The sequence below is a fragment of the Balaenoptera acutorostrata genome, chromosome 8 (assembly GCF_949987535.1).
Source record: "Balaenoptera acutorostrata chromosome 8, mBalAcu1.1, whole genome shotgun sequence".
Taxonomy (NCBI): domain Eukaryota; kingdom Metazoa; phylum Chordata; class Mammalia; order Artiodactyla; family Balaenopteridae; genus Balaenoptera; species Balaenoptera acutorostrata.
Genome location: NC_080071.1, coordinates 83,870,720 through 84,159,077, shown reverse-complemented (window position 1 = coordinate 84,159,077; position 288,358 = coordinate 83,870,720). Strand labels below are relative to the sequence as shown.

Sequence of the window (288,358 nt, the reverse complement as noted above, 5' to 3'; positions counted from 1 at the left end):
TATCAAGAAAGTTATACGGTACTGATGAACCTAGTGGCAGGACAGGAATAAAGACACAGACGTAGAGAAAGGACTTGAGAACACTGGGGGAGAAGGGGAAGCTGGGATGAAGTGAGAAAGTAGCATTGATATATATACACTACCAAATGTAAAATGGATGGCTAGTGAGAAACTGCTGCATAGCACAGGGAGATCAACTCAATGCTTTGTGATGACCTAGAGGGATGGGATAGGGAGGGTGGGAGGGAGGCTCAAGAGCGAGGGGGTATGGGGATATATGTATGCATACAGCTGATTCACTTTGTTGTACAGCAAAAACTAACACAACATTGTAAAGCAATTATACTCCAATAAAGATGTGAAAAAAAGTTATATAGTTTTATTTAAATATATTGAGAGACCTTAACAAATAGATATTTTATTTTATTAGAGAGGTAGAATCATTTTTCCATTCTCCACAATTTGATCTGAATATGCAATATAATTTCAATAAAAATTCCAATAGCATTTTATGTGAAATTTGACAAAATTATTTGAAAATTTATTTGGAAAAGCAAAGGGCAAAAGTATACTCAAAACATTCCTAAATTTAAGAAAAAAAGAATAAAATGTGGCTCTGTCTATCAGAAATAAAAGCTTATAAAACTATAATAATTAATATAGTTAATTTTGGTGTAGGAATTCCCAAATAGTTCAAACACAGAGTCCAGAAACAATAATTATGATATATGATAGAAATAACATTGAAGATCATTAAGAAATGGAACAATTATTCAACACATGAAAATTAGATAATAGGTTGCACAACAGACAAATGCACAAAGGACATGAAAAAAGCTTTATACAGAAGAGTAAATAGATATGGCTGACATACGAAACGACATTCAATCTCATTAGTACACTAAGAAATGTGAGTCAAGATCACAGTGAGATGCGGTTTTACATTCATTAGATTGACAAATACTTAGAAACTTGACAATGCTGATAAGGACATGGAGCAACAGAAACACAGGTACTCTTGTGGAGGTTATAATCAGTACGACCACTTTGGAAAACATCTCATTTTCCATTTTGTAGCTGTGAAGACATGTATATACATGGCCCAGGAAATTCCTATCCTAAGGAAACTCCTGCATATGTTTGCCATAAGAAGGGTACAAGAATGCTCCAAATGCTTAGGTGGCAAAAGCCTATCCACGGGAAAAAGAAGCAAATAAATTGTGTATAATCACCGTGGAGTACTACACGGTGGTAAAAATGAATGGGTCTCATGTACAAATGACTTAGATGAATTTTAGAAATATACTGAGTTAAAAATGCAAATCATGGGAGATTACATATGACTCATTAAAAAAAGAAAAATTAATTGTTATATTGTTAGGCATAATTATATATATGATAAAATTATTTTTAAAAGCTGGGAACGGATAAACATAAAATTAAAGATATTGCTTACAGCTAAGAAAGAGGCAGGGGGAGAAGATGAGGAACCCATGCACAGGTGAAAGTTGTTGTTCAAGGAGATAAATTATATAATTACAAGGAAAGAAACCCTCTCACTTAAGAAACCTACATATTGGATTCCCATCCCTAAACATAGAAAAATTGAGCTAGTGGTTGGTTTCCATTAGGCATACTGGTAAACTCAGCTAAATGTTATAAAAATAAGAAATTATCCCTGGAAGCAGACATATCTGACTAGCCTCATGTTCTACCACATGACATAACGGTATAAAAATGCCAGTAAATTCAGGGAAAAAATACTTGCCTTCCCAGAAAACCTACTTAAAACGATTGTATTTTCCTAGTGTTTTAGCTGGCTTTTTAATGGAAGGCCACATGGTTTCAAAGGGAAGCTAGTCCACTAGAAGTATGCTGGCTCAAGGCTGCCATTATAAAGGATTGCTTTAGAATATGCACATTGTGATGAAAGTCAAATACAAAAAAACATGTGATGATTCACTGGGTTGGCTAGAAACATCTGTCACTGAAATAATAGAATGTGGAAAGATGGAGTTCCTCCAAAGATAAAATAAAACTTTCGGTGGCCTTAAACAGGAATGTGCTCAGAATGCAATTGAAATGTCAGACTTTTTATGAGCAAATCTGCTAAAGCAACCTATAAATCATTTCCCAGGTTCAAGATTAACATTAAAAAACTTGGACTGCAGAAAGAGAAAGGGAACAAGGGCTTAAGTACTTACTTGCTAGGGGTCACTGGTTAAACTATCTTCTTTGTATTTCTCTCATATTTGGGTCAATGTTTTTTCTCCTGTTTTTGCTCAGAAAATCATAGGAAATTATCCTTTATCTACCAGACCTGGGATCATGACTATTCTTTTTTCTAAAAATATTTATTTTAAATCACTTAGTGAAAATCCAGGCAGGTATTTTATTAGGCAAATAAGCATAATAAAAAAGTATTATTAGTCTCAAAAAAAGCACAAAATTCTGAACAAAAGTCAGAAGGAATTTTAATTTTTAACTGTATATATATATATAATTTAAATCTTTTATGTTACCAATTAGCTCCAGTGAGAGTTCCACTGTGCTCAATGCTACTAAAAGACCATCCAGAATATGTGATGGAAAGCTCTGCAGAAAATACATCAATTTCCTTCCAGTTCTAAAAGTCAGCAGGTTATAGACATTTATTAACTTCACAGGTCAAAACATAACCATGAACATAGAGACCACATTTTGAGAAGTTATTTATGTTAGGCAGTCTACATATGCTGATTTTTTGTCTATAAAACAACCCTTAAAGATCATTGTTATTAAGCCCACTTACAGATTAGGAAGCCCAAGCTCAGAAAGCTAAACAATTTACATGTACAGAATTTATGAGTATAAGCATGCAGATTCAAACCAAGACTGGCCTTATTTCAAGGCCAATACCAACTGAAGGGGTAAGAGGTGGCTCTGGAGTTATAAAGGTTGGGTTTGGAATCAGAGCTCTGCCATTCACGAGCTGTGCAAACTTGAACAATTAGCTGAACCTTTGCATGTTTGTTGCCTCAGCTCTAAAACAAGACAATAATAATAGCCCTCAATTTCTTGTAAAAATTAGAAGAAATCATATAAAGTGTCAGACATACAGGAGATACGCAAACACTACGATTACTACTATTATTTTTACTCTCCCTAAACTTTCTAGTCATGTACTTAAAACTTCCTCTAACATAGCAGAACATCATATCCACGGAGTTAAAGGAAGAAAATCATAAAACAATAAAGTAGTTTCAATACAGAATTTTCATCTGGGGAAATGTAGACCTAAAAGGAATTTAAATTATAAATAAATGTTTCCTGAACATTTTTCCTTTTACATGCTGAAAAACATGATAAATACTTTTGAAGTCAGTTATTATCTTTTGAAAAATGTAAGAGCTCAAGTTAAGTGGATTTTGTTCTTTTATTTGGTTAGTCATTAGTCTCCACTGGGTCACCTTCAAACTATGATGTGGAAACTAGACCTCCCTCTTTGCTTTGCCAGGAATCCTCACAATTGGATTCTCACTGAAATCACCCACAGAGCTTTAAAAACTACTGGTGTCTGGGTCCTCATTCCCAGAGATTCTGTTTAATTGTCTGAGATGAAACCCTAAAATCAGAACTTTTAAAGAGGTTCTATGTGCAGTCAGGGTTGAAAGCCACCACCTTGCCCATCCTTAAATAGCTTCATGATACACTTGCCACTGACTAATTAAAATTCCTTGTGTATGTTAGAGTAGAAAAGAAAATTAGTGAACTGTACACTATAACTGAGGAAATTAACAGAACGTAGCACAAAAAGAGAGAAGGAAAAAATGAATGCAAGATTAAGAAACACAAAGGATAAGACGACAGGTTGACATGCTCTATATTTCAGAATTAAAAGAAAAAGATGTTAAGGCAGGCATCAATATGGTTAAGAATTGTTGATTCTTGAAAGAAAATTAAAAATCTTCAGTTTGAAGAAGCACATCAAGTTGGGAGGGAGAATATGCTCAAGAGGACAGGATTTGACATCCTAAGATACATGTATATCCCAAAGGGGTCAAGATTTAGATAATAGATGGAATTTTAAAATGTATATAGTTAACTTACAATATTAAGTTAGTTTCAGGTGTACTACATATAAATGGAATATGTTTGCAATTTAGTTACAAATAGATAAAATACCATTAAATGCAGTAATAAAATGATAACATCTATACCAACCACTACATTAGGTATTTATATTTTCACATCTGTTAAAAACCCTACAATAATATCATTGTTATCCCCATTTACAGTTGAGGGCACTGAGATTAAGCAGCATTAAATGTAGGTGATAGAGGTTGAACATGGCCGAGGCATAATTTGAACCTAGATATATTTGGCTACTGCAGCAAATGAGCCAAAGAATTAACTTTACTCTGACTCAATGAGTGAAGAATGTCCTTTGAGAGATCACTGGTTATATAAAACAAAGAGAAATTGGATTTCTCTTTAAGTCACCAGTGCAACTCTCTGTTAAGCTAGTGGAAAAGCAAACTTCTGCTCTTCTTTTCACGTGTGCTAATCTCACATATGATTGCTTAAAAGCTCTTTCATGGAAGAACACACATCAGGCAAATAATTTCAGGAGCGAGTAAAGTTGAGATTGCGTATCTTACTCTGCTTATTTACTAGAAAGTTACATAACATTCAGGAAACACATGTGGGTTTTATTATGATTTTTTGGCAATATTTGTAAGGAAGGTGAGAGGCAATAAAATGGTTTCACTTTAATAGACCAAAAAGAGTTGAAAGTGAAGTGTGAAAAAATATTCTCAACAAAAAAATACAAAAAATCATTCAAAACATTACTGGGAGCCTTGCCATTAGTTTGTAGCAGTGCCTGTAGAATGGTTTTATTTAGTTAGTTAATTATTTAGTTAGTTACTTTTGAGAATTCATTGCATCTGGACACTTGGCATCTTGTAGTCCTGAAAACTGGATTGCATACATAAATGTTTCTGTATGTGCTAAAGTAAATTACACGTGTTGATGTTTCCTGGCAGTAGCAATTGCTGATTATGTGTGCATTCGGAATGGATAAATGGGTCAACCACAAACAATGATGGGTATGGAGAAGATGCCCTCAGCAGCCTATGAGATTTCCCTTGCAACAAAGATGTCTCTGCCTCATTTCCTTGGGTCTGGAAGTAACCTGGTGCTCTTCCCCCTTCTTCATCCCCTGTCCCAGGTAGGCTGCATTACACAGCCCAGAGGGCGCCATTCACGGCTGAGCTGTGCTCCAGGGATGCCATTGACATAAACCATAATGTGGAAGGTCCTTCTTGCAATCATGCCACTTTGTGACCCTGACCGGGCTTCCTGCTTACCTTCCCAGCCTCTTCTGGCACCACGCTGGCTCTTCACATTCTCACCACATTGGCCTCTTTTCAGGTCCCCCAAACGTGCCATGCTTGCTCTGCCCTAGAAGCTCTGCACTTAAGCTCCTAACTTCATTCATTCAACAAACATTTAAAACAGGTGGTTGCTGGAGGGTAGGAGGGGTGGGGAGGATAAGAGAAACAGGTGAGGGAGATTAAGAGGGGCAAACTTCGTTACAAAATAAATGAGTGACGGGGATGAAATGAACAGTGTGGGGAATACAGTCAAGAATAATGTAATATCTTTGTATGTGGACAGACGGTAACTAGATTTATTGTGGTGAACATTTTGTAATGTTATAGAAATAGTGAATCCCTGTGTTGTGCACCGGGAACTAACATAATGTTGTAGGTCAATTGTACTTCAAAATCAAGCAAACAAACTCGTAGAAAAAGAGATTAGATTTGTGGTTACCAGAGGCAGGGCATGGTGGGAGGGGAAATTGGATAAAGGTATTCAAGGGGTACAGACTTACAGTTGTAAGATAAATAAGTACTGGGATGTGATGTACACCATGATAATATATTTGACACTACTGTATGTTATATATGAAAGTTGTCGAGAGTAAATCCTGAGTTCTCATCACAAGAAAAAAATTTTTTTCTATTCCTTTAATTTTGTATTGTGTGTCTGGATGTCATCAGCCACATCCGTGGTGGCTCAGCTGCTGAAGGTCCTGCTGGGGGTTTATCATCGACAGATGAATTGATAAAGAATATGTGGTATGTATACACAGTGGAATATTACTCAGCCATGAAAAAGAATGAAATAATGCCATTTGCAGCAACATGGAAGGACCTAGAGATTATCATACTAAGTCAAGTAAACCAGTAAGAGAAAGACAAATACCATATGATATCACTTATATGTGGCATCTAAGAAAAATGATACAAATGAACTTATTTATAAAATGGAAATAGAATCACTGATATAGAAAACCAACTTATGGTTACCAAAGGGGACAAAGGGGAGGGATAAATTAGGTGTTTCAGATTAACAGACACATACTACTATATGTAAAATAGATAAACAATAAGGACTTACTGTATAGCACAGGGAGCTACATCATATATGCGTATATATAACTGAATCACTTTGCTGTACACCTGAAGCTAACACAACATTGTAAATCAACTATACTTCAAGAAAAAAATAAATATATATATTTTTACCAAAAATAAGAACATGAGGAAGCAACTATGGTGAGGAGACCCAGCATATTTTATATTTATTTATAATAGAAATATTATTTAAATTATGCTATAAATAATTGTATTTGTATATACAATAAGTATACATCGTTATTTCCTATAAATACCCAGAGTTGTTAGGACAATCTGAGAGTGTCCAGTCTGGGCAAGGCCACCCTTTGCTGATCTAAATAGCTCTCTAAAAACCTTGCGTTAGCTCCCACCGTGGTAAAAGTGACTGTTTTACCAGCAGCGGTGAAAGCTGTGCAGCAGCCCCATAAACCATGAAGATCATCTTGCCAGTCAATGCCCATGTCATTGTTCCTTAGCAACTTTCTCTAGCGACAGAAGGCTTTTCACTTTCCTTTCCCGACAGCTGGACGTCAGCTCTTAGTTGGTTAAGCTGCCTCTCCCTAGTCCCAACTCATATAAAGATACACCGCAAATTAAATTTGGGCTGTATTCCTTTCATCTTCCTTTGCCTGGAGCAATAATAGCATAATTAATCTATTATTTGTTTGGAGTATGCTATTTCATTATTGGCTTAAGAACCATCATTCTGTATGCTACTGGCTTGTGAAATTATTATAATTCCCTTAGTGAACCTGTGTTAAATAAATTATTGGCAAGAACAATCTCAGTCTCTGAGAATGTGTGTGTGTGTGTGTGTGTGTGTGCGCGTGCGTGTTTAGGTTCAGAAGTTCAGCACATGGTACGAACTATAGTCTGATCCTTGCCATTTTTTGACATGAAAATTAAACTATTTGACTTTATAAACATTAAATATATCATACTGGAATACAGCTTTATTTGTTTTTTCATTTAATTCTATTTCAAAGTTATCTCAGAACTCAGACCAGTAGCTAGATAAAGTGAATTCTTGTTAAGAAGAATGCTTTGCCTTAGAAAAGGAATCTCATAAACAACTGCTCTGCATCTATTTATGTATATAATTGTCGATTCATCAAGTCTCAGTAGCAGGTAGATTAATCAGAAGGTGATTAAAATAATCACCTTCAACAAAATGAAAAAATACTGAAGTACTTGCATTAAAGAATTTTTTTGTACATCTCAAACTTACAATTAGAAAAGCACATATGAGTATGGAGGTTCCTTAAAAAACTAAAAATAGAACTACCATACTACCCAGCAATCCCACTACTGGGCATATACCCTGAGAAAACCATAATTCAAAAAGAGTCATGTACCAAAATGTTCATTGCAGCTCTATTTACAATAGCCAGGACGTGGAAGCAACCTAAGTGTCCATCATCGGATGAATGGTTAAAGAAGATGTGGCACATATATACAATGGAATATTACTCAGCCATAAAAAGAAACGAAATGGAGTTATTTGTAGTGAGGTGGATGGAGTTAGAGTCTGTCATACGGAGTGAAGTAAGTCAGAAAGAGAAAAACAAATACAGTATGCTAACACATATATATGGAATCTAAGGAGAAAAAAAAAAAAAAAAGGTCATGAAGAACCTAGTGGCAAGACAGGAATAAAGACACAGACCTACTAGAGAATGGATTTGAGGATATGGGGAGGGGGAGGCATAAGATGTGACAGGCTGAGAGAGTGTCACGGACATATATACACTACCAAATGTAAAATAGATAGCTAGTGGGAAGCAGCCGCATAGCACAGGGAGATCAGCTCGGTGCTTTGTGACCATCTAGAGGGGTGGGATAGGGAGGGTGGGAGGGAGGGAGATGCAAGAGGGAAGAGATATGGGAACATATGTATATGTATAACTGATTCACTTTGTTATAAAGCAGAAACTAACACACCATTGTAAAGCAATTATACTCCAATAAAGATGTTAAAAAAAAAAAAGAAAAGAAAAGCACATATGAATATAGGTTGAAGAAAGATAAGAACTAAAAAGGAAGTGAGGAGGAACAAGCAGTAAGGAAAATCTATTGGAAGATAGGTAATTATTTTCTGATTCTTCCAAAATATATTCAAATATGTTCAGCTGCAGCATTAAAAAATTTTTGCATTTCAAATTTGAAAATCTGTGAAAAGAAATATATTTCTTTTTTCATACAAAATTTTTGATTAGTTCAAATACAGGTGTATTCATTAACCATGAGACAAGACTTAATGGGCATTTAATGGAACTGTGATGACCCAGAATTGGTACTCAATAGCATTAAGTGAGCTGAAATGAGAGCAATCTAATGGTCATAATAAATAAAAATACTCATAGGAAAATTCAAAAGAATATGACTGCATTTGGACAAATGTTTAAAATCTTAAATATTTGCTTAATAATTAGACAAATGTTTATCATCATTCACAAATAGGAACAGTGATAACTATAGTTTCAACAATCAGCTCTATTCTCAAATCAACATGTGTCTAAAGCTATTATGTTTGGATATTCAAGCTACATTTTACAAGCTTTCTTACTATGCAATGAAAATGTGTATTCAGATACCCCTAATTTTTGTTTTTAAAATGATGGTCATTGCTTAAATGTCAAGAACAACATTTTAAACCCCCTAGTAGAAATATAGGTGAATATCTTTTAGATTTCGGGTAAAGAAAGATTTTTTAAATGTGACACAAAAACATTCACTGAGTGGGAGTAGCAATCAATTGTTTGCATTAAAATTAATTTTGTGCATCAAAAATGCTTTAAAGAACATAAAAAACATGACTTACAAGCTTGTACACGCAACCAAAAAAGGACTAACTCCAAGAACTTTAAGAACACTAAAACTCAATTTTAAAAGCACAAATAACACAATAAAAAGAAAAGTATTTCTAAAAAAATCAGTTCCAGGAAAAAATAATTCCATTAAGCTAAGAAACATCTCTAAGAAGAGATGTTTAACATCATTAGCGAAAAGGTACATTATAAACACAATGACTTGTTATCATTTCATGAGATATAAGTACATACCATTCAATTGGTAAATTTTAAGGCTAACAAAACCAAAGATTGAATGGGATTTTGAATCACAGAATCTTCTGTGCATTGCTACTAGAAGTGATAATCGGTGCAAGTACTTTGGAAAATATCATGTCAATATCTCCTAAAGTTGAATATTCATACACCTAAGGCCCAGTAATTTCACTGTTGGGAATATCCCAAGAGAAATTCTTGCACAAGAACCAGAGGAGTCAGTAACAGTATATCAATAACATTACTGTTCACAACGATAAAAACTTCGAGACAACCCAAGTGTCCACCCAAAGAGAGTAAATGAATGAACTGTTCATACTCTGGAATGCTGCATAATGGTCAACATTTATGAACTGTAACGACATGCGACAACATGGAAGAATCTTAGAAAAGTAAAAGTGAGTGAAAAAAAGAATCTGAAAAGATCAAAACATTACATACCACACACCATTTTTATAAATTAAAAACAACTAAAATAAAATGTACTAACTTTTTCAGAAGTATATATAGATGTACTAAATCTAGACAAAAGTGGAAGCAAAGGAATGATGGATTTTAGACTCAAGATGATGTTCATATCAGATGGGTGGAAGCAGGATGGACCGGAAGGTTAGATGTATCAACTGTTACATCAAGAACTTCACTTCCGAGTGGTCAGCTTAAGGGTGCTTTTTATACCATTAGAAGTAACTGACTAAATAAATACAAGGGGACCATACGTTGGCCAAATGAAGACAGTGTGTCATGACCACGAAATTTATAATTACCCAATTCTTGTGCACCTCAATTCCAAAGGAGAAACACTACGATCCTTGTAGGGGCTGAGGGAACTAAGACTCAAAACAAAGAAATGGAGTAGGGCGTTTCAAACTGAGGACAACATAAGGTATTGAAGATGGCTCTTTGGGATTTTCTACAGTAATATTACCAGCTAGCTTTCCTCCACCCTCAGGACCTCTGAGGTACCAGATACACTGATAGATGTATTTACATGCATTATCCGATTTAATCCTTGTTACTTGATACATATCACTTTTTCCATTGGACAGACAAGAAAACTGACATTCAAAGAGTTTATTTTGCCTAAGGATCCAGCCCAGAATGTAGCAGAGATGACATCTTAGGGGCAGACAGAATAGCTATAACTGAGAGACCTTTAGGCAGTCAGATCAGGGGTTTTACAAAGGGGTTGCTGAAAGGGAACAAAAGGCATTGCATTAATCAGAGTCCCAGCAGGAGACAGAAGATGTTTTCAGCTGAGATCGTGGCTCAACCTTAAGGAATGGAGTATTAAAAGAGTTATGGGAAAGCTCAAAGAAATCAACGTGGGATGCTGAGAAAGCTCCCTAGGGTCAAAGCAGGGTCATGGGATCTGGATAAGTTGATATGTTTGGGTCAGTCTCCTTGGGGCACTGACCAGGGCAGAGAAGGGTGGAGAATAGATCTCAGGGAGAGGGGACAACAAATGGAGAGTAAACAGCACAGGCACCTTTAAAAGTTGCCGAAGACAACTTGGTTAGAGATTCCTTATCAGATAACTATTATACAAATACATATTGTTTACCCATAAATCAGTCATTGGTCAATCAAGCTTGCTCTCTCCTTTTTTTTCTCCCAGGCATATACATAAATATTATGGTCCATTATTTGAAAATACATACTCAGTTTATGACACACATTAAGCAATACTTTCCCCTTTTACTTTTGATCCTGACCCTAAAGATCTAGAAAGCTCTTTAAGTTCTCTACTTATATCTTGTTATTAGGCAACCATACGATGATGATTTAATAGTATGGAATTAAGAATGGGAATACTAACATTCCAGTTAACATTATTGATGTGTTTTAATTTTGACATTTATTTTATGCTTCATGTGGGTAGAATAATTGATATAGGATTAGAAAATACTTTGCAACTCTAGAAAATAGTATAGTTTTGTAATCATTTTATTGAATAATAATAATTCACAGGAAAAGTCTTCATTTTTTCCCTTTCACTACATGCATCGCTGCTCTATTGTAACTTTCTTCTCTATCTCTTGATGACATCTCAGGTAGATGTTATAGCTTTTTGATAACTCTAAGTCATAGTAGTCTCATTTTTGTGCTAATGCCAAATCTCAGATATAAAAGGTGCACTTATCTAAGTCAAAACTTCCTTTACACCTCCAGTCCAAATCTTCCACCACCTGCAGCTCAAGCTCAGTCCAGCACGGGGACTAGTAGTGAGCTAAGGCAGTGGAATACTTTGATCAAGGAGATGAGAACCGTATCTCAGGATGCAGGCAATAATACAACCAATGAAAATTCCGTTTTTTAATCACCATCAATAAGCAATTTTAAACAAGACCAGTAATGAAATATTCCTGTCCCCCAAAAATCTTCCAACATGTAAACACTTGCCAAGGTTACTGGCAAGTTTTAATAATACACATATAAGCTTCAAATGAGCACATGTGTCTTACTTTCCTTTAGTAAATATGGTATTAATAAATGTAGTATTCTACGTGGAAGCTAACTTGGGGAACTTCCAGTTATGGCGTCGACTCCTAACACACACAGCCTCAGAGACACGCATTCGTTACAAGAGGAAGTTAGGGAAGTTTTGCCAGCTTGATTAGCCACAGTTCACGTCTCCAAACCCTACATATTCTTGTGTGTGAGCAGGAGATTCAGTATAGTGGTAGCTGTATACTACCATAAGTGGTAGCTTATATTTTTTTCTAAGTTATTTTTCCTTCCAAAGTGAAGTTTTAGATGAGGCTATTCAGACACAAATTTGCAAACAGCCAGAATCAAACTTGAACAATGTACAGTGATACATTGGGCTTTAAAAATGTTCCTTGTGGAGAATGTCACTGACTATGTAACAATAAAATGTAAGGAAACAGAATTTATATTCAGAAAATAATTTCCAAAAATGCCAGGAGAAATGACAAAAGGTGCTGGCCTTGCATTGCTAGAGATATCAAAAAGACAATGTTTAAACGCTTTGATCATTTTCACTAAAACTGGACACTTGTTCTCAATCAATGAACCAAGTAAAGTCATTTAGCCATTTATTCTGCCTTTTCCAGAAGAAAGAACAGGTGGAGGTTTCTTCCAAATATAACAAGAAGTGTAAAATGAATTTTTGGCTAAGATATTTTAGTGGAAATGTTTCAACTATAGAGATATTTGATTGCTTCTAGAATTGACTCTGATGAAATAAAGATCTAAATAGTGTTGCAACTTCTGGAATTTTTATGAATTTCTGCCAAACATACTTATGTTTAAGACTTTTGTTAACTATTTTTAGATCTGTTGCTACATGTGAAAGAAACATTTCATAATTAAAATGAATAAAATGCATTCATCAATCAGATATGAGCATATCTATGCAAAGAATAATTTTAACAGTCATTGAAAATTTGGAGAAAACTGAAATTATAATATTATTCATTACGGTGATAGACTAATATATTGGTGTAGGTTTTTTCTTTTTAAAAATACAGTAATGTAATTTAAATGTATCAATCCGTTACTTTTTCCTCTTTTGTATCTTAACATTTATTTAATTTTTAATTTCTTTAATTTAATTTAATTTAATTTTTTTAATTGGCATGATTATGTACATATATATGAAATTCAATTAAAGAAAACTTTCACTTTCTGCATGTCTTTTCTTGCCATATAATTTTTTTCAAAAGTATTATTGCTGAAAACAACCTTTTCATATGGAGGATGGTGTTAAAAAACGGATCTGGTCCAAGTGTCACTATCAGTTATATCACAGACAAGAATGTGCCTCTTTTTTCTTGAATTATTCCTCCTTGTTCTGTATTTCTTCTTCCATCTCATTACTTCTAGTACCTCCAAGGGGCGAGAAACAAGATTAAAGAAAAGGACCAAAATTCACTGCTTCCTGTCAACGTGTTGGAGTCTGTGCTTGATGTTTGATACCCTCTGGGGAAACAGTGATGTTTCATGGGCTCCAGGACTAAGTGTCCTTGAGAAGCTCTTCCGGAGCTCTGATCTGGACAATTTCCTGATGTGGCCGACCTGATCTGTGACCATTATTTTATCGCTCTCCCACCTTGACTTGTATTTGGAAGTATACACCACGGCCTTCCAAGCTGGAGTCTCCTTATGCTGGCAGACCACCCTCTTGGGTAGGGAACCAGCTGTAAGTTTTGTGTCCACTAAGACCAAGGAAAATCCATGAATTCTTGCCGCCACAAATAGCAGGAATATGGGCTGCCTGAATGCTACTTGTTCTTCTTCTCCTGCTTACAGAATTCTGCAGAGTATCAGGTACCTGTCTTGGTGTTCACGTACGCCCCAACTCCAGGATGTGCCTATGAGGCTCTCCCCAAGTTCCATGCACAGCACTTTGCCCCACAGCAGGCCCAAATATGCATGGGTGGTTTTCTACCGCACGTTTCTATCCGGTAGTACAGTACTGGTCTCTTATTCTTGCTTGGAATCTCAGTCTTGCTCAGGGTTTTTTCATTTTTTTAGGGGGGTTCATCGTTAAGCTGTTTGTTCTCTACTGGTTAAGTCTACTGGTTAGGCCAGTTGGGTGGCGAGTCTCAGAATTGGTATGATCAACTTGTAGTATGCCGTGGGGTGAGCTCTTATATGGTCACATTAGCACAGAGGAAAACTTCTCACCTTTTTTTAGCATGGGGACCTTAGCATTCAATAGAAAGGAGGAGAGAGGCTTGTCCCATACGGACGAGAGTGGCAGTGACTGTCGGACAAGTATGAACTCAGGAAAACTTTTAGGATGTTTAGGCAGGAATGGAGAGAGCTCCAGTTTCATGATTTCTGTTCTCTCTGTGGAGTAAAAGAGGAGACTTTCTATGAAGGGTACAAGTGGAGATGGGAATGGGTGGTAGATTTAAGGAGAATGAAGAAGTTTTGAAAAAGTTTTTTTTTTTTTTTGGTAAAATGTGTAAAGATTGGGAGAGCAAGTTTATATGGGAGAACACATCTAATTATACAACTTGCTGAGCATCTACTATGTACAAAATACTACCCCTAAAGAAGGAGGGTGCACAGGCTGAAGGGCTGACAGACGACTCTCAATTACCCAACAATGTCACTTTAGCTGGGCTGAGTGTTCATAGTTAGATACATGAAATTCCTGAGATTTTTCACTCAAATTATCCCAGACACTTCATTTTTGAAATCAGAAGGGTAGAAAAGAACATGATATGGACAATAAAATAAAGATATAGTTGCTTGTATTTAATAATGCACGTGTTCTTTTTATTTCGATAATAATATGGCCTCTTAGACATCTTTATATATGTGTGTGTGTGTATATATATATACACATATATTCATATATATTTGTGCATTTATATATGTTTATATAGCCATATATATTTATTTATATTTATATATAGTTTTCCTATATTGCTTTTAAAAACTAAAGCTATCAATTATGGTTTAAGGAGCCTATCACATCTCTTGAAAACATAGGTTAAGTATATCTCAGGTAGATAATTGGAAGGAAAAGTTCTAATTTTTCAAGTCCAAGTAATCAATTTTCAAACAGACCTTCCTTTCTACTGTTTCTATTTACAGAACATATCATGATCTCTTCTTAAATGCAGAACATCCCCTCTGCTATTTTTAATCTCCTAATTCTCATTTCAATTGCTCAGTCCACAGCTTGACACATCTTTGGAAATGATCCCCTTGGTGGGCTTAGTATATTTTATAAAGGAGCAAAACAAAGGCTTTTTATTTTCATGCTTCATGTGTGTTTCCCACTCCTAGCTTCACAGTAAATAACAACCACTTCATGTGCTATGAATGTAATCGATAGTCAAAGTTTTCCTCATTTGCTTTTCATCAACAAGCAGCAGTGCACATTTGCAACAGCAGAAATATCTTATTTTCACGCATAGGGAAGGACAGGCAGAACTTTCATGTTGCTTGCTTAAGTGACAAATGCTACTATTATAGAAATGCTCTTTGTTCCTGGTTGACTTCCTTTGGTTTGCGGGGAGAATTTTCCTTTGTGAGTCATCTAATATGACTCGCACATTACTTTCATTTGACATCTCATGTAAAGACTGTAATTCCCATTTTCATGGAGGAATAATTTGCAGAACAGCTTCCTGATGGTAGGTCAGCAGTTACATTCTAAACCTCCTGCCTACAGGTATATTTTCATTTGTGTTTGGCAGAAATATCACCTCAATTACCTATCGCTTCCCTATCTAAAATTGTCTGCTATATGTGTCTCCAAACAGAAAAAGATGAAATGAGAGAGCTCATCTCCTTTTAAGCAATGGGTAACCAGAGTTATTGCTCCAGGTGGTCCTCAGAAACCTACATTCAAGCACTGAGTTCAAGTCCAAGAGAGGACAGTGGGAAAACTCAAAGATTAAAATGTGTCCTATATTTTACACCTTGATTTGAGAGGTGGTTAGATGGGTGTGTATACATTTGCCAAAATCCATTGAATTTTACCCTTTAAAGGAGTGTTATATTATCTGTGTGTTAGATCTCAATAAAGGTAAGTTTTAAAGTTAAGAAAATTATTAGCTATAAAGATGAAAGATTCTATGGAATATGCTTGTGTTATTTTATGAAATTTACTGGGGTTTTTTACCTTTAGAATAAAAAAGAGTGGCTGAAAATAATTATGCCTGAAAAAAACCATATTCCTGATGTAACCTAGAGTAATATAATTATCTTTTTGTAATTAAAAGAATTAATATTAAGAATTTTTTTTTAAAAAAGAAAAACTAATGCTTGGCTCCAGTTCTGGTGTCACCATTAAGGTTAATTTCTCTTTCTTTCCTCATCCATAAAATAGGAATTATATCTGTTTTACTAAGATCACAAAATGGTAGTGAACATCACAAGAAATCATACGTATGAAACAACTTTATAAAATGACTCATAAATGTTTAACTTTAAATTTGTAACTCATTTAATGATCTAATTAGATTATAAACCCTTTCTTGTCTTGGACTGTATCTTATTCACATGGTAGTTTCCAGCAACTCTAATAACACAGTGAGTATATACTAGATGCTCAATAAATATTTGTTGACTGAATAAATTAAAGAAACTGACTCCCCCCCCCCCGTCTTTTTACCACAGAATGCAATTTGAAGGAACCCCTTAGTTACATCTGCCTTTAGAAAATGTATAAAATTTTTTATTAAAGTTTGCATATCAATCAGAATCTTTTCTGTAAACCAGTGGGAATGTTTTTCATTTCTCTGACTTCTTTCTATATAAACTAAAATGCATCCTTATTACCAAGAAAATATCTAGCAGCAGTGCCCAAGCTTAGCTGTGATATGAGCAAACCTTTCAACGTGGAGCACAAATGTTTGTATGCTGGTCTTCCAACAAAGAAGTGCAGGGTATGAAGTTTTATCACTGTTGACTCAACAGACTACCATCTGTGCTAAAAGCTATTTTATGTTGGTCAGCAGGTTGTGTTCCTGAGACATCCTATTCATGTCATCACAGATATTAGGAATATCTCAGACAGCTATTGAAAAATCTGAAACTGCATTCAAGATGAGGGTGGATCATTTAGGCAGGATCCACCTGCCTCATGGAAATCAGCCTCCTGTGTCATCTTGTTCTTTAGCCGTAGAAGACAGTTTGATGCCCTGGTGAGTATTGCTTTGCCAAAAAAAAAAAAAATCTAAATCCTGGATTTTACAGGTTGTTCTTTGAAGCAAAACTAGGTTGTGAATTAGGGAATGAAAGTAGTTTACAAATATACTAGAGCTGACATTGACCTTCAAGTTTCCAATCTGGGACACTGAGCTTTAAGTTTCCCATGGGTGCATCTGCACATCATCAGTAAACATAAATGGCTAAGTTTAAATGCTCCCCAGTCAGTGCTTAGACTAACAAGAGTTTCTGCTTGAGTGAAGTAGAGCAACCTCTACAGACCTCTATTTCCATGTAACCCTGCTATTCATGGGGATTAATTCCTGCATTTTGTAAAGAAATCTGGCATGATCAGTCAGAGGATGTTTTAAAGTGTCAAATGTAGTGATTTACAAGCACTATCCACTTAAAATCTCCTTTTCATCTCCCCCAAATCCCCAACAAAAGACATGATGGCAAAAGTGAATGCTTATTGGCCATGTGACAATTTCCTGGGAGTAAATTTGGTTTGGTTAAAAGCTCATGAAGCTGGAAGTTGCACACAATGAGATTTTTTTTCAAACTAGGCCAGAAATCTTTCAAGGACAGGTTTTTGGAAAGGTCTCTCACATTTCCAGATTTGAATGAATTGGGAAAATCTTCACAGGCAGCCCTTAAGCTCTGCATCCTATGTAAGAACAGTGCATTATACTCTTTCCTCCCCTGTGGAGTCCAGGTTGGTTTATACACAAGGATATGAATTTCAGAGTGAGCAACACATCCTGCTACCTTCAGTGGCTGAGAATAATGCTTTCACTCAGTGTTCCAGTCTGAAGACTTGAACTGTTTAATAGATAATATCTCATCAATTTCCTTTGAGGGGGAAACCATTTAAAGGAATTTGTGGGTAGTGCCTATTGTACTAATTGGAGGGGGAGAAAGAGTTGAAAAAGAGTATTGTGCTAAGTGTTCCCTGAGACTCTTGTTGTCTCCATGCCTCTTTCTAGTCTATTCCTGTGCTGGCTAGTCTAACAATAATCCCAGCTCAAGCATTTATCTCACAGGAATGTCTCTAAACTCTTTCAGATCATCCTCACGTCACTGACCCCTTAGCTATACAGTACAGTGTCATGGAAATAGCATTAGATTTAAGGTGAAAAGACTCATTTTCTTATCCCCACCATTTACCAGATGCCAGACCCTGTGCTGTTCACCTAAATGCTCTGGTATTCAGTATTCTCATTTATTCACTTATTAAACAAATATTCATTGAGTGTCTTCTCCAGGCTCTGTACAGTGCTAGATACTAACAATACAATGATTACCCTAAACAGATTATGGTAGCTGGTCTTCAAGATAGCCGTCATCAGTTTCTTCCCTCCCCACATGTTCATTTTCTCCATTGCAAGATGGAATCAATTTCCCCTCCCCTTGAATATAGATAGGCTCTAAATAATTGCCCAGTAGAATATAATAAAATTGATATGGTGACAGATTCTGGGCCCAGGCTTTAAGAGACTGAAGACTTCTACTTCCTGCCTGTTGGAGCACTGGCTTGTGGAATCTTGAGCCCATCATGTAAGCATTCCAGCTATCCTGAGGTTCCCATTCTTGAGGAAGCCCAAAGCTAGCCATGTGTAGAAACCATGGGAAGAGAGAAACAGAGAAGGGCAGGGATGGGGGTGGCAGGGGTCAGCCTTGGTCAGTCTCTGGCTACTCTAGCACCAGCACCATACTGTGTGAAGATGTCTTCAAATGAGTCTGTCTCACCTGACATTTGACTTCAACTATATGAAGGACCCAAAGCATGACTTTCCCAGTGGAGTCCATCAATTCCCCGAACTACAGGGAATAGTAATGAATTGGTCATCCAAGCAACTAAGCTTTCAGAGGATATTTCCACAGCAATAGATGATGGAATACATACTTGCTCCCCTCCTGGAGCTTAAAGTTTATGAGGACAGTGGGAGACCAAGCAAATGATCGCAAAAATGAGTGTCATTGAGGGAAGGTCTATGGGCCTGTAACATACAAGAGGGGATCAGGACCAAGTTTGGGGTAAAATGTATTACAGAAAAAGTAAAGCAAAACTACAAGTAAAAACATTTTCTTTAATAAGGTTTTCTATTTGGTATGGTATAGCCAAAAGCATAGGGAATTAGAGGTCAGAAATTGTGAGTTGTTGTGTAACTAATTAGCCCTGTAACCCTGGGCCGGTCTTTTGGACTCTATAGATGTCAGTTTCCCATCTGAAAATGAAGAGATTATACTAACTGGTCTCTTTCCAGTTCTATGATTTAAATTGTATCTATTGCCTATAAAATTATTACATGTTTAAGGATATGTGACTATATGAAGGGAAAAGGCATGTATCATATTTTTTAAATTTCGGAAAAATCTTAAGCCAAAATTGTATATTCATGACATTCTTTGCACTAATTTATCACTCATGAACTATGTGTCTTTCAAAGACTAACAGACCATTCTTGGCAAAGTTACCAGGTATTTTGTTCTTTAATTTTCTAGGAAATACATAAGAACAACTGATCACTCTGAGTCTTATCAGAATAAACTGTTAATACATTCTATAAAAGGTTGATTAGTTCCATTGAATCTAACTCACTGTCAGTTTCTGGGCTTCATTTCAAAAAAGGGCCTTAAATTAATTATTGTTTTACATCTACTTATATGCAACTCCTATCCATCCTATTTAGAGATCTTTTCCTGAAGGAAGATGAATATTATCAAGCCATATTATGTAAGGTTTTGTAGCCTCAGTTTAGGCAAAATTTCAGGCTTACCTAGATCCATCCATTATTAGAATTTACAAGGATACGTATGAATAAATAGAAATGAATTTCTGCAGCACCATCTAATTTAAAGTCTTCTTGCTAGATGAAAGTGAGATACATATGAATAACACTTGGTGTCTGTCTCAAGTAGTCTGCAGTTCACTGAAAATTCAAAACACTTATTCAAATAAGTATTTTGTAAATCTGGTAGTATTATATCATGAAAAGAATGAAGTGGGTTTCCCAGCAAGATGGCATAGTAATGGTAAAGTTCCAAACCCCATTTCCCAGGCATTAACTCTGAGACATAGCTTCAGGTTTAAACAAATGAAATCAGATTGAAGGAAATTATCAGAGGGGATAAAACAGCATATCAAGGTGGTAAAAAAAAAAGCACACAAGTTTTGTATTCATATACAATTAGGTTAGTGTTCACACTTTATATCCGTGATAATAATAGCAAGTTATGTAAGTATTCTGTGTCTGGTCCACATCTGTAAAATGAGAATGATATATACTTTCTTCACTGAGTTATTTGCAAGTAGTGTTATTGAGAAAATATCTGCATCATAGTTATCCTAATGCCTAGAACGTAGTACTATATAGATATTACTTACCAGGAAGATAATGTTGGTAAAATTTCTAAATGATGAAAATTAACCTATGGTGGTGTCTGCAGCATTACACATAGGCAGCTATACATAAATAATCATGTCTTACGGACAAACCCAACGTCTCTGTTCATTGGACAGAAAATACCTCTTGAAGTAGAAATTCACCAGTAAATTATGAAATAGTGAAGATTGCATTCTGGAGTCATCACCTTACTGATTTGGTAAAAAATTTTCTTCCAGTAGTCAGAGAACTAGTCCACCATTCTCTGATGTCCAGTATCTTCACACTAGTTCTCCTTTTCTCCAATTAAAGCTTACTCTCAGGTACCAAATAAAGAATTATAGCACATATAGAGCTACCTTCCCACAGAGATTCCCATTTTAAATACCCCAAAATTCTAAAATAAATGAGTAAATCTCATGTAGGCACCAGTTATTGAGCGAATAAAGAATTGTCAATGCTGAGAGGAAGGAAGATTCTTCCCCACACACCCTGAAAATTATATCTAATCATCTATAACTAAAACCAAACTTACTTCGAGACTTGTGTTTACAATAACTAAAAAATAAACTGTCAATATAGTATGAAATATAAAGACCGCTTAAGTTAATTAATGTATAGTTACTGTATAATATTGTCTAGTTAATGAATTTTCATTGATAATGCTTCTGTTATTACCAGGTGAGTTCTTAGTTGAAGGGAAATAATTATGCAAGTAGTACAGGTTTCCTGATTCTAAAACTAATCTAAAGATAGAAATTCTAAAACCTTCTGGAACTTTTGTCTTATAGTACATATTTTGCATCATTAAATAGATGAAGTCCAAAAAGCTATACAATAGGTGTTGGATTTCACATCTCTCTGCTTTTTAAAAGCCTAACTTTTATAGAAATGAGAACTATGTCTTCAAATGCTGGAAAGAAGATGTAAATGTGTGTACGTGCATGCTAAGTCATTGATCTCATGAAGAACAAAGCCTGAGTGTTGATATGTGTGTGTGCATGCACACAGAGCTGCAAGTAAATGTGCACAAATGATTGCTAACCTTATGGTTATAACAATAGGAAACATGCCATTTATCCATTCCCTAATGATTAACTGCACTACGTTAGCTTTTTTGTACACATTCTTTCTCTACTTTACAAACCACCTGGAGAGGCAGATATTATCTAGAAGGAAACTGAGAATAAGAGAAATTAATGGAACTCCCCCCAGAATCACACAGTAATGAGTTGCATATCTATGACTTAAATCCAGTGTCTGAGTTAGTTAGGGCTGCTATAAGAAATACCATAGACCAGGTGGCTTAAGCAACAAACACTTATTTCTCACAGTTGTAGAAGCTGGGAAGTCCAAGATCAAGGTGCTGGCAGATTCCGTTCCTGTTGAGGACTCTCTTCCTGGTTTGCAAGCGGCCACCTTCTCACTATGTCCTCACATGGTCAGGGGTAGAGGGGCTCAAGGTGGTGTCTCTTCTTATAAAGGCATTAGTCCCATTCATGAGGGCTCAACCCTCATGACGTACCTAGAGGCCTCACCTCCAAATATTTCGCGTTGGGGATTAGGGCTTCAGCATATGAATTTTCAGGAGTGGGGGGAGACATAAACATTCAGTCCATAGCACCCAGGTTTGACTAATTCCACAGACATCCTTCTCACTTTGTCATACCCTGTCTCATTATTCCCTTCTGTTAATTACTTTGATTATAACAAAAACAATTATATATTTTTTCATTTAGAAAAATATACATTCCTCATAATTGGTTTTTGATATCTTAATGATAAGATTTCACCTTGATGTGGTTTTAAAAAGCCAAGTATGATTTCCATTTATCTAGAAACCATGCTAATGCTGACACTAAGAATCTGCCTTATATTCCCAGTAAACTTTCAGTACTTTGTATTTTGTCATTAAAGATCAGTCTGAAAGCCATTGAATAGAAAAAAATACAAAAGTAGATTTATTGACTTAATACAGTGAGAGAGGACACTCCAGGAGAACCTCAGTGTTAACCAAGACAAAAGAAAGAAGGAGGTGTTTTTTGTAAAGTTTGAGTTCCCCTGAAAGAGCCAGAAGGGGAGCAGGATCCATTCTTGATTCATTGTTTTTTTCACTCATTAAGTCCAACATTGATTAAGTGCCCACTGCATGCTTTAATATTGGACGAGACAAATTTGTTAAAGGCAAAGTTAGAGCAACAATTGCATAATGTCCCATCTCAAATATGATAGCAATTTCAATCACATCGTATAATTTTTAAAATTTTCTAATGGGTTTTGGGAATATAATTGCTATATATCACATTGGATTAGTTTTAGATGTACAACATAATGAATTTATACATGTATATATTGAGAAATTTCAATACATACAATATGGCAATAAGTCTAGTTACCACCCATCACCACACATAGTTAGAAAATTTTTTTTCTTGTGATAAGAACTTTTAAGATCTGCTCTCTTAGCAACTTTCAAATATACAATAAAGCTTTGCTAGCTATAGTCACCATGCTGGACGTCACAACTTCAGGGCTTATTTACCTTATAACTGGAAGTTTGTACTTTTTGCTGGTTACTATTTCTGAGGCAGCAATAGAAGCGGGACTAATTAGGAATTGGATACCAACATGCGAGAGCAGTTTAGCAATGGTATTCTAGTAATTATGGGAAAGCAAAGCAGGTCTGGTGGTATCATTGACAAGAAAATAGACCCCAAGAGGGGGTCATCATGACATTTCACAGTAGATGCATGACCCGTGAGAAACCATGTTTCTTGTTAACTTTGCAGCTGGCTTTATCTACCTCTGTCCTGGGGCCTGATTTATGAGCTGCTGTGTTTTCTTCCTCCATCCAACCTGATTTTCACTCTTTTAATCTAGGATGGGTATTTGTTCTTTCTGATTGTTGAGGTTATAGATTGTTTCTATTATATTGCTCTATACTTTTTTTAGCATGTTCCATATTTTCTACAATTGCTTTTAGGATCAGGAAAAATCCAGAAAGTCTTTGTGAAGGAATAGTTAACCAGCAGTAATGAGCATAAAATGAATTTTCAATCAGCGCTCCAGAAAAATAACTGTATTTACATTTATAAGTTATTCAGGTCTGCCGTTTTCACTATTGAGTAATAAATTTACATTTTAGATAATATTTGTGTGAACTGAATGTTTCATATATTTCAATCAGAACATTTTTCTGCATTATTTTATTCAAAGAATCCAAATATTTTAAAAGGAAGATGCAAAAGAGGAAAGAATGCAAAAATAATAAGGTATAATGCTTTGCTTATTAGCACAGAGATGATGTGACTCAAGAGCCGTCATGGTGTATTTTGTCAGTAAGTCCAACGTAAAAGATTTCTTCATAGCACAGTCTACAATCCACCTCTCGTTACTCATGACAATCAGTAACCCTATGTATTTCGCAGCACATTCCAAGTCTCAGGGTGACTGCAACTACATTTTGAGGAATTCCAAGAAGATGTATAATCCAACTTTCTTTCTGGATGTTAAAAAATAAAATGGACAGAAGCAAATCTGTTTTCTGTATTAGTGACTAATACATTGACTTAAAATTCAATTTGGTTTTTTTAGGTCCTGAACAGAGCACTGAAATGTCTGAGGTATCTGGTGTGCCCACGTACTGAGTAGACCTGTGGGTTCTGGTGGGCAATTCCTCTTATGCTATGTGTGGTGTCAGCAGGCAAAACTCTTGCACCATCAACTGCTTGATGTCACCAACACCATCACTGATTTAATGCCACCAGCTAAAAGACAGGACCCCGCTTGTTTTCCATGACAAACGAAAGCTCTAAAATCGCCCTCTTTGGTGTGTTAAACCATCACTCTCTTTTTTTTCATCTATTTTCTCAAATGTTTGATGTATGGAGTAAATTCTGACTGCGGGGCTTTCAAGAGTTAAGAAAGTGACACAAATCTTGTTACCAAGATATTTATCTAATTGGCAACTTGGCAGGAATACATCAAGTCCCAGTTCTTTAACACAAAGATTTAGGACCAGGAAATGTAGCTTACTATTTTTTATTACAAACTTCTGAGATGGACTCAGGCTTATTTTTTTCATAATATAATATTACATTCCTCTTTATATGTACATGCCTGTCAATAATGAAAACTTCTTTCATACTAATCCATTTAACTTTGAATCTTTGTTTCAAGAGGTTATTTATCTTATGGGTTCCTGTGTTAGAAATGTCTTGCTCTCTTCATCTTCACAAATGCATTCTGTGTTTTCTAACACTAGAGAATATATACAGAGGTCCCGCCATTCTGAAATCTTTTATTTATTTTGCATATTTCAGAAACAACTCCTAATATCAGTCTTCCAAAGATAACAGAAAAGAATCATTCTCCCTTTCATGTCAATCTGCTGCATCTTCCTTAGAATCATACTTAAAGTTTGAATCCATTCTAGAAATTCTAGTTCACCGCTGAAAGTCACCTTCAAGCATTACCTATTTCCACTATTGTTTTTGTTCTGTTTCATGGTCTATTCAGTTTTTATTCTTCCTAGAGAGAGTCTTAGAATGCTATTTTTCTCTCACCATTTTCTGTACCCTAAGGAATTAGATTTGAGTTAGAGAAATTTCCAAGCTTTATCAAACGAGTTGTTTTGGAAATAGATAAGAATTTTAAACATTAACTTCCTATTCCTTTCATGGCATCACCTTAAACTCCTTCAGCTATTAATAGCAGAAGGTTTATTTGTACTTAGCCGATCCGCACACTAGTGCAAGCAAACTCAAGTCGTTCCAATGGTGCCCTGTCTTTTTTCACTATCTAGCACACTCACTAATGGTTTCAGAGAAAAGAAAATCGAAATCCTAGATAAGGAAAAGCATTGAGCTTTTACCTAAGCTATCTCCATCATTTAAAGCTATTTGTTAAAACTCCAATTTTTTACTTCTAAGTTAAACTGGCATGGGCTCAATATTTAAAATATATATTGTCATAGTTGTTAATTCACTCTCTAACAGAACTTCAGCCTGCTCTCCATTTTCTTCACAATTTCTTTCTTCTTAGCATGTGTTATTTCTTTTCTTCCCCCTTGCAACTCTTCCTGTGCAACCTGTTTTGAAGACTAAAGCATTGGGTTGTTAATGAAACTATTTCCAGGACTTCTACTCTTTTAGCTTGTGACGGGCAGTGAAGAAAACTGCATTTAAGGATCTCAGTTCTCCACTCCTTCCTGTAACCACACTGTATTAGTCAGAGCTCTCCAGAGAAACAGAACAAGTAGGATGCACCAATAGATGATAGATAGATAGAGAGATAGAGAGATAGATAGAGAGAGAGATAGATAGATAGATAGATTTTAAGGGATTGGTTCACAAGATTATGGAGCAAGCCCAATATCTACAGGTGGACCAGCAGGCAGGAGACCAGAAAAAGCCAGTGTTGCAGTTCAAGTTCGAAGGCTGAGCGCTGGCAGAACTCCTTCCTTCTATGAAGAGGTTAGTCAGTTTTCTATTCAGGTCATCAACTGATTGGATGAGGATTACCTACATAATGGAGAGCCATCTGCTTCACTCAAAATCCACTGATTTAAATGTTAATTTTGTCCAAAAATACACTCACAGACACATACAGAATAATGTTTGACCAAATATCTGGGCACCATGGTCCAGCCAAGTTGACACATAACATTAACCATCACACATATCATTTGCCTCTGTGCATGCCCAGCCCTGGCACCCCGTGTGCCCTACTCTCCTCTTCTTTAAAAGACACCAGTCAGATTGGATTAGGACACAACCTGAGGACCTTCTACACCCTGAAGCAAGCACAGCCTTCAAGTATATGGGCATGAAATAGTTATGAAAGTCCCAAACTGCCACTTCCAGGGAGTAGCAAGATGATTTTCACCTTGATCCCCAGGCAAGAAATAATCTTCCTGTTGTAAAGGTTTAAGTACCTTGGCATTTTCGCAGGATCCAGAGAATGTCCAGACTATCCTGTTAGCCACAGTAACTAAAGGCAAACCAGGTCCAAATTAAGGAGGAAATCAAGGGCAACATGATAATTATATCCTGTAGCATTTGAAGTTGCACATAATTCTCATTCCAGAATTTGGGTTGAGTCCTTCTTAAGAAAGCCTTCCACTTGTCATTATATGCCCTATAGAGATGCTGAAACTGAACTGGCAAAAGCCTGGCCATGAGAGGCAAGATTCTTCACCAGTAAGAGGAACTCTAAGCAGACATCATCACCATCATCATCATCATCATCATCATCATCTCTCTCTCTCTCCCCATCTCCTTCCCTCTCTCTCTCTCTCTCACACACACACACACGCACACACAAATCTTTGAAAAAAAGTTTTAGATTTAGAAGTCTTATGTCTACCTGGTATGCAGATCACCAAATAGCCATGTAGAGATAATGAATATTTAAGGATCATCCTGTTAGAGAAAGTTAGGTGTGAGGGGCCTTCAAAGTCACTTAGTGTAACTACCTTCTTTTACACATGATTAAAATGAAACTTGAAGAAGTTAAGAAGTTCAGAGAATTGCTTGAGTCCATGTAGCTTTATTCAATTACCATTTCTAATGTGATGGAGATGCATTGTAAGATATGGCAAACTACATATCTATAGCAAAATTCCCAGACATTGTGTTTAATTTTCTGGAGGAAAAAGAGAGAAAATTACATGTAAACACACTATGTTAATGGTGTCCTCTTGGAGTCCAGACCCGAAGAATTTTCTTTTTCATTTTATTTCACAAATATGTGTGAGTTCAAACATAACTGAAATGATTAACACTTCTAAAGTTTTATCATCTAGTTCTTTAGAAGGAGCGATAGAGGCAGCTAAGAGTAGAGGTAAAAGAAATGCAGAATAGCTAGAAAGGTGGAGGAAATAATAAGAACAAGAGGTGAGAATGGGAAAACCAAACATGACTTATCCACAATTTGCCCTAGACTGATCGGAAGGTGTTAACTGCAATAATATGACTTACGTTATACACTTTTATAAAGTAGTGAAACCATCAAAACATTTTCTTTGAGCAGAGAAACAACAACAAATCATTTCTCCTGAGCAACCCTGATTTTTCTGCTGTCATTTATTGATACAAAACGATTTAATCCTAATTCAAATCAGTTGTTCCTGGTCAAGCACCTCCTCCACCAGGAGCCTTGAGGAGAAAAAGAAACAACAAATAGGGGTTGCAAAATCCCACTTGCTCTGTGGGATTTTGAGGACAGCCAATGGCAGCCAGGAAGCCCACTGCCTCACGGAGACACCAATTATACGAACATGAAATGTAGGTTGTGAAGAGGTGGTGTAAGAGCTTGAAGAATGCTCCTCTCTGCTCCTACTTGGGAAAAGATGAGATCTCTAATAATGATCATTTCTGTAGTTAGTATTTATTAAGCCCTCGGTATATGTCAGGCACTGTGGGAAACTCTTTTCCTTGGTTATCTCATTTAATCTTCACAGCACTCCTATGAAGTAGCCACAGGGAAATTAAAACTCATGTCAAGAGGTTGACAATGGGAAATTATGACACAGAAAAAGAAAGAAAGAGAATAAGCTTTTTCTCAGTGAAGCCACCTAACTGTCTGATTTGAGAAAAAGGTTACATGAACATTATGAAGAAGTAAGAACACTCTGTTCTCCACTAATCAATAAAAGGGTTGATAAGCGATCAAAGTTGCAAGGAATCCTGTTTTCAGGCCACTAAGAAGAGTTACTTCATGGAAGTCCTGTTACTCTTTTAGTGATATTGAGGAAGTCATTCTTAGACCTGGCATGAAACACCTGTGAGGCCAGCCCCAATGCAACTTTAAAAATGTGTTACATATTAGGCTGGTTTTCGTCTTATCTCTTCTAGGGTGGATTTCTCTTCTTCTCACCTTTTCTGTCATAAAAAATCTCTTCTTCCTTCTCTGCTGTTAAGATTATGTTTTGTAAATAAGTTCATTTGTACACCTGAAACTAATACAACACTGTAAATCAACTATCTCCCATAAAAATTAAATAAATAATTAATTAATTAAAATAACCAATTAAAAAAAGATTATGTTAGTTTCTGAAGTTTAGTTCATTAGCTTTTCTTGTGCCCACAGTTCTTTGGGGGGTTTGGAAAACATATGATTATATAGATTATTCAACTTGTTTTCGTTGTTAGGCTGGTAGCAACATTGCATTGCAATTTTCTTTATCTGAACCAGGAACCCTTCTCCCCCCATCACAGTATTTTATGGTACCATTACTGTGTGTACTATGTAATATTTGCTAAGTTTCTTTCTCTAGGTGGTATATCATCTTTCTTATGTTTCAAAATGTCATTTGCCATTTAGGAAGCTTTCTTTTTTTGTTCTAGTGGAAACATTTGTATTTAAATCCTTTAACTATCTCTAATGTCTCTTTTTCGTACTTAATCTTTTACTGTCTGATTTGTTGGTTTTAACTAGCATGCTTTGACTCCCACCTATTAACAGTAAAACAGTCAATGATCTTATTCTACTTCTCCCTTCACTTTCCCTTTTCCTCCTATGTTTTACTTGCATTCATTCCACTTTTTCAGAACATGTATTTACCTAGCTGTCTCCCACCCATGTCACCAACCTCACTGTAGTCATAATTCTACAACTATGTATATTAAATCCTTTCCATTTGTCTTTTAGCTGAGGTTTCTCCAGTTATTTCTTGGTAGGATGAAACTCATCATATAGTAGAATCCTTGGAAAAGGCTGATGTGTTTAGTATTCCCTGAGTTACTGAATATTTAAAGCTGCCTTTCTATAGCCTCAGTATTTCAAATACAGCTTTACTGGTATTACATTCTTGGCTCATGCTATTTTTCTCTGTGTATCTTAAAAATGCTGCTCTACTGTTCCCTTGTCTTGTATTCAGTTCTTGAGAAATCTAATGCCAGCCTAATTTTTTTTTTTACCTTTATGAGTAGTTTGATCTTTCTTTCTTAGGCCCTGAAGATTCTTTATTCTTTGTTCTTAAAGACTATGAGCTTTCCTAAGAAAAGTCTTAGAGTTTATTTTCTCCAAGTCAATTTTCTCAAATGAGCTCTTTCAATATCTTATTTCCAAAACAAGTTTTATTGGATTATAGTTTTGAATATTAGTTCTGATGTATTTTTTATTGATTTGCTTGCATTTTTTCCTCAAGGATTCCAATTTCATGTATGTTGGAACTTCTTTTCCTGGCTTCCATTTTAACCACTTTTTCTCTGACCTTTTTTGTTTCTCTCTTTAATTTTCATTCTCCTGGCTCTTTTTCTATCTTTCTTTGATATACCTTATTAAATTTTCCTTGGAATCTGTTTTTCTTTGAGCCTTATGTTTCTGATATAGTTTGCTTTCTTTTAATCTCTTTTCAAATTATTCCTTACAGGCACTCTAAGTGATAGGGACAGAGTAAAGGGACAAAGTCGGTGATTAAATAGTTAATCCCACTGAGGCATCATAAGTAAAGGAAAAAGTACGGAGACCCCTGTAAGTTAATGATCACTCAAGAAAGTAGGTTTGCTTAACCACAACACCAAGCAAGCTTGCTTAGCAAGAAAACCATGCAACAGAATCATGATACATGCCCCAGAACAATAAAATGTGGTGGAATGAGGCCCACATCCTGCTCAGTGAACTTAGGAAGTTAATGATTCCCAGGACATGCTCCTCTGTGCGCACTAAAAACAAAAATATAAGGAAAAGGTGACATTGTACTGAAACCTGAGATGATTTACCATATTTAAGTATATGTTGCCACCTTTTTGCTCATTTCCATTGTGCCGTGACAGTCCCAGTTTGACCATGTAGGGACAGGAAAACTCCCTGGCCCGACTTGGAGGAGGAACTAATGATGTAAGCCTTGATGTCTACTCAAGAATGAGGACGAAGGCGGTCTTCCCCTCCCCACTTTTCCTTTGATCATAAAACTGTAGCCCACTAAGTTCTTGGGATGACACTTCCTTGTCCACCCACTTGTAAGCCTCACAGCATCCTATTCTAATAAATCACTTCTTATCTATCACTTTACCTCTTGCTGAATTCTTTCTGCACAGAGAAAAAAAACCCAGAGCTCCTTGGAGCACTCACACCCTGAGACGCATTTCTGCGGCTTCATAAGGACCCCCTGAAACAAAAGGAAATGTAAAAGAAAAGTAGCTAGAATGGAAAGAAATAGAAGGCAATAAATTGCAGTTAAATATTTTACTTTTACTTATTTTATCCCAAATATGACCTCATAAATCTCTACAAGGATGTGAAAAGGACCACTAATTAGAGGAGACCTGAAGGCTAAGATTTACTAGCACCACAGTAATTCCACCTCTGGTGACGACTGGTTGTCAACTACATGCAAAGTTCTTTGCATACATTCTCTCATCCGATAATTTTACATAAGAGAGCAATTGTTTGGATACATAGGGTTATAATCCTCATTTTAGGATGAGGAAAATGAGGCAACTAGTGGTAAATCCCAAGTGCCAAACTTTGGCTTAGAATGCAATACCCCATTACCCCATTACTGGAAGGTATGTGTGTCTTCAGCCACTCTTCTCTGATGCCTCCCTGAAGTAGACATGAAATCAGCCCCACTATATCCATTTATACCTCATTCAGCTTTTTCTGCCCTATTTGTTTCCAACTCTCACAGATTCTCCATCAATACTTTTTTTAAAAAAATCCTTTCTAGCTACATGCCTTGATTGGTCTGCCTCTGGTTCTAGTTCAATGTCTTGCTTACTCATTTTGTTGCAATACATTAGAACAGAAAACACATAGGACTTTTTCCACCTTCACAGCCTTCATCGTCATATTAAATATTCCTAGAACACATAGCAGAGCTGTAAGAGATGATTAAAATAGCATAGGAACCAGCAACTCTTCAGCATCTCTCCCTGTCCTGAACCACCTTGCCAAATTACTGCCCTCTCTCCATGAATATAGAGGCTGAAAAAATAGAGGGAAAGGGAAAGGGATCAAGGATGATGATTAAATTGTTATTTCAAACTACTGGGTAACTTTAGTATTATTTTCTGAGAAGTTGAAGTTTGGAGAAGGTGACTGGGGTGTTGGAAATCTCTTAATGCCAGCACCTTCTCTTTAAAATGGAAACATCAAAAATGAAGCTAAAAGTTAAGACAGGTATCTTGCAAGAATTAATACTTACAGCAAGATTTAATTTTGTGCTTAATGGATGAAAAAAAAAAGAATTAAGGGAATTTTAATGCCTTCAATAATCCTAGCAACTTAATATTTTTTAACCAGGGAGAACATGGCAAAGGAATTTTAATAATATGACTTTTATCAATATATTTATTTGTACATACAGACACTTATTTGATCATAATTGGTTTTGGTTTGTTTGTTTGTTTGTCTGCCTCCCAAACTAGGACATATGTTCCATAGAGAAATGAATCATGATTTCTTTGTTTACTGATGTATCCACAGTACTAACTGCAATGCATCTGCATGTAATAGTCACTGTTAACTTATATTGAATGAGACTAAAACAATAACTTCAGCTATCAAATGTTATAATGAATATAAAATATTTGTCAAAAATACATTGGATTCTGGATTATTTTAATATTGAGATCAGTAAGCATTTTTTTTTAATTAAATTTTATTTTTTTTAACATCTTTATTGGGGTATAATTGCTTTACAATGGTGTGTTAGTTTCTGCTTTATAACAAAGTGAATCAGTTATGCATATACATATATCCCCATATCTCCTCCCTCTTGCATCTCCTTCCCACCCTCACTATCTGACCCTTAATAAGCACTTTCATTGCTGAAATTAACATTTAAATTAAAAGTCCATTTTTCAGAAAAAAGTTATTCTTTTCTATGTCTCCCTTTATACTTACATAAAATGCAAATTAAGAGAGGCTTCTGAACTGCTTGGTGACTAGAGTGAGCAAAGGTCTATTTACAGGTGAGGGTTGAAAAATTACTTTCTTGGCATTACAGAATATGTGTTTGTACCACTTATTTCTACCTCTTGAAAAATCTGTGAGCCATCCTGGGCTGGGAAGTGGATTTATTCAACCAATGGAAAAATCCATTGAAAAATCTGTGAGCCATCCTGGGCTGGGAAGTGGATTTATTCAACCAATGGCTCTACAACAGTGAAAAGTTGCCAGCTTCTTAGTGGTATTCCAGGTGTTCACCATACTTCTCTCTTCTTCAAACACATATTCTATAATGCCAAGAAAGTAATTTTTCAACCCTCACCTGGTACTTTTTTCCTGAGAATGTCCTGTTAAATAGACTTTTGCTCACTTAGCCTACCATTAATTTCGAGCAGTATCTAATTTCCTTTCCTTACAGTACTTATTTCTTCTATAGTTGTATTATACACATACATATTATATATTATATTATATACACATGTATATTATAGTTGTATTATACATATATATATCTATAAAATCTATAGCAACATTGCTATGTTTTTATATGAAGCACTTATGCCTAGAGAAAATGTAGCCCTTTTAATACGTTAATGCAAGAGTTTATAAATTCGTTCAGATAGTGTATGGGCTATTTCCAGGCACTATAGTCCCCTTTTCTAGAACTTCTAAAAATACCTGAAATATTATATATATACATATATTCTTAACCTAAGTTTAGTTATTTTTTAAGTTACAAAAATCTCTATATGAATAATCTCCAGTGGTAGGCTAAATAACGGCCCCCAAGAAGTTCTTGTCCTAATTCTCGAAACTTATATATATATGTTCCTTTATGTGGCAAAAGGGACTTTACAGATATGAGTAAGTTAAGGAGCTTGACATGGCAAGGTTATCTTAAATTATCTGGGCGGGCTCAAAAAGTAACCACTGGGTTCTTATGAGAGAGGCAAGAAGGTCAAATGAAGGAGAAGGCAATGTCAAACAGAAGCAGAGATTAATCATGTGGCCACAAGCCAAGGAAAGCTGGCAGCCTCTAGTATTTGGCAGAGGCAAGGAATGGATTCAGATTCTTCCCTGGAGCCTCCAGAAAGAACAAGCCCTGCTGACACCATGATTTTAGACTTGTGAGATTCTTATCCGACTTTTGACTTTCAAAATTATAAAAGAATAAAAATGTGTTGTTTTAAGCCACTAAGTTTGTGGTCATGTGTTACAGCAGCAATAGGAAGCTAATACACTTGCAATATAAATTGTAAACTTCTAATGAAACCTGACAGCTGCCTTCTCATCTTTGAAGCCAAACTACCTTCTCTCTTTGCTCCACTAGCCCACCTCCTGGGTATGTGTACCACTTATTTCTACCTCTTGAAAAATCTGTGAGCCATCCTGGGCTGAGAAGTGGGTTTATTCAACCAACGGCTCTACAACAGTGAAAAGTTGCCAGCTTCTTAGTGGTATTCCAGGTGTTCACCATACTTCTCTCTTCTTCAAACACATATCCTATAATGCCAAGAAAGTAATTTTTCCACCCTCACCTGGTACTTTTTTCCTGAGAATGTCCTGTAAATAGACCTTTGCTGACTCAGTCTACCATTAATTTCTAGCAGTATCTAATTTCTTTTTCTTACAATATTTATTTCTTCGTCAGTTGTGTTATACACACAATTGGGAGGAAAATTAAAACCTATCCTGACAGTTATATCTAAGAAAAAGCACACCCAGCTTTCCAGATCACAATAACTTTTAAACATTAAAGTTCCTGAATCTGAAGTGTTTCAGGCAATATTGTGATTTATTGGTATATTATATTCCTACGACTGCTGTAACAAACAACATGAATTTATCTTACAGTCTGGGAGTCAGAAGTCTAAAATGGGTCTCACTGGGCTAAAATCAAGATCCTGAAGGGCTATATGTTCCTTCTGGAGGCTTTAAGGGAGAATCCATTTGTTTGCCTTCTCCAGATTCTAGAGGGCACCTTCATTCTTTGGCTCAAGACCCCTTCCTCCACCTTCAAAACCAGCATTTTAGCATCTTCATGTCTCTCTCTTTCCCTTCTGCCTCCCTCTTCCACTTGTAAGGATCCATGTGATTACACTGGACCCATTGGGATAATCCAGGGTAATTTATCCATCTCAAAGTTAGATTATTAGATTATTAGCAACCTTAATTCCATTGCAACCTTAATTTTCCTTTGCTGTATAACCTAACATATTCACTGTTTCAAGGGATTAAGACATGGGCATCTTTTCTGAGGAGGGGATCATTATTCTGCCTATCAGAATTGATAAGAATATTTACTGGAATTTTAGTCATATCCTGACACTACTTAGCTTTAGAAACTTTGAAAAGCTAGTCCTTTTTTGTCCCACATGGGAAATTAAGAGTTCTGAACTAGCAACTCTTCTGGATGAAGCAGTGAAAGAACTATTTGTATTTGAAAGATGTGAAAAATCTAAAATAGATTCCATGCTATAAGCAAAATCTGTTTAGGGGAAAAGTCAGATTACAAAATATTCTGAAGTCCTACAAGGGACATTTTACTTATAACTAAAAGTCTAGAAGAATTCTCTTCTGAATAAAGGTTTCTCTGAAAATGTGAAAAACACATCTGTTAATACTAATAGCCAATATCTTTTAAGCTATATTATTTCAAGTCGTCAACAATAAAAACAATAACTAAATTATTCACAAGTTACAGTCATTGTTCATTTGTCAGCATGCAAATTATTTTCCAAATCAGAGGGGGTTAAAAACCCTACACAGAGTCTTTTTCAGAGCTACTCCATAAAAGCAAACAGCAAGGCTATATAAATTTCTTTTTCTCTCTCTCTCTCTATAAAATCTCTCTTAATACCTACCGCAGAGTATTGTTACCAGGGTTATATTTTCTACTATTTTTTAGGTGAAGAAGCAAGCTCAAAAACGTTACGAGATTTGTCCAAGGTCACCCAGCTAGGAAGCAGTAAAGGAATGAAGCTCGAGCTTCTACCTTCAGAACAACACTGTTTTCTCCACAACAACGTCCCAAACATACTTCCCTCTTTCATTAAAAAATGGAGAGAAAAAATCTAAAAGAATAAAAGCAGGTGTCCATTGCCTTGATTGGTTAGGAGAGGGCCTCATCTGACCATTTCATTGATTATGAATCTTCATTTTGTTTATGGATTTCTGCCTCTGTTTTAAGCCTTAGTCACTCATTTCTATCATCTACACAACTTGTACAAAAAGGCTGGTAAGGAATGATGAGAATATACTTCACCAAGAGCTTTTTATGGGTTGAGAGGTTCTTTGATTCCACATCCCCAAATGAGTTTGTGCTGATATGAGAACTTAATTTACTAGGCCAATATATAAAGTTGTATAAAAAGATAGTAAACAGGATGTAGTAGATGAGGAATGTAAGAACTCATATGAGATTTTAGCACCATGAAGCTTCTTTCTTTATAAATAAACTTGACCAAAAAAAAAAAAAAAGAAAGAAAGAAAATAAACTAGGGAATAACTTTTAAAGGAGTTATTTGCTTCCTGAAATCTATTTTATTGCAAATCAGTACATAACAGTTGCTAGCCAAATTATATACTAATGATATATTATGTTAATTAATCTTAAATTTTATCAATTAATAGTAAATAATAATTAAATTAAGCATACATTAAGTACATGAGGATCTCCGAGTAATGGCTTTATTTGTCTGAACATGGAGAAGGTATTCCAGAGATGTTGGGTCTTAGACCTGAATAATGACAGAAGTGATGCCTGGTAAAAACAAAAGGGGTGGAGGATGGGAGGGTCACAGAGGCATGGAAGTAAAAGAAAAAATTGACAGACACGTATTATTTTGTGTCATTTTGGCCTGCTGTGCTTGTTGATCAAGCATCTCCCAATTTGCTGCCTCCCAAGTTGGCCTCCAGGGCTTAACTCAACTTAACCAGGAGAAAACTGACCCAAGTACAACCCATGCTTCCAGGGCATGGCAATCACTAGCCCTGGGGTAGGGAGAAGACAGCTGCTCAGTTTTAAAACACCCAGACTGCATGATTAGCTAGCCAGTACATCTGAGGAGCCAAAATTTGACTCATCCTATAAAATAAATTCACAATCTCTTATTTATTATTTTCTTTATTGTTGCATTAAAGTAATGTTACTTAGTCTTTTCTGATTAGAAAAAAATTTAGAATGTACAGATCAACACAGAGTAAAATAAGTTGCCTATAATCCCACTACCCAGAAACAACCATTGTTAGCATTTTTATATAAATCATTCTAGTTTTCAGACATATTATTTCTTTAGAAAGTAATAGTAGGTTTGTGGTTTTTTTTCGCCTTGGGATGTAGCAAGCTGAAAATGTCCTCGTTCCCACTCTAAAGACAACAACAAAAGCAGTGAAATAACAAGTTTACAACTTTCATTAAACCCATCAGAGATCTAGAGCACTGGGTAACCAACTAGCCTAAAATCTAGGAAGAGACAGGTGTCTCAGAAATATACAGGGAAAAAGTATTTGTTTCCCTGAGGCAGAAGCTGCCAGACACTAGTAGGAAAAATCCAGCTGGAATAGTTAAGGCATTGGTGGAGGCCAAGTGAGGTCTGGCAAGAGAGTGTATAGCCCCAAGAATTGTAGCTGTGTTGAGAGTTCTCACCGTCTTGCAGGCTATTCTCTATGGATCCCACAAAAATGTTTCATAAGAGTCTGGAAAACTGTCCCTGTGGTACAGGCCTGGGGGAGAGGAACAACAGATGTCTGCAGAAAAGGCATGAAACCCACCACACCTGACTCAGAGAACAAAAATCTTAATATTGGGGGGAAGGAGGGAGGACAAACCCACTATAACCTTATGCCCTATTGTAACCCATTGCAGCTGGAGAAATGAACAGAAAAAGTTTCCACCCCTGAGGAAGGAACAGGAATACCATGATGGGGCTCAGAACTACAGCTGGGGGAGGGAGCAATGACAAAGTCACAGCCAGGAGACCCAGGGCCACAATGCTTGCTTGAGTCTGAGGCTTAATCAGAAGTGAAAGAACACCCCCTGCCCCTCCCTTCACCACCAGAATAACAAGTGTAGGGTACCAAGGAACGTGAAATACTGCTGGGGTAATTGCAGTAGCAAAGAAGCAGATCAGTAAGAAGACAGAACAAAGGGAAGATGTAAAGGTGAAGGTGGAAGAGACACCGAGTAAAGCCATCTGATAAACCAGCCCTCGCCCTATAAACACAAGGCACCATCACAGGCATCTGAAGATGGATTCTCCAGCAAGCAGGGTGCAGAGGAAGGGATAGGGTCTGCAGGACAGGGCCAGCTCTCTCTTCACCTGACAAGTTCCCTCATGGAATTTGGAGGCATATAAGAACCTGGCCTCCGAGGCATTATGAAAATACTTTAATCAAATATAGAGATAAAAACCTGTTTTATTTAAAGCTTCTTAAGTTACTTACTATTGGAACACAGGGCCTTGGGACCTCCATTGGTGCACTGTCACAGGTACAGCACATGTCAGCAGTGTGCCTGGGCGGAAGGTGGCCTTACATAGGATCATTCATCATGTTAGACAGAGAAAGACAAGATCTCCCAGCTTTGATCTTTTGGTTTTTGTTCTGTACTTTTTCTGCAACACCATTCACTCTCCCAAAATTCACCTCATCTATTTTCAATACAAGTAGAATACATGGTTTTCTTTCAAGGGATCTTTTCAAAGGGAAGATTTGAAAAATCAACAAAGGCCAATATTTTTCACATGACATATGAAACTTCTGTAAAATAGTGTACTAAATCTAACAAAGAGACAATGAAAGACAAATGTCCAATTGTTGAACTTTCACTAGAGCGGTTTTCATTATTCTGTATAAATAAAAAATACAATTTCATAAACACAAGTATTTTTCACCATATTTTCTGTATATATCAATATCAAGCCTGCACATTTTTTCTGACTTGGTCCATAATATCATGGGGTAATTACTTCACAGATATGGGGGTTTTGTTACTCACTGCCAGAAACCACCTTAGCTATTCCACATGTATATGTTTTTCTAATACTTGGAAGTTATAAAGAATTAAACATTCAAAGTACATTTAACTCTGGTATAAGAAATACAGCATTCCAGAATGTAAGAAAACAACATCTTCCGTATGAGAATGAGTAATTCAAAACCACATTCCCCAAACTGATTTATAAATTCAGTGCAATCCTAATTATAATTCCAGCAAAATTTCTTGTAGATATCTGTTAGGGACTGAGTGCATACGTCTTCTCAAAATGTATATGTTGAATCGCCAACCCCAATGTGACTATTTGGAGATATGGGTCTTTGTGCAGGTAATTAAGGTTAAATGAGGTCATAAGAGTTGGACTTTGATTCAATAGAACTAGTGTCCTTACAAGAAGAGATAAGAGATATCGCTCTCTTTTTCTCTATCGTGCCATATAAGAGCACAAATGAGTCGGCACCTTGATCTGGACTTTCTCGTCTCCAGAACTGTGATAAATAAATTTCCATTGTTTAAACCATGCAGTTTTTGATATTTTGTTACGGCAGCCTGAGCTGACTAACACAAGAGTAATAGCTGACTCTAAAAGTTTGTATGGAAAGCAAAGAAACTAGAATAGAATAGCCAAAGCACTTTTGATAATGAAAAGCAGTGTTAAAGAGTACACAGTATACTTATTATTTTAAGACTTATTATGACTTACAGTAATCCAGACTGTATAATACTGACAAAAGGTTAGACACATAGATCAATGGAGCAGAACAGAAAGTACAAAAATAGATGTACACAAATATGGTCAACTGTTGGCAAAGGTACAAAGGCAACTCAATGGAGAAAGGACAATCTTTCAAACATATTGTGTTGGAACAATTAGATATCATTACTGAAAAACTTAACATTGACCAATAGCTTATTCTTTATACAAAAATTAACTCAAAATACGGTTATAGACCTAAATGTAAAACATATGATTATGAAACTTGTAGGGAAAAATATTTTTTATTTGAGTTAGGGAAACTGTTCTTAAATATGACTCCAAAATCATGGTTCATCAAATTTAAAAGATTGATAAATTATACTTTATGAAAACGAAAAACTCTGTATCTGTAAAAGATTCTGTTAAAAGAACAAAATACAACCTATAGACTGGGATAAAATATTCGTTAGTCATACCTCTATCAAAGTATTACATCCAGAATGTGTGTATGTGTTTATATAAATGCAACAATATTCCAATAAAAAACAAACCAACAAACAAAAATGGGCCAAAGATTTGAACAGACACTTCATTAAAGTGGTGTGGACGGCAATGAAGCATAGGAAAGCTGTTTAACACCATTTCACTAATTAAATGCACATTAAAACCGTGTTGACATACCATTACACACTCACCAGAATGGCTAAAATAAAGCAAAACTGACCCCACCAAGTATTGATGAGAATGTGGAGAAATAGAACTCTCAAACATTTCTGGTAGGCATGCAAAATGGTGTGATGGGTCTGAAAAACAGTTTGTAGTTGCTTATAAGGTTAAACATAAGCATACCTATATGATCCAGAAATCCCCCTCCCAGGTATTTACTCTAGACAGATGAAAACTTATATTCACAGAAAAAGTGTTGTGCCCATTTTATAACAGCACTATTCTTATTCTTCAAAAAAAGGGAAACAGACTAAATGTTCCTAAGTGAGTAAATAAACTGTGATACATTCATACAATGGAATATTACTCAGCAATAAAAAGGAGTGAATTAATGATACATGCAATCACATGGATGAACCTCAAGTACATAATGCTAAGAAAAGGAAGTCAGACAAATGATTAACATACCACTTCCATTTATGTGACATTCTGGAAAAAGAAAAACTTGGGAGATGGAGAAGAGGTCGTTGGTTGCCAGGCATTCAGTTTGGGAGGAAGGTTTAACTACAAAGGTCTGAAATAAAGGAAGTTTTGGGGCGGGGGTGGGAAAATGTTCTGTATCCTGATCGAGGTGGTGGTTACTTGACTTGATACATTTGTCAAAACCCATGGAACTGTACACCCTCAAAAGAAGGGGAATTTTACTATATATACATTTAAAAAAACAAATTTTAGAAAGGTACCTAAAATCAAAGCAACCAAATCCCAAAATATAGTCAGAATCCCCCTATTTCTCACCATTGCATTGCTACCACCATAAATCAAGCAACTGCTTTCTTTCTTGCCCCTCTAGACTCTATTCCCACATCACAGACAGAATAAACTTTCAGAAACGTTAAGTCAGATGTCACTCCTCTGCTCAAAACCCTCCAAAGACTCCCCATTTCATTCAGACTAAAACCAAAGTACTTAAAATGGCCTACAAGGGACTTTTTATGATTTGCTCTTCCCCACTTCCTCTCCTAGGATGCTCCTGTGTCCTATCTTACTCGGGTTTCACTGACTTCCTTATTGACTCGCCTTCAACACACACACTCTCTGGCCATGGGGCCTTTGCCCTATTTCCTCCAAATATTCACTCTCCAAATATTCACTCCCATTCAGGCTTTCTTCAATGATCACCATCTCAATAAGGCCAAATTTGAACACTTATTTAATGCTAGAAATTGTCCCTACCCAGTAATTGCAATTCCCCTGTTCAATGATTTTTCCCCTAGCACTTATCATCTTCCATTAAACTAATTTATTTCCTTCTAAACTAATTTATTTCTAAACTAATTGATTTATTTCTGTTTATTTCTATGTGTCAATCGTCTGTATCCTAATACTAAAATGTAAGCAACAAGAGGGCGAGAGCTTGGGTACTTTTTATTTACTGACGTAAACTAAGTACCTAAAAAAGATTCTGCCATTTAATAGGAGCTTCATAAATATTTTGGAACAAATAAATAATTGAAAGCTATGGAAGTTTATAAGACTTACTGGAAACTCTTAAGAATGTATAAAAGAATATGACCCATTATATTCTGTAATGACTTATATGGGAAAAAAATCTTAAAAAGAGTGGATATATGTACATGTATAACTGATGCACTTTGCTGTACAGCAGAAACTAACACAACATTGTAAATCAACTATACTCCAATAAAATTTTAAAAAAAAGAATATGACCCATTAAAAGCAAAATTATATTTGTTCTACATGACTTGGCACTTTCACTAGCACTATCATGGCTTTCTCAAATGGCAAGCTTTAGAACAATTCTATTCTAAACCTGGCTCTATATCTAACTCATTATGAAATCTTAAGCAAGTCATTTTCTCCCTAGACCTGTTTTCTGTTCTATAAAATAAGGTGTTTGGAAAAAAGCTTTTCAAGAGCTGCTGTAGAGTTAGTAAAAGTTCTTATAGACTTAGCACATTAGAATCATATCAGAAACTTCTATAAAATGCAGATGCCTGGGAAGGCATCATCTCCAAATGTTCTAATTTAATTGATCTCTGTGGAGCTTAAGCATAGACGTACAGCCAGGATTGGAAGCCACTGACCCAAAGCTCATGGTTCAAACATGTTCAAGAACAGTCTTCCATGGATAGGTTAGTGTGTTCAGGTTAAAGTTAAATGCGGATCACATTAAGTTGATCATATTGAGATGTGTCTTGCTGAGTTCATCAATATCACCAGTGCTGCTGCAGACACCAGGGAGGGATACTAAGAATCTGCACGGACAAGAGTGGCTGAAGCTGGGATCTATGGGGGTTTCTTCCCATTTTACTGCTGCCTCTCAGTACATTGACTCTGTTGATCTCCAAACTCCTTAAGCTGTTAAGTACACCTCACATCTCACTTGCTTCCCTTCTATACCTATATCCTTAAAGCTAAGTAGGTTGCTTGCTTATGCCAACACAGGTGGATGTTCATTATTTTCATGCACTCTTAGGAACTGTGCAGAACTTGTACAAAATCCTTTCAAGTTCTATGACTACCCTTGCTCGAATCTTGAATCTGAAACTTCAGAATCCTCACAATTAGTTGCTTAGACTTGTTCCAGAAATCTGAACCAAACCAACTGATTTCTGACTGTGTTTTGAGACCACATTAAAAGAACAGCGCCTGGCACCCTCCCACACCCTCAGGAGCTCAAATTCTGATAGCCATCATCCAGCATCATATGCCTAATTGCACCTCCGTTTTCTTGCTCTCAAAATTGGTAGAAGCCTACATTTTGGAGAGCAGTGCCTCAGGCACCAGAATTGAGAACACTGGCAAAGCTAAGAAACTGGAAAGGAGAATTTCAGCCAAACTAACGTTTTTGAGGTTTCCATGATGCCATATCTGCCATTTACATTTTTTTTAAATATAAACTTCCCAACTATTTATTTTAACATGACGCACAAAAAGTTACAAATATCCCCAGTTAATTCTTTTGGAACTTCATTGCTTAGTTGTTTTAACAGGTGCCGTGATCACTTGCAATTGCCAAGCAGGAGAATGTTCTCCTTTGTTTTACAAATTAAGACTCTGAGTCTCAGTAATCAAGAAATTTTTAGGACTTTGAATGCGCATAGATATTTTCTTTGTCTCTGAACAAGTGTTATACCCTAATTTGGGACATACAAATTACACACTGAACCACTTCCCTACAACATTGATCTCCTTCCTGATACTTTAACTTTTTCTTTTCTTTTACTTTATTTTTAAATGGAGAAACGTATATCATGCCTGTCACATATCTTGGAAGAAAAGCCTCAATGTTAGTCAGTCAGTAATCAGTACAATCGTTACAGATATTCATGCAGACATGAGGAGACTCAGAGGAGAGTGGGGGGAGGAGGAGCAAAGACTATTATGACGTTCACTTCTCAGATTTGCCTTTGCCTTTATACTCAACCTGGGAATGAATTGTGAAGTGCAAGATTTAGCGGGGCACAGTTTACCCTTCCCCCTCCCCATATCCTCAAGTCCATTAGCTAGTAGGTTTGTAAGCTGTGACAAAGTGGGAGAGTGGCATGGACATATATACACTACCAAACGTGAGGTAGATACCTAGGGGGAAGCAACCGCATGGCACGGGGAGATCAGCTCGGTGCTTTGTGACCACCTGGAGGGGTGGGATAGGGAGGGTGGGAGGGAGGGAGACGCAAGAGGGAAGAGATATGGGAACATATGTATATGTATAGCTGATTCACTTTGTTATAAAGCAGAAACTAACACACCATTGTAAAGCAATTATAGTCCAATAAAGATGTTAAAAAAAAAAAAAGATTTAGCGGGGCAAATCTTGCATAGGGAAGAGGGAAAGTCATCACAGTGAAGAAAATGTGCTCCAACTTTCTTTGCACTCCCAAGCCACTAAGTTCATTGTCACATTGGGACTGGGTCAGGAACAATTTCAGTAACTGTTCCCTCTGCCTCTTGCCCAAGCTCTTCCCCCTAGATCTCTGTACATCTGACTCCTTCTGGTCTTGTATGAGCTTAATTGTTCCAGGAACAATGTGTGGAATAACACATAGGAACCTTGCTATTCCTGTTACTCCTGAAGATGTACATTTCCTATAATTGTACCTGGGTCACAGGGTATGCACGGTGGGTATTTACTGATTAATGGGAACATGAATAGTCAGAGGAAAGAGTGGAAGTGTGTCAATAAGTACAGTCCCTTAGAATCTCCATAATAGGGAGGGGCGGGGGCAGAGACAACCTGGGGATCACTGTAATAGTAAATCATGTCTCAGAAAGGAAGAACCTGGCAAGCCACTGCATTTGAGATGCATTTCCCTACCCACCACTCCAGCCCACCAAAACAGCTGATGATGGTAGGCAGAATAACAGCCTTCCAAAGATGTTCATGCCTCAATCCCCAAAAACCTGTGAACGTGTTACCTTACAAGGTCAAAAGGACTTTAGAGATGTGATTATGTTAAGGGTTTTGAGTTGAGATTATCCTGGGTTATCCACATGGCCCAATCTAATCGTGTGTGTCCTTAGAATTGGAAGAGCAGTGCAGAAGGGTGGACCAGAGAGATGACATGTAAGAAACGACCCAGCATTACTGGCTTTTATGATGGAGGAACAGAGCCACAAGCCAAGAAATGTGGCAACCTCTAGAATTAGAAACAACCTTGAGTTTCCAGCAGAAAGAAAATGGGGACATTGGCCCTCTGACCATAAGGAACTTAATAACTGAATTCTACAAATAAGCTGAATTCACCAGGAAGTAGATTCTCCCTTAGAATCTCCAGAAATGAACAAAGCCTGCCAACACTTTGATTTTAGCCTGATGAGATCAATATCTAACCTCTAACCTCCAGAACTGTGAACAGGTTTTTTGTTGTTTTGTGATATTTTGTGATGATATTTTACAGCAGCAATAGAAACTGATCACAACAGCCCTAAATCAGAAAAATATGACAGAATGAAATGCAAGTAAAATAAGTGTACGCATGTGGTGGTGGAGTGCAGACACTTAACCCCTCATCCACTCCTCTGATGTGTCCTTTGATCTGTGTTTCAAGTTACATGGAGCTGAACTTTCAGAGACCTTCTTCAACAAAATATTCCAAAATTATTTTATTCAAGTTTTATTTTAAAGCATTGAAAGAATTTAAAGAGCAAAGCCATGATAGCACATCTCTTTATTCCACTGTGGTTAAGAGGGTCTCTCTCTCTCTCTCTCTCTCTCTCTATCTCTATCTCTTTCTGTCTCCTACTCCTGCATTGCTACTGATTATGGACACTGAGAAGGCAATTTTTTCTTTCTTTAATGGAGACAGTAAAATCTAGAGGAAAAGTCTAAATTTCTCTATAGGATCTATACTAGTTACTCCATGTAATGTACCAGTTGATAATATTAAAACAATATTTTCTAGAATTACCATATGACCCAGCAATCCCACTACGGGGCATATATCCTGAGAAAACCATAATTCAAAAAGACACATGCACCCCAGTGTTCATAGCAGCACTATTTACAATAGCCAAGACATGGAAGCAACCTAAATGTCCATCAGCAGAGGAATGGATAAAGAAGATGTGGTACATATATACAATGGAATATTACTGAGCCATAAAAAGGAATGAAATTGGGTCATTTGTAGAGATGTGGATGGACCTAGAGAGTGTCATACAGAGTGACATAAATCAGAAAGAGAAAAACAAATATAGTATATTAATGCATATATGTGGAATCTAGAAAAACAGTATAGATGACCTTATTTGCAAAGCAGAAATAGAGACACAGACGTAGAGAACAAATGTATGGATACCAAGGGGAAAAGGGGTGGGGTGGGAGGAATTGGGAGATTGGGATTGACACATATACACTACTGATACTATGTATAAAATAAACAACCGAGGGGAACATACTGTATAGCACAGGGAACTCTACTTAATGCCCTGTGGTGTCCTAAATGGAGGGAAATCCAAAATGGAGGGGATATATGTATATGTATGGCTGATTCATTTTGCTGTGCATTAGAAGCTAACACGACATTGTAAAGCACCTATATTCCAATAAAAATTAATTTTAAAAAAACACAATATTTTCTTTTCCTAATTAAACTGTTATGTTTATATAACTGTAGCTTCACATAGAGTGGTAAGAAAGAAAAGAGAGTTATCCCATATACTCTTTATCCAATGTTTGGTTCACATCCTCCAGAGCTTCCCAGATGAAATCTGAAACTGGCCCCTACACGCAGGGCAAGGAGAGACAGAGGAAGGAGGCAGACCATTATAGATTGGTAGGTGGCAGTGTTAATAAGCAAGGGAACTTACATATGAGAATTGTTTTGGGTGGGCTCAAGACTAGATCTCTGCACCTTACCTCCAGAATCTTAAAAGTTTATACAGAAGGCTTACCTGGGTTCATTCACATATTCAGTCCAGATGGTCTCAACAATACCTTTCTCTCTCAAGTCCACATCCTTCAAAGGCCCTCACTGTGGCAACAGTGGGCAGAGTATACATTCCAAGGACAGGGCATGGGGTGCGGAGGGTTCGATTGCCCAGGTCAAGTTCTCAGGTTAACCGGAGGTCACATCTTTTTGATAACCTCCTCCAACACCAATTTACCCCAATGGTAACATCTTGTAAAAACTATTGTTGGATATCACAACTAGAATATTGACATATATACAGTAAAGATATACAATATTTCCATAACATCAAGGATCTCTCATATTGCCTTTTTATATCCACACCCACTTCCCTCCTGCTCCCATCTCCTCCCTGGCAACCATTAACCCACTCTCCATTTCTATAGTTTTGTTACTTCAAGTATGTTCTATAAATACAGTCATACAAAAATGTAACCATTGAGATCGCTTTATTCACGCAACATAATTCTCTGGAGATTTATCCAGGTTATTGCCTATGTTGATAGATTGTCCTTTTTTAATTTCTAAGTATTATTTCGTGGTATGGATATACCAGTTTGTTTAGCCATTTACCCACTGAAGGACATCTGTGTTGTTTCTAGTTTTCAATTATTATGAACAAAGCTGCTACAAACATTCAAGTAAGGATGTTGTGTGAACCTAAGTCTTCATTTCTCTGAGATGAATGCTCAGGACTGAAATTGCTGGGTCCTGTGACTCTAACAGGTTTAGTATTTTTAAGAAGCTGCCAAACTGCTTCCAGAGTGATTTTTTACGTTTTGCATTCCTACCGGTAACGGATGAGTGATGAGTGACTCGTTTTGTCTGCATCCTCCCCAACACTTTGTCTTGTCACTCTTTTTTATTTTAGTCATTCTGATAGGTATATAGTGAAATATCATTGTGGTTTTAAATTGCATTTCTTTAATGGATAGTAAGACTGAACATCTTTTCATGAGCTTCTTTGTTATCTGTAAATTCTCTTCAGTGAAACGCCTGCTTCTGTTTTTTGCCCATGTTCTAGTTGAATTGTTTATTTTTTTTAAAGTTGAATTTTGAGAGATTTAAAAATGTATTCTAGACACTAGTCTTTTGTCTGATATCTGGTTTGAAAATATTTTCTTCCAACGTGTAGCTGATCTTTGCATCCTCTTAACAGGGTCATTCACAGAACAAAAAGTTTTAAAAGTCTAAGAACTTTTGCCTAGCCCTAGATCCCAAAATTTTTCTCCAATGTTTTGTACTAAAAGTGTTATAGTTTTATATTTTACATTTCAGTCTGAGATTTGTTATGAGTTAATTTTTGCATGTTGTGTGAAACTTGGTCAAGGTCCATTTTTTTTTAACATACGCATGTCCAATTGCTCCAACATTATTTGTTGAAAAGTCAGTCTTTCCTCTATTGAATTGCTTTGGCAGCTTTGTTAAACATCAGTTGGGCATATTTGTGTGGGTGTATTTCTGGTTTCTCTATTCTATTCCATTGATTTATCTATCTATTTTTCCACCCATACTACAGTCTTAATTAACATAGTAACATGCTAATTCTTGAAATCAAGTAGACTGATTTCTACCACTTTATTCTTCTTTCTCTAAATTGTTATAGCTGTTTAATTCCTTTCCCTTTCTATATAAATATTTAGAATAATTTTGTCTATATCTCCAAAAAGAAACCTGCTGGGATTTTGATAGGAACTGTGTTAAGCCTACATATGAATTTGGGGAGAATTGACCTTTTTACTATATTGAGTCTTCTAATTCATGAGCAAAGTATGTCTCTCAATTTATTTAGAGTTTTTCTGATTTCTTTCATCTGTATTTTGACTTTTCAGCTACAATTCCTGTATATGTTTTGTTAGATTTATAGCTCAGTGTTCCATTTTTTTGAGTACATTTAAATGGCATTGTATTTTTAATTTCAATGTCCATGTGCTCATTACCAGTAAATAGAAATATAATTTGTTTCTGCATGTATCCTGCAACCTTGCAAGTTTTTATCTCTAGGCTTTTCAAATTTTATTATTATAAATTCCTTGAGATTTTTTACATAGACAAATTAGGTATTCTGCAAGTAGGATCAGTTTTATTTCTTCCTTTCCTATCTGTATGCCTTTTATCTCCTTTTCCTGTCTATTGCACTGGCCAGAATTTTCAGTGCTATGTTGAATAAGTATGGCAAGAGGTGACATGTTTGCCTTGTTTTTTATCTTAGGGAGAAAGAATTCAATCTCCCATCATTAAACATAACTAAACATAGGGTTTTGGCATGCATTTTTATTCAAGATGAGGAAGTCCCCCTCTATTCCTATTTCTCTCCAATATTTTTTATCATAAATGGGTGCTCAATTTTGTCCAATGCTTTTTCTGCATCAGTTGATATGATCATGTGTTTTTTCTTTTTACTTGTTAATATGGTGGATTGCATTGATTGATTTTCCAATACTGAACCACCTTTGCATCCTTGAAATAATCCCCACTTGGTCATCAGTGTATAATTCTGTTTACTTGTTGCTGAATTCTGTTTGCTAATATTTTGTTAAGGATTTCCACATCTATATGCACGTGCTATGCTAGTTCATAGTTTTATTTGTGTCCCTCTGATATGGGCATCAAGGCATACCAACCTCATAAAATAAATTGAGACGTATTTACTCCTCTCCTATTTTCTGGGAGAGATTATGTTTAATTAGAGTTAATTTTTTTTCTTTAAGTGTTTGTAGAATTCTTCAGTGAAACCATCTGGGCCTGGAGATTTTTTAGGGAGGGATTTCTTTTATTATAAATTCAATTTCCTTAACAGTTATAGGGCTATTCAAATTACTTGTTTCATATTGTGTCAGTTTAGGTAATGTATTAGTTTCCTATGCCCCCCATAAAAGAATACCATGAACTGGGTCGCTTAGAACCACAGAAATTTATTGCCTTCAGGTTCTGGAAACTAGAAGTCCAAAATTAAGGTGTCGGCAAAGTCATGTTCCTTCTAAAACCTGTAGGAGAAGGATCCTTGACTTTCTCAGCCTCTGGTAGTCCCGGACATTCCTTGGCTTGTGACCATGTAATTCCAGTCTCTGTTCTCATCATCACATGGCATTCTTCCTGTGTCTCTTCACATCATCTTCGCTCTATGTGTGTCTGTGTCCACATTTCTCATTGTTATAGGGACATCCGTTATATTGGATTAGGGTCCACCCCGATGACCTTATCTTAACTTGCTTAAACCCACAAAGACTCTATTCCCTAATAAATTCACATTGTGAAACACTAGGGTTGGCACTTCAACATATCTTTTTGGAGAGGATGCAATTCAAACATAATAAGTAGTTTCAGTTTTGGGAATTAGTCAATTTCATCTAAGCTGTCAAATAAAATGTGTGCAGAGTTTTTCATAGTATTTCCTTATTAATCTTTTGATGATTGCAGGATCTGTGGTGATATTCCATATTGTGACTGGTATTGGTAATTTGTACCATCTCCATTTTCCTGTCTATCTTGCTAAAAATTTGTAAATTTTACTGATCTTTTCAAAGATGTAACTCTTCGTTTCACTGATTTTTTTCTACATTTTGTTTCGATTTTGTCGATTTGTACTCTTATCTTTATTATTTCCTTCCTTTTTCTTACTCTAGGTTTATTCTGCCATTTTTTTTCTAAGTGCTTGAAGTGGGAGCTTAGATTATTGACCAGAGAATTTTCCACTTTTCTAATATATACATTTATCATGATAAGTTTTCCCATCAGGACTAGTTAATTATCTCTCACAAATATTGATATGTTGTATTTCCATCTTCACTGAATTCATTGTGTTTTTTAACTTTCTTTGAGACTTCCTCTTTGAGCCATGGATTATTTAAAAGTATGCTGTTTAGTTTTCAAAGGTTTGGATATTTTCCTTTTATCTTTCTGTTCTTGATATTTTTGTTTCCATTTTGGTTGGGGAATGCTCTGTGTATGATTTCAATTCTTTTACATTTGTTGAGGTTTGCTTTGTGCTTCAGATCTATCTTGGTATATGTTTAGTGAACACTTGAAAAAATTATATATTCTGCTGCTTTTAGGTGGAGTGTTCTATAAATGTTCATTAGATCCTGTTGGCTTATGGTGTTTTTAAGTCCTTCTATATCCTTTATGATTTTCTGTCTAGTTGTTTTATCAGTTGTTGAGAAAAAGTGGTTAAAGTCTGCAACTATAACTGTAGATTTGTCTATTTCTCCAGTCTGTTCTATGAGTTTGTTTCTTCACAGGTTTTGCAGCTGTTTTTTGTCATGTACACATTTAGAGTACCTATGTCATCTTGGTACATTGACCTTTTTATCACTGTGTAAACTCCCTCTCTGTCTCTAGTAATTTTCTTTGCTCTGAGGTCTACTGTATCTGATATTAATATAGCCACTCATGATTTCTTTTGAATAATACTAGCATGATATATCTTTTTCTAACTTTCTTATATAGCTATATTTGAAATGAATTTCTTATATACAGCATATAATTGAGTCATGTTTTTAATCCACTCTGCCAATTTTTGTCTTTTATCTGTTGTATTTAGACCATTTAAATTTAATGTAATCATTGATATATTAGAGCTTAAAACTGACTTTTTTTTGTTTTTTATTTGTTTTATCTTTTTTGTTTCTATTTCCTTTCTCCCTGCCTTACTGTGTGTTACTTAACATTATTTATTTCAATTTGACTTATCTATAATATTTTGAGCATATCTATTTGTATAGCTTTTCTTAGTGATTTCTCTACATATTGCATTAAATACACATAACTTATCAAAGTCTTCTAGTGGTATTAATTTATCAGTTTGAGCAAAGTGTAGAAACCTCATGTCTCTTATGTCCCTGTATCTTCTCTCCTTTATAATACAATTGTCTTAAATATTTCCTCTACATATATTTAGAAGTACATCAGACAATGTTATAATTTTTACTTTAACTGTCAAATATGATTTAGAAAACTCAAGAGGAGAAAGGAAACCTATTGTTTTATCATATTACTGCTCATCGTGTTTTGTTTTGTTTTTTTCCTGATATTCCAACATTCCTTCCTTATAGTTTCCTTTCTGTTTGGAGAACCGCCTTTAGCCATTCTTTTAGGGTAAGTCTACAGACGACAAATTTTCTTAGTTTTCCTTCATCTGAGAATGTCTTGATTTCACCTCCATTTCTGAACAATATTTTCACTGGATACTTGATTCTGTGTTGATAGTTCTTTTCCTCAGCAGTGTAAAAATGTTATGTCACTTCTTGCCTCCATGGTTTCTGATGAGAAATCTGCTATTATTTGTACTGTTTTCCCTTAGAGGTAAGGTGATGTTTCTCTACAATTGCTTTCAGTATTTTGTCTTTGTCTTTAATTTTTAGACGTTTGACTATGATATGTCTTTGTGTGGATTTCTTTGGGTTTATTATGTTGGGATTTTGCTCAGCTTCTTGAACCTATAGCTTTAAGTCTTTTGCCAAATTTGGGGATTTTTTTCAGCCATTTTTCTTCACATGTTCTTGGGACTGTGCTCTTTTCCTTTCCTTCTTTTCTTTTTCTAGCATATATTCTCTCCTTTGTACATATTGGATAATCCGTTTGAAATTCCGCTTGAAATCTTCCTTGTTCCTGGTAGGATGAGTAATTTTCTGTAAAGCCTGCACATTTAGGGTACTATGTTAGGAGACTGTGAATCTCATTTGGTTTTGTTGGCTTTGGTGACACCAAGGTAGGGAGGGAAGGCTGATACTTCCTGCTGGAGTTTTCACTGATACCACCTGGGCTGGGGGTTTGGGATACCTCCTAAGAGCCTAGAAGTGATATTCATAGAATGAATCTAGGTGCCTCACTTGGTCTTTGATGGCATGGGTTGAGTGGGGCCACAGGATTTTTTTATTTGATGCTCTGCTGGACTGAAGCTGTTATTTTCTGCAGAGTTTCTGTCTTTCTGGGCTGTCCCTTTCCTGGTCCTTTGGCTAAAGAGAAGAGGCTTTTTTTGGTCTGCATTCATGGACATTTCTGGTTTTGTCAGCTCCTTCAGCTCCAAGTCTGGGACATCTGAGGCCAAAAGAAAACCCCAGGAACTCACTATCTTGTCATTCTTGGGTCCCAAGGTCTCTAGCTTGCCCACCTTCTTCTGTCCATCCTTCTGTCTTCTTATGCTTGTCTTACAATCTCCAGAGCTTTTATTTGTGATTACCAGGAGGAATAGGGCCAAGTGCATGTCCTCCATCGTCCCATTTGTGGAAGTCCCATAGTTCTCTTTAAATATTTTTTTATTTAATAAAAAAAGATCATAATCAACAGTACCCTCATCTTAACAGTCATTTGCTATTATCAATGTCTTCCTTCTTAAAACAATTGTCATTCTTGCTCAAGGAGACGCTGAAGCAGAAAATACAGATTTTTTTGTGACAGCCCTTCCTTCCAGGGCCTGGTGCTGGCCTCTGATGCATGACCACTGTCATAGGTTCTGAAATCTCTATGTGCACACAGGCTTCTAACAGATGAGGTATGAGTGAATCACAATTAAGCAAAATGAGTTCGTTGCAGAATTGTGAGAATAGAATCTAATCCAAGTAAAGGCAAAATAGTTGGCAGATCAAAGAGCATTGCTCTGAGTGATGAACCATTACATGGTAGAAGACAAATAAAGATAAAATTGAGAAAGGCAGCCAAAGGGGTGGTGCACGACCAGAGGGGAATGTAGGCATTGCCAGGAGTAGAGCCTGAATGTGGGAAAGTGGGTGAACAACTTCAGAGTTCAAACTGCTTTCCCAGAGAGAAAGAGAGAGAGAGAGGAGGGAACGAGACTTTGAGGCGGGGAGAGAGAAATTCTGTCGGAGTCACCTCTGCTGGGCACAGGGAGAGGCAGGGAAAACTCAGAAGGCGCCACTGGCAACGAAGACTGGAGTTGCCTAGGAGGAGGGCAGGAGCTTGGTAGGAGGGTTGGAGCTTTGGCCAAGCGCACTTGCAAGATCAGAGGGGACGCCTGGAAGGAGACTATCTGACGGTCGCAGGGTGCAACGCTTCCCCGCCCGGGCGGAGCGAGGCTCAGACAGCACCCTGCCGCGGTGGTCCCAGCCTGCGCGCCCCTGTGCCCGCGCGCGTCTGTCTCTGCGCTCTGGGAACCGGGTCCTAGCACCGCAGACTTCCCATCCCTCGCCCGCCCTTTCAGTCTTTCTTCTCAACGCGCCCATAGACAATGGATGGCAACTCCCTGCTCTCCACGCCAAGGTAAGACCTGCTTCCCCCTCTGCCCAACCCAATGCCCATCAATCTCCGTTCTCTGCTACGAGTCGCTCACGAACTTGCCCTGCGGGCGCCGCGGTCTGTGCGGGGCTCGCGAGGAAACCGAGGACCCTGAACTTACAATTAAGTCCGGCCGCGGCTGTGCAAGGAGCTCTGGGGAGATCGAGGTCCCTGTCAAGTGGCCCACCGGGAGCGGTGCTGGGTGAGCCTGCGAGCCAGAGCAGCTCAGGGTGGGAGAGAGCTCGTGTCAGCCTCTAGGGCGGGGGGCTGGGGAAGCCTGGAGCTTGGACTTTCTGTGGACCCAGCCTGGAGAGGTTTCGCGCCTTGTAGAGAGACAGGGTCCAAGGCAGGGATGAAAATAGGAGGGAGCAGGGCTAGGGTAAAGTACCCCTACCTCCCGTCCCTCTGGACCCGGGCGAGTGTCTGCGGTTGCTGGGCTGGGGAGAGAGAGATGGGAGCGATTGCCCCTAACGCCCGACCGACCTAGACTGCCCCCGACGGAGACCCTGGATAGAAAAGACCTCTGTCCGCTCCAGTCCCACCCGCCTCAGCTGCCCCCAACCTCCTGCCAGGCTGCGAGTTCCTCCTTAACATCTCTGGCCTCCAGCGTTCCCCGACCACACCAGCCCTGGGGTCCGCATACGGGGGAGTCGGGACCCCCACCTTAGACGCTGCCACGTGGCAGCAACATGTTTTCCCTGATTTGCGTTTCGTCCTGTCTCCTCTCCCTTTGCCTCTGCTCCGCGGTCCTTCCAACCCAGTCCTTTGCGAATCGAAGGAACCGATTTTAATGTTTCTACCCGCGTAAACCTCAGGGGTGAATTGAGGCGGTCACTGGTTGGGTTCCGCCAGCCGGGCAGGTGGCTTTTGCTCTCTTTGTGCTCCGCGCGGAGCGTGCGCATCGAGAGCGCAGGATGCTGCCGCCGGCACAGCCCCACCTTTCCTAGGCAAAAGGGGCTTCGTGTTGACCGTTCTGTCATCCCTTCCTTCCTCTTTTCCCCAAGCGAACATTTAGGCAGCGTCCCGCCGCGTATCAGGCACTGGGATAAACATATGAAGCTCGAATTCTCGGAGAGCACTTCAATCCAACATCCACAGGCTAAAGCACACACGGAGCTGGTACTACACTGCCGAGTAGTCGAGATGGGGGTGGGACTGGAGTGGGGAGTGGTAGAGGAGGACGGACACCGCTCTTCAACCCTGTTAAAGACTGCCATCTAGAGGCGCGAAGTATTTATATTCCGTAAGGAAATAGAGCTTTCCCAGCTCCGCAGGCATTTCCTCTTTGAGCATCCCTTCCCCGGCGGGCTAGCAAAGGGCTCTAAAAAGATTTCTAAGCGTGGCCTGAAGCTGCTCAAATCTCTGTGAAGCCAAACACGGTCAAACTACCACTAAGTCATTCCATTCCATCCTAATGCATGAAAAAGATAATAAGAACCACAGGAATACTTTTTAAAACTTCAGATAGATAGATGATAGATAGATAGATAGATAGATAGATAGATAGATAGATAGACGATAGATAGACAGTCATTATTTTTAAAGTGTGAGGCATTTGAAAGTCAAGCAGACTGGGGGTTCACTTTCTGCCCTGTCTGTTCTACAGCCTAAGGTCTTTAGAACTGAAATGGTGAGCTGTGTGGTTCCAACAGCCCAAGAGAGACATTTTCGATAGGAGAGTGCTTGCTCTAAATCCAGTTTTGCTGACCAATACGGTCGCGCTCGAATCGGGATTATATATCTATTCAAATGCTGAGACATTTTCTAAAATATTAGAAACACATTGTGCCAATAGCTCCTTAAAATTATTTCTCTTGCAGTACTCTAAAATGACCTTTTAAAGAGCAAACTAACTGCAGTGAAATTGCTCTGTATCTTGTAGTAGCCCGTAAAAATGTTAATATAGAATTAACATCAGCTGCAGCAAATTAAACCTTTTGAATATTACTGTTTATTCACCAAGACACGTCACATTTCTACAACTCAGTGTAATAATTCAGCTACTTTATTAGGGTCCTTATTCATATAAAAAGACTCAGTTCATTTTATCGCCTATTTCATTGACTACAAGAAATCCAATTTTCTTTCTATAATATTTAATTGATATGCCAAAAATGAGCTACAATTTTAAAACAGTGTGTAGAAATATTATATTCATTGTACCACTTGGCCACAAAACTTTGAAATTTAGATAATTGATGATGATACTTTATACAAACTTTTCAAGAAAATGGCAGTCAAGGGGAAAACTCAAATTGTTATAAATCAATATCTGTGTTGTCTAAATCTGAAATGTTTTCAGTATCTAATAAAATTAAGCTGGTGATTATAAATCACTGTTTCTCTTAAGAATTATAAAACAATTTGACACTCTAACAATTGGGCAGATATGACAAAATGATTTTGTAATATATCAAGTTAATTATGGAATATATTTTTGTGTTGGGTTTTAGATTTTAAATTTTCTAATGAATCAAAGATATAAATAACTAAAATTATAATCAAACAGTGTTCTGTGGAGATTGATCTTATAATTTTATTTTATGCATATACTTTAGAAATTTTGAAGGAAGGTTTTTTAAAAAGGAATTATTTATGGTTTTTTTAAGTTATCCCACTATATTACCTTACCTCTGTGAAAGCTCCAATGAGGTTTTACTTTGAATATTTTCATCTTTAAATGTGCAATGTTATGTGGATTACATTACAGATTTCTTAAAACCACTGTTTATCAAAGCTGGACGGTGTCTCAAAGAAGGAAGCTGAGCTGTGGAAGGATGAAATTTTCCTGTGTTAGTTGCATTGTAGACCCAGAACCCAAATGTTTTCTGACTAGTAGTCTAGTTCAAGGAAAAAAAAAAAAAAAAGGATTTTTTGTTTTGTTTTGTTTCTTTTAGATCTAAAAGTTTGGGTAAAGATTCTTTAGTCATCTCTTTTACAAAAAGTTTATTTGATTTTCTAAGGTTACATAACTAGGAATTATGAAAATAAAACAGAATCCAGGATTCTCACCCAGTGTGTTCTATTGCTGTAGTACATTGTACTACAATACATAGTTACCTCTTTTTTCTTTTTTTTAAATTTTATTTATTTATTTACTTATTTATGGCTGTGTTGGGTCTCCGTTTCTGGGCGAGGGCTTTCTCTAGTTGCGGCAGGTGGGGGCCACTCTTCATCGTGGTGCGCGGGCCTCTCACTATCGCGGCCTCTCTTGTTGCGGAGCACAGGCTCCAGATGCGCAGGCTCAGTAGCTGTGGCTCACGGTCCTAGTTACTCCGCGGAATGTGGGATCTTCCCAGACCAGGGCTCGAACCCGTGTCCCCTGCATTGGCAGGCAGATTCTCAACCACTGTGCCACCAGGGAAGCCCCCCATAGTTACCTCTTGCAAAAGGAAAGTCGGTCTCACTTACATTGGTAACTAGTGTGTGGATAGTAAAGTTGGTATTTTATTAAGTGTTATCCCATATATTAAATTATTTGATCATCACATCCCTGTGAGTTAATTATGACAGATATAATTGTCTCCACTTCCTTGTTGAAAAAATTGAAGTAAAAAGAAATTAAATGAAGAAAATAATTAGATTAAAAATCTACACAGTAGTATGTAGCAGAGCTAGGTTGTCTACAAAGTTCTTCTGACTTCAAGTTCAGTTTTCCTTTTTGTATTGATTGAAAATCCACACTTTATTTTAAATGGAGGTAGAGGGGAAGAGATCCTGGTGCACAGTTTGGACAAACGCTGGTATCATTAGAACACATGGGGGCAGTCTAAAAGCCAGATCTTCATTTAAAGCCAGCAAATGCTGAAAATACCACTTTTGCAAACAGAAATAATTTGTCACCTTGACCATATCTAAGCTTGAATTTGAAATTTAAGAAAGAAGCCTTCTCTTATTTCCTAAATCACTTGCATTTTTTATAATTTAGTTTTGTTCTTTTTATTCTGTTTGGCTTACTGGATTCTATTTCAGTAATAATGTCAGGTTTTTTTATTGGCGTATAGGTGATTTACAATGTTGTGTTAGTTTCAGGTGTACAGCAAAGTGATTCAGTTATACATATATCCATTCTTTTTCAGATACTTTTCCCACTTAGGTTATTACAGAATATTGAGTAGAATTCCCTGTGCTATACAGTAGGTCCTTGTTGATTATCTATTTTATATGTAGTAGTGTGTATATATGCTAATCCCAAACACCTAATTTCCCCCCTCCATGGCACTCTGAATGAAAAAAACATTAAAGACAGACTTTTGAAAAATAAGTATTTTGATTTAAATTTCCCATCAGTTTATTTTAACCAAGCCTAAGTTTAACCTAGCAATAAAACTAAAGCCCATCAGAATCAAAATTTTGTCTCTAAGAATGTTAGTTTTATGGGAAAAAAAACAAACTATTTTTTTAATGGGGAAACAACCCAATGCTATAAACTAAAGTCCTCCATCAACAACTTTTTATTGAAAGATTATCTGTTTTCAAATTTAAATTAAAAGAGGAATTCAAGAGCACATTTACATTTCTATTTTTCTATTTATCAGAAACTCTCAGAAAAAAATTAATCTATCACTCTTAGCGAGTTGGGGATCAGGGACAAATATCAGACTCTGTCTTAAATCTAAACTTGAGATTATTCTCTGTCTTGGAATGCATGTTCTTTACAAGACCAGTGCTGAAATGGCCACATTCCCCAATTTATAATTCTCAGGGAAACACTGCCCAGGAGGTGCTATTTATTATAGAGAAAGAAACTAGAAATTAGAAAGCCCTGGTGCTCAGGACTCTGAGATCCTACCTCGCTGAAGGGTAACAAATATCTGAAGAAGAGCTGGAAACTGTGAAGGCAGGTTCCCATAGAAACATTATAAAAAGTCCTGAAACCCACCATTTATGCTACTTTTCACACCCTGACACTTTTAGGGGCCCCTGATCTCCATCCCTGTGGTTCCTTTAGTAAAATATGTATCTGCTGCCAGATAATCAATGTGCAAATGAACTATTAGAACTCATCTCATTCACAAAGGGCACCTTCATCTAGTATTATTCATCTGAATGGAGTTTTACTCTGTGATTGAAGGTTACGGCTATAAGGAATTGTAAGGAGGGGAAGAGGAAAAAATGGTGTATTTGATATTGGGAGACTATTGGGAGATGTAGTGCTTAATGCTGTTCTGAACTTAACGGTTGTGACTGTGGAATTAATTGCTTGACTTGTTGATTCTCCGCCTCCTCCTGTTTACAATAACGTATACCCTACATATACTGATCTTCTGGGTCCTTTTCACTTCTAACCGTCTCTAATGCCATGACCTTTATTGTAGCAGTGACTCTCAACTGGGCATGATATGGATAAGCATCTCATTCTCTTGAAATATACAGGCAAAATCAAGGCATTAAAAAAAAAACAAAACAAAACCCGAAGCAACACTCACCCATCCAAAAGAAAGCCCAGTTCAGAGAATGGGTTAGTTTGTTTTTAAATCCCCATCAACCTGAGTTTCAGAATGAGCAAAACGTGGAGCAGAGCCCTCAACCAATCCATGATGGACACATAGGATGAGAAAGAAATAGACCTTTGTCATTTTAATCCCCTGGGATTTTGGAGTTGTTTGATTCTGCTGCATCACCTAGCCCACTGTGCCTTACCCTGTCACCTTCAGGGTTGAAATGGTAGGTGGTCTGATGGGCTGCTGACTCGCTTGTGAAGGTTTCCAAAGGATCTCACAGATTCTCTTCTTGCCCTGAACTTCAAAATATCCTCATCACTATCTGACAGTATATTCCTGGTGTAGTGATATAAGGATGGGGTTGGAGAAAGGGAGGAATGAAATTCACCCTAATTGTTGAATCAGTCAGGAACAAGGCCATATAGACCAGTTCTAGGCAATAACAATAAATACAGGGACCTGTAGGTCTCTCCTCCTAAGGACATGGAGTGCGAACTAGGAATCTCACTCATCCTGATATCAGTTCACACCCTGCCCATTTCACAGTCTCACACAACTGCTGCTATTTAAGGACATAGTAGGGCATCATCTACACATTTAACTCATGCAAATTCAATACTACACGTTCATTTTCCTTTTTTATTCTTCCATTTCTCTGGCTCTTTTTCATTATTAAAAATATGGTAAGCTTATATTTAACTTGTATTTCTATCACATACTGTATATTTTTATATAGTATGCACACACCAAAAAACAAAACTTTATTAGACTTTTTAGCAAAATCCAACATGCCATGATTTATAAGCTTCTTAAAGGATTTTCAAAGGTTATTTTGACTCCACACAATTTTCAAGACAGGCTATGACATTAGACCTGAAATCCCACATTAGCTGCTTCTCTGTTTCACAGTGATTGTCAAAACACTGATTTTGGTAACATGTCTCCATGAGAAGAGGAAGACTGGAGAGGCAATCAGGCAGCACTCTCTCCTGACACCTTCATGATTCTGGGATAGAGGAAGACCCAGTTCCTGCCCTCCTTGCATATCTTCTTGGTGGCAGTTGGGCTTTGTGAGGAAGGAGACATACTAGGAAGTTGATACCCAGCACCCTGCGACTAGATTCTCTTTTCATTTCCTGAGTGACCTCTCTCAGGGTAACCAAACGGATCAGTCCTCTTTCTGATTCTCAGCGCATTGACATGAAGGAGAGTTGACCCCTAACTTCTTAAAACAAGTTTTCCCTAATGAGAAATCTACCTACAAGATACGCCTTTTGAAATATCACATCCGTTTCTCTCTGTGCTGAGGAAATGGGAACCCATCGAGCATGGGATGTTGGAGCTCCAGAGGACATTGGTAATGGCCACCTTGCTCAGCCCTTTTCCTTTACAGATTAAAAAACTGAAGTCAAGAAAAGTTAAATGAATTAATCAAATCATACAATATTTATAGATAGGGCCAAGAATGAAATCCTGACCTCCTGATTCCTATACTTACCACTGCATTGGATTTATTAAAATAATAATAATAGTCAGCTCCAAAAAGTAGTTGGAAGCTCTTGGAATTTTGGGGTACAACAGAACTTGTCAATCACCTATGTCTAAATACCTTCCTTATTTTTCTTTAAGAAAAATAATATTTTTATGATTGCTCATGTCTCCATTTCACTTCAGCTGCCAGAAATGCCAGAAACAAGTTAAAAGTTTAATTATGATAACAGTGTAGGAGTTTACAACTTAAATATCTATGCTGTTTTTAACCAAGGTACTAACCTCTTGCCATAATGTCTATTTTCCTTAGCGGAGTTTTAACTCATGTTCGACCATTTTATTGTATATATATTTTCTGTTAGCTGTCATAAATTTTTAGTGGAACAAGATGGATATCCATTATTAAACCAATCATGCAGTCAATCAATCAGTTTCTTTATAAGCAATGCAAAAGAATAATGTTCCTCTGTATTAGAAGAATTAAATTGATTGTGACAAATTGGAACTCATATGTATCAATGGTCTATTCATATTTAATTAGACTTTCTTTGATGACAGACTGACTGTATCTGAAAAGTCATAAGCAGTTTCTTCAAAGTGATTATTAGATTATTAACATTAAAGTAAAACCAGCTGTTTTAGAATAAATGTAAAATAAAATGTGAAAGTTTTGTGGGATGTAATTCTCAATTACTTATTAAACATGATGTTACACATTTATTTTAAATGTATGTGGATACGTAATGAATATCAATTTGTATCAAGGGTATTATTACCTAAAAGTGCCATTTTTAGTTTGTACATTTTACATTTCAGACTACTTTGCTCAGGTATTAAAATGCGTTAAATAAAATAATAGGAATTTTTAAATATTTAGTTTTGCTTCCAAAGATACAAGGAGAATTGATCATTTTCTCCCATACTTCAGTTTTTTTTTTTTTTAATTAATTAATTTATTTATTTATTTATTTTTGGCTGTGTTGGGTCTTCGTTTCTGTGCGAGGGCTTTCTCCAGTTGCGGCAAGCGGGGGCCACTCTTCATCGCGGTGCGCGGGCCTCTCACTATCGCGGCCTCTCCTGTTGCGGAGCACAGGCTCCAGACGCACAGGCCCAGCAATTGTGGCTCACGGGCCCAGTTGCTCCGCGGCATGTGGGATCCTCCCAGACCAGGGCTCGAACCCGTGTCCCCTGCATTGGCAGGCAGACTCCCAACCACTGCGCCACCAGGGAAGCCCCCATACTTCCGTATTAACGTAAGTTAAACAACATACTTAGTTGTTTCTGTCCTAAAAATCTATAATTTTGAACATAATAAAAAGAACAGAATAAGAATTCAGTAAATGACTTCTGATACATTGGGCCTATGAATAGATTTATCTGTTCAATTACAGTTTGATCTGCCAGTTCTTCCACTTAATTTATGCAGACAAAAAAATTCAATAATTTATCTGGGTAATTCAGACCAAAAATCATATAAAAATGAAAAGTACTTGTCTACTTGAAAGGAAAGAATGAAACCTAGTGACTTGAATGCCATTTCATCATGTGAGGATAATTGGAACCTGGAAAGGGCACATAACTTTCCTACAGAGAAGACTAAACGTCATTAAATAGTGAACAAAATCTGTTTGATTAGAAATTTATCTTTAAGAATAATAAAATTTATAAAAATCAGTTCAATTTATCAATATTTTAAAAATAGAAAGTGTGAATTATGAAATAAACAAATAATGAATCTGGTGTTGATCGGATTGGAAGATCATAATTTTTCCTTTAAAGTTGTATGTTAACGTGGCACTTTCTGTCACAATATCATGAAGAATGTCAGTTCTGTAAATATATTCAGTAGCCTCATCAGTTGTGCCAATTGTTCTTTTAAGTCCGATTCTCAAATCAGTCCCCTGTGAAATATCTGTCATGTCACAAACCTCACTGATTTTCTCTTCCTCCGATTTTAACTGATCTCGCTCAGACAGACTCTCATTTGCCGACAGTTTGATATGTGATAAAGAGTTCTCCCACATCATTTTCTTCTCCTTTCTGAAACCGTGCATTTTATGCAAGATTTGCCATTTCGATTTATTAATGTTTTATTTAAATAAAACTCACGACATCTTAAATCACCAACAGGCAACTACCAAAGGTGTTGATGCCATGGGCAGAGATAAACACTCAAGTTAGGCGGGGAGGGATCCTTGCTGGAGAGTAATTGTGAGCTGTCAGTCCATTAGTTAGTGAAACTTTCGCTTTCTTACACAACCTTTTAACTGAAAAGACTGGAAAATGAATAACAAGGACACCTGATCTTTGGGAAGACAATTTCCAATGACTTTAAATTTACCAGATTTTCTCCATTGAAGGCACTGCTGAAAATCTTTTCCATTTTCCAAACATTATCTTATAGATGAGTGAATTATCTAATGAAGCAATGCAGGTACAATTGACTATTTCAAAAACCTCAAACAATCTGCTGGGAAATTCTCCACTGTAGTTAAGACTACAGAGGTCTTTCTGTTTCCAAAATATCTCACAATTATTAGTCCATTTTTAATATACAGGAAGTAATTTGAGTTGAATGAATGAAAAACACCAAACAGTGTTCCAAGATAAATGTCAATCCTTTTCTTCTCCCTTTCTATAAGACTACCTTGTTGATCAAAGTCTAAAAGGCAACAAGTATATCAATTGGATTAAAACCGTGTGGTAGGTCTTCTAACGGTGTCTGTGGTGACCAAGGCCTGGATGAAACAGATCCAGGTCTAATCCCTCACAGTCACCGAATCACTAATCCCTATAATGGGTCCCTTTATGCCTCTGAGGAGAGCAAAATAAATGCTACCACAGAAACAAGCTTTTTTGTGGAGGATTAGAGTCAAATGTAAGACAGATATAAGCCTTTAAAAACAAAATACATTCATTAATGTATTTATTTAGTACAGACAGACCACTCTCTGCATCTGTGGGTACTGCATCCTCAAATTCAACCAACTGCACATCCTGTACTATGTTTATGATCCAAAGCTTGTTGAATCTGTAGATGCAGAACCCACAGATAAGGAAGACCAACCTTGGGACCTGAGCATCTGTGGATTTTGGTATCTGAAGTGGGTCTTGGAACCATTCCCCCCCTCGGATAACGAGAGACAACTGAATTGTATATTTGAAAATTGCTAAAAGAGCAGATTTTAAAAGTTCTCACCACACACACAAAAAAATGGTAATTATGTAAACTGACGGACGTGTTAACTAACCTTATGGTGGTAACTATTTGGCAACATGTGCATATATCAAATCATATTACATTGTACATCTTAAATTTACACATTGTTATATACCAATTATATTTCAGAAAAGCTGGAAAAAAAATACTGCCTGCATTTGAAAACACTCATGTTGACCAATTATACTCATTATAATTAGGTACAGTTGTCTGTTCAGTATCTCTTATTCAATAAAGGAAGGAGAGGGGTATAAAATGAGAGGGAGAGAGAGAGAAGAAACAAATGTAAAAAATGGGGAGGGGCGGTGAGAATATGTCACTTAGGTACCTTAAGCTGCATCTTACATGGTGGGCACAAAAGCTGATGGAATTCAATCATAAATATTTTGCCCCTAACATGTGCTAAGTGTACAATAAATATAATTTTCTTTGTTTTTTAAAAAATCAATCCCTATCTATCTAGTCTCCATATGACTCAATCAGCTTAATAATCAATCTCAGTCATTAAAGGGACTCTCTTCCCCTCTCTACGATCTCACAAGAATCCAAACCTACCAGAAAAAATTGGGTAGTGTCTGTAATCCCCAATCTATCATTGTTTCTGATGATATCTTGTCTTCCACTGACACGCAATCACTTTCTGCTCACTTTAAAAGTGGGACAACAGGATCTTTGCTTTATCTCAGAGCCCTAATACTTAATGACTCAGCTTCTGTCAGCTCAACATAGCCATTCCTTCCAGAGTTCTACCACCTTCTCATGGCATTTACTCTAAGAAAGGCTGGGTTCCCTCTCTCTGTGGTTTCTACCAACCTCTATACCCTTCCTAGCTCCTGTTGCTTCTCAAAGTCAAGTTAGTATAGAAATACGTGATATATGTGTGCGACACAATCCCCGTTGTCAATATTAACAGTAAACAACTATTTTATTGAATTCTTTCCACTAAATATTGACAACTTTTGAGTGAATGCATGAATATAATTTATTAAAAATGGCCCATTTCGTGGTCTTGTTCAGGCTTAAACTAAGATAAAACTTACCAATAGATAATCAAGGGGAAGAATCTAACTGATTTGGTCAATTAGTATAATTCAAATCTAAGGGACTTTTCCATAAAGTAGTACCTATGTCATAATTAATTACTGAAATTCACCTAAATTCTCCAACTGAACTCTTCTGATTCTCAAATGCCGTTTTTAAAAGGCAGCAAGCATGAAAAGAGTTTCTCATTCTGGGGACCTACTTTTTTTCCCCTAACCTCATCTGTTTGGAATTAAAGTGCATAGAAACAGCCAGTCCCAGGCTCTGAAGAGTCTGATGCCTGACCCTACATGGCTCAAGAGTAATTTCTTAAAGAAAGAATATGAATGGTTTACAGCCAAAGTCTATCAAAAATAAAAACAGAGTGAATTCTTAGTAATTTTTAAACACCTTTCATCTTCTATTGACTCCTTCCCCTGGGTCACCATTTTTGTTCATGAATTGTACTTCTGAAGGAATATGAGTTTGACCCATGCTCTGATTTAATACAACATAGTAAATAGCAAACCCAGAATCATTTCTGCCTATGGTACTGGCTACCCTACAAACAAGACATTGCAACTGATTAACACATACTTAATAGAAGGGCACAAAAGCTTGGAGGTAAAGGTGGCAAGAACAAAGAATCAAAGGTTCTAATCAGGTGAAGTTTGTAAAATTGGATTAGGTGTCATGAGGATTTGTGCTTCTGAGCAAATATCTCATAAACCTTTTTTTTCTCACTGATGGCTGAAATTCATGTAGCAGGTGACAATTCAATCACTATCATTCTGAAGCAAAACAGCATTGTTTCTATATTGGACCAATTCAGTAGCCTCTCACTTACATCTACTGAGAATGCCTACAATGTCTCACATAGACTCACCCTTACCTTCCTATCCAACCTTTCCTTGGCTTACATTCTCCTTCACTGTCTAAGCACCAGCTGGGTTGATCTACTTTTGGTCATTCCTACACACCAGGTCTCTTCACCTGGATGCCTTCCTCTTTTTTGCCTGATTAATTCCTATTCATTCTTTGGAAGCCAGATTCTCAGTGAAGCTTTCCCTGGGCTCCCTTTACTAACTCAAACCTTCCTCTAAAGATCACAGTTTACACTATACTCTAGTCTATTAAGTGTGCAGTAGCATTATGTCTAAAAAAACAATGTACACACCTTAATTTAAAAACACTATTGCTAAAAATGCTAACCATCATCTGAGGCTTCATCGAGTCATAATCTTTTTGCAAGAGTAAAATCAAAGATCACTGATCATAGATCACCATAACAAATACATTAATGATTTAAAAGTTTGGAATATTGCAAGAACTACCGAAATTTTACAGAGATAAGAAGCGAGCAAGTGCTGTTAGAAAAATGACACCAATAGACTTGCTTGACATAGGACTGCCACAAACCTTCAACTTGTAAAAATAAAATAAAATAAAAAGCAGTATCTGCAAAGTGCAATAAAATGAGGTATGCCTGTATATTATAATATTTCATTTAGAAGGTTCACACAGATCCAGCTAAAGACCATTTGAATTTCATGATCATGGAGAAGACTAACATGATTAATACAATATTGCACCTCCCCTTCTTCCAAGCCCGCAGATTCCACTGACGGTATCAACTCTCAGATTCATTCAAAACATCACACTAAGTTGAATTTCCTCCTCTCCAATCTATATTTTGACTCATTTCTGTCTTCCCTAAAATGATAGTTTTATATTAAAAGCCTATCTTGCAGCTGAAGGTAGTGAATGCCACTTCCCTTTGCTTCCTTTCCTAATGAACAGGACTCTAATGGCTTCAGGCTCCTAGCACCAGAACACATTCCCAGCAGCAGTCTGGAGAGAGATTTTAAACGCACACTTATATGGAAATTATTTCCTCAGATATAGTGAGGATGGCATAGAAGTAAGGCGCATGGTCTTCTGTGATGAGAAATAAGGATGGAGAAGAAGCCAAGGGCTCGACGATGAAAGACCCACAGTCCATTGGCCAAGATGGACTTAACATTTCCCTCATCTTGACTAAACTTTAGTCATCATCTTCCTGACTCCAGGACCAGACTTATCTTTTCTTAGAGGTTATTTTTTTTTAGATAACTTTTAAATTCTTTCTCTGCCCCTCTGAGATATAAATCTTTTCAAAAGCCTCTTGCCAGTTTTACAACCCAGGAATGTCTTTCTTAAGGACCTGGAAGACTTCTGTTTGAAATATAAACATCATGGGACATAACATGTCTATCTTCCAATTTCTTTGGGAGGGTAAGAGCCTGAATTCTGTGGGTACCTTGCTCCAAGTTATAAAACTATCCCATGTCATGGAGATATGAGAGTTTCTTTTTCCTTTGGTTAAGGACGATTAACAAAAACGATGGCCTATGCTCCCCCCACCAACCACCACCATCCCTGTTCTTAAAAGATCTCCACCCTTTGTTTCAATGGAATTGAATTCAGACTGAATTCTGGTCTCTCTCCCCTATTGTAATCACCTTGAATAAAGTCTTTCTTACCTGTTTAACTTTGGTACAAATTTGCTTTGAGATTATGCTTAGGAATCTTGATTATGTCTAAGTCGTTAGTAGGACAGTGGTGGAGAGCTCAGACTTGGCGGTCCTACAACCTAGACTAGAATTCTGACTCTTCCACTGCTCATTTGTAAATTACTTCACCCCTCAGTCTGTTTCTTCATCTATGACACATGAAAAGGCATTGAATTCTTTCAGAGATAATAAGAATGGAAAGAAGGGGATAGGATGCAAGATGTATTTCGAGAGTAAAATTGGAAGAATTTGATAATCGATTAGATATTAAGGGTGAGAGGAAAAGGATTCAAAGATAAATTCCAAGTTGTTTTAGCTTGGAAATTTGGGGTTGATTGTAACAGAAAAAGCTGAGCTGAAAATCCATGGGGAAAGGCAGATCAGGTAGAAATAAGTTGACCTTGAGATAGATGCAGGACATATCGATGGAGACATCCCACAGGCTGTTGAATATTCAAATCTGAAGCTCAAGGAGAAGTCTGGAGTGAGAGAATGAATCTAGACCAATGTATCAGAGGCATGAGATCTCTTGGGTGAATTGGTTAGGTAAGAATAGCTCTCCTTTTCTCACTCCCAATTCTCATCCTCCTGAATTTTTAATATCTTGTTAAATATATATATTTTAATTTTCCTGGTGGGCCCCATTTTCACTCTATAGCAATGACAATAGAATTCAGTCTCTTGGACTTTGACTTTTCATGCTCCTTAGGACATACCTTAAATTTGCCTCTAGTTCTTCCCACTCCTGGCTATTTTAACCACCTCCAGACTGGAACTGACTGTGGTTGGTCTCTTGGCCCTATTTTAAGGGGTAAAATAATACAGACTATGCTGGAAAAGGAAGAAGTAAAATACAATCACAATGATCTTACTTGTGCATATTTTATTTCCACATAGCCTTCTGAGGTCTGAAAAAGAAGAAAGTAGGTGAAGAATGTAGTCAGTGGACAATTTGGACAATAAATAGGAAGTTGCTAGGATGATCAACACTGAACATTAGCACTGATTAACCGTCTCCCTGTTGCTTTGCCTTTGTGCAGTCACAGACAAATCCGTGAGTGTGTTGACCATACTACCGCATAATTTCTGACCTTTTGCGAGCACATCAGTCATAATTAGTTTCAGTGAGCTTGGCATGTTGTTGTGCCCTTGGCATTTCCACATCAGTCTTGTGCATTTTGCAGCAGATTAATAACTATGGCTTAATAAAAAGCAACTCTATTTAAAATTTGGTTTCTCGTTTTTCTGGGTAATTTTACTTTCCTTTCAAGAATCATAATTATTCAACCTAGACAAAACAACTACTGCCCATCTGTGACCATCTAAATAGTCTGTGAAAATATTTCAGGCTATGTGTTTATTTCCAAATCTATCCAATGAAGCTGTCCTAGCAATTGTAAAACAATCAGACTCACCCAAATTCCAGGGGTCTCCATTGGCTATCCCTGTCCTTACATACGTATACTGTTCCTGAGCTTTCCTCCACTGCCTTCCCCCAAATAATACCTCCTTATCCCCCATATTAATAGGCCTATGTAATAGAAGCAAATGCAATGAGGCAAATAAACTCAGAAATCCTCTGAAAGCAATTTCCATTAAAAAAAATGTAAAAAGAGGATAACAGGTGTTTTATTGCAAGTTATCCAGCTGCTTTATTCCTTTCTCATTGTTCTGCTTTCTTTGAGACACTGAGTGGAGAGCCCTGAAATATTCAGATATATATTCAATCGTTCAGTTCATTTGGCTATTTTCTTTCCATGATATTCAGTACACAACTCTTTGTGAACATTTAATTTACTTTTTTGTTGTTGTTGCTGTGTAGACAATGCTTTATAATAGAAAAATCCCAAGGCGTGGAATTGGAAGACTTGGGGTTAAGAGCATATTCTTTGATATACTGTGTGACTTCGGCAAAATGGTTTAACTATCCTGTACTTGTGTATTAATGTTTCCTGAATCACTTCTCATTATTTGTGTGCAGAAAAAAAAAAAACAAAACCCAAAAAACTAGGCAACCTGTGTGAAAATATTCACTATATAAAAGTAATATTCAAGTGTGATTTTTTCAGTCTCTTACATATTTTTACTTCTATATATTGCTTTTTTTTTTTGTCTTTCTCCTCCAATACAGCATACACCCCAAGATGGTGAGGAGTTTTGTATGTTTTATTCACTGCAGTATCTTGAGCACTTCACACAATTCTTGGTGCTCAGTAGCTGTTTGTTGAAACAATAAAAACAAGTGAATGCAGATTTCTACTTAGTTTTGTAATTGCTCAGAATGAATATGTTCCTTCTGCTTTTTCTGCTTACAAAGTGGCTAATGGAACTGTTAACATATCATTAGAAAGAAATCTCATTTTGATTGAATTTCAGAAGAAATTAAATGTTTGTGTGTTTCTAGAAGATCTTACCTTAGAAAGTGAGAACTTCTGAAGTAAATCTGAGTCAATGACCAGAAGGTCTGGAATAGATAACTATAACTGTTTATTGATGTTAATTAGCTCTTGCACTTGTAATTTTGGTTGGTGGGATAAGCTTAAGTCCATCTGCAGTGGAGAAGAATATATCAGGAATACCAATATAAGTAAAGCTTCTTCATAATTCCCATTTGTAGTTCTCTTGCAATCGACATGTAGCTACATTTGAGACATGCATGTCAGATTCTTTGGGAAATTGTACTGTAGACGCTATGACAGTATAGATAAAAGAGAGTAATCTTATTTCAAAGTAGGTCTTGAGGGGGAAAAAGGAGTCTTATTCTCTTAGTTGGCATATCTTAGCTTAATTCTTTCACAAGGGAAGACACTCCTCGCCGTGGTGATCTTCTATGTAGGACACGCTCAGTTCTGCTCTCCCAGGAAACTGGCTAATGAATTGGATGGCTTGCTGAGTTCCCTCCCTGAGCTATGATTAACAAGGGCTCCTAAACTTTGAGGCTTTGCTTTGCCCTCTTTGCGTGTGCCACATAGAAGTTCTACTTCCTGTGTGCAACTAGAATTTGCTATGAATATTAAATTTACAGGATTTGTCTCAGAAATATGTTTATAGCACTCTTGAACACTTTAGAAATAGGGACTAATTGTTTTAAGCCCCTAAGCAGCCTGGACGTCTCTTTACATAATCTCTCTAGCTGGATTTGCTCACTGTCTGCTCTCGGCTCACTTTTCTCAGTGGCATCTAACGAAGCAATAGTATAAATCTACTGTGCCAATGGCTATATTGTCCTAATAATGAGGAAACCTGTTCAGCCTCACTAAAATTCTGTGCTCCACTTCCCCTAGAAAGGATGAAATGTGATTTCTAAGAACAAGCCGCACTTTCTTGAATCTTGGCTATTTGAGCATCTACAGAGTTATAAAATCTGAAATGCATATTTATATATACATATCATATTTTAAGGTCTTTTTAGTGAACAACCTTTTTATGCTGCTATAATTCATCTGTGGCCTAATATTTGAGGTTCTCATTAATAATAGTTGCATATAGATGATAGCTATGTAATAATTTGTGTTCCAACTGCTTTATTCTCATCATTTACTTTTAGAAAGCAAAAAATTTTTACTCTTATCAAGTTTTATCTCAGAAATAGCTACCGCTGAATGAGTGAGAAGAGTATTCACTGCTAACCTTCAAACAGACATGCTGGTATAATTGGCTTAAAATTTTATCTATAAATTGTGCAAAGGTATAATTTAGCCAGTAATACCTGTTATTACAATTTCTGAAGTGTTGCTCAAATTAAAACTTTAACTAAAAATTTCCTGTTAAATATAAAAGCTTAGAGGTATACTATAAAAATCTCCCTAATATTCTTTGCACATTGAGAATGGTTTACTTGTCGCTTGGCTCACATACTATTTTTCATGAAGTGGAAAATGTAGATATATTTTTTCCCTTGAAAGCTCAATGTATTTAAGCCTTATAGCTTGGGACCTAATATGATGAGCTTCATTTATCTGTTTTTATTAATTCATTCACTATTATTTTAGTTGAATGAAACTATGAGAAACGAGAAAATAGATGTTTGATTATTTCCTCCATTTTTACGTCTCATTCTAAAACCTGATCATTTTAAAGTTGCTTTTTTAAACTGAACTAGAGTAAAGAGCCATCTCTAATATGCTGGACTGTGCTACTCAACTTTCATTAGGGTAAAAATGTTTTTGTGGGGAAAGCAATTCAGATCTGGCAGGGAGGCATCATGCATGCTACTTGAATTTTGTATGCGAGTCACTTTATTTAAGGTTTTCCTGCAAAAAGAAATCTACAAACACAATGACAAAGTATTGTTATAATGAATTTATAACACAAAAAATAAGATTTAATAAGATTATTAATAAATTCACATATTGTGTTTTCTCTGCCTGAGCAGTTTGATATATCGTGTAGAAGTAAACTTCTAAACTATGCTTGCTTTCCAAGAAAGAGATTGTGTACTGTTCATAACTATATATAAGTACCATGTTTTTCAAACTAAAAATCAAGACACCTACTCTACCAAGTATGTGGTTTTGAAGTACAGTTCAGCAAATGATTTGAAATCAGGTCCATCTTGAAAAATGGAAGTCATTTTAGCTATGCACTTAACTTTATTTTAAAAGGAAGATGGTTTTATTTAACTTCTGAGGGGAACATATAATTATTATTACCTAATTATAGTATTATAAAATAATTATCCATGGTAATAATCATTACCATTGTTGTTACTGTTTTTGCTACAGCTTGTTGCTATTGCGTGAAATGTTTAACTGAGTAAGTAGGTACATTTAGGTCACTTAATTATCTACTTCCTTCTCCATCCAACTGCTTCTAATTCTTTATGAAAAGCTTTTCAGGAGATAGGTCAGTTTTTCCTAATTTGATCTTTTCATTTGCTCACAAACATTATTAGATCTCTCTTGTCCCTCCCACATGTTTCTCAACCTTAAAATCTGTTGGTAATATTTTTCTTTCTCTGTGTCTTTCCCAACACCATAAGATAATTTTCAAGGCCTATCAGTTTTAACTCCAGTAATATTTTTTAAATTATTCATCATTCCTCTTGCTTAAAATGACTAAAATTGCTTTAAAATTTACTAAAAGAATTGAAGAGTAGATCATTTAATAAATTATTAGCTAAATATCAACAGGCCATCAAAGATAGACAGAAAATCTTAAAAGCAGCCAGAAAAAAAGATACAATGACTTTAAATAAAATTGACAATTAGATTGACAGCTGACTTCACAAAAGCATAACTGGGATTCCCAAGATAATGAAGTGATATCTTTGATATATGAAGGAAAATAATTGACAGTTTAGAATTCTATATTCAGTGAAAATATTCTGCAAGAATAAATACAAATATTTTCTTACAGACAAAAACTGGTAAGGCTGTTTCTCACTAAAAAGAAAATAGTAGTGCATTTTAAATATATCAAGTGGTTACATTAAAAGTGGGATGGGGGCGTCCAAGAGGGAGGGCATATAGGTATACATATAGCTGATTCACTTCATTGTACAGCAGAGACTAACACAACATTGTAAAGCAATTATACTCCAATAAAAAAAAGTTGATATACTAAAAAAAAAGTAAATGGACTGAATGCTTCAATCAAAATGCAAAGGTTATCATTTGGATTTTTAAAAAATCAAATAAGGTAAGGCATTTTTAAAACGTAAAATCCTGGGACTTCCCTGGTGGTGCAGTGGTTAAGAATCCACCTGGCGATGCAGGGGACACGGGTTCGATCCCTGGTCCAGGAAGATCCCACAAGCCGCGGAGCAACTAAGCCCGTGTGCCACAACTACTGAGCCTGCACTCTAGAGCCCACGAGCCACAACTAGTGAGCCCACGTGCCACAACTACTGAAGCCTGCACACCTAGTGCCCGTGCTCCTCAACAAGAGAAGCCACCACAATGAGAAGCCCGTGCACCACAACGAAGAGAAGCCCCCGCTCGCCACAACTGGAGAAAGCCAGCGTACAGCAACGAAGACCCAACGCAGCCAAAAATAAATAAATAAATTAATTAATTAATAAAAAACATAAAATCCTAAAAAAGATGGAAAAATATAAATGATGTAACAGCTAACCAAAGAAAACTGATATAGTTTTGTCATTATCAGTCAAAATGAACTTTAAAGCAGAAGAGCATTGCCAGAAGTTAAGTATGTCACTGACAATGACAAAGGTTGAATAACCAGCACATGTCATTTTACATTTGCATTCACGTAATAAAATAGCCTCAGAACTATAACAGAAAAAATTGACAAAAATATTTTTTTAAATATCCAAAAGTACCAATATGACCTTAAAGGATCTGAATATCACATCCAACTTAACTTAATTTACATATATAGAATAATACAACCAAAAATTGCAGAATACATATAACATTTACAGAAATTGGCCATGCACTAGATTATAAAGCAATTCTTAACAAATGCCAAAGATTAATGTTATGCAGACTATGTTATTTGAGAAAAATGGAATTCAATTGGAAGTCAATAATGAAAAGGTAAATAAAATTTTCCAATTAAATAGCAGTAAAATCAACAAAATTATAATGAAAATTAGAAAGTATTTTGGTTCGAAGGATAATGAACATGACATATTTCAAAACTTGTGGAGTGCAGGTAAAGCCACCATAAGAGAAAAATTTACAGCCTTAAAGCATACATAGCATACATTTTTAAAAAAGAAAAAGAAAATACTAAAGATAATAGTACACATTTATCTCCTGAGATTTTTAAAAAAACAAAATAACCCCAAGGAAAGTAAATAATGATAAAACCAGAAATTAATACAATTGAAATTAAACATAGACTATAAAGGATAGAGAAAACAAAAGATGGTTCTTTGAAAAGGCAAATCAAATTGACAAATCCCTGGTATACTTAATTTCAAAATGGGGGTGAAGCACAAAAACAATTGTAGGAATGAAAAAAAGTGAACATCACTACAGATATCACAGATAAAATTATAGTAATATTATAAAACATTATGTCAATACATAAACATGCAACTTAGATTAAATGGGCAATTTTGAATAAAAATATAACTTACCAAAGTAGCTCAAGAAGAAATAGAAACCACGATAAGCATCAAACCCTTCCAACAGAAAAATCACCACTCTTTCTTTGTTAGAGAGTTCTGCTAAACATTTGATAATAGATACCTTCCATAGTACACAAACTCGTCCAGAAAACAGAAAAAGAGGAATAGCTTTAATATATTTTATGAAACTGGCATAACCTTGATACCAACATGACAAGGGAAGAAAGGAAATTCAATCTCATTCATGATCACAAAGGGAAAAAATTCCCAAAGGAAATATTAGCAATCTAGGTCCCACAAAATATAAAAAGTATAATAGATTACTATCAAATTGAGTTGATCTCAGGAATTCAAGACTGATTGAATATTACAAATCAATTAGTATAAGCCCTCAAATTAATAATCTAAAGGAGAAAAATATGGTTATATTAATAAATGCAAAAAAGCATTTGATAAAAAAACAACATCCTTTTACAAGTAATTGAAAAAATACTAGAAAAATACAAAATTTTACTCATAAAGATCTACAGCAAACATAATACATAATGGTGTAACTCTAAGGATTTTTTTTTTTCATTACTTTATTCAACATTTCACTGAAGATGCTAGCCCATGCAGGAAGGCAATAATGAGAAACAAAAAGTAAAAGGCATGGAAAAGAAGAAAACAAAACTCTCCACATTTGCAGTATTTTGATTGTGTACATAAAAAATCCAAAAGAATCTGCAGATAAATTATTGGATAATTATTGAGATCATTTATATGGTATCAATAAATATGAATTTTCTAGGACTAAACTCAAGAAAACATGCAAGACATTTCTGGAGAAAATTATCACCCTTAGCTAATGATGTAGATTGGACATTATGTGACCACAAATGGTCACTCATTCACGCCTTTTGCTCTACCCCATGCCCCCAAATCAGGTGTCTGCTGCTTTGATATCTCTGATGTTTTACTGCCTTTGTTCTCTGGCATCCTCATCCACACAGTAAAGTTTCCTTGAATTCTAATTATGTACCAGTAACTACCAGCAATGGAGATGTGACGATAATTTCACCGACTCCTTCTGGTTTATTTTGTGCTCCAACATATAGTGATATTATTGGTTTTTCCACAGTTATAATGGCTTTATAGCCTTTGAGATTTGAGGTAATAAACTATTCATTCTGACTGAAAAACAAAGAGCTAGAGCATGCCTACAGGTAAGCATTGTACAGAAAATTAATTACAAGGCTTTCAATGAAGCTGTAACAAATGTCCATAAAAATCTGTTGCCCCACTATTCTCTTAATATTAATCTTAATATTAAAATAATAAGTTTGAGTAGCACAAACTGAGCCCCTCACCTATAGATACCCAAAAACCAGGTTGGAAGTCTCTGAAAGTCTTACCTACAAGATTAATTTACCTTTTGATGCATCCAAGATGTGGAGCCCAATCTCGGACACACATCCAGGGTATTACCCAGGACAGACACTACCTGAAAATATGCATGCAATCTTTGAACCCTTTTCTGAGTTTCTAAAAATTATTACAACTTCATCATCTAGCTATTTTTGTTCTTTTTAAAGACAGCTTGCTCTGCTGTGTCTTTCTCCTTGAATGATACTAAAACTTGCTTCTTTTTTCCCCCCCACCCTTCTCCTCTCCTGCTTCCTCTCCAAATCTGCTCGTGTTTGTAACTCCTTTATTGTGGGTGTGGTCCTCTCCATCAGCCATGTGGGTAGTTAAACCAAACTCACCCACCTACCTCTCTGCTGCCTTGTCCGCCAGGAGACACTCCCAGGAATCCAGGTTGGTTGTGGGGTGTGGTGTCCAGGGGGACATACAGCCAAGTCATGATCAGGGCCTCTTCTTTCGTGCCAGCATTCCATCCGCCCCCTGGGCTCCCAACCCTCAGATTCTGACCGTGACTTTGCAGGCTTCCTGGTTCATGGTGCCAAGCTGCAAATTGTGCTGTGCACCTGACCTCTTTTTTAACATCAAATTTTACCCTTTCTGTGCCCCATCCCTTTGGGTTCCTGCTACGCTCTTCTAGTTTAAATGACTGACTCCAAGTCATTAGTAGGGATTCCATCATCAAGATTAGACAGGTGGTGGATATTTTTAGTTAGACAGTTTTCCTCATTCCTCCACTCACAAAAGGAAGATGTTTTTCTATTTCATTTTCAGGGAGGTCTAGGCCTGGTAGTGTGTTTGGTGATGCTTCTCTATGATTCAAGTCCCCCTCTTCCCTCAACAGGACCATCCATCCAGTCTGGTGCAGCAGCACATCTCCTCCTGCAAACCCTCACCCTTGTCTGCATTGCTCTTCTCTGGACCCCAGGGTCCCCATGAAATGGGAGCACCCAGAAAAACACAGTTCTTAAGAAAGTTAGCATGTGGCAAAAGCAAGTGGTACCATATGAAGACATCAGGCCTCGCGGAAAGAGCACAGACTGGGGTCAGGTTCATCTAGGCTTGGATCCCAAATTAAGCCACTTAACTGTGTAACTCTGAGCAAATTCCGAACCTCTTTGTCTCGGTCTTCTTATGAATACAATAGGGTAATAGCACTTCCCCTACTCTGAAGATATGAAGTGACAAATGTAAAGGTCCTGTCACAACAACTGGGATAGAGTGGGTGCTCAGCCAAGTGTACCTATTAATATTGACTGAGATTTTCTCCTTTCATTAATAGCAAACCTTGTACAGTAAAGTAAATATTAGTCCCATTTAACAGATGAGAAAACTGAGGCTCAGAGAGATTAAGTAACTTTCCCAAGATAAAGCTAGTAAAGTGACAGTTGAGACCCAAATTCAAGTCTTCCAACTTCCAGCACATAGTAGTATTTTCACTACATCACGTCATAAGGATACTTTTTAAATTTTGACATATATATTTATATTAATCACAAATCTTCTCATATGGCATATTGTTTAGTGTGTGGATGTTGTTATATGTTTCTTCATTCTATTGGTTTCAAATATTGCAATTATAATTTACATGAATTTTTTCTTGATTAAAAAATGACAGTTCCACTTAAGGTTTATATACATTATTTCTAGCTAAATGTTAGTTTTACTAACATTTGTATTTCAGGACTATAGACTCTCACAGACAAAAGCATAGAGATAGAATTAAAAGATCATGTTCACCTTTATCTGACAATTGGGGATAAATCACTAAAATTTTTGTGGTGCCAATTATTGATCCTATCATATTTATTGAGTGCTGATTAATTGGCAGACATGGTGCTAAGTATTTTGTAGGGTTCCATAGTGACTCAGATGTATAAATCCTAATATGCTTACCACATGTCCGAGAGCTAGAATGATCCGGGAAATGTTATCCCCCCTGCCCCTTTGAAAGGAATGTTATTCAACCTCATTCTAACACATGAGATGCTTCCTACAGGCTTTGGATATTTTAAAAGATAATCTAATATACCCAAAAAAGACCCCAATAAAAATTCTTTAAACTATTAAGATAGTTTCAGTAAAATGAAGCCATTAGCATTGGCTGTCCTTACCCATTAGGAGAGCAGGAGCTGCTCCTTTTGAGGTGATCGGTATTTTGGCGTGATGATGCTATTTTAAACTGTGCAGGTAATGCCATCCAGCAGCTTCCAAGATCTTCTGCTCCTGATCTAAGTAAAATCTCATTATCCAGAATCAGCACTTGTTCCATAGGACTGTCGAAGTTTAATTTCATTTGGCCAGTTATTTGTATAGATAACTATGAAGCCGTTCAACAGCCTTATCCCCCAGAGATATAAGGAAAACCAGATGTAGGCTCATATACAGTAGACAACGATAAAGGACTCTTCAGCATAAAAGCTTTGCCATGGAGGTTACCTTTGGTTAAAGGCAGCATTTGCTTGTTTTGTTGTTGTATTACTTCTAACAGCCACATTAGTCCATTTTCACTGTAGTAGCTTTGGTGGAACCCATGAGAACTCATCACTAAAATGGTAACCTATTTGTTAAGATGGCAAATTTCATTAGATTTTGAAGGAAAAAAATTATTTAATAATCGGGGAAATTCCTTATGACTGTAAGTATAATAGATTTTGCATTTCCAATTTTTTTCATAAGCACTAGATTTTCAGAGCTTACAGAGATCACACATTTTAAAATAAAGAATTCTTTTGAGTCACACACACACACACACACACACGTGTAAAGAATGTAAAGAATTTAGAAAATGTAGAAAAGAACACGAAAGAAAATGTCACAAGTAATCCCCTTACCCAAAGATAAGTTCTGTTAACATTTTCATATGTTTCTATGTGTATGAAACTATGTATACATTTGTTTTAATTAGCTCATTGACTTAACAAACATTTACTGAGCTCCTACTATATGCCAGGTATTATGTTTGGCCTGAGAATGCCTCATGAAAAACCGAAAAAGATCCCCACATTTTTGGAGTTTATAACCAGCAGGTAATAAACCTGCGGGGGAGCGCAGGGAGGAGAGACCCACAATAAATAATAAGCATAGTAAATAAATACATCCTATAGAATGTTAGAAGATGATATTGATAATGAGAAAAATAAGGCAGGGTAGGAGAGATGGAAAGCCAGGGATGGGGGGCCTGGGTGACAACAGGATGATCAGTAAAAGCCACATTGAGAAGGGGCATTTGGGAAAGACCTGAAGGAGGTAATATGAAGGGATTTTGCAGACAAAGAGCAGAGGGGGCAGCTAGGGAAGGCACTAAGAAAGCAGTGTGCCTGTCCTGTCCTAGGACTAGCAAGAAGGCCAGCGTAGCCAGAGTGGAGAGAGGCAGGAAGAGTGTGAAGGACCCAAGGTCTCAGAGGTCACGGGATTTCAAGCATATAGAGCCTTGTAGCCCATGGCAACGACTTACAATTTTACTCGAAGTGAAATGCAAACCTATGGCGAGGTTTTAAGCATAGAAATGACCTGATTAATCTTACATTTTAAAAGGATGCCACCTATGTCAGTAGTCATATTGTATAACATTCTGTGTTCAACTGTACTCATTCAACAGGGGAGCATTTTCCCAAGTCATTCTGTATTTGGGAAGAGGCATCATCTTAATATCTGCATACTAATTCCATCAATGTACCTATTAGTGAATGTATTATTTATTTTCAGTTTTTCTCTACTCATGACATTGAGTTGAATATCCGGTACGTGAGTCTTTATCTCAGTGTCTGTTCTTTAGAATAGATTCTTGTAAGGGGCGGTACTGAGTAACATGTATGAATAAGAGTTGTGAAACGTTATGTCCAGATTGTTTTTCAAAAAAGCCACATACATTTATACCCTCAGAAGCAACATGTAAAATATGACATATTATCTTGATTGACAGAATAGTATGCCAGTTTTCCTAACTTGAGACCAACAAAACTCATTCACTCACTTATTTATCAACAAAGACTTCTTAAAATCTATACTGTACAACAATCACTAGACACATCAGAATGACACAGGCCCATATTTTTTGCACACGCCTACATTTCTTATCTTTCTTCTTTCATTCCTTTTTTCTTCATTAACCCACTTTCATATAACTGACTTCGAATGTAAATGACCAACATGCATGGCTCAAGCCAGGATATATCCCTTTTCCTCCCTCTCCTAACATTTCTTATATCAGTTCCGCAATGTGATTTTTGATGATACCTGAAGCAGAGGCTTCAGAGAATCCTAACTCCCAGTATCTCAGAAGAAAGGGTTTGCCAAGCAAATGAAGGGGGCAAACAGAAACACAGAGGAAAATATATATTAAATGCTTTAGAAAAATCATTCTTATGTATTTATTAGTCTTATTAAATTTTTTCAGTTAAAGTAGCATTTAAGCAATACAACTTCTTTCCTCAAGAAACACTTTCAATTCAAATTTTCACTGAAGTCAGACTAGTCCTCTGTAAGCTTTGGGGCTTTGCTTCAATGATCTGAATATTTCCCCATGTTGACAAATATAAGACTGTGTGTCTGAACAGGCCATATATTTGTACAGCTTTAGACTAATTGAATGAATTTTATGTTCTCTTGGATTTAAAAAAGTTTCATCATTCTTTATTTTATAACCTCATGGTAATAGTCAAGAGTCAGCATAAGTATGTATATATTTTAGAAACTCAGAACTGAGAACAGAAAAATGTCACTATAACAAGTATTTATGCATTTATTCAAAAGGCCTTCATGTATTATGCTTAATTTACTATCAAAATGTACTTAAAATCTAATAAGGAGACTCTTTAGAGTAAGTAAATTTACAGGGCTTAACATGGTATCATTTCTCAATTTAATATTGAGTGCTTTCCCTATGCCAACACTATGCTACTGCTTTACAAGAATAACCCCATTTAACCACCAGAACAGTTCCATGACACAGCTTGTATTATAATCTGCATCTTACAGATGAGGAAACGAATGCTTAGAGAGGTTTAAGTCACATGTCTAATTGCATCCAGCTAACAAGTGGTAAAATAGAAACTTGAACCTAGGTTTCTCAAATACCAAAGCACTAGGATTTGGCTACATTGGGACTCATTTAGAGGTCATGGTCATAGAAACAAAGGATTAGAAGGAAAATTAGAAGTTACAATGGAAAATAAACATGATGTAGAGATAAGAGAAGAAGGGCAAGTCTCAGATCACTTATTTACCAGTGATATAAACTTGGATTACATTTACCTCTAATCCTTGATTTCCCATCTATAAAACAGATATAATTAAAAGACTGTGTAAAACACTCCATAGATGCTAAGCACCTGCTATGCATTAAATGATGGTAATATGTTCAGAAGTAATATAGAGAAGATTGTATAACAGAATGAGGCACTTGCCCAGGTGGTCTGGTGGAAGAACAGAAATTAGCTGGGAGTGGAGGTGGTTACTGTAACATATATTATTTCTGTATCTGAACTAAAATCTAGATGCAGCAGAATGCAGTGATATATATGTTGTGTTTTGACCCTCCAAACAAATATCACCTCAATCTTTTTTTTAGAAATAAAGCACTTTGGGGTAAATATATCAATAGTAAGCATCTAATGGTCTTCATGTATAAATGCATGTTCATGCAACACTAACTTAGCAATAGTGATGGGTACCTTTTGCCTGACATTAAAATAATATTTTTGCACACACCATTTGTAGGGCATATGTTTTCAAAAGTCTCCCCCTAGCCCTCATTAACAGAAGGGGGGAAGAAAGCTAAGCTATCTTGTTCTTTTGCTTGATCCTCTTTTCTGAACAAGGAGTTATATTTCAAAATTATTTCTTGGGGTCTTGGTGAAGGCTGAGATTGTGAAACCACTTTTTAAGGTACAAAAATAAACTCCGAAGGTAGTGATTAAATTCTTGAGGCCATTATTTGTTGCCACCTATTTACTCAGAGATAATACATGAATTTTCAAAGCACAGTATTCTGACCCACAGAATATTGTTCAGTTGAGCCACTTGTTTTATGATTAATAATAAATGATCTGTTTATACTCTTTTTATTGTCATTTTTTAATAGTACCTCACAAAAAGTAAACAAACTCAGGTCTGCAACATTTTCACTGATCTGAGGACAAAAAATTATAGTGAAGTTTGTCAACCATCTTTTCTTAAAACGAAATATTCTTCATTCTTAGATAATGTATCATAGTGTCGTTACATTGTTTATATGTCCCTTCTTTGAAGAATGAACGTGAGAGAGAGGTAGTAAAGGATTTTCTTTAAAGGTCCTTATTTGTGAAAATAAAAGCTTGGTTGCTTTATAATATTATTGTTGTTGTTATTGTTATTTTACTGGTCCAGGAGATCAAAACGTCTGGAATTCACCATTCTACAGTTCTTTGGTCACCTTTAAAAATTAAAACAGGGCATAATGATGGTTTTTAAATATTTTCAGGGTTGAATAGTCATTTCCTGTAATACTCTTAGTAAAATCCTACAAAATTAATGAGGAGTTTGTAGGTCTGCTAGTCGCTGGTAAGCTGCTGACATATTTAATTCTCATGGATGACATGATGAGAAAGCCATGCTCTGATGTCTCCAACCCAGAAAAGAAAAACATGAGTACAGAAGGAAAAAAATGTGAATTTCTTACCAGAGATGGAACAGAAGATTACACAGTGTAGAAGAAAAATCTTGCACCAGACACTTCTTAGAAATGCAAGACACTGGGGCTTCCCTGGTGGCGCAGTGGTTGAGAATCTGCCTGCCAATGCAGGGGACACGGGTTCGAGCCCTGGTCTGGGAGGATCCCACATGCAGCGGAGCAACTAGGCCCGTGAGCCACAATTACTGAGCCTGCGCGTCTGGAGCCTGTGCTCCGCAACAAGAGAGGTCGCGATAGTGAGAGGCCCGCGCACTGCGATGAAGAGTGGCCCCTGCTTGCCGCAACTAGAGAAAGCCCTCGCACGGAATCGAAGACACAACACAGCCAAAAATAAATTAATTAATTAATTTAAAAAAAAAGAAAGAAAGAAATGCAAGACATTTTATTTGAGCTACTGCAGTAGGGGAGAGAGATAACTCTTTATAGAACTGAGTTCAGCTCCAAATACAATGGGGACAGTTGGGGATTTATAACCATTGGTCCGGGTGAGGGGTTCAGTGGATAGAAAATTGCTAAGAGGAGATATCAAGGGGAGGGGGATCCTTGCTAAAATGGCCTGACAGGATTCTTTCTAGAGGCTGACCAAGGACTTAAATATTAAGGGTGAAGGATGAGGAATTTGAGTAGATATCAAGGGTGGGAAAATTTTACTAAACTGACTTAGCAGGATTCTTTGCTAAAACTGGGCTCAGCAGACCAAGGTCAAAATCTAGTTGAAAAGATGGTTCAGAGGAACTTGACTAAAGTTTGGTCAAGGAGGGAGTGTTTGTCAATAGATTGGTCAGAAGATGAAGGTAAAAGAAACTAACATATCATGTGATTTTTAATACAAATCATTTTTTAATTAAATTTATTTAAAATTTAAAAAACAAAACAAAAAACAGTTCACCTATTTCTCCCACCTACCTCTCCCTCTTGTTTTATAGATATAGATATAAATATAGCTATAGATATATAGATATAGATATACACACACATATGTATATGTTTTTAGATTCCACATATAAGAGAGACCGTACAGTATTTGTCTTTCTTTGCCTCACTTATTTCACTTAGCATAATGCCCTCAAGGTCCAGCCATGTTGTTGCAAATGGCAAGATTTCATTCATTTCTATGCCTGAATAATATTCCAGTGTGTGTGTGTGTGTGTGTGTGTGTGTGTGTGTGTGTGTGTGTGTGTGTGTGTATCCACCCATCCATTGACGGACATTCAGGATGTTTCTATATCTTAGCTATTGTAAATAATGCTGCAATGAACATGGGGTGCACATATCTTTTCAAATGAGTGGTTTTGGTTTCTTTGGAGAAATACCCAGAAGTGGAATGGCTGGATTGTATGATAGTTGTATTTTTAATTTTTGAGGAGCCACCAAACTGTTTTCCATAGTGACTGCACCGATTTACATCCCCCCAACAGTGCACAAGGGTTCCCTTTTCTCCACATCCTCTCCAACACTTGTTATTTTGTATTTTTACTAATAGTCATTCTAACAGGCATGAGGTTATAGCTCATTGTTGTTTTGATTTGCATTTCGCTGATGATTAATGATGTAGCGCATCTCTTCATGTACCATCTTTTCATTGGCCATCGGTATTCAGATCTTCTGCCCACTTTTTAATTGGGTTGTTCAGTTCCTTACTATTGAGTTGTATGAGTTCTTTGCATATTTAGGATATTAGCCCCTTATCAGATACATGATTTGCAAATATGTTCTCTCATTCCGTAGTTTGCCTTTCCATTCTGTTGATGGTTTCCTTTGCTGTGCAGAATCATTTTAGTTTGACGCAGTCCCATTCGTTTGTTTTTGCTTTTATTGCTTTTGTTTTTGGTGTCAGATTTTAAAAATTATCTGTGAGCTTACTGCCTATATTTTCTTCTAGGAGTTTTATGGTTTCAGGTCTTATGTTCAAGCCTTTAATCTATTTTGAGTTAATTTTTGTGTATGGTGTAAGGTTGTGGTCCAGTTTCATTCTTTTGTATGTGGCTGCTCAATTTTCCCAACACCATTTACTGAAGAGACTGTCTTTTCCTCATTGTATATTCTTGGCTCCTTTGTCATTAATTGACCCTATATGTGTGCATTTATTTCTGACTCTCTATTCTATTCCAGTGATCTATGTGTCTGTTTTTATGCCAGGATCGCACTATTTTATAGGTTTGTAATATAGTTTGAAATCAGGGAGTGTGATGCCTCGAGCTTTGTTCTTCTTTCTCAAGATTGTTGTGGGTTTTCAGGGTTTTTTTATGTTTCCAAAAACAAATCAGTTTTTGAAAGACTAACCTAAACCCCTGAGCTTCATCTAACAGGTTAATCCCTTTAGCTGAGGGTAAAAGAAGGACATTCACTTTAGCAAATTTTCATTTTGAACCACACAAATGTGTGTTTTAAAATCCTCTAAATTCTAGGTTGTGGCACATTGTTAAACTGGCTTTAACAAGAGCAACTGGATTCTTTGCTCAAAATTCCTTCTGATAGATGTGAGCTTTTATTTTTTTCCCGAGTGTTGCGATCAGAGGATTTAGTATTAAAGCTCAAGAGTGGATATCCTTAACAGAACTGAGACAAGCAAACCAATTACTATATTTCACTGAAAGCATTCTTTTTTTTTTTTTTTTTTTTTTAAAGAGAGGTTCCCGACTCCTCTTTTTTTTTTTTTTTTTTTTTTTTTTTTTTAATTTTATTTATTTATTTATTTATGGCTGTGTTGGATCTTCGTTTCTGTGCGAGGACTTTCTCTAGTTGTGGCAAGCGGGGGCCACTCTTCATCGCAGTGCGCGGGCCTCTCACTATCGCGGCCTCTTGTTGCGGAGCACAGGCTCCAGACGCGCAGGCTCAGTAATTGTGGCTCACGGGCCCATTTGCTCCGCGGCATGTGGGATCTTCCCAGACCAGGGCTCGAACCCGTGTCCCCTGCATTGGCAGGCAGATTCTCAACCACTGCGCCACCAGGGAAGCCCCTGAAAGCATTCTTTAAGTGGGGAAGAAGATAAGAAATCTTACCTTTTAGAATCTTAAAATTGTCTAACTTTCACTGTGTTTACTAGACTCTCACAACAATAGCAGCAGGATCCCTTTTCGTTAGAATTATCCTGGGAAATTCTTTAGATTATCTTCTCAGATGTGGCTTATCTCACCATATGTCACCACTGCAGAAAATTAAACATTGAATACAAACACTCTTTTGTGCATAATCTTTTGAGGTCAAACAGGATGCTCAGAAAGATAAGAAAAAAGAACATTAATAAATACTAATTGAGCATCCATCACTGCCTAGCACTGTCCTAGGTTGTAAGGGGTCCCTAATCTTTCAGTATTTACAGCCTAAAGGGGGAGACAGACAAACATTACATAATTATATATCATTTTGACAAATGCTATAACAGGATAAGGTTCAGGGTGCTGTTGGAACACAGAAGAAGAGTGTCGATCTCATTTCTTGGGTTGGGTTGAGTGTTGGGAAGAGGGTGGGAAGAGGTGAGAGCATATGTGTGTGTTTGTGCACTGGACAATGGAGGTTGGAGAGGAGTAGTGGCCTCCTTGGCAGAAAGAGGGAAGGGAGAAAGTGCAAGAAATGATTTATAGACTGAGACTCAAAGGATAGAGAAGGAATTATCCAGGAGGAAGAAAGGGGACTGAGAAGGGTGTTTCTAAAAGAAGTAGCATCATGTGCAACAGCTCAAGGGCAAAAAAGAATGTATATTTAACTTAATACATTAGATAAATGCTTCTCAAGCTTTAATGGGAATATGAATCACCTGAGTTTAATGTCAAAATACAGATCTGATTCAGTAGTTCTAGGGCAGGACCTGAGCTCCTGGGTATCTAACAAGCTTCCAAGAGATATCAATGCTGCTGGTTCATAGACCAAACTTTGAGTAGCAGCATATAAACAACTCAGTTTCCAGTAACTGGACACTTCACTCTCTGGTGAAATAACTGAATATTCCTTAAGCTATTTTCTGATGGTGACCTACTTATTCACACTGCATGAATCATTAATGATTGCAGTGTGGTGACAGCTCAGGACTCAGGCAATTCATATATAACATTGCTCTACAAAGGAGTCTGCTTCTCTTCCTATAATATTTTTAAAGTCACTACTTTAAATTCTGCTTTTGTACCTTCTTTCCTACCTTCATCTTCCTCCTCATTGAAATGTATTTAGCAGTTTCAGCATGAAAACAGTCTGAAAGGATGTGCTTAATAAATACTGTCAACACTTGTCAAAATCAAATGAAAATGTCCCAGGAAAGTATTTGCAACCATACCCATTAGGAGCAAGTTATAAGGCTGTACTGTATCTTGACAGCAGTTCTTTTACTGTCAGTTTGAACTCATTTTAATAAATGCATGAGTTTCATGTTCTTGCCATCTCTGTCTCATCCTGTAGCAGCAAATGTTCTGCTTCTCTAGAGACAACATTTTTGCAAATCCTCTAAAAATTCCATTTCCATTCCAAAGACACGGGAACAGATTGGGCTGTGTTGTAGCCACCTACTGGAAATTTATATCCATGTCACATGATTTAAAAGATATGCCTCTCTAGATATATTTTGGATATAGGTGTCAATAAACTGATTCATAATGTGTTTCAGGAGAGTAAAAGATGCATTGGCTTTGGTGCAAGTTGCCTCACAGTTATTGTGAAGTAATGCACAGATTTTAGTCCCACTATGTGACTCTATTGCCTCATTTAATTCTTATAACAATAAAGAAATATATATATATATATATATATTTTTAATGCTCTACATTCTTAGCCTTATAACAAATGGAGTGAGCCCTACAGGCAAGCAACAGTTTCAAATTCCCTTCTTCACCTTCATCTCCGACCAGGATCTCACAATCATCTTAAAGGCAGAAGGGTTTTCAGGATACATGTGGGTAGACTTGTCATTTCTTCTTCCCACTAGACTAGCTCAGCAGTTAAACTTTTATGTGCATAGTAATTACTATAGCACCCGTGGCTACTTGCTGTCATATACAGTGTGCTTCATGGAAAAACAAGGAACTTCCATGGGTGATGTTTTACTTTTCCCGATGTTCCCATTACTCCCTGATTTGGGACCTACTCTCCCTAAGTAAGATGTGATCCCCCTTTAGAACGATCACAGATTGTTGAAGCTCTGTTTCTACTCCATTTTGTATCAGGTTTGTCTCCACCTTACTTCTCAGTCTGCCTACTTCCCACTCTCAGGACCGATAACCCTACAAAGAGACATGGGAGGTGTCCTAACACTGAACATAAGTCCTTTCGTGGCCTGGATGGAAGTGATCCACCAGCTCACCAGAGCCGCCTAAGGGACACAGTAGCAAACAGGACATGTAGCTTTGTAGACTCTTCAGCCTGAACTCCTGCACATGGAGCTTTGGCTCCTAGAAGAAATAATATACAATTTCTCTGACTTATGGGCCAAGTTATTACAGCCCAAAGTTAGCTTGGTCTGTGGTCCTGTCTTCCACGTGAAAATGATTTGGAACCTCACCTGTTTGGTGTTTGTGTAAAAGCCAAACTGTCCTGTGGCCAAGAAAGCATTCAGAGGGACATCTGCAGTTGCATTTGAGGGAGAATCACACTTAATAGCATAAAAAGCTATAACGCCACGTGTGGGAAGCATGTAAAAATACGGCTGAAAACACAGACTCTCTATGATATTTTGAAAGTGATGTCCATAGCTAGCAGGGACCACAGACTTTACTCCAAACATGTCATTTATAAAAGAAGAGACAGACCCTGAAAAGCTAGGCAGTATCCTGGCTAAGAAGTTATAGCCAGTATCTGGAGCCAGTTAGCTTTTGCATACTTTCCCCCTCCCTCCCTCCCCTCCCCTTCCTTCCTTTCTTTCCTTCCTTCCTTCCTTCCTTCTGCAACCTTTCCCCAGTTCAACAAAAATAACATGGGTGCTATCTTTTCATTTAAATTATACTCATTCTATTCCTCAAGGTGGCAATTTCTCAGAAAATAATACATAAAGTTTAAAATAAAGCAGATTTTACTTGAATTATTCTTCGAAATTTTTACCCAAATTTCTGATCTGTTACATAGCACCATCAGCAGTCATGTAAAAATGTGATTCATAGTAATTAATAATAGAAATACAAACAGACTACATACATGCAATATTTGACTTATGGTTAATTGCAATGCAGTGAAAGTTGACTAATTCAGAACTTAAAGCATGAGGGTTATATGTTATTCAGAAATACATTGTTTATTTAACTGATTTTCTATTGTGCTTCTTTTAAGAAAAAAATTCTATATTTTGGGTTGATAATTACATAAAGAATCATTAGACAGTATTCCAAAAAATGTATTTTAATGAATTGTACATGTTCTATGTGGCAAACAACCATGAAAATAAAATGTGTAGACTTGAGATATCAGTGTATTTTTTTTGAAACCCAAATTTGCATATTTTCAGAAGAAAACTATTTAGTCTAATTTAAATACAAAAAAAACCCTCTGAATCTTAATATTTCTAAATATCCTAAAAATATTTTCTAAAAATAATTTCAATTTATATCACATCTTGAGGCTGCAGAAATAATTTCAAATCTTTTAAAATATTTATACAGCCCCGTATATAGTCAAGCCCACCAAGATTTGACAGAAATAGGGGAAAAGGATATAAGTCTAGAATTACGGAGACAGAGAAGTTAAGATACCATCTCCAGTCACAGAGATGATAAAGAGATGACCTGTGTTTTCTAAAGCTCATGTTCGTTTCATGGTACCATCCTGCCTCCCAGTTAAAATTATGTTTTTCCCTCATTTTAAAAAATAAAATGAGTATTTTTTATGTGTCCATTTTGGCCGAGCAGAATTAATGTGAAAATTGAAAGGATATTACTTGGGTTTTAAAACTGCTTGCTTAAGAAAAGATGTCAACCCTGCTAGAAGTCATGCAGATGCAATGTGTCCATCCACCTACACTGGAAGGTGATGGGTCGCAATTTTATACTCACAACGGAATAGGTCATAGTGGTTCCACCAATTACAAAAGTGAAACCAACAAAGAGGCAAACATCAATGTCAGCAGGAGGGTTTGCCGTGTCCAGCACAATCTGAAAAGATGATTTTCCATAAAACCACATCATGCTTCTTTCTTTCTGAATATGGAGATGATTCACCAGAATGTGTTTTCTTTTGTGTTTTGGGGCACAAACAGCGAGTTGGAGTCACCCCTGATGTATGAGGTTCCGGAACTGCAGCAGGGCAGCGCCAGCGGCAGCTTGGGAAGTAGCTTGGGTAGCTCCATCACTGCGTGTAAGAAGGTAACACTGCCTAACACTGGCTAACACCGCTCTTTTCTCACCGATTGAACTTGTCAACACTAGTTTAGTTTGACTTTTCAAGCACTTCTTCTAAAGCAGAAACAGCAACAAAAGCACACCACAAAATCACCCACAATTTGCTCTCCAGGACAACCCCCTGATGACACTAAAAAATGTAATTCATGGAAATGATCAGAAAACTCAAGCATTTCAGAAAGGTCTGATTTAAAAACTCTAAGCCTCCAGTGCTTCACCACACCTCCAACTTTTTCTAGTAACTCTTTCCAAACATAGCCATGGATAACGGCTTCTTGGATCTCCTTGCAGAAAAATCTTCACAGGTTTTGAATGGCCCAACTTATTATATTAAGCTCCTAAGTCTATATCTAAGAAAAATTCATGGCTCTTCTCCTTTTGCTATTTTCTTAAAGGGAAGGGTAAGCCTGGTTATTTTATTAGGAACAGAATTGCATTTCCTGGAGTATAGATTTTAGAACTGATAAACAAATCTTGCTTTAAGACACTTGCAGAAAGTTGTCATTTGAACAACATAAAATCATCTAATTTAACTGTCCGATTTTTCCAGCCAATCCAACTTCAGGCCCAGAAATTTAAAGCCAAATGCCCAATTCCTCATCTAATGCTTTTATCACTATTTGATGCTGAATTCCAGAGGAAAGTGTGTTCCTTTTCATGAAAACTTAGAGGAAATCACACTGGATTCGTTCATTTATTGTTAAAACAAAGTTCAATTATAAAAAGTACTTATAGCTATAAATTAAGATAAATTATTTTACTAATCATATTGTATATGTATATATAATTATATATACATAATATGCATTATATATGTATATATATTTCAATTTATTGATTACTGTACCCAGTTAAGCAGCCTTATGTATTCTCTGCTTGTGTGATTTTATATAGTTTTTAAGTACCAAAGAAAACAAATATCTTCATTAGAAAACATATATTGATTATAAAAAAGTAGCATTAAACATAATTTTACAAAATATTTTCATGCATATATTCATAACCAAATATAAAAATATACCTGCCTGATTAATTAAGGATTCTTATTATCATGTGTTATATGATCCTCATAAAATTCTTATAGAGGATTCAGTGCTATGAATTCCAGTTTTTAATGTAGAAAACTGAGGCACTATAATTCAAAATGATTTTGAATTATTTATGAAAGAACTAAAGCAGCAGGTTTTCAAGCCCTAAGTATGGTCTGTTCAACTCTGTAACTCTAAATTATAAAGTCTTCACCGGATGCTATATCTTTCATAAGGCTAAATGATTTTTAATTTATTCTAATTTTTAAATAACTCTATTTCTATTGATTAGGATTCCCGTGGCATTTAAAAGAAAGATTGAAGCCAGACTGCCTGAATTTGACACCCAGTTCTATAATTACTAGATGTGTGATTTCAAGCAAATTATCTCTTCATGCCTCAATTTGCTCATCTGAAAAAAGTATTACCCACTTCACAGGGCTGAGGTGCAGATCCAATGAGTTTATAGACGTGAAATGTTTAGAACAGTGCCTGTCGTATCATAAGCACTCAAAATAGTGATTACCTACAACTAATATTATTCTAAAGAATGATTTTATCAACAAGTAAGCAATGCCAGAAAAAAAATTCAATATTAGCATTACCGTGCTGAGAGAGTTAGTACTTTATGATCTGTTATCTCAATTATGCTTATTTCCCTAGAAAATAGGTAGTCATATTCATTTTTTAAAAATCATGTCTGGAAGCTAATGAACTAATAGAGCTGTTTGGGACTGGGCAGCTACTAGAAAAAGTAAAATAAAAATTCAGTCATCTATTTTAAATGACTTCATGTATATATATATGAATTTAAAGTTTTAAATATAATTCTACTCATTCCACAATTATTTCTAGAACAACTAGTATTAGGTTGAACCATATGAAACTGACTTTTTTATGGATCAAAAATGATCAAATATAGGTAATTCCATACAGTCCAACCCAAATACTTTTTTTTTTTTTTTTTTTAAAGGATTTTCTTATTTATTTATTTATTTTTTATTTTTGGCTGTGTTGGGTCTTCGGTTCGTGCGAGGGCTTTCTCCAGTTGCGGCAAGCGGGGGCCACTCTTCATCGCGGTGCGCGGGCCTTTCTCTATCGCGGCCCCTCCCGTCGCGGGGCACAGGCTCCAGACGCGCAGGCTCAGCAATTGTGGCTCACGGGCCCAGCTGCTCCGTGGCATGTGGGATCTTCCCAGACCAGGGCTCGAACCCGTGTCCCCTGCATTAGCAGGCAGATTCTCAACCACTGCGCCACCAGGGAAGCCCCCAACCCAAATACTTTTAAAATTTTGTTACATCCTGAGGAAAGATACAAGGATAGATCACAAATGGCCCCTGGTCTGGAAGAATTTACAGTCTAGTGTGGGAGATAATACTGGTTCCTCATGTGAAAAGTCAAACAATAATTAATAAGTTAAATAATTATGTAAGGTAACTATACAGGCATATCTCAAGATAGACAAGTGCATCTTAATTTGGACTTTGAAGTATGATTAAGATTTGAATGAGTAAAGACATTATCCAACTAAATTTAGGAAGGATTGTTACAAATTAATGCAGGAGAAGTCAATACCTTTGAGTACTGGCAATATTTTTCTAATATTCATAGCACATTCCTTTCATTTTAAATATTCTCTTAAGCTCACATACTAATTGCATTTTAAGACAATTTAGTAGCCATATATGCCACGTGTCATACACCATGTGGGCTATAGTTGTTTTCCTTGCCTTCAAAAAAGTAGCTCACCGGTGTTTCTTCTCTTCTTTGTGTCAGGAGCACGGGCCCTCAGTGAAAGGCATGAATATTGAGACTTTATTCCTTTATTTTATTATTATATATTACTGCAAGCTGATTTAAGTGATCATGATTATTTTTTTAATTGCATTAATCACAGATAATGGGATTGGGGAAGTGAGGATCTACATGTTCACAAATGCACTATAATGTATATTCTGTACAAAAGTGACAAGAATAAGGACAGCGTTGTCTTAGAAATAGCAAGGCTGTCCAGCTGGATCACCACTCTTCACGGTCAGTCAACCTTCTATAAGAGTAACATGGATAATTGAAGTCTATTGGTAATTCCCCAAACTCATTTCATGTAATAGCTTCATCTTCTTCCCCATCAAACCTTCTTATCAGAGCTGATATATTGTTAAATTAATCGGTGGAAGAAATAAAACAAGGGTCCAGAAGATAATGCATTAGTTGAATAATCAGCCTCTGAAAAATTGCAAATTGACCGAATGTATTTCATGTGCTGTGTGCTTCACAGTGAATCTCTAAGGTTTTAGGGAATCCTACCCAGGCGCAATTTTCTTGTTAGGGAAAAATGGTCACTGGACACCATAGCTGTGAAAAAGCCATATCATCAGGAAAAAGACTTCGGTGGTCTTATTTGAAGGACTTATTAACTCCTTAATATATGTTTTTATCAGTAAGTCTTTCCCCAGAGCTAAGATTACCATATCATCTAGTCACAGCCTATATATACTCTCCTGGAATTTTGTGGATAGACTCCCGTTTTGCTCTCAAAAGTTCCCTGGTATGCGCAATGTTATACGATTATCCCAGCTCTAGCTTCAGAATTATTCTTTCTCTTCCTTCTCCCCTTCCTCTAATTGCTAAGAAAGTTATCAGATAAATTCACACTGAGGTGTTAGTGATTGCTTAAAATAAAGCAATAAAATTGCCATCACAATAAAATAGTGGCTGCAAAAATAAAATCTGTTTTTACTTAACTACTACTACTGCTGAACTAGTTTGATTGCCCCCTCCCTTAACTGACATTGACAACTGAGCTTATTGAGCCTGGACGTGATTTCAGAATTCCATTCATCACAAAGCATCAATACATCCAAGTTGAGATGTAAGCTTAGCCCTATGTCACCCTAATTTAATGAGCACCAAGACCCAGGGGAAGTTTTAATGTATGTAAAATAATGCATTTAAATGATAGAATTCCAAATATTGCCAGAAAAAAATTGAGAGAAAGAAAGAGAGCTGCTGGTGGAGAGGCAACACTGGAGCCCTCCGTGGTATCTCTTAAAATTGTATCTCACACGGACATTCCCTGATGTTTCCCCTTCTCATAGGGCAATTCTTTCTTACAAGACAAATGCAACCACCTTTGTGAAACTGAATCATAGGGACTTTCCTTTAAATGAGCTCAATTATTATAAATGTTATCCTTTTATGTCTGTTAAACACTAAGTGAAAGGTCCTTCTATTGTCTCTATAATAAATCAAAATCTGTTATCTAAAGGGAGGTAGTGAAATGTTGTGTAACAAAGCTGGACTTGGAATCCAAAGTCCTGAGTTAAATTCCAGGTTTCTCTTTTTACTGTGTGATCTTAGGCCAGTGATGTAACTTCTCTGAGTCAGATGTCTTAGGGTTGGTGTGATGTTTATATACAGAAAGTTTTGTGTAAGCCCTTGGCACATAGTTGGTGCTCAATAATTACTAGTTCCAGGTAAATAATCTTTACACAAGGGCAAAATTTATGTAAGTAAAATTTAAAAACTAATCTGGACGTAGCATGCATTGTGCCTTCATTGTGTTGAGTATCTGTTAGACTTTCCTCTAGTTTGAAAGCATTATAGTCAATGCCGTATTTCTACAATAGCTGGACATTTTCGATGCATGCTTTACTTGACGGACTGAAGATTTGTAACTTGGGATATAGTGGAACCAAGTCTCTGAATGGGATTCATGTGAGGAAAGAATTGTTGGAGAAGAATCAATACCTCAAATATCCTTCTCTTTTTATGTCATGTTAATTAAATCCACCTTAAACTTTGACTTATCTAAGGAAGCAGGCTGATAACATTTTAGGTTCCCAGAGGCAAAGTTTGATCTTAATATGACATCTGATCAGCTCTCTGAAGTTTCAAGAGCGTTCTTTGGTGTGACTGGCCTCCTTTAAACTGACTTAAATTTGCTGTCAACAGCGGCACAGATACATCTGAAGAACAGAATGGATGCCCCTTGATGTTTCATCCTACCCTGTAATACACATTTTCATCTAAGCCCATATCATTTTGATGACATGTAATTAACAAAAGCAATTCAATTAATGTGTGCAGGCATGGGCATACAAACTGAGAGGCTTTTTCAGAATCTGATCCATATCTCTAAAGACATTTTTATTAGTCAGAATTGTACTGCTCTTGGCCAAAAACCCCAGTATTAATTCTAGGAAGTACATGATGGAAAATAGCTATAATATTCTGTATTTGTAGAAACTGTATCTTTAAAGGAAGGAAGGGCTTTTAAAAATGTATAACTAAATAAGTAAAATTTAAAACAAAGCCAGCATAATTGAGCCATAGCCACCTTTCTATAGAAGGAAGACACAAGGCTTTTCCCTCTGGAGTGTAAACCACTCAGAGCTCTATCAATACTCTCTTCTGATCAAGCAACCTGGTAGTGATTTTCAGGCTCAGATTTTGATACCAGAGAATGGCCTATCCAAATTTTGTTAAACTGCTAGGTGTCTTGTTTTATTGCCCTCCTGCAGGAGTAATCAGAGGCATTGAAGAAACAGGGAGATTTTTAAGAAAAGAAATAGTATGGACTTACCTGGCGGTCCAGTGGTTAAGACTCTGCGCTTCCAATGCAGGGGTCGCGGTTTCGATCCCTGGTCACGGAACTAGGATCCCACATGCCACGTGGTGCTGAGGAAAAAAAATACGTATCTATTATATAATATGTATATATAATACATATATATAAATTTTTAGAAAAGAAAAGTGTGCACTGTCCAGCAATAAAACGACCTTTAAAAAAAAAAAAGAAATAGTTATCTTACTAAAAGTGGTATTTGAAGATGGTTAATATAGTAGTTCTAAAGACAATTCCTTAGAGCAAAGGGAGAGTGGAGTCTGGGATGCCAGGAGAAGCATAGCTGATGTGGATAGGGAGGCAGGGAACAGAGAGGCAGAACCTGTATACAGGCAGTGGGAGGAGGGAAAAATGAACTCTGATGAGACACATTTGGAAGTCAAGGTCAATAGGTCTCCATGACCTTGAGAGTTGAACAGAATCACGAACTCTATTTGAACCAAGACGTCCATGAGTGGTGGTGTCATTGAGGTCATTAGGAAGAAGAGCTAGGAGACAAGGTAGCGAGTTCACAGGTTCAGATTCAGCCGAGCTGCATCTAAAGAGCCAGCCACAGAACTCCCTCTGGGGGCCATTTCGCTGACCGCCTAAGGAAACTTCCTCATGTCCTGAGCCACACTGACATCCAGGAGGCTTCAAGGTTGCACTGAGGCCAGAACAAAGATGATGCGGGCTCTGGTGGGGACTTATTTCCTCTGCCTTCACCAAAAGCAGGTGGAAATGATGAATGTCTTCTCTTGCCTTTAAAACAGCCTGGTCCACACTGAACTTTAGAGAGGTGGGGCTATATGTGCTACATGGCGAGTTTATTCTTTGGAAAATGTCAATTCAGTAATCTTACGTGGGAAAATTTGTTGAAAACCAGCAATTATGGCTCACTTTGCAGTTTGAATATGATTCAGCTTCTTATTTCAAAAGTCAAGACTTCTATTCAGGACTCCACACCACCTCTCTTTCCTGCCAACAATTGCTATATAGAGTATTTGAGACTCCAATATGCTAGCCTTATTCTGTTCTCTACAGCTCCGTTCCTTGAGCGTCCTTTTTGCTATGTGTGAAGAACTCCTGGAAGGATTTTGCAGTGCCTTTTCTTTCCTTTCTTTTTTTTTTTTTAACCAAAAAGTAGGACTCTGAAAACCCAGAATAGCTTAAAACATTTTGTGGAATTGAGGGTGATGTTGCACTATTGAAACTAGGCAAGTGATCTTTTTTCCTGAATTATTGCAATTACACCAAACCTTTATGAGGTATTCAATATCTCTATCCAAAACTGGGAGGGGTCTAAATTTTTTTAAATATCTAATCTGGCATTCAAAACTCTCTTTTCTCTCTGTGGGCCTTTAAAATATCTTACCATCCCAGGGTTCCCCATCCCTAGCCTTAAGGTTCTCCTCTCTTTCCCTTCAGTCCCCCATCTAAACAACCCTCTCAGCCTTGTAGCCTGCAGTAAACACCATGTTTCCCACCCCCAGTCCTAACAGCATCCACCTTCCCTGTATCTGGCCAGGCTCACCCTTCTGATAAAAGTGCCCACTTTTCAGTTCTGCCAGAATGGGATGGAAAGATTTGGCTCAGATAAACTTGAAGAGTCCTCCATAGGGGCCTTCTGGCTCATGAATCTCTGAAAATGAGCCCTGCCATGTGCATGCCCACGTTTACTAGGCTTATCTCTACATCTTGAGAAGGAGACCTGCCCTAAAAGATCCAGATGAGGGCTCACACTCTCCAGGATGAGGAGCAGCTCTGAACCTTAGCAAATTACGTGTCCATGTGCTAACATCTTAGAAGGTAGTTGTTCCCAGCAGCTTCTTCCAGAGAAGAGTCAAGAAATGAGAATTGCCACTTTCTTATAATTGCCAAAGGCCAAAGGCACACATCAGTACTTAAGGGATACGTGGCCAAATCCGCTGTCCCTTGGATGAACAGCAAAATCTGCGCTACTTACACTTTGCAGAAAAATCATACAAAGTCAATGGTAGGTCTAGATACACATCATGTGTTTTCCTACACGCACGTTTTTTCTTATATTTTGCTTCTCCTAACATTAAAAATCCCATTTCCATCACTGGTCATATCAACATGACAGCATTATACTGTATCTAAATAGGAATTAAATAGCAAATAATCAGCTGTCCTCCATTTATGTCTAATTTGACTCTAAATCAGACCATTCATAAATTATACTATAATTGCATTTCCTGAGTATATCTGTGTTTGAAACTCTTGTATTTTATACTTGAGACTCAAACTTGGTTTTCGTTTTCATGTGGAGAAAGCTCTGATCAACTTTCAAAGCATTCTTCAGCCAGCTGACTAGCTGAAGTGTGATGCCGCAGAAGTAAACAAGCCTGGCTTGATACTGATGAATTGCCCCCTGTGCTCTTATACCTTTCTTGTGATTGCATTGAAATACAATGTAGCTTCCAGGACAGAGTAATTGTGTGGCGCAAGAAAAGCAGGGAGAGATCTGAAACTGTCTACCTAGTTAATTTCTTGCCACATTAGGATAAACTCTCTGCCAAGTTAATATACAAAGTCTCCAGATTACATACATGGGGACATTGATTTCAAAGAAGAGAGCTCTTATGTTCGTGAAACATTTCCATTTTATACTCAGTTACTTGCATGTGTGACATTTGTCAGAGATATTTATAAGTCAGTATATTTCATATTTATTTCCCAGAGGCAAGCTTAGTTCAACCAGGATTGCTAAAAGCATCCCATAGATAAGGACTCTCCCTATAAAAGTACAGTTTTTCTAGAGGTTAGTATGTTTATAACGAGATATGAGAATGTCACCTTCTTTCTTCTCTGGGGGTATTCCCTCCCACCATTCTCCACAGTAAAGAGAGAAAGAATTGCAGATCTGCTGCTAAGCATTTCCTTCCCAAACTTCCAAACCACTTATGCCTTCGATCTGCTCCTTGACAGTGGAGAATTGCTAGTTCCAAGGCCTTAAAAGAACTCCATTATTTTCCAATACTTTTGTAATAATCAATTACAAGATTTCCAAACTGTACTAGGTGTCAGTCATGTAATGAAAGAATGTTTCACATCCAACCAGATGATCATATTGCAGAATATGTCCTATGAATAATCAAACATGATTATTCATACTTTGGAAACAGTTTCCCCCTTTTGTCAAAGGAGGCTAAATACACAAAATGTCAGGCAGTCAGCCAGAAGAATCATCATTAAAAGGAAAATGTTATCTTAACATTTAATTCAACCTTCTGAGAAACTGAGACGAAACCACTGAGTTTTCTATGCCACTTTTTTCCCTCCACACAATAATTTCAGTTCCAATTTGTTTCCTTGTCTCTTTTTAGGAGTTCAGTGTGCTTTAAATAAGCAATAGAGTTTCCCTGTGAGGTAATGAAAAGGTATCATATCCCACAGTGGAAAACAAAAGATTACAGAGTTCTCCAAAAAGTTCGCTTAGGCACAGATTAAATCAACATAAAATAAGCGTGTAAAATTACACAAAATCTTTTGACTTCTAGTTCATTGTGTGGCGGGGGGTAGGTTTTAAGCTATTATAAAAATTTAAGCTAATAATTAAGCATTATTTAAGCCAGTGACTAAACATCCAAAAATTATAATTAAACATTTTGTAGAATCTTAGAGTGCTTCATGACATTAAAGAATATCTGGCTCAGCTCAGCCATGGATTTCTTTCCAGTGAAAGATAAAAAGTTCTTTCTCATCACTTCCCCTACCACTCACTCTGCACCAGCCATTATGGGCTCTTTGCTGTTCTTCAAAGTCAACAAACACATTTCTGCTTTGAGCTTTGTTTTTGCTGGCGATCTCTGCCTGGGATGCTCTTCCCTCGGGTGCTTGTGTGACTGGCACTTTTTTTTTTTTTAACATCTTTATTGGAGTATGATTGCTTTACAATGCTGTGTTAGTTTCTGCTTTATAACAAAGTGAATCAGTTATACATATACATATGTTCCCATATCTCTTCCCTCTTGCATCTCCCTCCCTCCCACCCTCCCTATCCCACCCCTCTAGGTGATCACAAAGCACAGAGCTGATCTCCCTGTGCTATGCGGCTGCTTCCCACTAGCTATCTATTTTACGTTTGGTAGTGTATATATGTCCATGCCACTCTCACTTTGTCACAGCTTACCCTTCCCCCTCCCCATATCCTCAAGTCCAATCTCTAGTAGGTCTGTGTCTTTATTCCCGAGTTATTTGTAGTGAGGTGGATGGAGTTAGAGTCTGTCATACAGAGTGAAGTAAGTCAGAAGGAGAAAAACAAATACAGTATGCTAACACATATATATGGAATCTAAGGGAAAAAAAAAAAAAAAAGGTCATGAAGAACCTAGTGGTAAGACATGACTGGCACTTTGATTCATTCAGATCTCTGCTCAACGTCACCCTCAGAGAGGCCAGAAAATACTTTCCAAAATACACCTCTTAATTTTTATCCCTTTCTGTGGCTTTATCTTCACAGTAGTCACAGTAGTTTTCACAGTGGTCTTCATTATCAGAGCATATATAAATATGGAAAATTTCTTTGATTATGGTCTGTCCTCCATCAACAGGATGAGCACAAAGCTGTTTGCTTTGTCATTACTTTTGTTTTGTCCACCCCTGATCGCACAGTAAATAAGCAACACTTAGTACAAACGGCAGGTGCTCAACAAGCAGCCGCTGAATGAATGAATGAGGGAATGAAAACTTAATATGGATGGTGTTATCCTTCTCTTGGAAATAGTATTCCGAAGTTAGCATCAAATATAGAGTCTAAAAAAGAAATATATATAGAGAGAGAGAGAGTCTAATTAATGCTTTATTGTTTTATGAATGTGATTTGTACCAATATAGAATCCAGTTAAATTTTAAATAAACGAATCTTAAAAAGGAAAAAAAATCTTTAAAAAATAAGAGGAAAATAAGCCTCGATGAAGTAACCCTGTGCACCAAGTAGAATGACTAAAATTAATTTGAAAGCAAAAACTGACAACACCAGGCACTGACAAGGACGTAGAGCAACTTGAACTCTCATACCCTGTTGATGGGAATGAAAATGGCAAATCCACTTTAGAAGACAGTTTATCAGTTTCTTATTGAGTTACCACACTACCTAGTAATCTCACTCAAGCAAAATAAAAACTTAAAACTTTATGTATAGTATCATGTCATCTGCAAACAGTGACAGTTTGACTTCTTCTTTTCTGATTTGGATTCCTTTTATTTCTTTTTCTTCTCTAATTGCTGTGGCTAAAACTTCCAAAACTATGTTGAATAATAGTGGTGAGAGTGGGCAACCTTGTCTTGTTCCTGATCTTAGAGGAAATGGTTTCAGTTTTTCACCATTGAGAATGATGTTGGCTGTGGGTTTGTCATATATGGCTTTTATTATGTTGAAGTAGGTCCCCTCTATGCCTACTTTCTGAAGAGTTTTTATCATAAATCAGTGTTGAATTTTGTCAAAAGCTTTATCTGCATCTATTGAGTTGACCATATGGTTTTTCTCCTTCAATTTGTTAATATGGTTTATCACATTGACTGATATTCATATATTGAAGAATCCTTGCATTCCTTGGATAAACCCCACTTGATCATGGTGTATGATCCTTTTAATGTGCTGTTGGATTCTGTTTGCTAATATTTTGTTGAGGACTTTTGCATCTATGTTCATCAGTGATATTGGCCTGTAGTTTTCTTTTTTTGTGACATCTTTGTCTGGCTTTGGTATCAGGGTGATGATAGCCTTGTAGAATGAGTTTGGGAGTGGTCCTCCCTCTGCTATATTTTGTAAGAGTTTGAGAAGGATAAGTCATAGCTCTTCCCTAAATGTTTGATAGAATTAGTCTGTGAAGCTCTCTGGTCCTGGGCTTTTGTTTGCTGGAAGATTTTTAATCCCAGTCTCAATTTCAATGCTTGTGATTGGTCTGTTTATATTTTCTATTTCTTCCTGGTTCAGTCTCAGAAGGTTGTGTTTCTCTAAGAATTTGTCCATTTCTTCCAGGTTGTCCATTTTATTGGCATATAGTTGCTGGTAGTAATCACTTATGATCCTTTGTATTTCTGCAGTGTCAGTTGTTACTTTTGAAAATGAAATGAAAAATGTTACTTTTTCATTTCTAATTCTGTTGATTTGAGTCTTCTCCCTTTTTCTCTTGATGAGTCTGGCTAATGGTTTGTCAATTTTGTTTATCTTCTCAAAGAACCAGCCTTTAGTTTTATTGATCTTTACCATTGTTTCTTTCATTTCTTTTTCATTTATTTCTGATCTGATTTTTATGATTTCTTTCCTTCGGCTAACTTTGGGGTTGTGTTTGTTCTTCTTTCTCTGATTGCTTTATGTGTAAGGTTAGGTTGTTTATTTGAGATATTTCTTGTTTCTTGATGTAGGATTGTATTGCTATAAACTTCCTTCTCAGAGCTGCTTTTGCTGCATCCCATAGGTTTTGGGTCATCGTGTTTTCATTGTCATTTGTTTCTAGGTATTTTCTGATTTCCTCTTTGATTTCTTCAGTGATCTCTTCGTTATTTAGTAGCGTATTATTTAGCCTCAATGTGTTTGTATTATTTACAGATTTTTTCCTGTAATTGATAAAAGGGTGAATTTTATAAGGATGTGATATCTCTATGAAGAAAATGTTACCTGCAGTAGAGATGTCACTGTTTATTGCAGAGCGAATAGGTAATAATATCTGATGAATAGCTGCCTTTATTCTTCCCTAACATCATTCTTATCAACTCTCTGCCATCTTTAACACTCACTGTGTAAATCTAATTGCCCTGCTCACATTACAATCTCTTTGTGTACGAAAAATTTAATTGAGTTTCCTAGAAAAAGGCTAGAACAGCAATAGGGGCCTGGAGATTCTTCTCTGAGAGATACTCAGGACTCTATTAATGGACTTATCTGGCTTCCTTCATTTTATTGGTCCTCTTGCTTTTTCTTTCCTCATCTCCAACACACATTCATGAAAATTGTGTGCAACATTTGAAAGGATGATTTTTTTAGACGGTGTTTCCAAATCTTTTCCACATTATTATACATATTTTTTAAAATAATATTTGTTTGGAACTCTTGAATAAGCAGATGGCCAGAGGTGCTTGCCCTGCAATGGCCAACCCAGGTTCTCTCCAGCCTCCAGACAACTGAGAGAGTCAATGTCTCAAAATCCCAACACATCTTAACTTCTCTGAGTCTACCTGTATGGGGGTGGGGGAACGATAAATCTCTGCTTTTGAAGAATGAGTTCATTGTTCTGATGACATTATTCAATTAATTTTAAGCACCATTCCATCATTAATCATGATACATACATTAGGCAAATGTAGCATTTTGTGTGTAAAATTTTTCCCTTTAAGGGCTTTGATGCTTCTTAACATCATTATACTTAAAATTATCAGAAAATAAAATTTGACAATATTTGATAATACAGAAGTAGAAAATGGGAATCTTGCTCAACATAAAAATTCTTTGTAACCTTTCCATAAAATCTCTGAGGAAAACAAAAGCCTTGCAGAAAAAATACTCATATCATCTAATGGGAAGGACAAGACATGCATGCACATTCCAAAATTCTGAGATAAAAAATTGTTTTCATCATGAAGAAGAGAGAAACATTTGATAGGGAAAAGGGGTTGGTTTCAATTATATCTTGATAGCTGGGAAGGAACTTCTGGGGAAAAGTTCAGGGAGCTGGTGGAAAGATATGAGGAAAAGAATGTGCATTATAAAGACTAGGAGGTGGAGCTCTTTTAGTAATTGGGAGATTCTAGCAGAGGGTGTGTGCAGAGGAAGTATTGGAGACAAAGCCTGGAAAACACCTAAACTGGGCATAGTTCAGTATCCTGAACATTGGAGCTTAATACATATTCATGAAATGATTAACAAGTGGGAGCTGAATTAGGTTCTGTCTTGAATACTAGGCCATAGTTTGACAATAAGCCCATAAAATTTGAGGCTCACTGATAGCAAATATGTCCTTCCTTGTTCCCCAGGGCCTGGTCCGGTTTCCAGTAGGAATAGATGGTATAACACTAATGTTTATTGGGTCAATTAATCAATTGAGGTTAAGGTCTTGGGAGAGAATTACATAACATCAGTAATCATATTTGTGATAATAATAGCTATTTATTTTTCACTATTCACTGTTTGTGAACACCTAAAGTAGTCAGATACTGTGTGTGTTTAGTATTTCTAATGTCTATTAAAAAATTCCTCATTGTGAGTGCAACACCGACCTCATTTTGTAGGTGGAAAAACTGAGTCTCAAAGAGGTTAAGTGACTGCCTTTGGCTGCACAGTTAATTAATGGAAAAACTGGAATTTGAAACCAGGTTTGTCTTCAAAGCCTAGTACTTATCTCTGATTCTGGTTTCAGTAAGCTAGATGGATTTGAGAGGTAAGGGGTGAAGGAGATAGAAGAGACAGACCATTACAACGTTAACAATTGTAATTGTTAAGGACCCTGTGAGTGTCCAGTCTTCCCTAACTGCCCTTCCCAAGTATCACCCCATCTCTTTTATTCTCTATCACTGCACCATGTTGAATTTCTTTATACTACCTACCATGATTTATAATTAAAAGTGTATTTCAGTGCTCCTTTATTTACTGCTGGGTTTCCATGCCAGATTTTAAGTTCCATAAATGTGGAGATCGGGTCTGCATTATTCACTATTGTATTACCCAGAGACTAGTCTATAGCATGTACTCAAATGTTAAGTGAATTAAAGAAAAAATTAGAGCAGAATATAAGACTAGAAACAGATGAAGAGGTGTTCCAGATGGCACAGACATTTCAAGCCAAAGTAAGAGAGACTTGTTCTTCCATTAACTGCAAATACAGAAGTCAGGGAGCCAGGTTTCTTTTAAGGGCCGGCATTGGGGAGGGAAGGGTTTGGGTTTAGACACAAAGAGTCCAAGGTGACAGCAGGAGATCCAAGAAAAATAACTAACAGCTAGAACTGTGAAAAGCCAAGCTCTAGAGAAAGGTCAAAGATGAAGTCGTAGACCAGTGAGTCATACCCCCAGGTGGGAATTAGTGCCCTGAGAGTCAGTAAGATCTCCGAGGAAAAGGATTGTGAGGAGTGGGAAGAGCAACACGCTGAGGCCCTATGCAGAGGGGATACTCCCTTTTAGGGCATCAGAGAGGAAAGCCAGTTAGAAAGAGAGACATGTTCTCCCAACCTTCTCCAACATCCCCAGACAACTCAGATGCATCTTTCAACTTGCCATGAGGGTCAAGTGCACAGTCTCAACCTTCCACAGGTTGAACTGGCTACTCCATCCTGGGTGATCTCTGACACGGATCGTCCGGATCAAAGCACCTGCTTTGTCTATCACGGGCCTGTCAGTGCTTGTTCTCCCCTCTTAGAGTTTAATTTCCAAGGCACAGCAGTCATTTTTGTTCATCTTAATATTCCCAGTGTCAAACATCAAAAGAGTTCAATGAACCTCTGTTGACCGAATATTGAGTGAAGGAGGAGATGAGAGAAGCAAGAGGGGTAAAATAAGAATGGAGCACCACAAATACAAATAAAGAGAAACTGCCAGGTGCTATGCGGAGATCAAGAAAATGTTAAGATGGAAAATGTGTTGTCTAAATGTTACTGCATTCTCATAATAAAAGCCATCACCTATCAATCGCCTACTCTTGTAAGAGGGTAGTCCTTCATGAACCTTCTCTTATTTGAGCCTTGGAATAACTTTTTGAAGTGCCTTTAATCATCTTCCTGAAATAAATGCAAAAACTAAGTCCTGCAGAAGCTGAATGACTTGCCCAAGATCACTCGGTAAGTGATGAGATGGGAGAGAATATCAGCTCTGCCTCCAAATCTCTGTGACTAACCTTAAATTACTGTCTTCTCCGATCTAATTACTTTTTTTTTTTCTGCTCAGCAATGTTTAGAGCTGTGTCCAGGTTACCAGGAGTCCATTTTCCCCTCCCCATGCCATATCAATACTAAATTCCTACAACTTGGTTCTCTATATAAAAAAGGAAAGTCACTGTACAAGAGAGCAGAACAATCTTTCTTCATTGTTTAGGACACTCACGAAATTTTAAGAGAAAATGTGCCATTGCTATTTCAAACTAGTGAATGCACAGCATGTTTATTATTAGCTCTTCATCTGAAATAATTGAACCTGCAGCTAAAAATAGCAGATAAATGAATGAGCCATTGAGAGCCTGGTGAGTTTTTCTCTTTCCCTCCCCCGCATCAGAAAGTGACTGTCTCAGCAGGGAGATTATATTCATAAAGCTTCAAAATCATTAAATTCTCATACACATATTCTTCTTTCAAGCATTCCTCTTTTTCTAATGGCTTGGCTAAACCATTACACCAAAAGCTTTTCATGGGTTAAAATTGCTTAACATATGATTCTAAGTGGTTTATTGAAGCCTGCATTTTTATTTTCTTTGCTTATTTGGCTCTTAATGTATTTGGGAATTGGAACAGCAGAAGGAATGAAAGGAGGAAGAAGGCAGAGAATTACTGATGTTCCATGTAGAATGGCCCTTCAGATCACATGATTTAATTGTACACAAAGAACAAACTGAGGCTGGGAGCTGGTGGGTAGCCTGACCACACAGACAGCAGGGTCAGGACTGGCACTCAAAGCTCCTGACCACCCAGACCAGGCCCCTGAGGGAGAGATGGGTAAATACATAGACATATGTTTGGTAGAATCCAAGGATGAGAAATTATGTAATTTTACCAGCTTGCAATGGATCCATGCCTAATGGGGGCTTTGGGACCAGAGAGCCTGGCTCAAATGCTAGCTCTCCACTAACAAGAAAATTATTGACCCCTCTAAGTCTGGGCAAACAGAATAATAATTTTTATAATAGCAAATGTTTATTGAGCACTTGCTATATGCCAAGCACTGTTTTAAGCGCATTTCACATATTAGCCCTCAAATTCTACCTCATAACTCTAGAAGTTTAATTCAGATAACATCTATTAGGGCCTTAGCCCAGAGAGTTCTCAATTAAATGTATTATTTCTTGGTCAATAATGAATGAATATAAGTATTAAATAATAATCTCTAAATATCAATGAAATGTATTTTAATTATTGATAAGATCAAATAAACTATTTTTTAAATTATGATGAATAAAATTCACATTTTAAAATTATACCGTGGGCTTCCCTGGTGGCGCAGTGGTTGAGAATCTGCCTGCCAATGCAGGGGACACGGGTTCGAGCCCTGGTCTGGGAAGATCCCACATGCCGCGGAGCAGCTAGGCCCGTGAGCCACAACTACTGAGCCTGCGCGTCTGGAGCCTGTGCTCTGCAACAAGAGAGGCCGCGATAGTGAGAGGCCCGCGCACCGCGATGAAGAGTGGACCCCACTTGCCGCAACAAGAGAAAGCCCTCACACAGAAACGAAGACCCAATGCAGCCATAAATAAATAAATAAATAAAAATTTAAAAAAAAATTACACCGTGAATGAATATTCTCATGAAAGATGTTCTCCTCAAAACATTTGTTCTTAAGCAATTGAAAGATTTAGGTGGCACTTTAAATTTCACTTCCTCTCTCTGACATTTCTGTTTCCTCTAAAGCAAAGATGGACCTTTGAGAAGACACTCAGGATCCAAAGGATATGGACTAGCCAAGTGGGAAGTCTTTCTAGCATTTTCCACTGAGTAAGCAGGTCCATAAAGCTGTTGACTTTCCCCCCCCTCTTAGGATAGGGCAGAACAAGATCTTTATATATGTTTAGTTATTATTTATGTTTAAAATAGGTGCAAAAAATGCCCTTATAGTAGAAGACTCAACAAATTAATCTTTCTGTGCTATTTCCCTATGTTAGAGAAGTTCAACACAGGAGAAATCTGTTAGGTAGCTGACAATTCTCTCAGTCAGCCTCATCATGAGACAGTCTTTTTCATGGCCTTGGGAATCTTGCAGTGTGGAAGTGTCAGGCTGATGTCTTTCGACATTTCCATCTCTGACTCTCTGTGTTTCACCTGGAAAATATGCCAGTTCAGCCTACCACTTTTCTGGAAGACCTAAGTGAATTGTGCCTGAACTCTGCCCCCCTCTTAGGGCTGACTTAAGACAGGAATAATTCATAAGCTCCGATAAGTGGCAGTTGTTTTCTCCTGTTGACACACAGTTTGTTGCAACCATGATACATGTGCCTTGAATATGTTAGAATGCAGAAAAGGTCCAGGGCCTACTTTCTGTGGAGTGAGCTTTGAAATGGCTAAGAAGGGATTTTTAGTCAGAGGAGTTATTAAACTGCATTGCAAAGTATTCTTAACTAGTATGTTCATTTGATGCTTCCATTTAAAATCTCTAACATTATTATGACGCAGAGTAAACGTAGTTATGTTTACAAAAATTAGAGGCACATAACGCTTCAGAAACATACCCCAAATCACACCTATCTGTAGGGGTTATGCAAGGCAACATTGTTAAATGATTTCACTCACAGACTTGGTATCTTCAAAACCAAATTCAAAGTCCAGCTCTGAGCAGCTTGGGGCAGGAACTCAAATCTCTCTGAACCTCAGAGTCTTCATCTGCAAAATGGCAATTGCCATGAAGATCCTTCTCTTTAATTCCTACCTTATAGTATTGCACTAAGGATTAAATTTAAAAGTAATAAATAAATAAATAGATATATGAAAAATTTAGCACATTTCCCAGCACATTCTAAGCACACAAAAAATAGTAGCTGCAACCATTAATACTACAAAATGTTGAACTGAAGTTACACCTTAGGTCAGAATATTTGCTGAAGAAAATTTGTCTTCATACATCTGAAGTGCTTTCAATCCACTAATTTCAGGCAAAGGCATCCAATTTTCTATTTTCCTTTGAAGTTCATATCACATAGTAACAATGAGAACCATGTATTGAGAGGATGACTTGTCATCTTGCATGCTGCAGTGTTTGACACTTGTCATCTCACTGAATACCCCAATGATCCCCCCACCAGGTGGGTGTTACTCTCTCCATTCACAGGTGTAGAAACCTAGACTCAGGATTTTAGGCAACCACCCAAGGTCTTCCTGCTACTAATGACCAGGTTTGGATTTCAACGCAGTTAGATCACTAATGTCCATTCTCTTAAATTCTATTCTAAATATGCTGAAAGTAAAAGTGAATGGCAGTGAAGGAGGTGGACTGAGAAGATTTTTCTTCTTTAAATAAAGTTAGTCTAGACCAATGGTTCTCAATTTTATTTTTTTGGAATCAAAATTCCTTTGCACTCTAAAGATGCTGGGGGACCTCATGAAGCTTCTGATTGTAAGGTTTATACTTATTGATATTTTCCATATTATAAATTAAAGCTAAGAAAATTTCCACACGCAAGCGATATCATATGATATTTGTCTTTGTCTGACTTACTTGCAGAATCAAAAAAAAAATGATACAAATAAACTTATTTGCAAAACAGAAACAGACTCACAGACTCAGAGAACAAACTTATGGTTACCAAAGGGGAAAGGTATGGGGGAAGGATAAATTGGGAGTTTGGGGTTGACATATCAATACTCTGTAATAACATACATGGGAAAAGAATTTGAAAAAGAATAGATACATGTAAACTGAATCACTTTGCTGTACACCTGAAACTAACACAACATTGTTAATCAACTATACTTCAATATAAAATAAAAATTATAAAAAACAGCTTTTGCTATATACTAAATTGTATTTTCAGCATATTTTGATGCCACATAGAAAGAAATGAAAATACTGAAGCTTAAAGAAGCTAAATAAAGTTATAATTCATAGAAAAAAAGCTAAGAAAATTCTAAATATGTGTAATTTTAAAATAACAGTAACAATTTAAATAACCATAATTTATTCTTTGAAAATAATTTTAAAATAATAATAAACACATTACATGTTAACATACATATTTTTATGGAAAATATCTATGTTTTCCAAAACAAAGCGTTTTAGTGAGAAGAGTAATTTCATCTTACATTTTTAGCAAATCTTCTTAATATCTGACTTAAAAGAAGACAGCTAGACTCTCCTATTTGCTTCTGCAGTCAGCCTGTTACACCATCACACCTCGTGAGGACCCTGAAGAACTCCACTGAGTACTCATGAGATAATTCGGATGAAAAGGGCGAATAAAATCTTAGTATTATAATAAGCATAGTTTGACTGCTGGACTCTCTGAAAGATCTCAGTGACCCCTAGGGGGTCCCAGCTCAAACTTTAAGAACCACAGTTTAGATAAAATCTTGAAGAGACCTGAGAGGTTCCATTGCCAACTTGAATCTGCAGTGATAACTGAAGTGCATCATTCAATTACCTTCTCATCAAAGTGTCTCTTTGTACTGTTCTGGAAAAGAATGATGAACATTTGTCATCTCCAGGAATAATAAACATTGAGTGGGAAAAATATTTTAAAAGTAATAATATTACTTAGCTAAAACAAAAATGTTATAGAAAAATGTGTCAGACATATTTGGTTAACTCAACATGCAGAGACAAAATTAATGTACTTTTATCTTTATAGAACAAAAGAAGACAATCCTTCACTGTGCAAATGAAATGTAATTGAAGTGTCATTCTATTTTTGTGGCATTAACCAAACTGATTAAATGTGTTATATTACTTAAGTGAAGGTAGTTGTCAAATAGTAGCAGACATGTACCCTAATAAAGCAGAGGGTACCAGGAGAGCATTGGAAATCTTATATGAGAAAAATCCTATACAATATTTGAATAGAGTTAAGACACATCAGAAGTTGAGTCATTTGTTTGTTTATGAGATTGCATCTTCAAAATGTTTTGGCTCAGAAATGCAATTTTTTTCATTGCTTTAAAATCAAAGCCCAGAAACAGGGCATTTGTAAATCACAGTCGGTGTTGTTCATTTATGTATTGAAATTGATTTTGCTTTACCATACTGCTTCTACAAGGGAAAGGGTTGTTGTAAGACACTTACTTATTCCTAATAATTTTAAAATTTAATATAGTATCCTAAGTGTTCCAGAAGAACTGTGCCCTATTTCACAGATATACTAGCAAAGCTGAAGAACTAAAGAATCATAATTTGGGTAACAGTATTGCACCAAATGGAGAAACTACATTTTTTAATCGAAAATTTTCATATTGTAGAATGTAAAAGAGTTCCAACACTTAAATGAAGTTTGATTCCCCATTGCCAATTGAACCATACCCAGAAAAAATCACTTGATTGCAAATTATGCAGAAGTCACAGGTACACTGAAGTTTCCAGATGTTGAATTAGACGAGAGAAGAAACAACAGTATTCACTTCAATGTATCCCTCTAAAGTGGGTTCCTGGTTGAATATTTTACACATTCTAGAGGTGCTGTTATCCTGGAAGTTTTTTTCTAATATCCAGATGCTCTGAGGCAAACAAAACAATTACAGATTCTTCAGAAAAGAGTTCCTTGTTTAAATAGAAAATCTTGCCAATAACACTGAGAAGTTTGTCTTGGTTCCCTCAGGTTCTCCGCAGCAACAGCTTGCTGGAATCTACAGACTACTGGCTGCAGAATCAGAGGACGCCCTGCCAAATTGGTTTTGTGGAAGACAAGTCTGAAAACTGCGCTTCTGTAAGTAAACACAACTCTGGGGATGCAGGCTGAGAAAGTGGGGAGTCGGGCATATGTAGTCATACCAAGGACATAATCATTAAGTACAAGATTTGGAAAGCATCCTTTGGAAAATACATAACTGGTTTATACAGTGTTAACAAAATAACAGGCAGAAGCTCATGATTCTTCTGCTTTGCTCATTTCAACAGGTAAATTAATCTTATCATTTATCTGAAAAGGAAAAACGATGTTTTCATTTTCAAAATTGACTGTGTAAAAGATTCAGAAATAGCATCGTATGATGAGAAATAAAAGCCTATTCAAGAGTGCTCTTGGATTCTTTTCAATATATTTTATAACTTCTACTAGTAGGTATTTTCCAACATGAAAACTGTGTAAAAATGTTCTACCATTCTTATAAGTTATAGTCATTATTTGAAAACATTTTCAACATAAGAAATATACAGGCATGCTTTTTAATATGATATACTGGATCTGAGCTTTACGTATAAAACCCTCCTTTTCAAGGGAAGAGACGTCCTTATAGATAAATATTTCTTGTGGCTTAGAATGTAAGGGCGTATTGTTGATACGAGAAATCAACAACGTGATTTCTGCTTCCTATATGAAGTAGTCTGCTTCCTATATGTTCTACAAAACTATATGTTTCATTTTAACTGCAATCACCTAGCTCTTATGGGGTCATGATTACAGAGACTGGGGGAGAATATTTCCAAAGAGGAGAGAAATGTAATTCTCATGACTAAGTTGAGAGCATCAGCTCTGAGCTATTCCTGGAGGTAAGTTGCAGGCCAGCATTTCTGTTAAAAGAAAAAAAAAAAAGGAAGCTGAAAATGGGATGGAGGAGCTTTTTATATATAATGAGCAGAACCAGAACGGGCAGACAGGATGTAAAACATTTCACACTGCAGAGTCTCATAGCACAAGGAAAGCAGAGTCCATTCAACAGACTTAATTCAATCTCTTTGTTTAGGCAAAATGATTTTGATCCTGCTATTTTGGGGACTTTTTAATCCCTTGTCCAGAAAACCAGTTGATGGCTAAAAATCTTTGGCAAAAAACGAAAAAGGATTTAGGTGGCAAGTAATTTAACAGCGATATCTTCTTTGCAAATTCAATTCTGAGATGAGGTGGAAAATTCAGGCATTTGCTGATATGGATCTCTAATTACACAGCTTTGAATTGTAAAAGGAAGAGAAATGGAGAGTAAAAGCTATCAGCATCTACACTTTAGTCAAAGTTGTCATCCAAGCAGCTCCTGTATTAAGGAGTCTGCCATTTGGAGAAGGCACCAAAGTTGGGGCACTAAAAATTGTGTAATAAAGGGCAAAGAGGCCTTTTCTAAACTTTATATTTTTGGAATCTATATTGCAGATCTACAATTAGAAATGGTAAATTTATAGCCAAATTTAAGATTACCATTGGATCTTCCTAAGTATAAGAAAACTCTACTCACAACCCCACCAATCCCAATGAACTCAAATTTGGACTTAAAACTGTATGACTTTCTTTCTTAATTCTTTGTCCCTTTATAGTTTCAGATGACATCAGTGAGCTTGAGCTAGCTGATTCATACTGCCTTTATGGTTCTTTCTATACTTCCCCAAAGGGGAAAAATCTAAACACAAGTAAAAGGCATACTGGAAGGTTAGTTTTCCTGCAAGAGTTTGTAATAAATGAAACTGACACAAATGTTAAAAATTGTCCATGACTCTCAACTTTAAAAAAATTTCAGAATCCCTATGAAAAATGAACCCTAATCTCTCAAAAAGTAACTTGTAGTTACTTAGTTTATGAGTCCGTTTGTCTCTTTCTTACTTGGCACAGATTTCTGGGGTGAGGAGAAGAAACAGAATCCAGAGCTGGACATTACTGAGGGGAAGCTATTATCTAGAGGAAAATAGAGTTGATCTACAGCAATGCTTGACAGGACAAGGATCTCTTGATCAAAACAGCCATACACAAGGAAGGAGTCACTAAGATGGTCAGGGAAAAAGTACTTAATTCCTTTTCAAAACAAATTACCCACAAAAGGATAACAATGAAGTTGTAATTTAAATTAATAGAACTGTATTTTAAAATAATATCTTCATTAAAGTTTAATTTAAAAAATTAGTCTAATGAAATAATCCCAAATCTAAATCTATTAACAAATAATCACAACAGATTCTGAGGAACCTGTAGCAAAGCTGTCCCATATTTTATTGCTTTATACTCTATTCATAACTCTGGGGTACTCCACCCTATGTTCATTGTTGCTTCTTTAACTCATTTCTTCCTGATCAAACTTTGTAGCCAACTTTTTTATATCCAATTTTGATTGGCTTGGTATCCATCATACTGAACTCCAAGTATCTGGATTTGCAGTTTCTTAGAACTAAGTGCCTCCGAGGACCAATGTTTTCTGAATTCAAGATGTTCATTTAGAATTTTTATTGAGGGACAATCTCAGGCATAGAAACCCTTCAGGGTGTTACGGGCATGGGTCAGTACAGCTGTTTGTTCTCAAGCATCAAACAAGCTTCAAAAATAAGTTTTGGTCATTATCTCAATAAAGAACTGCTTTCATTTCACAGGTAAAATGAGGTGTCTTAGTGAAGAGCAGTTTGAAGCTGTCAAAAATGGGCACTCTGTAATGACCTATATGGGAAAAGAATCTAAAAAAGAGTGGATATATGTATATGTAGAACTGATTCACTTTGCTGTACAGCAGAAACTAACACAACATTTTTAATCAACTATACTCCTATAAAAATTTTTTTAAAATAACAAAATTTTTAAAAAAGGAATACTATAGGCCAGCCAAACATGAAGTCTGACTCAGAAGGCCTCTGAAATTTACCATTAAATTTTTTTCAAAAGATATCAAGTATGAAAACTGTGGTTTTGTTTTTGTAAACAGAGTTCTCCAATCAAACTATACAATTTTATTTTATTTCTGATTTGCCATTCTGAGAAAAAAATCATATACCAACCTTCACCGTGTTCTTTTTTTAACCTAATTATTTAAAAGGGAAATGTGGAGGAGGATAATGAAGTTGGAAGCCAATGTTCAAACCCAACAACAGAAGCATTATCTTAGTAGAGGTCCTTAACATATGAGTGGTAGGATTTGGACTTTTCAGAACCCCTGACTTTTTTAAATTAAAAACTAATTTAATTACTTTTTAAGGCCCTATTGCTCTTTACCAGAATTTAATTTTTTATATTTCAAGAACCATCTTTTGGTTTAATGCTTCATTAAAATTACCTTGACAATTCACATTCTTTCTTTTTTTTTTTTTAATTTGAACAGACTTATATTTACAAAAGAAATTGAACATATAGTTTTCTTTTTTTTTTTTTAATTGGGGTATAGTTGCTATTCATAGTTACAGTCAGACTTTTTCCTTACTGATCATTTTAAGACTTTAGGCTATTATCACCCCACAAGTAAATTATAGCCTCTAGAATGCATTTTAATTGATGAATCATGGCATTTGAAAATGTGTTACATTCGCCATAAATTTGTAAATAAATGAATCAGATTCTCAAGCAGCCTTCAACATTCCATACATGATATTGTAAAACTATGAAGATGTTTGACAGCTGTTCAGCGAGTCTCTGGTGTGAATGCAACCCAGTGGCAACAATGACAAAATATTATCTTGAATGACTGCTTTTTATTTTATATTATTTCTCCAAATATGTCTGGACCTAGTCTATTCTGAAACTTAATAGAAAAGTTAAAGAAGAGACAAACACCCCACTTGATAAGTTGGTCTATGGAAAAATCTAGACTTACATGATTAAGGAAATATATAATTATAGAACTGTGAAAAGACATTTACATTATCTAGTCTAGACATTTACCAAGTTTTCAAACAACTTTTAATTTATTTTCCTAAAAAAATCAACTTTTGAACTTATTTTTTAATTGTTTAGACTTACAGAAAAATTGCATGAAGAGGGCAAAGAATTCCCAGATTCCCTAAATGCTAAAATTTTACTGCATTAGCTTTACCCTCTCCTTTGTGCATGCATTTATTGATACATCTGTGTGTAAACATACATATATGATTCTTTTTCTAAAACTTCTAAGAATGACATGATGCCCTTTTATCCCTACATACTTCAGTGTGAAATGTAAATATTTTAAACTCAGGTTGAGCCCAGAGTTGTAGAAACCCTTGTTTAGGCTACTAATTCAGTTCATTTACTTTGTTTACTGCCCCAAGGAATTACAATGTATATCTAAGCAATATTCTTTAAATATTTATTCAACGATTTTCAAGGAGAAACTAAATGCTGCCTGCATAAAAGTGAAAAATCAAACAATGGTGGCAGAGTCAGCCAGACTGAACAAAACAGAAGCTCTAGATAAAACAGACAAAGCAAGTCTGCACTGGGGCAGTAGAGCTGGTCCATGTGACCTCACCTCACCCTGGGCAGTAGCTCCGGACACATTTTAAAAATCCAAGAGTCTTAGAGAAAACTTTTGAGTCTCAGTCAAATGAGAGTTCCACTGAACCTTCCCAAGCTTCTAGAAGCCAATAAATTAGAAAGGACACTCTATTGGGAAGCATGACACAGAGGGATGGTAGAGAAAAGAGTCTGCCACCAAAGAAACTAGGTGGCTCTATATCCACGAAAGTCATATGTAAGAAACCAAAACCTAGAAAAGTGATCAATAAAACTGAGAAAGAGCTTTTGATAAATAATTTGAGGGCTGAGCCTAAAGTGTATGGCCAAATAATACATTAGTAATTTGGAGGTAGGTCTTAGACCTAGTCCATAACATTTATCAATGTCTTAGATCCTGAAACTATTAAAGAGAAACATTTTATGTTTATTTTGATTGAAAATTGAGTCCAAATTCTATCTTATAAGTTGTAGGTAAAATGTTACATAATAAAAATTAAGATCATTGACTTTGTTTACTGCCACAAGGAATTACAATATATATCTAAGCATTAAATAAGTGGATTAAGACTTCCAATAATTCATAATAGAAATAAAAGCTCACAATGTAATTATTAATTTAAAATATGCTTCAAAACTGTACATACTGTATATTAAACAGGACATATTCTTAGAGGAAAACATAGGCAGAACACTCTATGACATAAATCACAGCAAGATCCTTTTTGACCCACCTCCTAGAAAAATGGAAATAAAAACAAAAATAAACAAATGGGACCTAATGAAATTTGAAAGCTTTTGCACAGCAAAGGAAACCATAAACAAGACAAAGACAACCCTCAGAATGGGAGAAAATATTTGCAAATGAAGCAACTGACAAAGGATTAATCTCCAAAATATACAAGCAGCTCATGCAGCTCAATATCAAAAAAAAACAAAAACCCAATCCAAAAATGGGCAGTAGACCTAAATAGACATTTCTCCAAAGAAGATATACAGATTGCCAAGAGGCATATGAAAGGATGCTCAACATCACTAATCATTAGAGAAATGCAAATCAAAACTACAATGAGGTATCACCTCACACCAGTCAGAATGGCCATCATCAAAAAATCTAGAAACCATAAATGCTGGAGAGGGTGTGGAGAAAAGGGAACCCTCTTGCACTGTTGGTGGGAATGTAAATTGATACAGCCACCATGGAGAACAGTATGGAGGTTCCTTAAAAAACTAAAAATAGAACTACCATACGACTCAGCAATCCCACTACTGGGCATATACCCTGAGAAAACCATAATTCAAAAAGAGTCATGTACCAAAATGTTCATTGCAGCACTATTTACAATAGCCAGGACATGGAAGCAACCTAAGTGTCCATCAACAGATGAATGGATAAAGAAGATGTGGCACATATATATAATGGAATATTACTCAGCCATAAAAAGAAATGAAATGGAGGTATTTGTAGTGAGGTGGATGGACCTAGAGTCTGTCATACAGAGTGAAGTAAGTCAGAAAGAGAAAAACAAATACCATATGCTAACACATATATATGGAATCTAAAAAAAACAAAAAGCGGTTCTAATGAACCTAGGGGCAGGACAGGAATAAAGACACAGACGTAGAGAATGAACTTGAAGACATGGGGAGGGGGAAGGGTAAGCTGGGACGAAGTGAGAGAGTGTCATGGACATATATACACTACCAAATGTAAAATAGATAGCTAGTGGGAAGCAGCCACATAGCACAGGGAGATCAGCTCCTTGTTCTGTGACCACCTAGAGGGGTGGGATAAGGAGGGTGGGAGGGAGACGCAAGAGGCAGGGGATATGGGGATATATGTATATGTATAGCTGATTCACTTTGTTATACAACAGAAACTAACACAACTTTGGAAAACAATTATACTCCAATAAAGATGTTAAAAAAAAAAAAGGACATGTTAATGGATTGAATGAAGGAAAGATAAGTCAAGGATAACTCCTACGATTTTGGCATAAGCTCCTAGGTGGATGGAAGTTTCATTTACTGTGATGGGGAAGACTGAGGGAGGGGGGAACTGGTTGGAGGTAGGAGGAGGGGGATGGTGCTGGGTGTCTGTTAGTCATCCAAGTGGAAATCCAGCTTGGTAGTTGGATTACAAGTGGGAATTTTTGGCAAGATCAGGGAGAGGGAGAAGAGATTTGAGGGTCTTCAGGGTGACCCTCAGAAAGTAGAGAAGATCAGTCACACCAGGAAGAATGTGTGGATGAAGAAAGGAGCTTATAACTGAGAGCTGGGGTGTTCTGATAAGTGCACATACAGGGATCTCTATCTTTCAGGGTCCCCCCAAAAGCAAGAGATTATTTGTGAAGCGTGTAAGCCGAGTATCAAGTACATAATAAAGTATTTTAGTGGTATTTTTGCCACTAAAAATACAGACAGATGAATAGACCTGAGTGTAATTTTAAACCTGGGTGTTCAGACCATTTCTTAAATTTTTAAAAATTCGTTTTGACAGAAGAATGCATTATTATAATAGCTCAGATTTGGTTTGAGTTTCAATTTCCATACAATTTCTGCAATTACAGCAAATTTCCTTTGAGTTGAAAGCCAATCAGTCAAGAAAAACCAACAGCAATAAACAGTGTTTCTCATTAAAATACCTTTAAGCTTCAAGGATATTGACTACATAATTTAGATATCTTTTTAGCAGAATTATTTGTTTGGCTTAACTTGTCTTTCTTAATCAATTTTTCCAAAGTCCCAGGAAAACTAGTTAGAAGTAATAGCGTTAATTTTTTTTTCACAACTTAGAGACTGAAGTTTAAAAACAAACAAATAAATAAATAAGAGGAAGAAATACAAAAGTGGGCCTGGCTAATGACCACCATAGGATGTCTGTTTTCAGTTCCAAGCCTCTGGAGTACTATTTCTCTCTTTTATAACAATGAGACAAGCTCACCCTAAGCCTTTATTAGGAAATGAGAATGTGCTACAAGCAGAATTCCTGCCCTTGCATCCTTGGCTATTACACTCTTTTTAAGGCCAGAGACAGCCCTCCCTGTATATTCCAGACAGTACCTGGCATGTCAGCTGGTCCATAGCACCTGTGATGTTGGTGGAATTTAATTGGATTCTCTGGAGTCATTCAATGTACTTGCCAGAAGCATCTGAATTGGCTGAAACGAGTGAAGGAAACTTTGCTCATTGCTAAGTTATGCCTCAGGCTTGCTTTAATAGTATACAATCAGTTAAGCAGACAGTCTAAGTCAGCAGTGAGTAGGGTAGTTTTGCTAAGTACCCAGGGATGAATTCTTCTAGGGAGTGTCTCTCAACCTTCAGCACCATCGCCGTATTAAGCTGGATAATTCCTCGTTGCAGGGGCTTTCCTGTTCATCACAGGCTATTTAACAACATCCCTGGCCTCTACCCACTAGATGCCAGTAGCACCTACTCTCCAGTTGTAACAACCAAAAACGTCTCCAGGTATCACCAACTTCCCCTGGCTGGGGAAGGTGGGCAATGGGCAGTATCACACCCAGTTGCAGCTGCGGCTCTCAAGTTTCTGAAATTTTAATCTCTAGTCTCCCCTAAGGTACCTCCTATTCATGTGTTTCAAACTGAGCTGCCACCTCACTCTTGCACAGACATGGAAAGGAAAGAGCCTCTGCTTCCCCCAAAAGATCCCAGTCCTCCTGTAGCTCTCATCAAAGGCCATGTGCACTCGGAGGAAGGACTGAAAGTGTAAAGGTTCATGAGACAGTCAAAGCTGGTTCAGGACACCTGCCTGTAGGTCAAGATCAACTAATTTATGGCTCTTGCTTCTACCACCAAACAGAATTCAGTACCACTTGGACATCCCAGGCGACCAATTTTTAGACTGAGATGTATTATTTTTACTTATAACTTATTTTCTTTCTTTTATTAAATATAATGCAATTTCATAACAGAACATTTGAAAGCAGTAAGAAAGAAAAGCTCCCTAACTCTACTAGTTAATGGATCTACTCTTGACACTGGTTATTTCCTTCCACAATTTTCCCCACAAGCTAAAAAGAGCAGGCATGTCAATTCACCTTGATTCCAAATGCTAATACAGGTCTTGGGTTGAAGATCTTCTAATATTTCAAAATAAGTCAGAAATCTAGTTTTCTACATGAAATCTGATTTCTAAATGTTGGCCAGCAATAAAATTTTCTTTCAAAACAGACCACCCGTATCAGATGGAATCAGCTGGTGGGACTCGTTTCTGACATCTGGCATTTCATCTTGTGTCCACCTGGCCTCATTCTTGTTACCTGCTAACTTCTATTTGCATTTGAATTTAGGATCTCTGTCACTAAGCAATCTCTCAAGTGCTTTCCAGCTCAAAAATTGTATGAGTCCAGGACCAAGTACATCACTAGAACTTCCTTTCTCATTACCTGAATTAGCTTGTCCAAAATGTTACCACTCTCCACAAGTAGACAATACCACCCTCTGTGGCCTTATTCTCAGAGGATGATTTAGAAAATACAGTCTTACCTAACCTGGAATATAAAGGACAGTGGACATGAATTATACCAATTTATTTATATGTGTATATAAATATATAATGTGTATTCTATTGAAATATATTATATATATAAATATACATTACATATATACACTATATACATATTATATATATTATATATATATATATTTCTGTTGAAATGTTGTTCTGGTAAGTAAGCAATTGACTTCATGAAGACCTAACAAAGAAAGAATGGTCCAAAAGTTAAAAATCAATCCTGTAAGTACATTTGCACCCAAACATCCAGTTCAATATCCTCCACCATCTGCCTTTCCAAATTTGCCTCTCAGTCAGCCCTCACTTCCCCTCACCACCCTTTCCCTGGGTTCATTAGAATACTTGCCATTCTTCAAACACCTATGTCCCTTTGCCCATTCTATTTCTGTACCCCAGGCTGCCCTGGAACCAGCCTGCTGCCTCAAAAATTCTTACAGACTTGTCAGTCAATCTGTGTTTATGCAAAACAGTCATTTCAACTTTTTAATCAATTTTTAATCATTACTTATTCAGGACAATTTGGGGAAAAATATTGCATTATTTCTTTCAGATTAATTCCTGGGGGACTTACTGTAATTTCCTGCATTACTGACTTCACTTGGAACTGACGGCTAGTTTGCCAATTACTTCAATATTGTATTCCTTCAAAATTGCTTTGTCTTAAAAGAGAACAAATGTCATCATTCTTAAATGAAAGTACTCTTCACCACAGCATTCTTACATGTACACATATATTTACATATATACTTCTCCTCCTTCCTCATAAATACTTATGTTACTCCGAATCCTCTTTAAAAAGCAAATATTAAAACAAGTAAAACACTTCCTTTGACCCTATCTCCCTGTGAAACCACTCGCCCTATGTTCCTCCTTCTCTTGACCACCAGACTTAAAAACTAACGAAAAGTGTATTGTCTCTACTCTCTGGCTACTATCTGGCTATCTTACCTTTCTGCTGAAATTGCTCTTATCTGTGACAGCAAATCCACTAACATGTTGTCACTGCTTATGTTCCTTAGCTTTGAGCTAAGAACTAACTAAACATATACCCCACCCAGCTTCTGAAGACTGGCTATTTTTTCCATGGCTTCAGGAACATCATTCTCTCTTTAATTATTTCCTTACCTCTAGGATCATTTCTTCTTTGTCTTATTGCTGGACTTCTGCTCCCCACAACCTTGCACTTAAATGTGGCTTTTCCCAAAGGTCTTTGCAAAAGCCTGTCCTTTCTTGCTCACAGCTCTCACTGGATCATTCATCCTTACCTCATGGCTTCATCCACATCTGTATACCAATGGCCACCATCTCATGACTGCAGACTTATTTCTAAGTGCCTGTTAGATACACTCATCTGAAAAATCTCAAAAATAACCCATAGTCAACATAACTTGGGTATATACCCAAAGATATGTTCCTCCTCCCAAAATTTCTATTGATGGTTTTGTAATCTACACATTTTCCCAAGCTATAATCCTCAGGATCGCACTCATCTTATTTTTCTCCCTCACACTTCATCTCTAATTGGTTATCAAAAGTTGCTTTTATTTTTCAGTTCTGGCTGTGACTTTTCAGCCCCACTGTCACTATTTTATTGTTTAATGCCCCACATATTTATTCTAAATATTTAATGTGCAAAAATCTAAAGTAAACACAGAAAGCAAAAATCAAAAAAACAAAGAAGTCCTTAGCAACCTTAAAAGGCCACTGATATCTTGGTGCCTTTTTCTCCTGAATTCCTTTGTAGCATCAAATTCCTAGACTTACTTTAAGATTCCAGTGGTACAAATAATTACATTACCAGTCCCCTACTACCACCCTCCACGTCATATAATTCCTCCAGGGACTGCTGAGTCAATTCAGTATCTAATTCAAGACCATGACTCTAGTTTTTAATTGAATTGAAGATGAATTCCAAGGGAATATGAATATGATTCACCACTGTTATCCCAGTTTTTAAAGTACTACGCTAAATGACAGGCCAATGAAGAAGCACTTTGACATTGGTACTATTTGACACTGTGAACACAATCACAACATGGATTTGACAGAGCCTAGTGGTAGCACCAAAATAAAATAGCTCTTGGTGAGTGTATTTACATCACAGGTTAAACAAACAGAATGTACTAGAGTTCTCCTATTCTGCCAAACTAAGTGACTAAAGTTCCATTGGTGAAATTGCAGAACCCAAGAACTGGAATAAACCTGAGAAGATATATTGCTCATTCCATTCACTTTTCAGGTGAGAAAACAAAATAGCAATGAAGAGGAAGATTGCTTAAAGCCACAGATTAAATTCATAGCAAGGCCAGGTCTAAAGCCCAAATCCATCAGCTCCTAGCACAGTGAGTACAGCACTTTTTCAATATTCTGATAGATACCCTCACAGAAAATATAATAATTTTATTAAAAAGGAATAAAATGTACTATTTCTTTATTGTAGGATTATTTTATTTGAGGCATAAAAGATTTTTATTACTAAGCTATGCTGAAGACACTAAGTTATTGGAAAGTTCCAAGATCCTTAGCTTTGTCACATTTTGTATATAAGATATTGTCAGATTATATCTAAGATATAGCTAGTTATATCATTCATAGGTATAAATGTCATTAAAGTTTGGTATGTCTGTAGCATCAACCAAAGCAACATAGCCTTTGGTCACCTCAAGTGGCAGTGCCTACACTTAACTGCTCGAGCTGGCATTTATTGGGTCTTATGATGTGCAAACAACTCTACCAGAATCTCTGAGGTATATAAAAATATGAGCAAAAATTATCTGCATCTTAAAAAGCTCAGAAAACTGTACATTTTAAACAATGTGTCATAGAAACTCTGGATACTGATTCCACCCCCACTCTCCTGGGCTTATTTTGTTGTTGTTTTTTTCAACTTTTTTTTTATTATTATTTGACTGGATTGACTTAGTGAAGTTTATTTCCTTCTCATAGTGTGAAGACTTTGGTGTCACTCCTTAGAGATTCACAGCCTTGGGCTTCTGCACAGTCACCTAGGATGACACTCGTCCTAGCAGGTCTCTCTTTGACTGTGTCTTTCTCTGATCTTTCTTTTAAGCTGCCTGCCTGTTTAATTTGGTATTACTTTCTTGCCTGTCAGACTCCACTATTTGTCAGTTGATTACTCTATTGCTTCTAAAAATGCCCAGGAGTATAAATTGCTCAGCAGTCTGATGCAATTAAATTTGAGCAGGTGTAGTTTCTGAAATCAGTTCTGAATTTTGTTCTGACCCCATGAGGGTTCTTAGATATCTCTCTAGTAAACTAGCTGACTTAAGGTTTAACTTGTTGCTCTTAATTAATAGAAGCTATTGTTTTGATGATGCCCTTAGGCTTGAACTTCCCCAGAAACTGTCTTAAATAATCTCAGTTCTTTGGGGGAAAGCTTCTGAGCTCTCTTTTCTTATAGACTACCCCTCCTCCTGGGCAGACTCTCTAAGTGGACACTCAGGGCACTGGGTGAGGCAGTAGTCTCTGATGTTCTTGGCTTTCCTCTCCCAGTTAGAACCTCTACTCTACAAGAAGCTAGAGTGAGGGTGTTCATGGACCTAGTATTCTCAGCCTGCTACATCTGAGTAGCACCTGGGCAGGGCCCAGGTAGTGGAAATAAGCACCCCAACTTCTTGGTTTCACTCACCGGGAATTTAACCTCTTCTATTTGGAGTTGGAGGGGATGAGAAATGCCGGCAGTTTCTGACTCTCAGTGAGATACAGTAACCCTTGTTTGGGAGCTGAGGGGAGAGGAGACCCAATCGGAGCCTCTATCAAGTTGAACTGGGGAAGGAGAGACAGGGGAAAGGAGAAAGTGGGGTGTGGTATAAATGCCACAGACTATCTCTCTGTTCTGAGTTTTAGTAGATTTTCTTAAAAATATTTCATTTTCTGTATGTTCATAGGACAATTTCTAGAGAATTAAAACATTTGTTTTTATAGTTTTTTTCCAGCTTTGCTTCCTTCACTGGGGAGTTGGTCCACAGAGCTCTTCACACTGTCATCCCAGACCTGGAACTCACTACCATTTCTATGTCACCTGCCTGGCCCTTGGAGGTGTTTGAATTTGTGACCCAGGCAGGGTTTGTAACTAGAGTCAGGTGTTTCCTGTCACCAATTAAAGGTTGTTTTATATTCTTTAACATTCAGCCTTGTTGAGTGTAGAGCTGACATTCTTCACAAAAGTTCAGGCATCTAATGTCCCTAAGGAAGAGCATCTCATTTTTGTATAAAGTTGACAAGTGAATGTTTGGGGAGAGAGCCAAGATTTTCCTCAGGGAAAAATAGGAGTTTCTTTATAATCTATGGAGTCCAACTTCAAGAGATGCTTTTGCTGATTTTATTCTGAAAACATTTAACAGATGCCACTCAATGTCAAGCTAGCCATTAAAAACTTGTTAAATAGCATTGATTTTTCAACTTTAAGGAATATAATTTCATCATCAGCCCACAAAATAGGCTGCAAAATGTTCCCCTTGATACTGCATGAATTGATTCACAATATAGTTGTTGACTGGAAGCTACTTAGACATTAAATGAGGCCTGGCAAAGGATGATAAATGTCAAATAGCTGAAACTGAGTCATTCTCTCTAGTACTAACTGCATAGCAAACCCAGTTGTCTATTTATGTCACTCATTTGTTCCAGTAAATTATATTATCAACCTACAAGAGAATTTAGTCATGTATCCTTGAAATCACCAGAATTTTGTGTATTTTCAACCAGAAATTCATGGATAGATATATCTGTATCAAAGAAAATTCTCTGGTCACTGCAATTTTCATCTAATAACATTAATAATATGAGGCTGGTGCAGGCTAAAAAAACTGATATTAAAATTAAGGGCCATACTTTAGTTATCACAACAAATTCTCAAGTGACTTGGCCTATGTGCCCTCAAAGGTTCCTTCCAATTTTGAAGCCTCTTTCAAATGCTTATTCATTGTTCTTGACAGTCCAGCATTGGAAGAAAGTGATATTTTGCTTGATTAGTGAAAGCAGCATAATTTTCCTACCTTTATTTTTTTACACTGACCTTCAGTGTGGTGTTCTGTTAACTCAGCAGAGTGTTGTTGTTCTAATGTTTTAGTCTGTGAAAGCACATTCTGTCTGAATTTCTTAAGAGGCAAAGAACTAGAGGCGTATATTTGGTTTACGTTAGTAACTGCAAAGGGAATTCATCAATCAGTGCCACAGGCTTTGAGCTATTCTTATGACAACTCAATTTTACTGACTATTTTTTTTTTCCTTAAGTAAGTTTGTCTTAAAGATGCCCTCTTCCTTCTATCCATCACAACCCTTTCTCACTTTTCATATGGGCAGAGATCTCTTTGATCTAAAGAGAAATTATTCGAAAGTGGGAAAGCAAAGAATTGGACTTGAGCCCTGTTCATGTGCCTGGAAACTGAAGGGAGAATTGATTTGCTTAGGCAAAGTCCACTTGGGTTTTTAGTTTATGAAAGCACTTTTCACAACTAATCAATGGTGAACATTTTAGAAACTGCCGAAAATGAAGCCCCACAAGACCTTTCAGATGACACAAAAATATGAATTCCTGTGGTACGTGAAAATTTACATCACATCATTTGTTTGAAAACAAAACCAAAAATACATGAGTAGCTTATAATAAATAATATTTATGTATGAATATTTTTGAAATGTGATACTAACAGACTGATGTTTTCTTTTTTTATTTTATTTTATTTATTTTATTTTTTAATAGATCTTTATTGGAGTACAATTGCTTCACAATACTGTGTTAGTTTCTGTTGTACAACAAAGTGAATCAGCCATGTGCATACACATGTCCCCATATCCCCTTCCTCTTGAGCCTCCCTCCCATCCTCCTTATCCCACCCCTGTAGGTCAAAGACTGATGTTTTCTTAGTGTGTTGATGGTTATGGGAAAAATTAATGCAGGCTCTAAGCCCCTTTCGAATCAGCTGTGCAGACATTTACTTGCCTTCTTATTTGTAGTCCTACTATTATTAACGTCATGTCTTGTTTAAATTTTTTTTATTTTTAATACTAATTATCAATGCCAGGAAGCCATTAATAATACACGCTGCCCATGCAAGATGAAATGAGCAAATAATAATATTTCACTGAGTTTTTACAGAAACCCTATTAAATAGCCAGAGTAGGTATTATAAGTAAAGAGATGTGCATGAGTGTTGAAAGGTTGAATGTTTGTCCAGGAGCATAAAGTGATGGAGTTATTGCCTGAAATCAGGTCTTCCAGTTACATTTGCCAAGCAACAATTAACAGGGAAAGTAAAGTCTTATGATTTCATATCCTTAATTTTCTAGAGAAGCAATTGACAAAATACAAAGTCCTCAAGCCAAATCTGGCCCACTGTCTGTTTTTGTAAATAATTTTATTGGGACACAGTCACATCCATTCTTTTATGTATTGTCTATGGCTGCTTCCCCACCATCACAGAAGAGGTGAGTAAATGCAGCAAAGACTTTTGAAAGATAAATACTGCTTCTTTGCATTATTGGTTTAGTATGGATAAAAACAAGGCTATTTCTCTTCTATCTGAGGAGTCTCTCAGGTCTGTTATACTTCAAGTATTTGAAGGATATTACTTTTCACCATCAAGACTTTAATTCATTGCTCTCTGCTTCCCAGTACTTAAAACCATGAAATGTTTTGAAATTTTTATCAAAATGACATTTTCATGACTGTTTCCCACAAACTCGCTTATTCTTGTTTCACTTTAGTATAGCCTTTTTGTGCTCTACCTCTTAGTGGCTTCCAATTTAACTACTCAAAGTACCCTAAGAAATTACATGTTTCATAGCATTTTCTCCTGACTTACATTTGAGAATTAGACAGAAATATTGCCTTTTCTTTTCCCTCTGAAGAGTAATCTGGCATCTTTTAGGAGAACACTATTGCTTCCTGCATAAATCTAGCTTTTGTTTTTCTCAAAGCTGTAATTACTAATCGTATTTTTAGTTCTGTAAACATTAATTGGCCATCCCATTTTACTGTAGCCTGTTAATCACAACCTACCAGAAGTCACAAAAGCCATGGTCATGGTCTTTGAGAAATATTTGATGTGTGCTGGGCAATTCAGAAAAAAGAACAAACACTTGTCAGCTCTTTAGAAAAGGAAAACAAGTCCTTGGTAATTCAAAGAGGGTGTGATGAGAGGATACATTTCCCTATTTCTGGGCCTCAGATTTCATGAAGTAAGTTAGCAGGGGCATACACATACACACCTGAGCCCTACCTAAGTCATTATTAATTTGAAAACCAGATATATTTGTGTATACCAAAAGACAATGTACTAAAAGGTTACTACATCCATGGCATAAGAGAAAAAATGCAGGTGTTATAGAAACCTTTTCATCTTTGAGATCCATTTTAGTGATGATATTCTGTAATTTGAACTTACTTCCATAATTATGTTCTTCCTACCTTAATGAGCATTGTGCTACTCCCTGAAACCACAGTGGTGACTGAGATAGACATAGTCTCTGCCCTCCTGGATCCAAAATTTTCTTGGCTTTGGAATAGAATGGTCTCATTTTTTATGATAACATTTGTTATATCATGCTGAACAGAAACTGATTGGCAGGAATACTTGTCGAAAGGAAGAGGAAGAGAGAAAGAGAAGGAAGGAAAGAAGGAGGGCTGGAAAGAAGGAAGGAAGGGAGGGGGAGGGAGGGAGGGAGGGAGGGAGAAAGGAAATAAGGCAGGCAGGCAGGCTCAAATAAAATGAAGGTAAAGTCATATACTATAGGGGGTACTTCTGAAGACTTCAATAACTCAAGATTAACTTCTCATGGGCATTAACATAGAATATAGATAATGGATCTGAGATTATATCAATTACCCCATTATAGAACATTTTTTACATTTAAATGCACTTCTTAATCACAGCATGTATTTACAGTAATTTTTGCGTTGCTAACACCTCTTTTCAAATGGTCAAAAAATACCACCTGCCTCAGTGCAGACAGTTGCTTGGCTTAAGGTCACAGGGGCACATTATGGAAATTTCAGCCTTAAGGTTAATCTCCAGAAGTTTATCTTTGCCCACCTGTATCGTCATCTTTGCAAACCGAACAAGATGTCTGCCTTGATTTTTTCCCTAGTTTTCTTAACATTGTCTCTACTATTTCATAGAGCTGTTCTCTCCTAAATTAACTATAGGTCATTGGAAATGGTCCTCTGGTCTTTCCCATGACACCACATCACTGTTAACTTCAGATTCAAAGGTATTAATTTTATGCAAAAAAAAAAAAAAAAAAAGATTTTAAATGATGGTAGGAGTACCTGCTAAAGTAACATATATCAAAATCACTCTCAGAGTGGCTGAAGCATGTAAACCTTTAGTCCATGTCGTCCTGAGAGCAGTAAGTTTGTCTCTTAACTGATAAAGTGAAGTGGCCATGTGGCAATAGTTTAAGAGTTCACAGTGCACCAGAAATTATGTAATTATTGATAAGTTGATTTAATTTGTAGAGCATTATGGCATATGTTCTTTCTGCATGTTAAGCAGTACATTAATAATATGGTTTTTCAAGACTACTCACCTAAATCTCCTAGATATGCTCCCTCAGTAGTCATACATCTGGCTGAATCAGAGTTAGAAAAATTCCTACATCCCCCTACCCTCCACCTAACACCACACACTCACTCACACATATGCAATCATCACTTCTAGACTGGCTCTGCCTAGTATATTATAAGGCATGTGTTAACTTTTGGAGAACTCAGAGCTCATTGGTCCTGCCTTACCCACCCTGAGTACAGTAAGTCCCCTACATATGAATGAGTTCCATTCTGAGAGCTTATTCATAAGTCCAATTTGTTTGTAAGTAAGTCCAACAAAGTTAGCCTAGGTGCCCACCTAACACAATCGGCTATATAGTACTGTACTGTAATAAGTTGATAATACTTTTCACACAAATAATACATAAAAAAACAAACAAACACAAAAAAGAAACAATTTTAATCTTACAGTACAGTTCCTTGCAATGGACTGTAGTACAGTACAACAGCTGGCATACAGAGGCTGGCATGGCGTTAACAGGCAAGAAGAGTTACTGACTGGAGGAGGGAGAGGAGGTGGGAGATGGTAGAGCTGAAGATCATCAGCAATAAGAGACGGAGGGCAAGCTGCAATTTCACTCATGCCTTATGTGATTGGACATGCGAACTCATGTTTGCATCTTTGAAAGTTCACAACTTGAAGGTTCGTACATAGGGGACTTACTGTATTTGGAACTTACTTACTGTATATGAACCAACATTCATTCAGAGAGAAGGCTTACCAAATCCAATAACTCTTGCTCTACAATAGAAATTAACAGAACATTGTAAAACAACTATACTCCAATAAAAATAAAATAAATAAATAAATAACCCATGTAAGTTTTCCCTCCTCTCCTCACATCACAAGGAGGGAAAGACCATTGCTCTTCCATTAATGAGCTGTTAGATGATGGGTCAATTATTCTGACTCTCTGAGCAAATTTTATCATCTATAAAATAAACTGCTTTGACCAGATATTCTCAGAGTTCTTTTCCATCTCTGAAAGTATATGGTTTTCCAAACATCTGTCCTAGTTAGTATGGATGCACAACAAATCACCCCAAACCATAGTAGCATCAAACAACCTTTCATACATTCTGTGGGCACTGAGCGGTGTGGGGGAAGGAGAGTGGCTTTCTTCTGCCCTATACTGTCTGGGTCTCAGTTGGAAGACTGGAAGGCTGGCTCCACTGAGCATCAGATAAGTTAGCCAGAAGCTAGAGGCTGGAATCATCCGAAGGCTTGTTCATTCACGTCTGATATCTGAACTGGAAAAATTCAAACAACTGGGATCTCAAACAGCTGGGCCTTGTTGTGTGTCTCTTTTTATTTCTATGTGGCCTCCCCAAGTGGTCTTTCCAGCATGGGTACTGTAGACACAGGCCTCAGATAAAAGGGGAAGGAAAACCAATGCCACTTATTAATGAAGCAGTGTTAGTGTTACATCATAAAAAAGCATGTGGTGTATACACTGGTGTGACTACCTCTGGAAAATGCAGTATCATATCATGCAAAAGTAGCTTCTCAATAAGTTTAGTCTGGTATGCATAGAATTAATCTGCCATGGTTTCCACCTTCTTGAATTCAAGTATTTAAAAAACACTGATGGCTAATAACATGCTGCCTACAAGCGATTTGTTTTAGCTTTCAGGACACACATAGACTGAGAGTGAAGGAATGGAAAAAGATATTCCAAACAAATGATAAACAAAGGAAAGAAGAGGTAGCTATACTTATATCAAACAAAAGAATATTTAAGTTAAAAATGGTCACAAGAGACAAAGAAGCTAGTAATAATCAAGGAATTAATTCATCAAGAAGATATGACAATTGTAAATATTTATGCACCCAACATTAGGGAACCTAAGTATATAAAGCAAAAACTAATAGAATTAAAAGGAGAAATAAACAGCAATACAATAGATCATTTAGACAGAGAATCAATAAAGAAACAATGGATATGAACAACACCATAGGACAAATGGACCTAATAGACATATACAGAGACATATATAGGACACTACATCCAAAAGCAGCAGGACACATTCTTCACAAATGCACATGAAATATTTTCTAAGATAGACCATATGTTAAGCTATGAAACAAACCGCAACAAGTTCGAGAAGATAGAAATTATATCAAGTATCTTTTCCGACCACAGTGGTATGAAACTAGAAATAAATAAAAGGAGGAAAACTGGAAAAATCACAAATACATGGAAATTAAATAACACACTCCTGAATAACCAATGGATCAAGGAAGAAATCAAAAGAGAAATAAAAAATATATTGAAACAAACAAAAATGGAAAAACACCATGCCAAAATTTAGGGGATACAGCAGACGCAATTCTAAGAGGAAAGTTTATAGCTATAAATGAATACATCAAGAAAAAAGAAAGATCTCAAATAAACAACCTAACATTACACCTCAAGGAATTAGAAAAAGAAAAACAAACTAAGCCTAAAGTTAGCAGAAGGAAGGAAATAATAAAGATTAGAGCAGAAACAAATGAGATAGAGTATAAGAAAGCAGTAAAAAAGATGAACAAAACTAAGAGTTATTTCTTTGAAAAGATAAACAAAATTAGCAAACATTTAGCTAGACTAACCAAGAAAAAAAAGAGAGGACCCAAATAAATAAAATTAGAAATGGAAGAGGAAACATTACAACTGTTATCACAGAAATACAAAGAATTACGAGACCACTATGAAAACTTATATGTCAACAAATTGGACAACCTAGAAAAAAAGGATACATACATACAACCTAGAAACATACAACCTACCAAGACTGAACAGATCAATCTGATCGATAATGAGTAAGGAGATTGAATCAGAAATCAAAAACTTCTCAACACAGAAAAGACCAGGAACAGATGTTTGTACTAGTGAATTCTACTAAATATTTAAAAAATTAATGTCAATCCTTCTCAAACCGTACCAAAAAATCAAAGAAAAGGGATCATTCCTGAATGATAATGCCAGATAATGACACTATAAGAAAAGAAAGCCAGATAATGACACTATAAGAAAGCCAGATAATGACACTATAAGCCAGATAATGACACTATAAGGAAAGAAAACTACAAACAAATTCCCTGATGAATATAGATGCAAAAATTCTCAAAAAAAATACAGGAAAACAAAATTCAACAGCACACTGAAAACATATACACCATGATCAAGTGGAATTCATCCCTGGGATGCAAAGATGTGTCAACATACACAAATCAATAATTGTGATACATCACATTTTTAAAAATTAAATGATCATCTCAATAGATGCAGAAAAAGCATTTGGCACATTCAACATTTTTTCATGATTAAAATTCTCAACAAATTGCATATAGAAGAAACATAATTCAATGTAATAAAGGCCATATATGACAAGCCCACAACTAACATCACACTTAACAGTGAAAGATTTTCCTCTAAGATCAGAAACAAGACAGGGGCACCTACTCGTACTATTCCTATTCAACATAGTAATGGAAGTCCAAGCCAAAACAATCAGGCAAGGAAAAGAAATAAAAGTCATCCAAATCAGAAAGAAAGAAGGAAATTTGTCTGTTTGCAGATGACTTATATATATATAAAACCCTAAAGACTCCACCAAGAAAACTGTTAGAACTAATAAACAAATTCAGTAAAGTTGTGGAATACAAAATCAACATACAAAATTTAGTTTTACTTTTATACACTAAAAATGAACTGTATGAAAAAGAAATAAAGAAAACAACCCCATTCAAAATAGCATCAAAAACAACAAAACACTTAAAAATAAATTTAACCAAGGAGGTCAAAGATCTATACACTGAAAAATGTAAGATGTTAATGAACAAAATTGAAGAAGACACAAATAAATGGAAAGATATGCCATTGGTATTTGTATGCCATTAGAATTAGTATAGTTAAAATGTTCATACCACCCAAAACCATCTACAGATTCAATGCAGTTCTTATCAAAATCTCAATAGAATTTTTCACAGAAATAGAAAATAAAAGTCCTAAAATTTGTATTAAACCACAAAAGCCCCCTAATTTCCAAAGCAATCTTGAGAAAAAACAAAGCTGAAGGTGTCATACTTCCTGATTTCAAACTATACTAAAAAGTTATAGTATTCAAAACAGTATGGTATTGGCACAAAAACAGACACATAAACTAATGAAACAGAAAGGAGAATCCAGAAATAAACCCACATGTATATGGTCAATTAATATTTGACAAAGGAGTCAAGAATATACAATGGGAAAAAGACAATCTCTTTAATAAATGGTGTTGGGAAAACTGGATATCCACATGCCAAAAAAAATGAAATTAAACTCCTATCTTACACTACTCGCAAAAATTAACTCCAAGTGGATTAAAGGTTTAGACATAAGACCTGAAACTGTAAAACTACTACGAGAAAACGTAGGGAAAAAGCTCCTTGACAATTGGTCTTGGCAATGACTTTTTGAATATGACACCAGAAACACAAGCAACAAAAGCAAAAATAAATATGTAGAACTACATCAAACTATAAAAGCTTCTGCACAGCAAAAGAAATGATCAACAAAATGAAGAGGGATTCTATGGAATAGAAGAAAATATTTGCAAATCATGTAACCGATGGGAGGTTAACATGCAAAATTTATGAGGAACTCATACAATTCAACAGCAGAAAAGTAAATAATCTGATTTAAAAATGGACAAAGGACTTGAATAGAAAGTTCTCAAAAGATGACATACAAATGGCCATCAGATACACAAAATGGTGCTCAATATCACATATCATCGGGGAAATGCAAATCAGTACCACAATGAGATACCACGACACACCTGTCAGAATGGCTATCAGCAAAAAGACAACAAATAGCAAGGGCTGGCAAGGATGTGGAGCAAGGGAAACCTTGTGCACTATTGGTGGGAATGTAAATTGGGACAATCATTATGAAAATAGTATGGTGTTTCCTAAAAAAAATTAAAAATAGAACTACCATATGTCCAACAATTCCATGCACGGCATATATATATATCCAAAGGAAATGAAATTAGTATCTTGAAGAATATGTGACCCCCCAGGTCCACTGCAGCACTATTTACGACAACCAAGACATGGAAACGACCTATGTGTCCATCAATAGGTAAATCGATAAAGAAAATGTATGTTGTGTGTTTGTGTATGTGTGTGTACATAAAATAGAACATTATTAAGCCATACAAAAACAAGGAAATCCTTCCATCTGCAGCAACATAGATAAAACTTGAGGGAATTATGCTCAGTGAAATAAGACAGACAGAAAGGGTAAATACTGTGTGATCTCACTTATTTGTAGAATCTAAAAAAAAAAAAAAAAACTTATAGAAACAGAGAATAGACTTGTAGTTCCTAGAGGTGGGGAGGTGGAGGAGATGGGTGAAGATGGTCAGAGGGTACCAACTTCCAGATATAAGATGAATAAATTCTGGAGATCTAATATACATCACGGTGAACATAGTTAACAATACTGTATCGTATACTTGAAAGTTGCTAATCCCTTCCGGAAACACCCTCACAGACACATCCAGAAATAAAATTTAACTAGCTCTCATGGTTCAGTCAAGTTGACACATAAAATTAACTATCACACTGCTATTGGAGTTTCTTTGGCAGCTTAGCATATGAAATTTCTTCCTATATTTAGGGAATCTATTGTGTTCAATTCCTTTAGAAGGTGAAAAGGACAGATAGGTACTCACTCTCCAGCGAATGCACAGGCATCTGACTGAAGCTTAGGCAATCACATTCCTGGTCGCAACTGGGACACGAGGTGGCGGCAGTTCAGAACTCATTCTGTGCTGGTGACACTCAGTATTGAGTGGCAATAGTACAAGTCACAGCTACCGATGTGACAATGGCAGTAGCACCTAATCAGTCGTCCCATGGAGTGGATCCAGCCATTTAGCTTCCTGTGGCTTCCGTCTGTTTTCTGGGCTTGATTCATCAGAACTTCTTCCTTCTGGTTCTATGAGTTACTAATATCCATGCAATAAATATTTTTCTGTTCATGATAGCCAAAATCCATTTCAGTTGTTTATAAACAAGAACTCTGATGGTTATGGTAATTAAACATTAGGAAATTGTTTTAAATAAATTTAATACATGTCAATAAGGTACTTTCTATATACTAGGTATAATGCAAGGGGCTGACAATCTAACGATGAATAAAATTCAGAATATTCCTAGAAGGAGGTAGTTTAAGGAGTACCATGTAACTTTCTCACCCAACTCTCACTCCAACAGAGCTGCCTCTCTTGACGGGGGCAGATGTTGGGGTTTCTAGACTGGCTTGGGCTTCAGGTATAGAGCACTTAAAGAAACCTACTGACAACACAAAAATGAATTCTTAAAACTGAAAACCATCATTTTAGAGCTAAACATTCAAGAGTTAGGTTGAATGGAAGACAGCCACTATAGAGATTCAAATTTGTAGTCTAGGAGATAAAGCAAAAGAAATGTCTCAAACCATTAATTTTAGAAGATAAAAGCATACAAAAGACCTAGGAAATCTAACATGAGAATGACAGAAGCTTCTGAAGGAGAAAAAAGAACATGAAAGGAAAACAATAATTAAATAATTAAATAAGAAATCTTTACCTGAATTTTAAAAAGACCTGAATTTCAGATTGAAATGATTCACCAAGCGACTGGAAAGATTAATAAAAGATGAAATGGCAAACTAAGTGTATGTGAACTGAATTCTTCCATTAAAAAGCAGACTGTAAAGGAAAAAAAAAAAAGAACAGGGGAGACCATGCACTTCACTGAGGAAGCATATTCCAATTTATGATACTTAATGATAAAAGCAAAAGTTTAAAAGAGCAATATACCTATATTACTGATATGGATGCAAGGAAAGGGATGCGCTCACATATTGCTGATGGATATTTAAATTGTTCTAACCCGTTTAAATAGTAAACCAAAACATTTGTTCAAATTTAAATTACATATGTGCTGTTCGACCCAAAAAATCCCATTTTTTGTATTGAACCCATAAAAGTAACTGAAAATGAGAATCTTTAATATGGAATTTCTTCATAGTGGCAACAAGAGAAAGAAACAAACCAACAAACCTGGAAGAAAATTCCCTGGAAGAAAATTAATGAGAAAATGGTTGCATAAATTATGCTACCCAGGCTCACAGGCTAGAATGCAGTCATTCTGAAGAATGAGCTGGGGCTTTATCACTATACTGGGAGTGATTACCAAAATGTATTGTTGAATGAGAAAAGTCAAATGCAAAGAAAGGTCTATAATATGATCTCATTTTTATAAAGCAGTGTCCAAATCCCCCTTATATAAATACACACACACACACACACACACACACACACACACACGAATATATGTTATATGCCAAGTTCTCATCCTAAGACCAAAGAATAGGGATTTTACACGGAAATGACAGTGAAAGGAGTAGGGTAAATTCAGTAGAAAGGAAAAGAATATAATAGAGATTGCATTTTGTCTCAGCATATTACCTCCCCACAAAAATACACTTTACATGTTGCCGATGGAAAACCCAACACGTATTATGATCGCGTTTATTGAAAACTCTAGAGTGTGTATGCAACACTAGAAAATATATATATAAAGTTAGATATATGGGTGTCCATGAGAGAAAGCATGTTATTTATAGTTAAATTCTATTGTTGCAAAACAAAATCCTTATATCTGTATGTACATACATATACATATTGATAGATAAAGATGATGTAGAGATAGAGATGGAGAGAGAGCTGAACCTTTAGACATGTAGATATATAGATATAGATTTGCTTGGAGAAATGTAGAAGGACATACATTAAGCTATTAAAATTGATTACCACACTGGTGGGTATTGGAGGAAGAGGTGAGAGATGGTAGAAATGATCAGTTTTACCTTTACATATCTCTTACTATTTTTTTGTTTCATTTATTATAATGACCATATTACCTATAGAAAATAAATTAAAACATTTTAAAAATAAACTAAATAAAGCTAGATAAGTCATGTCTACCAGGCACCCCACAGAGTTGTGGGAAAGTTTAGATTTTCTCAACTCTACTTCAGTGTGATATCTTAGCACTAAAAATATAGATGAAGGAAGGTGGGATCACAGGATAGGCAAGAGTTATTTCTGGTCAGAGAAGGTGATGGAAATAACTATACACCCAAAGTAGATTTCTGAGAAAATGTGATTTTGTCTTTAAGTTATAGCATGACAAATAAGAAAACTTTAACTGAACAAAGAAGGCAGGAAAGAGAATTCTAGTCAAGTGCAGAAATATGACCAAGAGTAAATACATATAATCATAAACCAGGTTTAATATTTATGTTAAAGAAAGATCCTAGTATATTTTTGAAAGAAAGGACTATAGGAGTCCCATGATTTTTTTTTAAAACATCTTTATTGGAGTATAATTGCTTTACAATGGTGTGTTAGTTTCTGCTTTATGACAATGTGAATCAGCTATACATATACATATATCCCCATATCTCCTCCCTCTTGCATCTCCCTCCCTCCCACCCTCCCTATCCCACCCCTCTAGGTGGGCACAAAGCACCGAACTGATCTCCCTGTGCTATGCAGCTGCTTCCCACTAGCTATCTATTTTACATTTGACAGCATATATATGTCCTTCCCACTCTCTCACTTCGTCCCAGCTTACACTTCTCCCTCCCTGTGTCCTCAAGTCCATTCTCTACATCTGTGCATTTATTCCTGTCCTGCCCCTAGGTTCTTCAGAACCTTTTTTTTTTTCCTTTTTAGATTCCGTATATATGTGTTAGCATATTTGTATTTGTTTTTCTTTCTGACTTACTTCACTCTGTATGACAGATTCTAGGTCCATCCACCTCACGACAAATAACTCAATTTCATCTCTTTTTATGGCTAATATTCCACTGTATATATGTGCCACAACTTCTTTATCCATTCATCTGTCAATGGACACTTAGGTTGCTTCCATGTCGTGGGTATTGTAAATAGTGCTGCAATGAACATTGGGGTCCATGACTCTTTTTGAATTATGGTTTTCTCAGGGTATATGCCCAGTAGTGGGATTGCTGGGTCGTATGGTAGTTCTATTTTTAGTTTTTTAAGGAAACTCCAAACTGTTCTCCATAGTGGCTGTATCAACTTACATGCCCACCAACAGTGCAAGAAGTTTCGCTTTTCTCCACACCCTCTCCAGCATTTATTGTTTGTCGATTTTTTCATGATGGCCATTCTGACTGGTGTGAGGTGATACCTCATTGTAGTTCTAATTTGCATTTCTCTAATGATTAGTGATGTTGAGCAGCCTTTCATGTGTTTGTTGGCAACCTGTATATCTTCTTTGGAGAAATGTCTGTTTAGGTTTTCTGCCCATTTTTGGATTGGGTTGTTTGTTTTTTTGATATTGAGCTGCATGGGCTGCTTGTAAATTTTGGAGATTAATCCTTTGTCAGTTGCTTCATTGGCAAATATTTTCTCCCATTCTGAAGGTTGTCTTTTCGTCTTGCTTATGGTTTCCTGTGTTGTGCAAAAGCTTTTAAGTTTCATTAGGTCCCGTTTTTTTTTTTTTTTTTAATCTCCATTTCTCTAGGAGGTGGGTCAAAAAGGATTTTGCTGTGATTTATGTCATAGAGTGTTCTGCCTATGTTTTCCTCTAAGAGTTTTATAGTGTCTGACCTTACATTTAGGTCTTTAATCCATTTTGAGTTTATTTTTGTGTATGCTGTTAGCGAGTGTTCTAATTTCATTCTTTTACATGTAGCTGTCCAGTTTTCCCAGCACCACTTATTGAAGAGGCTGCCTTTTCTCCATTATACATTCTCGCCTCTTTTATCAAAAATCAGGTGACCATATGTGCGTGGGTTTATCTCTGGGTTTTCTATCCTGTTGCATTGATCTATATTTCTGCTTTTTGTGCCAGTACCATACAGTAGTCTTGTTGACTGTAGCTTTGTAGTATAGTCTGAAGTCCAGGAGCCTGATTCCTGCAGCTCCATTTTTCTTTCTCAAGATTGCTTTGGCTACTCAGGGTCTTTTGTATTTACATACAAATTGTGAAATTTTTTGTTCTAGTTCTGTGAAAAATGCCATTGGTAGTTTGATAGGGATTGCATTGAATCTGTTGATTGCTTTAGGTAGTATAGTCATTTTCACAATGTTGATTCTTCCAATCCAAGAACATGGTATATCTCTCCATCTGTTGGTATCATCTTTAATTTCTTTCATCAGTGTGTTATAGTTTTCTGCATACAGGTCTTTTGTCTCCTTAGGTAGGTTTATTCCTAGGTATTTTACTCTTTTTGTTGCAATGGTAAATGGCAGTGTTTCCTTAATTTCTCTTTCAGGTTTTTCATCATTAGTGTATAGGAATGCAAGAGATTTCTGTGCATTAATTTTGTATCTTGCTACTTTACCAAATTCATTGATTAGCTCTAGTAGTTTTCTGGTAGCATCTTTAGGATTCTCTATGTATAGTATCATGTCATCTGCAAACAGTGACAGCTTTACTTCTTCTTTTCTGATCTGGATTACTTTTATCTCTTTTTCTTCGCTGATTGCTGTGGCTAACACTTCCAAACTATGTTGAATAATAGTGGTGAGAGTGGACAACCCTGTCTTGCTCCTGATCTTAGAGGAAATGGCTTCAATTTTTCACCATTGAGGATGATGTTGGCTGTGGGTTTGTCATATATGGCCTTTATTAGGTTGAGGTAATTTCCCTCTTTGCCTACTATATAGAGGGGTTTTATCATAAATAGGTGTTGAATTTTGTGGAAGGCTTTTTCTGCATCTATTGAGATGATCATATGGTTTTTCTCCTTCAATTTGTTAATATGGTTTATCACATTGACTGATATTCATATATTGAGGAATCCTTGCATTCCTGGGATAAACCCCACTTGATCATGGTGTATGACCCTTTTAATGTGCTGTTGGATTCTGTTTGCTAGTATTTTGTTGAGGATTTTTGCATCTATGTTCATCAGTGATATTGGCCTGTAGTTTTCGTTCTTTGTGACATCTTTGTCTGGTTTTGGTATCAGGGTGATGGTGGCCTCATAGAATGAGTTTGGGAGTGTTCCTCCTCTGCTATATTTTGGAAGAGTTTGAGAAGGATGGGTGTTAGTTCCATGATTTTAAAACCAGAACTCAATCACTTCCTAATTATCTGGCATTTGATTTTCATCAAAAATGATACTCTTAGTATTATTAAAATACAAAGGAATAAAATATAAAATGCCACAAGTGAGAGAAAAATCTTTGAAACTTTAAACAATAACAAACATCTTCTAAAGATAACTCAACAACCTCTGAACTTAAAATTTTAAGGTGCTCAAAATATTAGTGCCAGTCTATTCTAACCTGCTTTAGTTAACACTATTAAAATTTGTTTGGTCCCAAAGAGAAATGCAGATTTCTGTCTCCTTATATATTTAATAACTCATTCTGCAATTTCAGTGCTTAAGCACATATATTTGTAAATAATTCAAATACAGCCTTTGAATGTGCCCTGTTTCAGTGTCAGTTTTTAAGCAGCAAAATCCTTTTTTCAAATGAAATCTTACCTGTCTCCCAGTATACAAAAGAGAGACAAGAATAAATGTCTAAGTGTTAATTTGAAGGCCTGGAGCCCTGATTGGAATCAAATTCACTTACAGCTCTAAACCACAGGCCCTTAGTTACATGACAGATGACGGAATGATGATCTGTCTCTCTGACGTCTTCCTGTCTGTCTCATGGCTGGTTCAGTCCCCAGGAAGGCCTATCAACACTAAGACAAGATGACTTAATTGGAGCATATGTAATGAAGTACCTTCCCTTTCCCAGATTTCTAGCTCCACATGTGCAGTTGTATAGAATTTTATATTTTGTAAACTACGTTTAGCTTTGTAAGCTGGATATTTAGCTTCTATCAAGTTTATTTCATTGCGATTTTAAGAACAGATCCATTTTTACTGTGATTGGGAAGGTCCATCAATATTTCTGCAGGTATCATTGAGTCAACGGGATTCAAATAATTGAGCCTCTGTAGTGCACAAATATAAAAGGCAAATGCTCCCCCCATTTCTTAGTTTTTTAACTCCTATGCTGAAAGAGAGAAGCAGAAGAACCTTCAGCCCTGAGGCCAAGGTTGTGGGGTCTTTCAGCACACATTCTTTGGTTTGTGCTTTTGAAATCACATCCATGGACCTGAATTTTCAAATTAGGTGAAGAAGGGCAATCATGGATATGTTTACAATAAGGAGTAAGCTCAATGAAGCAGGACAGATGAATAAAGAAATGAAAGGTGTTTAATAGGCAGGATAGTATATCAAGAACACATTTACAGTCTCTGAAATATTATCCCTTCGATTTCCTGGCTTTGTTTAAATGGGTGCTAAAAACAAGGGGTGAGTTTTAAGAGATTATCTTCTCCGGTCGGTTTGTGTTATAATGAGAATTCATCATGGAAGAATGGATCGTCCTGTTGCTCCAGACAGCTCTACTAGCCGAGGAACATGCTCTCTTTTGCAAGGGTGCAGAAATGAGTGTGGCCTGTCTGTCGGAGCAATGTGCAACCTAGAAAGTAGAAATGGTGTGCTCATCACAGCCCTGGAATCTGAGTCTACTGCCTCCACACAATGTGGGACTCAGGGTGGCACCAGCTGGCCTGGAAGGCATTTTCTCTGGAAGGTGAGGGGGAACTTTGCATGGGCAGATTCAAACAGGTTGACTGTGGTTTTAAGGGGACAGAGGGTAATTGGATAACCTTTTTAAAAGAGGATAAACTTCCAAGAGACACAAGTTATCATTTTCTAGAAAATGAATTAGCTTGTGTCAAGGTGAGACCCACGGGAGAGAGACAAGAATGGAAGGTGCAAAAAGGATGCGACCTCCGGATGATGATGAGGTCAGTTGTGAGCATTGGAATCACAGTCTTTGAAGTTTCTGGACGCAGGCATATTTCAGCTGTAGGATAAACCATATTTCATTGGAAAATCAATTGGGGACAAAATGCAAGGGAAAACATGAGATAAATGATAAAGAACCACTTGGAGCTTCTCTGGCTTTTATTTAATTGCCTAATTACTAGAAAAAAAAGAAGTTAAGCGTACTTCTTTCCTTCTTTCTGCTACTACTACAGGTTTTTGTTTTGTTCTTAGCCTCTAAAGGCATATTTAAGTTCTGCTGTGAATTATGCCCTTCCAACCTAAGCAGCAGGGGCCTCCTGGGATAAAGGATGCTATTTGAAGCTTCACCCCTCCGCTCCTGAGCCCCTCCTACATGTATCATTCTGACTCAAAGTCTTTACACAAACTATTCACACTTCTCCAAACCCTCTCTCCCCTACTTTGGTGGCTAATAGCTCTTCATTATTCATGTCTCGTCTTACTCAGCATCTATCTCTCCCTGAAAGGCTTCTGGAACTTTGAGGTCTGCAACTGTACCTTCTACATCCATGTATCGTCACCCAGTACTATTCCTGGTACTTAGCTGACTCACAATGAGAATTCTGAGTGCAAGTAAGGAAGTCATCTCTATAGACTGGGGTTGGTTTACTCAGGGACAGATTCCTCCTGAGTGTCCCCTGAGGCAGCTTTGCCACAGATCCAAAGAGCATTCCTTCTTCAAATCAATATACTGCCTCTCTCCAGAGAGCTATTATAATAACCCTACAATTGCATTGTAACTAGAAAGTAAATAGTACTCCTTGGAGTTATACTACAGGGCACACTTGCACAACCATATCAACAGTCTTAACAGGAATCACAAACAAAATTAGGGGAGGGGGGCAAAAGGAAATAACTGAAAAATCACTGCCAGAAATTAGAATTCTCCTTTGATCCTATTTCTTCTTTTGGCAGTTACCCTCTGTATTCCCATTTATAGCCAAACTTTTTGAAATAGTTTAGACTCATCTCTTCAGCCCTCAGCACTCCATGAATACTGTCCTTTACCAAGTTTATCAAGGACCAATAGACCCTTTTCAGTATTTACCTTTCTTGAACTCTTGGCAATGCTGGTACCTCCTTTCTTGAATGAGTGTCTGTAAAGACTGTGAAAGAGCTGAGATTTTGTACTACTTTCAAGCTGACTGTTACTGTTAAATGAATGCTTAGAAAAAACATGAGATTTCTGGGTCAGAGAAAAAGTACTTTATTACTCACAGCACAGCAGTAGCCAGAGTCAGTATGTTTGTGTCAGTTTTTCTTGCCTCCCAAGAACCACACGGATGACACAGGTGGGTCCCAGGTATATGCCATGCACACAGTGAGTTTACATCACAACCAAGGTATGCTGAACGTGGAGAATCCACTGATTTTATAGTGAGCCGCAAGCAAGCTTGCTCTTTGTCGGAGGGGAAGGGAGACATTACTTCATCTTTTGAGATTGCTTTCTACAAACACAAGGCTGTGAAATGGCCCTGGGAAAGAGCATTCAGGGCCTTGCATTTTTGGTGTAGCCAGCAGGAGCATACAAGGATGCTCAGGGCTCATGGCAGATCACCTCTGCCAACAGTGTCTTCTGTCAAGCTCTGTAGCCCCATATTTTCCTGGTTCTCAGGCGACCCAGTTCTCTTACTCTGCCCCTATGTGAGCACTTTAGTGAGTTCTCTGTTGGTCCCTCCTTTCTTCTTGTTCTGCATACTCTTTCTCTTCATGATTTCGTGCTTTAATTAACATCTGTATCAGAGAACACAAACTCACATGCCTACAGGGATGAGGCAGGTAATGTAAATGAGTGACACACACCAGGAGGAAAGACAGCATCTGCCAGAAATAGAATCATCTGCCATTCATTTTTACTGAACGGAGAGAAAAATACTTAACATAATACAAACATGATTGATACTGAAAATAACTTTAAAGTCAAAAAATTTTAACCATATACTCTAAAAATAGAAACATCTCATTACTACATTTTTATATCATAAGTTACTAGAACTTGATCTGAAAGTAAAAATCTGAAACTTTTTCTTCTACACAAGATGTCAATGGCAGGTTTTACATTTCAGTTTACAATGTGCAAGACCAAGTTCAGTCATGGTTCCTCTAGCTGGGTGTGATATTTACTTTTATTGCTTTTCATAATGGAAAACAACTGTTCCCAAACACAGGTACTGCCAAGGCTGGATACACCTGTGCTTCTTATACTTTAGGTAATTCCATCTTGGAAAGATAGAATTACTGTGTCCCGAAGTCAGCATTTTTAGATTCCAGTACTTATGATTTTATGATTCTGTATTTCAGTAATATCCAATTCTTCCTTCACAATTGGAAATATTAAGAAAGAGAAATCGAGCAAAATTAATTAAATTTACTTGCAGTTTAACATCAACCAGAGAAATCTTTTTAAACATCAGCCTTCAAAACCATGGTGTGAAGAATGTGGTTCCGCTTCATTTGGGGAACTGATTTTAGCATATAAAAGTGGGCCAGGTTACTCCTTCCCAAATGGCATCTGCAAATACCTACTTTCAGGATTACTGGAGCAGTGAAATCGCGCATTTTGATAGCTATCCAGTGATTGGAAGAGTTGTACTGGCAACTTAAATGGCCAAATCTTTAACGCAGTCATGAACCCATGAATAAGTCAATGTTTTGAACAGTTAAACTTCTCCTCAGCACTTTGTCATATGAAGCCATCAAAACCGTGTAGTACTGCATGTCCAGTTCATCCAGAAATCTCATCTTGACTCAAGCAATGGGAGCTTACTGAGTTGATGGAGTTAATTGCAATGTTCATAACGTCGTCTAGTGTTAACTTTTTAACCAAAACAGACAAACAAAAACTAGTTCATGATGTACTACATGAACTAAAATTCTACATTCTTGAAAAAGGTTACCACCCGGTATGTTAGTTTTCTAATGTCTCACCAGTTTTGACTAGTCTACAATAAGCTGTTCAGCTTCTCTCAGTAAAGTAGCTCATTTCCTGGTATTATGCCATCAGGAGCACTATATCCAAAAGTTCTCCTTAAAATCAAAATTATCAATACTGAGAACAAAGAGAATTAACTGGTTGGTACTACATAGACAGATAGATAGACAGATAAATAGATAGATAGAAATCAATCTGTGCTTTGAGCAGATGCCACAAATAACTTTTTCCATGTAAATTATATAGTAAAATAGCAGTCCTTCAGCATGCCAAGCAACATTATTTCCAGCTAGACTTTTGTTTGTAACACTTGTTTCTGTTCAGAACACATGATTTCTGCTATAGTCAATAGACTATTTAATAAACCTGTCATCTGTAAAAATCAATTGCCCAGACAAGTTATTTTCCCTAATGCATAACTAATTCCACAGAAGCATCAGTTATTTTACTCATATCCAAAACAAATGTTTTTAAAATTTCAGTCCGTTTTAACAGATCACCAATTGTTTCATCATGCATCTTCTTTTTATACCTGTGTAGTTCTTTATGATGGATGTTTCATAACATTATTTTATGATTTTGTTTTGTTTCTTTTAAACACAGATATACTCTGCATATCAAACATGGATATAGCACTAAGTTTCACAAAGAAATGGGCTCTCTACCATTTTTCTTAAAACTCACAGTCTTGGCATTTTTATTTCCCCACTTTTAATAAAGACATGGGTACAGAGATAAATTTCTCTACTCTTAAAAAAATTACCATGCAAAAACCAATGACATGGCGTTTACCATGCTACCTCACTGTTCAGGATACAGTAGGAAGTGATGGAAGACTTGCCACACTTAAAAGGATCTGGGGGAGACTGTCATATGGAAATGAAAGCTTTTGTCCCAGAGTTTCTCTAGAGTTTGAAAATCCAGAGTTTTTATGAGAAGTCACTCAATTGTTTCATGTTACCTTGATTTCACTTAAAATATTACCAATGCACACTAAGCACATTTCCAGGCTATATTGTCTAATTCTGGAGTGAAAGTGCCAGTTTGCAACGTGTGAAAGGAATTGGGTGACATTCATTATACCAGGGCTAATAAGGCCAGAGTCTAGATTTGGTCACTATGAGATCCATTAGTTTTTCAAGGAAAATATTTTTTTTCTTTTCTTTTTCTTTTTTGTAGAAGCCACAGCTAATACTCTTTTCCAAAAAATTCATGCCTTGGATATTCAGAGTGTAAATACCTTGACCCAAATATCACAGCTATCGCCAAGCAAAAATCCTTGTTTGAACCACATATTGTAAACTTCTGTTTACCAGGTCAAGGGTAAAATTGAGACTCCACCTAAAAATAATAGTATTAATAAATAATAATAACACAATAATAAAGCTAATTGACTTAAGCTCTTATCCAGGGTCTTGCTGTCCCTAGGTGCACATCCCTGGAAGCAGTAGAGTCTGTCATGCATGCTGCTATTATCGCCTATTATTATGTTGTTATGGAGAAAGTTTAACACTAAGAAAAGAATATCCACATATATCATATTTGAAGCACACCCATGAAAATGGAGAACTTCAAGATGTCCCAAAGGTTGTCCAAGGTTGGTCCCAAACCCAGCGTGGTTTATGGAACCTCTGTCACCAGCTTCAACCTGTGCTCCACTCTTAGAGATGAGGCCACTGCTTTCCCCCCTCATGGGCTGCTCTTGGTAATGTCTCTTCTTCCCCTGGTCCTTCCTCAATCACCCATCAAACTCAGAGCACTTCCTGAGAACTGTCACTCTCTCCCTGTGGAACACCTTTCCCAAGTGCTGCCATCCATCTTGGTTCCTACTTCAAGCTCTTTGTGGATTTAACCAAATCGCAACTGAGGTTGACATGAGATGCCTCTCGAAGAGAAAACTTCTCAACAACCATCATGGCTTCAATCACAAATATATTAAAGACCTGGAAGTAAATATCACATTCCAATCACTAAGCCGTGGTTTAAGAAAAAAAAAGACCACCTTAGACTACTAGAATGAAGTGCTGAAAATGTATCCAATTCTTAATCAGATTAGAACCCCTGACAGTCTATACAATTCATCATCTTTTAAAAACAACATAGTAAAATATATATTATATATATAATATAGTATGTAACACAGCATATGTAACATAGTATATTATATAATATATAATATAGCATATAGTAAATACTGTGCTAAAAAGCATAGAAGGGCACAGACCTCTGAGACAGACTGCTTGGGAATGAATCCCGACTATCACTCAGCAGCTCTGTGACTCTGTACAAGTTACTTAACTTTTCTGGGTCTCAGGTTCCTCACGTGGGAGTCATAATAGCCTCTTCTTTGTAGGATTTTTATAAGGACCAAATGTCTGCGTGAGAAGATGCACAATGAAAGTGTCTGCTATCACATTAGCTCTGTAGGTCTCAGCTGGACACCTGTATAAATTGCTTTAAAAACTCTTTTTCTAATTAATTTATGTCTAAGTATCAATGTTTGAAGCTCTGTAGAAATTTAATTAACCTTCTTCCTAAGGACTATTTTTATCATCAAAAAGGAAACAGAAACCTTGGATGGGAGCAGTTTATCCCAGTGTCTCATACTATGTTGAATTAAAGTGGTGAGAGTGGACATCCTTGTCTCATTCCTGATCCTAAAGGAAGTGCTTTCAGCTTTTTTCATCATTGAGTATAATGTTGGCTGTGTGTTTGCCATATATGGTCTTTATTATGTTGAGGTATGTTCCCTCTATATCTACTTTGTTGAGAGTTTTTATCATAAGTAGATATTAAATAATGTCAAAAGCTTCTTCCACATCTTTTGAGATGATCATACTATTTTTATTCTTCAGTGTGTTAATGTGGTGTAGAGCACTGACATCAGTAGGCTTGTGGTCAGCATGCATTTAACCTCTTCCACCTGGTGGGGTTTCAGTATCTGCAAAACAACTCGAGGATATGCTCAGAAAATTACCTATAGACCTTGAGGAGGAACTAAAGGTCCTTGACTTTGTTTTATGACTAAACTATTATTATTTTGTCTTCCTTGACTCTTTTCCTTTGTTTCTGCATTTTCTCACCTTTCTGATTAAATTTGCCCTTTGGAACTCTGCGAAGTCCTAAAAGGCTAAAGGTTTTCTACACACAGGATGCAGGGGACAAGGGGGTGGGTGGTTCCTGCTCAGTTTCTATAAGATAAAATTTACCCCCCAGTACATATAGTAGCACCTGAATGAATGTTCTTTGCTGTATTTTATGTTTCATCTCATCTAACAACAAGAATTGGAGGATAAAGTAGCAAATAATGAACCCATGTTTCAGATTCTGTTTTTCACAAGAAAAAAAATTTCTTTTCTCTCTCAGCCTTTGCACTCACTGGCTGGAATATTTAGCCAGCACATGCAGTTTCTTTTGCAACACCATGACAGCAGTTCAGTCTTGCCACTTGTATAAATCAGTTAAGAAAATGCTTGGAGAAGATCATTTTTTCACAGTCACATTAAAAAAATTGCAGAAGTGAGTAAGCAAGGAATAAAATATGTTATAGTCACTCTGGAAAACAGTTTGGCCTCTTCTTAGAAGTTAAACATACACTTACCAGACAACCAAGTAATCCCATTCGTAGGTATTTGCCCAAGTGGAATCAAAACTTATGTTCATACAAAAACCTGTAGTCAGTGGCTAAACAGGTGAATAGATACACTGTGATACATCCAAACAATGGAATACTACACAGCAATAAAGAGGAACAAACAATAAATACACACAACGTGGATAAACCTCAAATGCAGCTTGCTGAGTGAAAGAACCTAGTCTTAAATGGTTATATACTGTACAATCCCACTTACATGGCATTTTTGAAAAGGCAAAACTATAGGTACAGACAACAGGTCAGTGACTGCAGTGATTAAGGACAGGGAGAGGGTCTGCTTATGAAAGAAAAGGGAGTTCTTTGGGGTGTCTACAGTGTTCTATATCTTGTAGTGGTTACAAGACTCTATGTATGTATAAAACTGCATAGACATGTACACCCAAAAAAGTGAACCTTACTGTGTGTAAATTTTACCATACATAAATTTAAGAATTAAAAAAAGAAAGTAAATAAGAAGACCCTTCTAATAGGGAATTGATGAACTATTAAAAGAAACTCCTTTATTTATTCACATGAGTATTCTAATGCTATATAGCAGTTCTTAAGAACAAATGCTAAAGGGAGCACAGCACTTCAGAAAATCTGCACATAAAGGTATTGAAGAAGGTAGCACATTAGTTCAAGTCTGAATGGATGTTCTGATGAGGGGGTAGAGAGCACAGCAGAGGTAACAGCTCCCCACCCCAGTAGTGCTAAAGGTGTGAGCATAGGTGCAGAGAAAAAAAAAAAAAAAAACCCTGGGCATATTCAGCAAACACCATTGGTCTCATTTGGCTGGAGCTTAGAGAGCAGGGTTGACAAGCAGAGTGCAGTGAATGATAGTACCTACCTTGTCTGGGGGAGGTGAGGATTAAATGGCATAATGATATAATGCACGTATAATGGTATAATATAAGTGAAGATTAAAGTATGCAAAATGTAACAATGCATGTATAATGATGTATGTATAAGCACTTAGGGCATGGAATGACTTATACCACTTACTAAGATTTCTCTAGATATTAAGGAAAATGGAAGCTTCTTAGTCTGGGAGGAGCAGGACACAAGAGTGGGCTAAAATTGAGGGAGCTAGAGTTGGGGATGTTAATTAAAGTTTTTTGCTCCTGGTTATAGAGAATGAGGTTCTGAATCAAGCAATGGCAGCAGGAACAAAACAGACATGTAGACCTATATCTGCAACTCTGCAGATATACAAGGAATGAGATTAAATGAAACCAATTTTTAATCTGAGATTAAAATTAGGGAGAGGCATAGAGTTCAGGGAGAAGAAACTGCCCACATAGTGGTCTTTCCAAAACAGAAACATGATGTTATAGACTAAATGTGTCCTTCTAAAATTCATATGTTGGAATCCTACCACCACAGAGTGATGGCATCAGGAGACGGGGCCTTTGGGAGGAGATTAGGGTTTGATAAGGTCATAAGAGTGAAGTCCTCCTGAATGGGATTAGTGCCCTTATGAGAGTCTTTTTTTTTTTAATTTTTATTGGAGTATAGTTGCTTTACAATGTTGTGTTAGTTTCTACTGTACAGCAAAGTGAATCAGCTATACATATACATATACCCCCTCTTTTGTGGATTTCCTTCCCATTTAGGTCACTACAGAGCACTGAATAGAGTTCCCTGTGCTATACAGTAGGTTCTCATTTGTTATCTATTTTATACATAGCATCAATAGTGTTTATATGTCAATCCTAATCTCACAATTCATCCCACCTTCCCCTTTCCCCCCTCGGTATCCATAAGTTTATTCTCTATATCTGTGTTTCTATTTCTGCTTTGTACATATGATCGTCTATACCAATTTTTTCAGATTCCACATATATGCGTTAATATACGATATTTGTTTTTCTCTTTCTGACTTACTTCACTGTATGACAGTCTCTAGCTCCATCCACATCTCTACAAATGACCCAGTCTCATTCCTTATTATGGCTGAGTAGTATTCCATTGTATATAAGTACCACATCTTCTTTATCCATTCCTCTGTTGATGGACATTTAGGTTGTTTCCTTGTCCAGGCTATTGTAAATAGAGCTGCAATGAACACTGGGGTGCATGTGTCCTTTTGAATTATGGTTTTCTCTGGGTATATGCCCAGTAGTGGGATTGCTGGATCACATGGTAGTTCTACTTTTAGTTTTTTAAGGAACCTCCATACTGTTCTCCACAGTGGCTATATCAATTTACATTCCCACCAACAGTGCAAGAGGGTTCCCTTTTCTCCACACCCTCTCCAGCATTTATTGTTTGTAGATTTGTGATGATGGCCATTCTGACCAGTGTGAGGTGATAGCTCATTGTAGTTTTTATTTGCATTTCTCTAATAATTAGTGCTGGTGAGGACTTTTTCATGCATTTGTTGGCTTCCTCTGCTCTCTGCCTTGTGAGGTTACAATGAGAAGTTAGCTGTTTCCCACCTGGAAGAGGGTTCTTACCGGAATCTGACCATGGTGGTGCCCTGATCTCACATTTCCAGCCGCTGGGATTGCAATAAATTTCTACTGTTTATAAGCCATCCAGTTTATAGTTTTTGTTACAGCTGACCAAACTGACTAAGACATAATTATGTCTCTCCTTATCTGGGAGTCTTTCTCTTCACCAGGGTTCCAGTGCATTCAAGATAAAGACAAGGTCTTTAAAATTCCCTCCAAAGTCCAGCATTCTCTGAAACCTTCTCCTTCTTCTGGCTTCAGAGTCTACCATTCATCTGCTCACTCCCTATGTTCCCACCACTCTCCTTACGACTTCTTAAATGCACTATGCTCCCTCTAGTTATAAAGCCCTGGTGTATGTTACTTGTTCCCTGCCCAGAACCCTCTCCTAACTTACTGTCTTTCCCCTCACCCTCCATCTATGCTCTCACCTCACCTCTAGCGCTTTCAGATCTTCATTCAAACTTCACCTCCTCAGGAAGCCTTCCCCTTCCTCCTCTATCTGTTCAATATTGTCCGACACACACCCTCTGAAGCCATGGACTCTTCTTTGTAGTTTTGATTTCACAGTTATTACTTTCATAGGCACTCAAATATTTTCTCAAGAATGAAACAACTCATAAGTTTGAACTTCAAATAAGCATGTAGAAATGGAGAACACTGGGAAAGGAATTAGTTTGAATGGGACAGCCTTGCTTGAATTTTGCTTTGCATTAGAGAATTTTTTGCTTACTAGCTCAATAAAAATATTGTACATTCATTGATACATGTCAAGGTATTTTGAGTGAATAATAGGAGTTATATGAATAAGAAGGCTTCTTTAATATTCATTACCTATGGCACAATTTTTAGCACATTTTTTCAATAAAATGCTCTTCAAAGATAATTTAGAATACTTGTAAAGAACCTCAGAACATTTTCTGCATGTATGGTATATAAGATAATTTTAAAGAAAGAGGTAGAACATCAAGTCAAGTCAATTTCTACTTTCAGTCGTGCCTGCCTTCCTAACTGTGCAGTGGTATTTGAGACTATATGCTTACGTTGTCAAATGCAGATGTTTGATGCAACTTCCTTAGTCCACTGAACAAGTCAGATGTGCCTTTAAGCACTGATTATTTATAATTTTATTTCTTTCCTAACCATGGAGGCCATCTAAGATACTCTCAGGAATACTGCTAGAACAACCCACCTTAAAATATTCCTGAACATACACACATGCAGCCATTCAAAGTAAAAGAGGCTTATCTAGTGCAAGCCACAGGGAGTGTGAAGGTAATTCTGCCTACTCATACTTCAAAGTTGCCTGATGATTGACTTAAAAGTACAGTTGCCAATACTTCATAAGCAAGTTTTTATGTACTGTGTTTATTCCCTGTGGAAATACGATTTCCTCTGGCCCGTCCTTATATATCAACATAATACCTCCTGAAGATTAGAGATATTATTTTTTGCTTATTTACTTTATTCTCTTGTTCATATTTAAAGTGAAAAAGAAACATTTTAAGAAGCTTTTAGGTCAGAAAGAATGAGAATTGCTATTTCAGTGCCTAAGGAAAGTAGGTCCCACCAGATTATGCCAAGATTCATTATAACATAGTTCCCAGTCAAATTGGACTTGGTCGTTCTTCATTTATTTAGCAGCTGTTTACTGGACATCTGCTGCGCCGTGCACTTTGATAGATGCAGGATACACACTGACAGACAGCAGTCCCACTCTTTGTGAATCTATCTTCTGGTTGGGAAAAAAGACAGGAAAGAATTAAAGCTTGTGCAAATTGTGATAACCTCTATAAAGGAGAATTACATGCTGCCATCAGAGACAAGAACAGGATGATCAGGAAAATTCACTTTGAGGAGGTAGTTCTTAAGAGGTCCGAAAGATAAGAAGAAATAAATGTAGTCCCGTTTCCTACATTCATCCTACCCTTCAAGATTGAATGTGGAGATCAAGTATGCAAAACAAATAAGACTCCATCCAGAGGGCAGCATCAGAACTATTTCATCAAACTCGCATTGGCTGTTTCTCACACCTGGGGTCTCTGGGCTGTTGAAGACACATAGCAATGTACCCAAAAGAACTGGAGTAGCAATTTAAGGTCATGGAATCTCCAAGAATTGTGCTTAAGCCCTTAAATAGTACTGTTGGTGTTTGCAGGAGACAGAGGTTTGCCAGAGAGTAGAGCTTGCAAGGGAGCAACAGATTTCAGGTGGCAGCCTCAGCTCCCACCACTGGGAGCCCCGACATCATCACTGTCATCAGTATGCATATAGCACCCGCTGAGGAAAGGTGCCCCAGTTCCAGCCTCTGAGCTGGAACTCTCACTTGACATTCCGCTGTCACCACTGTTAATCTTCTCTACACTCACGGTAGATACAAGGAAAGAGAGAGCCTCCAAGCTGCCATCAGAAAGAAGAGTAAGTTATTGAAGTCTCCCCTACGAGCCACCCTATTTCCTTGAGGCTTCCCCTCCAGGTGTAAGAGAATAGTGACAAAGAATGAACCTTCCCCAATGTGAAATAGAAAATCCCAGGAGCCAATAGATAGCGCTATTATTTGACATTTCATAGTCAAACTATCATTTTTGCCTTGTTTACCATTTAGTTTTAGTATGGTCATTTCCTGTTACTCCAGGTACTCTACCATTTATCCTCTCCTTCTCATCTTCTCCATATCACCCTCCCCATTGACTTGATCACTCTAGGAAAAAGTTGGGTTTCCATTTCCTTTCTATTAAATCCTCTTCTACCCTTCCCTTTTTTCCACAATCCTGGCAAATCATTTTTTTGTACAATAACTTTTTATTCCACCTGGAACAGGGTAGTTGAAACTCCAATATGTTAATTACCAGATCTATTTCTCACTATACTCAAAGAACTTTGGACGAAATATTTAACATTTCTGAACCTCCATTTGCTTATCTATAAATGGCGTTTAACTCCAAGTACACATCAAAATCAACTGGGACCTTTTTCAAAATGCTTATGCCTAAAACCCAGTGAAGAGGTTAGCCTGGAACTAAACATGCATATTTTATGAAGCTCCCTAGATAATTCTCATATCTCCTCCCCTCCTTTCCCTTTCCCAGTTGAGCACAACTAAATGAGATCATCTTTAAATTTACCAATCATAACAGTTTATAATTAAGTGATTTATTGCTAAATTTCTCAATATATCATTCTATACCTGCTACTACTTTCTCCTAACCACTTCTCAATCCATTGCAATGTCCACCTCTTACAATTTTCCTGAATTTTCCTCTTTATCATCTACCTCTCCTCCAAAGAAAACACCTTGTTCTTTAACCTCTTATGTATTTTATCTGAAAGGCATTATTATTATCCAAATAACTCAGGGTAAAAACAAAAAAGTCAATAGGAACTTTTTTTGCCACTTCTCCCTCACTCACACCCATGTAGTCATCATTTTCTCCAGGCTGTCTCTGAAACGCCTCTTTACTCCCTTCCATTCTGTTACCTTGACCACTTTTACTGCCTGTATCCAGTGATTTCCTTTGTATTTCTTTCTCCCCATTGCTGCCAAAGCAATCACCTCAATGCAATAATTGAAGAAAATTTTATTAGTTTTAATAGCTGGCACCAAAATTCAGTTCTGGAGAAATTTTGTCTTTGATGGAAAGAGGTGTCTAGAATGCTTCCATTAAACATAGATGATTAAATACATGGATTTATCTCCCTCCTAAAACCACACTTAAATGAAAGTAGAATAAAAGAAGTATAAAGCCAAAAGGACAGAGAATGGAACGATAGGTGAGATATGCCAAGTTTTCAGAAAATAAAAACCAAATTGACTGTAGGAGAACTAAGAATGCTGAACACCAAAACTTCAGAGGAGAACACCAAGTCAATTCTCATTTTAAAGTCAGGGAAATAATTTAGCTATTAGAAATTAGGTAATAAACATGGTAGAGACAAGTAGGCAGAGGGGCTGAAAATAAGAATGTTCATTGACAGTCTGTGTAAAGAAGAGTTAGAACTCTGAACTCCCTCTCTGGTCCTATACAAGAGACCACCATCCCTTCCATCTCAGCAAGAGGATTTTGTCCATCACACTCCCAGTACCTAACATAGTAGGTACTCAGCCAATAGGTTTTCAATAAATTGATGGAACTGAATGTTTATTCCATAGTGACAATAAGCCAGGCTCCAGAGAAATACAAGGGAAAATCACAGTATTGAAAACTGAGTTTAAGTAAAAGTCCATACACTAAGTGATATGACACTCCTTCCAACCCCTTGTGCCACCAAGGTGCAAGAATACAGGAAACCAGAACTGTAACACCCACACCCCAAGCAATAAATTGAAGAATTCCTCTTTGGAGAAATAGATGGATTGCAGGACAAAAACCTAAACATTCTGATAGTAAGCAGGTCTTCCAAAGATATGATTGGCCCCATCCAATCAACCTACAGAGAAATCCACTAATTAACAAGCAGCACTCAGGGGTTTCCAATCAGTGTTTTAGTTCATCACTCTTAAGTATAAAATGTACAACAGAGGACAGAGATTTTTAAAATCTTCTAACATGAAAGAGCAATAAAATAGACAAGCAGGACTCAAAAGAAATAAACAAAGGTGTAAGAACAAAGGTAATCCCTCCATAAATAAATAAGTAAACACCTAGAATGTTTATCATCAAATAAGAAAAACAGTGCAAAACAAGAACAAGACCTTTTCTTTTAAGCAATGATAAAAAGAGGGGGAGACTGGAGATTTAAATTGTGAGAGTTGAAATTTAAAAATTCAATATAGAAGTGTTGGAAGATAAATTCAAGGGAATCTTCCAGAAAGGAGAACAGAAATGCAAAAAAAAAAAGAGGAAATAAAAAGTCTGACGATCAATTCAAGAAATCCAGTATTCAACTAATGGAAGTGGTAGAGTGAAAACACAGAAAGTAGAGGAGACAGAATAATCAAAACATAAGACAATTTCTCAGATCTGAAAGACTTGAGTATTTTGCTTAAGGGAGTTCAGAGAATAGGCTAATGCCAGGGAGGAAAAAGATCCACACCCAGTCTTAACATCATGAAGTTTTAGAATACCAGGAACAAAGAGGATTATCATGTCTTCTAATAAGATAAATAAGCCACACTAGCAGGATAAAGAATCAGAACATCATAACACTGTTCAACAGCAATGTCGGAAGCGATTGATAGAAGACATCAGAACAATGTCTTCAGATTTTTCAGTGAAATGATTTGTCAACTTAGAATTCCAATTTTTATTTATTTACCCCTAGTAAAATAAAAATTTATTTGACAAGACCAATTTGAAGCCCAAGAATATTTTTATGCTCTATTCTGCTTTCCTTTCAAGTGGGAAAATGTTAGCTGGCAACAGACGTGGTATAATGATGAGGTTTGTACATTACAAAGGAACAAAAGTCAAGGCTCAAGCTGTCCTTGCCCAGATGGTGCTAGCTCCTCTTGCACAGAGAGGGGGGTCTTTTTGAGGCTTTCCAAAGGGTAAAAGTAAGCAATTCATAGTATCCTTCAATTGAAAGCTGACATCTGGGATCTCAGACAGGAAACTATAATGATATATATTTTTTAATTCTCCATGATTGAAGTCAGAAACATTGAAATATGAAGTTTAAAAACAAAACAAAACAAAACAAAAAACACTTTCCTGCTCTGTTGCTGTCAATGATTTCTGGAGTGGTTAGAGGATATAAAGTGTTTGAAGAACTTCTGAGTCACCTATTTCAAACACTTGATTCCATAATCAAAGCTTAAGCGCAGAGATTTGCCAAATCTTGTTAATAGCCAGAGCTAACTTGAACACCTCATTACAAAGGCCATTTTTCCAAAAACCATTGCCTTAAATGAAAAAAGTTCAAGGAAGCAAATTGGAAACTGAGCCAGAAATCAGGATATATGTCAGTTTTACCAACAGAGACAAAAACAAACAAAAAACAGTGTTCATCAGGCAGAAAGTCTATTTGAAACATGGATATTTTTGTAATTAATCAGAATCATTGTCAAAGGAAACAAATGTGAAAGACTAGTTTTTATCTTTTTCAGAACAATAGGTATTCTCTCTCAAATTTTTTGTTTGTTTCTAATTGCTTTATCTGACTATCTAATTATTCATTGTGTGGAAATGACAGACTTCAGAATTCCAATTTTCAAAGGCTTGACTTTAATGGTCACTTATTTGAAAAGCAAATTACATCTAAGCACTTGCCAGTCTGTTAGAACATTTTACATTAATGAGTCTCTGAAGGGCTCCAGGAATCCAAGCTATTGGGAGCGGTAATTCAGATACGTGCCTGGACCTAATGACTTCATATGTAGATACAGAGCAGGCCAAATAAAGTGGTTCTTAGAGACCCAATGAAATAGAACTGAAAACCACTTTCTGATGCCTTTCATCAATGTAGATGGTCAATCCAGACAGCTCTTTTCAAAAGAAGAAAAAATACCGTTGTCCCATTAGCAGCTTGGTTTGAGGACTAAATTATCTAACTTATCACTTCACTTCCCTGTGTAGCGTCAATCAGGATGTAAGTTTAGCAGTTGCTATTGAGTTTTTGTTTTTCATACATTTTATGTATGCCAATGGAATTGCAGCATCTCAATTATTGAAGAGGTATAAGTGTTTGCTCAAGTATCCCTGAAATATCTTGGAGAGGTAAAGTTTGGAGTTATTTATTAGTTTGGTTTAATTATTTGCATTTTAAAATTAGGTTCACTATCATTTATTCCCAGTGATTTTAAGTGTTTAAATTGCCTTTCATCTACTCTAAAATAATTGAGCTACTAAGACTACAAACATCAATTTCTACACTTTTTACATTTGCTTTGTGCAAATATGTATGACTTTAAGAAGAGGAAAAAGGTAACTTTATTACTTTAAAGGTGAAAAATGAGAAATAATTTTATGGAAGTTTAGTTGAAGAGTTAAAACATAAAATTCTACAAAACTTAAAACCATGCAATATTTCAATATGCAATTCAAACCTATAGCATTTCATCCTAATGCCATAGTCAAAGGTGAACTGTCTCATCATGCCTGGAGGAAGATTTTTGTCAATTAACTGATTAATGCTTCAATACTGATGAAAAGCACATTCTCAACTGACTTTTTAAATGTTTTAAAATAAAGCTAACCCATGTATCCTTTTATACGCTGTACTGAGAAATTGAAATCATGCATTGGCTTCAAATGGTTGATCTGTATGTGTAAAAGTTTGTGTTTACTCATTCTCATTAAAGATCTTTATGTCTAAGAATAGAAGCTGTTTTCTCTCCAGATCTATAAGTTCTCTCAAACGGCACTATTCTTATTAAGGAACTAAATAAGCGATGATGATTAAGCAGTGGTTCATGTTTTTAACATGTCTACATTTCTGCTGTAAATTATAATTTTTTTTACTTTCATATTCATGAAATGGTTCCCTATTTCATGTCTGTTGCAATCATCTACTTGTTTTCTGACACATGATAACAACATCACCCATAACAGTTGCAGGTATTTAGATGAATTAAGTCATAAACACCTCTGGGAACAAGAATGAAGGCATTTCTTAATTAAATGTTTTATAGCCCTGAAAAATAAGGTAACACACTGTACTTGTATATATTTGGTTCCAAACATAAGAAATAAAGGTTTAGAAAAAATAATTTAATGTTTTTCATCAATAAATAATGTTTACATAATTGAACTAAAACAAATATTTATACCAAGTAAATAAGATTTGGGTAGCAGAGGAAGTAGCTACATGCAAGGAACCAAATTTTAATTGCTTTACACTCATAAATAGCTGTTTTTTATAAATATTTTACCTCAAATTATTTAGGTTATTTAGGTTAGACCTTATGAAATATTTTTGTATGAAAAAAATTAAAGAGCAACAATTTCAAATAGTTCACCCTTACAGACTATAACACAGAAAGCAATAAAGTGTCATCCAGTTTGCTCCGATATTGTTTATTTTGTATTTCATCTAATCTTCACAGAAATTCTGCAAAGCAGATATATTTTATTATCCCCATTTTTTCCATGGTTTATTAAGACTACAAACTGGTAAGAGGTGAAGCCAGGATTTGAAGCTAAGCTTGTCTGTAGGCAGAGCACATCCTCCTGTCATTTCTGCACTACTGTGCCTCAAAGATGAGAGAATGGTCCAGCCAGATATGGGGAGCATATTGTCCCATTTACTGTGTCTGGGATTTCCTCCATTGCTATTCGGTGAAACCTATAAAATTTTAATATTCTGAACAATGACTGTGTCCTCTACATGAAAACAGGATTATTTTGAAAGCTTTGAAAATTAGGTGGCTCTCTGCTGCATAGCTTACTTATTTCTTCAGTTCTTTGTTGTTAGTTCTTTTATTATGGCTGTTCATAGACTTTGAGGATCTGGGTTATTCCTGGCTTCCATGATTCAGGGACTGCCCTGCTCCCTCAATCATTCTTTTGCTAGAGGATGCTTATCCAGATTAAGTAGAGTTAACCTTTTGAACTGAAGGCATCCAAGAGAGTGGTAAGAACTTATTAAACAAAAAAACAGCAGTTTGAGCACAACGAATTTTGAAGAGTGAGATGTGTAGAACCGTCATATTTAACTTGATAACAGGTAAGAATTTCATGTTCTAGACATGTTTAGGATCAGCAAACATATCTCATCTACCACCTCCTGAGGTGCTGTTCGTCTATCAGAAGACATAAATCCTCTGACTACTCCCCTCCCCGACACAGGCTCCATGTACCCGAGAAAAAAAGCTTTTCCCTATTAAACATGCTAGTGATTGCTGTGTGACTGAAACTTGGCTTAATTACAGTAGGCAAAGCGAAGACTTCAGAAATCATCTTGATCAGAAAGAAAACAGAAGTGTGCTGATGAGTAGAAGATACCCCCCCCATCAACCGAGATGTCTATAATAATTCATCTACTTGATAGTTGATCAGCATTTGACTCTTCTTTGCCTGCATTATCCCAGGGCATGACTCTTGAGAGTTCAGGAATGTATCTCAGCTCTTTATATATTAATAATCTGTGAGCGAAGAAGTAAGCAAGATGGAGCCAAGTCTAATGTATTCTTTTTCCTTTCAATTTGACATACAAAAAAGATAAAACTTCCAGATAAACCTTGTTCTAAGGGAAATTTGACTCATCCCTGCCCCCACCATCTTTGGGCATCATTTTTCCTTAAGTTCACCCCTTTTTATTAGGAAGACGTGACAGGAGAAAGCTCTCATCGCCAAGATGAGAGATGAAAAAATTACAGTCAAAAACCATCTTATCTTATGATTCCCAAATCCTCAGTTACCAGGGGAGATTGTGAAAAATTAATATTTCCTTGGAAACAACCCAAATATCGATAAACTGATAAATTAATAAATAAAATGCAATATATATATGTATATATATGTATATATACACACAATGGAATATTATTCAACAATAAAAAACAAACTATTTTTACATACTATGACATGAATGGACTTTAAAAACATTATGTTGATCAGTCACCAAAAAAATATATATTTTGTTTCTAAAACACATGATGCTTGTTACACTAAATGTCCAAAATAGGCAAATATATAGAAATAGAAAGTAGATGAGTGGTCGTCTAGGGCTAGAGAGAGGGTATTTGGGGAGAAATAGAGATTGACTGCTAATAATACATTTTCTTTTGTGGATGATAAAAATATTCTAAAATGTATTGTGGTGATGGTTGCACAACTCTGTGAATATATTAAAAACTATAGAAGTGAGACTTCCCTGGTGGCACAGTGGTTAAGAATCCACCTGCCAATGCAGGGGACACAGGTTCAATCCCTGGTCTGGGAAGATCCCACATGCCGAGGAGCAACTAAGCCTGTGCGCCACAACTACTGAGCCTGTGCTCTAGAGCCCATGAGCCACAACTACCGGAGCCCCCGGCCACAACTACTGAAGCCCGTGGGCCTAGAGCACATGCTCCACGACAAGAGAAGCCACTGCAATGAGAAGCCTGCGCACTGCAACGAAGAGTAGCCCCCTCTCGCCACAACTAGAGAAAGCCCGTGTGCAGCAACGAAGACCCAACACAGCCAAAAATAAATAAATAAATTTTTTTAAAAAACATAGAAGCATACACTTTAAATGGGTAAGTCATATGGTATATGAATTATATCTCAATAAAGAGTATCTTTAAAATGGAAATTTAAAATAAATACCATGTGTTCTTTACCTGGTAAATGTATATCAGATATTGCATATAAGTTTATCCTCTTGCTCCAAAAGAAATGTCTTTTAAAACAACAAAAATTGTGGGAAAATAAACAATTAATCTTGAGTAGCATCCCTATTTATAATTTATTTTTTAGGTTAGCAATAAAATTGGCTTGAGGTATGGCTAGTTAAAATATCTGTCACTGTTCAGAAATCTCTATGCCTTTTCCTGTGTCTCTTATCACAAACTGCTTGAATAGCTACCCCCAAACAGCATTTCAAAGTTATTTTTAAAAAATATTGACACAATGAAAAAAGCAGAAAGGTTTGACTGTCTCAAGTGTAAATAAAACTTTCATTTTGTGTGATTGCTTCAATCATTTCAAAGCAATAATAACTGGATACCAATGCAGTATCATTCTAAATAGTCAAGTGTGTTCCAAGATGTCTGACAGCTCTGTGACATAACAACATTGATGTATAAATTGCCAATTTAGTTATCATCAGCCTAAAGTACTAATAGGGAAAAAGCCATATTCTTTAAAAGATGCTTTTGGTCCTGGATCCTGACTCTAGCTGAAGACTTTTGGTTGGGGGAAGAAAGGAAGCAATTTTTACTTTGAAAGGTTTGTGGATCAGCATTTTAATACCACCAAATTAAGAGATCTTATCATTGCCACATGGCCAGATGGCTGCATTGTTAGAAGCTGCAGAAATAAGGAATTGTGTTTCTTCTAAGATAACGCATAAGTATATATTTGGTCATAGTAAACATTCAAATGCCTAGATGCCAAAGGCAATTTGACATCATGTTTTTTAACATTTTCTAAGCAGGATCTCCATAAGAATGATTTCCTTAATAGATTTCAGCTGAATTCAGGAGCGATGAAAACATACCCGGGAAAGAAAATCAAAGGTCCCACATCCTGGGCTAAAACTCCATTGTCATATATCCTTTTGCACAGGATTTGCCTTTAGTGAGTGCGTTATGCAATGGCATTTCTCGACTGTTGCATTTGACTATCTGAACAATCCAAAATGTTGACTGAAATGAACACATGATAAAATAAAACTGTCCACATACAATATAAGTTTGAGCCTGACAATCATCACCAGTTCTTTTTCTGTGGGTCAATTCAAAGAGTCAAACATGAATTTTTTACGTTACGTATTAGTATTCTTTTCATTTGACTTAATTTGTATTGAAATAAAACTATTAAATACGATTAACTTACAAAAGTTGTTATGAATTACAATCCACTTAAAATTATTTTTTCTTATTTTAATAGGGTTTAAGGTTAACCTCTTTCTCATAGTTTTTTACCAAAATATATCTTATATCACTATCTAATAAACCGTCATAGTAAAACTTTATTTTTAAACAGGTCTACGTGGTCCTCCATTTATGAAACTAGACTTATAGGTAAAATAAACAATTGAGATTGCTTGACTAAATAATCTATAAAAACTAAACAGAGAAAACAATGTATTGCCTACAAACATTAAAAGGTTAACTATTTATGAATACCTTTGAAGAATATTTTATTAGATTACTTAAAAGCCAAAATCATAAAGTGGCATCATTTTCTCAGTGATTCTTATTCCTATAACGTTTCATTTTAAAACCATAATAATGACAGAAGAGAGGTTTTGAATTTAAAAGTTATGGACAACCACAAAATTAGCCTTTAGGCAAGAAAAGAGATATTTGTGTTCTCTCGGTGATGATGTTGTGTTTTCATCTGCTACGGCTGAATATGTTTGCAGATGCTCTGAACAAGGGCGTGTGCAGACACAGAGTGGAACGTATTTTATATGAAGAGAAAGGAGCTTTCAGTCCAAGAAAAACATTAATATCTTTTATGTGCATTTATTACCAATTATGGTTCTCAACTTTTTGCCTATTTCTATTTTTTTAGCAAATCCTTATTCATGGGATAAAGAAACCAATCTAAGCACTTTAAACAATATCAATAGCTGGATTAATATTAGCCCAGTTAATTCTCCGATAACTTCTCTATTTAATCCCTTGCATACTTGTTGGAAGAAAACTATGTAATAAATAAGGAAAATATTTATTTAAAATAACAATTATTACACCTATCACCTGTGACAGTGCTTTCCTTTCATTCATGCATGTACATTTATCAGCAAGGATTTATTGAGCATCTATCAAATGCCACAAGCTATGCTAAGCACTAAGAATACAGTAATGACCAGGACCTGCCCTCATGAGCTAATAATCTAGTCAAGGCTGAAGGAAATGAACTGTGTTTAAAAACAAAGGTAATTAAGCAAACATGCCTACTTTAAAAAAAAAATCTTTCTCTGTATCATTTGACATATTTGGATTTGCACATTCAGGCATTTTACAGATAACTCAATAACATCACTCCAGATTGAGACAAAGAGTCAACGCAGAGTAATTATGTCTTATTCCTAATTGGCTGATGTCTCAGACATACAGCGTCAACCTCCCTGCCCACAGTGCTCTTTCCAGACCCTGAGGGACCCCTTTCAATACTCAGCCCATTAAACCGTAATGAATAATCTCCCAGGCTTTAATATTTTAATCACACATAACACTCACCCTAAGCCTCTAGAAATTTTAACTTCCCATTACCAAGTTTCCTTATATCCTCCTGTAATAACATGGAAGCAGCGGCCTCGTTTGTAAGAAAGGAAATACCTAACTCTAACCCATAGGTCTCCCACAATTCTTACTGCACAGGAACTGTATCACAAAATTATGATTTCCTCTTTCGTTTGACTCTTTTAAAAGTCTGCTATTATTGCCAGAGTCTTTTATTGTGCAGAAAGAAAGGCATTTTTTCCACCCACTTTGATCTCACTCTGGAGTTTCTCAAGGAAGCTTCTCTCGCCTTGGACTTCACAGCCTCTGTCTTCTCCCTCTCCTCAGCTTGTGCTTAAAACAGAGCCTCTTACCATTACTCAGCAGGTGCTGATCAGGGGAAAAAGCATCCATGCACTGTTTGTGTCATTTTCCCTCTTCTGCTTTTAAATGTGTCCTGCCTGTCTTCCAAGCTTACTTCAAATCCAGCTTCTCTGAGATGCCATTTGTGATGGGTCCCCTTTTCCCAACTTCCTTCACCATCACACAGTCCTGTCACTTCTCTAGCACTTCATGTTCATCGTTTTAGGGATGTGTTCTGCCTTCAGCAGACCATAACTCCCTGAGAGCAAGAAAAATACCTGTTTGTCTTCTCAGCACCTGGCACCAAGCCATAAACCTCGGAGATGTAGGGCACTTAGTCCCCTCATCAACCTACACAACCGCTACCCCATACCCACCATTCCCCAGCCCTTCTGGACAGAGTCTTGTCTTATACTCTCCACTTGGAGTTCAGCAACAGAAGATGGCTAAATCTCGAGTAAACAGCCCACGGTCATAGAGAGTGAGCACAAGCTAAGAACATTCTCACCACAGAGACCATTTCACCATGAAGGGCACTTACTGTAAAACCATCAAAGTTTAAAATTCAGGGCTCCTTGGTTGCATAGAACCCACTCCCAGGTACTCACATGGTTGTATGTTTGTGTGATTTTCAAAGTGAAGACATTTTAACTGCAATTGTCTCTTTCCATTCAGACTCTCACTACATCTTATCTCTTCTCATGTGGAGGGTCAAAAGAGTGACCACAGACATGTGTGCGGTCTAGCTTAAGGGGAATTGAGTAGATTAGTGTTTACAGGAGATATATTTATGTTGCTTGACATCACTTTCATGTATAGTTAAGTGACTGCTAGCCATCCACATGTAGGAATGGCTTCCTGAATGTTCCCATCATGGACTCAGCCAGACATTGCTGCATGAAGATTTTAGATCAGAGACGGTTTCACAATATGAGCTGTCCTACCATCCCCAATACCAAAAACATAAAATAGTGAAGGGAAAACAAGGTTTTATGTGTCAGAAGCTAGTCTGTGGGGAACTCTTCCAGTCACCAAACATGTAAAATTATAAATACAAGATTGGGTTCTCTTTGGTGCCTAGAAAACACAGAAGTCCTTTCCTGGTGGGAAATTGGATAATACAGCATTGAAAGTTATAAATGAACCATGAACTTTTTCTTTCTTTATTAATTGGAATCAAACAAAAGAGAATTTATCCAAATTTTTATGTTTGTAGAGCACAAACTTGTAATGGTATTAAAATTAATGAATATATAACAAGCCATATATGAAAGAAATTATGTAGTGGTTTCTCACTAAATTTGACAACACCTGGAAAATGTATATTATCAATAAAAGTTTGTGAAGTTGAAAAAACTTAAATCAACAGTATTAAAGACTGAATTATCTTTCTATTCTCTTTAGAGAAAATGATGTCATAAAACTGCTTTTATATGAAGAGATGATCAGAGTATGGAACCAAAAGTGTAGAGAAAAAGTATCATGGAGGTGCACCGGGCAGCTTATTAATTAAAATATCATTTTTCTGAAAGTTCTTATGTTTGTGGCATTTGTCAGTCTTTTTATTTTTTTATTTTTCTTTTTTAATTAAATTTTTATTGGGGTATAGTAGCTTTACAATTTTTTTTAACGTTTCTATTGGAGTATAATTGCTTTACAATGGTGTGTTAGTTTCTGCTTTATAATGAAGTGAATCTGTTATACATATACATATATCCCCATATCTCTTCGCTCTTGCGTCTCCCTCTCTCCCACCCTCCCTATCCCACCCCTCTAGGTGGTCACAAAGCACTGAGCTGATCTCCCTGTGCTATGCGACTGCTTCCCACTAGCTATCTATTTTACGTTTGGTAGTGTATATAGGTCCATATATACACTACCACTCTCTCACTTTGTCCCAGCTTGCCCTTCCCCCTCCCCGTGTCCTCAAGTCCATTTTCTAGTAGGTCTACATCTTTATTCCCGTCTTGCCCCCAGGTTCTTCATGACCACTTTTCTTTTTTTTTTTTAGATTCCATATATATGTGTTAGCATACGGTATTTGTTTTTCTCTTTCTGACTTACTTCACTCTTTATGACAGACTCTAGGTCCATCCACCTAACTACAGATAACTCAATTTCATTCCTTTTTATGGCTGAGTAATATTCCATTGTATATATGTGCCCCATCTTCTTTATCCATTCTTCTGTCGATGGACACTTAGGTTGCTTCCATGTCCTGGCTATTGTAAATAGTGCTGCAATGAACATTGGGGTACATGACTCTTTTGGAATTATGGTTTTCTCAGGGTATATGCCCAGTAGTGGGATTGCTGGGTTGTATGGTAGTTCTATTTTTAGTTTTTTAAGGAACCTCCATCCTGTTCTCCATAGTGGCTGTATCAATTTACATTCCCACCAACAGGGCAAGAGGGTTCCCTTTTCTCCACACCCTCTCCAGCATTTATTGTTTGTAGATTTTTTGATGGCCATTCTGACCAGTGTGAGATGATATCACATTGTAGTTTTGATTTGCTTTTCTCTAATGATTAATGATGTTGAGCATTCTTTCATGTGTTTGTTGGCAATCTGTATATCTTCTTTGGAGAAATGTCTGTTTAGGTCTTCTGCCCATTTTTGGATTGGGTTTTTTTTTTTTTTTTTGATATTGAGCTGCATGAGCTGCTTGTAAATTTTGGAGTTTAATCCTTTGTCAGTTGCTTCATTGGCAAATATTTTCTCCCATTCTGAGGGTTGTCTTTTCATCTTGTTTATGGTTTCCTTTGCTGTGCAGAAGCTTTTAAGTTTCATTAGGTCCCATTTGTTTATTTTTGTTTTTATTTCCATTGCTTTAGGAGGTGGGTCAAAAAGGATCTTGCTGTGATTTATGTTATAGAGTGTTCTGCCTATGTTTTCCTCTAAGAGTTTGATAGTGTCTGGCCTTACATTTAGGTCTTTAATCCATTTTGAGTTTATTTTTGTGTATGGTGTTAGGGAGTGTTCTAATTTCATTCTTTTACATGTAGCTGTCCAGTTTTCCCAGCACCACTTATTGAAGAGGCTGTCTTTTCTCCATTGTATATTCTTGCCTCCTTTATCAAAGATAAGGTGACCATATGTATGTGGGTTTATCTCTGGGCTTTCTATTGTCAGTCTTTTTAAATTTGAGATTTTTTTGTGTTTTCTTTTCTCCTTCTAAATAAATAAATATTCACTTTCACATCTAATTTAGAATTTTGAATTTCATCATTCTTTTTCAAAAGGAACGTCTCCTAAAATTGGATGTACATCAGGCCCTAAAAACCTCCCCTACCACCGAGATGCAGAAATATATATGGACTAAATATAAGCAAGTGGTTGGTTTATGTCTTGCTTTGTTTTGGTCTTGGCCCAGCTAGCAAATATGGAGGGTTTCCTCCAAATATAGGTAGAGTTTCACATTGTAGCAGAAATTTAATGAAAAAATTGTTCATCTTCAGAAACTAAAGACAATATTGGAGGGCAGATAAATGGTTATTATAGATGCTTTTCCTTGGTCTCTCTGCTTTGCCCTCTCCCACTGGGAAATAAGATAATAGAGCTTTGTGATGCCCAGGGGGCAGGTAATGCACCTTTCTTTAAGGTGAATGGAAAATTGTCTAATCAATTCAATAACTGCCATCCCAAGTGCATGTAAAGAAAAGTCCCTGAGTACTAACGGATATTGAGCCAATTTTCCAAGGGCAAAGTAACCATCATTATATGAATATTCTCAAACTCCTCTAGATCATGAACCCCTTCCAAGCATCACTTACTATTTATGTTTCCATTTGCATTGTCTGCAAAAGGACTCAGGCCCGAATCCGCCCTGTTTACCCATCTTATTAACCCAAAAGAAGAGAACCTCTGAATGAGAGTGAGGGTGGCATTTCATGCCCTTCCTTGCCCCAAATGCCCATCGAGTTACTCTTAAGAAGCAAATACTGTAGGATGCACTGCAAAGATATTTTGAGCCCAGGAAACTTGAAGAAATCTCCCAATACTTGGGATGAAGACAGTAGTGATCTTTACACTTCAGCAATATAAAACTATTTTAGTTTTTAAGGCCTTTCCCAAAATCTTTCAATTATGGTTCTTTTTCCCTCAAAAAGAAAAATAATGGACTATAAGGAACCATGACCTCAAACGACTAACTGAAATCAGAAGCCCCCATATCCTTGCAGGCATCTACTTAAGTCCAAACGTCTGACTAAATACCCAGATAATTAATGTTCTCATCCAGTTTTGTATCATCAAATCGGCATGTTAGGAATAAAAACCTCTGAATGATTTTTAGTAAAATATTGTAAAACCTCATTTGCATGACCTCATTTAACATGAAGCTTCCAAGGCCTTATTTCTAACACTTTTCTTTCTCCAGGACTTTGCTGCAACCAGACTCTCTCCCTGCTTCTTTACAGTGCATTGCACTTTCCTACTTCCAAATATTACTCATACTATCTGACCTCCCAGGGACGTCAGCCTCTTTCCTTACCCACCAAAATCCTATTCATCTCTCAATAACGTATCTTGTCTCTTTGCAAATTTTCTTAAAATTTTCTTCTCACCATTCCCATCTGAATGCCCATGGTGGTTTGTTTAATCTATGTGATGTGTTTAAATTGTACAATTCTTTTACTGTTGCTCTGAATTATTATTTAATCTTGTAGCTGTTGTTTTCATACTCTTACTTATTCAGACACTTGTTTAAGATAACTACAGAAGAGGCAAACACTACAACAAGATGAAATACATTAAAATTAACTAAAACAATGAGACAGAGAAATCCATTGATTGTACATGATATGAAAAGTGGGTGGAGAAAGGGAGCAGGAAATAAGAGGAAAGAGGGAAATAGCAAGAAGTGTTTGTTGCAATTATAAACAGAGGTTGAGAGTATTACAAGTCTTTTTCCTATTTCATGAGATTTGACAACACTTTATAAACCTGAAGATTTTCTTGGGACTGTTACACTGGTTCTGTACAAAGGGGCTTTGTTTTGTTTGTCAGGCTGTGAAAGACGGAGGGCATTTGGTGGGATCAGTTGGAACTACGAGTAGGAATTGGGTGCACACGCCCAAAGGTAAGATGGATGTTTCTAGGCCAGATCAACTGTACAAAATATGTATGACTCTCTAATCATTTGCCCCAAACTAATTCCTGCTTTCTTCAAAAATGACTGTCATGATTTTCACTTAATTGACAATATTTGCCCTCTTTCCCAGGTGTGCTTTGTGAACCTGGATGTGAACAAGGACGCATGCAGTACAGAGCACCTGCAGCAGGTAGCACTGGGAACTGGGCTCTCTGGGAACTCACTTCAAGGACTGGCTGTACTGACGAGAGAACTAACATGACTCCCCGTAAATGATGCTCACTTTGTAGGAGACTCTTTAATTAGGTGGTTTCATCACAGCCCATCTCCCTGACCCCTTTCCTGCTACTTTCCTACACAGTTTGCCCTCCTTATATTTGTGAAACTTGCTTTCCCCAGCAGACAGGCGCTTTCTCCTGCCCACCAGTGCCTAGGAGTGGCTTTTCTACTCTCCCCTTCTCCACTCTCAAACACTCAGTCTGTGGTGACTTTTCCAAGGTTTTTGCAAAACCCGCTCGATACCAGCTAGCTCTTCCCTCTGGTTTGCTCCTTCCTGCTGCTTTCATCAAATGTTTTATATCTAACCTCAGTTTCCTAGCCCTACACTCATCTGGGACTCAAACTTTTTGCACTCTGCAGCAGCTAAATATTCCAAGCTCATCCAGGGTTGTAAGATCCTGATGTAAATCCTTGACAACATGCAAAAACTTGAAGGTCCACTCAATCCTTCGGAACTAGAGCCGAAGGGTACAGTGGAAAGGATTCATTCCCAAAGCTGAAGATGATTTGATTTCACTATTTGGTGTAACACTCTTTAATGCATAATAGCACACCATTTGCCGCTTGATTATCACAGTATGGTAGACCTGAAGTTACTCAGTTACTCCCGCAATGTTCTTTTCTTGACAAAGCTGCACCTGAAGCTTCTCCAGCTCAATTGCCCATACAGATTATTTATTACTGACTTCCACTGAGCTCCAAAATATCACTCATCTGTGTAGTACTGGAGACATCTTCAAAAGAAATTGTACATATAATTTCATTTGATGGAATTATGGTGCAGAGTACATCAAAGAGAGAGCAGGAAGGACCAAAGCAATTGCCATCTTAAGAACTGTGTTTCCATCAAACTTTATGACATAGAAAAGACACATTATAACTTAACAGCATTTTTTTCCTACTCATTTCTCTGATTAACGTGATCTTCATGGAAACAAAACTGTTTCAGCAGTGATCTTTGGGACAGCTATTACAGTACTTAAATATGCAAATAGATGACAGATATTAATTTTTAAATATATGTGAAATGGAAATGTGGTAATATTATGAAAATCACATTTTTAGAATCTATAAAATGCATATGTAGATGTGTATTTCTAATTAATCTGTGCTGTGTATGAATCTCTTAGTATTCCCTGCTTGTGTTCTCAGGTTTTGATACTCTTTTGTTTGATATGTAAAAGAAAATTAAGTATATATGTCTACCACAATAAAAGACTAAAGCAAAAAGAAAAAAAAAAGAACATTGTATTTAACGAACTTAGGTGTGATTTGAGACCACCTTCTGCTACGCCTAAGGGTATACATAAACTGACTAAGCTATATAAAGGTGTTCAGGGAACTCATCTCATCTTCTCTGGATCTCAGGCTACTTATGTGTGAAAGGAAAGTAATAGTGGTACCTAATCCATATAGGGGTGTTGCAGTGATTGAAGATAGTAATGTAACATATGTACAGTCCTTAATATGGTGCCTTGTAATCAATACATACAGAAAAATCAATGTTAGTAATTATTTTATTATTAATATTATTATTGGCTTTATTAGAACACATGGTTATTAGTTAATGGGTTTCTTATTCAAGGATTTAAAAGGAAAAATTTCCCAAACTATCATGTATAACTGTGGTGTCACAATAATCATTAAGTGTTTACTTTGGAAAACTTAGAAGTAAAAATGTTTAAATCTTTATGTTAGGAAATTTTCTATTCCCATCAAAACCTTATGCTTCAATTTTATACAATCTCTTCTAGTAATAATCTTAATAGATTAAGTAATCTATATTATGAATTGTTACTGAGTATATTATTTTTGCAAGTAAAATAGTTTTGGGGTAGTATTTTGGAAGTGAAAATAAAACATCTAAGCTAATAAAGATTCTTGTTCTACAGAAATTGGGCAATGTCTCACCAGATCTTCCAAAATTTATAAGCTCCATGAATGTCCAAAAGCCAAAAGAAAATGAAATTGTCCTCCTAAGTGGGTTAACATCTGGAAATCTCCAGGCAGATTTTGAAGTTTCACAGGTAAGAAATATAAGCTCTTGCTAACATATTCACTAGTAGTAGGTTGTCTGTGGTCAGCCCTTGACACAAATCAGTACAAGGCCCAAATAGATGCTATACATAGACTCCCATAGAATAAGAATAAAAAATGTCCTTGTATTCAAGAATAGGCTTTACTTGTATTTCTCTTAAATATTGCCCCTCATAGCTTGACAGAGTTTCCCTTGCATCAGCTCCTGACATATGTTATCTTCTCAAGTTTATGGTTCTGAGTTGCACTTAAACTAAAGCAGACACACTAGGCATTGGTTGGTTAGCTTGGTTTTCTACAAATCTACTGGATAATCAAAAACAGAATTGTCTTCTGTTTCAGGAACAATAGCAAAATTCTAATTCATACCTTGTGGTCCTAGAATTGCACAATTTCTTCTTTCCAGATACTACTTATTTCTTAGAATATATCAAACCAGCCAAGCTAGTAAATATAGGATAGCAGCCCGAAAGATGGAAATGGAGTTTCCTAGGCCCAAAAATGAAGTTCCCAGAATAAAAGAATATTACCAAAAATAAAGTAGAATTTAAAATACTATTATTATCATTCAATCTACTAATGTTCATTATTATTAGATATATCATTATAACACTGAAAAAAACTTTAAAATTTTAAATTGTTTAACCAATTTACAGAAAAACACATAAAAGATTTCTAAAGACATACTGTATAAAAGATCGCGAATTTTCTCAAATAAGATATGTTGATAGTGATAGCTACAGTTTAAAATAACGAGCATTTGTTTTCCTCTAAATTGCTCTTCCTTGTGTTTTAGTTTTGCTGGAACGTTTTTAAATCCTCTTTTATTCTTTAATCCTTCAAAATATCAAAAAATTCAGAGGTCCACCCACTATTTCTTGCTGTACTCCAGATACTTAACGAAAATCTACACACAGCCTGTTACAATTTGCTCATCAAGCCTAGAACAAAATTCTTCCCAGTCAATCTAATAACACATTTCCTCAGTGAGAAAATGAATTGTTTGAAAAGAGAATACAGAAACAGCTCTAAGTACCCTCTCTTTATACTAGGCAAAACCATGGTGACCAAAAGCAATTTTCAAAGCTTAGTTTTAAGAGTGGTTTCTGCACCAGGCCTGTTAGTAAGGATTTCTAATTAAACTCTCCATGAGGAGAGTTGGAAAGAACACAGGAATTGGAGTCCAGCAGACCTGGATTGCATTGCTGGCTCTTCCACGTTATATTTCTGTGACTTTGAAAGAATCGGTTAGCTTTTCTGTGCTTCTGATTTCTCATCTGTAACAGAGCAGTAGCACCAGTCACTTCACAGAAAATTGTTTGCATTAAAGGTAATAAGATATGCAAACACCTAGTAGACTATCATAAAAATTATATAATAATATCTGCCATTATTTTACAGGCTCTGTTGTTTGCCATCATTTACCTAAGACTCTCAGGATGTTTATTTACTTTCAAGAAGATTGTAAACAAAATACATTTTCTTCCTAAGGGTACCACAGCGGTGTAACATTGAATGTTTAATAACAACTTTTCCCTAAGTCTGTCTTGAAGTATTACTTAACTGCTCATATTGCTTTGCTAACATTTCTTTTGATTTCTACCCCATTTCACTTCGTTATTTATATTTAGTCTAAATGATATGAAATGACAATATGCAATCATTTTGACCTGCAAATCTGACAGCTTCTTAGGGTTCAACTTTATTTTTGTTCGTGTCTGATCTACTGGGAGTATGTTATGCCCCATCCCCTAGAGTAATTATTTGATTCATATTTGTACCTCCCAGCACACCTTGCATATAATAGGCACTCAGAAAGTATCTATCAAATTTCACTTTAGTATATTATGTCTGAATTCAGTGGAAAGAAAATTAATCAAGCCAGCTCTCATGACTCTATAGCAGTGGGTCCTCACCATTTGGGGGACCACAGATCCTTCGTGAATTTCATAAAAGGTATAGACCAATACTTCTCAAATGTTAATGCATGTTGGAATCACCAAAAGATTCCTTGAAAATGCAGATTCTGATTTAGTAGGTCTGGGGTGGAGTCTGAGATTATACATTTGTAACAAGCTCCCATGTGATGCTGAGGCTGCTAGTACACAACCCACACTTTGAAAAGCAAGATTATGGACCACCTTCCTTGAGAACAGACCTAATCACATAAGCACAGAGATGAATTCTATTTCTGAGCCCCCTAGGGATCCCTGGACCCTTAGAGAATTACTGAATTTTTCATTTTATAATCATCTGGCCTAGAATTACTCTAATTATAATATGCAATCAAAGAGATTGATAAATGTATTTATGTCAGAAAAAGATATACTACGTCCAGAGATACAATATAAAGGTCTATGTGTATGTGTTCCTCTGCATATACACATCCTCACCACTCACACACACACATACATTCAGACTCAAGGATTCTAAAATGTCAAGTTAACTAGGATGAGACCTCAGTAACTCCAAGCACAGTCAGCATGTCTTAAATAATCCCATTTAGACATAAAGTATTCCCAGACATTTTGAATTCCATTTGAGATAAGTTTATTTTGCTTCCCTTTGTCCACTAACTGTTGTTTCCATTCAAATAATTTTCTCTTAAAAATTATTATAAATCAGCATATTGTTCCTCTTACAAAAATGAAAACCCCAACGCACAAGACATGTCTGTGATTTACTAGTAATCTGTGCGTGGGCAATTGAAACTTTTTTTTACTACTATTCTAATGAATAATACTATGAATAGTGAAAATGTGTAGCAGAGAATAAGGAGATGGTCTGTAACCCTGGAACTGAACAGAATTAACAGGTCTCGGTGGGACACCAGCCAATGACTTGACCTCCTTCACTGCTGTCCCCATATGCCCATCCTTTAGACAGAATTTGTTCACTTCCAGGGGATTTCTTTAAATCTCATTTTGACTACTTCTTCAAATGAACAATACAAATTATAAAGTTTAACTGTAATTGAGAAAATACTTGCTATCCATCTGAAATACTGGCAGAGGTTGTACTGAATATCACCAAGGCAGAAAAAGATATTGATCTGAGAACCTAGGATTCAATTTAATCAAGAGGGGTGCCCAAGACAGCCTTAACTTTCCCCTCAGCATGATTAAACTTTAGACAGCCTTCCTCCTGACTCCAGGACCTAAACCTCCCTTTTCTCAGAACATTTACTTTAGAAAACTTATCATTATAAATTGTTTCTCTGCCCCATTGAGATGTAAATTGTTTTAAAAAGCCTTTTGCCAGTTTTACACCCCAAGAATGTCTTTCTGAAGGACCTAGGACCCATCTCTTTGAAATGTAACCATCAGCGAAGCTAGTGTCCTTGTCTCTGTGGAAGGGTGGGAGCCTAACTTCTGCCGGTACTTTGCTCCAATTTGCAAGACTACTTCCAGCCATGAAGATACAAGAAAGTTTACTTTTCCTTACCAAACACAGATGGATGTCAATCCTCCCATGCCAGCTCTTAAAAACCCAATTGCCTTTTGTTTCAGTGGAGTTGTGGTCCAGCTCAGTTCTGGCCTCTCTCTCCTATTTTAATAACTTTGAATAAGGTCTTCAGTGCCTGGTAAATGTTGCCCAGGGCAATTTTTGCTTCGACAGGAGAGAACAAAAATATGTGATATAATTAGTCTATTTTCCACGAAGTCAAACTTTCTCCTGGGTACCCTGTGTTCCCAAGCACCACTTGAATTGTTTTCAAGCAGTTCATCAATAAAAGCCCAGAAAATATTCCAAATATTTTAAAAGTCCCCATTCCTTCTAACAGGAGAGATTGATAGAAGAAGAAAGGTCAGAGGGAATGGTTTTATATTTTCTCTTTTAACAAATGCCTTTTTGTCTCTCTGCTTTTAGTGTCCTTGGTTGTCAGATATCTGCTTGGTCCAGTGTGCAAGAGGGAACAGACCAAACAGTACCAACTGCATCATCTTTGAAATCAACAAATTTTTGATTGGTCTGGAACTGGTACAGGAGCGGCAGCTCCACCTGGGAACAAACATCTTAAAAGTGGAGGATGACACAAACTGTTCCTTGTCTTCAATTGAAGAAGACTTTCTCACCGCATCCGAGCACTTGGAGGAGGAAAGTGAGGTGGAAGAATACAGGAACGGTGAGGACTTTCCAACAAAACCAATGTGCATCCTGAAATTAGTCACCCTATAAAAACGTCTGGGTTAAATTTCAGAAAAGTTTCAGGCCACATCACAATCTTCACTTAAGGAGTTTAACGAGGGAGAGAGAGTAAGAAAACACTAGTGGGGATGCTGACGGAGGCACTTTAACAGATTCAATGGTTAGATGGCCCCATTCTCCCTAAAGATGCCTTAGGGATGCTGAAGGAAATCTATGTGTTTTAAAACAAAATCCTCCTGCCTGCCAAGAGATGGAGACTATCACTTGGAGGAAAGTTAACATCCCTAAGTTTTCCATTAAAGTCATGTATTATTTGAAACTGAGTTAGATTGACCTGACCTAGCACTGCCTCTTTGAGGCTGTGAAACCTGGGGCCAGTTATCCAGTCTTTTTGAGCCCCAGTTTCCTTGTCCACAATTTGGGAGTACAGCAGTGCTCCTAGCACTATTATATTTATTATATTTAACCATATATGTTTGTTGTATATATTATTTAACCATACATATTTATTATATTTAACTATTATTGTTGTCAGGACAGAGGGAAATAACCCAGGAAAGTGCTTAGCTTTCATTTATTCATTCTTTTTTTTTTAATTGGAGTATAATTGCTTTACAATGTTGTGTCAGTTTCTGCTGTACGATGAAGTGACTCAGCTATATGTATACATATATCCCCTCCCTCTTGGACCTCCCTTCCACGCACCCCATCCCACCCACCCCATCCCACCCATCTAGCTCGTCACAGAGCACCGAGCTGAGCTTCCTGTGCTTTATAGCATGTTCCCACTAGCTATCTATTTTACACATGGTAGTGTAATATGTCAGTCCTAATCTCGCAATTCGTCCTACCCTCCCCTTCCCCTCCGTGTCCACAGGTCCGTTCTCTACGTCTACGTCTGTAGCTCAGTGACCAATGGGTTACTCTTCCCCATAGAGGAAGGGATACCCCAGATGCTGTCACCACTGTCCTTGGGGCAAATCCTGTGCCAACTTCAGGATAACTCTTTCAACAAGGCCATGATTTAGGTGACCTGCACATCCTCCCTTCTCCTCCTGTACCCACTGGGAAGCTTCAAGACACAATTGTCCGTGTTACTTTCTCCCTGAAACATGGTGACTAGCCCTCAGCTCCCAAATGCCCTCCCACACTCTAGCTAGCACTTGCATTCGTACCCCGCATTGAAAGCCATTTTGTTGAGCGGCAGTCCACAATGAAACTCAAAAGACTTCTCGGATTCATTTTTCTTAAAGAAACATTCAAAATGCTATTTAAAAAAAAAAAAGTTACCTGATTCTTTAAGGCATCTTTAGGAATTAAATGTTATTTTAGACTCGTGGAAACCTGCTATCTAAAATGTAATAGCGGGTATATTATACAGCACTTAAAAGAAACAAGCTATTCATGAAAAGATAGGAAGGAAAATTAAATGCATATTAGTAAATGAAATAAGCCAATCTGAAAAGCCTGTATTCTGGAAAAAGCAAAACTATGGATACAGTAAAAAAGATCGGTGGTTGCCAGGAGTTTGGCAAGGGTACAGATGGTAGTTGAAGGGCTGAATAGGTGGAGCACAGGGGATTTTTTGGCCAGTGAAACTAGTACAATACCATAGTGATGGATATATGCCGTTACACATGTCTAAACCCATAGAATGTACAACACCAAGAAAGAACCCTAAGGTAACTGTGGATTCTGGGTGATTATGATGTGTTATTATGGGTTTTTCAATTGTAACAAATGTACCACTCTTGCGGCAGAAGTTCATAATAGAGAAATCTATACACATGTGGAGGCAGGGGATATATGAGAAATCTCTGTATATTGTCTCAATTTTAACCTAAAACTGCTCTAGAAAAAATGAAGTCTGAAAAAAGAAAATGAATAAATAAATAAATAGTCAAAGTAACCCTCATTTTCTCTTCACTAGGTTATGAAAATATAAATGTCTCAGACAATGTTTTGGAAAATAAAAAGCCAAAGGAAGCCACTCAGGAGGAATGGAATTACAAAAAGGAAAAGTTACTTTATGCTTTGGAAGATAAATATGTTAGCAAATATCATACACCGTTGATTAAAACAGAAGGATCTCTGGGAAAAGTGGCAGAAGATACAGGTTTGCAGAGTCTAGATCCCTCAACCAAGCCATCAGAGTGGAAAGGTGAAGTTGTGGGGAATGATAAGCCAACCAAAAGTTATTATTATTCAGAAAATTTTAAAGGTCAAGAGGGAAAATCACAGGCACTGTGTATTCCAGGCAATGCTTATTTCTCAGGGATGGTTAAGAGAGATGGACCTTCTGCATGTGGTACTTTCTCTGAGCGTGACAGCAGTTTAGACCCAGGAGACCATGAAGATGGCACAAACTCTATTCTTCCCATAAAAGATGGAGAAGCCACAACCGGCGAGTATGCTACGAATTTAGCAGAATCTGTGCTGCAAGATGCATTTATTCGATTATCTCAGTCTCAGCCTACCCTACCCCAGGAATCTGCAGTCAGTGTTTCTGTAGGAAATGCACTGCTCCCCAGTGGTTGCTCCACAGAAGATATCGGGGTCCCTCGGTCATGGAATGAGCTCCCCCAAATTGTCATTGTTGAGAGTCCAGAAGGCAGCGATGCTGGCCCTGAGCCAGGTGTCTCCTCGTGGCCCAAGACAGAAGTCTCACTTGAAACTTCAGGCATCCTCTCTGGAGAGAACTCCAGCAAACACCCCCAGAGTGCTCTAGAAGTAGCATTAGCCTGTGCAGCCACTGTGATTGGAACCATTTCCAGTCCACAGGCCACAGAAAGATTCAAAATGGAGCAAGAATCCCTGGTTTCAAACCATCCACTGGGAGGAAATGAACCAGTGCAAGCTCAGTCATCTCAAGTATTCAAGGAACATTCCATCAGCAAATATTCCTTTCCATCTGCTCTGTGTGGCATGACTCAGGTGGCAAGTGCTGTTGCTGTCTGTGGCCTGGGTGAAACAGGAGAGGTGAAGTGCCCTGCGGCTTCAAGTGGCTTCTTGTCTGCAGCTGAGGTTTCTGCAGCAGTGCCCCCACTTTGTGGTTCAGTGACCGGGAAGAGCATGGAGCTGGGGAACGAAGCCATTGCAGAGGCATTGCTCAAGGAGGCCACTCTGCTCTTAATGAGACCTAATGCCTACAGCAGCATTGGAGACCTCATGGAATCAATGAATAGGAGAATCGTAGAAACTGTTTCAAAGCCTCAGACCCTGTGCTCAGAAAATGTCCTTGGGAATGAACTGGCACAGACCCTGTCCAATGTTATCCTGAAGCATTCCATTGATGAAGTTCACCAGAAAAATAAAATAATCGACCCCAACGAAGGCAGGCACTCATCTGAAACCCTGGACACCTTAATGGAAAGTACAAATCAGCTTCTCTTCAATGTGATATGCTTCACTTTCAAGAAGATGAGCCACCTTGTACAGCTTGGTGAACGTCCCGCCATCCTTTCTAAGGAGACCATCAGATGGAGGGAAACCAAACTAGACTTCCAGCCAACTAATCAGGCCACTTGTCAAGCATGGACAAAAGCCACTGACTACTCCAGCAGCCATCCACTTAGCAACCTGCATAGCACCAGCCTTGTTATCGATGATCTTATAGATGATGAACATCCAAAGCAAGATAGCAAGGGCCCAGAGAAGCCCGGCCTCTCCCAGAACCCCCCACTGCAATCTGAATTGTCCTGTATTCCCAGAGTGTCTGTTAAAACAGCCCCCAAGGAAATATATCTGAAAGGAATGGTGGGAGAGGATACAAAAAACCCTCATCAACAATCCAGTCACAATGAGAATGAATGCAGAGCCCCTTCAGAGGGAGAAATGACACCAACCGTTGGCAAGTACAACATCAATTCCCAGGACGCTGAGGACAGCATCAATCCAAATGCTCAAGAAAAGTACAATTGTGCCTCACCTCTAAACAATGAAGTTCAAGCTAACCTGTCTTTGTTAGGGAATGATTTGCTGCTTCCTGCTCAATCTATGCTACCGGCAAAACACCCAGACATATACTGCATTGCAGACTTTGCAGAAGAATTAGCAGAGACCATTGTTTCCATGGCAACTGAAATAGCAGCGATTTGCCTTGACAACTCCAATGGAAAACAACCCTGGTTCTGTGCATGGAAAAGAGGGAATGAGTTTCTGGTTACCCCCAACGTATCCTGCCGACCCTTGAAGAGGAAGAAAGAGAGCCAGGCCGGTGGGGCCCCTGTGAGGAAACACAAGCCACCGCGACTCAGCGAGATCAAGAGGAAAACAGATGAGCACCCGGAGCTTAAAGAGAAGCTGATGAACAGGGTTGTGGACGAGTCGATGAACCTTGAGGACGTCCCAGATTCTGTAAATAATTTTGCAGACGAAGTGGCGGCCAAGATCATGAACCTCACAGAGTTCTGTATGGTGGACGGTGTCTGGCAAGCCCAGAGCTACCCTCGGAGTCGGTTACTCAGTGGAGACAGGTGGAGCCGGCTGAAGGCCTCCAGCTGTGAGAGCATTCCAGAGGAGGACCCCAACGCCAGGGCGTATGTGAATAGCCTGGGTTTAGCCAGTACCCTAAGCCAGCCAGCTAGCAGGGCCAGCTCCGTGTCCAAGCAGTCAAGCTGTGAGAGCATCACGGATGAGTTTTCCAGGTTCATGGTGAACCAGATGGAAAACGAAGGAAGAGGGTTTGATTTACTGCTGGATTACTACGCAGGCAAGAATGCCAGCAGTATTCTGAACTCAGCTATGCAACAGGCCTGCCGGAAAAATGACCACCTCAGTGTGAGGCCAAGCTGTTCCTCAAAGCAGTCCAGCACCGAAAGCATCACCGAGGAGTTCTACAGGTACATGTTGAGGGACATTGAACGAGAGAACAAAGACGGCGCCTCCTCCGGACAAAGCAGCCAGGACTGGACGACTGGCTTGCTGTCGCCTTCTCTGCGATCCCCGGTGTGTTACAGACAGTCATCCATGCCCAGCAGCAGATCCCTGGGCGCCAGGCTGACGGTGAACGTGCCCATCAAAGCCAACTCCTTAGATGGCTTTGCTCAAAACAGCCAGCAAGATTTCCTCAGCGTACAGCAGGTCGGTAGCGCTTCCTCATCGGGTCTCTGCAAATCTGACTCTTGCTTGTATCGGAGAGGTGGGGCCGACCAGATCACAAACATGTTAATTCACGAGACGTGGGCAAACTCAATCGAAGCCCTCATGCGGAAGAACAAAATTATAGTGGACGACGCCCGGGCAGCTGATGCTGAGCCTGCTTCCAGTGGCTCTTCCTTGCAGGTGGAGAAGTGTGCGAGCAGATTGGCTTCGAGCAGAGTGCAAAGTGGGCCAGCTCTGCTTGTTCAGGAGTCTGTTGAGTACCCGAGGAAAAACTCCATTACTGAAAGCAAACATCCCCCAATGTCATCTCCAAGCAAAGCTGCGCCTCTTGCAAACCACAACAGTTTAGATTCTAGAAAGGAAACGTCCTCGTGCCAGGATGCTGTCCTTCTAAGCCACACCAGGCGATCACTTTGCTCAAGGGAAGTGCCTTTAATTCAGATCGAAACAGATCAGAGAGAAGAATGTGTTGGAGAACCTGAACACGTCCTTTCCAAACGCAGCCCCCTAGAGGAAGCAGAAGAGTGCTTGAAAGAAGAAAAGGTCCCACATGTGGCGAGGGGTGGAGACACTACTGTGAGTTCCTGCCAAAACCCTAGGTGAGTCAATGACCTCTTAGACGAGATAGGGTGCATGGGACTGGAGTTTGCATCTTAATTAGTATTTATTCTAAATCTTAGGGACTTACTGACACAAGAACCGAATTTCTGAGATAGTGATTGACCTCCCTGGGTTACTATGCACTTATAATAGAAAGATGGAAGGTTTTCTTTTTAAATCTCTAAAACAAATTCGATTTATGTATATAACAGAAGAAATGAGGTATCATTCTCCCCATTACAATTAATCTCCCATAGAATGTTACCTTCTGAAATTAATTCATGGCAGTTTTCAAGCAAAAGTAGAAAATTACATCAACTTGTGCATTTGAAAACAGTTAAATGTAAATATATTTTAATATTGGAATCTGACATTAAATATTTTGGTATCATTTTTCTCCAGGGTCTCTCAAGTTTTTCTTTTTTGTCTTATTCTAAAGGTCTTTGCAAGGACACCATGTCCCACAGTGCTGGCCCTTTAGACGCATGGTATACCATGGTAGCATAAGTGCAAAACAACATCACCAGCCTTAGGAATTTGAGAGCTGAATCTTTTCCAAAACATAAGGACTAAGTATTGAATATATTTTTCTTTGTGGAGCAATATAAAGAATTGTTATGGAACATGATCTCCACTAAATAACCTTGAAACCATCACTCTAAGCAATTTTACTTATCTCTGCCTCAGTTTACTCACCTGTTGGGGAGGGAATAATAGTAATAATTACATCATAAGAAGATTCTTAAGGTTTAAATTAAGAAATGTACACAAGCCCTTACCTCCATGCCTAGGCCATTACAAACACTCAATAAATGTTTACTTTATGGTTGTTGTTGTTTGGGGTTAAGGTATATGGTTGCCTTTATTCCAGGAGATCTTTTTCCCAAGAGAAACCTGTTACGAACAGTGTGAGAATTTTATTAAAACTAGAGAATGCTCAGGATTTGCAAAAGGGGAAATTAGTTCTATTTAGATCACATTTTCTAATCTCAGAGTTGTTATCAGGGGATCTGACATGTCAAAATAGCTAAACATGGAACTCAATGTCCTGTGAAAGACTTCCTACCCGCTTATACACAAGAGGGAGGGAAATGATACAGGCACTCTTGATTGTTTGGAAGTGGGGAGGTGTCATGTCCTGAAGATATTTTTAGGCTATTCTCTGAGGGACATTTTCATAATTCTTACTAAAAACTTCATAAAATGTCAACATGATGAAATAAAAATCACATTCTTACTTTTTTAGGTTTTTGTTATTTGAAACAGAATTCAGAATTAATCATGGCAGGCCCAAATGGAAATACCTATTGTATTTTAGGCTAGCACATTTGTCCAGGTACCAAATTATATCAATTATACAGAGCTTAAGGGTGACTTAGGATAACCCAGTTCTTGATTTGGGGGAAAATATTATCCTACTGGTGAGCAGCGATGCGTTCTTAACTCAGCCACCTTCTCTGAGATTTTTGAAAAGCAATTACCTAACTTTTTGATAATTTGAGACCACAAGGTATAAACACCAAACTGAGAATTTTGAGCATTCACATGTTGTACTCACTGACTTAACATAATTTTTTTAGAAATATATTTTGTGCTGTGTATTCATTTATATTTGCTTCAAGAAAAATAATTATTCATCCAACAAATATTTGCACGCTCACCTGTGATACACACTGCCCTTGGGTCTGCAAGCACAGAAGAAAATAGAGATTTAGTGTCTGTTTCCACAGCTCCTACACACCAGTGCGAGAGACAGACAAGATGCATGGAAAAACCCTTTGGAAAACGTGTGTGATGTAGAGTGTGATGAGAGGAGAATAAAAAGAGTAATGTGGTAGAGAGTTACCTTTTGGGGGAAGTGGCCACTTAAGATAGGATGTTGGCATTTGAGACGAGACCTAAAGGAAGAGAGAAAGGGTGCCGGCGAAATGAAGAATTGAATTGAAGTACTTGTGTCTCTAGCATTATGGTGTTCTAGCTAGAAACTAGTCCACCCACCAGAAAAAGGACATGATAAGAAAACATATCTTTGTGAGTAGAGCTCAGAGTAGAAGAGAAATTCCCCTGAGAATTTATAAACACAGCTTGCCTTAATGCATGTTTGGGGTTCTAATTTGCACCATCTGTGTGATGTAGGAAACCACAAACTGGTAAATTACCTTAAAGCAATCTTAGGTTAACAACACTGTGAGACCTTAGCAGAGGCAAAAATAAATCTCTTGATATTTAATCCCAAGTCTCAAAGGATTTCGATAGATAATGCCTATCAAATATGGGCTCAGAACTTCAAATTTCAAGATACACAGGAATCAAGGCACTATAAGCAAGACTCACAAATATCAAAGTAAAATTATCGCTAGCAAAGATTGCAGATGTGGGGATGATCAGATACAGAATATAACATATTTTAAATATTTGAAAAATTAAGGTATACAAAACAGGAGTGGGAAAAACTGCAATCAAAATAGAATGAGGTAGAGTTAAAAGTCAGTTAATTACTACAAGAGATAAGTATAATCATTGAAATTAAACATTGCTAGATATAAACATAATTATTTAAAATTAGATTATTGGAATCAAAACTTGAATGGCATATCTGCAGAGAAAACTATAAAAGATAAATGTGAAAGGACTACTGTTTCCACCCATGATGGAGTAACTGAAGCTGAACTTGTTCTCCCTCTGTAAATAACTAGAAAAGTGGACAAAATATATGAAACAACTGTTGTCAGACATTTCACAACAAGCAGCATTCTGAGATAAGGAAAACAAACATGGTGAGCTTTATAATAGTCCAACTTTCTGCCTGGATTCCCTTTTCAGACAGAAGTACAAAGAGGACAAATTTGAGCAGAACTCAATGGTTACTCAGTTGAAACTTCAGAGATTGGAGGGCACTCTCAGAGAAAGAACTCCAGAAGTCTGTAGAGGGATCCCCTCGAGTCTGTTACTGAACCCTAAGCCATGCATGTTAGGTGAAACCCCATGAAGCTAGAAAGCTGTAAGCTAAACAATGCCACACGCTCACACAGGACTAGGAAAAGTTTAGTTCCAACCAGCCACAGTGGAGAAACCATGTTAAACATATGCAGGATTTAGCAGAGACCCTGAAAGAAATCATACGATAGAATTAGGGCTAAACTATCCCTGAAAAATAAAAACTGATCTAAACTTGCCCTAACAAAACTTGAAGAGAAGCATTGAAAAATCAGGCTGAACTGAAGCTAATTTAACCTAGAATGAGTCCAATAGTCTTTAAAGAAAGACAATAAAATCCATTGTTCTAGGAGGTGGGTCAAAAGGATCTTGCTGTGATTTATGTCATGGAGTGTTCTGCCTATGTTTTCCTCTAAGAGTTTGATAGTGTCTGGCCTTACATTTAGGTCTTTAATCCATTTTGAGTTTATTTTTGTGTATAGTGTTAGGGAGTGTTCTAATTTCATTCTTTTACATGTAGCGGTCCAATTTTCCCAGCACCACTTATTGAAGAGGTTGTCTTTTCTCCATTGTATATTCTTGCCTCCTTTATCAACAGTAAGGTGACCATATGTGCGTGGGTTTACCTCTGGGCTTTCTATCCTGTTCCATTGATCTATATTTCTGTTTTTGTGCCAGCACTCTACTGTCTTGATTACTGCAGCTTTGTAGTATAGTCTGAAGTCAGGGAGCCTGATTCCTCCAGCTCCATTTTTCTTTCTCAAGATTGCTTTGGCTATTCGGGGTCTTTTGTGTTTCCATACAAATTGTGAAATTTTTTGTTCTAGTTCTGTGAAAAATGCCATTGGTAGTTTGATAGGGATTGCATTGTATCTGTTGATTGCTTTGGGTATTATAGTCATTTTCACAATATTGATTCTTCCAATCCAACAACATGGTATATCTCTCCATCTGTTTGTATCAGCTTTAATTTCTTTCATCAGTGTCTTATAGTTTTCTGCATACAGGTCTTCTGTCTCCTTAGGTAGGTTTATTCCTAGGTATTTTATTCTTTCTGTTACAATGGTAAATGGGAGTGTTTCTTTAATTTCTCTTTCAGATTTTTCTGTGCATTTCTGTGCATTAATTTTGTATCCTGCTGCTTTACCAAGTTCATTGATTAGCTCTGGTAGTTTTCTGGTAGCATCTTTAGGATTCTCTATGTATAGTATCATGTCATCTGCAAATAGGGACAGCTTTACCTCTTCTTTTCCGATTTGGATTCCTTTTATTTCTTTTTCTTCTCTGATTGCTGTGGCTAAAACTTCCAAAACTATGTTGAATAATAGTGGTGAGAGTGGACAACTTTGTCTTGTTCCTGATCTTAGTGGAAGTGGTTTCAGTTTTTCACCACTGAAAACGATGTTGGCTGTGGGTTTTTCATATATGGCCTTTATTATGTTGAGGTAAGTTCCCTCTATGCCTGCTTTCTGGAGGGTTTTTATCATAAATGGGTGTTGAATTTTGTGGAAAGCTTTTCTGCATCTATTGAGATGATCATATGGTTTTTATACTTCAGTTTGTTAATATGGTTTATCACATTGATTGATATTCGTATATTGAAGAATCCTTGCATTCCTGGGATAAACCTCACTTGATCATGGTGTATGATCCTTTTAATGTGCTGTTGGATTCTGTTTGCTAGGATTTTGGTGAGGATTTTTTCATCTATGTTCATCAGTGATATTGGCCTGTAGTTTTCTTTCTTTGTGACATCTTTGTCTGGTTTTGGATTCAGGGTGATGGTGGCCTCGTAGAATGAGTTTGGGAGTGTTCCTCCCTCTGCTATATTTTGGAAGAATTTGAGAAGGATAGGTGTTAGCTCTTCTCTAAATGTTTGATAGAATTCGCCTGTGAAGCCATCTGGTCCTGGGCTTTTGTTTGTTAGAAGATTTTTAATCACAGTCTCAAATTCAGTGCTTGTGATTGGTCTGTTTATATTTTCTGTTTCCTCCTGGTTCAGTCTGGGAAAGATGAACAAACCTATAAATTTCTCTCAAAAGAAAATGGAAACTAGTGTTTTAGATATAATCACTATTCATTCTGAATCCCTAGTTATGTGACATGGGATATGAGATTTACTGTAAATAGAGTGGGAAATTGAGATAAAATATAATATACTGACAGATTCGTTTTTAAGCTGGATGTTTAATGTCAATCACTGAGATTTAACTTCTGATTTAGTAAGAAATACCCTATAATGAATTTTTTTAATAACATAAGGTCCTAATTCAGTAAGGAATTAGTCCAGGAAACTATTTTTTAACCAAGTAAACAAATGGTTTAGGAGCCCTCCCCTTTGTGCTGAGTACTTGCCTCATTTCCACTTTGGGGAATATGTATATTGTTTCTATTTGTCATCAGTGAACTAACTTATCTTTCATTTGAATTTAGTTAAATTCAGTGAATGTTCCTTTGGCTACATCCATTCTTCCCCTTTCTACCTGCTCAATTTAGAAAAATCTCAACATTTTGGAAAGAAAAATCAAGCTTATTAAAGATCTCTTTTCACCAAATGTTAGCAACAGATCACACTACAAACAGCCACACGTCAAAACCGCACCTGTACAGATGCTTTGAGAAGGAATCTTAGGGACAAGATTTGGTGTGATATTACCTATGTAATTCATTCACATATCAGGGGGATATTTAATCACACCCCAAAAATTATGCATTTGAAACTCTACACTCTATACTAGAACTCATTTTAACAAATATTGTAAAAAGTACAACCATTTTGGAGAAAGGATAACAGTACTAATTCTAAGATTGAGGAAAATTATGTAGATCTTTCTGTAACCAATCAAGTGTTTTGCATAAAAGTGATCAAGTGTCTTAAGTTGTATTTCTTGGGAACAGACCTCGAGAAGGAGAGTTCAGGCAAATATATATAATTTGTGAAGGAGTGCTCGCCAGAGAAAAGTGTACATACATGGGTAAGGAAGAAGGAAAGACAAGAGTGGACAGAGGGAGATGGTCCCCCCCAAATATGTTTGCACCTGAGGGCACAGCGCATCCTATAGGAAACCCTGAAGCTGGGATGGTCTGTCATGTTTAGTGCAAATTGAGGCAAGGGTGGGTTTTTGTATCTCTGTGTCAGCTGGTCATTGGGGTGCTCACTGGGAGAGGGTATAACCCTGGCAAGGCAATTCCCAACCTGAGGACAGCTCTCAGTGCGGACCGGCAGCTGCCATTACTCTCTACAGCCAGTGCACAAGGGCCAAGAAAAGCATTCCAGTCTCCACTCACCGACTTACCATATTTTTCATCGTCAACTGAGAAATACACTCTTGCTTTTTGTTTGCAAACATTAATGTCCTTTTTTTTATGCTATTAGTTTTTTTTGTTTTTTTGTTTTTTGTTTGTTTCTTTTTTATGCTATTTGTTTTTGATGAGCCTATGGGGAAAAGTTTCCATGAATCTGTTCACATTTCTGTACATTTGGCTTCCTGAGCAAAGAGCACTGGCACCTGGACTGAAGGTTGATCAAATACTAACCCTGAAGATAGAGACTTCTAAAGAGATACAGTGATTCATTTCCCTGGAGCTATTTAATTAAGTTCCAGGGTAGTGACATCTCCTCCTCTCCGCAGAAAAGATTTGAATGCGTTTATAATCTAGAGCAAAATGCTCTCTCCTCCATCGTCTCTCTCTCTCTCTCCCTTCTCTCCCTGGAGAAAAAGAGAGGCAGATGTGTCCAGGCATGATAATTTTGAGGTTCCTCTCCTGTGGTGCAAACCTCACTACAGGTGCAGTGTGCAGTAGGGAATTGGGGCACAGAGAATGAATGCAAGCTGCTCTGTGAGAAAAGAAATGGTCTGATCTCTAACCCAGAGCACTTTGTGTGTGTGTGTGTGTGTGTGTGTGTGTGTGTGTCACTGTGCCAGGCAAACAAATGGAAAGTCGAGCTTATTAAAAACCTGCTTTAACCAAGTGTTAGCAGTAGAGTGTGATAGAAACTGCCACACCTCAATACCGTAGTTATTCAGAATGCCGTTAGCTTGCAAGAAAGATCTTTCTCAGATCTTTCCACATAAGACTTAATAGGTAGGGCTATCTAAATTTGAATATGGTTCTACTTATTAAGCTAGGCAATTTTAACAATAACATATTCATCTAAAAAATATTTAATGTGTTCACAGCTCTACTCCAAATACATAAAAAAGTATAAAAGCTCTTAATAATGTATGGTATATACACTAGACTGCAAACTAGGAAGCATTAAGTGCTACCAAAAAGAAAGAAAAACAGACAAATTGCTTTGATCATTCAAGAGAGAGATGGCCCTAGGGAGGGAGATTAAGGACGACTTCGGGGAGGTGAGAGCATCTTGGCTAAGGAATGGTAAGAAAAAAGGATCAGGAAAGAATGTTATTAGACTAATGATTCTTAATGAATTATATAATTTACTAATAAAGAATAATATATACTTACATAGCAAGCACTAAGATAGATGCATTAAATGATTTTATTTTCTAGCTTATTTCTTCCAAAAACCATTATGAGGTTAGTGTTCTTATTTTTCTTGGAAAGTTTTATTAACTTGTCCAAGTTGAACAGACGACACATGGTAGAAGTGGAAGCTACAGCTCTGGACTGCAGAAACAGTGCTCAAAGCACCCTGGTCTCCAGCATTTGGTCAGAGGAAGCAACGGGGCAAAGATCAAGAGGCAGTAAATTTATGGCATATCTGAGGAGCAGCAGAGAGTCTGGTTTTGCTCAGTAATGAACTAGAGTCAGACAGATAAAACTGGAGAGGCAAGGGAAGACCATGAAGGAAAGACTTTAGCTTTAGGAAGTTCTTGAAGGTTTTTGACAAGAAAGACCAAAGATATGCCTTGAGAATGTTAATTAACATTAACCTGGCATATGTATGAAGACGGTTTTGAAAGAGGAAGAATAGTCGTGGCTGAACTATTAGGAGGCCGACACAATATAGTCCAGGCAAGAAGTCAAGGTTCAGTGCCCAGGAGTCTCAAAACTTGAGATCCGATGTCTGGTACCAACTCTTGTTGTAACTTCAGGTAAATCATTCCACCTCACTGGGCTTTGGCATCCTAATCTACAGGAAATCTGTGAGGTTCCTTCCAAATCTAAATTCTAGAGATTTAGGAAGACCTAAATTAACATAACTACCCGAGCACAGAGACAGAGATAAGTATGTGAGAGATACTTTAGAGATGGAACTGAAAAACATAACAAATGATTGAATGTAAAGGTCAAGGAGAAATCAGAAATTTTCTGCAAGATTTTAAGCCCAGACACTCAGAAAAGTCAATGAAATAAGAAATACAGGAAAAGGATGGAAGGGCAATTAGAATTTGTTTTATGTAGATTGATTCTGAGATGTTTGTGAGACAGATTGGAGATGTTCAGAAGACCAAATGAGGAAAAGAGCCCCAGAATCAGGAAGAGGGACCCTGCCTGGAGCTCAGATTTGGAAGCTATTTTCACAGGCAGAATAGATGAGACTGCTTAGGGACAGACTGGAAAGGAGGGTAGTGAATCAATCAGAACTGGCTATACTATGTCTAAAGGACAAAGAGAGAACCAGGTTCCAGGCATGGAGTGTCCAGAAAGGCGGAAATTCATGGGAAGCCAACGAAGAAAGTTTTCGAAGAAAAAAGCTTGCCAGATCAAGGGTTAAATGCTTGATATAAAAAGGTGCTCATCCAGAAAAGTGATGCTGATATAAATCAGCGGTTTTAGAGGGAGAGGATGGGGTAAAAAAAAAAAAAAAGGTGGCTGCAAGTGCAAAATATGTATAGAGGCATTTATAGGCAAAATGGTTTGGTAAACCACTAGAAGTGGGCTGGGTGTTGTTCTCCCAGCATGGTCCACATACAACTTGCATTAGAATCACCAGGGGTGGTTGTTTAAAATGCAGGTTTCTGGGCCTTCCTGCAGAAGCCCTGAATCGTAATCTCAGGGGAAGGATGCTCTGGGTATCTTTATTTTAAACACCACTGCCCTTCAATAATTCTTATGTATGCAGGCCGGGTTGCTTCAACATGTTTTTTAAATGAATGGAGGAAGTCAGTAGAAAGAGATCAAATGAAGAAATAAGAAAGCTGGTAGAGAGTAATCCTGAAAAGGCAAAATGGGACCTAGGGCATCAGCAGAGGATTAGCCTAAAAGAAAGATTCCATCTATGTCCTAGGACATCCCGCTCACTATGGCGGAGATCCATGCTCAACAGAGCATGCAGTGTACTGATCAACGCATGTTGCACGTTCAACCATTTTATAGATTACCGATTTCTTTTATATGTTTAAAATCCCTAGAATGCTTTCATTGAAAGTATTCATTAATTCCAAGTTGATTTTTTAAATTATGCAAACAATTTCATCAGCCACTGAACAGCTATCCATCTTTGCCCTTCTGACTTTGACCTTTTCCCCTGAAAAGGTCAGTCTTGTGCCTGCACTCTTAGTAATATCTTACCATCTACAGTGACAGCCTTGATGCCAGAGATGTACCAGAGGCTGAAGTCTCAACAGAAGGCAGAGCCCCCGATGAGTTCTCCAACCCTCCTGGCAGCAGTGGAGAGAGCACAGACAGCTGGTCCCAGCTCGCCAATGAGGAAGACAACCCAGATGACACCAGCAGCTTCCTGCAGCTCAGCGAGCGATCCATGAGGTACCTGCTCTTTAAATGACTTACCAGGGCAACAGGTCTCAACACAGATTCCAGAAATGCATTTTAGTCATTCTCTGCCAAGGGTCCCTAATAGCGCAAAAAGGAAAGACTGCCCGTCATAATTTGTGCTGAGAGCTATCTTAATATCCAGTTATGGTTTCAATTAGCTTGGCCAAGGTTGAGAGTCATCTGTGTTCCCTTCTCTGCAAGCTCCAGCTAGTGCATTCGATGATGACAACTGTGAATTTTTAAATAAGAGCAGCTATTACACCTGGTGTGTTTGATACTTTCTCTCTGGTTCATTTGTATTTCAGATGCAAGACAGGCTGGGTTTACATGAGGCATTTCCACACTGTGTTGTGTTGTTTGGCCAGACTGTTCCTCCCCTTTCTCTGCCTGCCCTCTGTATTGTTGCTCTAGAAAAGCTAGAGAGCTGCTAAAGAGAGGTCAGATTTGGGAGGACCTGAGCCAATCAGGAGACATAAACTAAAAACTAGTCCTTTGTGAAGTGAGAATGAAAAGAATCTTCACGTTTCTACCCAAAATCTTATTGGATATGGGCCAAAAAGTCCACAGACTTTCCAGAAAGGCCAATTGGAAAATGGGCTTCCGATGCATCTGGCCGTATGGCTCCTTGAAAATTTTACTTCTGACGGTTCAGTCTGTTTAGACTTAGGAAAATTTCACCATGTTAAATGATTTATCTAAAATTTCAAAAACTGGTGGGAAATGTTATCCTATAGAGATAAAAAGCAAAGAGAATTTGAATCTCTGGACTTAGCATAAGTTTATACAGTTAAGTACCTCCAGAGCAATGTTTGAGTCATCAGATTTCAATCAGTGAATACATTCAGTACCCCACACGAAAACCAAGACAGGAATTTGAAATGAGGGGATTTAGTTGCTTATTCATGGAACTCCTGAGGGAAGACTGTCCCATTACACGATACCCCAGCACTCACCCTTTGAAAACCTTACTTGGAAGAGACGTCACTGGAAAATAGACAAGGTATGAGGAAATATAGTGAGTTTGGTGAAATTGGATGCATTCTATTTTGCAAGTACAGACAGAACCTAAAAATGGGCTCAACTCTTCTGTGTTTCAGTAAACAAATTCCAGGCTAGTAACTAGACCGTATGTTGATTGTGCATCCTACAAAAATGTTGCAATATGTGATCCCTCCTTCTCTACAACACACAAAGTATCAAGTGTTGTTCCTTCTCAAAGATTTTAAGATAAAGGAGTTATAAAACTTTGGCATTGCCCAACTTTGTACTTGTAAATTCTGTAGTCCCTCAGGAAAAAAATGAGACAAGTGCATATCCTATGGAATATCCCTGACAAAAATCCCCTGAATGGCAAAGGGAAAAGAGAACATGCATCGCTGGTTTCTGTCAAAAGCCAAGAAGCAGGCAGATAAGCATTCCCGTATCTTCCCCCTCAGCCAGCATTCTCAGAAGTATCTTAGTCTCTGGAGGTATACCCAAGGAGTCTCTTGCTGATGGATAAACATCCTTACTGTCACTAGGATGGGGAAGAAAGGAGTCATGCTGATTGTCACCCACTAGGTGTGATCCACCAGGTATGACCACTGCAGAAATTACGAAACATTGATGATGATGATGATGACAATTGGCTTGAGCCAAAAATGTCTTTTGTTGTGTTTTCCCCTGATTTGGTCCGAAATAAACATCAATTTAGGAGTCCTAGACACTAAGCAGTATTCTTCTGGGGACCAAAGGAAGAACCTCTTAGAACGGTAGAACATCAGTGTCAGCAGTGTGGCCAGGTGGTGGAGACTGGCATTAATATGTAAACTTTTGCTTTGTCAGCAATGGCAACAGTAGTGCCACTAGCAGTCTTGGCATTATGGACCTGGACATTTATCAGGAAAGCATGCCATCTTCTCCCATGATTAAGTAAGTAGCCACTGAGATGCAGTGATTGTGAGACCACTACTCCGATTCCATCTGGCAATCCATTTTGATCATTCAGGTTGTTCCCGACCAACCTGATAAGCTAAAGCTTATCCATATAATCAGACATATATGTCATTTTACCTAGTTGGACACAGAGAAACAAAAATCCATTTAAATTGTACTATGCCAACCAGCAAAGACTATTGTTCCGTAGAATATAGTGTGAATGGCTTTTCCTTTACCTGTAGACACCTGGGATTATTGCCACTAATGAGTCTAATACCAAGTGGCACCACGGTGGAAGGTGTCATTTTTATATCTGCTCCCCACAATATGAGGGCCTTCTGAAAGACCAAGGGAAAAAAGTACAATATGTGTGTCATAAAATATGGTGCACAAAGCGAGGGCAACATGAGGCCAGGACTATATCTAGAGTTTGTGATTGTCCTGGAAAATTAAATGAATTGAAACCTCTTTTTGACCATTATGACTTATTATTTGGAGATTTCTGAAATTTCAGAAAAATGAAAATGAAGTATAGGACTAAAGTTGCTCCCTGATCTGATCTATTTTTTTCAATTATTATCTATAGCTAAATCATTTTTATTTCACTATTTAATCAGGTTTCCTGCCTGCGGGAATATTTCTCAGTGATTAAAGGTTGCAGTGCATTCTTTATTGTTCCACACAGCCATCATTCACAGGTAGAGATGAACATAAACATTATCTTGGGTTTGTTTTGTTTTTTAAAGGAGGCAAAACAAACAAAAACACTTTAGGGTAAATTTATTTTTCTCCTACAGGAAATATTTGTTTAGGTGTTTTGTCCATCTTTCTCCCCAGTATGAGCCTAGGACCCCACAGACTACAGATAGAGAAAACCAAGACCCCCTCTACCCATATCAGCGTCCTGCAGCTCCATAGTAGTAGAAATTGTATCTACCATATGTCATTTCACTTATGTCTCTTGGATAGAGATCTAGCAGAAGATCTAGACCCTTGGGAAATTGGCCATTCTTCTACAAATAATTAGGTGTTCATGAAAGAACAATTACACTTTCTCTCGACATCAGGAATACAATGGAATTAGCTAGATCTCAGCAATAACAGAGAATATAAGGGAGAATCCTCTCGCATAGAGACACATTTTTAAGAGCACCTGCAGTTTAATTTCTAGACAAGACAAAAATACAGAACAACCATGGGCTTCCCAAGATGGTCACTTCCTTTCAGCTGTTGGGTCATATACTCTTATTTTAAAAGCATTAACTGAGTCCTCCCACTCACTATTTACAAGTCTCCCTAATAAGTACTCACTATGTGAAAGCGCTTCAGATGTTGAACAGGACTATATTTAACGAAATCCTCACTTCCATTATGAGTATCTAGTTCTAAACCACCCCCAGCCTACTACATCTCCCCAGTAGAAAGAAAGAAAAAGAAAATTTTCAACTAATTGAGATATTTTGTCACCCTTCTTAAGTTCTAAAGTTTGTGATTGTCTTTTCCCTTATTTCAGGTAAAAGAACGAAGTATAGGTAGAAAAATATTTTCCTAAATGAAAATGCAAGTTTATGTTGCTATCATAGTATAGAAAAATATCATTGTCTCAAGATGGAAATATATGGTCCTGTAAATGACAAGCAAATACAGAAGAAGGATAAGTCCTCAAATCTGATCTAGTTACCTACACAATTCTTCCTTGACTGTTCAAACCTGTGAAGGTTTATGGAAGGGAGATTGAGAAGAAGAAAAGATTGCATCTCTCAGAGTCTCCCACACCAATTATCCCAACTAAAACCATGCAGTTTATCTAGCCTTTATTTTAGGGGTGGTGTTATTCATTGCAGACCCAGTAGTCCTATGTAATAGCCACGTTGGTATTTCCCTAGTATTTGTTTAGTTTATTCCACAAAAACAATAAATATATGAAACTTCAGAAGCTTTCAGATCAGTAAGACCCATCACCTCATCTAACATTTACAGCTTGCTCTTCCTAAACATTACCAACCATATATTGTTGTTTTCTCCCAAAGTGAATTAGTAGAAGAAAACGAGATTCTTAAAGGACAGTCAGAAAACACAGAGGGTAAGCCACATTCCCATAATTTTGAGACACAATTTGCCTGTGATCTTCGTATGGAAAGTGTAGTAAGGCAGTTGTGTCTGTATTCAGAACGTGCCTCTGGAATGCCAGTGGGAACGGCCAGCAGCCAGGGGAGCCTGCTGGTGATCAACTTTGACCTGGAGCCAGAATGTCCTGACACTGAGCTTCGAGCCACTCTGCAGTGGATAGCTGCCTCTGAACTTGGAATCCCTACTATCTACTTTAAGAAATCTCAAGAAAACAGAATCGAAAAGGTACCGTGTTCCCTGTTTGTATATCATAAGGCTTTGTGTTTTATCCCTGCTTAAAACTCAGTAAATGCCCAGTTAACCCATTTAAATTTTTTCCTTGACTTTTCACCTTAAAATTGTGATTAGAACTTTGAAACCTTCCACTTGCATAAATATAATCATGATAATTCTTTGACCGTCAGTTTGCCTTAGCTAGTTGGTGATGATGAGAAAGTAAATTGAGGAGACGGGATATTTTTCTAAGAGTCTTATTTTTGTGTGTGTTTCCTCACTCTGGAACCAACCTCTTCATAGCATTCATTTAAATAAAAAGTAGAGAAGGAAAGGCAAAAGGGATTCTTCAGTTAATTTTAAGTCAATCAAAAGGGAGGCTATCTGGTGAACCTAATCTAATCGAATGAACCCATTAAAAGCAGAGAGTTTTCTCTGGCTAGTGGCAGAAGTAAGAGAGACTGACAGCATGAGAGCATGAAGGGACCACATGACAAGAAATTGGGCAGCTTCTGGAAGCTGAGAGTGGACCTCAGCCAATAGTCAGCAATGTGAGGCCACCCTGATAATTAAACTATGGCATGGCGTCAAAGAGAAGGCATTTTTAATTCCCTACGGGACAGATTTGCATTGGATGGGCTTTCTCATTATTATTCTCCACCTAGAAATATAAAGCTAAGAAATAGATCCCTAGCCAACATCTAAATTAATAGCAACTCTCGCTCTAACTCCCTTTCTCTAAGACCAACCACTTACTGTTGTAGAATCTCAGTTATTAAGATTAAAGCAAGAATCCATCTACCAATGTCTTCAAGCTCAATTTTCCATAATTTAAAATTATGTTTTTTTAAAAATTCAAATTAATAATAATGTTGCTATATTGGTTTTCTATTTCTGTGTAACAAACTGTCACAAATTTACTAACTTAAAACAACAATACCCAGCTCTGTTGTCAGAAGTTTGGGTGAATTCCATGCTCTCTACTGAGGGACTTACAAGGCAGAAATCAACATGTCAGCCTGGCTGGACACTTATCTGGAAACTGTAGAGAGAAATGAGCTTCCGAGCTTGTTAGGGTTGTTGTCTTAACTGAGTTCCTTGTGGTTGTAGGACTGAAGTCCCCATTTCCTTGCTGACTATTGGCTGAGGTCCACTCTCAGCTTCTAGAAGCTGCCCAATTTCTTGTCACACAGTCCCTTCATGCTCTCATGCTGTCAGTCTCTCTTACTTCTTCTGCCACTAGCCAGAGAAAACTCTGCTTTTAATGGGTTCATTGGATTAGATTAGGTTCACCAGATAGCCTCCCTTTTGATTGACTCAAAATTAACTGAAGAATCCCTTTTGCCATTTAAGATAACATAATAAGGGCATAATTATCTCATCCTGTTCATGGTACTGAGGATTAGGGCAGAAAATCTTGGAAGCTGCTTTAGGATACTGTCTATCACTGCCACTGTGCATTTTTTAATGTCTTATAGTCACTTCCACATACTCATTATACTTGTTTCTCAACAACGCTGTGAAAAGAGCAGAATGGATATTATTGTCCCTTTTTTACTGATGAGCAACTCAGTACTCAGAGGCTAGTCCATGAGAGAGTCCTCAGATAGTGATATTTGAGCCTAGTGGTAGAACCCCACTTTCTCCACAGATACCTGTCAGTAGTGTGTCTCTCTCAAGGTAGATTGCCTCTCAGTTACAATCTAGACTTTTTTAAATGTGTAACTGCATTTTAACCCTCACTGCCAGAATCCAACAGCCTGAAATTAAAGGTCCTCTACCCTTTTGCTCAGGTACATGGTAATTAGAACAGCGTATCTATGTCTGCATCCCCAGCCAATGGGATTGGCTACTGAAAAAATCGAGAAGGAGACCTAGTTTATTTTCCATGCCCTCTTTCATTTCAGCCTCTCTCTCCAGCCAGTAATTCATATTTCTCTTCAGGCCTAGAACTGCCTACAGTTCTACACTCTCTGAATCTAGATACGATCCTATGCTTGGCATACCTTTATTTGCAAGGTGATGAGTGGTTTGCTATTTAATAAATTCTCCTTCCACCTTACCACCCAGCCTGCCTAGTGCAAAGGATGCAGTGAAAGAGCACTTCACTTTTGACCCCTCCCTCCTGCCATACACAATCCCAAGACCCCCTGCCATGGGGAGGAGAACAAGAACATTCTCAGCCAGAGTACATTCTCAGTTTCCTGGAAAAATGAAAGGCAGTTTGGTTTCCAAATTTATCTCGAGCCTCTCCCTGAATAAAAGCATTACCTGGTGCATTTTCAGATGGTCTCTTAATGGAGTAGATTTTTATACAATCCACCATTTTGAAGAAACAATGTAACACTCTATGTGAATATATGTCTCATAAATTCCCCTTAGATGAAAGGACAAGGAATATGTCATTAACACCTTAATTATGTACATGATGCTTTGACACGATATTTATTTATCCCCACTGATTTTCAGTTCTCCAAGAGGATGCCTGCCTTGCTCATAGCTATTTTTCTGAGAATATAAATGTTCCACTAGTGTTATCAAGATAAACATTAATGATGTTTCACTCCTATTTAGCATCAGTTCAAGGAGGTTATTTCCAAGTAATGTAATTTTATGGACTGAATCTTCTAACAGTTTTTTTCCGAGTCAGTTAGGGTTCTCTCCACATAGTGGCTTCTCCATAAAAGGGCACTGCCTGTGCCCAGTTCTATGACCTAACTGGTGAAATAAAGCAAACCCTTATGCAAAATTTTGACATCCTTTCTTTTATCGATAACGCATTTGAAGACCTCATTCTGATTGTTTTTAAATAAGCCAGGAAGATAAGTGGCCGTTTTCAAGTGGTGTGGAAGAGAGATTGTGGCTTCCTACCGAGGAGGCTGTGTCACTTGAGAGCAGCAGTGTCTCATTAGCTCCTCATCGGCTTGGAGAAGATTAAAGAAATGTCTCTGTTAAGTTCAGCAAAGACATTCCCCCACTGTCACTAGAGTATGAAACACCATTCACAGATACATACCCTGAGTCCCTATTTGTGTAAATTCTGAATTTTTTGGATAAATTAATTTAGCCAACACACCTCCCTTGATGGTGGTCTCAAGCATGAGCTAAAATGGCAGAGGATGTCATGAATGAATGCTGAAGCAGCTCATCCTTCCCACCACTGCCTGTGAACTTGGCCTTGGAGTTGAAGAGCACCTAATGTCAGCTTCTAACTACCTCCAGCCTTATTTCTATTCAAAGGGCAAATTCCAAACATTCTGAGTGCCCAATGTACTGTCACTCCTCTCCAATAAATGACACCTTTTCAAGCTTTCTCTTTTAGTGTTCTGTCTAATCATTAAAATTCCAAGTCCACTTGAATGTCGTACATTCGGAACATTCATGAAAAGTTTATCGAATATGTACAACATGCCAGCCACTGTTCTAGACTCTGGGGACACATGGAACAAAAGAGACAAAATATCCTACCCTTTTGGAGTTCACATTCCAGTCTAGGAAGGACCCAAGGTAGGGAGAACATAAACCAAGAGGCTCAGGTTGTAAAGACCAAATGTGAAAGTGATGGGAGCTTATTCTGGACAAGGAAAATGAGAAGCACACTGAAACAGTACTTCTCACCCTGTGACCATGAGCCAAATGCACAGAATCACCTGGGACACTTATTTACAATTCATATTCCTAGACCCCTTCTTGGAACTCACTTTCTAAGAGTGGGGCCCAGAGATATGCATTTTTAACAACTTTGCTCAAGTACAGTGATGTTAATGAAATCCAAAATTTGAGACTCCCTTCCATAAGAAATACCTTGAAGGAGTGGCAGAATTTGAGGTGGCTATAAAGTATGCTAAATTCCAGAGGAAAGATTGCTGAGCATTCCAACACCTGAAAATCTAAAACAGTTTGTGAATTTAATTTACAATGACCTTGACATCAATTAAATTTAATCCACTTAATTCAAAGCAGGGATGGGGGGAATTATGAGAGCAATTGTTTTTAAAAATAGATATCAATTAGCTAATTGTTCTGCTTTTTTGAAGCCAAAGTATTATTTTCTCTAGCTCTTTTACTTCTGTTTAAATTCAATGAGCTTCTGTGAGCTAGAATGGGCTGATGACTGGCCTCGCAATACATCAGGTGCCTTTCTCATCTTTAAGCTCATTTTGAGAATTATTTCCTTTTCTTGAAGGCAGTGCATAGAACAGAATGTGCAAAGAGGAAACAGATGTAAACTTACCTTCCTAAGAAAGTGGGAGTCAGCAGAGGAGTCGCCTCGCCTTTAATTTCTTATTCTTTTCCACACGCAAAGCAGTGGGAAGAGAATGAGAGAGAAAATGTTGATGGCATTTACTGTTAACCTAACTTTCCCCAAAATACTACACTTTAAGTCTCAGTTTTGAAAAAAATACATGACAAAGGAAGGAAAAATACGGAAGAATTAGATACTGTCTTAGTCAGCTCAGGCTGCTCTAACAAAACACCATGGAGAGTGGCTTGAACAGCAGATATTTATTTCTCACAGTTCTGAAGGCTAGGAAGTCTGAGATCAAGGTGCCAGCAGATGCATTTCCTGGTAACGGGCTTCCTCCTCTCTGTGTCCTCATGTAGCAGAGAAAGAGCTCTGGCATCTCTTCCTCTTCTTATAACAGCATAAATCCCACCATGGGAGCCCCATCTCCATGACCTTATCTAAATCTAATTATTTCCCAAAGGCGCCACCTCTTAATGCCATCATATTTGTGTCTTAGGCCTTCAATATATGAATGGGAGTGGGGAAGGGGGGGGGACACAAACATTCAGTCCATAACAGACATTGGTTTTCATTTGTGAACATAAGAAATTGTCTGCCTTGAACTGAATATTTTGTCATTGTTCTCAAATTCAGTGTGTGCTAGAATCACCTGGGGAGCTTTTCTAGACCCCAGTGCGTGAGCCAATTAAATCAGACTCTCCTCTTGGGATGAAACCCAGGCTTTGGAGTTTTCTCGAGGTCCCTGGGGGTTCTAGGGTACAACCAAGGCTGAGAATCACGACTCTACAGGCCATAATTGCAGGAGCAATATAAAGACTAGCTCACTTGTGCTTAATGAAATGGAATTCACCTTGGAGCAAAAGAAGGTATCTGCTTTCAGAAATCTACGTTGAATGTTTTCAAAAACCCATACGACTTGCAACAACTCCCATAGATTCCACCATACGATTTGGTAAACAATTAATCTAATTTAGTAAATGCACCTGAGAGTATACACGGCATCTACCATGTGATACTTTTCTTCAAACGAGTCTACCAATGATATACCATCACAGGATAGAAATTCTTCTAGTTACCTAAGACGAAACATTTGTTCAAGGAAATGCCAACTATGATACATAGGAAGGGAACCTAATAATTATTGATTGTGAAATAGCAGGAAATGAAAATTTTTGATTTTTATATGTCAGTGCATTGGAAAGAAAAACTCAGATCTCTGACACACTAAAGCTGATTATGAAATTCCCAAGTCAAAAACATGGACAGACACAGTGAAAGATCTAGAACCAGCTGCTAAATAGAATGCAGTTTTCAAGGCTGTAGTAATGAGGTGGAAATGTCCTTTTCTGGTTTCTTCACAATCTTAGCTTCATTTTTGTCCAGAATTTTTTTTAAATGAAGGAAAAAAAGAAAGTGTAAGACCTTCCCTGCTCATCAGCCCCACAGATGGTTCAAGGTCTCGATGTCTGAGATGAAGTCATCACGGCCTAAAAGCATGCTATATTTAGTGGGGCCAGATCATTTTTTAAAGTTGCTTTATTGGGATATTGGCCTGGATTTAGAAATCATGAGACAGATTCTAGCGTGTGACCATTCGACAAACTACTGACAGAGTGGCCTAGGTGATGGGGCACTTTGACAACTTTGGCCAGTCAACAACATCTTATGGTCATCACCACAGTGGGAGACCCTGCTTCACCAAGCCCCAAATAGATGGAAAGTAGCTACTCTTGGGCTTCCAGAAAGGTCTGAAGCAGACAGCCTTCTGGGAAAGGTTTAACCAATATTGGCATTGGCTCTAGAATTTTGACTCTTTCTCAGAGCAATACCTGAGAGATAAAAGTTGGGAATATGATGGTGGCCCAGTGAACCAGTGTGTATAGAAAGAAAAAAGAAAAGTGCTAAGGCTAATTTTATATTTCTGTGTACTTTATATTGACTGCTTCTTTATAAGACATGTTAAGGAAGAGCAAATACCCTCAAGGGATGAGTCTGGCCTAAGACCACTGATGACCCTGGAGGGAAATCTTGAAGTCAATGAATTATGAGCCTCTCTCAGTGAGACCTCAGAACCTTGATGTTCAAGTCTTCTCCACTAGGAGCACCTGATTTCTAGACTTCCAGTAAGAGCTGGAAAAGTCGATTAACCAAATCATGCAAAGACATCCTAGCCTTTCTCCCCCCTTTCCCTGAGACCTTATGTTTTTACCACTTTGTCCAATAGAAAATATGCCTGGGATCTTTCATACACACCAAGAAACAAGTAACAGCTCACAAAATTATTTTTAACGCATCTCCGTAAATTACTAGTAGCCACCTGTAATGTTCCCCTTTCTGAGGGTATTTGTGTTTTGAGCAAAGCCTTAACCTAAAGGATTAAGCTCTCTAAAATTTCAGATCTAACAGACAGAAAGCTAGGCAGAATTATGAGGGAAACCAGACAACTAAAAGTCTCTGAAATTCTATCACTGAGACTGATGGAGCTGATTGGCAGTAACCTTCCATGGCTGTTACAGTGACCAATGAAGAAAGGTCCTAGGCACCTTACCCCCACAATATACATGCCCACTCCCAGGCACAGTGTGATGAGACACCTGCCCCATGAGCAGCTTTGACTCTCCTCCTTGCCCACTACCATTGTACCAGACTAGGCTCTGCCCAGCCCTTGCTTAGATCCATGGCCCCCCAATCATTTTTTTGGAGCATCCTGTCAGTAGAAAATTATTGAGGTAGAAGCCCCAAGATGTGCATGCTAATTTTTAACTATATACGTGCAAATACATTATATAAAACTCAAGAATGGATAGTTAGACAAGGTTCATCTTCAATGATTCTGGATGTCACCCCATATTTCAAATAGTCTTCTTGATCATTTTGAATGCATTTGATGCATTTGACTCACATTTGGTTGTTCATTCCTTTTGCCATTCTGCAAATATTTATTAAGTCCCTATTAGGTGCAAGCACTAGATATAAAGAGGTGGCTAAGATGATGTCCTTTCCTGGGAGATTTACTATCTGTAATACCGTTGCCATCGGCTTCCCATTGGCCTCCCTTTTTACATCATCTTTTAGATGATGTTTATGTTTCCATGTATTAAAAGTTAAGCATTTTATTCTCCAGCCTAGAAAATTGCTTTATTCTGATACAGCCAACACAAGGCGAGTGAGTACAATAAAGCACTGATTTCTGTAACTGTGCAGTAGTTGGTGTCATCACAGCTGGGAGAAGAAACATAATGTCATAGTAGCTCTCTGTAAGACAGCTTCTCGGCAATTGAGATGAATCAGCAAATTCAAACTGAAGAGGGGGGAGGAAAAGACCAGAAAAAAATTAGCATGCCATTTTCTGGCTGATCTTGAAAGTCTGAACAAATGCGAAATGAGCAGAGGAAAGAAATTCTAGAAGGAAACATTGAAGAAATAGTAACTAAACCACAGCCCTCATCTTTTTTAACAAATAGGGTTTTCTTCCTCATTAAACGATACCAGATTCCCAGCTTATCCTTTCTCCCAGTGTTCCAAATAAATATCAATGGCTTATTCTCCTACGACCAAAATGCATAGGGTGCAATAGTAGAAGGAGCTTTGGGCTGGAGTGTTAGAAGACCATGCATCCTACTGCCAACTTTTCATCCCACAAACCCACAATTTTTCATCTTTAAATGCCTGCTTTACAGGGTTGTTGACAGAATTAAATGAGATTACATGCATGAAAGTAAATACTTCCTGCAGGCTTTGGCTCTTATAATCATTACTTTTCTTTATACGTATCTGACTAAGGAGTTTGAGAAGGCTTCATTCTGGGCTTCATCCCACAGTTTCATGAAGGGAACCATCTATAATGCTTTTCCCACCTTCCAGTGCTCCAACTCACAATTCATCTGTAGTCATAAACTTTCTACGTTGTGGCCAACTGAAGCTGATACCATTAACCAGGTGACGAATCTAGGATGTTTCCTCAATCTTTCCTTTTCCTGTTCCAATGGAAAGCCAGTGTCTCTCAAAACTTGATGAAGAGGGAGGGAAATTTTCAAGATGGAATGAGGAACCAGTAAAAACCCTACCCAAAAGTGTAACACAATTTATTTGGCATAAATGTATACATCCAATGAGAAATTATTTGTGACACAGATAGAAGGGACTGGGAACCATGCTATACAGGCCTGTTAGAGAGAGTCCAACCCAGAGAAAAGCAGATCTGAGGAAACTCTTCAAATATCTAAAAGATAGACTGTTGAAAGAAGAGTTCCATGTAGTCTCCCAAAATCGAAGTATGGCAACTGCTGTGAGGAACATTTCAGTTCAGTTGAAAGAACTCGCTAATAATCTGAACTGTCTAAAAAGAAAATAGACTGTCCTAGAATATAGTCTGCTGTCACTAGAGATATTAGAAAATAACCTGGAGAGCCATTGGCTTTGGAAGAGTGGTTGAACGAGATAACTTGAGGACCCTCTGTGATATGTGAGCCTAACCCTGTGCTTTACTTTAGTTTCTAGATGTCATGCAGCTGGTTCATCAGAAGTCCTGGAAAGTGGGAGATATCTTTCATGCAGTTGTTCAGTACTGCAAACTGCATGAGGAACAGAAGGATGGGACCCCGAGTCTCTTTGACTGGCTCTTGGAACTGGGATAAGGCAGCTATGCCTTTAAAGTACCCCTTTTCTTCATTCCAGCTTAGATTACAGTGGTTTCCGCTAAACTTTCTCAAAACATCACATCACATTAGCAGAGCTATGAAAAAATCTGCTGTTCAAGTCTGCTGCACATAGAATAAATCTGAGGAAAAGCAAAATATCAGTCTGTACAGATCAATACAAACCGGTGGGTGAGTTCAAAGGAGCTTGTATTAGAATGGCTGGAAAAAACAGAATTTTAATGGGCCCAAATGAAAAACTTATAACTAGGCCCAAACTCCAGGAAAGTTGCACTTACATATTTTTAATAATATAAAATGTTATGTAATGTCTCCAATTATGTGAATCAACTGGAAACAAAGTCACTGGTCAAAATCATTTTATAAACTCTGCTGTAATGTTTATTTTACTTTTTTGAGCAGATTAAGGGGTCTGTCAGCCCAGGTAAATACTTAAGATATGGGCAAGACATTTCCAAAACTTTGATATAAAAGCTTTCCAGTTTCAGACCGTTATCAATGGTTATTAACAGAAATACAAGAGTATATCAATGTCCTCTACCAGGTGATTTCATTTATCCACTACAGCCCACTGATAAATATTCCACATCTCCCAACAATATCTGGGTTCCTAGCTAATCAGAAAACTATTGGTGTTCAGCTGAGAGAGAGAAAGATCAAAGATTGTTTTGTTTCCTTCTATATATTACATGAGTAAAATGATTACAGAACTCTTACCCAAAAGGAAGAAGCTTTCTTACAAAAGAGCATCTTTTGAGATAAAATCTGCTTGTATATTAAATTATATAAAATATAAACTTTCATTTTATTTTTATTGTAAATTATGAAGAGATTGTTACTTAAATAATATATTGAGTTAGCCTTAGAGGTTCATAAAATATGAAGAGATTATTGTCTTAAGTCGTATATTGAGTCTTGAGCTCTGTGGTTTCATTATAAAAGTACCCGTATGGCAGACTTGCTAGTCTTATGACATTTATAATGATGGATGCAGGATTTGACATAACCAGTTAGGATCATAAACTTCCTGATTTAAGGATACTAGCATTTAATTTGAGAAAAAGAAAATATTATCACATTTAAGTATTTTAAAAACAGGGATTTACTCTTTTGAAAAATAAAGGTATCTAACTTCTCCCCAGTAAGTCTTCTTTCCCTTCAACTGAATGAGCTAGACTGGTTTTTATTTTCTTGATCAAAGAAAGTGTTTATTAAAGATTACCTGAGATACTATGCTCTTACACTATTTTTAAGATTGTGAAGTAATTTTAAATGTGAACAAGACCCCACACCATCAGTGCTGGCCTTGTGTGTCATCCACATTGACAAGAAATTGACATTTCTTGAATTGTCAAGAAAGCTTCATTGGAAGCTCTATTTCCTCCATACCACCCACCCCAGGAATCCTTTCCAGGACTCTTTAGGCATTTATTATTCAAAATAGTCCAAATTTTGGTTGTATGTTTAATTTGACACATTAAACAAATGTCAAAATTTAACATTTATCCACCATCTCAAACTGAAAGTTCTTCATGGTACTAAATGGAAAAGGTTATGTTTATTTTTTACACAACCCCAGAATACTGTGTGTAGATTTTTGTTGTGCTCAAATGAATGTTTACTTATCCTACAAAGCACAAATACTGAATTGTAATCATGTGATGAAATTATATTTGTTGTACCTAATGTTGCAAACTAATCAATAAATTTTTGTTGCCAAATGGTTGATCATTTTTTCTCCAAGAGCTTAAGCGCCTCATAGAAAAAAATAGTCACAGTGTAATTGTGTGAAGGTAGATTTATCCCTTAGACAAGTGTTACAGTTCCACTTTCAATTTTTGAATAAGAAAATATTCTTTGAATGGCCATCATCAAAAATCTACAAACAATAAATGCTGGAGAGGGTGTGGAGAAAAGGGAACCCTCTTGCACTGTTGGTGAGAATGTAAATTGATACAGCCACTATGGAGAACCGTATGGAGGTTCCTTAAAAAAGTAAAGATAGAACTACCGTACGACCCAGAAATCCCACTACTGGGCATATACCCTGAGAAAACCATAATTCAAAAAGAGTCATGTACCACAATCTTCATTGCAACTCTATTTACAATAGCCAGGACATGGAAGCAACCTAAGTGTCCATGGACAGATGAATGGATAAAGAAGATGTGGCACATATATACAGTGGGACATTACTCAGCCATAAAAAGAAATGAAATTGAGTTATTTGTAGTGAGGTGGATGGACCTAGAGTCTGTCAGAAAGAGTGAAGTAAGTCAGAAGGAGAAAAACAAATACCGTATGCTAACACATATATATGGAATCTAAAAAAAAAAAAAATGTTTCTTAAGAACCTAGGGGCAGGACAGGAATAAAGACACAGACACAGAGAATGGACTTGAAGACACAGGGAAGGGGAAGGGGAAGCTGGGACGAAGTGAGACAGTGACATGGACATATATACACTACCAAATGTAAAATAGATAGCCAGTGGGAAGCAGCTGCATAGCACAGGAAGATCAGCTCCATGCTTTGTGATGACCTAGAGGGGTGGGATATGGAGGGTGGGAGGGAGATGTAAGAGGGAGGAGATATGGGGATACATGTATATGTATAGCTGATTCACTTTGTTATAAAGCAGAAACTAACACACCATTGTAAAGCAATTATACTCCAATAAAGATGTTAAATAAAAAAAGAGTAAGGCTACGAGCTAACAAGGACCAAATTATTGGGCGCTTTGTAGATGGCTAAGTTACAGTTGAAGGTAGCAAAGGACTAATATTTTTTAAATTTTACATTTAAAGCTCACTTTTTCTGTTCTGTGGACACTGGGTTATCTTGTGCAAAATTGATAGCAGGAACACCACTTAGCAGAATATTTCACCCCACTGTATTGAAGCATGCTGCCACCTAGGCACAGTGGGTGAAGAAATTAATTTTGTCCATTGTGTAAATAATGTGTATCCCAAGCATTTGGAAGAGTGTTTGGCACATAGTACTCAATAAATATTTGTTGAATGAATAGTAAAATGAACTAACAAATGAAAAAAAAAAAAAAAGAAAATATTCTTTGACTAAATTAGTTAGGATCAGTAATATTTACGCAAATCAGCATTTCTCAATCTTAGCACTACTGGCATGTGGGGCTGGATAATTCTTTGTTGTGGGGATCTGTACCGAGCATTGTAGGATGTTTAGTAACTCTCCCTCACGGGCCTCTAAAAAGTCTCCTAATATCGCATTTCCTGCGGGGCAAAATCACCACAGGTTGAGGACCTTTAGTGTAAATAATGCCTTGAAGAGGCAGAGCCTGAGGCTCTAGGAGGAGTTAGGGTAAAGGACGAGGTCTCTGTAGCCCCTACTCTGGAGAACCCCAGTAGGAACATGAAAACCAGGCATTGTCCCCCTACCCTCCCAAGACTGATGGGCTGTGGCCTTTACAGTAAGTCTTAACAACAGGAGAACGAGTCACAAGACAAAAAGGAGTCTACAGACCTGGGGTAAACCGACCTAGATGCAAGTGAACTAGAGGTAAATTTTCAGTCTTAGAAGTAAATGGACCAGTGCTCTTTGAACTCAATAGAACTTATTACGACAAGAATATATTGTATAGGGCTTCCCTGGTGGCACAGTGGTTGAGAATCTGCCTGCCAATGCAGGGACACGGGTTCGAGCCCTGGTCTGGGAAGATCCCACATGCCGCGGAGCAACTAAGCCCGTGAGCCACAACTACTGAGCATGCACGTCTGGAGCTTGTGCTCCGCAACAAGAGAGGCCGCGACAGTGAGAGGCCCACACACCGCGATGAAGAGTGGCCCCAGCTTGCCGCAACTAGAAAAAGCCTTCGCACAGAAACGAAGACCCAACACAGCCAAAAATAAGTAAATAAATAAATTAATTAATTAAAAAAAAAAAAAGAATATATTGTATAGCAAAAAAAGAAAAGAAGGAATATTATTCAGGTAATTAACAATAAGGATAATAACACATCTACTATTCTCAACAGTTTTATTAATTGCAATTTTTATGGTGATTTTCTAAAAGGGAGAGAACCTAAATGATCCATACAATGCTTAAAACAACGAGCGGCACAATTGGAGTCTGTTTCCCTAATATCTACATGAAAACTGGAAGGTATCGTAGAAATAGCTGAACAATTGTGTCAATATTTTAATTACAATCTGATGTTTTCCAAGTACAAAGTCATATCTGGTAAAAATCACAATGCATCTCTTAAAATCAAAATTATTTTATTGAGATTAATTTATGTATGAGACTATAAGCGTGTGTGTGTACTGATATTCAGAAACTTAGACAATAAAACAAATATATTTTCTTTTTTCTATAGGATAATTATGCTGGCAAACACAAACGCTCATTATAAACACCAGCCCACATAAATAAAAACATATTCAATCTCAAAAATTATTAGATTTTATAGAAAGAAAGTATTGAGATTCCTGAGCACTTTATTTTATTCACTAAGAAGAAGGCTTGGATATGCTTAGGTAAAGAATTCTCCAGTCAGCCAGAGGACAATGGCAAATAAAAATAAAACTCTGGGAATTCCCTGGTGGTTCAGTGGTTGGGACTCTGCACTTCCACTGCAGAGTGCACGGGTTTGATCCCTGGTCAGGGAAGCCACATGGCGCAGCCAAAAATAATAATAAATAAAAAGAAATAAACAAACTCTGGACATTAATAAGGAGAGAATTTATTGGAAAAGATTATTACAAGAAGGGGAAAGGGACTGTTGCAGCAGGAAGGAAGGAGGACTGTTGTCTATTGTAAAGATAAGAAAGCTCTTATGTGAGATCTGAGAGTGTCTCGGGGGTTGGCAAAAAAGGGGTTTTCTTTCACAGAGAAGAGTAAAGGACTAGAGAGAACCAGGTGTGGAAAGTGAGATGAACAAGGTGAACCAGTGCAGTTGGCGGGCATGATGGGACAGTAGATCAGAGAACATGTTATCCTGGGCTCAGCCTATTCCCAAAGGGGCTCTTTAAGGAGAGGCTGTATGCTGGACCAAGCTGAGGATGGGTTAAATTTCAGCAGCCTGGAGAAACTTAAGTTTGGTTAACAAGCGTTTTGCTCTAGTTGATCAGTGGGTGCAAATATTTCAGCTAATCATTTATGAGACAAAGAATGGAAATTTGGAGGGTCTTTGTGAACAAAGGGGGCGTTCATGAGTCTGAGGCTCAGAGCTCAACTCCTAGGAGCCAGTCAAAGGCAAGACCTGAAAACAGACCTCTTTTAGGAAGAGGTGTGCAGGGTGTGAGCACCCAGGCCTCCTAGGTTAACCATTTCCTGAACTAGCACATCGCCATCTGCCTTCTAGCATGAGAAGTTGAATACTTGTGTCTCTATAGATGATTGTACACTCTTTGAGGGTGGAGCCATCTTTAACTCACCTATGGATTTGGTCAGAGTCTCTATCACAATGCCTTGTCCAAGGTAGATATCGAATTGAACTGCTAAAGCTAATGGGCCTTGGGTAACTGAGGCTTTGGTTCATATGTAGTGATGTTCAACCATTAGTTCAAGAAACACAATTTTACTTTAACGTTCTCCTTAGTTTTCCAGAGACCTGGTTTATTAAGTGTCTCAAAACTTTTTATAAAATTACTTTTGGACTTATGCAAGTGAAACCTTCTAAAAATACTTGCCTTTTATTTTAGTTGCATTAGTACATTTGATCACAGAAAGGAGAATGTTTTCATGGTTTGGGGATGAAGTTAAGTGATATCCAGGACATTATCAGCAAGACTTGAAGGCCAACTGAGTGCAGACAGATCTGAACAAAATGCACAGGAGGAAGAATCTTTGGGCCTCCCTTCTTATCAAGAAATATTGTCTGTGCTCAAACAAACAAAATGCTAATCCACTGTTATTGTTGCAAGAATCCTTTGACCACTTAAATTTTTCATTTCCTGAAATAATCCCCTCAAAAATGCCCCTTCAAAGCCTCATATTCAGTTTCACTTCTTTTCAGTTTTCATATCTCCTTCCTATTTCTTCCCCTTCTGTCCTTCAGAATGACTTTTCATTAAATACATATCAACGATTATTTGTTTGCCTTTGGAAGGTTCCCACTGCTTTGTTGAACTCTGTCCCATTTTCTACTTTACTCCCTGCTCTGCCCGTTTCTGGTACAGAATGTTGCAGGAACTCCAGAGTCTACCATGGAGCTCTGAGCACCACAAAACCCAGGTGCAAAGATTGTTTCACAGCAGATTGTGTTATGTCTGAGCTGAACCCCTGGCCCAAATCTTTATACACACACAACCCTTCCTTCTCTGTCACACCCCAAACAGTAGCATGTGGCACAGATAAAGTAGGAGCATGCATTCTGTTTTCCTTCTTACAGAGGAAAGCAGAATGAATCAAATCACCATTTGTTGAGATAGAATAAAGATGGATGATACCAGGAGGGTCTCTAGTTTTCAGGGCACTGGATTCTTCTCTATGGTCACATATGCCATTTGTGAAGGTTACTCTTGCCTGCTCTTTCAAACAACAGGACAGTTAATTTAAACCTAACAACATTTTTAGTGAAAAAGGCAGTAGACCACATATTGACCTTTCGTGAAACCCATAGAAATGTCTAATAAAGCTTCACCAAACAAGTTCACTTATTTCCTTCTTTTTTAATTTTTGACATCAGCATCTCCTTTTAAAAATGTAAGTGCAAAGATATAGTAGAAAAAGCAGTAACTTAAGTCCCATCTGCCATGTGCCCTCCAGCATATGACTGAATGTTTCTGAAACATTTTGTCTTTTTTTTAATGTAACAAATAAAGGATGCAGATAATGCTATATATGAGAACACTTCCAAATGTAATAGTCTACAAATTGCTATTTGTCAGAGAGAAAGGTAAGGGTGATACCAATGTAAGGAGCAAAGCAATTGTTGTGTGGAATTCAGTGTCTCAGGAAAATAATGATTAGAAGAGGCCTCCTAGTAAACATCAAGCAGCAGTTTGTTTCTTTGATTCCCAAATTCTCGGGGCAATACATAGAGAAATCAATTTTGAACAATTCTGGATAAGGAGGTAAGGAAAAGTTTGAGAGTATTCAGAGAGACAAAGAAAAACTGTAGTTGTTATTCTTAACATTTTTGTGGTACAGGCTTCTCTGAAAATCAGGAAAAGTACACATACACAATTCATGGATGACCTGTACAGTTTTGGGGGATGCAGTTTTCATAATCCTGCTCTAGACTCTACATGTCTAGAAAGTCGAGCTCATGTCTTCTCCATTTGCTATCAGCTTTTAGACCCTCTGGTGCCTAATCTATCCTGGTGTCTAAGCAATCCTTAATACATGTTCGTTTAAAGAAACCCCATCCTCTAGGAACTCATGTATTTTGAGAAAAACCCATAAAAGACTCAGATTCTAACCTCAGAAAATGTTATTTAAAGACATTTTTTGTATAGAATATGTACACATTAAGGAAAGAAAGAAAAAGAGGAAGGGAGGGAAGGAAGGAAGGGAGGAAGGGAAGGAGGAAGGGAGGGAGGAAGGAAGAAGGAGGGGGAAAAGAAGGGGAAGGGAAGGAGAGAAAATGAATAAAGAAATCTATATAACTCTTTAAGAAATATACTACTTTTAAAGTACAAAAATTCTAAATCCAGCAGAAGTACAGTTGAGTTCACATAACATATGTCATGGCTAATACACAACAAGATAAATGTTCACACTGGCTGTTTCATGCCTCAGCGAAAACCCTGGGCCCCATTCATGGCTCCTAAAGAGGTTTCCATTCAACTCCAAGAACTTCTAGTTTCTCCTCAGCTCCTACGGGACGAGGGCCTGATGTTAATTCCCCAATCAAATCATGTGAATTTGTTCTTGCTTCGTGTAGATTTGCTGAAAACAGTGATCACAGTTTTAACCACCTGCCACTCAAAGCAGATGTAATGTATTACTTTTCATTAAAAATGCACCAATTACAATTGTTAAGATAGTAAATTTAATATTTTTACCATAATAAAAAAACCATTCAAAAAATGCTTCAGTTACAACAGAACTCCTATATATAACTCTGAAAAAATAACAAGCTGTAACTTCTTATGCCCGTCACAGCCTCTTAGTATCTAACTAAGCATTTCTTGACATTCTATCACAGGCCTTTCTAGGCCCAGTATCCAACTCACAGAAAAGAAAGCCAAGGAAAGAAATCCAGCAGAATGTCTGGCATTCTGATAGATGTTCATTCCACAAACATTTATTTGGGACTGGACATGACACAAGGAAATGCAACAGAGAAAGACTAGTTCCTTGGCATTTTAGAATTTCCATTCTAGCAAGGATTACAGATGACAAGCCATAATAAAAATCAGTATATATTGGGACTTCCCTGGTGGCGCAGTGGTTAAGAATCCCCCTGCCAATGCAGGGGACACAGGTTCGATCCCTGGTCTGGGAAGATCCCACATGCTGCGGAGCAACTAAGCCTGTGCACCACAACTACTGAGCCTGTGCTCTAGAGCCTGTGAGCCACAACTACTGAGCCCTCACGCCACAACTACTGAAGCCCACGCACCACAGCTACAGAAGCCCACACGCCCTAGAGCCAGTGCTCTGCAACAAGAGAAGCCACCGCAATGAGAAGCCCGCGCACCGCAACAAAGAATAGCTCCCACTCGCCGCAACTAGAGAAAGCCGGCACACAGCAACAAAGACCCAAAGCAGCCAAAAATTTTAAAAAAAGAAAAAAATTTTTTTTAAAAAGTATATAAAATAAATTTAATTGAGCATATAACATCAGTGAAAAGTAAAAGAAAAACATAATTAAAAAGCAGACTGGGAGTTAAAGAGTGATGGAAAGTATCCGTTTAGATCATGCCTAACCCCAGAGGTTCCCAGTTCCTCTTTAGGTAAATTTGCAAGTTTTTAAAGAAGTTCAATATTATCACTTGAAATGTTCCCTCACCATTTATTTATTCACTGGTCAATATAAACACGTAATTTTTGTACTAAGTAAGGAGGTTGTGACAAAGTCAGCTGTTGTCTACACTTCAGCAACTGAGAGAGACTCAGCTAGCCTGTCACCATCACAACGTTGACAAATGCCTCTAGTGGGCGACGGTGAGAACAGGGTTGAAGAGTTAACTTTACTCCAAAGAGCAGAATTATTTACAAAACAGAAATAGACTCGCAGACACAGAAAACAAACTTATGGTTACCAAAGGGGATAGCATGGTGGTGGGAGGGGAAGAGAGATAAATTAGGAGTTTGGGATTAACATACACCAGTACCATATATAAAACAGATGACCAACAAGGATCTACTGTATAGCACAGGGAACTATCTTGCAATAACCTATAATGGAAAAGAATCTGAAAAGAATATATAGGGAATTCCCTGGAGGTCCAGTGGTTAGGACTCTGCGTTCTCACTGCTGAGGGCCCGGGTTCGATCCCTGGTTGGGGAAATAAAATCCCACAAGCCAGGTGGCACAGCCAAAAAAATTTTTTTTTAATAAAATTAAATTTAAAAAAATAAAAAGAATATATATATATACATATATATGTATAACTGAATCACTTTGCTGTATGCCTGAATCTAACACAACATTGTAAATCAACTCTATTTCAACAAAAATTTTAAAAATAAAAATTTTTTTTAAAAAAGAGCAGAAGTCTGACGGGAGCCAATATATCCCTATTCTTTGGGCAGTTTTTCCTCTCACCCCCATGTTTCTCAGACTACGTATTTTTCCACTTTCAACGAAGATCTCAATACATTCCACCCTGACGTTTTCTGACCTGTCTCCAGCTCTTGATGCTCCCCCCCCAACCCCCTCCCCTCGGCATGTTGTATTTATTCGCCCTTGAGGAGCCCATGGGCGGATGACTCGTGAGCACACCGGTGCCTGAGGCGTGGAGCCTCGTCTTTTAGAATGTCAAGGGCAATACCGTCATTCTCAGAACTCCCTGACTAATGAAAAAATAACATTTAAAAATAAATGAATTTATCCTTGGGAGAAAATAAATTTTCCAGACTCCACATTGGAGGTCTGGGTAAGCCCTTGAGTTGGAGGATAGACATCCACTAGCATCTGACTGAAGTCTGAGCCTCAACTTATGATTCTCGAAACAGAGGGCAGCCTTGGCATTAAGCTCCCCGGTGTTAATTCTCCAACATGTTACTAATGACCACTCCCTCTCTGTTTCTTGTTCAGGTCCATGTAAATCATTTGAGCATGGAAAAAAATTATGGCCCTAATTTTGCAGGTGAGAAAATTGAGATTCAGAGGTGTGAGGGGACCTAATCAAGGTAGCAAAGGATAATAAGAAAAATAGCAACAGCAACTAAAATTTACTGAGCATTTGCTCCATGTGCCAGACACACGTTAAGTGCTCTACATATATTAACTTATTTAAGCTCCTCAACAGCCCTATGAAGTAGGTATTGTTATTATCATTTCGTTATTGAAGAATCTGGAACATGGCAAGAAGAAGTAGCTTGTTGAATGTCACAGAACTAGAAACGGGTAGAGCAGGATTCATCCCAGTCAGATTAACTCCAGAGCCTGCACTCAACTTCTGCTGCAAGGTTTTAAATTGGCATAAACTGGAGGCATGAGAAGTGAGAAAGGTCAAAAGATAGACAAGGCAGAGGGAAAAAGCAGCAGAGTCACAAACCACAAGTCATCCTTTACTGGTTCAATCATATATTTTCTCAGCTACCATTATGCCCCCCAAATAAAGAGAGAACAAATGAACAAAACTCCGTGTTACTTACTTGACATTGACAGAAGTTAAGGCTGGGAAAGTGGAGTTGATGACTATTCAAGAATCTGGGTTAACTATTTAGAGTACCCCATGCAAGGAGACTGTACTTCTAGATCATTCACACAAGCTTCCTCCAGGTAAAGACATCATTTAACTGCAAAATGTAAAGATGTCCTCAATCTGGATAAATACCAGGTTATAAGATGTTTTCCAAAAGTTTAAAATGGCAATAAAATTTTCTTCTTAAATCACCAAAAAGAAAAAAAAAAGTATTTGGCTTCTCTCACAATGCTTTCAGAAGCATTTTTAAAATGTTATATTAAACATTCTCAACCAATAATGCCATACCATTCATCTGCTCAAAATAAAAGTTAGTGAACTAAAGAGCAGAATTGTTCAATGGAGCCCAGAGGAATTGTGTGCCAGCCAAATTTTCAGCATGGGAAGAATGAACATCACAGAGACACACTGGGAGATGAATTTTTAATTCTGTTTTTAGAGCTTGACTCCGGAAGATGGCAAGAAAAAAGAAAAAAATAAATAAGAGTGTTTTCAAAGAAACAGATGCCAAGGCTGACTCATGATGGGTCTGGGAGTTAGAGGAATCTCTCTTAAGGCAGGCCATGGGGAGAAGGGTAAGGATGACTAAGTGACCACAGCATACAGTCCTATTGGTCACCAATTACATGCTGGAAGTGACACCTGTCCTTTCCTTATCTGGGCTTGAGCAACTTCCACTGACTGTGAGGAATGGAGGAGCTCCTTGGCATGGAGCAGCCCAAAGGAAATTGGTCCACACTGCCCAGGGCAACCTGGGTCATCGCCAAATGGAAGCAGATGATCATCACATATGGTGGCCCCAATGTAGTGGAGAGTTTTGGTGGCCTATTCAGCAGCACCCCTCTCCTTGTTACCTGATTATACGCAGGAATTCATGTTCCTCCACATTCCATCCCAGGGATTGGATGAGTGCAAGCTGGACTAAGCCCATTGGGGCCAGCCTTCCCTTATTAGAATCCTTATCAGTTCAAGGGTAGATTTGGGACCTAAACTGCCCAAACCGAAGGGAAGCAATTGTATAGAGGGTTCTCTTTCTCTCTCTCTCTCTCTCTGTCTCTCTCTCTCTATCTTTCTCCAGCTCCCAAGAAAAATTGAACAGGAAAGCATTTCCCTGGCTGCTTCTGGCAGCCAACTTGCAAATGTAAATGGTTTATTAAACAATCTGAATTACATGAGGCAAACAAAAACATGATGCATTTTTAAGTTTCTTCAACAACTAGGCCAACTGTGTTTTGTCAAATATCTTTTTGCCATCCTATTACGAATCTAGGGCAGATCCCACAGTTTCTGTTCTCTCTCATTACTAAAATCTCCAGCCACTCTAATCCAGTTTGTAGCCTGGCTCTTGTGTGTGATTTAAAGCTCTTATTCCCTTCTGCTAAGCACCAGCTAGGCTTTGGCCTGAGGAGCTTGAATTTAGAAAAGGGACAGTGTCTGCTATTTTTTTTGTTCTTCCTCCCCTACTTTTTCTGGTTCTATCTTTGCCAATGCTGGGCACTGGGGGATGGAAAGAAAGCAGGGCAAATGTTTCTCTCTTTGTCTGGAAGTTCAACTGCAACTCTCTGTTGACTATGATTGTTTCTCTAGTTAATATCACCCTATTGATAATACCCATTTTGGGGCAGGAATGCAAACATCTGCTCTCCCCATGGGATACATGTGTGAGTGTTTTGGAGAGCCCTCCAAAGCCACATTTTGGGGTCACTGTGAATATGTCTCTGAATAGAAGACACAACTATAATTTCAGCTTTGCCTTTTCTCCCTGAAGCCAGTGGCCTTCCCCCATGTGGTCTCTCTCTCTCTCTCCCCCCCCCCTCTCTCTTCCCGGCCCCCATCCAAGCCTCTTGCTCCTGGTTCCCAATACCTCTTACCCAATAGACAACCCCATGGGAAGGGCACCATCAAACAGCTCAAGCACAGTCACCTACCACTATGTCTGCAATAAACTTAGGCGAACTCATCACGTTGAACAGTAAGAGTCTTATCTGCACTGAAGCTGTTCCTCTTCCTCTCTCATCTAAGCTGAGTCTTTTCTGGAATTTTCTTCTTCACTCAGATGTGCTTAGGGTAAAATCATCTAGTCAGCTTGCCAAACAGGCAGCCAATCCAAAGTAAGTAAATCAGAATCCCTTCCTTACAGGGTGATCTTGGTTAATCTTGCTGCCCCCTCCCGTGATTTCAAGGAAAGGGAAGGAAAAATACCCTCCCCACAAGGGGGACATGGAAAAAAGCACAGGCTGATGACCCATTAGTCATGCAGCCAAGAACAAAACAGGGTAGCTGAAGTGGCTTGAGGAATACAGCTCTGAAGCCATGTTCTTCTCATTTCTAGAGATCAATTCTTCTCATCTCTAGAGACAGGATTTCAAAATTGGCCAGTTAAGTAGGAGATGACTGTTCCTTTCCTTCTCCCTCCCTTCTTCATGAATAAGGGAGTCTAGCCTTGAGACTCATTTGCCACTGATCATCTGTGTATCTTTGGGAAAATCACTAACCTTTCTGAGCCTCAGTTTATTTGTCTATAAAATGAGCATCAATATACATTCATTACAAGGTTGTTGTAAATATTCAATTTGACAACACTCGCAAACATGCTTTGTAAGCAGCAAGGCGCTATCCAAGGTACAGTGTCAACGTAATTCCTGAATCCTTGATTCTGTTTCGCAAAGCTCGCACAAATTGATGCCTGCTTGAAAATGACATATAAGTCTGCTGAGACAGAGTTAAAACAGGCTAAAGTATTTATAAATCTAGTTTTCAGCTGGGCAAAGTATACTTTGACAGGTGATTCTCAGGGGAAGCTTTCAAGTGTCAAGTCCATGGGTCCATGAATAGAATAGAACCCATAACTGAAGGTAGTCAACTTTAGCTTGAAGTACAGTTGCTAAGATTTTGGAGAGCATAAGTGTTTTTTTAATGAAACTTTTATGTAATATTTCTGCATTTATACTCTCCTATTCCCTATATTTTCCAAGTCTCATATCTCAGCTCCATGAAAATACAGGTTTCTATTTTATTTTGAAAGAAAGTTGATAATGAATCAGTTATGTAATCATCCTTCAGTGTGACACAGCTATCGTCTGGTTCCTGTGGTTTTGTGGGCATGGATTTTCAGACACTATTTACTTCAGCCATAACAGTTCCTTTCCTTTACCCCACAAGTGATCCATGATCTTAGAGAACCTTACACCAACTGTTTTCTCTGTTTGGAACATACATTCTCCCATCATGGATTCTTGATAGTGGATCTTCTAGCATCTATTTTTCCCATGCCACTGACTCCCAATTTCCATCCTTGTATCTGCCTGTTTAAAGGGAAACTAATACCTGCCCAGCCTCCAGGGGTTGGCATATGACCTAGGCTAAACCAATCACTGCTTTATATTTCATCGGAACCAGTGGTTGACTTAGGGGTTGAAATACAACTGAGCCTAGAGAGTTAATCAAGGGTTGATTGACTATTAAGGTCTAACTACTCTAGATGTATCAGGATAAATGGGCTTATTTGTTTTTATTTTTCCATTTTTCTAGCTTGTTCACTAAGCATTTGTTTCTTGCTCTGTCAGACTTCTAAGTCTCTCAGTCCAGACTGCCTTAAGTTCACTTTGTATCTTATCCAGTTCTTTTTATTTATTTCAGTGGTGGTTTGGTTCAAACTACCCAGCTCACCATTACCTAAATCATAAATTCAGGGGATGGTAGACTAAGAGAGGTCAGAATTCTCAAACTTTAAGACACCTACAACTCATCTGGTACCTTGTTAAATGGTGGGATTTTCAACAGGAATGCAGATTCTGGTTCATTAGGCCTAGGGTGAGGACCAGAATTCTACATTTTAACAAGTTTCCAGATGATGGAGACGCTAAAATTTTAACAGAAAAAAGTTACATAACATGCGTAAAGCTGGATAGGAATATTGAGTGGGAGTTGGGAAGATTAAAACTCATAATTGAACATTCCAAATGTATTCTTTAAACAAGAAGCTGCCAAAATCAAACATGTTTGAACCTTTCCTCTATAATATATTAGATATACAGGTACTGGAGAAATTGGGGCATGTTCGACAGTACCTGATGCAGTAGTCATCTCAGCAGTACTCTGATTTCGGTAAAGATGATCTGCAAGAAATAAGAGGTTTATGAGTTGGACTGAGAAAGAGAACAGAGAGTAGTATGATATCTGTCCGCACACTAAGCCGCATGATCAGATGTCTAAGCCTGTGGAGGGTGAGTCTGCAGATTAAAGTTGAAGGAACTGTTTTCACAGGGAACTATGGGAGGCGTGGGGATATAAGCAGAAGGTCATTTGTCATCATCAGGCCTCGCAGCTTTGGAAGCTCTGGGAAACCAACCTGTGACCTGTCCTCACTAATTGGTACCAAGTAGGAAGATTTGCAGAGTAGATGGTTCCCCTCAAGTTCAAGGACATATCCAAGGCAGTCCAGAACAAAAGACCATGAGTAAATTCAGCTGGCAAGAAACACTTCCAGGGACTCCCAGAAATAATTAGGATAACTTTTTTTTTTTAACATCTTTATTGGAGTATAATTGCTTTACAATGGTGTGTTAGTTTCTGCTTTATAACAAAGTGAATCAGTTATACATATACATATGTTCCCATATCTCTTCCCTCTTCGTCTCCCTCCCTCCCACCCTCCCTATCCCACCCCTCTAGGTGGTCACAGAGCACCGAGCTGATCTCCCTGTGCTATGCAGCTGCTTCTCACTAGCTATCAATTTTACATTTGGTAGTGTATATATGTCCATGCCACTCTCTCACCCCGTCACATCTTACCCCTCCCCCTCCCCATATCCTCAAGTCCATTCTCTAGTAGGTCTGTGTCTTTATTCCCGTCTTGCCACTAGGTTCTTCATGACCTTTTTTTTTCCCTTAGATTCCATATATATGTGTTAGCATACTGTATTAGTTTTTCTCTTTCTGACTTACTTCACTCTGTATGACAGACTCTAACTCCATCCACCTCACTACAAATACCTCCATTTCGTTTCTTTTTATGGCTGAGTAATATTCCATTGTATATATGTGCCACATCTTCTTTATCCATTCATCCGATGATGGGCACTTAGGTTGCTTCCACGTCCTGGCTATTGTAAATAGAGCTGCAATGAACATTGGGGTACATGACTCTTTTTGAATTATGGTTTTCTCAGGGTATATGCCCAGTAGTGGGATTGCTGGGTCATATGGTAGTTCTATTTTTAGTTTTTTAAGGAACCTCCATACTGTTCTCCATAGTGGCTGTATCAATTTACATTCCCACCAACAGTGCAAGAGTGTTCCCTTTTCTGCACACCCTCTCCAGCATTTATTGTTTCTAGATTTTTTGATGATGGCCATTCTGACTGGTGTGAGATGATATCTCATTGTAGTTTTGATTTGCATTTCTCTAATGATTAATGATGTTGAGCATTCTTTCATGTGTCTGTTGGCAATCTGTATATCTTCTTTGGAGAAATGTCTATTTAGGTCTTCTGCCCATTTTTGGATTGGGTTGTTTGTTTTTTTGTTATTGAGCTGCATGAGCTGCTTGTAAATCTTGGCAATTAATCCTTTGTCAGTTGCTTCATTTGCAAATATTTTCTCCCATTCTGAGGGTTGTCTTTTGGTCTTGTTTATGGTTTCCTTTGCTGTGCAAAAGCTTTTAAGTTTCATTAGGTCCCATTTGTTTATTTGTGTTTTTATTTCCATTTCTCTAGGAGTTGGGTCAAAAAGGATCTTGCTGTGATTTATGTCATAGAGTGTTCTGCCTATGTTTTCCTCTAAGAGTTTAATAGTGTCTGGCCTTACATTTAGGTCTTTAATGCATTTTGAATTTAGTTTTGTGTATGGTGTTAGGGAGTGTTCTAATTTCATTCTTTTACATGTACCTGTCCAGTTTTCCCAGCACCACTTATTGAAGAGGCTGTCTTTTCTCCACTGTATATGCTTGCCTCCTTTATCAAAGATAAGGTGACCATATGTGCGTGGGTGTATCTCTAGGCTTTCTATCCTGTTCCATTGATCTATGTTTCTGTTTTTGTGCCAGTACCAAACTGTCTTGATTACTGTAGCTTTGTAATATAGTCTGAAGTCAGGCAGCCTGATTCCTCCAGCTCTGTTTTTCGTTCTCAAGGTCCCTTTGGCTATTCGGGGTCTTTTGTGTTTCCATACAAATTGTGAAATTTTTTGTTCTAGTTCTGTGAAAAATGCCAGTGGTAGTTTGATAGGGATTGCATTGAATCTGTAGATTGCTTTGAGTAGTAGAGTCATATTCACAATGTTGATCCTTCCAATCAAAGAATATGGTATATCTCTCCATCTATTTGTATCATCTTTCATTTCTTTCATCAGTGTCTTATAATTTTCTGCATACAGGTCTTTTGTCTTCTTACATAGGTTTATTCCTAGATATTTTATTCTTTTTGCTGCAATGGTAAATGGGAGTGTTTCCTTAATTTCTCTTTCAGATTTTTCATCATTAGTGTATAGGAATGCAAGAGATTTCTGTGCATTAATTTTGTATCCTGCTACTTTACCAAATTCATTGATTAGTTCTAGTAGTTTTCTGGTAGCATCTTTAGGATTCTCTATGTATAGTATCATGTCATCTGCAAACAGTGACAGCTTTACTTCTTCTTTTCCGATTTGGATTCCTTTTATTTCTTTGTCTTCTCTGATTGCTGTGGCGAACACTTCCAAAACTATGTTGAATAATAGTGGTGAGAGTGGGCAACCTTGTCTTGTTCCTGATCTTAGTGGAAATCGTTTCAGTTTTCCACCATTGAGGACAATGTTGGCTGTGGGTTTGTCATATATGGCCTTTATTATGTTGAGGTAAGTTCCCTCTATGCCTACTTTCTGCAGGGCTTTTATCATAAATGGGTGTTGAATTTTGTCGAAAGCTTTCTCTGCATCTATTGAGATAATCATATGGTTTTTCTCCTTCAATTTGTTAATATGATGTATCACGTTGATTGATTTGCATATATTGAAGAATCCTTGCATTCCTGGAATAAACCCCACTTGATCATGGTGTATGATCCTTTTAATGTGCTGTTGGATTCTGTTTGCTAGTATTTTGTTGAGGATTTTTGCATCTATGTTCATCAGAGATATTGGCCTGTAGTTTTCTTTCTTTGTGACATCTTTGTCTGGTTTTGGTATCAGGGTGATGGTGGCCTCGTAGAATGAGTTGAGGAGTGTTCCTCCCTCTGCAATATTTTGGAAGAGTTTGAGAAGGATAGGTGTTAGCTCTTCTCTAAATGTTTGATAGAATTCGCCTGTGAAGCCATCTGGTCCTGGGCTTTTGTTTGTTGGAAGATTTTTAATCACAGTTTCAATGTCAGTGCTTGTGAATGGTCTGTTCATATTTTCTATTTCTTCCTGGTTCCGTCTCGGCAGATTGTGCATTTCTAAGAATTTGTCCATTTCTTCCAGGTTGTCCATTTTATTGGCATAGAGTTGCTTGTAGTAATCTCTCATGATTGTTTGTATTTCTGCAGTGTCAGTTGTTACTTCTCCTTTTTCATTTCTAATTCTATTGATTTGAGTCTTTTCTATTTTTTTCTTGATGAGTCTGGCTAATGGTTTATCAATTTTGTTTATCTTCTCAAAGAACCAGCTTTTAGTTTTACTGATCTTTGCTATTGTCTCCTTCATTTCTTTTTCATTTATTTCTGATCTGATCTTTATGATTTCTTTCCTTCTGCTAGCTTTGGGGTTTTTTTGTTCTTCTTTCTCTAATTGCTTTAGGTGCAAGTTTAGGTTGTTTATTCGAGATGTTTCCTGTTTCTTGAGGTAGGCTTGTATTGCTATAAACTTCCCTCTTAGAACTGCTTTGGCTACATCCCATAGGTTTTGGGTCGTCGTGTCTCCATTGTCATTTGTTTCTAGGTATTTTTTGATTTCCCCTTTGATTTCTTCTGTGATCACTTCGTTATTAAGTAGTGTATTGTGTAGCCTCCATGTGTTTGTATTTTTTACAGATCTTTTCCTGTAATTGATATCTAGTCTCATAGTGTTGTGGTCAGAAAAGATACTTGATACGATTTCAATTTTCTTAAATTTACCAAGGCTTGATTTGTGACCCAAGATATGATCTATCCTGGAGAATGTTCCATGAGCACTTGAGAAAAATGTGTATTCTGCTGTTTTTGGGTGGAATGTCCTATAAATATCAATTAAGTACATCTTGTTTAATGTATCATTTAAAGCTTGTGTTTCCTTATTTATTTTCATTTTGGATGATCTGTCCATTGGTGAAAGTGGGGTGTTAAAGTCCCCTACTATGATTGTGTTACTGTCGATTTCCCCTTTTATGGCTGTTAGCATTTGCCTTACATATTGAGGTGCTCCTATGTTGGGTGCATAAATATTTACAATTGTTATACCTTCTTCTTGGATCGATCCCTTGATCATTATATAGTGTCCTTCTTTGTCTCTTGTAATAGTCTTTATTTTAAAGTCTATTTTGTCTGATATGAGAATTGTTACTCCAGCTTTCTTTTGATTTCCATTTGCATGGAGTATCTTTTTCCATCCCCTCACTTTCAGTCTGTATGTGTCCCTAGGTCTGAAGTGGGTCTCTTGTAGACAGCATATATATGGGTCTTGTTTTTGTATCCATTCAGCCAGCCTGTGTCTTTTGGTGGGAGCATTTAATCCATTTACATTTAAGGTAATTATCAATATGTATGTTCCTATTCCCATTTTCTTAAATGTTTTGGGTTTGTTATTGTAGGTGTTTTCCTTCTCCTGTGTTTCTTGCCTAGAGAAGTTCCTTTAGCATTTGTTGTAAAGCTGGTTTGGTGGTGCTGAACTCTCTCAGCTTTTCCTTGTCTGTAAAGGTTTTAATTTCTCCATCAAATCTGAATGAGATCCTTGCTGGGTAGAGTAATCTTGGTTGTAGGTTTTTCTCCTTCATCACTTTAAGTATATCCTGCCACTCCCTTCTTGCAGAGTTTCTGCTGAAAGATCAGCTGTTAACCTTATGGGGATTCCCTTGTGTGTTATTTGTTGCTTTTCCCTTGCTGCTTTTAATATGTTTTCTTTATATTTAATTTTTGACAGTTTGATTAATATGTGTCTTGGCGTGTTTCTCCTTGGATTTATCCTGTATTGGACTCTCTGTGCTTCCAGGACTTGATTAACTAGTTCCTTTCCCATATTAGGGAAGTTTTCAACTATAATCTCTTCAAATATTTTCTCAGTCCCTTTCTTTTTCTCTTCTTCTTCTGGAACCCCTATAATTCGAATGTTGGTGCATTTAATGTTCTCCCAGAGGTCTCTGAGACTGTCCTCAGTTCTTTTCATTCTTTTTTCTTAATCTGCTCTGCAGTAGTTATTTCCACTATTTTATCTTCCAGGTCACTTACCCGTTCTTCTGCCTCAGTTATTCTACTATTGATCCCATCTAGAGTATTTTTAATTTCATTTATTGTGTTTTTCATCGTTGCTTGGTTCCTCTTTAGTTCTTCTACGTCTTTGTTAAATGTTTCTTGCATTTTGTCTATTCTACTTCCAAGATTTTGGATCATCCTTACTATCATTATTCTGAATTATTTTTCAGGTAGACTATTTCCTCTTCATTTGTTAGGTCTGGTGTGTTTTGACCCTGCTCCTTCATCTGCTGTGTGTTTTTCTGTCTTCTCATTTTGCTTATCTTACTGTGTTTGGGGTCTCCTTTTCACAGGCTGCAGGTTCGTAGTTCCCGTTGTTTTTGGTATCTGTCCCCAGTGGCTAAGATTGGTTCAGTTGGTTGTGTAGGCTTCCTGGTGGAGGGGACTAGTGCCTGTGTTCTGGTGGATAAGGCTGGATCTTGTCTTTCTGGTGGGCAGGTCCACGTCTGGTGGTGTGTTTTGGGGTGTCTGTGGCCTTATTATGATTTTAGGCAGCCTCTCTGCTAATGGATGGGGTTGTGTTCCTGTCTTGCTAGTTGTTTGGCATAGGGTGTCCAGCACTGTAGCTTGCTGGTCATTGAGTGAAGCTGGGTCTTGATGTTGAGATGGAGATCTCTGAGAGATTTTCGCCGTTTGGTATTACGTGGAGCTGGGAGGTCTCTTGTGGACCAGTGTCCTGAAGTTGGCTCTCCCACCTCAGAGGCATGGCCCTGATGCCTGGCTGGAGCACCAAGAGCCTTTCATCCACACAGCTCAGAATAAAAGGGAGAAAAAATAGAAAGAAAGAAAGAAAGAGGATAAAATAAAGCTATTATAATAAAAAATAAGAAAAAATTATTAAGAAAAAATTTATTAAGAAAAAATATTTTTTAATTTTTTAAAATAAAAATTAAGAAAAAATTATTAAGAAAAAAATTTTTTTTAATTTTTTAGAATAAAAAATAAGGAAAAAATTATTAAGAAAAAATTTATTAAGAAAAAAAATTTTTTTAAGTAAAAAAAAAAAAAAGAAAAAACGGACAGACCGAACCCTAGGACAAATGGTAGAAGCAAAGCTATACAGACAAAATCTCACCCAGAAGCATACACATATACACTCACAAAAAAAGGAAAAGGGGAAAAATTAATATATCCTGCTCCCAAAGTCCACCTCCTGAATTTGGGATAATTCGTTGTCTATTCAGGTATTCAACAGATGCAGGTACATCAAGTTGATTGTGGAGATTTAATCCGCTGCTCCTGAGGCTGCTGGGATAAATTTCCCTTTCTCTTCTTTGTTCGCACAGCTCCCGGGGTTCAGCTTTGGATTTGGACCCGCCTCTGCGTGTAGGTCGCCTGAGGGCGTCTGTTCCCCGCCCAGACAGGACGGGGTTAAAGGAGCAGCTGCTTCGGGGGCTCTGGCTCACTCAGCCCGCGGGGAGGGAGGGGTACGGAGGAGGCAGGGCGAGCCTGCGGCAGCAGAGGCCGGCGTGACTTGCAGCAGCCCGAGGCGCACCATGCGTTCTCCCGGGGAAATTGTCCCTGGCTCACGGGACGCTGGCCATGGCGGGCCGCACCGGCTCCCGGGAGGGGCGGTGTGGAGAGTGAGCTGTGCTCACACACAGGCTTTTTGGTGGCAGCAGCAGCAGCCTTAGCGTCTCCCGCTCGTCTCTGGGGTCCGCGCTTTTAGCCGCGGCTCGCGCCCGTCTCTGGAGCTCGTTTAGGCGACGCTCTGAATCCCCTCTCCTTGCGCGCAGCGAAACAAAGAGGCAAGAAAAAGTCTCTTGCCTCTTCGGCAGCTGCAGACTTTTTCCTGGACTCCCTCCCGGCTAGCTGTGGTGCGCCAACCCCTTCAGGCTGTGTTCACGCCGCCAACCCCAGTCCTCTCCCTGGGATCCAACCGCAGCCCGAGCCTCAGCTCCCAGCCCCGCCCGCCCCGGCGGGGGAGCAGACAAGCCTCTCGGGCTGGTGAGCGCCGCTCAGCGCCGAGCCTCTGTGCGGGAATCTCTCCGCTTTGCCCTCCGCACCCCTGTGGCTGCGCTCTCCTCCGTGGCTCCGAAGCTTCCCCCCTCCGCCCCCCGCAGTCTCCGCCCGCAAAGGGGCTCCTAGTGTGTGGAAACCTTTCCTCCTTCACGGCTCCCTCCCACTGGTGCAGGCCCCGTCCCTATTCTTTTGTCTCTGTTATTTCCTTTTTCTTTTGCCCTACCCAAGTACGGGGGGAGTTTCTTGCCTTTTGGGAGGTCTGACGTCTTCTGCCAGCGTTCAGTGGGTGTTCTGTAGGAGCAGTTCCACGTGTAGATGTATTTCTAATGTATCTGTGGGAAGGAAGGTGATCTCCGCGTCTTACTCTTCCGCCATCTTGCCGCAAGACTCCTGGGATAACTTTTAAATGGAGGTCATTCAGGATTCAAATGAAGATTAGAAATGCAGTGGAGGGACTTCCAGGGCGGTCCAGCCATTAAGACTTCGCGCTTCCACTGCAGGGGGTGCGGGTTCGATCCCTGGTTGGGGAGATAAGATCCCGCATGCTGCACAGTGTGGCCAATAAATAAATAAATAATAAATGCAAGCTCTATATAAGATTTTTAAAAATGCAGTGGAATTTGAGCAATTACTATTAACACTGAGGTTTTTGAGATATCTCTATTTCTATATCTATATCTATCTATCTGAAACCTTTTTTAGCATCTAGAGGCCATATATATAAAATTTCAAAATGAGGGGTAATTCTTAACTAATGGAGATAGTATGGTGTAATGGAAAGTGTACAAGATTTTTAAGCAGGCCTTTTTGTGTTCAAATCCCTGTTCTGTCATTACTAGCAGGGTCATTTTGGGCCAGTTACTTAGCTTCATAAATTCCAGGGAGTCTGTGAAGACTAAAAGCAACAACCTTTACAAATTACTTGCCACATATTAGATATTTAAGAACAAATTTAAATATCTTTATTTTTTCCTTCCCCTATTACGAATAACTTAAAAATATATCTGAATCCCAATCACAGCTTTATCCAATTAGGATTGTGATGACAGACGATCTGGAATATTTGGACAAGAGTTGCTCAGAAAATCAACAACACTATTGCATAAGAATTCAAAGCAATTGGAAATGTAAGTTCTCTTTCTTCTCTTCACTCCATTTTTAGAAAACTGATGCACCAGGCTGGGAGCAGTGACTTACTTGGTCACACCATTCCAAAGTTGACACAAACAGACTTGGGATAATTAACTAATAAATTTTTTTCTTATTTAATAACCAACGGAAAAGATAATCCTTCCATATCTTCAAAGTAGGTAATTCTCTGATTCTTTTTAATGCAAAGTGGTAAGCATAATTGATCAAAAAGTTTTATTGTTTAGAGAGGACACAAATGCCAAAATATGAATATAATTTTCTCCTATATTCCCACTCTAACCAGTTCAGACATATTTATTAATAATCACTGGTGAAAACATAATTTACAAAACAAATCTTCCTAGAACAATAGTGCTTTAATTTACCCCTGCAATACCACATGTGGTGCTCGTCCAGCATCCCTGGAAATAATAATTCAGTATCAATATGCTACATTTAGAATTAGAATACACTTTAAATACTGAAAAATACATTTTCAAATTACCCTCTCAAAATGCCCTCAATTAATGAAATTCTGAACTCAAAGAAGAATGCTTTTTTATATTGGAAATTATTAATGTAGGCTTAGGAAAAATGTGTTTGATAACAGATACTCGGTTGAGTATACAAACATCTACAGCACCAGCATTTCCATATAGGATGGGTAGTTTCAAAGGAAAAAGAGTTCATCTTAAAGTGAAAACATACTATTAAATGACACCTCACACAGCTGGGTTTGAGACCTGCAGAAGCGTGCAGGTCACTGGTAAGATTCTAGAGAGGCCCTGACCTCAGGGCTATCTTCCCTTTCCCAGGTAAGCCTCCATTCTTCAGAGCTATGCAGATCTGGGACCTGCTCGGGAGAGTGCTGGCCAGTGGTATTTATCTGACTAGGGACCTGCATTAGTGATTCTCCACAGAACTTGGCCAGGTTATTTGCAAACTGACTTTTTAACTCGGTAATCTCTGAAAGGTCCTTTTGCTTTTTTATTGGGTCTGAAGAGGTGAGGGTCAGTGGTACTCTGTGGTGTCAAAGGAGCTTCTCTTTACTGATGCTATCATTGTGGTTGGAATTACAAAGCTCTCATGGCTGCAGATGTGGGTGTCCCAGCTCTGCTCCTACAACCCAGAAGTCACAAGTATGTGGAGCTATAGACCTGCAGAGCTAATGAGCTGAGAAACACCTGCCCAGAAAGAAGGATTCGACCCACTACACACATCGAAAAACAAAGAACACGTGGTATGTGAGTTCTCCAAACAATTTTTAAAGTCTTTGTTGAATTTGTTACAATATTGCTTCTGTTTTTCATGTTGTGCTGTTTTGGCCGCAAGGCACGTAGGATCTTGCCTCCCCGATCAGGGATCGAACCTGCACCCCCTGCATTGGAAGGCGAAGTCTTAACCACTGGACCGTCAGGGAAGTCCCTCTCTGAATATTTAGTATGTCCTTACTATTTGCCAGTTATTGGGCTCAAGGCAGAGATAGGAAACCAAATCGACTAGATCTTATTAATGAGCCATCCAAAGGGAACAGCTGCCCTGGAGAGTCACTTAGACCCATAGCAGACTTTGCATAAGTGAGAAATAAATTTCTGTTTTATTAACTTCCTGAGAAGTGAGGGTTTTTATTTCATTGTAGCACACCGGTATCAATTCTAATTAATGATTAACGCATAATACTTGCCCTCAGTAGGCTTGCAGTCCAGGAAGGTGATGTCAATTATTTCAGTGGCTTTAATAAGAACCCATTTTTTAACTAAAATAATTATTTCTTTCTAATTTATTATTTTTACTTCCAAAGGTGATGAAAAGATCATTTCAATATCAAAACACATATAAAACAGGACAGCTAAAAAATTCAAATCTATTTAGAGCAGTTTTTCTCAACTCTGGCTACATAGTAGAACCGCCTGGCAGGACATTTTCAAAACATCAGTTCCAGGGCCCTAATCTCCAGAAATTCTGATTTAATTGGTCCATAGAAGGGCCAAGTCATTGGTATTTTTCAAAGATCCTGAGTGTGACCCTCAAGAATTTGATAGTTGCATCAAGCTCCTGGGATAGGTTGTCTTTTAAGTTCAGCCTTAAAATTAAATATTAAATTGAACTCTAAGCTTCCAGCTAGACAAAGGAATATAGAAATATTTTTTTCTCCTTCCTGAATCTTATCATGATGCTTTTCAGTGATTTGTTTCCTGTTCTTTTCCTGTGATGGTCAGTCAGTTTTATGTGTCAGCTTGGCTTGGCAACAGTCCCCAGCTATTTAATCAAACACTATGTAGCAGTTGCTGTGAAGGTGCTTTGTAGAAGTGATTAAAGACATAATCCGCTGACTTTGGGTATGGAATATTATCCTAAATAATCTGAATGGGCCTGATTCAATCAGTTAGAAGAGCCTAAGAGCAGAACCGATGCGTCTCCGAAGAAGGAGAAATTCTGCCTGTGAACAGCAGCTTCAGTTTGCACCTGAGAGTTTCACCCTGATCATCCTATGCCCTGCCCTGAGGACGTCAGCCTTACCACAATCATATAAGCCAATTCCTTGTAATAAGTCTCTTAATATATATCTCCTACTGGTTGAACTTTGACTAATACACTCCCCAAGTCCCATTAAATTGTATATCCTACAGACAGAGGTATCTGTGTTATTCATTATGAATCCCAGTACCTAGCATCATGCTTGGTGCATAACAGGCACCAATGAACACTTGTTGAACAATACGGTTGGAGAAATAAAGCAGGCAACATAAAGAGTGGACCGTGAAGGATAATCAAGACTGTGGAATTCTGCCCAAGGAGCAAGAACATCCCGCCATGGAGATCAGGGAAGATGTGCAATGAGCTGATTTTGAAGGTTGGAGATTGGGGCAGCAAAAGTATAAAGACTGGAAATGGCACACTGAGACACATTAGATGAGCTGGACTAGACAAAGAATTCATGTAAGCAACAGATGAACATGAGTTTTGAAGAATAGATCATGCCCAGATATCCATGATTAAATGCAGAACTTTTTATTCTTTCAGCTGATGATCTCTCTTAAAGATTAGAAAACCTTTCTCCAAATACACTTTACTTGTAGGCTAAAATCAGGAAGAAGAAAAGTGGTTTTTAAAATTATTTTCCATTATGGTTTATTACAGGATATTAAATATAGTTCCCTCTGCTGTACAGTAGGACCTCGTTGTTTAGCCATCCTATATATAATAGTTTGCATCTGCTAATCCCAAACTCCATGTCCATCCCTCCCCCACCCACCTCCCCCTTGGCAACCACAAGTCTATTCTCTATGTGAGTCTGTTTTTTAATGAAAAAACAGACTGGTTAAAGAAAGATGCGGAAGAGAGGGTTGTGTGTGCCCAGCTCCTTGCTCACTGGCATGGATGCCTTTAAGGAACCTCTAAAGAACAACTAATGTTCCAGAAACATCATTTGAAAATCAGTGTTAAAGTAATTGGCCATATCAGTCTTCATTCACTCCATTAATCAGTCAACAATCAGTCAGTCATTAACTGTTTAGAACACTCTACTACACCACATTCTGGAGAAGCTCTGAGTTGAAAAGAGACCTGTCTTCTGGTGGTGGAACCAGCCTGAGATCTTTCCAGGCATTACTAAGGTCCTAAGAGGCAGCCTTCCAAGGACTTTGAGGTTTATTCCAAAGACAATTTTTCTCTGATAGAGGAGACAGAGTTTTGTAAAAACTGTGGCTCTGTGCTTACTAGATTTTTCTCCTCCTTGAACTTGTACCAGAGCCCTGGGGAGAGGAGGCAAAAATAAAGTGCTCCATCATAGAAATATCTGAAACACTGGGGCAACAGCAAAGCTGCTTCATAGCCCACGCTGCAAACTGCAACACAGAGGCAGTGCCAAAAGGTATCATCTTCACGTGAAGTGGAACAGATTCTAAAAATGGGATATAAGAGAATGTCATCTATCAGATGAGAGAAAGGTGAGGGTCATGGTGGCAGGAGTACTTGTCACCTTGCCTGCATCCTGTCTTGAAACAGGCAGAAAGTCTGACAAATCCAAAATGGCCCAAGGAGACTTTAAAATCTATTTGCTTGGTCTATTTTGAAGTGCAGGCATTCCGCTTTTTTTCCCAACCCCTTCACTTCCAACACCCTGGACTCTTTCCAGCCAAAGATCTTCTCACTACTCAGAAGGTTTTCTACTGAGAAAGTTCTCTAAAAGGCTTTCAATTTTCTCTTCTCTTGGTGGTTAATTTCTTCATCGTCTGTCTTTATTCATTGCACTGCCCATACCTCACAGCAAACCAACAGAATTATTTTTGCCTGCACTCTTGAGTTTGAACTCCTGTTCTTGTGTCCTGGTCTCTCTGAAAACCCCAGGCCAGAACCAGTTGAGGATGTGCCTTCTGCATACCTGTGCTGTGTGGCCAAGCACCAAGGGTGAGAATCACACAACCACAATGCAAATGGTTACAACAAATCCACGGTCCCCAACCTCGGCTTTCAGTGTTGCCCACCAGCCCTTTGTGAGTCTCTTCATTGATTATCAAAAAAAAAAAAAAAAAAATTGTCAACATCCATTTCAGTCTCTAAGCACCTCATTTTCAGCAGATGCCCTACAGGAACCAAGATCGTTAGGCATTAATCAGCTAGGTCTTTGTGTTGCTACTGCCTGACACTCACAGCCAGGCCTGGTTGTTCTCAGTAACAACTTCACAGAACATCAACATCAGAAAAGGCTACTCTGTGTTCAGGGTGGATCATGAAAAAAAACAAAACTATTCTATTTTGTCTGAACACAGACAAAATATGAGCATTGTTCGAGCCACAAAAATGTGGTAAACCAAATGTCCCCTTCTCCTAGGTTATATGAATGACAGCTGCTCCTTTACCAATTACAACTTTTGCCTTGCATAAAATTTATGAAGATATCCAATCATAGAATTACCCCACTTCCTGAGAGCATCCACTCTAGAGAAAAGTCCCTTAACACGTCCCAAAAGAACCTAACACAGGCCAAATTTTATAATAAATCCTTTCTAACATTCTTTTTCTGAAACACTCCATGTTTCCCCATGGGAGTGCTTTCTGTCTCCAAGGAACAATCATCCCAAATTGTTCAAATACAGGCATATCCCTGCTGGTCTTTGTCATTGACAACAGTAATAAGATTTATTGTTATTATCACTTTTGTTAGTTTCTGTGCTAACATGTGCTTTACATGTGTGATCCCTTTAATTCTTTGATGACAGTGATGATTTTACCCACTGTAGACATGAAAACACTAAGACTGAATGAAATTTAAAAGCCATCCAGGTCATAGGTCCAGCATAATGGATGAAGGAATTCAGGAGTCTGGCTCAGGAGCTCATACTCTCAAGGATTTTAGAAATGACAAACTACAAAATTAGCAAGACCATTCTCTTTCCCACATCCTCTCCTCCAGTCTCAGAACAGGAGCTGGTTCTCCTTTCAGTGTCAACACTTCCCTTTGTCTGTTCTTTGACCACCTCTTCTGTCTCCTTTGATACCTGGTTCCAGCAAATTTTCTTCTAAGTTTTCAACCTTTCTTTCTCCACTAGAATAATTTCCCCAGTCTAAAATCAGGCATAAGCCTTCTTCATCCTCAAAACAAGCCACAGTTACCTCCAATGATCCCACGGCCCCTTCATCTTTTTCATCTCCAGCGCATGTTCTGGAAACTCTGGTCTTTATTTTCAAGAATAATGTGACTTAAAATTATAAAATAAACATGCATGAATCGAATTGGGAGGAAGATCTTTTCTACCTTGGAGGAGTGAAGGTGGGTAGGAAGAATAATTCAAGAAAAAAATAATATCTGGGGTATATATAAAACATTGGAGGCAGGATTTCTCAGCTAGAGATACAGGAAGAGGAAGTTTAGGGTAGATATGTTCTGTAGACTGAATGTTTGTGTCTCCCCAAAATTCATGTATTGAAAACTAACCCCCAATGTGATTGGTATTAAGAAGTAGGGCCTTCAAGAGGTAATTAGATCATGAAGGTAGAACCTTCATTAATGAGATTAGTGTCCCTATAAAAGCGAACCCAAAGAGCTCCCTTACCCCTTCTGCCCTGTGAGCACACAGCAAGAAAACAGCCATCTGTGAACCAGGAAGCAGGTTCTCACCAGACACCTTATCTGCTGAGCATTGAACTTGGACTTCCCAGACTCTAAAACTGTTAAAAACTAAATTTCTGTTGTTTATAAGCCATCTAGTCTATGGCATTCTCTTACAGCAGAACAAATGGGCTAAGACAGTAGGTAAAAGTAAAATCACAGAGAAAGGAAAGTCTGGCACGTCTATGAGACCTGATGAGTAGTCTAGTTATTCGCTGTATCAGTCTGCTCAGGCTACCACAACAAAACATCACAGACTGGGTGTTTTAAACAACAGAGAATTATTTCTCACAGTTCTGGAGGCTGGAAGTCCAAGATTAGCATGCAGATAACCATATTCTTGCTGTGTCCTCACATGGTCTTTTCTCTGTGCACGAGCAGCGCTGGTGTCTCTTTGTGTGTCCAAATTTCCTCTTTGGACACCAGTCAGATTGGATTAGGGACAATCCTAAAAACCTTAACTTCGTCACCTCTTTAAAGGCTTTATCTCTAAATACAATTACATTTTGATTACATTCTGAAGTGGATTAGGACTTCAACATACAAATTTTGGGAGGACACAATTCAGCCCATAACACCTGGGGTATAGGGGAGCAGGGAAGATTAAGGCCAGAAATGTAGGTTAAGGCCAACTCATAGATGCCTTGGAACATAAGAACAAGAAATTGGAACTTCCAATTTTTACTCAGTGAACTATATGAATGCTTGACCTGATATCCTTACCTCATTGGACTGTTTAAAATTGAACGCGAAACCTGCTAATATGACTCATTTACTAATAATTATTTCTATATATTATAATATATATTTTGTAGCAACTGACTTCCCTATAAAGAGGCTTGCTTTCAGATATATAGATTCATATACTTCTATTTATATCCTCCTCCTTCAAACCAAATGTAAAAAGACCCTAGAGATATTTAAAAGATTGTTTGAAACAAAATGTGGACGTATAGCCAATGCTTAAAATTGTTTTTGATTAATATTTGTAAGTAAGCATTAGCTCAAATGCTTAAGAAAGCAGCTGAGGCTATTCTAAATATAGGCCAACTGCTTTTCCCAAGGGAGTCAGTAAAACCTGAGCGAGTGGCTGAGAGAAGCACATTTAGAAGGGAAATCTCTTTCCTGCAATGTGGGCAAAGGGCCTTCAGAAAGGCAGAGAGGCTGCCCTTGCTCTCACCAAGGACAATTCATGCAAGATCGCTTTTTCCGTCACACAAGGCAGCGCTGATTCCGTTTCTCAAAGGAGAAATGGAAGGTCAAGGACACTTATTAGCTGCCAACTATACCACAAGCCCTGGGCTAGTTTTTCTCCATGTGCATTAACTCATTTCATTCTATTATTTTCTTTCCATTTTATAGCTGAGGAGACAACCTCAGAAAGGTAAAATGACTTGCTCATAAGAATAGAATAACAAGTTGAACACTGTCTTATTCCAAAGTCCACTCTCTTTGCCACACACCATGTTAAGTGGGTTTTCTCTACCACGATCATGTAGGTTAAGGTATCATCAGCCTTTGTTTGAATCCCACCATCTGCCCTCTGCAGGAGGACCCCAGGATGCAATAATGGTTGGGGGCCACTATCAAGGATCTGTTTGAGGACACACCTGGACAAAATAAATCTCTCAACCTGCACATACACAGCAATTTATTAGGTTGAACCATATGAAATTACTTTTTGTAAATCAAAATTTGTCAAAATTTCATATGGTTCAACCTAATTGCTTATTCATGGTAATAACCCAAGAGGTAATAACTATCACCGCTACTCTACTTAATGTTGGCGATGTTCCAGCCTAGAGAAGAATTGTACATGTTCTTTTGCTCCAGGCACACCTAGAAAACAAGTCTCCTCTTGCCTGGGGGAAGACACCCAGTGTCATCCTCCACTCCAGGAATACACAGTCCTCTGGGAAAACAGGGAAGAAACCACATCTTCACTGAACAGAAATTCAGGCATTCCCCCCTTGAATTGCTATTTCCATAATTAAGGATGAGAGTGTGTCCTAGAAATAGTTGCAAACAACAAGGTGTATAAGATGAAGAAAAGTACTAGAGCAGGAACCACACCACAAAAGATGCCAAGGGAATCATGACACGTGCAGCATAAACCCACACCCAAAATATTACAGGTCAGCACACTGGAGGTGCCAGTGGGAAGTGCGTCTGTGATCCCCCTTAATGAAGGGACGCTGGCTTCTTTGATCGATACTATGAGTAATTAAAATTCAAATTTAGGGGCATTTGTCAACTCCTCCAATGTGTATGAATCACTGAAATTTTAATAAGCACATCAGAACACCCTGGGGGAATATTTCCACGTTTAAGATATTTTTAAGAAAGAAGTATTTAATAAATTTCCTCTAATTTTTCTAATACAAATATCTTATCTTCCCAAATACTGAGAGGAGACTTTCAAGAAGAACTTAGAAATTCCACTTAATTAATGGCATTTGCATCTTCTTCCTCCTCAACAGTGATTCCTATGGCTGTGAAAGCTGGATGAAACTTCACTTAGAAGTTTACAGCTTTGCAAAGAGGGAAAAATACTGAAAAACTGGGCTAATTCAGAGCCATGACCAATACACGTTTATCAAGCTGAACTAAAACTTTATTCTCATTCCTGAATCCATAAGAATTTATGAGAGATGAACACTCCAAATATTTGCTGCATTTATTTTATTCCCCATCAGTTTCCTAGGAGAAGGTAAATTGGAAGACTTTTTATATCTATTGCAGTGATGCCCCAAACCATAATAAATTCATGAGAAAATTTGCCTTGAATATGAAAATTCTTTCTCAACTCTTAAGTCCTTTTAATCCAAGTCACTGAAGCAGTGTCTACAAATAATATTAGCTACCCATTAATTAAATGTTCATGATGTATCAGGTTCTTTATGTGTCTATTAACTTATTTAATCCTCACAAACTCCCCACACAATATTATTAGTCCCATTTTCTAGATGAGAAAACTGAGTCAAGGAGTGTTTGAATTCTCAAGGTCCCACATCCAAGAAGTGGTTGCGCAGGATATTAAAACAGGCATTTTGATTGCAGAGTCTATGTTTTTAATCACCAAAATACTGTCACTCGTGAGAAACTAGCTCTCAGGGCATCCACTCACCCCACCAAATAAGAACCTTTATGACAGTGCAATGGCAACAAAGTACCTGCTCCCCCAGCATCTTCCAGGAAGTGGTCACCACAGAAAACCCTCCACCCACAACACTGAGTAATCCTTCTTTCTTTGGACATGTTCCCAGACCGCTTTCTTGTCCCCTTTGCAGCTAACCAAGGGCTGCCAGATAGACCTGAAGACCAATTAGACAGTCACCCCATTTCCAAAGCTGCCACCTTAATAGAGCACTTGTCAACCAGAGACTATCTCAGTATTTCATCTTTCTACTCTGTGAAACTGACTCTCCTTTGAAACTCGGAACTCCTTCTGAAATGAAAGTGACAGCAGATGGTTTCCCGTCATTAATAATTAGCCTCTGTTAATTTAGTCTCAGACTTTTTTGTCTTTGATAACCAAATACCAAACCAGTTTGACCCTTTTGATTTACAGTTACATTAAAATAATAAAATTCAAAGTATTCACAATCCTTAGCCTCTTAACCCACTGAAATTACAATCAACTTTATTAAAACCTATAACAATAGATCAAGTATTACTATCAAAAGACATAATTGAATGTTGGGTTCCTTGATAGATTGTGTCATTATAAAATAAATAATTATAACTTGGTTTCCAATAGAGGGATCTATAGAGAAAAAATGGAACTATCTTTTATTTATTATTACTGGTTGGTGTTCTCATAAATACATGGAAAAATGTCCCTACACTGCATCAGGATCAATGGGCTATGTCATTTGCCTCAGATATGCCAACATGGTCCTAAGCTTTAAGCCACACCACACTCTGAGCATTGTTATATAGCCCCACATAACCTGATCTGTAAAGAACAAAGAATAAAAAGTTGACTTTTTACACTCTTCATTTGCAGCTAAAAGAACTTATTTGCCAAAAGATAAACACTGCCACCTGCTGAGATAAGAGAATAAAAGTGTGTAAGCTTATACACTTTTAAAACTCAGCGTTTCCTACTTTTCACTAGTGAGAGCAGTAAAAAGCGGGTTCTTCATTTCTCAGTAAAATACAAGGTCATCTGACTTGTTGTGGTGATTACTTGATTAGATCTCACAGTCCCAAGAAAATAGTAGCAAAGGTAACTTTTGTTCAAAGAGGTTCATCCAACATTTCCCAAAAGGCAGAGTAGATAAGTCCTTGTCCTCATTGTATTTACAGCTTCCATATAACTTTTCTAGGATTTCCATCTCTTGCATACTGCAGATAAACTCATTTTTCAGTTCTAGGTAATACAGCCTAAAACTCCAAACTCAAGAGGAAATTTAGGAATAGAGAGAAAGTGATGGTTTTGCCTTGACTTGCAGAATTTAAGGAGCCCCCGACATGCATACGCACACACAAACACACACAACTTTATCAATTCCCCTCCACATTCTAAGCCAATATCCATCCTGGGGATTTCTTATAAATATCAGGGTGTTTAAGAGGGAAGGAGAAGAAGGTGTGGGAGGGGAATAAAAAGGAGTAAAAGACTCAAAGTTATACCAACTCCCTGGTGGAGTCTTCCAGATGTTATGATGACTTGACCTCAGAGGCCTGTGAAGTTCCACTGGATTTACCCTAAAAGAGCAGGGAAATCCTAAAAGTGGCATTCCCGAACATAGACTACCCTCGTATAACCAAACCAAAATCATAAAACATCAAGCCATAACTTTTTATGAGAAAATTTTTGAAAGCTTTTCTAATTTCAAGAGCATCAAATACAACTCCCTTTCTAGTTCAGATTTTATGTTATAGTAAGAGAGTGTTTTCCTATCATCATTCAATTATTATCATATGATCTTGGGGCAAGCCACCTTTTCCCTCTCCTAAACATATGTTATCAGCTCTAAATTTAGGTTCTAATTATTCCTACTTTGTTCCTCATCAAGAAATGGACTGATTTTTGCAAAAGTCTTATAAACTGTAAAACATATAAACATTTGGAATTTTTTCTGTTTATTTTAAAAGGAATAATCTGATAGAGCAAAAGGAAGCCAATATAATTAAGTAGAAGATTGTTTCAGTTTCTAGTGCAGGGGTAATGAGGTTATAGATTACAGATTAAAATGGCAGTAAGACTGGAGAGCTAGGATTTGCTTTTTAATTGAGGAAAGTGTTTACAATTGGGTGGGTGGGTAGAGAAAATAAAGGAGAAAAAGTGAGAGATGATTCCATTGTTAGCAGAAATAGAACTGCTAAGATGGTATACAGCATGTGGAAATAACAGGGAGAGAAGTAAGAAATTCTCTTCTGGATTTGATGAAATTAAAAGAGATAGCAAGATACTTAAACTAAGAAAATAGTGTCAGCCATCTGGCAACTAGGAAGAATACGTAGGACAGAAGCCAACAAGGATGGCAGAGGGGAAAGCCCCCAAATGTTGGGTCCTTGTGTCATCATGTCACTGCATAGCCAACTATGGGACTAATTAACCTTGTTTTAACCCTGTGTTTTGTTACTTACAGACCAAACCGAGATAACAGTGAAGTTAAACAAAACATAAAATAATCTTGGTAAGAAAACTAAAATTATTGTAGGAATTCTGAGTCAGTTTACAAACCTTTTTTTGAAAAGGAATATGTCTTTTAACATCGTAATAGCTTTTTTTTTTACTTCAAATCTCATCCCTTTAGAGACCCCAAAAAAGGTAAATTAAGAGTAACAGAAGCAGTGGAAAAACATAGGATAATAAATTCACTTGTAATTTAAAGATTATAGATGTGTTTTTAAGTGGCAATGTAAGACTTTCCTGTATAAAGAGCATTGCTTAGTTCTAAAAGCATTTATTTTGCCTTTAAATAAGACATTATGCTAAATCATGAGCTATTGCAGTTTTAGATATGAGTTGTTAGAAAAGATATTCCATTTTTATGAGCACAATTCACTCATAAAATTCTATTTGAAATCTAAATATATGAGGATAGATTAAGCCATAATCATCTATATTAATGATCTCCTCACATCTCAGCTCCTCTGTTTGAAAGAAAACCTTTAAAAGTGTTAGCGCAACTTTGTGTGCCCAAGGCACAGTGAGACCAAACAAACCAAAACGTCTGAGTTTGGAGCAGAGAAAAGTTTATTGCAGGGCCACGCAAGGAGACGGGTGGCTCATGCCCTAAGAAGCCCTGAGCTCCCCCAAGGGTTTCAGCAAAGCACTTTTAAAAGCCAGGTTGGGGTGGGGGCGGGTGTCGAAGGGTATGTGACCAGCTCGTGCACAGTTCTCTGATTGGCTGATGGTGAGGTAACAGGGTGGTGTCGTAGGGGTTCACATTTTTGGTCTTTAGGCTCCAGGAGGCCTGGGGCTCTGTGCTCAAGTTCATCAAGTAGTTAATGTCTTCCATTTGGTGGAGGGGGGGGAGAGGGAGGTGGTTCACATCTGTAAAACAGCTCAGGAAATGTGCATCAAATACTGCTGTCTAGGTACTTCAGACAGGAGCTAAAGCAGAGGATGCGGGGGAAGGCCTGTCCTGGGAAGGCCCCATAGGGTCCTGCTTGGTTACAAAAGGACAATTATTCCAAGACTCTTAAGTGGTAATTGATAAAAATTTGATTTACAATCCTCCCTAAGATACCTTTAATACATTAAACAAGTTATATTTCAACTATGATTTCTGAGTAAACAACACTGTTCTTTCCTGGAAAATGTGTTTATATATGAAGCACAGTTTTTTTAAAGATGACTGCTAAGTTATTGATCATAATAACAGCAAACATTATCCTCATGCTTGCTATGTGCCAGATATTCCTAATCCTCAAAGCAACAACTATTATTGTTACCACTTTCCAGATGAGAAACCTCAGAGTGGTAAGGTAACTTGTCCAAGAATGAAGAGTTGGAATGAGAATATATACATAGACAATCTGACTCCAGACCCTACACACACTTCACTGTACCTTACAATACCCAGATGAAAATAAAGCGGGTATATGTAGTGAAAGTGCCAGAAAATAAGCTTTTGATTGCCAAGGCATCCATTTCAAAGACATCCATCTCAAATAAATGTATTGCCAGCTGTATGACACATATACTAGCTAAGAAAACCAGATCAGGAGCCAGGCCACCTCACCCATGCACTTCCTCTTTTAGAAAGCCCTGGGTGACCTAGATAACGAAACACCTGAGTGACCCTGATTCTTCCCTTCCCGTGTCCTAATTCCCACCCTTATGCTTTAAATTCACCAATGAAGTGTGAACCCGTGAACCCCCATGCTTCCCTCCCTCCACCTGACCTCCTGTGTGGCCCTTGGGTGTGACTTGTACCCTACAGGACTTGTGTGTAATAAACCTTGTTTTTTTCAAAGTTCCCTAATTATTGTTGCTGAGGTGCTCTTGCAATCATGTTACCAAGTGCAAGCTCCTTCAACAGGCCAGTAAATCGGGGGAGGAGGTGTTGGGGCAAGTAGTAATGACTTAATTCAGAAAGCTGGGAATCCAAGAAGATGGCCGCAGGAAAGAAGAAATTAACACATCACCTCCCCCAATCTGGCAAAACCAGGAGATATTTGCAAAACTTATGGCCCTTTTTACTTTACCTCCTCTCCTCCCCCTCTCCCTGCTCTGTAAAAGAAACTAGCATCCAGACTCCAGGATGATGCTTCTCTAGGACTCTAGTCCGCCACACACCAAACAGAATACTACTCAGCCATAAAAAAGAAAAAAATCTTGTCATTTGCCACTACATGGATGAGCCTTGAGAGCATTAGACTAAAATTAAACGTCAGAGAGAGAAAGATAAATGCCATGTGATCTCACTTATAAATGGAATCTAAAACAAACTAACAAACGAAAAACACTGAACTCATACGGAGAACAGAGGCACGATGGGTGAAGGGGGTCAAAAGGTACAAAATTCCAGTTATAAAATAATTAAGTTGTTGGAATGTAATGCACAGCATGGTGACTATAGTTAATAAAACTACTGCATATTTGAAAGCTGCTGAAAGAGTAGATGTTACAAGTTCCCATCACAAGGAAGAAAACATACATTGTAAACACAGTCATGCACAAAAATATTTTCACAAAACTTCACAAAAAATTTTCTCCAAAAACTTTATTCAACAGAAATTATAATAATAGGCTTCAAAGCAGAATCTAGGAGACATGTTGTTACATTACTCTTGTTTCATTTATCAGTATCGTGATGCTATCAAGAAAGAAAATTGAAATAACCAGTGACATTTGCCAAACAGTATGCTTGTCCCTGTCATCTCTATCAAATAATATCAAGGAATGATGTAAGTCCATCAGCTTTAATGGTCATATCTGTGAAGCTAACGACAGTGTATAAAAGGTTGACTTGTGGACAAAGAGAAAACATGAAATGTCACAATAGCTTGCTGGCTGGCTGTGATGCCAAGTGGCAAGTTTCCTCATGGACTGGCTTTCTTCAGTCAGCGCCATATCCTACAGGTATTATCCTTGCTACCTAATAAAGCAAATTTCACAAAATTAGTTTTCTTTATTTTATTCACTTAACTCTCTCTGTTTTTACAGGTTGACATTTTCTGGGTCACTGTCGATGATCAGTATGTTTAATGTGCTAGAGCCTCAGTGCCCAGCTGCAGAGCCCCTCTGCAGCTCAGGCGTTAGGGGGTTGGGAATCTTTTGTTTGTTTGTTTGCATTTTTCCATGTCAGTCATAAATTGGGCAAGTTCACATTGTATTTACTCACCCCCGCGATATTCATGGCATCTGAGAATTGGAGAGGACCGGAGAATGCAACTACGTCAGCCATCCCTCTGCTTATCCCCCCACCCCACCTTCACACAGCGCCACCAGGTGGAAATATGGTGACTTTGAACATCTCCAGGTTTGAGTGACTAGCTTAGGAGGGGGCAGCCCATCCCACTTTGGAACGTCTCAAAATGTCAACAGATTTTTCTCATCGTCAGTCAGAATGTGAGATTTGCATCCTCCCGCCCTCCCCACGACTATGATCGACACTCTCCCAAAGCAGCCTTGATACACCTCCTCCCCCAGGGACGCCATCCACATTCTGTCTGTGGGAACGATGGCCCTGGTATGGAGCGGTGCTGGGCGCTGCTGCTTCTCTCAACCTCAGGGGCCGGGCAGGTACCACCGATAGAAGAAGTGGGAGGGCTGCGCGGATCGGAAAAGCCTGTGAAAACCGCACATGCCACCCAAGGGCACCTCGTACTTTTAAAAGTGTCATGACCACACCGGACAGTTTCCTTCCATTTAGTAACTCTAAACCCTCAGGCAGTCCACTAAAACATGCATGCAGTTAATCACACCAGGGTCTGACAAGAAAATAGGGCAGATGAGCTCAAACACAGATCTCTGCTGATGGCCAGACAGACGTGTCACCCCCATTCTCATCAGCGCTGGCATCTAGGGGGTCAGTATTTAGCATGTTGGTGCTTTGGGAAGTACTAAATAAATCGATAATATCTTAAAAGAGCTCAGGCATTTGAAGGCCACCACTAAAACAAGGCACAATCAACACATATTCCTTCCCTAACTCTCCAGGGTCTTCTGTGGTTGAGGGGAAGAGGTACTGCACAGTTGGCCTGGCTTAACATGACCGGTGTGGACTAGGAAAGCCTGGCCCTCAGCTCCTGCACTTCCTGTCACAATCTCCCACCTCCTTCCTCATCGTGAGAAAGGATCCAACATTCTTTATTACGGCATTGTCTTAGGAGAGCCTACGTTTTAGCAACACTCGCTAACCGTAAGCCCAAAGGAAGTAATCTGCAATTTTAGAAATTATCCATAATTAGGTGGAAAGGGGTGGTATTTCAGGGCAAAGGGGAGATTATTCTCAGCACCTCTGAAGTTATACGATTAGGAAGCTACCTAATCAGCCAGTATATAGAGCCAACTTTGTATATGTGACATTTCACTTACTAGACTAGTTAAGCACTTTAAAAATCTTCTGGACACAATGAGAATCACTGAGAGTTAGGCAGATTCGCTCCTCTGTGCCCTCGTGGGCATCCCTACCCAACACCACTGTAGCAACCCACTCCCTGCCAAGGTTTCCTCCAGAGGCGGTGCACTAACGTAGCGCCATAGTCTTGTCATTTTTCCCCCTTTCCACAATCTAAATTAACCTGATCTCAATCCAGTTCTTATAAAATATCGCGAATATAATTTATTCACAATAAATCGTTAATCATTGAAAAATTGCTCAATATGTGTTCTTTTCCCCCAATATTAATGTGTTATGAGGGGACATCCAAGGAGAAAACAATTTCACTCAAAGAACAAATCTCTAATGGGCTGTAAATCCCACTGTGAAGAACTCAGGTCCTGACTTGTTTTAGTTACTAACATTTACTGCCATCAACTGAATATTGACCATTTGATGGACTATGCCCGGGGAAATGTAGTAAACAGGAAGGCAGGCTACTGAATTCTTACTTTGCCTGGAGCAACTGAAATTGAGAATTCATAAAGCCTTACAGTCAGTGGCAGAGCTCACTCCTGTGGTTCTGCAATGCAGCTAAAATTAAATAATGGACACAAAAGGCACCAAGATGAGCTAGGGGCCCTGGTGGGGATGGGAGTGTCTCCTTTTGGTATCCAGCTTAGTGACTCTAACAGCCAATTTGAAAGGAAAACTGAGTCGATGGTGTTTATTTCTCCCCTACCTGTAATGATTATGTCACCTTTATAGTTGAAAGCACATGAAAAGATTTCATCCGTGTGTCCCTCAAGAACCTGTAAGCACTGACCAGTCTGAACATCCCAGATTCTAGCTGTTTTGTCAGAGCTGCCAGTGAGAAGACGGTTCCCTTGCGGGTTGAAAGAAATCTACAAGCAAGAAAGAAGAAAAGTGATCACAGCTTTGTGTAATTTGATTCCCACTATATTTTTAATCAGCAGAAAGGGGACATTAGTAAGTGCCTGTCACCTTCTCAGCCTGGTATTTATTCTTACACAGAACAGTTCCTTCAGGATGGGAAAAATACTGCAGGGACTAATACATGAAAATTACAATCTAGACAGTAAAGTTTGATTGCCCACCCGTCACACACAGTTCTAAGGATAAAAACCAAAGCTCCGTTATACTTTGAGTGTTCCCTACCCAGCTTCTTTCCAAAGGCTCCTGATGCCAGTCTCCCCACGCAAACCAAGAGGCAGAGCCCTGGTGTGGATGAGATCACAGCCAGGCATCTTCGTACCCAAACCTCGATGTCACCTCTGCAAACCAACTTTCTGTCATCACAAGCAGAGGGACTGTCCTTCAATCTGTGGCATAGAATGTCAGGGCCACTAAGGGAGGACTTCCTGTCTGCTGCTACTTAAAGCACAGAACTTTCCATCAATGTGTCCTGAGAGCCCCTACGTGCCAGGCATTGTCACATGGTATCTGAGCAGCAGAGAGAAGTGTTAGTCCTCAGTTCCTCTGGACATCATGCTTATAACCTTTTCTAAAGCATCAGAAGATGACAATTTGGGCCACTTCCCCTGTAACTGAAGGTTTGATGAGGGCAAGTCCCAAGGCCATGGCTTTTTTCATCACAGTGTCACTAGGGCCTAGCATAATGCCTAGCACAGTGGGAGCTTTCAAAAAGTATTTGCTAAGTGAATGAACGAATGAATGAATGAATACCTTAGTTTGGCACCCCATAGAAATGCCATTACTGGATGGCAATTCAATAGGTAATATACACTTAACAAGCATAAAATGCAGTAATATAGTTTGAGAACTCTTTCTATTCACACACACACACACAAAAACATGTGCGCTTATTGAGTGTGACACACCACACTCTCAGAAACATGGCCTGGGCTCCCTCTGTGGCCTGTCTCCCACGGTCACACATCCCATCCCTCCTCCTGCCAGCCCCCAAGGCCTCCCAGCCTGTGAACAGGATGTGCCCTGCACTGCCTCAGAGACCAACCCTGGTGGGCAAGGGGGCAATGGCCACCAGCAGCAGGTGCAAAGGCAGGGGATGGGGAGAGAGCGCAGCAGCGGGCCGCCCCGGGGTCCAGCAGGAGCCTGCAGACCTGAAACCATCAAGCTGATATTTTACGAGGAACGAGAACTCTATCTCAGGTATGAGACCAAAGAACTGGGCCAAACTAGGGGGTGAGAGTCACCAGTCCCAGCCTTCAATACAATATTCTGAGGACACATCTAAACCTCGGATCCCTGATTGGATGGCCCTGCTCTGTGCATAAGCCTTTGGGAGGAGTTGATATAAAATCCTAAACTACGGCTTTCAAGTTTCAAAATAGGTCATTTTTAACTTTGTTAAGTGTTAAATATTTCCAGGAGATACTTCTTCAATTGCATCTAATCTACAGGACACTTGATATTTGCTGTGCAGCATGTCTTTTGCATAATATAAACTTGTGTGTTTACTAGAACCAGGAAAAATACTTTATTAGCTGCTTAATAGCTTTAATAAGTATTTTTAGCTAACAGAATCTTCTGCTCATGGCTGAGGAGAATGCTGTTTTATACTTTGTAAAAGGTTTTAGAAATCATTTATTATGCTGAGTTTGAGGACACTTTTAAAAATAAAGTCTTTAGCTAACTGATTTCTAGAAAATATGAGATAACTGGCCAAACCTTGGTACCATCAATGCCAATAGACCTATTTATACTAAGCCAGCTGCCTATTTTTTTGAAAATAAATAAATTGCTCCAAATGAGAAAGCAACTCACCTTTGAAATTTCACCTTCATGGCCTTCCAATTTGGTAATGCATTTTCTTGTGGCTGCACTGAAAACTCTTGCTGTTCCTTTTTGAGAGGAGTTGAGATATATATAAATTCATCTGAAATACCGAACTTTGACCACATGCCTTGAATTATCTAAATACCTATCCCTCTGACACACACACTTTGTGCTAAGTTTGTCTTCTTGCCTGTGGTGAGAACCAGCCACTTAATACTTAAAATGCAAGCTGGTTCCACTGCAGGAGAAGAGAGTGAAAAGGAGCGTCTCTCTAGCCCCAAGCTTATTAGAAGAGATACTGGGTTCCAAGGTAGATGGGAGTGGGGAGACAGGAATCCAAAGAGAATAAAATTTTTAAGAGAGAAAAGGGGAATTAAAACAAGTTTTGAGGGGCTGATGATGAAATAAACAGCAAGACTAACATCATACACCAAATATGAGTCTAAGGTTACAGAAGATCGAGAGGCCTTCCTGAGAAGGAACAGCATTCACTACTCAATGAACGAAGAACAGGCACTAAGAAACCCTTTTCAACAGAAAAGGCTAATAGAATGGTTTGTTCCCTATTGGATCCCCAGTGCCCAAAAGTGCCAAACTCATAGTAAACACAATAAATAGATGTAGGATGGATGGATGGAGGGTAGATGGATGGGTGCATGGATGGATGGATAGATGAAGTACAATAGTATACACATTTCCTTAGAATTAAGGAATAGGGGAGTTGGGGCTTCCCTGATGGCACAGTGGTTGAGAATCTGCCTGCCAATGCAGGGGACACGGGTTCGAGCCCTGGTCTGGGAAGATCCCACATGCTGCGGAGCAACTAAGCCCATGAGCCACAACTACTGAGCCTGTGCTCTAGAGCCTGTGAGCCACAACTACTGAGCCCGCGTGCTACAACTACTGAAGCCCATGTGCCTAGAGCCTGTGCTCCACAATAAGAGAAGCCACCACAATGAGAAACCTGTGCACTGCAACAAAGAGTAGCCCCCGCTCGCCGCAACTAGAGAAAGCCCGTGCAGCAACGAAGACCCAACACACCCAAAAGTAAATAAATAAATAAATTTATTTTAAAACAAAAAAAAAGGAATAGAGGAGTTAAATAAGCATAGAAGGAGAAAAACAGAAGTAGTGAAATTGTTGTCAGAAAAATAATTAAAATTTATCTGCCCAGGTGAAGGATGCTGTCTCACCACAAATTATAGCATTACATCAAGGTAAAATTAGCAAGGATAGGGAATTTTGGTTACTTAATTTTCATATGGAGAAAAGCAAAATATCTTAATAAATTTTCTTTTTCCTTATCTTTCTGACAATGTCAACTTCAGGAATAAGTTGACAAAAATTGCTATGTTAGAATTAATATGATTAAAATATAAAACTTGCAACTTAGTTGGACATTTCAAAAGCCTTAAAAAAAAGTGATCCAACTGTTTTAAGAGTTTGTTAATAAGAGAGATTGGTTCAAGATAGTGGAGTAGAAGGACGTGTGCTCACTCCCTCTTGCAAGAGCACCGGAATCACAACTAACTGCTGAACTATCATCTAGAGGAAGACACTGAAACTCACCAAAAAAGATACCCAACATCCAAAGACATAGTAGAAGCTGCAATGAGATGGTAGGAGGGGTGCAATCACAATAAAATCAAATCCCATAACTGCTGGGTGGGTGACTCACAAACTGGAGAACAATTATACCACAGAAGTCCACTCACTGGAGTGAAGGTTCTGAGCCCCACATCAGGCTTCCCAACCTGAGGGTCCAATAACAGGAGGAGAAATTCCCAGAGAATCAGACTTTGAAGGCTAGCGGGATTTGATTACAGGACGTCGACAGGACTGGGGGAAACAGAGACTCCACTCTTGGAGGGCACACACAAAGTAGTGTTTGCATGAGGACCTGGGAGAAGGAGCAGTGACCCCAGGGGAGACTGAACCAGACCTACCTGCTAGTGTTGGAGGGTCTCCTGCAGAGGCGGGGGGTGGCTGTGGCTCACTGCAGGGACAAGGACACTGGCAGCAGAAGTTCTGGGAAGTACTCCTTGAGGTGAGCCCTCCCAGAGTCCACCATTAGCCCCAACCAAGAGCCTGGTAGGCTCCAGTGCTGGGTCGCCTCAGGCCAAACAACCAACAGGGAGGGAACCCAGCCCCACCCATCAGCAGACAAGTGGATTAAAGTTTTACTGAGCTCTGCCGACCAGAGCAACACCCAGCTCTACCCACCACCAGTCCCTCCCAACAGGAAGTTTGCACAAGCCTCTTAGATTGCCTCATCCACCAGAGGGAAGACAGCAGAAGTAAGAAGAACTACAGTCCTGCAGCCTGTGGAACGAAAACCACATTCACAGAAAGATGGGCAAATTGAAAAGGCAGAGGACTATGTACCAGGTGAATGAACAAGATAAAACCCCAGAAAAACAACTAAATGAAGTGGAGATAGGCAACCTTCCAGAAAAAGAATTCAGAAGAATGATAGTGAAGATGATCCAAGACCTCAGAAAAAGAAAGGAGGCAAAGATTGAGAAGATGCAAGAAATGTTTAACAAAGACCTAGAAGAATTAAAGAACAAACAAGCAAAGATAAACAATACAATAACTGAAATGAAAAATACACTAGAAGGAATCAATAGCAGAATAACTGAGGCAGAAGAACAGATAAGTGACCTGGAAGACAGAATGGTGGAATTCATAGCCACGGAACAGAATAATAAAGAATAAAGAATGAAAAGAAATGAAGACAGCCTAAGAGACCTCTGGGACAACATTAAATGCAACAACATTCACATTATAGGGGTCCCAGAAGGAGAAGAGAGAGAGAAAGGACCCGAGAAAATATTTGAAGAGATTACAGTTGAAAACTTCCCTAACATGGGAAAGGAAATAGCCACCCAAGTCCAAGAAGCACAGAGAGTCCCAGGCAGGATAAACCCAAGGAGAAACATGCCAAGACACATAGTAATCAAACGGACAAAAATTAACGACAAAGAAAAATTATTAAAAGCAATAAGGGAAAAATGACAAATAACATACACAGGAACTCCCATAAGGTTAACAGCTGATTTCTCAGCAGAAACTCTACAACCCAGAAGGGAGTGGCATGATATATTTAAAGTGATGAAAGGGAAGAACCTACAATGAAGACTACTCTACCCGACAAGGATCTCAATCACATTTGACAGAGAAATAAAAAGCTTAACAGACAAGCAAAAGCTAAGCAAATTCAGCACCATCAAACCAACTCTACAACAAATGCTAAAGTGTGTTTCTCACTTCTCTAAGTGAGGAACACAAGAGATGAAGAGGACCTACAAAATCAACCCCAAAACAATTAATAACATGGTAATAGGAACATACATATCGATAATTACCTTCAATGTGAATGGATTAAATGCTCCAACCAAAAGACACAGGTGCACTGAATGGATACAAAAAAGACTCATCTATGTGCTGTCTACAAGAGACCCACTTCAGACCTAGGGACACATACAGACTGAAAGTGAGGGGATGGAAAAAGATATTCCATGCAAATGGAAATCAAAAGAAAGCTGGAGTAGCTATACTCATATCAGATAAAATCGACTTTAAAATAAAGAATGTTACAAGAGACAAGGAAGGACACTACATAATGATTCAGGGATCAATCCAAGAAGAAGATTTAACAATTATAAATATATATGCACCCAACATAGGAGCACCTCAATACATAAGGCAAATGCTAACAGCTATGAAAGAGAAAATCGACAGTAACACAATAATAGTGGGGGACTTTAACACCTCACTTACACCAATGGACAGATCATCCAGACAGAAAATTAATAAGGAAACACAAGATTTAAATGACACAATAGACCAGATAGATTTAATTGATATTTATAGGACGTTCCATCCAAAAACAGCAAATTACACTTTCTTCTCAAGTGCACATGGAACATTCTCCAAGATAGATCACATCTTGGGTCACAAATCAAGCCTCGGTAAATTTTAGAAAACTGAACTCATATCAAGCATATCAAGTTAATAGAAGGAAAGAAATCATAAAGATCAAAGCAGAAATAAATGAAATACAAACAAAGAAAACAATAGCAAATATCAATAAAACTAAAAGCTGGTTCTTTGAGAAGATCAACAAAATTGATAAACCTTTAGTCAGACTCATCAAGAAAAAGAAGGAGAGGACTCAAATCAATAAAATTAGAAATGAAAAAGGAGAAGTTACAATGGACACCGAAGAAACACAAAGCATCATAGGAGACTACTACAAGCAACTCTATGCCAATAAAATGGACAACCTGGAAGAAATGGACAAATTCTTAGAAAGGTATAACCTCCTAAGACTGAACCCGGAAGAAATAGAAAATATGAACAGACCAATCACAAGTAATGAAATTGAAACTGGGATTAAAAATCTTCCAACAAACAAAAGTCCAGGACCAGATAGCTTCACAGATGAATTCTATCAAACATTTAGAGAAGAGCTAACACCCATCCTTCTCAAACGCTTCCAAAAAATTGCCGAGGAAGGAACACTCCCAAACTCATTCTATGAGGCCACCATCACCCTGATACCACAACCAGACAAAGATACTACAAAAAAAGAAAATTATAGACCAATATCACTGATGAATATAGATGCAAAAATCCTCAACAAAATACTAGCAAACAGAATCCAACAACACATTAGAAGGATCATACACCATGATCAAGTGGGATTTATCCCAGGGATGCAAGGATTCTTCAATATACGCAAATCAATCAATGTGATACACCATATTAACAAACTGAAGAATAAAAACCATATGATCATCTCGATAGATGCAGAAAAAGCTTTTGACAAAATTCAACACCCATTTATGATAAAAACTCTCCAGAAAGTGGGCATAGAGGGAACCTACCTCAACATAATAAAGGCAATATACAACAAACCCACAGCAAACATCATTCTTAATGGTGAAAAACTGAAAGCATTTCCTCTAAGATCAGGAACAAGACAAGGAGATCCACTGTCACCACTATTATTCAACATAGTTTTGGAAGTCCTAGCCACGGCAATCAGAGAAGAAAAAGAAATAAAAGGAATACAAATTGGAAAAGAAGAAGTAAAACTGTCACTGTTTGCAGATGACATGACACTATACATAGATAATCCTAAACATGCTACCAGAAAACTACTAGAGCTAATCAATGAATTTGGTAAAGTAGCAGGATACAAAATTAATGCACAGAAATCTCTTGCATTCCTATACACCAACAATGAAGGATCAGAAAGAGAAATTAAGGAAACACTCCCTTTTACCATAGCAACAAAAAGAATAAAATACCTAGGAATAAACCTACCTAAGGAGGTAAAAGACCTGTACTCAGAAAACTGTAAGACACTGATGAAAGAAATCAAAGTGACACAAACAGATGGAGAGATATACCATATTCTTGGATTGGAAGAATCAACATTGTGAAAATGACTATACTACCCAAAGCAATCTACAGATTCAATGCAATCCCTATCAAATTACTAATGGCATTTTTTACAGAACTAGAACAAAAAAATCTTAAAATTTGTATGGAGATACAAAAGACCCTGAGTTGCCAAAGCAATCTTGAGGGAAAAAAACAGAGCTGGAGGAGTCAGACTCCCTGACTTCAGACTATAATACAAAGCTGCAGTAATCAAGACAATATGGTACTGGCACAAAAACAGAAAAGCCCAGAGATAAACCCACACACCTATGGTCAACTAATCTATGATAAAGGAGGCAAGGATATACAATGGAGAAAAGACAGTCTCTGCAATAAGTGATGCTGGGAAAACTGGACAGCTGCATATAAAAGAATGAAATTGGAACACTGCCTAACACCATACACAAAAATAAACTCCAAAATGGATTAAAGACCTAGATGTAAGACCGGACACTGTAAAACACTTAGAGGAAAACATAGGAAGCACACTCTTTGACAGAAATCACAGCAAACTCTTTTTTGACCCACCTTCTAGAGTAATGGAAATAAAAACAAAAATAAACAAATGGGACCTAATGATACTTAAAAGCTTTTGCACAGCCACGGAAACTATAAACAAGATGAAAAGACAACCCTCAGAATGGGAGAAAATATTTGCAAACGAATCAACAGACAAAGGATTAATCTCCAAAATGTATAAACAGCACATACAGCTCAATATTACAAAAAACAAACAATCCAATCAAAAAAATGGGCAGAAGACCTAAATAGACATTTCTCCAAAGAAGACATACAGACGGCCAAGAGGCACATGAAAAGCTGCTCAACATCAGTAATTATTAGAGAAATGCAAATCAAAACTAGAATGAGGTATCACCTCACACCGTTTAAAATGGGCATCATCCGAAAATCTACAAACAATAAATGCTGGAGAGGGTGTGGAGAAAAGGGAAGCTTCTTGCACTGTCGGTGGGAATGTAAATTGATACAGCCACTATGGAGAACAGTATGGAGGTTCCTTAAAAAACTAAAAATAGAACTACCATATGACGCAGCAATCCCACTACTGGGCATATACACTGAGAAAACCATAATTCAAAAAAGACACATGCACCCCAATGTTCACTGCAGCGCTATTTACAAGAGCCAGGACGTGGAAACAACCTAAATGTCCAATGATAGATGAATGGATAAAGAAGATATGGTACATATATACAGTGGAATATTACTCAGCCATAAAAAAGAACGAAATTGGGTCATTTGTAGAGATGTGGATGGACTTAGAGACCGTCATACAGAGTGAAGTAAATCAGAAAGAGAAAAACAAATATCGTATATTAACGTATATATGTAGAATCTAGAAAAATGGTACAGATGAACTGGTTTGCAAGGCAGAAATAGAGACACAGATGTAGAGAACAAATGTATGGACACCAAGGGGGGGAGAGCGGGGCTGGTGGGGAGGTGGTGGTGGGATGAATTGGGTGATTGGGATTGACCTATGTACACTAATATGTATAAAATAGATAACTAATAAAAAAATCTTTTAAAAAATTTTAAAAATAGAGAAAAATTTTTTAAAAAGAGTTTGTTAATAAGACGAAAATATCCAGTATAGATTAGTACATTAAATTTTACAAAAGCATTTTTAAACTTCAGAAAACATAAAAATAATATAGTCTGAAATTGTAGGTTTTTGTAAGATAGAAATATGAATAAGACACCAAAAATTTCAGCCTTGAGAGTAATTCCAATGAAAATGAAAAAGGCAATAAATATAAAAAAACAGATTGTAGCTGCACAGGTAACTAACTCTGTTGAATGAGATCTAATTTTAAGAAGGGAATGAGGAGCAAAGACCAGAGATAAATTTTTTAAAAAATTGCTGTAAACATCAAGACTTAGGAGGGACAGAATGAGAAGAGGTTTACAGAACAAAGAAAAGAAAAAGAATTTTTTGGAAGTAATGTGTTATCGAACAAGGAAAGAATCACTGCTAGGGAAAATAACAGATGATAGAAAGGGCAAAACTAAAAGAATCAAGCTTATATATTATTCTCATCCATCCGTCAACATCCTGATCCCTTGTCCCTGCTTGTTTCTTCCCCCATAGCACTGATCAACTCCTGACATTCTATATAATCTAATATTCTATATAAAACACATGCATTTTGTTGTCCCCCCGTCTACAACTTAGCTCCAGGAGGAAAGAGATTCCCATCTCTTTTGTTCATTGATATATCCTATGCTCCTAAAACAATTCCTGGCACAAAGTAGGTACTCCATATATATTTAATGAATAGATTTTTTTGTATAAATGAGAATGATATTTAAAATGAAAAGGGCAGATTAATTATAGTTAAGGGATGATTTTTAAAAGCAAAGATCTGTGAGAAGATGAGAAAGTAAATAGTTTAAAAAATAAAATTCTCCAGATTCAGGGTGTTTATATTCCAGGATGTAAAAAGGACATGTATGTATGATTAAAGGACCACCTTGGAAAAGTCCTAGTGAGTAAGAGAACAAGCATGCAAATATAATTTTGAAAAGGGAGACAATAATAAAGACTGTAATTAAAATGAAACACTGGCAAAATTCTACAACTGATTATAACACAAAGTAACTACTTAAAAGTATGTTAGTCACCAGGAGCAAATATAGGCAAAGAACAAGTGAACAAATCATGCCTGGAAAAAGCATTCCATTTTTCCCAGAATTTCTTAAAGAGCTGTTAAGGAATTTACACAAGCATGATGTAAAGTCACATATGGTCATTAAGAGAATTAAACATATGTGTAGTATCATATGTGATTATCAGAGAGGTGACATAGACAGAGTGGAGGCTTGCTCATGTTGTCAGGGAAATGACACAGTCATAGAGCAGCATGATATGCATTCACAGGGGGCGACACAGATATAGTGTCACCTGTGGTTATCACAGAGATGATGTAGACATAGGCTGGCGTCAAGCACGGTCATGAGGGAGATGGCGCAGACATAGTCTAGGATCAAATGTGGTCATCAGAAAGATGATGAAGATAGAGTGTAGTATCATATGTGTTCATCAGGGAGATGACCTAGACACAGCATAGTGCCTTACATTGTTGATAAGAAGATGACATGGACATAGTTTAGAATCAAGGAGATAGACAGACATAGTGTCACATGCTACATGACCATTGATAAGATGATCCAGATGTAATGTAGGATCGTACATGGTAGTCAGAATGTTGATGTAGACACAGTGTGCATTGTGTGAGGATATCAAGGAGATAATGCAGCCATAGTATAGCATGATGTGTGGTTCTCAAGAAGATGAAAAGACATAGTGTAACATCATACAATAATACATAGCAGCAAGCAGATAATGGAGACATAGTGTATAGTCATCTGTGGACTACAGGGAGACGGCACTTACAGAGTGTAGCAACATATGCGGTTATCAACAGATGACACAGATATATTGCAGCACCACACATGGCCATCATGGATATGAAACAAACTATATCATCACACACAGTTGTCCAGGAGACAATGCAGAATAGGGTAGCACTCCACATGATTGTGAAGGAAATGACATAGACATGGTATGGCATTACATTTAGTTTTCAAGATTACATGCACACAGACATTCATAATATGGGATTATCAGAGAAAAATCTTATTTTAAATATCATACATAGTTATCAAAGAGATAATGCACCTAGAGTCTGTCATACAGAGTGAAGTAAGTCAGAAAAAGAAAAACAAATACCGTATGCTAACACATATATATGGAATCTAAAAAAAAAAAAAATGTTTCTGAAGAACCTAGGGGCAGGACAGGAATAAAGACGCAGACGCAGAGAATGGACTTGAGGAGACGGGGAGGGGGAAGGGTAAGCTGGGACGAAGTGAGAGAGTGGCCTGGACATATATACACTATCAAATGTAAAATAGATAGCTAGTGGGAAGCAGCTGCATAGCACAGGGAGATCAGCTCGGTGCTTTGTGACCACCTAGAGGGGTGGGATAGGGAGGGTGGGAGGGAGACACAAGAGGGAGGAGATATGGGGATATATGTATATGTATAGCTGATTCACTTTGTTATAAAGCAGAAACTAACACACCATTGTAAAGAAATTATACTCCAATAAAGATGTTAAAAAAAAAAGAGATAATGCAGTCATAATGTAGCATCACATGTGCCTGCCAAACAGACTTTGCATATATAGCATTGCATCATATGTGGTTGTAAAGGTGACAACACAGACGTATTATGGCATCATATAGTGTCATCAGTGAGATAAACAATAGCATAACTACATACATATTTACTTTAAAAGGATGTAGATATAGCATAACTTCATTTGTTATTGTCAAGAAAATGATGCAAAGTATACAACTATACAGTGCTGTCAAGTATATGATTAGACACAGTGTAGCATCAGACCGTGGTTATCAATAAGATGAGACAGACATGGTGTAGAATCATAAGTGGCATTCAAGAAAATGATGTATAGCACAACATTATATATGTTCATCATGATGATTCACTAGACATGTTAGAGCAGCACACGTTATAAAGGAGACAATGCAGATTTATTATAGAACCATCAGTGGCAGTCAAGCTGATGAGAACAACATAGTGTAGCATAATGCATGATCATTAGGGGGAGATGACCCAAGATACACAAATATATATAGTTATCAAGGAGATGAAGATCTAGTCTAACATCATATGTGGTTGTCAAGGAGGTGATGCAGACATTCTATAGCATCACATGTGATTATCAAGAATATGATAGAGACATAGTGTACTGACATACATGGACATCATAGAGATGAGGCACATGTAGTTTCTATCATAGCTGGTCACCAGGGAGATGACCTATAGTGTAGAATCACATGTGTTTATCAAACAAAACATAAATCTCTCCATAAATTAAATGTACCAACAGATTACCTACCATCAGCCGAAGCAGTTGCAATAAGCTTTCCAGTGTAATCAAAACAGCTGTCTAGTATTTCATCATCATGGCCTGTTAATGTTGCCACACATTTTCCATTTGTAGCATCCCACAGCTGCAATTTTTTAAAAAAAGAAGAAGATGACGAAGACTATGACTTCCTATCTAAAGTGCAAAGATGGCCAGAAGTAGTCTTTACGACATGTTTATGGCTGGCTAAATAACTGTGCCAAAATCATGTGTATAATTTTCACATGTTTGTTCATTTTACCTTGATTCATGACCGGAGACCACAGCCAACCATCTAACAAGGCACACTTTGGACACAGAGAAGACCAAAGACAGACATTTAGAATGGGTAGCACAAATCTGCCACTACATTAGGAAAAAAATCTCAAAGTGCATGCTTCTCTGATTGGAATGGAAGCATCCTCTTTTCATGCAAAGGGCATCAAATGGTAAAGAGCTTGATCTAAAACTACAATGTTAGAAAATGAAAAGCACAATAAGATTATAATACATTTGGTATATAACCTATATATCTAAAAATAATTCTAGAACATAAGCTCTTAGCAACAGAAACGTAAAGGCAGGGAGGCATTGTGTTGAGACTTCGTGAAGTTCACTCTAATTGAAGTTTAATAAAGGAATAGAGGGGCATTAAACAAAAATAACACGCCTTTTAAAAAAATAAGATCTTTCAACACATTTAAATCAACTAAAACTATTTTACATCATAATTCCTTCAAACTTGGAGGATCAGAAACTTGAAATTTAAAAATTACCAATTGTTGATAAATTAATATCTTAATTTTATAGCACCTTTAAAATTTGTTAATGTTGCAATGAATACCTGACACAGTATAAAGTACAGACATAAGAATTATAAAGCAAAGATATTTCTTGAGCTCACCATGCAGGTTTTGTCCATAGAGCCAGTTAATATCAGAGAGCAATCCCAGCTGAATAAGGCACTGCTGATCTCAGCACAATGCCCAATTAAGGTATACACCTTCCTACAAAATGGAAATGGTTCAGACTGGTGAAAGATTCCTTAATCAAGAATGTGTACAAAGAATGATCTCAAGCCATTGGTGTAAGAGTCTGAATTTTATTTTTCACAAATAATATCTATGATGACCAATCAAAGATGGCTTAACTGTAGCTCCAAAAAGAGTCAACTAGGCTACTAATTTCATTTCAGCAAAAAATATACTTAAATTTTAAACAACCCAAGATAACAACATGACTTAAGACAACACTTCAGAAAGGCATGGATAAAAAATAATAAAGGTAATCTGAAATTCTAGAACTATTTTTACACCAGATAGGTGGACCCCTTGGTTGTTCAGAAACTACCCATCAGTCGTCTGAGAACCCTTCCTTCTCTCTCATTTCTTGTTGCAACCGTCTCAATCGGTACCCCTGATAATTGGTCCCTCTATCAAAACGCAGACAAGTCCAAGAGTGGAGTTTTCCAACAAAAATAGGCTAATTTAGTTAACTTCTTAGCAACTAGAACCAAAAATAATTAGGAAGGAAATTGAAGCTCTTGGACAAAATTAAATTTGGATCATTAGGCATGATTTTATTTATTCATGATATCCATGCCTACCATAATGACAAGCCATTGAAATTTGATTACATAGTACATGGAATAAATAATAGCTGTGTAACCAGGCTATTGTTAACAGTCTCCTTTTATGTTACTGTTTGGCATTATTTCCTCAGAATTCCGAGGAAGCATATATTTTTGGTGGATCAGAAATATCATTAAAGAATGAATTAATTTGCTTTCAATGTGTCCTATTCCTATGGAATCCAAGGTAAAGTTAATAGATTTAACATTAAGCTGATAAATAACAAAGGCTATCTTCTTAATCTTCTGATGCAGGTTAAAAACAATTCTTAAAAATCAAGAATACCTTCCAGTATCAGCACCCCACACTGTAACTGTATGATCGAAAGACCCCGTGATGATTCTGTTTCCTGAGGTGTTAAAGGACAAAGAGATGATTTCAGCTGAGTGTCCCTGGAAAAAGAGCAGATATCATCATGCATACCTGTAGATGAAACAATTTCTACAAATGTATAACATAAGAGTCTAAAAGAAAATGCTAAAAAAGGCAAAGCTCTATAGGGAGAAGAGAGATCAGTGGCTGGCTGGATAGGGAGAGATTGCAAACAAGCTGAACTACATTTGTGTGCTCAGAATTTTAATGTTCAGCTCCATTTAATTTTAATAAAGGACACATGTAGAGCAGGACACGCACCTTCCAATGCTCTTAGGCATTTGTCTGAAAGAAGAGGCAGCGAAGAAGCATGACCCACAGAAGTGATGAGTACGAAGAGCAGGAAAAGTGTACTTACATGAATAAAACGAGGCTCTCTGATTTAAGAAAGAAAACCTCTTGGTGTTAGTTAAAAACACTGATTCTCCTCTCTTTTTCTAGTCCATTTTAACTTTTTCTAGAAGGAGAACTTCTAGAAAAAGTTCTCCTAGAAAATGGGTCCTATTTTTTAAATCCATTTATAATTTGAAAGAATAAGATAACGTGATTTCCCATCCAATTGTCCCCACTGATCGCCACAGAGCATCACGCTTTTTTGTTTGGTAGTTTTCGCTGAGGCGGGAAGAAGTGGAGGGTAGCAGTCATAGGACGGTTCTGGACGGATGTGTGGTGGCGACAGACAGGGGCCCCTGCCGAGACACACCACCAGCATCCACTCTGCAGGCAGTGCTCTTTGGCCTTGTCACTTCCTGCCACTTGCCCCTTATACTTCAGACTTTGTAATACCAGAGGCTTCTAAGACTGGAGGTTAGAAAAGAAGGGAGTTTCTTTAAGAAATCTTCTGACAGGTTCCTCCACTTCTGCCTCTCCCAGAAGGTGCCAGCCTCCATCTCCTTTGCTTTTAGCCAAGTAGGTGACCATAGGTTTTAAGCAATAGTTGGTACGGCTTACAGACTGAAGTTAGTCAAAATAAAAAGCCCATCTAGGGCTTACCTGGTGGCGCAGTGGTTGAGAGTCTGCCTGCCAACGCAGGGGACACAGGTTCGAGCCCTGGTCTGGGAAGATCCCACGTGCCGCGGAGCGACTAAGCCCGTGAGCCACAATTGCTGAGCCTGCACGTCTGGAGCCTGTGCTCCGCAACGGGAGAGGCCACGATAGTGAGAGGCCCGTGCACCGCGATGAAGAGTGGCCCCCACTTGCCGCAACTAGAGAAAGCCCTCACACAGAAACGAAGACCCAACACAGCCATAAATAAATAAATAAATAAATAAATAAATAAATAAATAAATAAAATCCAAACATTTAAAAAAAAAAAAAAAAAGCCCATCTGGCTTCCCCAGCATGTCCATTTAAGTCTTTGGGAATAGTCAGCAAACCAGCTGAAATGCTCTTTTACTACAGTCTGAAAACCAATCGCTCAAAAACATCTTCTAACTTAGAGTTCATTTTGTAATAAAAATACAAATAAAAACAAACACAAGGGACTTCCCTGGTGGTGCAGTGGTTAAGAATCCGCCTGCCAATGCAGGGGACACAGCTTTGATCCCTGGTCTGGGAAGATCCCACATGCCGCGGAGCAACTAAGCCTGTGAGCCACAACTACTGAAGCCCATGCGCCTAGAGCCCGTGCTCTGCAACAAGAGAAGCCACCTCAATGAGAAGCCCACGCACCGCAACGAAGAGTAGCACCCGCTTGCCGCAACTAGAGAAAGCCCGCGCGCAGCAACGAAGACCCAACGCAGCCAAAAATAAAAATTAATTAAGTAATTTATTTATTTTGAAAAAAAAAAAACACAAGTAACAGGCTTACCCAAAGGAATAGCTAATGAAAATGTAAAACTCTTGATGTTATTAACATTAGTAACATACTGTGAGAGTGAACACTTCCTCTCCATTCTGAATGTCCCACAGTTTGGCCGTTGTGTCCATACTTCCAGTAGCCACCAATGTGCTTTGAGGATTAAACGATAAACACACCTGAATTACATGAAATGAGAGAGATTTTAGAAAGATAGAGTTTTGAATTGTTAATTCTAATATAGAAAAGCTTGGAGATGTAACTGTCTCAGCAGATTCAGCCTAGTTCTTTGTACAGATATGCAGCAAAATACCAGATATGAGTAGGTTTATCTGCAGGTTGATCCTGAAGCATTCTCCTCTTGAGAAGAGGCTGCTGTTCTCCCACATCACCCAGCTCAGGCTTGGAGAGGACTGGCTCCCCTTAGTCACTTCCAGACCATAGAAGAACAAGAACAAAAGCAAAGCCCATCTCCTTTGAGATTCATTCTATCTGGCTCCCATCTTTTTTTCTTTTCCGGCCATGCCGCGGGGCATGTGGGATCTTAGTTCCCCAACCAGGGATAGAACATGTGCCCCCTGCAGTGAAGGTGTGGAGTCTTAACTGCTGGACCACCAGGGAAGTCCCTCTGGCTCCCATCTTCCTTGTTGCTGTGTTCATCATCCTATCAATCACGCCCCCTCACTTGCCTAGGACGTTGGCTATTGGCTCACATTCTCAGTTCCGAGTCCCAGGTGGCCTTCATGTGCGCCATCCATCCAATACCCCCAGACCCACGATCCTGGACTCCTTTTCATAATCACTCCCATGGCAACACCCTGACCTTGATGTCACCTTCTCTAGAAGATTCACTACCAATACACCAGTCTCTAGTGACAATTTCCCAATACTTCCACTTTCTCTCTTCCTTACCAAGCCTCCCCTCCATCCTCCCCATAGGATACCTTCCATTTCATGTAAACCCCTCTCTTTTCTCCTGGTCCATTATCCCCCATTCAAATGACACTTGGAAGCATCACTCCTGCCAGCACCCCCAAAACTCCTAGTCCCTGTCTTCTCACCTGCACCCTTCATATAACTCCTAACAACTTGTATCAATCTGGGATTTTATCCACTCATTTGCCTGCCTTACCCTCAACTGAGGCAGTTGAAGAAAACAGTAGAGCAGATACTAGTGATGCTCATTCATGCCTTCTGCCCTCAGCTGTGGCCTCAATAGCTTTCCCTATTTTGTCTAACACGTCTCTGATTCAATATATTCTCCCATTCCCCATTTTTGCCTCCACTCCCACCCTCATTCCTCCTCAGCAGATAACGTGGCCTCCTAATAGTTCCCTGAAAAAACTTACCTATCAGGTGAGAACTTCCTCCCCTGGCCCTCACTTTCCTTTCCTCCAGTCTCAGATTCAGAGGGTTCACTTTGCCATTTTAAGACACTATGTTCCCTGCACACCTAGGAGAGATGAGCCCACCAACTTTTCCTTCCCTCTAGAAGGAGCTAGATCCTTTCCAGTGGCCTGTAAGTATGCTTGAGCTCTTCCCACATGAAAACAAATCCTCCCTTGACTCTACATATCCATTTTTTAACTACCTTTATTTCCCTTTACAACCAAATTCCTTGGAAAAATAGTCTACCATCACTCACTGCCCATCTTCCACTCTTCAACTCTACTGGAACCACTCTAGATAAATGTCCAGTTGAGAGGCTTGGTTGGTCTTGGTCATCTCACTTAACATTCCTGAGGTTCTCAATATTTTCTTCCTTCTTGATAGTGCTTTGATAGCGCTCTGCTTTTCTTCTCTAACTTCTTGTCTCTTTTAGTGTATCTTTTAAAATTTTCTCTTCTCCATCTTCCCAAGGTCCCACCAGTTTTCTCCCTATAGTCTACCTTTCCCTTTGGGAAATTTCAATTGTTCAGTGGTTTCTACTGCCACCCAGATGCCGGTGACTCACACATCCACGTCTTTTACCCAGAGCTCACTGCTCGGTTCAGCCCCAAAGAGCCAACTGCCGAATGGATGCCTCTGTTTGGCCATCACACAGGGAGACTTTAACCACTCTAAGACATGCAAATCACACGAAGAATCCTGCTTCTCTCTTATGTGCAGACTTGGTGAATGGCGCTGCCAGTTGCCTGAGTCTGAAATCAGGGAATCACCCTGAACACTTTGTTTCCTTCACGCCTCATGTCCACTTGGTAACCCAGTCCTGCTCCTTCCACCCCTAACCTCTCTCACATTCTCCTCACCAGCCTCACAACAGGGCTTTGTCATCTTTGCTTGGGTGGCTACAAGATCCCCACTGGCCCATACTTCTGATATTATCCGCTGCCCATTTCTCCTTCACAATGGAAAAAGAATGATCATCCCAAAATGCAAAGCTGACCATGCCCCTTCCCAGCTGAAAAGTCTCAACAGTATGGCAATATCTCCATGATGAAGTCCCAATTCCTTAGCATAGCATTTAAGACCCTTTAGAAATCTACAATAAGGCCTCCCCTGCCTCCCTCACTTCAATCACACAAAGGCTGGGATGTGGCTTTGCAGGGTTACAGGTGTGCCAGGTACTGACACACTTAGCCCAGACGGCTGGGCAGCACCAGAGATCCCCGCCAGTCACCTCTAACTGTGGGAGCAGCTCTTCCCAGTGTTTGCATCTCCGTATGAGCACCTTCTGTGCGGGGAAGGCTGGGAAGCACCGCTCTGGACACTCAGAGCCACTTGAGTTCTAAGCACAAACCACGATTACACACCTCCTCTGGGCATTTGCTGCTGCAGCTCCCTCTGCCTGGAACGCACCTGCCACCTCTCTGCAGAGTCTTTCCCGAATACCAGTCCCGGCCACGGAGGCTTGGCCACTCCCTCTGTGCCCTCGCTGAACTCCCCGCCAACTTCTAGCCCACCTTCAACACATCTTTACACTTATCCATGGACGCCTCTACTCCCTCTACAAAACTGCAGAATCCCTGGGGGACCAAGAACTACATCTGATTCTATTTGGTACCCCACACACATAGGCCAGGGCTTCACACAGTCAATACTTAGTAAATATTCATTGGATTGATGTTGTTGACTACGAAAAATACGAATGTCTTCCTAGGAACTATAAATAAAGAAACCTTTTCAAAATTCCACGGGAGTATGAAAACATGGCCACACTATGAGAATAAGGATTCTGTCTTTCTTATGACCCTGGACAAATTACTTAAGCTCTCTATGCCTCAGTATCCTTAACTGTAAAATGGGGAAATATCTACCCTTTACGGTTGTTATGAGGGACGACTAAGCTAATATATGTAAAGGGCTTAGGACAGTGCTTCAGGCATGTTGAGTGCCACTAAAGGGTCAGTTACAATTTCTAACTGCAGTATCCCCAGTGTTTAGCAAAGTACCTTGAACATAGCGTGAGCTCTTGTTGGATGAACATACAATGAATTTGAAGGATGAATATAAACAAATTTTTATTCCGAAAATAAGTAGACTGTTTATTTTTAAAAGCTATCACTTGTTCCATAGGGTGCCAATTATCTCACTAATTGTTACAAGATGTAACACAGAATTGGCCAAGGACAAGGGCTTCCCAATAGTGAAAGCTATTTAGAGTATCAAACTATTTATGCAAATTTGAGTTCTAATAATATCCAGAAAACAATCAGCTTAGATATCTTACATAATATAAAAAAGTTATTTTAAAAGCTATTTTAAGAACTTCGTCAACCCTCGTCAAGTCAGTCCTCTCAAGACAAGTCAGTGAAAAAGAAAAAGTCAGGTTGGATATTGTATTCATATACTTATCCCATTCTTTGTCTACTTAGTCAAAGCAGGATATGGGTCTTTGACAGTATCGGCAAGATATTAAGACTAGAGTAGTTTATAAATTATATCAATACCACCATACATGATATATAGAAACTGAAAATATCAGATAGACTTTAAAATTAATTACAAAGGTATAGTCACTACTTTTACAATGGAATTCTAAAAAGAAATAACAATGATGTGATGTGCCAATGTAAGTTCATCAATCGTAATATACGCACCACCCTGGTAGGGATGCTGATCATGGAGCACGCTGCGGAGGGGACAGGTGAGAAATCTTTGCACTTTATACTCAATTTTCCTGTCAACCTAAAACTGCTCTAAAAAATAAGTTCTACTGAAAAAAGAGGAAAGTAAAACAAAACCAAAACAAAGAGAATGACAACATCAAAATATAATAAAATAAACATACTCACTATTTCTGCTGTATGACCCCTAAAGGTATGGTAACAGTTTCCGGTTTCTACACTCCATAGTTTACAAGTCTTATCAAAGGACCCAGTGGCAATTTTGTCACTAAGATTTAAAAAGAATATATATGGAATTTGAAAACAAATTCAACCACAGTATTTGATATACTGAATTAAGAGAAGAGATATTAATACATGGATCGCTATCTACTCAGAAGTTTATTTCACTTTTAAAATAATAACCTATCCAGTAAATCAACTATACTCCAATATAGAATAAAAATTTTTTAAAAATAAAATAACAAGCAATCTTATATCTATTTCAGTGAACTCTATAACAAAATAGAGTTCTAATTTTTGAATAGTATCAGTTTATATGTTCAGCCCAGTGCTATAAACATCAGCAGGAACTTCCTGTCAGAGAACTCCCAAGGGCAGAGAGTCAGCCCTGCAGAAGCTTGAACTCTTGCTCACCTCTTTACTACTGTGTGAACCTGGGAAGGGTATTTGAACTTTATACATGTTATATGAAACCAGTAATACCTATCCCAAAGCTCCTTTAAGCACTGAAGAAGGTATTTAAAAGGTTTTCAAAGCACATGGCAGGCACTCAATAACTTTTAGTTCTTTGTCTTCCTCTTTTCCTTCCACAATAGATAGAGGGAGAAACATGAACAAAAGAATGAATGGATTAATAAGGAATAAGTGAACAAGTGAATGTCTTTTTACCCATAAGGATTGTTGAATGCTATGGCATAAACCACATTCCTGTGACCCTCCAGGGTGTGAAGTTCCTCTCCAGAGGCAGTGTCCCAGAGTTTGCATGTCCGATCATAGCTTCCTGTGATAAAGCTAACACAAGCAATATAAATACATCACAAGGTGTAACTAGCAATGTGTTAATAAAGACCTCATTGTTTTAGCCTGCAAAATTATAACCCCATTTACCTTGCTTTTTACAATGGAAGCTGTGAAGGCAGAACAAACAAATTGGGAACAATATCTAACCTTTGACCTGGAAACTTTCCCAAACCCAAAAAGGAGTTACTAAATAAAATAAAGAGTAATCCTTCCAATAATCAATCTTACAATATAAATAGTTATATCATTAAATAATGTTAATCATCAGTAACATTTTCTGAAACTCTAATATAGCTCAACAAATAACATCATTCGTCCCGTTGGTCAGACCATAAAGTCTTAGCATCACCTCTGATTCCTCTCTTTCCCTCACATCCCACACGCAATCTATCAGTAAATTCTATTAGCCCAGTCTCAGAATACATCCCTAGTATGGTCACTTCTCACTAGCTCCATTGTCTCCATCTCTTGCCCAAACAAATAAAACCACCTTCTAATAGGGCTTGACTCACACATGTCCCTTACAAATCTATTTCCCTCACCAAAATTGGATTTATTTTGTTTAACCTTCCTCAGATGGCTTCCCAGTGATCTAGAGGAAAATTCAAACTTTGCTCATGGTCCGCAAGGCCAGCAGTCCTGGCTACCCCTGGGACCTCAGCTTCTCCCAAAAGCACACCCTGATCAGCCACATTCCCCTTCCCACTAGTCTCTGAAGAACTGTATTGTTTCTTTCATACATGCTAGTCCTTCTAGCCGTCTGGTTTACCACCATCATCCCTAGGCCCTGGAACATGACTGACACACTAAGTGTTCAATAAATATTTGTTTAATATTTAACAATCCTTTAATGTGACTATTCTACTATAGGAATTGTTAGTATCAATATATTGACCTCTGATAGCTTAAATTAAGAGTATCTTAGTTATTCCTTAAACACTCCATTAGGAAAAATATTTCCCAAGCACAGAAAAAAATGCACAAAATTGAAAAGCCAGTCTTAATGTCAAGTGGTTATGATAAAAGGTGAAACAAATTCTGATCTACACCCAACTAAACAGGAAGGCTGACAAGGCAGTATATCTGTGGTTCTCTTCTAGGCATTTTCCTCCTAGCTTCTTGGGGAATGTAAATTGGTATGGTCATTATGGAACACAGTATGGTGGTTACCAAAAAATATTAAAAATAGAACTACCATATGATCCAGCAATCTCATTTCTGGGTATATATCCAAAGGAAACTAAATCAGGATCTCGTAGCGATACCTGCACTCCTATGTTCACTGCAGCATTGTTCACTATAGCCAAGATACAGAAATAACCTGAATATCTGTCAAAGGATGAAAAGGTGAAGAAAATGTGGTGCATATATATGTTTACAATGAAATATTATTCGGCCATGAGAAAGAAGGACATCCTGCCATTTGCTACTGCATGGATGAACCTGAAGGACATGACGCTAAGTGAAATAAGCCAGACACAGAAGGACAAATACCATATGGTCTCACTTATATGTGCAATCTAAACAACAACAACAACAAAGTTGAACTCACAGAAGCAGAGAGTAGAACAGTAGTTACCAGGGACTGGGGAGGAGAAATGGGAAGACATTGGTCAAAGGGTACAAAGTTGCAGTTATGTAGAATGAATAAGCCTAGAGATCTAATGTACAGGCATGATGACTACAGTTAATAATACTGTACTGAATGCCAGAAATATGCTGAGAGAATAGATTTCAGATGCTCTCATCACACACACAAAAGATGGTAACTATGGAGATGAGATGTTAACTTGATTGCAGTTATCATTTCACTATGTATATGTATATCAAATCATCATGTTGTCTTCCTTACATGGATTCTTTTATTTTAAAACTTTTATCCCTTGATTATTAAAAATTAGAAGTAAAGAATAGAAATAGACACAGACTTGCACATAGAAATAAAGAACCAGAGCACAGAAGATTTTAGGGCAGTGAAACTGTTCTGTGTGATCCCACAACAGTGGATATATGTCATTATACATTTGCCAACCTGTAGAATGTACAAAACCAAGAGTCAACCCTAATGTAAACTATGAACTTTTCGTGATAATGATGTGTCGCTATCAATATCGGCTACAACTGTAACAGATGCAGGTCTCGGTGGGGGACGCTGATGGCGAGGGAAGCTGTGTGCAGGGGCACAAGGCAGATGCTTTAAAGGAAACCTCTGTACCGTCTGCTCAGTTGTGCTGTGAACCTAAAACTGCTCTAAAAAATAAAGCCTAATAAATTGTTTTAAATAAACAGAGAACCTTACCATGAGCCTGATTTATTAAGTGCAACGTTGGTCAGTGGCAGTATATGTGCTCTGAGAACCTTCAGTGAAAGAAAACACCACTTATTTTAAACTCAAACAAAAATTTTCAGTTCATTCATTTTAACTGCAAACCAATGAAGACACTCAAATGTGTCTTAATTATACATAATAAATGGACAATATCAAATATCTGAACAAATGAGAAAAATACATTGGACCTTCTATTATTAAGACCAATAACACATTTGGGGGTTACAACTAATTACAGAAACATAATAAGATCTGTGTTTTCCATCGATTTACCTTTAGATAGATTATGGCTATAAAATACCAAATAGCACTAATTTATATTTTCTTTCACATATTGCACATGGTTTTGTATATATGCATAAACAGCGTATATAGGAAATAAACTAAATATGTTTCAAATACAGACTTATAATGTATCATTACTTTTTGAATCTTAAAGCGCCTTCAGAGTCAGGATACGTCGTGTTATTTATCTTTCCATCCCTACATTGTCTAGCACATAGTGGACGCTTAATATTTATTGAATGACTATACTTAAATTGGATCGTCTGCTTATAGACAGAGTGATTGGCTAGACTGGGACGGTCCCAGTTATGTCTACTGCCAGAGGGTAACTATTAATAGCGTCCTCTTTCGCTATCAAAAATGTTCCCTTTGGAGGATAAATTACAAGGTCATGCGTTATAGAGCTCATATTTGAAGTTAAACAGTGCCACCTGCTGGACAAAGAACTATTACAAGAATAACCATCCTCTCGTAAATGGTACGGATGAATACAGAAGATTTCCTGAATATTTTGCATCAGACAAAATAAGCTGAGTATTTAATAACAAGTCTACTTAAGTCATAAAAAATAAAATCAGTGTAATATAAAGCAATTCTAGAATAAATCATTAAATTTTGTTAAATAATAAAGAAAAAAATAAAAGCTCTTCTTGAATAAATGACATTTGTTTTAATTTAGTCACCAAAATAATAGAGGAAAATAAGCATATTTTCATTGAATTAAAATTATTATGCAATCCATATCAATAAATAATTTGCTAAAATATAGTTTAGTTCACATGGAAGCAGAAAATTTGAAATACTGATACACCATGAAACATGTCTTAATATTACTCTAACTGGAAAAAAATTTTAATTATTCAATAACTTAGATTATCCTTTAGATTTATCATTATAAAGAAAAGTTAAAGTTACTAGTACAAATCTTTATTGAACCTGTTAAGAAGTAAATTTTTGAATTTCATTCATTCATTCAATGAACATTTATTAAGACTTAGTCTTAATAAATAAAGACTAAGTCTTAATAAATAAAGACTAAGTCTTAATAAAGACTAAGTCTTTATTAAGACTTAGTCTTAGCAAAAATGTGTGAGGAACTGAGGGAAAGAGAAAACATGATTTGTACTTTACCTCAGATTAATAGAACATCAATTAATTCATTGAAGTTCTACTTAGTATCTTTAAAACAGACATTACCTTAAAAAGATAGAATTTGTGGTTGCTGTACTGTCCGAGTTTATTTTGTAACCTCTGTATTAAAAGTTTGACCTGGTCTGCTCGTGAAGCTGTGATTAGAGGTTCTGCTTTCTGTATCTCTTCTACTAAGGCATTGACATCTGTACTGAAATTCACCAAGAACAAAAAAGTTATTTTTGTCTATGTCAAAAATTGCATATACATTTATTACATAAAGGATTATATAGCTTTATGAAGCATAAGATTTATAAAATGTCAACAACACCATCATTTTTACCAAGAGATTTCTGGGGGGAAAAAAATCACAGAAATCACTGAAGAGCGTTGTCACAGATGAAAGCTGCTTGGGTTCTCTCCAATGCCTTTCCATTAACTGAGACTTCTCCTGAGGAAGGTGTACAAAGATTCTCATTTGCTTACCTAAGAAGGCCAAGTGCATACTGCTTCTGAACAAGAGCTCTTTTTATTTATTTTTTTCCTGTGTCTTTTTTCTTTTAAATGAACATATATTAAACGTGCCCACTCCTACTATTCTTTGCACCTTACATATGTTCTGTCATTTAATCCTATAACAACCCTCTAATTTAATGCGTTTTCACAACTATTTTAGTGATGAAGAAACTGAGGCTCAGAAAGGTTAGATTTGCAATATTTTTAGGGAAAGAGAAAGTACTTAACCAAAAACAAACATTCAAAGAATTATTATTATTATTATTATTAGATTTCTTATGCGCTATAACATTATTTCCCTGGAAGAGAACTGGTGTGAAAAGTACAGATTCAAGTTTTCCCCAGTATTCAAATAATCTACAGCAATTATGGTAAATTTTGCTAGTCCAGAACAATATTAATTCAAGACAAATATTAATGTCTGTATACCACAGAACATCCAAAATAGGGTCATTTTGCAAAACACGTCACAAATGCGTATCGAGAAAGGACTCAGGGCCCAGCTGCTGTGAAGGAGGTGGTAGTTGGCTGACGGCCTCCAGCTGCAGCTTCTTCAGGATCCATGTTAGTGTTTGGGCCCACGGCTTGCTCTTATCCACAGCCCTCGGCCGCTGGCTAGGCAAGGGGGCCGTGCAAGAGCCTGGCCGTTTCTGCCCCATGGGGGGGGTCCTCAAACCCGCAAGCTTTGTTCCGAGCTCCCCCATGGGCTGGAGAGACTCTTGTCAAATCTGCATCATCATCAAGGTTGATGTCTCCTCCTGCCCAAACGTGCCTCATCCTCTGATCTGTCCCAGGTGTCACTTCCCAGTAACCCTGTACCCACCTACTTCTGTTTCAGCATCTGCTTCCCAGAAATGTGAAATCTGATAAGCATCCTCTTCCTGTTCATAAATAAACATATGCTGAGCTCCAGTTTTGTGCAAGGCACTGAGCTAGGAGACCATTCATTCAACTAACATTTATTACCTACCATAGGTTGAGTCCTGGGAGTATCAGAGATATGGTCCCAGGTCTCAAGAAACACAGTCTTTCAGAATAAGAGTGAATATTTGGAATGGAAATGAATCAGAGATGTCTCACAATGATGACTTTGAAAAACTCAGCTGTCAAAATAGTTATACTTTCATAGGAATTAAAAAGATAATAATGCCTCTTGGAAAGGTTTCCAACAAATATTATGAATCAAAACTAAAAGGTTTATCTTTTTTCTTTTTAAATAAGGTTGGTTTGGGAAGAAGAAGAAGAAAGATTGATGATCCTTTTTCCACTTCCTCCTCATTCATCAAGACATTCAAATAAAATTCAACAAAACAAACAGGAAATAATATACCCCGGAGCAATTTTATTAGTAATGCATTGTCTGTGGCTTATGCAGCTCACCCACACACCATCCTATGTCAGGGTCTCCCAATCACAATTTTGGATATGAAATACATATTGCATTATATAGCTAGCTTACCTGGTATGGAGATCGAGCAGATCTATGGATTTGGTCTTTAATTGTCCACTTTTCTCATATTCCAACATAATTCCTAAGAAATAAACAAATATTAAGTTATAAAACACTTATGATCACAGCCTATGCCAAAAGTTAACCTACTTTGACAAAATTTTTTCATTTTTGTTTTTTCCATTTTTGAAATTTTTCTACATAAAACATATGCAGTGATGTCTGATTTCAAAACCAGATGGTGTAGACCCACTTTTCCTTGGTCTGTCCTCTAAATGCACTTGAAATCATTCAGCAGACAATGCTAAAATAATTGAAAGTTGGATAGAAGAAGGTGGATGGATAGGGGCCTCAGGATTTGGGAATGACAACATGGTGAGTCCCCTGGGTTTTCTTTTCATTTCACATGTATCCCAACAGTGGCGACCAGAAGGACTTGCAGCCTGGAACCACCAAAGAGCACAGATAACGAAAAATCAAAAAACCACAAAAAATCTTGCTTTCTGTGGCCAACGGACAAGGAAAAGAGAAGTCAAACAAAGTACTAATGAGGAGCCCTAAACTGCTCCACCACGGGGGCCCCTGCAGGCAGGCCCACCCACCAGTGGAAGCCCTGGGCTGTTCCAGCCCCCACTGCAAAGCTGGGCCCCAGTGCAGTCTCATCTGCCTGCAACAGCTGGAGCAGCAAAGCCGCAGACCTTCACAATCCCTGCTCCTTAGCCGGTGTCAGAGGGGGCCATCTGATCTGCCTAAAGCAGCATCAGCGAAGTCCCAGGACCTCCCAGACCCCGTTCCACAACAAGGTACCAAAGCAGCATCTCCCTGCCTTTCAAGCAGTGGCACAACCAGGCCCAAGGGCTTGTCCTCCACCCCCAGAAGGTCACACAGTGAGAACAGGTGCACTGGGGACATACCTTCTGCCCCTGCAGGTGGCACCAGAGAAGACTGAGCAGGAGTCTTACACCAGAAAAACAAATTAGACCAGAATAACATGGCAAAGGCTCAGAAAACTAAAGTATCACTGTAATTAAAGCCCACAAAAGCAGACCAGAACCTATGTGCTAAACCTAAACATGGTGACGGCATGCCAAAATCGATGTAGGTGGGATCAAGAGTCTCCAGGATACAATAAAAAGTCACTCATCACAATAAGAACCAGAGAAAGACAATCAATAAATGCCAATATGGAGATGAATCAGATACTGGAACTAATGACGAGGATTTTAAAGGAGGTATCATAAAAATGCTTCAGGGACTTCCCTGGCTTTCCAGTGGTTAAGACTCCACACTTCCAATGCAGCAGGCACGGGTTCAATCCCTGGTCAGGGAACTAAGATCCCACACGCCTTGCGGTGCGGCCAGAAAAAAAAAAAAATGTTTCAGCAGTCGTTTACAGATTCACTTGAAACAAGTAAATGAAAAATCTCAGAAAACAAATAGAAGTTATTGAAGTAAATCAAATGGGAATTATGGTGTCATGAAAAATACAATAACCAAAATGAAAAATGTGCTGAATAGGCTCAATAGTAGAGCAGAGATGACAAAGCAGAGAATCAGTGAACTTGAAGACTAATCAACAGAATATATTCAAGCTGAACAACAGAGAGATAACAGACTGAAAAAAATTTGAACAGAGCCTCTATCATACCACCTCTATGGATATGGACCATTGGAACTGAAAAGTTTTGGCCTCAGGACCAATTTACATGTTTTTAATTATCGGGAATTTTGGGGTTTCTAATACTTTCCACATTAAAATTGAAAATTTTTAAAAATATTTATTAAATTGTTGTAGGGCTTCCCTGGTGGCGCAGTAGTTGAGAATCTGCCTACCAATGCAGGGGACACGGGTTCGAGCCCTGGTCTGGGAAGATCCCACATGCTGCGGAGCAACTGGGCCCGTGAGCCACAATTACTGAGCCTGCGCGTCTGGAGCCTGTGCTCCGCAACAAGAGACGCCGCGATAGTGAGAGGCCCGCGCACCGCGATGAAGAGTGGCCCCCGCTGGCCTGGCCGCAACTAGAGAAAGCCCTCACACAGAAACGAAGACCCAACACAGCCAAAAATAAATAAATTAATTTAAAAAAAATTGTTGTAAAATAGCAATAATAAATTCATAGGATGTTAATATAAATAGCATATTTTATAGAAATAACTATATTTATTCCCCTCACCCAAAAAATGTAAGAAAAGTAGCATTGTTTTACACTTTTGCAGATCTCTTTAATATCTAGCTTAACTAAAGACGGCTGGATTCTCATCTCTGCTTCTGCATTTAAGCTGTTGTTTTAGATATAATATGAGAAAGGTTGTTTTAGATATAATATATAAGGTTGTTTTAGATATAATATAAGAAAAAATCTGGGTCATACACAGATATGTAGTTAGAAAATGGAGGAATATTTTAATCAGCTTTTTGTGTAATTGTGGATATTCTTCTTTGATACTACTTTAAGACTCAACAAATGGTAGTTTTATAAAGATTGGTTGCAATTCCGAGTCTGAAACCACATCAATGAGCTCTTCAGACCCGGTTATATTAAAACCCATTGGTCTATCTCACACTTTCAATTTCTTTTACCGCGTGTGATTTACAACATCATGTACCAGATAATTGAGAAATGTTAGTTTACTGAGTTCTAAATGTGGGCATATTTCATCATACAATATCCAAAAAATCACAATTGTTCATACCACTACCAATATCTATCATCAGAAAACTCTTTTACTGTTGGTAAGCTGTCAAGCTTATGATGTTAGATACAAATTTCCTGAAGTTCTAATTCTCTCTCTGAAAGCTCAGATTTTATCACTGGCAAGAAATATTGACAGTTTTGCTTGAAAATTTCAGACTCATTTTGTTCGTTTTCAGGAAAACGTATGCCATATATCCAAGTCTGAAAACCATGTTTATTTCTGTCTTTCACGTAAAAACTGCGTTCCATGAAAAAAATGGCTAGTTCATCTTTCAGCTCAAACACATGCACAAGCACATTCCTCAAGATAAGGATCGTACATCACTTTGCAGGAGAAGCACCTTAGGAGAACTTTCTACTTCATCACCCAGAAAACACGTACCCACGTGTCAGTATTTCACTACGTTAATAAGTGTTATTGCTTCACCAAGGACATTCTTAAGTAAAATGGAGGGCTTTTTGGTGTTTGTTTGTTTGTTTGTTTGTCTGTTTTTCCTATTGCAAGTGTGTCAGTGAGGAATACAATGGCCACTGTTAGAGTTTGGTGCCACTGCTTGATCTGTAGTCAGGCACCAGCAGTTTCACCTTCCATTGCTTTTGCACCACTAGGGCAACTATCTACACCGTGAAAAAAAGAAAATGATATCTTAGTGTTATTGCAAAAAGAGATTTGACACTGAGGCCCCCAATGAAAGGATTTGAGGGCCCCAAGAGTCCCCTTACACTTTGAGAATCACTGCAACAGACTATAATTTGATATAACAGATATGATTCCAGCAGCATTTCGGATCAGGAGAGAACAGGAAACTCTGTCAAAACACTGTATTTACTTTTCAAAAGCATTGAAACATTGAGACAGAATATGCAGAGTTGAAAAGGCAGGTATTATATTTGGCATCAAACAGATCCAAGTTGGAGTTCCAGCACAATTCCTCACTCATTTCATGATACTAGTAATCTCTTTATATCTCAGTTTTCTCATCTGTAGATAATACCTTCAAGTTTGTTGGTTAAGATTAAATAACTTGTATATAAAGCACCTGGCATACATAAAGTCTTACTGAACAGTGCTCATTATTTAGCTATTAATCAAATGCTACCTTTTGACCTATTCTTGTATGTCAGGGTCACCTTGTATTGCTTAAATTGCATTATGCCTTCTCTCTCCAGTGAGATTGTAACATACTTGAGAGAAGAAAACATGTTTCTTTATACTCCCAGGAGGATCTTCCTCAGAACCAGGCGTTGTGTAATCAAATGTAACATTTTAAGACAGAAAAAGCATTCTAAATGCTTTTAATGACTCAAAAAACTGCTAGAATGCCATGGCACGGGCAAGCAAACAACTGTAGTTGAGAGGCTAGTATGGCATAGTTTTGTTTTTTCCCCAAAAAGTAATTCATTTACATCAAAGACTTGAAATCAAGCTCTAGTCTGAGAAGCAAACTTCCAAAAAAAGGGGGGGGGAAGGCTTGATAGAAAGCCAACCACTGCAAATAATGGTCTTATTTCCTAAGAGTGAAAATCGGCTTCTTGTGCCACATTAAGCTTTTTAGCAAAATATGGATATTATAACATTGTTAAAATATTTTTTTATTTTATATGCCATACGTTCTAGAAAGGATTTAAGGGGGCTGAAAAGATAAATAGAATACAAAAAGCTAAGACTGGAAGTAGATAAGAAATAGATACATTAACAAGGGAAGATGCAAGTAAAGGAAAGATCACATTTATAATTACATTGAGCACTTAAATATAAAATTAGCAAGAAATGTGTAAGACCTAGACGCACTATTGGATGTAGGAGAAAATTATGGTAAGTGGAAAGACACATTTCTGGATGAGAAAACTCAATATTGTGAAGACATCAAATTAATCTATGGAGTTAAAGTAATTATAATAATTTTCTTCTTGGGAATTTGAAAATTTACCAAATATTATAACAAACTAAAAACAATAAAGTGTGGCTCTGATACAAAATTAAATCAACATAATAGAATCACCTATCTATGGAAATTTTAAATAAAGTGAAGGTAATATTTCCAATTAGAGGGGAAAGAATGGATTATTATTTAATAAATAACGATGTAATAAGTTGGATTTGGGGAATATTCATAAAATTGGAATTAATCCACACAGTGTACAAAAATATATTCTAGGTTGATTACACATTTTAATATTTAAAATAAAATATAAATATTTTATATTATATTTTCTGAATAATAGAAAATATATCTTAGTGTCTGTGATCCACATTTTAAGCATGATATGAAACCCCACAGCTAAAAAAAGGAAAAATTTGATAAATTTGTCTGAAATAAATGTTTTCTACACAGTGAAAGATACCACAAATTTAAAGGCAAATAAATGATAATCAGCAAAAAAGAATCAACTATAAATACAAAGCTTAAAGAACTTAATATTTAGAAACTCTAAAAATTATTTTAAAGACTGAAAACTGAACAAAAGGCATGAATAGTCAACTTTTAAAGACAAGGATCAATAAACAGACCAAAATAAAATGTTCCGAATGTCATTAATAAGAACTACAAAATAAAATAACAGGTATGATTTTTACCCATCAGATTAGCAAAGATTACAAAGACTGATAGTACTCAGTATTAGCAAGGTTGAGCAAACATGAATTCTCAAATACTATCGGTGAATATGTGGCGGGGTATCCTTTCAAGGGGCAATCATACCTTCAGTGGGTTGAGGGTGATCTTAGGATCCTTTGATGTATTTTTCAAACTTTGGTTACAAGTAAATGTTACTTTTATAATAAAAAAGTATGAGAAAAAAAGAACATGGAGAAAAAGGAAGAAAAATGATAGGAATCAACATTATCAGAATATAAACTCTTGAAAATCAAGACCCCCATAAGGTTATTTGAAAACTCAAGTACTTTCAAGTACTTTTTCAGTACTTTGAAACATACAAAGTGTCTATCAATTCGAGGTATTGTTATCATCAACCACTGTTTCTTTCCTGTTCTGGAATTTTAAGTTTTTTGAATTTTATATAAGGATGCTCATGCACTATGTATTACTGAGGAAAGTATACATTCAATAAAGAGTTGAGTAAATAAATAATATAAATAGGAAGTAATGTAATCATAATCCATAACTCAGAGAAAGGTTGGAAAGAACTAGCACTTGACAGCCCTCACAGCATAATCTAATTCCTAAATAGATGCATTTTAAAAGTCTAGCAAACAACTGTTCACAACAGCTAAAACACGGACACAACCTAAATGTCCATTGACAGATGAATGGATAAAGAAGATGTGGTACATATACATGATGGAATACTACTCTACCATAAAGAAAGAATGAAATAATGCCATTTGCAGCAACGTGGATGCACCTAGAGATTATCATACTAAGTGAAGTTAAGTCAGAAAGAGAAAGACAAGTACATCACTTATATGTGGAATCTAAAACATGGCACAAATGAACTCATCTACAAAACAGAAACAGACTCATAGACATAGAGAACAGACTTGTGGTTGCCAGTGGGGAGGGGGGGAGGGAGAGGGATGGACTGGGAGTTTGGGGTTGGTAGATGCAAACTATTACATTTAGAATGGATAAACAACAAGGTCCTACTGTATAGCACAGGGAACTATATTCAATATCCTGTGATAAACCATAGCGGAAAAGAATATTAAAAAGAATGTATATACGTGTATAACTGAGTCACTTTGCTGTACAGCAGAGATTAGCACAACATTGTAAATCAACTCTACTGCAATAAAAAAATGTCTAGCAAACAAAATAACAAAATTCTGCTTTTCTTATTCACAACTACCTTATTTTTAATAAGATGAAAAATGTTTAAAAAAGTCCCTACATCAACTATTAAAAATTAGGTGGGTTGCTGTACAAATGGATCTAGAAAATAAAGTGCAAAATCTGAAACATGTACATTTATTTGACTGCTTCACTGTGACAAGACATCAAGGCAATAGGCTCACTGAACTCCAATATGAGCAAGAGGCTATGACTTGTGCAGTGAAGAATACAAGCAGAAAATAGACAAAGATGCTCCCAGGAATACATGTTGTTGTACAGAGATTGTTTTCCACAGTATCTTAATATTCTTGATCTTCCCCTGGCTGTGAACTATTATGCAATAGGTATGATTCCCAGGACACTTAGGTAAGAAGCCACTACACCCCAAATTCTACAATGTACTAAAAGGCTAAGCTTCAAAAGGTAATAGTATTCCTTACCCAGCTCATAATCAATAGAAACCTTTAAAGTGTTCAAAATATCAACCAGTTCAATTAATGCTTATTTAGATCCTTCTTCTGGCCAAAGAACAAGGGGCCCACATTCAATAAATAAAAGACAAAGACTGTCATAACTGAGTCAACTGAAAAGCACAAATTCAACACCTACTCTTCACAAAGCGAAGAGCTTCTGAATTAATAAATGTGACCAAGATAAAAAAGGAATGCCCCATGTTTGATTAGCCATATTACTGCTACTTTTCCTTAGTCTTCAGGAATCTAGGTAGGGGGAGGAATAATTCAGTGGATGCCAACAAAAGAATGCTCCTGACGTATATGTTACTCAAAAGAAAGTGGGAGGACTGAAATTAAAGGGTTAGGAGGCGAAACATAATTGCCTTATAGGCAGAAGGGATAAAGGTGGCATGAGAATGATTCAGTGGTGAGTGATTTTTTTTTTCCTATTTGATAATGTTATTGTAACACCCACCTGCTATTCAGTAGTACCTTGGAAATTTGTATATCATATGGCTTACCAAAGATTAGAATTCCGAAATTAAGTATCTAACATGCTAAGTGAGATGACCTTATTATAAGATAATCATTAAGGCAGTAGTCACAACCATGAGTTTAAAGGTTTACTTGAGTTTAAGATTGCTATTAGAGGGACTTCCCTGGTGGTCTGGTGGTTAAGACTCCGCGCTTCTACTGCAGGGGGCGAGGGTTCTATCCTGGTTGGGGGACTGAGATCCCTCATGCTGCGCAGCGTGGCCAAAAAAAAAAAAAAAAACTATATGGGAAAAGAATCTGAAAAAGAATGGATATGTATATATATATACATGTAAGGCTGAATCACTTTGCTGGAATTTTAAGAGGGAGAATATTAGTGTCCTTACTACAAATGTTAACTTCACGTCAGAGAAAGTTGCACACTTGCAGGCAGGCAGAAGCAGGATCCCTTGGGAGTTCAAACATTTATTTACAACAGTTTCCATGTCTGGATCAACCTCTTTCATCATACACATTCATCTACTCATGCATTCACTCAATAAACACTGAGTGCCTCCTATATCCCAGAGTCTCTTCTAGAACTGAGAATACAGCAATGAAGGAGAGACAAGGTCTCAGTTCTCATGGAGCTTACATTTTATGGGAAAGAGGCAGACATTTAAAATGTAAACAATAAATACACTTTAAGATGATGATAAATAGAGCTTCCCTGGTGGTGCAGTGGTTAAGAATCTGCCTGCCAATGCAGGGGACACGGGTTTGAGCCCTGGTCTGGGAAGATCCCACATGCTGTGGAGCAACTAAGTCCGTGCACCCCAACTACTGAGCCTGAACTCTAGAGCCCGCGAGCCACAACTACTGAGCCTACATGCTACAACTACTGAAGCCCACGTGCCTAGAGCCTGTGCTCCACAAGAGAAGCCCCCGTAATGAGAAGCCCGCACACTGCAACAAAGAATAGCCCCTGCTCGCCGCAACTAGAGAAAGCCCGTGCGCAGCAACGAAGATCCAATACAGCCAAAAATAAATAAATTAATTAATTTTTTTAAAAAAGTTTAAAAAAAGATGATAAATATCATAAAGACAATAAAAAAAAATAGCAGAGAGTAAAATCAATGAGGGGAAGTGCTTCTCTGAAGGATGATAAAAAAGGTCTCTGAATAGGTGACATTGAGACCAAATGAAGTAAAGGAGCCAAACTCTAGGGACAGCTGAGTTCAGAAAGAGAGAATGATGAATGAAATGCCCTCCATTAAGTCTTGGAAGAACATCTTAAAGAAGTCTGAAGTGTAGTGAGGGTAAATACGTAGGATTCTACAAGTCGGCAGAGTAGGCTAAGCTAAATCCTGCAGAGGGTGGATTTTATTCTGAACATGATGAGAAACTACTGGAGATGTTTAGTCCAGATTCTGCTGGCTGTTAGTGACATACAGACTTTAAAGGATGAAGTTAAACTAGGAATCCAGTTGACAAGCCCAGGGATGGTTGAAGTAGAGGCAATGGTGGGTGAGATGGAGATAAGGGCAGGGTACAGGTGATAGCTGGAAGAAGGGTTGGGTCAAGAAACGTGTGCCAAAAAAATATACAAATCAATTTTCCCTGCAAAGTAAAGGAGCTGTTACAGTGGAGGATTACTGGACTGAACGTCAATATTATGACATAGTATGAGTGTGTTTTGTGTTTGATAATTGCAATCATTGTTGCTTTTGTTGTGGTCATCCATTTACAATGCTTGGTGTCAGTTTATCTCTTGTAAAAATAAAATACAGTGTGTGTGTGTGAAAAAAATAAAAAATAAAAAAGGGGAAACTGAGAAAAATTAATTAATTAATTAATTTTTTAAAAAAAGAAACGTGTGCCAAGGAAATGGAGAGAATGTGATGGATGCACAGAAGAGTTTGGAAGTAGAGTTGACAGAATTTGTTTACGGACTGGATAAGGGAGTGCAGAGAGGGGCAGTGAATGATCACAAGAGAGAAATAAAGGATGACTGAGGTTTCTGCCAGAAAAAGTGGATGGGTGGTGATACCATCCATGGACTGGGCACAGCCTGAAGCAGCTACACGATTAGGATGGGATTGGAGAAGAGGGATCGTGAGGTCTGTGCCTATTAGACATCTCCATGGAGATGTTGACTAAGCAGATGGATGCATGGCTGTGAACAGTGAGACATTCAGTGCTAAGATTTTTCAAGTCCCACTCCTCACAAAGTTATCCAAAATCAAACCAGTCCAAAGTGATCTCACACTCCTTTGACATCATAATGACAGTTCTTATCCAAACTTTTCATTGGGCAAGTGTATTTTGTCATCAACTGCCTTGTGGCAAGCTTTGCAGACTTTTTACTTTATATTCTTATTTTTAATGTGAGTACTAAATTAGAAGCCAAGAATTCTTCTCCTATTTCTGTCCCTGAAAACCTGTGTGACCCGTGGACTTCACTTATTCTCTAAAGGTCACCATGTCCTCACCTATAAAACAAGAGGACTAGGCAATGCTGCCCTACTCTAAAACTAGAGCATTCTAGAATCCTCTGGGTTTATTTCACAATTCCTTAAGTCATTGGAACTTTTTAAAAGTCCCACGACAAGGAGCACAAAGTGTGTACAGAGTAGGCCTTCAGTAAATGTGCTGATTGATTGATATGTACAGTCTGGAATTCAGTCACTAAGGTAATATGCTTATTAAGTATGCATTTTTCTTTTCATACTCAACACACCTTGACTTAGTCATTCTGGTGCGTTTAAAATAAAAATCAACATGGGGGCTTCCCTGGTGGTGCAGTGGTTGGGAGTCTGCCTGCCAATGCAGGGGACACAGGTTCGAGCCCTGGTCTGGGAGGATCCCACGTGCCGCGGAGCGGCTGGGCCCGTGAGCCACAGTTGCGGAGCCTGTGCTCCGCAACAAGAGAGGCCGCGGTGGTGGGAGGCCCGCGCACCGCCATGAGGCGTGGCCCCCGCTTGCCACGGCTGGGGAAGCCCCTCGCACGGAAGCGGGGACCCAGCACAGCCATGGATGAATAAATAAACAAATACTTTACGGGCAGAAAAATCAATGTGGCCCTTGTCGGTGTCTTCCCTTCCAGAAACCAATATTCCACGACATCACTAATCACCTCCTCTCCCTCCCCGTCCACTTCATTCCTAAGTAACCAGAAAGCATTATGACTCAGCAATTTAAAAGTTTAAAGACTTCCTGAAAGAGTCTTTTTAAAACTTTTGAGAAACAGAGTCCAGCATCCGAAGCAGTGAGGGGCCCAAGTTAGGAAGCACCAGGCTTCCCGTCCCACAGGGGTCACTCGCTCTGGACCCCACCTCTCGGGTCCCCGCACCCGCCTCTGCCCCAGACCCTCCTGGTGCAGGTCCTCACATGAGGGCAGAGCGGGGCCCGGCCTGTACCTGGCGGGTAATACCGGAGCAGGAGGCTCTTGAGCTTCATTCTCTCGCCGGGGGACCACCAGCCGACCGACGTGGTCGTCATGGAAACGGCCAAACAGCGGAAGGCGCCGGCGCGCATGCGCGCGCGCCACAAAAAGCTCCCGGGATCGCGGCCTGGAGCCCGAGCTCTTGGGGTGCATCCTGCAGCTCAGGCGTCCCGGGGCTGGCGTGGGGGGTGGGGGGTCCGGGATATGCTCGGGCGCAGAGCACGCCCTGCCCTCCCCCCCACCCTCATCTGCCTCGGGGTTCCCGAGGGCGGGCGGGGGGTTCCGGGAGCCGCTCAGGGAGCGCGCTCCTGCCCGCGCCGCGGCCACCGGAATCTACACCCTTTGGTGTCTGGGGTGGGTGGGACGAGGGCCACTCGTGTCTTCAGTAAGGGAGACCTCACAAGGGGCGAGGCGCGGCCGAGGACCAAGGGCCTCAGCTACAGTCTGGGCCACACGCACTTTAACCCATTGGGTTTCCAATACGGAAGGGTGGGCGAAATACCCCGCGCTCGGTTACTGTTCTCGGCCCCTCATGCCCTGTCCCTGTCCCCACAAAAGAAAAATGACCTCGACGTAATCGCCTACGTTTCCAGTGCCACGCACTGCGCCAGGCGCTCTATCCACTATACTCACAGTCCGAACAAAGGTATGAGTTATGCACCATTTATTTCCACCCCATCTCAAGGATGAGACAACTGAGCATTAGAGGAAGTGCAGAACCACCCAAGGTCATCCACCTATGCTCCAGCCTATATCTCCAGCCTATACCTGGAAGCCTCCACCTATGCTCCTAATCCTGGGTTTAAGGCTTTGGAGGCCTTCTTTTGACTTGTTCTGTTTCTTGCCAGCACGGGTTCTTTGCCTGCCAAGTTGAGTTTCCATCAAGAAGACTGTGGACCGGAAGAGTCAGCTAGCCAGATTGTCAATTTCCTTTAAGGAATTTGGCCTAAATCCCTAAATTAGAATTCCCCAAACTTAAGCAATTCCTGAGTTATCTTCATAGCCTTGGGCCACAGCTCCTTATCAGCTGCATACCTAAGGGTTTTCTTTAAATTCTTACAATTTCTCTGAACTGGCTCACTTGTTTTACTGCACATTTTTTAATGTAATTTAAAAGAAAATTGTTGTCAATACTGTGAATTAAAACTTTGTATAATTCTCAATGAGGAGCAGCAGGTAACTATAAAAATAAATGCAATTTTTAAAAATACTATTGAAATACTCTATACTATTGCCTGCCAGACTGCAAAACAAAGGCCTTTCCTTTCTTTTTTTTTTAAAGGGAAAAATTAGCAACTATTTGAAATTTTCAAGACAAGCTAGCACACAACTGAACCTTTTTACTTCATATACTCAGAATGTTGGAAAGATCATTGAAATAAGAAAGCCTCTGCTGCTAAGTGATACAATTAAACCTAATACAAATGGACAGCACATAAAAATCACTTCATGCCACCAACAGTAAGCATCCCACACTTGGGAAGCGGGGAACCAGATGAAATCTAAGATACCTTCTAGCTCAAACTTGCCCCTCATGATTAAGACTCTGGAAAGGGTTTAAGTAGGAAGAGGCAAAGAGCTCATCTGTAGAAATGAGGGGTTCTCCAGTAGATTTCGTTCACCCATGTTATTGCTTATGCTTGTGCCATTTAAAATGAGGCCTTTGGAAAAATAATAACTTTACTGTAGAGAAATCTGGTAGACACCATTTAACCACTTGATCAAAGCTAACATCACCAATATTGGGACAAACTGACATCTGTATCTCCATTACAATGCACTGAAAAGGACAGAGCAATTCTCTGGAATTTCTGCCCACGATGCATTACCTGCCTCTAATCATGAGGAAACATCAGAACAACCAAAACCTGAAGAAATTGTACAAAATAACTGTCAAGGTCAAGAAAGAAAAAGGTAGACTGAAAAACTACTCCAGATTAATGCACACTAAAGAAGTTGAACAACTAAATGCACTGAGTGATCCTGGATCCTAGACCAGAAAAAAAATAGTTATAAAGGACATGATTGGGACAACTGGATGAAATTTGAATAGGGATTGAGGTTTAGAGTATATTTTATTAATATTATATCAATATTCTTTCCTAATTTGATCATTGTACTATGGTTATGTGAGAGAATGTCCTTGTTCTTAGGAAAAACCCACTGACTTATTTAGGGATAAAGGGGTATGATACCTGCAATCAACTCTCAAATGGTTTTGAAACTTTATGTGTAAGTATAGACGTGTGTTGATAAAGCCAATGAGCAAAATGTTGAATCTAGGCGAAGGGTTCCTTTTGGGGTATTCCTTGAGTACTCTTGTAACTTCTCCATAAATTTGAAATTCTTGCAAAATAAAAAGAGGCCTTTGTTTCCCACAGGCCAAGTCAGCTTCAGAATATTCTGGGATATCAGTGGCAATCGCAGAACTATTTGGCTCCACTTTTGTTCTGTTAAGAGAGTCCAAGTACACTCCCATTTCACCCCTAATTCCACCTCCATCTTCCTCTAGTTATAGGACCCAAAGCCTCCATCATTGTTGCCTACCCTTCACCACTCCCTCCATTTCCATGAGTTCCTGTCCTCCCTAAGTGGCTCTTTTCTTCCTGTTCCAGGTGAAGGATTTTCCCTACTTCCTCGAACCAAACTTTGAAGTGTTGTCCTTTGCTTTTTTAAAAAAAATTCCAGCTCTGCAGCTTTTGACATCTCTCCCTTTGTTCAAGGAGCATAAGCCAAGTTCTCCCACGTAAGACATTAGAGAACCTCCTAATCATCCCCCGTCCCATCATATCCAGAGCTCAGAGCACAGTTCCTTGGAAATGAGGTCCATTCTTCCCATAGCCCATGCCCACCAGGGGTCCGCAGCCCTCACCTCCATCTTTGCTTGAGTGTCATTTATCTGGATGCCCAAGCACCCTGACTGTCCATTCAGTTTCCAAAGTTCTTCTCACAATTTCTCCCAAGGACCTCTCTGCTAATAAGACTCCTAGTATTCTGACTTAACAGCCCAGAATCCTGGTACTGAATATGTCCCCATCCCCCTTTCTAGGAAGGCAGTAGGGTTATATGCAAATGAGGTGGTGATCCAAAGAGAAGTCATCAAAGTTCATGAGTGCAGGCAGATTTCTCTTTTGGCCTTGGCAGAAGATGGGATTAAAGCTGTGCTTAATTGACTCACCATCTACTCATTTCTGGAAGCTCCTGCATGAATCTCTCAGCCTGAGGAAATAACTGTTGCACTTTAAATCACCCCCAGGGGAGGGCCATTAGTTGCAAATGATGTACAAACATTTGCAAAACTAAAACTCCTACATTATCCTGGTGATGGGAGCATATCCTGGTGTGTAGAGCACTTGGTAGGACTTTCTCACAGGGCTTTTAGAGGCCTCCCTAAAAGTTGTAAAATACTTTTAATCAATTCATGGCATCCTGTGTTGATCTGAACGTTGACTCGGTAGATCAACAATTGCAATTCATGTGGATTTGTACGTATAAATGTAATATTGACCCTGGGTTTCTTCCCACTGACACCGGCCTTGACCAATCAGAAACTGAAAAGTTAGCATTAATGTTATTCACCCAAATCACTCCAGTCCAATGCATGGAAGCCACGCTGAACTTCAGTTCTCACAGTGTGTCCCGGGGCCAGCAGCAGCAGCGTTACCTGGGAACTTGCTAGAAATGCAAATTCTTGCCCTACCTCACACCACCTACAGAATCAGAAGTGCTGGTCGTGAGGCTCAGCAATTCGTGTTTGGGTAAGTTTTCCTGGTGATGCTGATGAATGATGAAGTTTGAAAGCCACTGCTTTTTCCATTGGCTTGGCCAGGCCTGATTGAAATTGGATACCCTCTCCCTGCAATTAGGCCCTCTGTGTATTCTGAACAGTCTTCCCTGATTGTCAGGGACAGTAAACCGGTTGCTCAGATGATGTGAATAAGACCCAGAAACAACATGGGAAGAGACTGGAATTCTTTGCATACTTGTGTTTCAGATGCTCCAGTGCACTGAGAGAGACCAATGGACATCAGACTAGGGTGGGAGAAGAAGCCTCCTGGGAAGGAAGATGGGGAGAGAAGAGGATCCCTACACACGGGAGAGGGAGAGAAGCAGGGGGAGAAGGATGAAGGGAGGGAGGCGGGAGGCGGTCTGGGGGATCCAGATTCAGCACTGACAAAGGACAGGTGGTACAGGAAGGGGTTCCAACTACAGCAGAGCTTGATCGTTCCCATTTGACCCAGTTTCTCTTGGAGAGAGTCATGGCATCAATGAAAAGCTGTATCACTAGTCCTTTGGGCCCTCATTTGAGAGCAGCAGATAAAAAAGAGAAGTACAGTTCCTTCCTGGAGACAAAGACAGAAAAAGGATCAGAGCCTGGCAGTAGAGGTCAGCTGTGCAGCCCGGTTAACGGTGGCCCTGCCCCAGCAAGCCCCCGAGCAAGGAGCTGCATCAGGGCAGAGACACACTGACGACACATCCCTTTTTATTTTCTTCCCATCCTGCCTCCATCCCATTGAAGGGCTCACAAAGCCTCTGACCTTACCTGGGACCAGAAAACTGGTGGGCCAAGGTCCACTGCCTGAATCATTCAATCAGTATGTGTTGAGGACCTATGAGTCCCAGGCATGTTCCAAGTACAAGGGATCTAATTCTGAAAAAATATTTCAGGGGACTCGTTCATAGGAAGAATCAGACTTCAGGTGGGTTTGAAACTATTGCGTTTCTGGAGAGGGGGCACGTCTCTAGGTGAGACCACATTTACATTCACAGAAAGGCTGCTAATGAGACATGCAGATCGCACCAGCAGGGCTGATTGACATAGATTTGCCACTTGTAATTCCTTAGAGCAGACTGCCTGACCGGAAGCCTGGCTCTGCCATCGACCAGCTTTGTGCTCTTGGGCAAGGTCTTTAAACTCTATGGCTTCAGTTTCATCATTGGAAAGATAGGAATGATCGCAGTATCGAATAATAGAGTTGTTCTCGCTGAGTCTGGCTCAATCAAAAACGCTCCTTAAGTACCAAGGATGGTAATGTTAACAATAAGCATTTATTATCCTACGATGTTTCAAACTGGGGAAAGGGTGTGTCCCCAGTGTTCCTACTGAACCTGATCATTTGGATCAACAATTACTCTGATAATCACTTACATTCAACTTGGAGTCCTTTGTATGATAGTTAACAACAGGTGTACCCTACTACTTATGTTAATTAGTATTAATATAGTTGGTATACATATTAAAACTAGCTTACATTTCTTAAGACATAACTACTTTCTCTGTAGATCCAAATAGATTTGTCTTCTTAAAGAAATGGCTGGTGGGGATTCAGTAGAAGCATGGAGAGAGTTCTATACCTTAACAAGTCTGGAGATAGTCCAGACTTGGACTGAACAGAACAATGAACAACAGATGTTAAAGGACCTGAGAATGTCCGGAACATGAACAAGGAGACCTGGTGTGGGCATGATGCTACCTTCCATGTCTGGCACATAGTAGGTCCTCCATTAATGCTTGATGCTCAAGAATCTGGAGGATGCATTTGGAAGGGGAAGGAGCTAAGTACACGTAGAGGGCAGGGCTAAAAGAGCCGGATGCGCAAAGGCAGATTTCAGCTCAATATAAAGAATTTTGTGCCAATGTGTCCAGTAATGTGTCAAAAAGTACTGAGAATTTCCCAGCACGGGAAGTGTTCTAGCTGAGGCAGTTTGCCCAGCTGCCAGAATTATTGTAGAACACAGTGCTAAATTAGCTGAGGGACAGGGCTAGATAAGAGAGGTCTGATTTCCCTTTGGATGCTACGATTCCATGATTTTGTGCTGTCTGTGTTTTTAGAAGAGAATAAATGTGGAAAGGTGAACAACAGTGGATTGCTAGTTGGAAGATAGAAGTTCCAACCCTGGCCTTCACATCAGTGACCTTTAAGAAAGTCATTTGTGCTTCCAACCCTTGGTTACTCGTTTGTAAATCACTCTCTTTCATTCCATGCAGCTTCAGCATACCACGACTAGCTTATTCATGCTCTGAGCTTTTATTCTTGTCATTCTTTCTACCTGATAAGCCTCCCACTTCATCCGTTATGAAACCTTACCAGGCTAGAATCACCTCCTCTACAGGCTCAATTCAATTCAATACAACAGTGTGTGGTAAGGAAAGGTTTCACAGCACAGACTCTGAATTATTCCGACCAGGCAATTCCTGCCTTAAGCCCCCATTCAGAAGACTGCATCTGGACACTCTCAGGTGAATTCATGTGACCCCAGTGATTCCTCAATCATTTCATGTTTAAAACAATGTTACCTTCGGAGCTGTTGTTTTTTCTTCCTCCGATGGAGTTTATTCTAAACTAGTGAGGGGTCTTACACAATAGCCACTTTTTATGGATTGATGGAGAAAAGGCCTGAAATTCTCAGTCTTGGTTATCCCTGGTCCTGGGCTCCTAGTTGCATTTACAACCCTCCGCCTGCTTGTCAGTGTGCCCCCTGCCACCTTGATGAAGCCAATTGCCAATATGTAACTATGTCCTGCTTTGGGCCCCAGCTGGACCGTCCACTGCATATCACCTTTGTATTTCCTCCTCTACGCCAGGGGACCTAGAAGTCCCTCTAGCTCTTTGTTAACTTCCACGCATCACTAAGGGGTCCTGCAAACTTTCATTTATCTAAAATCACCAGATTGACCAGGAGAAGCTAGGGCGCTCTCTCCAGTCTGCATCGAGAGGCCATTTCTACCCAATTTCCACCCATTTCTGTGATTCGTGAAAGCTCCTTGCTTGTAGGATTCCAGTATCATTTCAGGGAAGCTTGGTATCATTCTTCTTGGCTCCCGAAACTCCAAAGACGCTCTCTCTCACCCTC

General features: G+C 37.9%; 2 protein-coding genes across 3 annotated transcripts; one reads left to right on the top strand and one right to left on the bottom strand.

Annotated features, from left to right (window-relative positions):
• The first annotated feature begins 53,048 nt into the window (after positions 1-53,048).
• Positions 53,049-205,146, top strand: SPHKAP (SPHK1 interactor, AKAP domain containing). Of its 2 annotated transcripts, XM_007166704.3 has the most exons (12): positions 53,049-53,449; positions 89,477-89,582; positions 110,708-110,815; positions 168,607-168,666; positions 170,648-170,782; positions 174,663-174,918; positions 176,872-180,643; positions 190,074-190,259; positions 192,093-192,179; positions 194,216-194,268; positions 194,356-194,540; positions 203,271-205,146. In XM_007166704.3, exons 1-12 carry the CDS (start codon positions 53,418-53,420, stop codon positions 203,412-203,414), a joined length of 5,124 nt encoding a protein of 1,707 aa, XP_007166766.1. In that variant the 5' UTR covers positions 53,049-53,417; the 3' UTR covers positions 203,415-205,146. The 2 variants fall into 2 exon arrangements, with proteins under 2 accessions (XP_007166766.1, XP_007166767.1); XM_007166705.3 differs by lacking the exon at positions 192,093-192,179.
• A 35,876-nt stretch (positions 205,147-241,022) lies between these two features.
• On the bottom strand, positions 241,023-281,634 carry DAW1 (dynein assembly factor with WD repeats 1). Its single transcript, XM_007166706.2, has 13 exons — positions 281,478-281,634; positions 270,649-270,721; positions 268,740-268,884; positions 267,228-267,286; positions 264,797-264,919; positions 264,074-264,173; positions 259,910-260,017; positions 257,954-258,060; positions 256,942-257,044; positions 256,029-256,143; positions 245,614-245,690; positions 243,587-243,749; positions 241,023-241,398 (listed from the first exon to the last, which is right to left on the bottom strand). The coding sequence occupies exons 1-13, from the start codon at positions 281,593-281,595 to the stop codon at positions 241,364-241,366; spliced, it is 1,326 nt and encodes a 441-aa protein (XP_007166768.2). The 5' UTR covers positions 281,596-281,634; the 3' UTR covers positions 241,023-241,363.
• Between the last annotated feature and the right edge of the window lie 6,724 nt (positions 281,635-288,358).

What these genes read in the sequence shown, in the direction of transcription:
- SPHKAP (XM_007166704.3), top strand. Translation starts at nt 53,418, where the DNA reads ATGGATGGCAACTCCCTGCTCTCCACGCCAAG. An exon ending in GTACAGAGCACCTGCAGCAG is followed by an intron (nt 168,667 to 170,647) that starts GTAGCACTGGGA and finishes CTTGTTCTACAG; the next exon opens with AAATTGGGCAATGTCTCACC. An exon ending in CTCAGCGAGCGATCCATGAG is followed by an intron (nt 190,260 to 192,092) that starts GTACCTGCTCTT and finishes TTGCTTTGTCAG; the next exon opens with CAATGGCAACAGTAGTGCCA.
- DAW1 (XM_007166706.2), bottom strand. Translation starts at nt 281,595, where the DNA reads ATGCGCGCCGGCGCCTTCCGCTGTTTGGCCGTTTCCATGACGACCACG. An exon ending in CTGCTCGATCTCCATACCAG is followed by an intron (nt 268,885 to 270,648) that starts GTAAGCTAGCTA and finishes GGTGAATTTCAG; the next exon opens with TACAGATGTCAATGCCTTAG. An exon ending in AGGAAGTGTTCACTCTCACA is followed by an intron (nt 258,061 to 259,909) that starts GTATGTTACTAA and finishes CTCTTTTTCCAG; the next exon opens with GGACACTCAGCTGAAATCAT.